The sequence below is a fragment of the Dipteris shenzhenensis genome, chromosome 17 (assembly GCF_047967505.1).
Source record: "Dipteris shenzhenensis isolate YYH24624 ecotype China chromosome 17, Dip_SZ_1.0, whole genome shotgun sequence".
In the NCBI taxonomy this organism is placed as follows: Eukaryota; Viridiplantae; Streptophyta; class Polypodiopsida; order Gleicheniales; family Dipteridaceae; genus Dipteris; species Dipteris shenzhenensis.
This window is the reverse complement of record NC_141612.1, coordinates 14,910,272-15,198,629: the sequence shown is the minus strand read 5'-3', so window position 1 is coordinate 15,198,629 and position 288,358 is coordinate 14,910,272. Positions and strand designations below refer to the sequence as shown.

The following is a 288,358-nucleotide window of genomic DNA, read 5'->3' as shown; positions in this document are numbered from 1 at the left end:
TAGAGGCCGGGGTTTGTAATATAATCGAGATTAGGATCTTTAAGGGGTTATGTCGTTGAACGATTTGGGTATGATACAAACCATTTGTTCATAGCATTGTGGATAGTGGGAATACTAGATACATAATCATACAAAGGGCAATCCATTTTAACAATAACCTGATATGAGAATTGCTCATGATAGAGCTCTCCTGCATGGTTTTCATTATTGTTTGAGATTGTTTGCACTGGTCTTCCAATAGCAGGAAGACGTATATTTTGCAAATGTATAGACATTCCATAGCTTCTGAAGGAATTTTTGGGTGCTGCACCAACTGTAGTATACACTTCTGGTGAAGCAGAAGGCTTGTGTTCGCCTGACCTCACATAGGCAAAACACCAATGTGAAGGGGTGGTTCCTTAGGATTTTCTCCTTTTGTAATTTCAATTTGGGTGGAATAGGGGGATTGTGCATTAGTTCTTTCTCACACTATGGTTGCTCTTTGATGTTCTTACGCTCCTATGTCAATACATAGTCATGACTTTCTTGAATCTCTCTTTCCAGAGTGTTGGTTGGAATATTGGAAACTGAATTGTTTATGGTATCAGCCCAAGCTCCAAGATCACCAGGTATTTCTCTTTTGGTCAGTTGCATTCTTTGATTCACTGTTCATTCAATGGCGTGCTTTTCCTCAAAGTACAATAAAAAATGAATGGTGCCTGAGATCAAGTATCCAATTTTCTTTTATGTAGGCTAGAAGTCATGACTAGGTCAGGAAAGAGAAAATCTCCAATAGGTGGACAGGCTGCTGGTAAGAAGAAAAAGACTGCAAAAAAGAAAGAGCAAGCACCAACAACACCATCCCCCACATCTGCTGACACACAAGCCAAATCTCCAAATGTAGAGGAGGTTGAAGAGATGTCGGTGGAGAAAGAGTCTGCTAGCAAGAAGGATAGTGGAAAGGCTAAGGTTGATACGGAAGGTGATGAATTTGTCCCTGAATCAATGGATAGTAATGTTGGAAGTGATTTTCTTGAGTCCATAACTGTCAATAGAGAAATGGTACCTCCCCGTATCCCTTTGTGTAGATTACTTATTAACCCTAAGGTGAGACAACTTAGGAATGACCTCTCCATTCTCAAGAGAGCATTTGAGATGGAGGGATATGTCCCTACAAAGGGGTCCTTTATTATTTCAGTTGGGATGTCTGATGGGACAACTAAAGAGGTGGACGATGAGATAAGAGCTTCATGGGATAAGCATTGGCATGCTGTGAATGATGAGTTTGAGCATGAGCTTCAACAGACTCCTGCATGGGAATTCTTGTCCTGCAAGATGTTATATGTGTGGGAGGGAAACCATCGAACTGCCTCATGGATGGAGAGCATTGGGGAGGTCTTTGTTAATAACAAGGCAAGGCATATCAGGATTCATGCACATATTATAGCTCCGGAGCCCGACAATGAGTTGAGGTTGATTGCAGCTTTACAAAGGTTTAACTTGTGAGTATCATCTTTCTTTCTTCCACTAGTTGTTTCAAGAACACATTTCTATTTTCAACTTTAATGCTAAAATAGATTCCATTGTCCAGATTGAATGAGGAGGCAATTGTCACAACAAATCTTAAAGATTACTTGTATCATACAAGTACACTTGTTAGTTGTGATGCACAAGTATTTCTAGAGGATTTCACGGAAGAAGAAAAGAAAAATATTGAGGTTGTACGGGCAAAAGGAGATTGGTCAAGGAAGAAGGGTTTGGTATCCCCTCACACAGGCCATTCTTGGTCGCATGGTTTATGCTGTGAGTTCTTATACTTTTTACCTCATGCTTTCTTTCTTTCTGCTTTTACTTCATCACTTCCTTTATATAGTTTGAATTATAGCTTTGCTGCATACTTGCTTTTGTAGGGCAAGTGGAAATCTGATTTTGAAGTAGCTTGTAAGAAGCTGCCTCCTGGATTGGATAAAGATGAAAGAGTTGTTAAAATAGCTGGTATTAAAAGAACAGTCACTCAAACATACAGGAGAAAGGTGCATAGGGTGAGTGTGCATTTTCCTTTGTCTAGTATTACTATGTATTGCTTTCAAATGTCACGCTGAATTTCTTTTGTGTGGTTTTCACAGATTTTGTCAAGAATAAATCCTGCACATGGCAAAGATTGGTTTCACAAACTATGGTCCTTGCCATATGAAGACACAACTGCTAAAATTACACTAGACAAGTTGTATCAAGTGGCCATTGCTTCTTGCAGCAAGGCTAGGCAGCTTTCATTATTATCTTTACTTGGGTCTGATTTGAATTTGAAGAATAGTTATGGAATGCCATCAAGTGACCATGCCTTCATTGGGTGGCTTGCAAAGGAAGTTTTTATGGACCAAGTTCTTGAAGAGTGTCATAGGTTATTGTCACAGGTTCAGGCTTCCTTTGTTGGTGTTTCTCCTTTGGAGTTGCCAGAGCATCCTACACTATGCGAATATTTTGAGGATATTGTGGCAAGACATCGGAGTGATTTGTATGAGCCTTTTGCATCCTTCATGTTTGTGGCTACTGTGCCTGCAAAACAGGTTGACCTTGTGAATGCAAGCAGAAGAGTTGTTTATAGGTAAACATTCATCTTTCATTGCCTTATTCTTGAATTTCTATTTCATAGTGTTCTTATGCTTTCAACTGCCTGGGTTTTGAATAGGTTTATTCTTCATTTGCTAGAAACAAAAAAGATACAGACCATTCCATCTATTTGCAAGGCATGGACAGTGCTCAATCCTCCTACATATTGCATGTACACACATAAAGTCTTTCGTGAGGACATGACTGCAAAAGGAACTATAAGGCTTTCAGAGTGGGAGAGAAAGCATTGTCCATGGTGGATAGAGATGAGTAGTGGAAAGTGTGTGGAGGAGGAGGCATTAATGCTAGAGAGGTATATTTCTCATGTTGGTTATTTATGTGCCTCTTGTTCTTAACTAGTTTTTTGTGATTGACTTGCTCCATGGGTTTCTTGATAAGGCATTCGAAAGGTCAGTGTAAATATGATTCTGGATCCTCTGGAGACATGACGGAGGAGCAGCGTAAAAATCTGTAAAAATCTGGAGGAGCAACAAAAGATGTTGGTGGAGAAACAAAAGGAAAATATAGGGAATCCTGATCCTGCAAAACCAGGGAGAAGAAAGAATACCGACTTGGATGGAGATGGTAAGCTGCAAAATCTTTGTTGAGGTTTTCAAATTTCTTTTAGTCTAGTATTATCATTTGATATGCATTATGTTTGCAGATACTCCGGAAGTTGATGACTCTGGGATAGTGAGAAAGCCTTTCTCCATTGAATTTATTTGGGTTCCACTGTCTTTTCTACCACGTTGGAAACATCCCCTCACACCTAGGAGTTGGGTAAGGGTATGGGAGTTTGACTATATCAAATTGGGCAAAGAGATAGTGCAATCACAGCTTGCAGATGGATATCAAGAATTACGCGATTTTTTTGCACTTCTACACCAACAAGGGAAGAAACGAAACTCTAAACAATGCACATGGAGTGTGGACTGTTGCATTGTGGATCTTCCCACAGGGTATGCTACAGGTGATAAAGGAGAGGTTCCACCTTGGAATGTTATCACAGAAGATCATATCTCCTCTTCCTTGGCCGTTGCTGCAGCTGTGATGGATGACAATGGGTGGACATTGGTTTTCTGTTCCCCATCTACTCTGCCTACTGTGGAGCGCTATGCAGTAAGATTAAAAATGGAGGTGGCTTGCAGGTAAATTTATTTGTGTTGAACACTTCATGAAGTCTTGCAGGTTATAGGCTAGGGTCTGATTCTGGTACACATTGTTTTGTTTCAAGCAGATGGATCGTACAAAGCATGGAACCTCAAGGCAGTTCAGACACACTTGGGATTGGTGTGAAGGTGAGTCTTCATATGTATGTTTGCTTCTACTTCTGTATCATAAATCACATAGAAATTGACTCATGCTTTTTTGAATAGTCTTATGTTTTCCATGCTATGGCTATGAGGAGGATAGGACAAAGACCCACATTTAACATGCAATCCGCAAAGGGTGTGGCCTCCATGATGAGGATGAGTTTAGATGGCAACTTGCTTCCACATTACTTGCCTTTTGTCCATCATTCCAAAAGAGTTGGGAAGGGAGGTGCATGGCGTGGATCTCTTGAGAAGAGTCCTGCATTCATACTTATGTTCTTGGAGATGTTGTGTCCTCCAAATGGTTCCATTCTTGAGATGGGGGCAGGGACAGGACCAGGATTGAGGGCTGCACTCCACTCTGGTCGCCCTTGCTTGGCAATAGACAATGACCCAGAGATATGTGCTGGACTACTTCTAGGAGTGGTGGATGCTATTTATGCAGGTGTGGGATCGTCTACACAGCAGCATATGCTCATGGACGTCGATGCTGAGGAGGAAGAAATCAATGTTGCTGTGCCATTGGACTAGTGAGTATAAAATGTTGTTCTTTATTTTGAATGAATACCTTTCATTTACACATGTAAGGGAGTTCAAGAGTTTCATTTTGAAGTGAATTACCAACTTACGCAGAGAGTATGGCCATGCACATGGAAAGGAACGACAAATCATATAACTATGAGTTGAGGGAGAAGAGGAGACGATGATTTGTGGATGACTCCGCCGATGAGAATTAGTTCATGGTTATACTTTATGGTCTACTAGACATTGGTGCTATCTCACATACACAATATTTATTTGTGGCTATCATTTTGCTTCTGAAATTTTGTGACATTATGCGTATGAGACAATAGTTTGAAAAACTTTTTTTGGGTGCACTCTAGTTTATTAATGCGCAAGTAAAATCTACATTGGAGGTACATATTGTTTTGGCTTTTGGAAACAATCTTGAGCTTCTATTTTGTTGGTTGACATTATTATTTAATGTAAGATTCTATGATATGCATTTCTTCTCCTTCATACGTTGTCACTCTTACTTGTTATATTACTTGCATCTGGTAAACTTGTTGCATGTGGTTTGTAAAATCACTTGGCGGCTTACATATAGATAAGCAAGTTGAAGTGCACACGTACATTTATTGGTTGGATTGGTTCATTGAAATTCAAAATTTAAATTACACTTGTGGGTTACAATTTTTAGTGTGGAATCCTGGATTCATGATCTGGATTTAATGTTTTTTCGGTTAGGAATATATTGGGCAAAACTTCCACATCTAGTAAAAGTTTTATGCAATATGCTCAAACCTTGTTCATGGATGGAATCACATACATGAGTGGCCAACTTAGAGAAACAGTCTACTTTAGGTGTGAGGAGAATAGAGAAAAAGAATAATGAATTTAAAAATATGAATGTTTCGAAAGATAATGTATCATTCTAGGGGGGTTGCAAATGACCTTGACCTGTTTTAACATTTTCTTTAAATACTATACATGGAAAGTTTGTATTGTTAGAATTGAATAAATATAGTTGGTATTTAACATATGCCACCGTAATAGTGTTTCAATATGATTCCTTGAATGAATATACATTAAAAAATGTTGCAAAAAGGCTCGCTCGGACTTCTCTGCTCGTGGTTTTCTGCTCGGATACCTGTAAAACCCATCTCCTCTGGTGTCATGCCATGTATTGCTACAGTGGGAGTCCTATTCATTATGTAAACTACTGTAGCAACTGCTTTAGCCCAATAATAATCTGGTAGATCTTTTTCATTTAGCATGGCTCGAGATACCTCTTCAATATGCCTGTTTTTCCTTTCTGCAATTCCATTTTGCTGTGGGGTATAACTGCATGAATATTGCTGCTTTATGCCATGCTCCTGCAGGAACCTTGCAAACTCATTTGAGAGGTACTCTCCCCCTCCATCTGACCTTAGACATTTTATTTGCATGCCTGTTTCTTTTTCAGCCATAGCTTTAAAAGCTTTGAAATGCCCAAACACTTCACTTTTCTTTTTCATAAAATGCACCCAAACTTTTCTGCTGTAGTCATCAATAAAAGAGACAAACTAATGACAGCCTCCAATAGATGCAGCTTTAGGAGTCCACACATCAGAGTGGATTAATTCCAATGGCTTCTTGCTCTCTTGAACATGCCTAGGAAATGGTTTCCTTGCCTGTTTTCCAAATTGATAAGCTTCACAAACCTTATGCATTTCTGCAACCTTGAATTTAGGCAATCCTACAACAATATTTTGGGCCTGCATCAATCTAAGTCGTTGAACATTAACATGACCAATGCATTTATGCTAGATATCAATATCTGCAACTACACCGGTCCCATGTGCAAACATTGCTGCACTCAATTCAGGCATGTCCGCATCAGCGTAAACATCTTGCCCTTCTTCTTTCCTTTTGCTATCAAGCGACCATTATTTTTCATATCCTCAACAAAGCATCCATGAGGATTGAATCTGACCTGCAAGCCCTGCTCAACCATTTGACCAATAGAAACCAGGTTCTTGGTGATGTTCGGGACATGAAATACATCAGACAGGTATTTCTTTTTCCCATCCTGCATAGACAAAGGAATTTTACCAATCTGCACAATAAGATGTGCAGTATCATCACCAGTCTCCACAAATCTTGGTTTTTTCATTTTCCTTACATCCTGCATCCATTGCATGACTTATCATGTGGTTTGACGCACCTGAGTCAACATACCACACATCATTTCGTTCTTCTGCACTTGTCACAGAATTGGTCATGTGCTGCACCATAAATAGATGCTCATTTCTGTCATCACTCTGTCTCCTAGAAGATGCATAATTGCCTTGCTGTAATTTTTGATTCATAATGTCATTCTGCTTTTTGTAGCAGTCTTTAGCCATATGACCCATTTTACCATAGTAGTAGCATTCAACATTGCTGTTTGCATTTTGGCCTCTCTGCCATCCACCACGGCCTCTTTGGCTCCCCCTGCCTCTAGAGTTACCACGTCCTCCTCCATAGGACTGGTTTTCTTGAGTTTGCTACATATTCTGATTACTATTATGGCCTTCAGATCGGCCTCTAGATCCGGCCTCCTCTACCTCTACCTCTGTCTCTACCTCTTCCAGCATTTAAGTAGAAGACAGTTTCTTTTGAAGTTCCTCCTGAAGAAGATGCACCCCCATTTCTCTGCTCTTCAGAAATTAGAAGAGCAAACAACTCCTCAAAATCAAGAAATTTTTCACGGACTGCAATGGATGTCGGGAACTGTGCATAATACTTTCCTAGACCATTCAAGGTTACAAAAACTAGATCATTATCTTCCACTAGTGACCCAATGGAAGCAAGTGCATCTGCAATTTTCTTCACCTTCATGTGGTAGTCATTGATGCTCAAATTTTCTCTCTGCACATTGTGCAACTCCTGCTTGAGCTGCATTTTCCTGGCTTGTGTATTTGTGCTGTACATTTTTGCCAAGGTATCCCATGCCTCCTTTGGCGTACTTGCATCCTGAATATGCACAATCATAGAATCTGAAATACTGATAGAAAGCCAGTACATAAATTTTCTGGCTCTCTCATTGCATCATTTAAATGCCTGCATTTCCTGTTGATTGGGAACATTAGGAAGAACTGGTTCCTCTTCATTTCCTATAATGAACTTCCAATAGCCTTTTCCCATAAGGAAATTCGTCATTCTAAACTTTCATGCCTGGAAGTTGTTCTTGTCAAGCTTTTCAGTGACAATCTGTGAAAGAGAGTCAGAGGCCATTACAGAACACTGCAAAATATTCTGTCACTGCAAAAAACACAGCTTTTGCCTCACACGGGCAGATCTGCAAAACTGACGAAAGTGGTATTTGACCATACATTCACTTCCTAGTGACGATTTTGCATCAACAGGCAACAAGGATGATTTTGCAACTCCCAATACCTCTGCGCACAAGCATACGATGCAATTTTTGCAGGAACTTTTCACGGACTAGCAAAGCAGTGGTCGCACAGCAAAAACGGGGCCTTTTTTTGAGTGCCTGCAAAGAACTTCCGCCTTCAAAAAGGGGCCCCAAAATGGCCTCGAATTAGAAAAATAAAGTTACCAAGGGTTTTGCCCTCTCCCGCAGCATATACTACCCTCTCGCCACACCGCGAAGGACATCTCAATCTGAAACAGTGCGCTCTTGCACTTTCGGCTATGTTACCTGTAGAGATTTGCTCCCAAACTCGAAAAGGAAAGCAACACTGGTCCTCTTACCAGGACACCGCGAACTTGGCTTGCTTTCTTGAGCTCCTTACCACGAACAAGTCTCTGATACCATGTGAAGATAGTGGGAGAGAGGGAAGCCTCAAACTTATGATGGGTACGTTGTCTTTGAGCTTCCCCAATGTTCCAATGGTTCACCAATGTCTGGCATGGAACAAAATGCACATGGGCATGTTTGGACAAAATATTCCACTTGCTCATAAGAATTTTTTCATGGTGTTGCTAGAATGAGTAGATGTTTTGGATACCTAAGGTGCTTTAATGTTAATTTCCCTTATCTTGAACGTATGGGAGTGTTAAATAATACACAGTGGTGGATGGGAAAGATTAGGAAACCTCCTATGCCTAGTCCAATTGATCCTGCATTGGGGTCAATTCTGTGTAAACATTGTTTGGCAATCCCAGAGTGTGTTTATGAATGTAGTGCTTCCATATATTACTGCTTCCCACATGAAAGAGACAAGACAACTAGGTGTCCAATACATGTTGGTTTTCATGACCATCCTGTAGAGAAGCACACAAGCCGTATGAAGGAAATGCAGGTAGAAGATCTTGTTTCCATGCATGCTAGGATGAATGCAAATGCTTCTTGCAAAAACATAGAGGTGTTAGTGACAAAAGATGTGATGATGGATATGTTGCTTGCAAAGGATGGGGTTGATGTGGAAACACTTGATGATCATCAATTTCAAGAGGTTTTGGATACCATCACATTAATGACACAGAGGAGGAGGCTTCAAAGAGTGGTGCAGAGTGCAAGAAGTGAAGCTAGAGGAGGAGATGGAGGATTGGATTCAATAATGAATCTAAAATTGAGATGCAAGTACCCATATTTGCAAAGCATTTTGTTTTCTGGGCAATTGCAAGATGATGTGCAACCACACATTTTTAAATTGTCTACCATTGGTCTAGGTTCTGGCATGGGAATCACATGCCCCCCAAGGGAAGCCTTGAGTCACAATGGGTTCACTTTGACCATGTCCATCGAGTAAAAGGATGGTCATCAATGGGAGCTCATGTATATGACCCCTTCATAAGAGAACTTCAAACAATAGCAATTTGTGAATTTAAGGTACAAAATACAATTGCACAAGTTCAATTCTGGAAGCTTTTGAACAACCATATGGAGAAGAGTGGATTTGAAGCACCTGAATTTTGGGGCTTCATGGCAGATGGTGCAGGTGCAAATTGGCTTATTGTCCGTACAATGTACAATGGGGGCCCTCAGAATGTGATGGAGGGTAGAGAAAGGACATGTGGTTTCCACTGGGAGATGAGCATGGTTGAGCATACAAAAAGGTGCATAAAGCCTCAGTTTCAGAAGAGCATAAAGTTATGTGTCGAAAATGGAGGGCAGCAACAATGATAGCTTCTACTGACCAGTGCAATAGACAATTGACATTGTATTGGTCTCTGGCCCATGTCAAAGAGAGCAAGTTGCCAACACTGCAGACATGGTTAGCTTGGTGGGATGTTAGAGTCTCCCAGTGGGGGGGAATGTTCTTGCAATAGGATGAACATTCAACTTTTGTTCCAACTACAAATCTTTCGGAGACAAAACACTCAAGCATGAGAGCAGCACATGGCCATGCAAAACATATCTCATTGTATGAAGCTTGTCCAACAGACTTGGGAATGAGTGTGCTTCAATGTGCTCATTACAATGCTTTCATGTCTGGCAAACATATGGGAATAGGACCAAATTTGGAAACCCTCTGAAAGCGCATTGTTGATGGAAGTGGATCTAGTAAGAGGGATAGGAATAAGCTTGTTTCTTTAACACAGACATTGCTTGAGGAGGCTAGGATACACTCCCTCGATACGAGTAGACCAATGAAAGAGCCTATGAGTGTGCGAAGAAAGAGGAATTCCACATGTTCATATGTGATAGATGCAATTGATAGTCATTGGCCCGAATACATTACAATCACAACAAGGAGAGTGGCTAGAAAGAAACGACAACTTCAGTTTGTGAGTCCTTCCAAGGAGGAGGTTTGTAAAGAGACAGAGATACATGATGCCAATTGGGCGAAAGCCACACAGTGTTGTCACATGGTTCGGATACCTACAGGAAAATCGACGACGATGTGGAGAAATGATCAATGCACTTGGAAGAAATGCTAGCCATGGTGTACCAGCTCCATGGTTTAAGGGAAGAAGACAACACCCTAATGGAGTGACAGAGCAGTTTGTTTGGTTCTGCAACACTTCTGTGACCCACACTTGGAAGGTTGATATGTCCATTCAAGGTGTTCCTGGTAATGCCCTAGGTCTTTGGAAGGTTGCAAGCTGGACATCTATTACTATGGAAGAGAGGGAGAACCTCATGAAGGCAGAGTTTGTATTTGAGACAGATGATGTTGTCAGTAGCATGGGACCCTTGTCTCGCTTGGAAAAAACACATACACCAAGCCACGTTCGGTAAGATTGTGTCATGGAGAAGTAAATTGAATAAAGAGTTCATTGAAAGGATTGACAAGGCACTTACAGAGAAAGTGGAGGTTGTTAGAGAGAATATTATAATTCCAAATGAGGTACATGTGTTTCATGTTTGTACATCTGGTTCAATCTCGAAGGACCTGACATACTCTGTGTCAATTTCAGAATTCCCACGTTTCACATGCCTTGACTTCACACAGAGGGAGGCAAGTAAAAAACCTTACATGCCTTGCAAGCACATTTATTTTGTGTTCACTACAGTGCTGGGATTGAGTGACAAAGTGCATCAATTTATGCACCAGGTAGCTCCCACAAAGGTTGAGTTATTTCAAGCTCTATGGGGCAAGAGACAACCAACTTCAATTGAGTAGATGACACCAAAGACTTTCTGGTGTGGAGACAGTTTATGTATGAATCCTCACATGTTTTTCTAGTGCATCAGATGTAGTGTGTTTTTTTTCTCTATAAAGCTATGGCATAGCTGGTTTTACTTCCATGTTTGGGATCAAATGTATGGCAGATCCTATGCAAGCATGGGAGACCCAACATGTATATGTGGTACATCGGCATGTTTACATATTTTGTCATCATGTATGGATGTTAAATTTGATGGGGTCTTTATTTTTTCCAAACCCAAATTTTTTGTGGTTCTATGTCTCTATGTAACCTCAAATAATGTAGTGCGATAGTATGAGGATGGAAGATGGGGGAATTATGAGTTGGAAGCTTGCATTCAATGTTGGAATATGTTTGATTTTCTTATGTCCATGTCAATTGTTCTAATCATTCTGAGAAGATTCAGATAATAAATGGGGAGCTCGCTCGCTCAAATAATGTTAAATCTTGCTCGCTTTCTCTACTCGCTTTTTGGTAATCCTCCTAAAAAACCAGTCAAACACATCTCATGCAATGCATTGCTATGAGTGATACCACCACCATGCCTTGAGTTCTTGAAGTAGGCTTCCTTGGCTCTCTAGTGCGACTTCTCCATGCCTTGTGTATTCCAAATGGACAAAGGGCCCAAATTCTGTACAAACCATGGTCCGTGTGCATAGAGAATATGCTGCAAACGTGATGAGCATCATTTTAGCAACAAACAATTTTAATAAAGTATGTGCTACATATTATGATGGTGAGAAGATTACCATGTAATGCGTAATGTGCAACTTCCCCCATGCTTTCACCATTAATTGCATAAACTCTTTCATAGCCATCCTAGACCTTTCATAATACATCTCATTGATTCAAACCTGGCGAAGCAATTTTATTAATGCATCTACCTTTGTCCATACTTAAGCTCTCAAAGTTGCTACTTGAGGATGAGAAGCCTTATTAGTCATGCATTCACACAATACTTTCTAGTATTCCCAACCCAAGCTGCTTTGAGACAATGTATGTTTGTCTTTGTCGAGATTGTGGTTAGATAGGAGGGCCCCTTGCCTTCACTCCACCTATGGACACTTTGGTAGAAATATTCTGTGTTGCCCAAGACATTTTCTTGTCCTCCTTAAGTTTGACATGTCCTCCATGGAATCCCATCTCTGAGAGCAACTTCTCAACTTTTGCAATGCACCATGTGGATACTTCTTGTAGAATTAAATTCCAAGCATAAACAAGATGCAAATACAATGACTTATCAAGTATGCACAGTTTTGCATGTAAAGTATACATGTGTACTCTCTCTAGTGGGATGGGCAAGATGGGAGCACACTTTGGATGATTCTTGTTGTGATTGGGAGCTTGCATTTGGCTACAAGAGAGAATGCCATTGTAATCCAACCTTTTGCTTACATTGAGAACACATGCAATAAAGGCATGTGAACATTGCATTTTACCCTGTATCACAACCATGCAAGCACTTGAGGGTTTTCAAATGACTAGCAAGGTGCCATTCAACTCGAAATGCTCCATGGCCATCTATTTGCCCTGCCTCTTGTCTTCGAATCGTTGATGGGATTCCTATTTTGTATAGTCTCAAATGCTACAAGCTACCATATATCTTTCTCTGATTGAAATAAGAAATCTTTCTCTACTTCCTTGCTCCCTTGGACAAAGGCTGAAGATTTGTTCATAATGCAGATGCTCACTCTCGCTAACTTGTGTTCTTTCACCAATTGAGCATCATCCATTTTGATGACAAATGTGAGCTTTCCATTGCATTATGTACAACAAAGGATTACTAAAAAGCAAGCGAGCCAAAAAAAGAGTGATACAAAATAATAAAATATTTATAAATGCCCTATTTTAGTGGCAAAAAAATATAATTTATTTAAAAGCATGTGTATGTTTCCTCAATGCTAGAAGGTTAAATATGCATAGAACTTTAAAGCCACTAACACTAAATTCACATCCCCATAAGAGAGTTAGTATATTTCATTGCCAAGTCATCATTAATATCAATGATAAGCTTTATTGCAATCAATTCTTTCCACCATAGTAATTGAGATCATCAATGCAACCTTGCACACAAGTGGTGCATTTTCAAGGACTCCTTGAATGGACTATTCTACATTCCATGCATAAGTAAATGCTTAGATTTTTTAACTCCTTGGAAAAAACCCCATGTTTCTTTGTTACTGAAAAAACATACATCCCCAATGATTCACTCTTACACCCCATTAATTCAACTAGTGCAACAAATTGACCATAAATTAAGATTTTGGTGCATCAAATGTTACTAGATGTTGCAAAAATGTCATGATAATCCCCTAAATCATGCCTTGCCATTTGATTTGATATGTAACATGACCCCATTTAGACTTGTAAATTAAAAGATATAGGGATGTGAAAATGTCATCTTTTGGACCAAAACAAGTAGTGCATGGCCCAAAAGATGACATTTTCACATCCTTATATCTTTGTAAGTTGTCAAATTTTCATTTTTTGGCCCAAAAGATGAGTTTTTTGACATCCGTGCATCTTTTGATTGTCGAATCCAAATGGCGTAGTGTTACATATCGAATCAAATGACAAGGCATGATTTAAGCATGTGCAAGCAAGCATGTGTTTAAAATTACCCTATTCTTGCATTTTTAGATTCTCTCATGTAATTGGTTAAACACTTTTACATGTTCACATTTTCAATCTTAAAATTGTGACAACCTTCATAAATCTACATATATAAATCATGTTAAGTAGCTATTTCATAAATCCCCTGAGGCACATAAATGGCATGTATTTAAAAAATACCCCTCAATGCATGAAAGTGCTATGTTACATGTTTATAAGTAACCCCTTGGGTAATTGCCAAACCCAAATGGGTCATGTTAAAATAGTCCTTAACTTTCAACTACATTTTAAGAAACGTGACACATAAAACCCCTTTGGAATTCTTTCTATTTCAAACAATTATTTTATGGGACACTTAGATTCTTTCTTTGCTTGCTTGAGTTTCCTACCCTTCAACAAATTCTCGCTTGCTTTTTAGGCTCGCTCGCTTTTCTTCACTCACTCTATTGACTGCCTATGTACAACAAAAGAGAGAAATAGTTAGAATAAACACGATATAGGAAATGAACTAAGTAAAGTGCAATACTGTAATGGATTTCCTCTTACCATCTTCTCTCTTGCCATAGAATTTGACTATTGCTTTGTTGCAGGTCCTCAACATCTAAGTAGACATTGTTGAAAGCATTCATCTCAAAGGTTTGCAAACCAGATTTCTTTTTACTCTTCCAAGTCATTGTGCCCCTTATGCAATGGTACCCTCCAAGCATTTCTCTTGCACATTGGTTTGTTTCTTGTCGTGCACACCTTATAGACCAAGGTGTGGGTAGTGGCACTGTAGACTTCTTATACTTTCCCAAAATAGCAAACTTGATAATTTTGAAAACAAATGTGTAAGCTTCACGACTTATACCAGCATTATCACAAGTTGCAAGCATCTCCTTTGCATCCACAATGTCCTTGAATTTCTCTATGGCTGGCTCATTGAACTTGGTTGTATATAGATATTTCCAAGTGAATCTTTTTTTATCACTCCAAGTCCAACAATGCTTTGGCTTTATCATGAAGATATAACCAAGCAACCTCGCATGTCCATTTCCAAAAATCCAAACTAGGTCAGGCATTGTATGAAAATGAGAGCTCTTTTGGTTGGCAAGATCTAGAGAATACCAGGACACTTCTACCCAAAGGTCAAGATGCTTCTTTCCTTGTAAACAAAGACTGTGGATCTTGGAAGCTCCCTTCAATCCCAGACTATGTGTGCTTGCATATTAAGCCTCCAACTCTAAGTGAATGTGGTACTTGTTGGAGACATCCTCGAATGGTGCCACGAGTAAAGGAGTGTATAGGTGTTGCACTGGCCTCATATCATCTACCATGGGTATAGTGTGCTGCATGACTTTAGTGGGCACACCCTTTACGTATCTATACTTCCAGGCCATGCAATCCTTGTACTCTCAAAGGAGGGAAATTAAGGCTTGCTCCTCATTAGGGGTGAGGTCATCTGCTATGTATATCGATTGTGGCTCCACCTCTTCTGGTGCTAGGTTCACTTCCTTAACTTTGGTTGGGTTGTCATATCCTTGGAAGCAACCTTCTTCTTGGTTTTTCTTGGACTACTGGTATAAGATCTTGTAGTCTTCTATCATGTAGGCCTTATAATGAGAAGGAACCTATCGCAGGTCCTTCTTTTCTTCATCCTTAGGTGAATCCTCCTCCACTTTTTGGGTTGCTTTTCCCTTGCCCTTGGTGGAAGCTTTCAGGCTTTTGGAGCTTTGGAGCTTCGGATATGAAGGGGGATCCTTCATGGCAATTATGGAGCCTATTGGAGTGAACCCTACTCCACTGAGATCCCCAATTGGAGAAAAACTCATGTTGAGTAGTGGTGACCCCATATATGTTAGCCAATGGATGTCCAATATGACTCTAACTTCCCCCTTGTTCACCTCGCGGGGTTTGATCATGTTAAACATTTAGAGGGGCACCACCATATTAAACTCTTCACACTCAAGGGTTATATTTTAGAACCCTATTCTTTCTGGGATGTCAATATTTTCGAGAATGTGCATCCAATTTTGAGAGAACTCTAGCCTAGGGAGAGGGGCATACTAAAATTCATCAGCTTCCTTCTTGTCACACTCTTTCTCACAAGTTTGGAACAATTTTAGGGATGCTATCTTGTCTATTGTGTTGGATTCTATAGAGCAAATAGGTGTCTTGATAGTGGGTGGGCCTTGTAGGTGCACAGGTCCACTCGCACAATTTGCTCCTCATGGTGTAAATAGATATTTTATGTGCACCAATCATGTAAGATTCCAGACATTTGCAAAAATGGCCTACCTAGGATAATCTAGGATGCTAGGAGAAGTCCATTACCACAAATCAAATGGGGTACGTGAAGCCAAACACCTTAATGTTAATACCCATGAGAACTCCCAAGGGTTTAGAAGTTCCACCGTCAGGTGGCTAGCTTCACTACGGGATGGGTTTGCTCGAGGGAGGGTTTTCTCCACATTTCCCAACATTATTTGGTGTAGACACTTACACATGCTCCCCCATCTAGGATGGCATCAACCTTTTGGTTCTGGTAGGTTATGGGGATAACGGCATTCGTGTCATCACGTTCAAATTATTGGCCTAATTTATTGATGGGAACCTTAGATAGGTTCCAGCCCTCCTCTTGTGGTTGGTTTTCTTTGGGGTTGGTAGGATCTTGTGCCAAGATTTGCACTTAAGAGGTCTCACTAGAGGGTAGGATTCCCCCAAAGCAAGGATGCAATCGGCATCTTGACCTCTATGGAGAATATGGCTGCTAAATAGACAACATCACGTGGTTCCTGGGAGGTCTCCCTTCCCACCGATAGTGGCTACTCAAAGCCATAGAGTTCTTAGGTTTTGAAACATTGGGTCCTCTTGAAACATCCATTACATCAGGCCCGGGGCCTTTGAGTTATCAAAGCTTGGTGGTTCCTCTTCTTCCACTCTCTCTGGCACTGTAAGCACCTTTGCTCCCCTATGACTTGTTAGGTGGTCAAGGTGAATGGTATCTGACCCTTTGTTAATCTTGAGTCTATGCTCAAATCTCTCTTGGCAATCATGTACCAAGTTTTGAGTGTCTATTAAGCATTGTTTCTCTAAGACCAAGTTTGGATAAGCCCCCTTACGAGCAGGTGGAGATGCAAGGTCTTGGCTCCACACCAGTTTGTTTACCTCTAGATATGGGTGCATACTATGATCATCTACTAGCAAAGGGTCTCGTTCGGATGTAGAGGAGGTGGCAAAGGTGGCTATCTCCTCATCTAAATCGACTTGGATGAGCACTTGATTTGTTCGTTTGCCCACCCTTGTGACCTTCTTGGGCTTGGTCTATGGGGACTGGTGTCCTCGAGAATTTGAGACGTGGAAGCCCTGTCTCTCCTTGCATGCTTCTTCATCTCCTTGCCTACATCCTTGTGATGTGCTTTAAGGGCATCGTTGCTTAGCAAATTAATGCTAGTACTCTTGAGTGGGGTGATCAGAGTCACTGGCCTCCTCAAGGGACAATCCTTAAATAAACGCTCCACTCTACATCCACAGTGCATAGGAGTGTGGGCCCTATTGAGGAGGGCACTACTGGCATGACGTCCCTATAAGGATAGTCCTTTGAAAGGTGTGGCCCTTGGCATTTAAAGCATGATACGGGAGGGTTTGCTATGCCTTTATGTGGGCATTCACTTGCCTTGTGTGGACCTTGACATGTATAGCATTGGATCGGGGGCCTTTGTGCCAAGGAATTTGAGGGAATGCATCCACCTGTTAGATATCAATGCTCCACTCGTGTAACTATGTGGGAAATAGCTAACTCTACTTGTAAGCCCCCCATAAGAGGAGAAGGCATTTGAGTAGCTCGGTTATTCGGTAGGTCTTGGTTTGGACACCAGATGGGGGCCATGTGTGGCTTGATGGCTGGACGGAGTTGGCTTACTGCCAACTAGGCTACATACAAGTTCGGGAAGGCATCCTGTGACTGACCGCACTGAGGGTAGACTAAGAATTTCCCAGGGCAGCCCACACTCTCGGGTTGCGGGGCCCATTTGGAGCCCCATATGATCTTGGATGGCTCTAGGCTGAATGGACCCCATAGGTTAGTTGCTCTATTTTGCACACCGGCTCTATCGTGTGGTCGGTGACCTATTTCGGGACCGACCCGTTTTGGACGAACTGGGTCGATCACACAATTGGGTCCAACCGACTACGACTAGTGGGGCTATATAAGTGCAAGCCTATGAAGCCCATCATTATCATCATCACTAGCTATAGCAACCCTGATTCCTTAGCATCCAGCCTCCGTCCTCTACTGTTTCCAGCTTGCCATCGAAGCTTCTTTCACAGAAGCACATAGTTGGGAGGCAGCGCCATCTATTGTATTAGTTCTACAGTAATCAAATTTTTTGATTCTCCATACTATCTGCTTTTCTCTCTTGCATACGAGATCCTGTTATCTGTTGAGCAAAGACGTTGTATTGTTTTCTTACACTACCAATGTGTCAAACATTCAGTGCAAAGATGGATTCCATATAGCTCCTTATATTGCTAGTGACACTCAGCAAATGCAATGTGTACTAGCTTGATGTCAAGAATGTGAAGATAGTGGGAGAGAGGGAAGGAGTCTCACTTGAGGCTTTCTCACAAGCACAAATGGGGGAATACACACAAAGGTGGAGGCTGAAAACAGTTTTCCTCTTCTTAGTTGTGAAAGCCAAAAGAACTCTCGTACAAAGAAATAGAAGAACCCTATATGTGGGTCTCAAACCAAACCCAACTAACTAAGGTGGGATACTAACTGAGCCACAAACTAGAGTAGATAAGGATAGCTATCATCCAGCTATTATTCGTGGGCGGTGTACCAACCGCATCTGTAGCTAACAAGTCGGTGACATAAATGCACAATAGTCACCCTGGCATATCGCGAGTGGAGCTCGATATCTCAACACTCCCCCTCGAGCTCAATCCCAATTCCTACACACCAAGCAGGTCTCTGAACTTGCGCAGCTTCTCTGCGCCCAATGCTTTTGTGAATATGTTAGCTACCTGATCCTTTGTGCTGACATAAACTAGATCAATAAGACCTAGTAAAACCTTCTCCCACACATAGTGATAATGCACCTCAATGTGCTTTGTTCTAGCATGATAGACTGGGTTATTTGCCAAGTGTATGCTGCTCATGTTGTCACAATAAATGACAACTGGCCCATCTGTAGACTGATGCATATCATAGAGTAGCTTATGCAACCAAGCTACCTCACATGCAGCCATTGCTGCACCCCTGTACTCAGCCTCTGTGCTCGACAAGGCAACTGTAGGTTGTTTCTTAATGCTCCAAGTGACTGCAGCACTCCCAAAAGAGAACACATATCCACTGGTAGATCGTCTATCAGAAATACTACCAGCCCAATCAGCATCAGTATATCCATGCAACTGTATCTGAACCCCAGCCTCATAAAATAGTCCATACTGCAATGTGGACTTCACATACCTGAGTATGCGTCTAGCCGCATCCAAATGCGGTTTCCTTGGAGCCTGCATAAACTGACTTACCAATCCAACAGCATAGTTTAAATCTGACCTGGTAATAGTCATATAAATCAAACTTCCTACTATGCGTCTGTACATAGTAGGGTCTTCCAGAAGCTCACCTGCATCCTTGTTCAGCTTCACATTCTGCTCCAAAGGAACTGAAATAGGCTTACAGCCTATCATCCCATATTTGGACAGCATGTCCAATCCATACTGCCTCTCCAAGAGCTGTATCCCACTTGGTGATCTAATCACCTCAATGCCCAAGAAATAACGCAGCTCTCCCAAATCCTTCATCTCAAACTTTTGCTTCAATAGCATTTTCACATGAAGGATATCTTCATCATTATCACCTGTGATGATCAAATCATCAACATAGATGACAAGCAGCATAATACCTTTCTCTGTTTTTCTCACATAGAGTGAGAAATCTGCCTGGAAATCTGAAAGCCAATAGTGACAAGATACTGTCCTATCTTGTTAGACCATGCTCTAGGTGCTTGCTTTAAGCCATACAAGGCTTTCTTCAACCTGCAAACAAACTTAGGATGAATAGCATGAACATAACCTGTTGGCTGCTCCATAAAGACCTCTTCTTGCAAATCACCATGCAAGAAGGCATTCTTTACATCCATCTGATGTAAAGACCATCCCTTTGATGCAGCCATAGCAATGACTGCTCTTACAGTTGCCATCCTTCCAACCAGACTGAATGTTTCTTTATAATCAATGTCGTATGTTTGTGCATACCCCTTGACAACTAATCTTGCCTTGTATGTGTTCACAAAACCATCTGCATTGTGCTTGATCTTATAAACCCACTTACAGCCAATTGCATTCTTATCTTTAGGCAAAGGCACCAATTCCCATGTAGCATTTGCTTCCAAGGCATCCATTTCTTCATCCATGGCTTTCTCCCATTTTTCATTTCCCATGGCTTGCTCAAAACAAGTGGGTTCTGGTTCCTGTATCACTTTGACCATATAGGCATAGTGAATGGCTGTAAATCCATCATATTTCAGCCTATCCACAGGATACCTAACCCTGGTAGACCTGCGCAAAATAGGCTCACTTCCAGGTGCTCTCAAAACATCCCTGGTCTTCCTTACTCCAGGTGTAACAACAGAAGGAATATCCAACTCATCATCAATGCTCTATTCTGAGCCACTGGATTCACCATCCACATAAGAGTGACCTGCATTCACATCAAACATGGGCTGATCTACCTTCTCTTTTCCTTTTCGTGATACCTGTGTACCACTATCTGTATTGCTTTGAGGAGATTCTCCTGATCTCAATCTACCTATCCATGGCGAAGTATGTGAACCACTGCTAGAGGGCACTGCAGGTCCACTGATATTTTGTGATTGCTGCTGTGAATTTTGTGCAGCATTACCATTTTGTGCATCTACATCAATCATCACATTTACTGGTTTATACCAGCTGCTCATCTCATCAAAAACAACATCTCTGCTCACTGTGAACTTACGTGTAGAAGGGTTATGGCATCTATACCCTTTCTATTGCAGAGAATAACCAATAAAGATGCACTTCTCAGCCTTTGGATCCAACTTGGACCTCAACTCATCTGGCACATGGACATAGGCAATGCAACCAAAAATTTTCAAATGAGAAATGTCTGGTTTCCTACCAGTATACATCTCCTCTGGCGTCATGCCATGTATTGCTACAGTGGGAGTCCTGTTCATTATCTAAACTGCTGTAGCAACTGCTTCAGCCCAATAATAATCTGGTAGATCTTTTTCATTTAGCATGGCCCGAGATACCTCTCCAATATGCCTGTTTTTCCTTTCTGCAATTCCATTTTGCTGTGGGGTATGACTGCATGAATATTGCTACTTTATGCCATGCTCCTGCAGGAACCTTGCAAACTCATTTGAGAGGTACTCTCCCCCTCCATCTGACCTTAGGCATTTTATTTGCAGGCCTATTTCTTTTTCAACCATAGCTTTAAAAGCTTTGAAGTGCCCAAACACTTCACTTTTCTTTTTCATAAAATACACCCAAAGTTTTCTGCTGAAGTCATCAATAAATGTGACAAAATAGTGACAGCCTCCAATAGATGCAGCTTTAGTAGTCCACACATCAGAGTGGATTAATTCCAATGGCTTTTTACTCTCTTGAACATGCCTAGGAAATGGTTTCCTTGCCTGTTTTCCAAATTGACAGGCTTCACAAACCTTATGCATTTCTGCAACCTCGAATTTAGGCAATCCTACAACAATATTTTGGGCTTGCATTGATTTAAGTCGATGTATATTAACATGACCAATGCGTTTATGCCAGATATCAATATCTGCAACTACACCGGTCCCATGTGCAAACATTGCTACACTCAATTCAGGCATGTCCGCATCCAATGTAAACATCCTGCCCTTCTTCTTTCCTTTTGCTATCAAGCAACCGTTATTTTTCATATCCTCAACAAAGCATCCATGAGGATTAAATCTGACCTGCAAGCCCTGCTCAACCATTTGACCAATAGAAACCAGGTTCTTGGTGATGTTTGGGACATGAAATACATCAGACAGGTATTTCTTTTTCCCATCCTGCATAGACAAAGGAATTTTACCAATCTGCACAATAGGATGTGCAGTATCATCACTAGTCTTTACAAATCCTGGTTTTTCCATTTTCCTTGCATCCTACATCCATTCTGCATGACCTGTCATGGTTTGACGCACCTGAGTCAACATACCACACATCATTTCATTCTTTTGCACTTGTCACAGAATTGGTCATATGCTGCACCATAAATAGATGCTCATTTCTGTCATCATCCTGTCTACTGGAAGATGCATAATTGCCTTGCTGCAATTTTCCATTCATAATGTCATTCTGCTTTTTGTAGCAATCTTTAGCCATATGTCCCATTTTTCCACAGTAGTAGCATTCAACATTGCTGTTTGCATTTTGGCCTCTCTGCCATCCACCACGGCCTCTTTGGCTCCCCCTGCCTCTAGAGTTACCATGTCCTCCTGCATAGGGCTGGTTTTCTTGAGTTTGCTGCATATTTTGATTTCTACCACGGCCTGCAGATCGGCCTCCTCTACCTCTGTCTCTACCTCTTCTAGCATTTGAGTAGAAGACAGTTTCTTTTGAAGTTCCTCTTGAAGAAGATGCACCCCCATTTCTCTGCTCTTCAGAAATTAGAAGAGCAAACAACTCTTCAAAATCAGGAAATTTTTCACGGACGGCAATAAATGTCCGGAACTGTGCATAATCCTTTCCTAGACCATTCAAGGTCATAGAAACTAGATCATCATCTTCCACTGGTGACCCAATGGAAGCAAGTGCATCTACAATTTTCTTGACCTTCATGTGGTAGTCATTTATGCTCAAATTTTCTCTCTGCACATTGTGCAACTCCTGTTTGAGCTGCATTTTCCTGGCTTGTGTATTTGTGCTGTACATTTTTGCCAAAGTGTCCCATGCCTCCTTTGGCATACTTGCATCCTGAATATGCACAATCATAGAGTTTGAAATACTGATAGACAGCCAATACATAACTTTTCTGGCTCTCTCATGCCATCCTTTAAATTCCTGCATTTCCTGTTGATTGGGAACATTAGGAAGAACTGGTTCTTCTTCATTTCCTGTAATGAACTCCCAATAGCCTTTTCCCATAAGGAAATTTGTCATTCTAAACTTCCATGCTTGGAAGTTGTTCTTATCAAGCTTTTCAGTGACAATCTACGAAAGAGAATCAGACGCCATTACAGAACACTACAAAATATTTTGTCACTGTGAAAAAACACAGCTTTTGCCTCACACTGGTAGATCTACGAAACTGACGAATGTGGTATTTGACCACACAGTCACTTCCTAGTGATGATTTTGCATCAACAGGCAACAAGCATGATTCTGCAACTCCCAATATCTCTACACACAGGCATACGATGCAATTTCTACGGCAACTTTTCACCGACCAGCCGAGCAGTGGTCGCACAGCAAAAACAGGGCCTTTTTCTGAGTGCCTGCGAAGAACTTCCGCCTTCAAAATGGGCCCCGAAATGACCTCGAATCAGAAAAATAAAGTCACCAAGGGCTTCGCCCACACCCACAGCATATACTGTGCTCTCACCACACCGCGAAGGGCGTCTCAATCTGAGACAGTGCACTCTTGCACTTCTTGCTGTGCTACCTGCAGAGATTTGCTCCCAAACTCAAAATAGGAAAGCAACACTGGTCCTCTTACCAGGACACCATGAACTTGGTTTGCTTTCTTGAGCTCCTTACCACGAACAAGGCTCTGATACCATGTGAAGATAGTGGGAGAGAGGGAAGGAGTCTCACTTGAGGCTTTCTCACAAGCACAAATGGGGGAATACACACAAAGGTGGAGGCTGAAAACAGTTTTCCTCTTCTTAGTTGTGAAAGCCAAAAGAACTCTCGTACAAAGAAATAGAAGAACCCTATATGTGGGTCTCAAACCAAACTCAACTAACTAAGGTGGGATACTAACTGAGCCACAAACTAGAGTAGATAAGGATAGCTGTCATCCAGCTATTATTCGTGGGCGGTGTACCAACCGCATCTGTAGCTAACAAGTCGGTGACATAAATGCACAACGGTCACCCTGGCATATCACGAGTGGAGCTCGATATCTCAACAAAGAATACATTTCTCAATGGTTATCTAGACGAGGAAGTCTACATGCAATAACCAGCAGGCTATGTTGAACCAGGAAAGGAAAGTAAGGTTTGCCATCTTAAGAAATGTTTCTACGGCTTAAAGCAAGCACCCAAAAGTTGGTACATCAGAATCAACAAGGATTTTTTTGATCTGGGATACATGAATTCCAATGTAGATCATACTCTCTACTACAAAGTTCAAGGGGAAGACATCACGATTGCACTTTTGTACATAGATGATCTGATTGTGATAGGAAGCAAGGATAGCTTCATCAAAAAGCTAAAACAAGACTTATTTGCAGAGTTCGACATGAAAGATCTTGGACTTATGCACTATTGTCTTAGAATCGAGTTCTGAAGACATTTAGACAGCACCTTCATGAGTCAGCTCAAGTATGTTGATAGTCTCCTAAAGAAGTTTCATATGGCAGATTGCAAGATTGTAGCCACTCCCATGGAACATAGTTTGAAACTTAAGATTCAGAAAAGTCTAGAGTCAATGATAGGTACTATAGGTAGGTCATCAATTCTCTTACATATATATATATATATATATATATTTGACTATCACACGGCCAGATATTTGTTATGCAGTAAGTTCCCTTGAATAGTTTATGGCAAATCCAAAATAGTCTCATTGGAATGCAGCCAAAAGAGTCTTGAGATACATCAGAGGTACAATACAGTTTGGGATAGAATACATAGGAAGTCATCCAAGGTTGCATGGATACTATGATAGTGACTATGACGGAGATCATGAGACCCCCATCAGCCCTGATGGCTCCGCTTAGTCCTATAAATGCACAAGGTGCCCCTTTGGCTAATCCAGGCCAACACAGAGCACAATAGGCTCCACTGCCACCCCCCATATTGGGTCCTCAACCTCTCCTACCCCATATAGCTCCCATCAATCAAGTGTTGGTAAAGGAGGTGCCCAATGATCCACGGATCCCTCGACTACTACCCTTACGAGGAAGGAAGTGGTACTCTAAGTCACTACCTCCAGCAAGAGGATCAGCAAGTCCCAGTGTTCGAGACTGCCCCCTTGACCCAAGGGCCAAAGACATAAACTCTATTGCTTGAAGGCCCCTGATCCAATTCTATACCTCCCAAGTTTTGCACAGGGCAAGTGAGTGCCCCTATAAGGGTACTTCAAACCCTCTGATGTCATGCTTCAAGTGTCATGGGCCGCATTTCTTAAAGTATTTCCCCTACAGGGATCTTACCCTAGCTGCTTCCCGCACAATAGGCCCTACACCCCACCCTTATGTGCAGGGTGTGGAATCGAGCATCTATTCAAAGATTGTCCCTTGAGAAGACCAGCAACCCTAGTCACTCAGCCTAAGAGCACCATCCTTAACTTGCTCAGTATCAAACAAGGCCAGGTGGCCATAGTGTTGGAAAACTGAAAGGAGAGAGTAGAGTAGACACAAACTCAGAATACTTGCTTTACTTGCTTGTAGAATGAAGAAGAGTGAGGTCCTTAAGTAGGCACCTCATACAAGCTCACTGACATCACTGATGACCTCAGAGCTCCACAATCATCTCCTCAATCTGCTCCTAGATTCTCTCAATCATCCTATGTGGCTCTTCCACCACCTAACTGTGCTTGTGGGCACCTAACTGTGCCTCTAGCACTCACACATAGAAACCAAGGTGTGCTTGAGGCATACACCTTGAGATATCCCAACAAACCCCCCCTCAAGGGAATGCCTCAGGCTATGTCAAGGATACATCTAGTCTCATAGTTTCTCATGCCATCTCATGGTGGTCAAGGATTAATCTATGGCTAGGTTCTCATGCTAGCAAGGGTTCCCTTGGGTGTAAGGTAAACAAAAAGGGATACAAAAAAGACCTTCCAATGGTTATCTCCCTTGCATGTACATGCACACAATGTCTGCAGGAGGTACCATGGAGCAAAACATACACATGGCCTACATCATAAGGTGACCAGAGGTGTTTACAAAACACAATAGTTTATTTCATTCATTTTGGAGGACTATCCAGGCTGAGCACCTCGACATAAAAAGAGAGATCTGGAGCATACATAGAGATGATTTAAAATGCATAATCTTCATGGGATGCCTCATCTTGTGGAGGTAAAATATCCATGTCAAGGCAAGGTCTTACCACATGGGCAGTGTCTAATGCCTTATAAGATGGTACTATGCTAGAACAAGTGGATCTGAAAATCATATCCTTCAAGAGAACAATTATCTTGTCGTCTCCATAGTTGTGTAGAGAAGCATATCTTAGGTATCTGACCTTCATCTTTTTCTTGTACTTGGAGTCAAATAAAAGTGCCATGAGAGGGTAGATCTCTGTAGTTGCTTCCTTTTTGGCAACCATTGTCTTGGCAATCTTCAACAAGGAAGTCAGGTTGGCATTTTCATCCTTTGTAGCATAACAAGACATTGCTTTATGTTTTGGCTTTTCACATATTTTGCATAAGCAAGCCATGAGAGGCTCTAACCCAGGTATTGGGTAGTGTCTTCTCTCTTACAGGGCTTAGAATAACAACTGAAATGCTTCAAAATATAAGCATTTAATGTAGCAAAGTCTTGTGACCAAATTTCAAACAATGATGCTTCTTCTTACATGCTTCATAGAAGTGGCTAAAATGAATACTTTCCAATCAAAACCAGGTCTAGCAATCCAAAACAAAACTGAAGCCACACTTGTATTGAAGTTATTGAAAGTTTCAAAAAAAACCGAAAATGCTAGAGTAGCATTTTATGTAGCATCATCTTCAAAAACTTGTCCAAAACTGTCAAAACTAAAAGGCTGAACTTGGAGGGCTTGTAGCTCACTCTTCAAAGCAAGGAAAAGAGGGCTTTCTGAAGCAAAAGAAAGCTCATATACCAGAGAGGGTCCAGCATAGAGGTTGGATGAAATGGTGTGCACTTTTGCCCGGGAGAGTTGCTACAGGCTGAACCTGAGTTTTGACGATTTCTCCCTCGTTACTGAACCAAATGACCTGAAAAATGGCTCAAAATCTTTGTCTTAAGGTCGCCCATCTACTCCTAATAGGGCTCAGGCAATGGCAGAGCAGGCAGGGAGTATTGAGCAATAGAATAAATTCGCTTTTTGGAGAATGGCAGCCACCACAGACGTTTTTTCTTCAATTGCTTGCAGGTGGAAGTTTGCCCATACTAGAGGAGTTTCCAGCTCAGAGGGTTTGGGCAATGGTCATTTGTAGGTGGAGAACCAAGCTCTCAAAGATTTTGGGAAGAAAGAGGAAAATGGAGAAGAAGAAGATGAAGAAGAAGATGATGATGTGGCAGAAATGGGCTCAAGGGGGATCAAATGGCTGTGATACCATGTTGGAAAGCTGAAAGGAGAGAGTAGAGTAGACACAAACTCAGAATACTTGCTTTACTTTCTTGTAGAATGAAGAAGAGTGAGGTCCTTAAGTAGGCACCTCATACAAGCTCACTGACATCACTGATGACCTCAGAGCTCCACAATCATCTCCTCAATCTGCTCCTAGATTCTCTCAATCATCCTATGTGGCTCTTCCACCACCTAACTATGCTTGTGGGCACCTAACTGTGCCTCTAGCACTCACACATAGAAACCAAGGTGTGCTTGAGGCATACACCTTGAGATATCCCAACACATAGTACCCTTGAAGGTCATCATAAGGATGCAATCCAAAGCCATAGTTAGGGCAATGAAGAAACAAGCAAGGAAGGATAAATGCCCCCTATTGCCGCAAAGCCCTAAGGTTTCTCTACCCCCGCAAACCTGGTCCAAGAAAGCCATATGGGTAGGTGATGGGGCCAACCAGGTTCTCATTCAATATGGTTTCAATGAGGAGAAACCGACCCTTTCCACCTCCTCTACCTCCAAATCTACTTCCACCCAAGGTGACCTGGGTGTACCTCCATGCCTAGATGTAAACAAGCTATTGTAGGCCCAAGGCCTCGCACCTCTGCGTCCATATAAGGAAGACTATCTAGACCCAATCCTAGAAAAACAATATGTAATAGAGGCTCAGAACCTTGTATGAGACTACTAGGAAAAGTTTGAGCATAGACTCAAGGCAAGCAAAGGGTGGGATACCATCCACCCAACCCACTTGACTAACCACCGAGGGCCAAAGGTGCTCAGGGTGCCATAGAGGGTAGAAGAAGAGGAACGTTTCAGCTACAGCAAGTTAGAGGCTCTAGATTTGATGCAACGAATGTTCCAAGAGGACCCAATATTGCAAAACCTATAGGAGGAAGGAGACCTTTATGGTTTCGAGGATCTGCTACTGTCAATAGGAAGGGAGACCTCACAAGAACCCTATGATAGCACCGGTTTGGCTACCTTTCTCTTGACTGAGGCAAAAATGCCAATCCACTCCTTGTTGAGAGGGAATCCTACCCTTTTGCAAAACCTATCCAACTAGATGAATAGGCAATCCTTGCCCCTAGTACTTGCTAGCCCTAAGGCCGATCAATCACCAGAGGAGGGGCATAATTTACCCAAGGTTCCCATCAATAAGATAGGCCAATACCTTGAAGGTGATGACACGAATACGGATATCCCCATAACCTATCAACACCAAAAGGTTGATGGCATCCTAGATGGGGGACCGGGAGTGAGTGTCTATACCAAGGAATGTTGGGTGAAGTGGGGAAAACCTGTGCTCAAGCAAACCCATCTAGTGGTGAAGTTGGCCGATGGCGGAATCGCAGAACCTTTGGGAGTCCTCACTGGTATCAATGTCAAAGTATCCAAGTTCACATACCACATCAGGTTCATAGTCATGGACTTTACCCAATAGCCAAGATATGAAGCCATCCTAGGCAGGCCCTTCTTATGAATTTTTGGGCTCATACATGATTGGCGTACTTATAACATCTATGTGCGGCATGAGGAACAAATCATGCGAGTGGACTTGCGCACCTACAAGGCCCACCCATTGTCAAAAAACATTTTCGCCATGGAATCTGACACAACCATACAAAAAACATCCCTGAAGCTATTCCAATATTGTGAGAGGGAAGAGGATGAAAACCACTTCGATGGATTAGATATCAATGCTCCACTCTCGTGTAACTACGCGGGAACCGGCTAACTCTACTTGTAAGCCCCCCATATGAGGAGAAGGCATTTGAGTAGCTCGGTTATCTGGTAGGTCCTCGTTTGGACACCAGATGGGGGCCATGTGTGGCCTGATGGCTGGATGGAATTGGCACACTACCAACTAGGCTACATGCAAGTGCGGGAAGGCATCCCATGACTAACTGTACTGAGGGTAGACAGAGCATTTCCCAGGGCAGCCCACTCTCAAGTTGCAGGGCCCGTTTGGAGTCCCAGATGATCTCGAAAGGCTCTATTTTATGCCACAGTTCTATCGTGTGGTCGGTGGCCTATTTCGAGACTGACCCCCAGTCGACCATTTTGGGTGGACTGGGTCGGTCACCCAATTGGGTCCAACTGACTACGACTAGTGGCTATATAAGAGCAAGCCTATGAAGCCCATTTCATCACTGGCTATAGCAACCCTGATTCCTAAGCATCCATCCTCCGTCCTCTACTGTTTTCAACTCGCCATCAAAGCTTCTTTCATGCATGGCTAGGAGGCAGTGCCATCTATTGTATCAGTTCTACAATAATCAAATTTTTTATTCTCCATATTGTTTGGTTTTCTCTCTTGCGTATGAGATCCTGTTATCTATTGAGCATAGACGTTGTATTGTTTTCTTACAGAATTTTGGTATGCACCTCTCCTCGAGCTAGAATTTTCTTAGAGCTGGATGCACATCCTTGCCAATATTGATGTTCCAGAGAGAATAGGGTTACAAATTACAACCCCTGAACTTGAGAAAATGACCCTGGTGGTTCCCCTTAGGATGTTTAACATGCTAAAACCCGCAAGGTAAGCAGGGGATTAGTAAGGGTAAAATGAGACCTCCATTGGCTAGCATACATTGGCACAAGTATCGCCGATCATGAGTTCTCTCCCAATTGGGGAGCCAGGGTGAGCAAGGTAACCTCCTCGGTTGGCTCTATAAGTGCCATGAAAGAGCCCCCTTCAAGTCTGAAACTCCCATTATCCAAAAGCTCAACTAAGGCCAAGAGGACCACTCCTTTAATCATGGTCAAAGAGAATCACATAGTCATCATCCTAAATGCAAAGTATAATGACACTCCATGACTGAGTTCTACTACTCAAGTACAATCAAAACAATGAAAATTTATAGTAAATAATAGAAGCCCCAAACTTATGGTGATTGGTCAACACCCTTTAACCAAAATATGAAGAATTCTGCCAGTAGAGACCAAGGTAGATTGGAGGGTGCAATTCAAGCTAAAGAGAAAATATTTCAGAGGGATTTCAAAGGCAAATGGAATCCTGCATATTAGAGAGAATCCTCAGCCAAGAAGAGGCACAATGTTGCATTAGGTTGCCTGAGACAATAGCATCAAACCCGACTAGTTTTTTTGTGTTTTCTCCATTTGTGGACCAAATGTGCTCAAAATTGAACATCAACTAGCTCATAAGGTCATCCACCCATGGCTTAGAGAAATTGACAAAATGTCGCATCTATAGGTGGAATTGCTTGAAAGTTTGGCGAGCAGAGATCGTGTCGCCATGGGCAAATGAGGAAAATTTTCAAAGAATGCTTAGTGTCAAAGATGCATCCCAAGTAGAGGAACCTTCAGCTCAGAGGGATCTAGGAATGGTCACCTAATGGATAAGCAAAATCTAGGGAGAAAAGGGCAAAAATGAAGAAGAAGGTGGAGGGTGGAGAAGAAGATGATGAGGTGGCATATTGAAGCTAGAATGGGCTAAGGACTCAAGGAGGATCATGCTGCTCTAATACCAAATGTTGGAACTTGGGGAGAGAGGAGAGCCTCATCATGGAGGGGAGTGAGAACACATGAGATATTCAAATGGGTGTTCTATCCATTGTGAGAGGGAAGTCCCTCTTTCATAGAAATGGAGAGAGGGTGGCCTAAATCAATGGCACCTCTCCTACACAAAGGAGGTAACTCCTAAATCATAGGAACTCCACAATCATAGGCACCAGCCCATGTGGGGGCCTTTGAATTACATCATCACTTGTGTCATTGCCTATGGCACCAAGTGTGCCTCTTCTACACACACACACACACACACAACCATATGACTGCTAGTGGATGCACACATGCACCTAGCAAGCCCTTAATCACACACATCCCAACACTAGTATCTGTCTTATGGTCAAAGAGAGGCTCACTGAAATTGATATGGCAAAATGCTTGATTCACCATGAAAAATGCTTGAACACCTAGGACTAACTGAGGAGCTAACGGTAGAGCCAAACAGTTACATGTTCAATTGTAGGGTGTGGACTTGTGCATTCGAGCGAGCCACAACTTCATCTCACGCAATGTATGGGAGAAGCTACAGGTACCCCTAAACCTCACCATCTCTTTGGTACATGCTATCAATGGTTTAGCCAAATTTTATGGACCTTATGATTTGTGAAATTGAGTCTAACAGTTGTTCACCAGGTAGTAGACATCCGCCTTTATGTTCAAGTTCTTGTGTTTCTACCTTTGGAACCCTTTCACTTTGGGAATTAAACTTCAATACCGAGATGACCTACTTGCCTTTGTAACTATCTTGGTCTTCCAAGAGCTTGGTGGTGGCCCAATGCTTGGGAGGATGCTGCGATTGGGGGGTGGATTGGGGCATGGGAGCTGAGGCGATGCATGGCATCATGTCCATCTCTTAGGTGGGGTTGCCTTCGATAGACTCGTCCCCTGAGTGATACCCTAATTGGATCTTTTTGGGTCGTTGGTGGCTATTGAAGTAGCACTGAGTGTAGAGAATAGCCTCTTGTACTTGCTACTCATAGCCTTCCTGAGTGGGTGACAACAATGGTGGAGTAATGGGCAATCATATCTAGTTGCCACCGCGGTTGGCACTCTTCTCCTTTCGGGGTTGGACTTTCTTTGGAGGGTCAAGATTTGGCAGGTTGGAGGTGGATGGAGCTTCAAGTCTGCCCTCCCATAGAACTTCCTTGCCTTGGGCCAGCGAGGGTGTAGCAGAAGGAGCAAGACATGGTTCACACATCGGAATTACCCCAATTCTTCCTCCATTTGTGAGGGAGTCTGTTCTCACCCTTCAGTTGATTTGGCAGTTTATAGTGGCATAACACCAGGTCCGTCCCAATATTATATGTTCGTCAGTTGTGTTGTTGGAGCGCCAATCATGGATCAATCCTACCATACGCAAGAAAAGTCTCCCTAGAATAGCCTCATATCCAAGGTTGTTTTGGAAATCCATTACAACAAGGCACACCCGATATGTGAGACCACATATTTTGATTTTAATATCCTTGAGTACTCCTATGGGATGAGCCATGCTTGCATCAGATAATTTAACTACCAAGGAAGTACTCTCTCTGTTAGGACTTCCCCACTTTTCCCAGCATTGTTTTGTGATGATGCTAAAACTTGCTCCTCTGTCTAAGATTGCCATAGCTTTCTTATCACGAAAGGAGATGGGTATAACTGCATTCATGTCATCACTCTCAAAATATTGCCCAATTTGTTGATTGGCACCCTTGGAAGGTCTTGAACACGATTGGGAGATTCAACATTATCACGATTTGTGGGTTGGGGTGTCACTACTTGCCCATTCATCCAATCCGAGAGGTCTCTCCATAGAGTAGGATTACCCCGTAATAGTGTCACGATGGGCATCTTGATCTTAGTGGACACAAATGAGGGTAATCTCGATGTCTCGAGGACCAGTGATAGATTCCATGCCTGTTGATTTAGACTCTTCTAAGCCATATAAGGACATGTCCTCCTCCTTTAGTTGTTGCAAGGCAGGGTCCTCTTCAAACATCTATTGCATTAGGGTGGATCCCTCTATTGAAGGGCATGACACACTTTCTTCCCCTACCCTTTCAGGTATTTTCAAGTCTTTTGAGGCTTGAGCATTTATCTCATGTCTAGGATGAATTGTATCAGTACTCTTGCTTGCCTTGAGACTTTGCTAACATTCCTCTTGGCAATTGTATACCAATTTATGCGCCTCGCTGAGACCTTGTTTCCCCACCCATGGGTTGGGATATTCTCTGTGACCCTTAGGTGTTGTAGCTTGGCAATGGGTTGAAGCTGTTGTATTGCCGCATTTGCCTCATGTGAGTGGTTGTTGCTGGTACCATTTGAGAGTGTATCGCTAGAGGAAGATAAGGTTGCTAGGGAGGCTGTATCTTCATCTGGCCCATCTTGGATGATGACCTTATTTTTTCCCTTCCCAATCTTCATTGCACCCTTGGTGCTTACTCATGTAGGTTGTGACGTACTAGATTCATCCCTTTTGGCTTATTTGTGAAGATCTTTATTAAGGGCTTTAGCTTGCAACCTCATGATTACATTCAAGGATACTGATAACACTTGGCCTCTCTCAAGGATTAACAAGTTAAGGCTTGTTGACTTAGATGACCTTCTCATCAAGCAATCCTTAAAAAGATGGTCCACACCATAAGTAGTGCACAATGGCAGTGGTGTATTAGATGCTAGTGCACATGTGATTGGCTGCTTAGATTGCCCCTTATATGGATGCTCATTGGCTGGGTGTGGCCCTTGACACATATGGCATTGAATGGATTGTGTCTTGGTCAAGTTCATATATCCTATTTTATGAGGAATCAGTGCCGTCTGGTAGACCAGAATGTATTGGTAATCTTGTATAATGTAGTGACTTATAATCTTGGACCGATTTGCATTGTCACCATTTTGAGGATATTTGTTTCCACTGAAGGTAGGTCTGGGGTCTCCCTAATCACTAGGTAGTTCTTCCACCAATACTTGATTCAGGGGAGTGATTCGTGTTGGTGGTGGTTGAGGTCCCAGTACTGACAAGGGTAATGGAATATTTTGAGCCCTAAATTGCCCTTGATTGGTTGATGTGGCTCGTTGTATTGCCAATTGTGGATGGATTGGGAATTGCAGGCAATGGTAGATGCGGCCTATGTTGATACATTAATGAGGCAGTCGATAGAGCGAGCGAGGAAAAGCGAGCGGGCCAAAAAAGCGAGCGAGCTTTTCCACAATTTCCTTATCGAGGTATTCAACATAGCTTTGTGGAAACCACTATTTGGGAAGATTGTCGAAAATAAAACTTATGTTACTATGTGTAACTATACCAATATTGCGAATTATAGTCTACCTTAACTTCCAATTGGAGCCATACTCACATTATGCAACAATAGTATGTGGTTTGAAAGAAACCGAATTTCCACTCCAAAGCGGATTCCATTACTAATACAACAATTCTTTTGCATTTGAAATGGGTCTTATTATCAAACTCCTTCAATAATCAAAACAAATGCGTTGCTTGATATGTTTACTTAGTAACGTAAACATCACTTCACCCATATATGGGGAAAAAAAACTGTCTGTAGACTTCATAGCATGGGATTGCATCAACACTTATGACATTCAAAATGGTTCTTCTTATTAAAAGTGTTATCAACCATGAAAGAAAATGTTTAAAAATAGTTCACCCGTATGTTGAAAAACCCAAGTGTCATTTATGACATTCAAAATTGTTCTTGCAACCATCCTGTAGTTCCTAGAGATTTTGCCCATACTTCCAACCCCTTCCCTTCAACCACTAAGAGGTATCTAATAGTTTTATAGAACACTTGAGATATCATCACCTCCTAATACAAAACCATTATTACTATTTGTAGAACACTTGAGATATCATCACCTCTTAATACAAGACCATTCTTACTATTTGTAGAACACTTGAGATATCATCACTCCTTCCCTTCAGCCACTAAGAGGTACCTAATACTTTTGTAGAACACTTGAACCATTCTTACTATTTTTAGAACACTTGAGATATCATCACCTTATAATACAAAACCATTCTTACGGTTTGTATAACACTTGAGATATCATCACCTCTTAATATAAGACCATTCTTAGTATTTGTAGATCACTTTAGATATCATCGTCTCTTAATACAAGACCATTCTTACTATTTGAGAGATTAATGGATTAAAGGTTTGAAGCTCATAGGAGACGAAGGAAGAGAAAGTCAGTTTCGACTGAGGACAATAAAACTAATTGGAATATTTTGACTTATGTATTATACCTTTTTGAAGACTATGAATTTAAGTCAGTTTCAACATTAGGATGATAAAACTAATTAGAATATTTTGACTTATGTATTATATATTTTTGAAGACTATGAATTTTAATGAGGAGAGGCATGCACACTACTTAGTAAATACACTAGTACTACTACTAGCCTATGACTATTAAGCCTAGTAGCACCAGTGTGATTTTGAGCCTTGTATCAGCCTTTTGATAATTTTCTTTCATCTTTCGTGCAATAGAAATTATTCCTTCTATCAGAAGAATCTTGCCAAATTTATTCAAAGTGATGATTTTGTAGTCTAAAGCCACTATCCTCTGACTCTCAAAAATATATTAAATGTGAGCACCCATTTATCTTGTTTGATCAATCCTAGACTATGCTGCGATAGGACATTACTAGAACAAAAAAAAAAAGAATTGATATGGCGATGTTCGGTGTGAAATAACCAAATTAAGGATTTAATAAGAAAGAAAACAATCAGAATCAATAGGCTATTCAATGGCTCAAATCTGCACAAAAATTATAATGTGCCTCCCAACTCTTATGCATTCCAGCTCCTCATGTTTGACAAGAATGCAAACAATAATGAAATCACATTATCTTTAGTTTCAAAGTAAGCAAAGCACCAAAAATAAATGCAAACATATTGGATGACGAAAAAATAGGTACAGATATAGATAGACCTATATATATGCATTCATAGATATAATGATGATTAAAGTTGGACAGTCAGGCCCTAAAAGTAGGACCCCGTATCTTTGGACTTGCATATCCAAATGGGGTCATGTCATATATCAAATCGAACGACAAGAACCAATTTAGATGGTTTTCATGTCCATTTTCTCCATATATCAAAATTTAGATGGTTTTCATGTCCATTTTCTCCATCAACTAAAACTATATTCATCAAATAACGTTGTTGATCAATTTTTGGCATACCCCCCCAAAATCAAGACCCCCATTGCAAAGAAAGGTAAAGAACACAAGTGCTTGTTGTTATGCTCAAGAGACAACAAAATGCATGACATGGGAAACCAATGGGGTCTTACTTTTGATGTTTGTATGTATGTATGTATGTATATATATGCATGTACATACATACATACATACATACATACATATACATATATATATATACATATATATATATATATATATATATATATATATATATATATATATATATATATATATATATGTATGTATGTATATGTTGATGTATATTTGTATATATTGATGTATATATTGATGCATACAATTTTGATATATGGAGAAAATGGACATGAAAATCATCTAAATTGGCTCTTGCCGTTTGATTTGATATATGACGACCCCATTTGGATTTGTAAGTCCAAAGATACGGGGTCCTACTTTTAAGGCCTGAATGCCTAAAATAGGCAGCACATTAACGTGCTGCCTATTTCATGCATTTAGGCCTCAAAAGTAGGACCCCATTGTGTTGCCAATGGGGTCCTACTTTTGAGGCCTAAATGCATGAAATAGGCAGCGCATTAACGCGTTGCCTATTTTAGGCTTTCAGACCCTAAAAGTAGTACCCCGTATATTTGGACTTGCATATCCGAATGGGGTCATGTCATATATCAAATTGAATGGCAAGATCCAATTTAGATGGTTTTCATGTCCATTTTCTCCATCAACTAAAACTATATTCATCAAATAATGTTGTTTATCAATGTTTGGCATACCCCCCCCAAAATCAAGACCCCCATTTTGTTGTATGTATGTAAGTATGTATATATGTATGTATATACATACATATATATCTATATGTGTATATGTGTGTGTGTGTGTGTGTGTGTGTGTATACACACACACATGTATGTATGTATGTGTATATATATATATATATATATACATACATACATATGTATATATTGATGCATATCTTGATGTATATATTTATGCATACAATTTTGATTGATGGAGAAATCAGGCATGAAAATTATCTAAATTGGCTCTTGCCATTCGATTTGATATAGGACATGATCCCATTGGGATTTTTAAGTCCAAAGATATGGGGTCCTACTTTTAGGACCTGAATTCTTGAAATAGGTAGCTTGTCAATGTGCTGCCTATTTCATGCATTTAGGCCTCAAAAGTAGGACCTCATTTGGTCCTACATGGGGTCCTACTTTTGAGGACTAAATGTATGAAATAGGCAGTGCATTGACGCGCTGCCTATTTTAGGCATTCAAGCCCTAAAAGTAAGACCCCGTATCTTTGGAATTATAAATCCAAATGGGGTCATGTCATACATCAAATCAAATGGCAAGAGCCAATTTAGATGTTTTCATGCCTATTTTATCGATTTAATAAAACTATATGCATCAAAGAATTTTGTTTATCAATTTTTGGCATACACCCCCAAAATCAAGACCCCCATTGAAAAGAAAGGTAAGGAACACAAGTGCTTGTTCTTATGTCCAAGAAACATTAAAAAAGAGGCCTAGTAGCCCAAAAATGGCAGCGCATCAATGCACTATCATTTTTGGGTTGCCAGGTCTCTTTTTTGTTGTTTCACGAGCATACATATGGAGGTTATTATACAAATAACTAAGAAGTAGTATTGAAGTAGTTCTACAATTTGGATGCATTAAGAGCATTCATATAGCAAGGAAGAATATAATAATTGAATACATTTTTTTTTCAATACATATTGCTAGTGAGACTACCAAAAAGAGGCTCTACCCCTCATGATGTCTCTGGATTCAAAATATGAGATTGCTTGATGCTTGGATTGCAGCTGGAAACGTTGCGTGGGCAAAGCCACTATATGCCTCAAGTGTTGGAAATTGATATATGGCTCAAGTGCTAGAATGTGCAAATCATGGCCAAAATCAAGACCCCTTAGAGATTCCATGAGGGCTATCCTTTTACTACTACACACATCACCTTTAGTCAAGGGCAAAACCATTCGTCGTCATAGGCAGCAGGTTCATGGGACCCCATCCCATGATTCAAGGCATTATTCAAAGACAGTATTTCTGACCATTCCCAAATTGAGTTTGCCAATTCCTAATCTGATTGATTTCATTTACTGGACTTGCAATGCTTGCAAAGCCCTTGCTTAAGCTTGAATGAGCCTCTTGATTTTGGGGGTATAATGGTCAAAAATGGCTTAACACGCCCAAAATCAAGAGGCTCATTCAAGCTTAAGCAAGGGCTTTGCAGGTCTTGTTTTTGGGTGGCAAAAGCATAAAAAATGACAGCGCATTAAGGTGTTGCCATTCTTATGCTTCCCCCCTCCAAAAACAAGACCCCCAAGCTATTCATTGGAGACACCAAAATGAGGAGAAGGATGACGTGAGGAGTAGAGGAGCTGGCCAATGAGGGGAGGGACAACCTTGGAATTGCCAGCAACAAGCATGATGCAAGGAGGTGAGAAGGCAAAGAAGCAAGGAGGTGAGGAGGTGAGGAAGCAAGGAGGCGAGGAGGCAAGAGGCAGTCTTGAAGGGCAACAAGAGGGTGGAGGTGGCCGAAGGAGTAAGCAGGAAAGGGAGGGATGGATATTGCTTGTAGGAAATGCTTGGATTAATGCTACAAATGCCATTTTTTTGTGTGTGTTTTGTAGCATGAAATGTTTATGGCATTTTTCTTTTAAAAAATACAAAATTGTTGTGATTAATTGCACTACAAACAACTCAAGCCATAAAGCACCATGGATTAGTACAACAATATACATCACAAATGGATGCATACACTCATATACATCACCGATGGATGCATACACTTACACTCACATCAATTTCCAATATTGTATTAGATGGACCCTTAGCATATATGTGTGCATAGAAGACCATTTCCTACATTGATCCCTGATTTCATAGTTAAATTATTCCCTTTCTCACATTCTAACATGTGAAGATTTAATGTACATGCATTATGGGCACATTATATTGCAGTTTATGACTAACTTTTTTTATGAATGCATGATACTTGTATATGGTCAAGGAAGGTATATTATCATTTTTGAATGACAACATTACTCTATGCTCCATTTTATCCTATATTAGAAACTATGATCACTAGATATTACATAAATGTATTGCTCCATTATATCCTATACTAAAAACTATTTTGACCCAAATACATAATGCCAATTGAGGTTAGTACTGATGACAAGTGATGAAAACAATCTAATGGTATGAATGAGATCTTGTAAATTTTGGATATATAATATGGGTACTATGTTGATTGAGCTATTTTTCTAAGGGAATATTTTCAACTTAATTACTAAATACATACTTACAATGGTGACCTGATTCCCATCTATATGTATAATCAAGTTTTACTTTGTGTTAAAAAAAAAGCTTTTGCATAAGGTTAAAATTTGAATAGTATTTATATTTGTTTAAGACTATCCATTGAGCTGGCTCCTATCCTTATATTGAACATGATAATGTTCATAAAGATTTTATGAATACAAATAGATAGCATTGGCTCTCTTTTTAGTGGTTGGGAATGAACCCTTAAAGTACCCTAAAATGACTATGTATTCCCTTATTTGAAGCATGGAAGTGATCATGGTAGAGTGGCATAATCCCTATTTTGCTTTTTTCATAGGTTCTTTTGCTACTCATGGTTGGCGGATACACCACGGCATAGATCCGAATAGATATTTGGTTTTTTGCTTCAACTTGCTTGACTAGACTTTCCTTGATGATTGTTTGATTGTGCATGATGAGTAGTCACCGGCTTAATTGATGCATTAAGTGCAATGTTTTCCTAAAAGTTTTTCATACTACAAGATACGAGTTTGCTTATATGGGTGGAAATAAAAGCTTGTTAACGCCTGGTGCATATTTTTCGTTAGATGCAGTAGGATACTAGTTATTGAGTGTCTTTGCCAATTATTTCACTTGAATCATGCTCCTCTTATGCTTGAGTTTGTGGTCACATATTGAGTTTAACATAATAGTCTATAGGATACTGGATGAGCACTCAACATAGTGGTTAGATGCATTCATTTCTAGTTCCGATAGAACTATCATTCAGACATTGGTTATAATAGAAATATGGAGGGCTAAAATCCTTTTTTGGCTCCCTAAGTTTTTTAAAGCATGGTATTGTCCAGATTACATAGGTATTTTCACTAAGCAAAATTAATCCTTATGATGAAAATGTGTTTTTTTTCTTTTGACATAGTTAGTTCTGTTTCCATGTTTTTGGATCGAATGTATGGATGATCTTCTGCAAGCATAAAAGACATGATATGTATATGTAGCACATGATCATGTTTACATATTTTCAGTCATATATTCTACATTGTGATCTATCATTATCTTGCTGTGTGGATGTTCAATCTGAGTAGTGTTTGCTTTTTTTATTGCAAATTTTATGTATTGTTGTGTCTCTACCTCTCCACAACGACTCAAATTGATAGTATGGGGATGAAAGAGAAGTTAATTGTGAGTTTTAGGCATGCCGTCATTGTTGGAATATGTTTAATTTGCTTATGATCACGTCAATTGTTCCAATGATATTAATAAGATGCTGGATGAGGTTCTCGCTCGCTTGAAACCTATTTAATCTTGCTCGCTTATTTGGGGCTGCTCGCTTTTCTTCGCTCGCTTTTTGGTAATCCTCTAGGATAATGACATTGGGATGTCTCATGATTTCCCCAACGAACACAAGGGCACAGTAGAGCATTGTCCTAGCTCTAAGATGAGGGCATTCCTGAGTGGGATGATGTTGTCTCTGTGCCAACATGGACTTAGGAAGAACATAATGTGTGTGTAGGGTAGCAGCAAAGCTTCGCTTGTACTTGCATAAGGCTAGAAATAATCCCTCTTAGAAATCCAACTTGCATGTTCTACATGCAAGTTCTACTTACGATTCCTGCATGCAACTCCTACATGTGAGTACTACATGCAACTCCTACATGCATGTTCTACATGCAAGTTCTACATACGATTCCTACATGCAACTCCTACATGCGAGTTCTACATGCAAGTTCTACATACGATTCCTACATGCAACTCCTACATGTGAGTTCTACATGCAAGTTCTACGTGCGAGTTCTACATGCAAGTTCTATATACGATTCCTACATGCAACTCCTACATGCAACTTCTATATGCAAGTTCTACATGTAGAGAGAGAATGTCTTACAATTCCTACATGTAGAGAGAGAAGCTCTCCAACTTGTATAAATACCCCATAATGGAATGAAGCCCACACTCTTTGGGGCATTGTGTTGAGTTATACTTTGGTATTCCAAGCAATTGTCTCAAGTCTCCATATTTCCTTGCACTCCACATCCAAAAGCATGTCCTAACCTTGCAACTCCTCCTCCCCTCTCCACCAACCTTGCAACCCATCTTCTCCCTCTCCTCCTCCCCCCTCCACCTTCCACCCCTTCCATCTCCACCACCCCCCTTTCCCCCCCCTCCCTCCTCCATCTCCCCCTCCACCCTTCACCCCTTCCATCTCCACCCCCCCTTTTTCCCCCTCCCCCTCCTCCATCTCCCCCTCCACCCTCAACCCCTTCCATCTCCACCCCCCCCCTCTCTCTCTCTCTCTCTCTCTCTCTCTTCCCCCCTCTCTCTCTCTCTCTCTCTCTCTCTCTCTTCCCCCACTTCTCTCTCTCTTTCTCTCTCTCTCCTCTCTCTCTCTCTCTCTCTCTCTCTCTCTCTCTCTTTCCTCCCTTCTCTCTCTCTCTCTCTCTCTCTCTCTCTCTCTCTCTACCCCCCTCGCGAGCCACTCCTCCCCTAACCTACCTAATCCTAGTACTAAAGCAAGGGCCTAAGCCCTTGCTATTGCTACAAGGGGCAGCGGTGCTCGCGTGCAGTGCTCGCCTGCCCCGTGCCCTCAACCCCTCCCCTCCACCCCCTTTCCCCTCCACTCCCCTGCGCCCACGCATTCCCCCTCCCCTCCACCCTCTGCCTCTGTGCTCCCCCTCCCCCTCCCCTCTACCCTCTGCCTCTGCCCCATGCCCTCAACCCCCTCCCCTCCTCCCATGCCCTCACCCCCTCCCCTTCACCCTGCCCTCCCCTCTACCCTCCCTTCCATCCACCCCCCGCCGCCATGTGGAAATCCCCCCCCCCCCCGCGGTTGCCGCACGAAATCCCCCCCTCCTAATGAATTTTTTTAAAATAAATTTATTATATTTAAAATTTTTTAAATTAAAAATTCCTAACCTAATCCTAGGACTAACCAAGGTTAGGTTAGTTAGGCCTAATTAGGTTAGTTTAACCTAGGTTAGGTTAGTCTAACTTAGTTAGGGTTAACTTAGGTTAGTTACTAACAGCTAGATTAGTTTAACTAACCTTCAGTTAGTAACTAACTATAGTTAGTGAAACTGGTTAGGTTACCCTCCCAGTTCCAGTAACTGAGGAGGATATAGATTAGTTAATCTAACTAAAATTAACTTAGTTCAAACCCCTCAGTTGAACTTCAAGTCCATTCACACCAACCTTAAGGACCCCCCCTCCAAAAGGCCAATTTTACCCCTACTTCAACACATCGTATCGCGCCCATTTGGGACCCAAACCCGTTTGAACCAAAATTTCACACACAAAAATACCACACTACAGGATATTTCTCCAGCCCATTGCACACCATTTTGACATCCTAGCACTCGCTCATTTGCACCCCTGTGCGGGCCTCGTTTTGCACAAATTCACTTGTATCTTTACGTCGTGACCTCCGATTAATGGTCCGTATGCACTGGCACATTTCCCTACACACGTAGGACAATATTAGGCACATTATTAACATGATGGTCCCTACACAAACTAACGCCACTCTAACTCTCCCAACAAAACTATATCAACACCCGCACTTGCGACAGAGACACCCTTTGCAAATCTCGCCCAATCTGCATGCAGCTACGTTCTAGCCAATGCCTCTGACTCCAATGCTCGCTAAATCTACATACAACTATGTTGTAACCACCGCCCTCGACAATCCTCTACCCCAAATCCCCCCCCTGAAATTCAATCACTCCCTTTAACTCCTCCACACCGCAACATGGCTGGACGCCGTTGCGACAATGATGGGGATATCGACCTTGATGCAAAGGCTGACAATTTCTTTAATCGAAGAAATAATAACACTCAAGGTAGGCGCCCCTTCCAAAAACTGTAACTTCCCAAATATAATGGTAGGGGAGATCGAGCCCGATTCCTCTAGCATTTTGTGTTGAGATATCGAGCTCCACTCATGATATGCTAGGGTGACCGTTGTGCATTTATGTCACCGACTTGTTAGCTGCAGATGCGGTTGGTACACTGCCCATGAATAATAGCTAGATGATAGCTATCCTTATGTACGCTAGTTCGTGGCTCAGTTAGTATGCCACCTTAGTTAGCTGAGTTTGGTTTGAGACCCACATATAGGGTTCTTCTATTTCTTTGTACTAGAGTTCTTTTGGCTTTCACAACTAGGAAGAGGAAAACTGTTTTCAGCCTCCACCTTTGTGTGTATTCCCCCATTGTGTATGTGAGAAAGCTGCAAGGGAGACTCCTTCCTTCTCTCCCACTATCTTCACATGGTATCAGCCAGAGCCTGGTTCATGGTAAGGAGCTCAAGAAAGCAAACCAAGTTCATGGTGTCCTCGTAAGACTAATGTTGCTTTCCTTTTTCGAGTTTGGGAGCAAATCTCTGTAGGTAGCACAGTCGAAAAGTGCAAGAGTGCATTGTCTCAGATTGAGATGCCCTTCATAGTGTGGCAAGAGGGTAATATATGCTGCGGGGGTAGGCAAAGCCCTTGGTGACTTTATTTTTCTGATTTGAGGCCATTTGGGGGCCCGTTTTGGAGGCAGAAGTTCTCCGCAAGCACTGAGAAAAAGGCCCTTTTTTTTGTTGTGCGACCACTGCTCTGCAGGTCAGTGAAAAGTTGCCACAGAAATTGCATCGTATGCCTGTGCACAGAGATACTGGGAGTTACAAAATCATCCTTATTGCCTGTTGATGCAAAATTGTCACTATGAAGTGACTGTGTGGTCAAATACCACTTTCGTCAGTTTTGCAAATTTGCATGTGTGAGGCAGAAGCTGTGTTTTTTGCAGTGTTCTGTATGTGAAGATAGTGGGAGAGAGGGAAGGAGTCTCACTTGAGGCTTTCTCACAAGCACAATGGGGGAATACACACAAAGGTGGAGGTTGAAAATAGTTTTCCTCTTCTTAGTTGTGAAAGCCAAAAGAACTCTAGTATAAAGAAATAGAAGAACCCTATATGTGGGTCTCAAACCAAACTCAACTAACTAAGGTGGCATACTAACTGAGCCACGAACTAGTGTAGATAAGGATAGCTGTCATCCAACTATTATTCGTGGGTGGTGTACCAACCGCATCTGTAGCTAACAAGTCAGTGACATAAATGCACAACGGTCACTGTGGCATATCGTGAGTGGAGCTCGATATCTCAACACTCCCCCTCGAGCTCAATCCCAATTCCTGCACACCAAGCAGGTCTCTGAACTTGCGTAGCTTCTCTGCGCCCAATGCCTTCATGAATATGTCAGCTACCTGATCCTCTGTGCTGACATAAACTAGATCAATAAGACCTAGTAAAACTTTCTCCCACACATAGTGATAATGCACCTCAATGTGCTTTGTAATGCCCTCTCGCCAGTAATCTGTGAAACAGAATCAGACGCCATTACAGAACACTGCAAAATATTCTGTCACTGCAAAAAACACAGCTTCTGCCTCACAAAGCGCAAATCTGCAAACCTGACAAAAGTGGTTTTTGACCACACAGTCACTTCCTAGTGACGATTTTGCATCAATAGGCAATAAGGATGATTCTGCAACTCCCAATATCTCTACGCACAGGCATATGATGCAATTTCTACGGCAACTTTTCACCGACCTGTAGAACAGTGGTCACACAGCCCAAACAGGGCCTTTTTCTGAGTGCCTGTGGAGAACTTCTGCCTCCGAAATGACCTTGAATCAGAAAAATAAAGTCACCCAGGGCTAAGCCCTGTCCCACAGCATATAATGCCCTCTCGCCACACCGCGAAGGGTGTCTCAATCTGAGACAGTGCACTCTTGCACTTCTGGCTGTGCTACCTGAAGAGATTTGCTCCCAAACTCGAAAAAAAAGGAAAGCAACACTGGTCCTCTTACCAGGATACTGCGAACTTGGTTTGCTTTCTTGAGCTTCTTACCACGAACAAGGCTCTGATACCATGTGAAGATAGTGGGAGAGAGGGAAGGAGTCTCACTTGAGGCTTTCTCACAAGCACAATGGTGGAATACACACAAAGGTGGAGGCTGAAAACAGTTTTCCTCTTCTTAGTTGTGAAAGCCAAAAGAACTCTAGTACAAAGAAATAGAAGAACCCTATATGTGGGTCTCAAAGCAAACTCAACTAACTAAGGTGGCATACTAACTGAGCCACGAACTAGTGTAGATAAGGATAGCTGTCATCTAGCTATTATTCGTGGGCGGTGTACCAACCGCATCTGTAGCTAACAAGTCGGTGACATAAATGCACAATGGTCACCCTGGCATATCGCAAGTGGAGCTCGATATCTCAACACTGTAATGGCATCTGATTCTCTTTCACAGATTGTCACTGAAAAGCTTGACAAGAACAACTTCCAAGCATGGAAGTTTAGAATGACAAATTTCCTTATGGGAAAAGGCTATTGGGAGTTCATTACAGAAAATGAAGAAGAACCAGTTCTTCCTAATGTTCCCAATCAACAGGAAATGCAAGCATTTAAAGGATGGCATAAGAGAGCCAGAAAAGTTATGTACTGGTTGTCTATCAGTATTTCAGATTCTATGATTGTGCATATTCAGGATGCAAGTACGCCAAAGGAGGCATGGGATACTTTGGCAAAAATATATAGCACAAATACGCAAGCCAGGAAAATGCAGCTCTTGCACAATGTACAGAGAGAAAATATGAGCATCAATGACTACCACATGAAGGTGAAGAAAATTGTAGATGCACTTGCTTCCATTGGGTCGCCAGTGGAAGATGATGATCTAGTTTCTATGACCTTGAATGGTCTAGGAAAGGATTATGCACAATTCCGGACATCGATTGCCATCCGTAAAAAATTTCCTGATTTTGAGGAGTTGTTTGCTCTTCTAATTTCTGAAGAGCAGAGAAATGGTAGTGCATCTTTTTTAGGAGGAACTTTAAAAGAAACTGTCTTCTACTCAAATGCTAGAAGAGGTAGAGGAAGAGGTAGAGGAGGCCGGCGGTCTAGAGGCCATGGTAGAAATCAAAATATGTAGCAAACTCAAGAAAACCAGTCCTTTGGAGGAGGACGTGGTAACTCTAGAGGCAGGGGGAGCCAAAGAGGTCATGGTGGATGGTAGAGAGGCCAAAATGCAAACAACAATGTTGAATGCTACTATTGTGGTAAAATGGGTCATATGGCTAAAGACTACTACAAAAAGCAGAATGACATTATGAATGGAAAATTGCAGCAAGGCAATTATGCATCCTCTTGTAGATAGGGTGATGACAGAAATGAGCATTTGTTTATGGTGCAGCACATGACCAATTCTGTGACAAGTGCAGAAGAAAGTAATGATGTGTGGTATGTTGACTCAGGTGCATCAAACCACATGACAGGTTATCCAAAATGGATGCAGGATGTAAGGAAAATGGAAAGACCAGGATTTGTGGAGACTGATGATGATACTGCACATCCTATTGTGCAGATTGGTAAAATTCCCTTGTCTATGCAGGATGGGAAAAAGAAATACCTGTTTGATGTATTTCATGTCCCGAATATCACCAAGAACCTGGTTTCTGTTGGTCAAATGGTTGAATAGGGCTTGCAAGTCAGATTTAATCCTCATGGATGCTTTGTTGAGGATATGAAAAATAAAGGAAAGAAGAAGGGCAGGATGTTTACGTTGGATGCGGACATGCCTGAATTGAGTGCAGCAATGTTTGCACATGGGACCGGTGTAGTTGCAGATATTGATATTTGGCATAAATGCATTGGTCATGTTAATGTACAGCGACTTAAATCAATGCACGCCCAAAATATTGTTGCAGGATTGCCTAAATTCAAGGTTGCAGAAATGCATAAGGTATGTGAAGCCTATCAATTTGGAAAACAAGCAACGAAACCATTTCCTAGTTATGTTCAAGAGAGTAAGAAGCCATTGGAATTAATCCACTTAGATGTGTGGACTACTAAAGCTGCATCTATTAGAGGCTATCATTATTTTGTCACTTTTATTTATGACTACATCAGAAAAGTTTGGGTGCATTTTATGAAAAAGAAAAATGAAGGGTTTAGGCATTTGAAAGCTTTTAAAGCTATGGTTGAAAAAGAAACAGGCCTGCAAATAAAATGCCTCATGTCAGATGGAGGGGGAGAGTACCTCTCAAATGAGTTTGCAAGGTTCCTGCAGGAGCATGGCATAAAGTAGCAATATTCATGCAGTCATACCCCAGAGCAAAATGGACTTGCAAAAAGGAAAAACAGGCATATTGGAGAGGTTTCTCGAGCCATGCTAAATGAAAAAGACCTACCAGATTATTATTGGGCTGAAGCAGTTGCTACAGCAGTTTACATAATGAACAAGACTCCCACTGCAGCAATACATGGCATGACACCAGAGGAGATCTATACTAGTAGGAAACCAAATATTTCTCATTTGAAAATTTTTTGTTGCATTGCCTATGTTCATGTCCTAGATGAGTTGAGGTCCAAGTTGGATCCAAAAGCTGAGAAGTGCGTCTTTATTGGTTATTCTCTGCAACAGAAAGGGTATAGATGCTATAACCCTTCTACTCGTAAGTTTACAGTGAGCAGAGATGTTGTTTTTGATGAGATGAGCAGCTAGTATAAACCAGTAAATGTGATTGATGATGTAGATGCACAAAATGGTAATGCTGCATAGAATTCATAGCAGCAAACACAAAATATTAGTGGACCTATAGTGTCCTTTAGCAGTGGTTCACATACTTCGCCATGGACAGGCAGATTGAGATCAGGAGAATCTCCTCAAAGCAATGCAAATAGTGGTATGCAGGTATCACAAAAAGGAAAAGAGAAGGTAGATCAGCCCATGTTTGATGTGAATGCAGGTCACTTTTATGTGGATGGTGAATCCAGTGGCTCAGAACAGAGCATTGATGATGAGTTGGATATTCCTTCTGTTGTTACACCTGGAGTAAGGAAGACTAGGGATGTTTTGAGAGCACTTGGAAGTGAGCCTATTTTATGCAGGTCTACCAGAGCTAGGTATCCTATGGATAGGCTAAAATATGATGGATTTACAGCCATTCACTATGCCTATATGGTCAAAGTGATACAAGAACCAGAACCCACTTCTTTTGAGCAAGCCATGGGAAAAGAAAAATGGGAGAAAGCCATGGATGAAGAAATGGATGCCTTGGAAGCAAAAGCTACATGGGAATTGGTGCCTTTGCCTAAAGACAAGAATGAAATTGGCTATAAGTGGGTGTATAAGGTGAAGCACAATGCAGATGGTTTTGTGAACAGATACAAGGCAAGATTAGTTGTTAAGGGGTATGCACAAACATATGGGATTGATTATGAAGAAACATTCAGTCCGGTTGCAAGGATGGAAACCGTAAGAGCAGTCATTGCTATGGCTGCATCAAAGGGATGGTCTTTACATTAGATGGATATAAAGAATGCCTTCTTGCATATTGATTTGCAAAAAGAGGTCTTTATGGAGCAGCCACCAGGTATGTTCATGCTGTTCATCCTGAGTTTGTTTGTAGGTTGAAGAAAGCCTTGTATGGCTTGAAGCAAGCACCTAGAGCATGGTCTGACAAGATAGGACAGTTTTTTGTCACTATTGGCTTTCAGATTTCCAAGAAAGATTTCTCACTTTATGTGAGAAAAACAGAGAAAGGTATTATGCTGCTTGTCATTTATGTTGATGATTTGATCATCACAGGTGATAGTGATGAAGATATCCTTCATGTGAAAATGCTATTGAAGCAGAAGTTTGAGATGAAGGATTTGGGAGAGCTACATTATTTCTTGGGCATTAAGGTGATTAGATCACCAAGTGGGATACGGCTCTTGCAGAGGCAGTATGGATTGGACATGCTGTCCAAATATGGGATGATAGGCTGTAAGCCTATTTCAGTTCCTTTGGAGCAGAATGTGAAGCTGAGTGCAGATGCAAGTGAGCTTCTGGAAGACCCTACTATGTACAGATGCATAGTAGGAAGTTTGATTTATATGACTATTACCAGGACATATTTGAGCTATGCTGTTGGATTGGTAAGTCAGTTTATGCAGGCTCCAAGGAAACCGCATTTAGATGCGGCTAGATGCATACTCAGGTATGTGAAGTCCACATTGCAGTATGGACTATTTTATGAGGCTGGGGTTTAGATACAGTTGCATGGATACACTGATGCTGATTGGGCTAGTAGTATTTCTAATAGACGATCTACCAATGGATATGTGTTCTCTTTGGGGAGTGCTGCAGTCACTTAGACTAGCAAGAAACAGCTTGTCGAGCATAGAGGCTGAGTACAGGGGTGTAGCAATGGATGCATGTGAGGTAGCTTGGTTGCATAAGCTACTTTATGATATGCATCAGTCTACAGATGGGCCAGTTGTCATTTATTGTGACAACATGAGTAGTATACACTTGGCAAATAACCCAGTCTATCATGCTAGAACAAAGCACATTGAGGTGCATTATCACTATGTGCAGGAGAAGCTTTTACTAGGTCTTATTGATCTAGTTTTTGTCAGCACAGAGGATCAGGTAGCTGACATATTCACGAAGGCATTGGGCGCAGAGAAGCTGCGCAAGTTCAGAGACCTGCTTGGTGTGTAGAAATTGGGATTGAGCTCAAGGAGGAGTGTTGAGATATCGAGCTCCACTCGTGATATGCCAGGGTGACTGTTGTGCATTTATGTCACCAACTTGTTAGCTGCAGATGCAGTTGGTACACCACCCATGAATAATAGCTGGATGATAGCTATCCTTATGTACGCTAGTTCGTGGCTCAGTTAGTATGCCACCTTAGTTAGCTGAGTTTGGTTTGAGACCCACATATAGGGTTCTTCTATTTCTCTAGAGTTCTTTTGGCTTTCACAACTAAGAAGAGGAAAACTGTTTTCAGCCTCCACCTTTGTGTGTATTCCCCCATTGTGTATGTGAGAAAGCTGCAAGTGAGACTCCTTCCTTATCTCCCACTATCTTCACATTTTGATGCTGCATGCCGAGCAGGTGGAGATCAATCCCATGAAACCAAGGCGGCTTAGATTCCCATGGCCTTAATTGATGAAGCACCTAAATGGTATTTAGACCTTCTAGTGGAAGAGCATGCCACATGGGACCTGCTTCAAACCGAATTTAAAAGACACTTTCAAACGGAGAGACTACAAGATGATCCCGCTCTCCAACTAAGCAAGATCCAACAAGGCCATCAAGAAGATGTACGCACATACCTAGATAAGATGAAAAGATTCATCACCAAATGTGACCCATGCCCCGATGCAAAGTATCTCATGGCCTAAAAGAAAATCTGAAAGGATATGAAAAAGATTAGCAACTATGAAACGTTCACTGCTGCTCATGGGGCAGCCATTAACATCGAAGATGCCATGACCAACACTGACACTAGCAATGATGACGGTAGATCTAATGCATGAGATAAGCACTGGAAAAAGGGCAAATCAAAGTCCACTACTGAGACATCAAATGAAGATCGCCTAGAGGCCATGACCATGAAGCTAAAAGAAGACATGATGCAGGCCATGGAATAAAAACTTCACTTGATCAGCCGCCAACTTAGACATATCCACGGCGAGAAAATGTCTAGTGTCCACATTGCATGGCCAATCATACATCAAATGAGTGCCCAGCCCTAAGAGCCAGGATCACTGCACAAGCAAATCCACCGCCAAGGTTGTGGTGCCATATCTGCATTGTCGACATGCGCAACAACCCGCCTTGACCTCAACAATACCAAGCGGCACCTATGCCAGTGTAGAGGCAACTTGCACTTGCACTTGCACTACTCAAGAATCCAAATCAACGACCATATCAAAGAGCACCAAATCCAGCTTCTCAGGTAGTTCCAATACATCAATTACAAGCCGAGGAAGTAGAATGGTCATTTGAGTATCAAATAGAGTACCCAGTGTACTATGTAGAAGGTGCAAAGTGTCGTATACCAGTTTATGCAAATCAAGTACGTCCCAACACATATTGAGCACCAATCAAGTGCTACGGTTGTGGCAAAAATCACCGGATCATAGAGTGCCCTCATCGTGGTAGCCCACCTACTTTCCAACCACTCTACATAGATTGTGGCATAGGACATGCCTGTATATATTGTCCCATAAAAAATAAAGTCCCACAACAAACAGAGGTTAATCCTGACATCCCAATCGGCCTCATTGGGGTGGACCATCAAAGTCTGGGTCCGGCAAGTGTAATATCACAACCTGTAAATGTAATTACATGCCAACAGAAAGAGGCCACCAAGGACCCTAACATTCCAATCCAACCAAAATGACTTCTTAAAAAGAAAGCACAAGTACCTCCACCTCCACCAAGCGAGCTCATCCGCATCAACTCCTGAGCCTCAAATAAAAGAAGCTCCATACCCAATTGCAAAGGTGGAGAAGGCTCACTTTCAGGCAATTCAACAATGGGTACAAAAGGAACAAGCTCAATTTGAGGCTAAGAAACAAGCTCAAGACCCAATCCATGACTTGGCCCCACAACATAATGTATTGCCACATCAACTTGAAGGAGCCGTACACTCTAGCATCCTGAGTTGCCTTGTGTCAATTCCCATTCGAATCCTCCTATGGAATTGTCCCAATCTCTAAGAGAGTTTCAAAGGATGGATTGAACTTGCAAATCCTCCTCCACCTATTAATGACATCAAAGATATCCCTGTGCGGATGGGTGAAAGAGATGACATACACAACATTATTGTGCCTTTGATCCACAAGGCATATAATGAATTCCAAGCCATAGTGGATGGTGGAGTAGGTGTAAATGTCCTATCAAAGGAGCTCTACGAAGAATGGGGTCTCCCACCAATGCAAAAGGCTAATTTTAACAAATGCCTTGCCAATGATTCACGAGCCAAACCCTTGGGAATAGTAAATGGCATGTCCACAAAGATCACAGCAGTCTGCTTTTCCCTTCAATTCACAATCTTGAATTTCCCCAAAAAATCCTACCAAATCTTACTAGGACGTCCTTGGTTACGGGAAGCATCAGTCCTCCATGACTAAGGAACTGATAGACTAACAATCCAGAATTGCGACACAATAGTCAGGATGAATGTGGAGACAGGAGCTATAAAACCAATTGTGTTATAGGTGGATCCTCCACTCACACATGAAGAACTGATTGATCTAGAGATGCCATTCTTTATGGCTGACCTCGAGTGGGATAATGAACCTGAAGAAGGTACCCATACCAATGATGACTCAGATTTTCCTTGGGACCTTGAAATTGAGGCTGAGATGAAATCTTTGATAATGACTTAGCCATTCTGCATGCCCTAATGGTAGTCGAACTCCCAAAATTTAAACCTCCAAACTTGAATAACAACAGAAGGTCTCGCAAGAAAGCTGAAGGAGGAAATTGCAAAAAAGCCAAGGCTGAACACTTTAATGAATTCGAATGAGTCCAAACAAGGATCATTGAATTGTACCTTGCAAAAGCAGCTCCCTCAAAATCAGAACCACCACCTCTTGAATGGTCCCCTGAGGGACTCAAAGGAGTATGCACAGCAAATGAACCCTTACTTGGAAACACCTTACCAGTGGAAAAGTTACCCCACAGTTCCCAATGTAAGAAGTTTCAAAAATATAAGCCACACGTGTGGATGAAGCTCAATCAAGAGACTTCGAAAAAAGAAAGTCAAAAAGAGCCTAACAAATTGGTAAATGCAACTATGCCACTCGGTACACATGGCACATCTCAGGCTAGTTCAACACCATTAGAGGCCAATCTTCGAGAAGTGCCGGAATACTACAAGAAATACACAAGTGGCAGTGCACCAATAGCAATGCCAAGACCACTTAGGGAATCTAAAGTTCAAGAAACCAATAGCATTGGAGAAACTCCAATATGAGGGATTGGCAAAAACACACATAGTAAACCTCACCCTTGAAGGGGAGGAAGAAAAACTGGTTTTCATTGGGAAACAGCTTTGACAAGAACATGAAACCAAACTCAAAGCACTACTAATGGAATACCATGACTACCTAGCATGGTCACACAAAGAAATGAAAGGAATTTCACAAGGGGCAGTACTCACAATACCTATAAGGGAAGGTGCTCACTCTAAGGTATGTGGACCTTATCGCACAAATCCTAAATATGGCACCATGGTTTATGACGAGCTGCAAAAACTCCTAGATGCTAGATTCATCTACGAGATAGAGCACACTGATTGGGTTTCACCCATCATCATTGTGCCTAAATGCAACAAGAAGCTTAGAATATGTGTAAACTTAAAAAATGTGAATGCCGCCACAATTAGGGATCACTATCCCCTACCCTTAATAGAAACAGTGTTGGAAAAGGTGGCAAGATCAGAAATATATAACTTCTTAGATGGATTCAATGGCTATAACCAAGTGCAAATTGCTCCTAAAGACCAATCAAAAATAGCATTTGCTACAGAATGGGGTATTTTTGCATATAGAGTCATGCCATTCAGCCTTTGTAATGCTCCAGCCACATTCCAGCAAGTCATGTTCATAGCTTTCAAGTCATTTCTGAATAAGTTTTTACAGGTGTTCTTGGATGATTTTGCATCCATTCAAACAAACAAGACCACTTCAAATGTCTTGAAGAAGTACTAATCAAATGCAGGGAGTATGGCATCTCCCTAAATCCAACAAAATGCTAGTTCATGGTCACCCATGGAGTTGTTTTGGGACACATCGTCTCTCAACATGGGATTACAACTGGCATGGACAAAATCAAAATCATCATGGAATCACCTCCTCCTACAAATTCCAAAGGTGTACAGGTCTTTATGGGACATGCTGGCTATTATAGAAGATTTATATTGTGGTATGCCATGATAGCTAGACCACTTTACAAATTATTAGTGGAATTCTTATGGACCAAAGAGTGCGACCAAGCCTTTGAGCTTTTAAAGTGGCGCTTAATCATAGCACCCATCCTTATATCTCCCAATTGGGATATTGATTTTTATGTTCATACTGATGGATCCAAGTATGCAATTGGGAGTGTGCTTTGTCAACCTAGTGAACATAAGAAAGACTACCCTTTCTACATCGTCAGTCGACAACTCAATGATGCAGAGGTCAACTATACCACCACAAGAAAGAGAAGCCCCAGCAATGGTGTATAGCGTAAAGAAATTTCGGCACTATCTACTAGCAAATGATTTTGTCTTCTACACTGACCATCAAGCATTGCTTTATCTTGTGAACCATCCATGTACAACAGGAAGAATAACCAAATGGCTCCTCTTGCTTCAAGAATTCAACTTCAAAATAGTGGTCCACAAAGGTGCCCAACACTACATTGCCAATCACATGTCTCGTGTCAAGTCGAGAGAAGAAGCAACTGGAGTAGAAGACGACTTACCAGATGCCACACTATTTCAAATAGATGCTATTCCAAAGTGGTGTGGAGATATCATTGGGGACTTAATGACAGGAAGAGCACCCCCTAAAATGAAAGCAGTAGATGCCAGAAAACTAATTCTAAAGGCTGCACCCTATCAACTCATTGCAAGACAACTATACAAGATGGACAAGGACCATATATTAAGAAGATGTGTAATGCCTCATGAGATCATGCCAATCCTGAGTGAAGTCCATGAAGGCATTGCAGGAGGACACTTCCAAGGGGAAGCCACAGCAAGAAAAGTTCTCCTCGCATGCTACTAGTGGCCAACACTCTGGGTAGATGCCTATGAATATGTAAAAGGTTGTGATGTATGCCAATGGACTGCTAAAGCACAACACAAAGACTTCAATCCCCTACCAACAATTGTTGCACAAAAACCATTTGAAAAATGGGGGATTGACTATGTGGGTCCCATCCATCCAGCAGTAAAGGAACACAAGCATGCTACATCATTGTGGCCACTGCTGATTACATTACAAAATGAGCTGAAGCTAAAGTAGTCAAAAAGGCAGATGCCAAAAGCACAACAAGATTCTTATACAAAAATGTGATCACCCGATTCAGACGCCCCATTGAAATTGTGTCAGATAGAGGATTACCAAAAAGCAAGCGAAGAAAAGCGAGCGAGGCCAAATAAGCGAGCGTGGACAAACAACAATGCAAGGTGTTATCTGTTTAATAACAACCACATCATATTCATCAGGACAGCCAATTACCACAATTTATGCTCCAAGAAAGCTTACCCACTCGCCTGCATCTTGGCTAGCATGTTTCCAGAAGTACATGTTCAAATCATGTTTCCTTTGCTGTGAAAAAGTAATGATAAAATAAAACATTGAATGCTTTCAATAATGAGAATAGTAACATATTACATGAACTGCTCTTCATGTTGTCAGAAGACACCTTTTTTCTAAAAGTTATTAACTCCATAGCACAAAAAGCATATGTCATACAAACAAAAATTAATATAAAATTTTGATGCTTCAAAATATCTTCCAACCCTTGGAATGATTGTACAAAATGTTTTTTTGTGCATTGCCAAAACATGGAAGCACACCTATGTATATCATCCGCTTCCAAAGGAAATATAAAAAAGGGACATCTAGGCTGCCTACTAAATGCTTGATGGGTTTCTTCCACCTTCAAAAAATACAACTTAGTGCAGCTTCATGCAAGGAAGCACACCTACATATATTATCTGATTCTGAAGGAAATGCAAAAAAAGGGCATCCAAGCCATACACTACATACTTGATGGGTTTCTTCTACCACCTAGAGCTTGAAACAATTCAACTTTTGTCAATGTAGCCTGATGCATAAACTGATGCACCATTTCACTTAAGCCCAAGACAACAATAAACACAAAGTATATGTGCTTGCAAGGCATGTAGGGACTTTTTCTTGCTTCCCTTTCTATGAAATCAAGGCATGTGCAACGTGGAAACTCTGAAATCAAGACAGTATATGTTAGCCCCTTGGACATTGATCCTGTTGTACGAACATGGAATACATGCACCTCATGTGGAATAATGATGTTCTCTCTCACCACCTCCCCACTTTCTGTAACTGCCTTGTGTATCCTTTCCTTGAAATCTTTATTCAACTTACTTTTCCATGAAACAAGCTTTCCATCACAATGAGAAGGGCGCACATGGCTAGGTGTATGGATTTGTTGTGCATAAGGAGGTCCCATCACACCAATAGAATCATCACTATTAAATACGAACCCTGCCCTTACAAGGACACCCCTCTCATCTACAGTGATTGATGTCCCACTTGCAACCTTCCATACACCTGGAGAGACCCCAGGAACACCTTGAATGGATTTATCCACATTCCATGTATGGGTGACAGAAGTATTACAAAACCATACAAACTGCTCTATCACTCCATGAGAATGTTGCTTTCTTCCCTTAAAACAAGGGGCTGGCACACCATAACTTGCACTTCTACCAAGTGAATTGATTAGTGCCCCACATCGTCTCCGACTCTCTGCCAAGTAGCCAAAGCATGTGACAACACTATGTGGTTCAATTCTCCTGATCGCCCAATTGGCTTCATGAATATCTATCTCTCTACAAACCATGTCTTGTGATGGACTTTTAAAATCAATTTGTCTTCTTTTTCCTATCACTCTCCTTGTTGTCACTGTCATGCATTCTGGTCGATGACTATCATTTCCATGGACCGATGTTGAACATTTTGAACCCCTCTTTCTTCTTATGCTCACCGGTTCTGTTATTGGCCTATTCATCTCAGGAGATTGTATCCCAGCCTCTTCAATCACTATGTGTGATAAATCCACAAGCCTATTTCTGTCCCCTTTACCAGACCCACTACCATCAAGTATTCTTTCCCGGAGAGCATCCAAATTTGGTCCTGTACCCAAGTGTCTTCCATTCATAAAGGCATTGTAGTGGGCACTTTGAAGGACACTCATTGCAAGATCTGCTACACAAGCATCATACAATGTTATGTGTTTTGCATATCCATGTGCTGCTCTCATGCTAGAATGTTTTGTCTCTGGAAGGTTCACTGTAGGAACAAATCCAGAGTGCTCTTCTTGCTGCAAGAACATTCCCCCCCACTGGTTGACTATAACATCCCACCAAGCAAGCCACGTATGCAATGTTGGTAGCTCACCCTCCTTCACATGAATCGGGGACCAATACAAATTCAATGTTTGTTTGCATTGGTCTACAGAATTTGAAGTTGTTGCCTCTCTCCACTTCCGACATAGAACTTTATTCTCCTCCTGAAATTGTGGCTTAATGCATCGTCTGGTGTGCTCAACCATGCTCATCTCCCAATGGAAAACACAAGTTCTTTCTCTACCATCCATCACATTTTCAAGTCCACCACTGTAAATAGTGCGGACAGCCAGCCAATTTGCTCCTGCTCCATCTGCCATAAATCCACGGAATTCAGGTTTTTTAAAACCATTCTTCTCCATTGTATTGTTCAGTAGCTCCCAGAATCGAACTTGAGCATGGTTATCCTCCACCTTGAATTCACATATTGCTATAGTTAATAGTTCCCTTATAAATGGGTCATACACATGAGCACCCATTGTTGACCACCCCCTCACTCGATGCACATGGCCAAAATGAACCCATTGTGATCCCAAGCTTCCACCAGGCCACATGCGATTCACTAGATCAACTCCTGATCCTGGATTAATGGTCGACATTTTGAAGATATGTGGTTGTTGTTCATCTTGCAATTGTTCAAGAAATAGGATACTTTGTAGGTATGGATATTTGCATCTCCTCTTTAAATCAAGTATTGAATCCATTCCACCATCCCCTCCTCTAGCCTCACTTCTTGAACTCTACACCACTCTCTGAAGCCTCCTTCTCTGGGTCATTGGTGTAATGGTTTCAAGCACTTCTTCGAACTTTTGATCATCTAGTGGCTCCACAACAACCCCATCCTTTGCTAGCATCATCTCCATCACAAGGTCTTGTGCCACAAACACCTCGATATTTTTGCAAGAGGAATTTCCATTCAACCTAGCACGCATTGAAATGAGATCCTCTACTTGCATTTCCTTTGCTCGACTTCTACCTTTTTCAACTGGATGGTCATGGAAACCCACATGCACTGTGCATCTCGTTGTCTTCACTCTTTCATGGGGAAAGCAAAAATATATAATAGCACTGCATAGGTAAACACACTCCGGTATTGCATCACAATGCTTGCACAAAAGTGACCCCAAGGCAGGATCAATGGGGCCAGGTAGAGGAGGCTTCCTAAGATTTCCTTTCCATTGTGTATCATTTAAAATTCCCATTCGTTCAAGGAAAGGACAATCCAAATTACAACATCTCAAATAACCTGAACATCTACTCATTCTCACAACACCATTGAAGCAGTCTTGCGAACATGTGGAATATTTTGTCCAAACATGACCATCAGCATTCTGTTCCATTCCAGACATTGGTGAACCCTTAGGCATAGGTGGAAGTTCGAAGACAATATATCCATCGTAAGTTAGAGGAAGCTCAGTAACCTTCTCCACCCGAACTGCAGATTTGAGCGTAACATGAAGAGAACTATTCAAAGGCATCCTCTCTATAAGTGAAACCACACTATTCAGTTCATGATTCATAAAGTCACCATGAGTACCTCTCTTATAGGACATGTGAACTCTTAAGGTTGATTGTTGGCCACCACTAATCTTGAACCCTTTCTGACCATCCTCTCTAAGTTCACCACGAGAAGTACAATGGCAAGCTCATCTATTCCGATTTCTTGATGTAGCTCAATGTCCTCGTTCTCAATGTGAAAGTGTTCCTTAAGCTCCACCAATGAAACCTCCAGGAAAGGAGTGTCAAAACGAATGGTCAATGATTCGTGTTCTCCAAAGCGAATGAAAACTGAGAAAGGCATGATTCAAATGCTAGAGCCAAGATGTAGCACCAGACGACACCAACCAAAGAACAAGTGAAAAGCTAGCTACACAAAGGGTCCGAAAGCAGGGAGGCAAAAGAAGAAATGGCATAGATGTGTTGGAGACTGAAGAGAATGGAGCAAAGAGAAGTGTTGAAAGAGCCACTGCATTGAATTATGGGAGAGAAGCAAGTTCGTCTCTGTAAGTGTCAAATGCAAATGGATGTCACTATTAGCATCCAAGGTGGTCGTTTAACTGCAGGTCTTTATTGAACAATATGTGTTTATTTGTTTAGAATAATGGTAATCTTTGAACAAGATGCCTTCATGCATAGAGTAACTTGAGTGACGCCTCCATGCATTTCATTCAGTAAGGGTGTATATTTAATATAAATGAATAAAAGGAGAAGTAACTTTCAAATTTATATATTGGTATTGAAAGACTAAAATATCAAGAAAAAAATTAAAGATTTATAATTACTATATTTTACTAGCAATAGTTAGAATGAGTAGTATCTTCAAATCCATATCTAAAATGAAAACTATCGAAATGTGTTAGTTTACTTCACATTTGCATGAACGAGCAATATTACTATTTCCATCATGAGTCATTACATGGTGTTCTCCTCACTATTACAAGGTGTTAGTTATGCGGTCTTCTCCTACCGTCGTCTAATAATGACCAGGCCTGCAAAATCCCTCAAAAATCATTTCTCTAAAGGCTACACCTGCAAAATCTGTCTAATAATGACCATCGCCTCCAAAATCATTACTACAAAATCTCATGCAAAATATGGAGATATTATTATGAGGAAGGGCGTGGTAGGCTGGGTCAGATTCTATCTCTCTTTCTCTCCAGCCTTGAAGCGATTTTATCTCTCTTTCTCTCCAGCTTTGAAGCTTCCCCCAAATGCTCCTCACACTCCTCCAACACTCCCCACCCCCTTCCATTCCTGCCCTCTCATCTTCCCATAGTTTAAAAGTTTAGCGATGTCGACTCCTTCCTTTCCGAGATGCCTGCCGTAACATCAAGCTCCTTGTGCTTTCAACAAACTTCAACGACATCGACCTCCTTGCAGCCTTCAACAAACATCAACGAGCAAAGAGCTTTTGAGGTAAGTACTCCTCTTTTCTCTTCAGAAATTCAACGACCATAGCCTAGGGAGGCAAGCATAACGGTAAGAGTGCAAGCAAGAAAGAGATATGAAGCAAAGTGAGATGAAAGAGATATGAAGCAAGGTGGCTCATTGTGGTGGCGGTTGGACTGCCTGGGGCAGCAAAAGAGGCAGCGCGTTGCCTCTTTTGCTGCCCCAGGCAGTCCAGGAAGGAAGTTCCACCATAGCGAGCAAGGTTATCCAACTTCCTTCCTGGACTGCCTGGGGCAGGGTAAGCATGTTCGTATAGATTCTTAGAAGTGAACAATGAGGAAGATGATCAATCACAAGCAGTCCAAAGGTGACTCGATGTGGTGGCAATTGGACTGCCTAGGGCAACAAAAGAGGCAGCGCGTTAATGCACTGCCTCTTTTGCTACCCTAGGCAGTCTAGGAAGGAAGGAAGGCAGTCCTCTTTTGCTCGAGGCTCGGAAGCATGAAATGGAATGGAGGAGTGAAATGTCGGATGATTTTTGATGCTCTACTAAACATGAGAAGAGAAGTAGCTGAGCGTGTATTCTCGTAAAGACAGATGTACGAGATCGTCGAGCACCGGCTGAAGTCCATAACGAAAACCAAAAGCCCTCTGGTCGGTTTTTGGACTTAGCAAAAGAGAAAGCAACAGCTGCTATATTTAAACTCGCGAGGACTCACTCACAAGCATGCTTGCGAAATCCAACCTACGTGAGACAAACCGGAGCTAGATTCTAGAGCCTAGGCTACAGAGTAGAGTACTGAGGAGTCATGAATTCGAAACTACAAAATCGTGAGGTGAGGATTGAGGAGTGAGATGGATGAAATGAGGAGGTTTCTGTTGCAGTGGCGAGGACGTTTGTTTTTTACGATGATGAAGAGTAACTTCTTGCAACGTCTTCTGTTCAGGAAATCAGCTCAAGCTTGAAAGAATCCAAGGGAGTAACTTCTTGCAACGTCTTTTGTTGAGCAAAAGCGTGTATCCTTTAATACACAATTGGTTTTGAAGGCTGGGCTGAGTCGTAGGAGATTGGCATTGCCAATCCATATGCACGAGGAGCTTCGAGAGTAACTTGCAGACATCCACCGAATATAGATTTTTTACAGAAACAAGAAATTAGCAAAGTACTCCAAATTTCCACCAGCAACTTCATAGAACGACTCGAGTGAACTCAAATGTTCACCGTGCAAATCTAACAGCTCAACCCTTGAATTGTCCCAGTGCTTCTGCAAACGTATAGGCACAACACCTGTATGGTCGGAGTGCTTGAGATAACAAAGTACACTAGGACATGGATTGCTAAAAAATGATGTTAATTCGATTCGAAGTGATCGTTATATGAGACAAACGAATTACTAAAGAGGCTCCCAACATGGAGTCGCTAAATTTGCTTTTGAACTTGACACAGCCCTCTCTCTCTCTCTCATATGTACTGAAGGGAGGGAGGAATTGTTTGGAGGCGATGGCAAAGAAACGACGGTCGGAAATTCCGAATGGGTGCGTCCATCACCATTAACGCCAAAGCGAAGGTGTCCATGCGGGGAGATAATGGCAAAGCAACGAGGCAAGCAGAGGGAGCGGCAAGACAAGGAAGGATGGGTGAGGCGAAGGAAGTGTGCGAAGGATTGGGATTGTTTCTGTAAAAAATCTATATTAGGAGATCTACCGAGGCTTGCAAACATCCACCGAAGCCATAGATTTGAATCAGAGATCCGTTCATGATCGCCGAACTAACTAAGCTACGAGAACACATTCATGATCGCCAAACTGCAAGATGCACCTGACGATACCATCTAGATCCTGAAACACATCTAGATCCCGAAACCAGCGATCATCTACCTTGCTCAGGAAGGCAGTCAAACTTCCTTCCTGGACTGCCTGGGGCAGCAAAAGAGGCAGCGCGTTAACGCGCTGCCTCTTTTGCTGCCCCAGGCAGTCCACGAGGGAAGTTGGACTGCCTTTGCTAGTGGATCGTTTGCCTTTGCATTTCCATGAGCTAGAGGGCAGTGGAGGAGGTGAGGGGGGAGGATGAGGGTAGAAGAAGAAGAAGCTAGGAGCTCGGAGAGCAATGGATCCATGGGACGAATCCCAAACGATGATCAAAAGCGCAAGGAGAAGAAGCAGAAGGAAAAGAGCTACATAGTCGATGGAGAAGAAGAAGAAGAAGAAGATACGAAGTCAATGGAGCTACGTACGAAGAGAGAAGAGAAGATGAAGCAGATGATACGAAGTCGACGGAGAAGAATAAGGAAAAGAGCAAGATATATATATTGCGATTACACGATGACGATGAAGAAGAGAGCTTGAAAGAAAGAAGATGCAAGCATTATTTAGGTGTCTATATTATTGCTTGTCTATATTGCTTGAGAAAGACTACATATTGTTAGAGAAACGAGATGGGAGAGTGCGCAGATAGAAATGAGACTTGAGCTATCCTCTCTCGCGATCTCGCCATTGGAAGATTTGGACCTGAGCTACGTGAGTACCATCCGTTCGCTAGCTCCTTTGTGCACACTCTCTAATAATCTTGCTCATCTGTTGCTAGCTGGTTGTTTCCTCGCTCTTGAATCCCTACGTGCTTCTCCAACAACCTCACAAATCTCCGATCTTTGGATCTCTCTGGTAATCAATTATTCCCTGCCTCCCAGCTTTTGAATTTCACATCTTCTTTGCGCCTCTTGCAATCCCTAGACTTGAGCTCCAATTCCATCAGAGTCGATGTGTCCTCTTTGTGCACGTTCTCTTATCTCGTTAATCTATCAGCAATAGCCTCCAGGATCACTGGCCCAATCCCCTCCTGCTTCTCCAATTTCACCAATCTCCAACTCTTAGACCTCTCCGACAACGAAATACATGGCTCCTTTCCAACAAACAATATGTCGTCTATATGGCACCTCAAGGCTCTATACTTGGAACAAACTTTCATCATGCTTGATCTACCATCATCCTCCATGGGGACGTTATCACGGTTGGAAGGTTTGGCTCTCAATTCTAACGCGGTACAGAGAACATGCCTTCGTTAGCTTCTATCTGCGCACTCTCCCATCTCGTTTCTCTGTCGTTTCTATATTATTTAGGTGCCCAAAGCAAGACTTGGGTGCGCTGCCTGCCTTCGACTCCCGAGTCCTGTGTCCCTTTGCATGATGCTGTTTTCAGTTCCAACGCTGAGTGTTGAAGTTGTAACGTCTCGTATGGTCTCTGTGGAGATTTCGTGAATCATTAGCCTTGGACATGGGGATTCAGGGGATTTACAAGCTTTATCCGTGAACATTTTTGCATCAGAGACAAAATGCTTGCTGCGAGTGCATCTTCCCCGACAGAGAACAGTCAGCAACTTGATGATGTAGTTCAGTGCTACTACGATGGTTTGTTTGCAGCTCCTCCTCCCTCTTCACCCATAGAGGTTGTTGCCTAGCTCCTGCTCCTGCTCCTGCGAGCTTCCCTTCCTCCCCCGCTGTACCTCTACCTCCCCCTCCGCCCCGTTACTCCTTCCGCTCACCCCCACCCCCGCTACCCCCTCCGCTCACCCCCGCCCCGCTACCCCTGCTATCCTGCCCCGCTATCCCACCCCGCTACCCCGCCCCGCTACCCCGCTACCCCGCCCCGCTATCCCGCCCTGCTACCCCCGCTATCCCGCCCCGCTACTGCCCTACTGCCCTAGCCCGCTACTGCCCCATCCCGCCCCGCTACCCCTGTCCTGCTACCGCCCCACCCCAGCCCGCCACCCCCTCGCTCCACTCCGCTCACCCCCGCCGCTAGCCCGTCCACTCACCCCTCGCCTCCCGCCTCGCCCCCTTTTTTTTTTTTTTTTTTTTTGACCTCCGCCTTCCCCTCCCGCCCTCACCCCCGCCCCCCCCCCCCCGTTCACTCGCCCCACCCCGCCCCCTCTGCCTCTCCATTCCCCCCCACCCCCCGTCCGCCACCTAGTGCGCCACCTCCGTTCCCGCCACACCCAAGCTCCACCCTCCTGCTTCTACCCCCCCGTTTTTGGGTGACAGCCTCTTCCTCATCGGAAGCCTCGCAGTTTGTCTTGGCGGTATGGCGGCTCCCTGCCCGGAATCGGAGGCCCAAATGGTCCCTCCCTCTCCAGATGCCTACCGTGTCATCCTGACTGAGCAGCAGTCATCTCGGGTTCAGGAGGTGGCCAATGACTTTGCTCTTACATCAGTCTACGGCAGAGTCATTGGACATTCCCCCTCCAGATCAGCCATCAGGGACTGGCTCCAGTCCACTCTCATGTTAGAGGACGGCCATATTGTGGAGGTGGCCCTTATGGGAAGGGGCATCTTTTGGCTCAAACTCTCCAATGCGAAAGCTGCGAGCAACCTGATTGCTGGCTCCCCCACGTCAGTGGACGGAAAGATTATCATGATAGTCCCGTGGTACCGTGGATTCAGCGCAGCAGATTTTGATGCCCGATTCCGTATACCTTGCCATCCAGTGACGCTGGTTTTTCCTGGTCTTGCTGCTAAGTTGCGGCCGATTGTTAGGGACCTTGGTTCCCACTTTGGCTGGGTTATGCACGATACCTTTGCCGATGCGGTGACTACGACAGGAGCCCCCCGAGTCCATGTGGCTGTGGCAGATCCTGCGACTCTCCCGGCAGTGATCGAGATCGTGACAGGTGCCGGCAGCATCACCCAGAGCATGGTAGTCACCGGACAGCCAGGATAGTGTCTGAGGTGTCACGGCTTTGGACACCTGGCAGCTGCCTACCCACGTTTCGCCAGCTCTTCTCGGCCCTCCCCGCCTCCCCCCGCTCCGCCCCCTCCTCCCCCCTCCGGAGAGCCACGCCAGGAGGAGTAGAGGCAGCCGGAGCCCAGACCAGAGCTAGCTGGCGGCTAGACTGAGGTTAGAAGAAAAAAGGGAAAGAACAAGAAGATTTCTGATAAAGGCAAGGAGGCAGAGGTTACCCCACCTGTAGCTGCACCCCAGAGACCCGATAGGCAGCCACCCCAGGGTCTTGGGAGAGCATCTTCCTCGATGGTAGCCCGCCCTCCACAGCCTCAGGTCCCCCTCTCTCCCTCTGCCCAGCCTCCCCCCCTCTAGCCCCAGCCCGTCCCCCAACGGCACCCCTTGCCTCCCGACCCGCAGCTTCAGCCCCCGCGTCCTCCTCAGTCTTCTTTCCCTCCTTTTCAGCCCCAGTTCCAGTTGCAGCCCCATCCCTCCCCCCCCCCGCCTCTTTCAGTTCTCCCGCAGAGCTAGCTGCTCCGTCGGTTCCCCAGCCGAGGGCAGTTCCCGCTCCCCCTCCTCCTCCTCCTCCACCAGCCGCCCCTGAGGAGTCTGAGCTGCCTATTCCCCAGCCTCCTCCCCCTCCCCCTCCCCCTCAGAGTCTCCACCACCACCGGTGCAGGCTTCTCCGTCTGCTAGCCCCTCAGTGGCAGACTCTGATGGGCCTCAGCCTCAGGAGAGAGAGCTCCCCCATGACTTTTATAAATCTGGCCCCTAGGACTACTTGGATGTGGCTGACCTCGGGACCTTCCCTGCTTGCCTCGACATCAGTATCTTCCTGCTCCGCAAAGGGGCGGATGGGAAGATAGCCGCCTTGGCCCCTAGGGATGGCCCTAGCTTTGCTTTCACGTTCCTCAGTGACGGCACCGAGACCTGGACAGACGACTCGGTTTGGGAGGCTCTCATGGAGCAGACGCATGCTCAGATTTGTTCCTGGATAGGCCCGTCCGATGGGCAGCTTCTCGAGACTCGGTGTTCCGAGGGTGACGTGCGCCTGCGGTGGCGTTGTGCCGCCAAACGATTCAGACTGATTGTGATCCTCAGGCCCCCCTGTCTTGGCCCCTCCCCCAAGATGTCAGAGCCTGGACGCCTCAGAAACTCCGTGCCTTCTACGGGATGTCCACCTCAGAGATCTCGAGCTGGCTCGAGAAAGCCTTCGTTCATGGTACCAAAGGCCTCTCGCCTTTGCTGAAGGTGTTGAAGGACGGGCAGGACGACCCCGCCTCCCCCTCCAAACCTTCCCATAAGCGCCAGCGCCACTCCTCCGAAATGTCAGCTTCTTCTTCGACCTCGATATCGCGAGCAGACAGTTGTTCGCTGCCTCCCAGTCCTCACCATGAGCCTACACCTTGTATCCTGGAATGTGAACGGGTTTCACTCTTCTAGCACCCGTGGTCCCAGGAAGCTCATTTTGAGACAGGAACTTCAGCCAGCAGTGATAGGACGTGTGGATGTACTTCTGCTACAGGAACACAAGCTTTCGGCGGCTCACTCTCGTAGATGTGGGAAGATCCTCACTGGTCGCTCTCACACTTATTGGGAGCCCTCGATCGGCGCACTGGGGAGGAGTGGTGGTGTCTACATCCGTGGGAGAGCAGCTAGCCCAGGGAGTTTTCGATCATGGCACGTTGATTCCAGGTCGTGCCCTTTGGGTAGGCCTGGAATTAGAGGGCTCTAGAGTTGGAATCCTCAACATTTATGCCCCCACAGATCTCCGTTGTAGAGCCACCTTCTGGAGGACACTTACAGGGATTCTCCCAAACATGGATTCCTGGATTGTTGGAGGTGACTTCAACAATTTGGAGACCTTGGAGGACCAGCAGGGCAGAGGACCGGAGTTTACAGGTATGGCTCAGGCAGAGCAGTCCGCTTGGGACTCATTTATCTTTGCGACAGGAGGAAGGGACTGTTGGCGAGACCCGTCCTTCCGGCGTTGGCACGGGAGCTTGGACTTCTCGTGGGGTTTCCGCAGGGAAGGAGGCAGACTCCTGGAGAGGCTGGATAGATTCTATGTTAGTGATTGGGCCATTAGCAGAGGCGGTCAGGCCGGTATAGTTCCAGGGACGACACTCTCCGACCATGCGCCGGTGCTCTTATCATTAGATTCGGCAGCTCAGACCCTTCCCCCCCACTCATGCCGGATTCCCAATTCCATTTTCTCGAGGGAGGACGTGTGCAGCAGTATTTGTGATCTTTGGGACAGAGACTGGGGCGAGTGTGAGGACTTGGTTGATTCGGTGGCGCAGGCGTTGCAGGAGTCCAGCCAGATCTGCCAGCTCGCAGCCTCGACAGGAGTGGTGGGGTAGAGAGAGAGCCCTTCGAAGAGACCTCGCCTCCATTCAGCGGCTCCAGCAGGCATCCTCGGGCTCGGAGGAGCTTCGGATCCAGGCCCTCGGATCTAGGCCCTTCGAGCCAGAGCCCTTCTTGAGGAGACACTCCAGTGTCGCTCAGAGTTTTCCTATCACGCCTCTCTCTCCTTCTGGGCTCGGAAGGGTGACCGGATGTGCAGGGAGTTCTTCAGGACACATGGCCAGAGAGCTGCAGATGATCAGCTTCGGAGTCTCAGGACAGCGTCGGGACACATTGTCACGGATCCGGGAGAGGTCTTGGGATTGGCCACCGACTTCTACAGGACCCTTTTTCAGTAGGAGCCACTTGCTCCTCGCACTCGTCGTGCCCGCGAGGAGGTGTGGAGACACACTCCTTCCTTGGTCCAGCCTAGCATGCAGGCGACGCTGTTGGCACCGTTTACCACGGATGAGATGCTGGAGGCCTTGATGGCCATCGATGGACAGAAATGCCCAGGTGAGGATGGGCTATCCCGGGCATTCTTCACCTCCTTCTGGGACTAGATCCATCAGCCCCTCTTAGCAGCTTTTCAGAGGATTTTCAGCAGCGGCGGTTATATGCCAGAGAGCCTCTCCTCAAGATTGATTTGCCTCATCCCGAAGGGAGGAGATAGACAGGAGATCCGTCAGTGGCGCCCGATCACTCTCCTTACCACTGCCTACAAAATCCTAGCCAAGATGATCAGCGCCAGAGTTCGGCCTCTACTTCCAGACATCATTCACGACACTCAGACAGGCTTTGTTCAGGATCGCAGTATCCTGATCGCAGTATCCTGGACAATGTCTTCACCTTTTCAGAGGCGGCAGAGTGGGCTCAGCACAGCGGATCACACCTTGCCATCCTACTTCTCGACTTTGAGAAGGCCTACGATCGGGTGGACTAGTCCTTTCTGGAGGGGACTCTGGAGCGGCTAGGTTTCCCAGTAGGTTGGATTCAGGGCATTTCAGCTTTGTACAGGACAGCCTCTAGCAGAGTCATCATTGGAGGCAGGATGGGAGAGCATTTTAGCTTGGAGAGATCAGTGCGTCAGGGCTGCCCCCTTGCCCCTTACCTATTTCTCTTCTTCACTGAGGCTATGACTTACTATCTCCGGGCGAGGTCTACAGGGATCAGGGGTGTTCGCCTCCCCCTCCGGGAGGACACGGAGCTCTTGGACTCGAAGTACGCGGATGACACAGCCCTGTATGTCCAGGACGATGAGTTGATGCTAGAGAGGGTGAGGTTGGCCCTGGAGGTCTTCTGTTCGGCTGCTGGTGCGAAAATCAACTGGAACAAATCAGTTGGTTTCCTCACAGACCCCGGGGCGCGTTCTCAATGGGGGAGGTTTTTGGGTTTCAGGTGGATCCCGCGGGGACAGACAGCTAGATACTTGGGTTTTCAGGTCGGCCTGGACATCACGCCAGCTCAGCAGTTTCTCCCGGTGCTAGATTCCATCCGACGGAAGCTGGCTTTCTGGAGCACTGCTAAGCTTTCCCTTGCAGGTCGTGCCTTGGTAGTCAACCAAGTCCTCCTTGCCACGGCTTGGTATTTGGCTTCATGTTGGTGTTTCTCGAGATCCAGTGTGGCACAGCTTAGGAGGCTGGTTCGGTCTGGGGAGGATGGCCTCAGAGATACCAGAGCCAGGGTTGCTTGGCAGACAGTTATTCTTCGGCACGCTGAGGGAGGCCTGGGAGTCATCGATCCAGAGCTACAGAGTCAGGCCTTGCTAGGCAAGTTAGTCATCCGCGGTTTGACCCCAGGGGGGTAGACGTGGAAGATGCTACTTCAGCAGGGGGTCGGTTCTTGTGTCCCGCGACGAGGTGGAGAGTGGCTCCCGTCCCTCAGGTGGATCTTCACTTCCGCCCCACTTACTCAGCCCCGTTCCCCACTCGTTCGTAGCCTCCTCATGGTTTGGAGGTGGCTCCGCCTCAGTCTCATTCAGTCCCCTCCCCGCTGTCAGGAGGAGATTGATCGCCAGCCGCTTATCTGGAACGATCAGGTCAGAGATGCCGAGGGCCTTCAGTTGGGGGAGAGATCACACATTAGGTGGGATGGTTGGATGAGGGGGCCAGCCTGGTCCTTTCGAGTTTGGAGGGACACGTACAGATATTTGGAGACGGCTGATCTCGCAGACGCCGCTGGAGGTGTTCGTGGAGCCCAGGCGAGACGCACGGAGATCGACGGCGCGATCCCAGCTGATTGGTTGGTTCCACCGGAGCCTCAGATCCTCATGCCTGGTGACGACCGTTGGTTGGGACAGTTCACCCCCCGTGGCATCCCACTGGTGGCCGCATGACGTATGGTCGACTCCTCTATTTCTTTCTTCGCGGTTATGGGGGATGGACGACTCAGGAGAGAGGATGCACTCATCGACCCCCTACTCCCATGGCAGAGGGTTCGGATCGTAGGCCTTTTGGGGAAGGTCTGGCGTACCGACCCTAGCATTGAGCAAGATCAGCTGCAGCTTTGGCGACTCTGGCTCTGGGAGGGGCAGGCCTTGTCAGAGCTTGAGTGGGACCCAGGAGAGTGGAGCTGGCCAGAGGTTGTGACAAGATAGGGGCCGACCTCCTTCTTCGCCTACAGCACGACTTTGGGCAGGCGAGTTCTTGGGAGGATGCAGAGTCGCCCCCCCACCCAGCGGCCCAGCTGGTATGCACAGGGTATTTCCAGATTCTTTTTGCAGGCCTTCTGGAAGGCCTTGTGGGAGAGTTGGCGGCCGCGGAAGATCTCCTACTTCTTGTGGCTTCTCGCCCACAAAGGTCTTCCGGTGGGGAGCTGGTTGAGACAGATAGGCCAGGACGGACGCTGTCAGATCTGCCATGTGGTTGAGGAGTCACCAAAGCACTGCCTGTGGAGCTGCACTCGCGCCCAGGAAGTGTGGAGGTGGACTTTCGGGATTCTCACTCGTGCAGCACCAGAGCTAGGCTTGATCACGTGGGGCACGTTTTGTTGGTGCAGCACCGCACCTGGTCTACATCACTTATTCGAGGCATGCCAGCAGGACCCCACTTTCCTTATCACGCAGGGTACATGGGGGCTGCTCGAGGGTATCCCGCAGCACCTAGCAGAGGCGGATACAGGAGTTCAGGAGAGGCAGCCAGTCTGGGAGATTATCAGCAGCATAGCAGGGTGGCACATTTGGACCTCGCGTTGCTCGCAGATCCTCGGTGGCACCTCCTTATCGACTGCCCAGGTCATGACTGATATTTGGTGCGAGATTATTCATACCCTCAGAGGCCAGTGGGGAGAGGTAATATGGGAAGTTCATTGTTGTTAAAAAAAAAGTGCACACTGCACACATGAGGATAAGCAATACAATAGCAGCACATGGAAACTTATGTACAATTGGCTTCAATGTTTTCGTGAGATATAAAAGCGTTGTATAATTTGTCCTGTATGTAGCTATACAATTGCTTCAACGTTTTCGTGCACTTCAGTAAGCGTTAACGCGCTGCCTATTTTGGTCCCTCGGGCAGTCCAATAGTCCCCTCCTTGCATAGCGTTCAAAAGACCATGTGACCTATCCCTCCAAGAGTCCAATAGCATTCCAAAGACCATTAGACCTGTACACCAAAGCATACTTGTAGACAAAAGATGAAATGGTCGAAGCAACCTTTTGTGAGTATGAAAGAAAGTATTGATACATGGGGTAGGCATAGAAGTGCATATTTACCACTGCAATTCCATATATCCAAGTGTATAGATACCACTGCAAGTTGATATACTATGTGCATTAGAGATGAACCTTTTTCTTTTAGGACACAAGTGGGTGAATGTTCCCTAAACTGGAAATCAATTGCATTGGTAGATACATGTATTTGTTTTTAGTTTTGGTTTTTATTGAAAAGGTTTTGAGAACTATGATTGGAAAAATGCCATGTTTTTTGTCTTTTCAGGATGACAGGAAAAAAAGGCAGAAAAGTTCAAGTGGCACATTCTACAAAGGTGACAAGAGGAACAAAAGTAGATCACAATGTTGAATCATCAGTAGGTGGAACAGAAGAGCAAGAAAGTGTGGTGGGTCTAGAGGTTGAAGTATCATCAACTCAAAGAGATGAAGGTCCAAGAGTAGAGGAGTATGAGTTGGATGATAGTGAAGTTCAGGTGGAAGGAGGAGGTGATGTGATTGGCAAATGTAGCATGCTTGATTCAGATCAGTGTCCTCGCATTCCCTTGTGTAGGTTGATACCTTATGCAAGAGTGAGAGGACTTCGTGATGATGTATCTTCACTCAAAAGTACATTTCAAGTGGAGGGCTATCTCCCAGAGAAAGGGTCTTTCATTGTATCTATCTGCAAGAGTGATGGAGAGGAGATAGTTGTGACAGATGATATGAGGAAGAGTTGGTCTCCCACCTAGAGAGAGGTGGATGGGGAGTTTGAGAAAGATGTGATGTCTAACATTGACTTTCATTTTATGTCGCAAAAGATGTTATTTGTTTGGGAGGGCAATCATAGGACCACTGCATGGATGAGTGTTATCAAGGAAATCTTTCCTACAAACAAGAAAAGACATGTATGAGTGGTATGCACAATAATTGACCCAAGGAAAATTAGTGAGATTGCTCTCTTGGCAGGGCTACAACGAATGAATTCATAAGTACATGGACTTTTTGAATCTTCTCCACATTTGTGTTTTATGCTACTTTGCATTAATTGATTGGGTTGTGTACTTTGCTGTTTGTTTTCTAGCATGAATGAACATGCCATTATCAAACCCAGTCTAAGGGACATACTCATAAATGCACACAACATTTGTGAGTGTGACTCTATGGTGTTTATGAGAACATTGTCTTCGAGTGAGATCAAATCAATAGAGAATTGGAGGGCTCAAGAGAGTAAAGGGAAGAAGCCATGGTTTCCATTGACAAGAGGTTATCTGGCAAGGCTTGTCTTCCAGGTAGAATGTTGCATTTGTATTGATGCTTAGATATTTATCACTCCTTTGCTTTCTCTAATTGGAACTTATGTATGTAGGTTGAGTACAATACAGAGCTTAAAAAAGCAATGGACAAAATATCTACAAAGCTACCTTTAGATCAAATGGGAGAGGCAGAAGGAAAGCAGCGTACCATAATTCAAAAGAGAATTGCTGATAGGATGGGAAAGGTGTGAATTGAATTTTCTATACTTTGTTGCATTTATTTTGAAGTTAAGTGACTGACATGTCATCTTTGGATAGGTATTGAATTGTATAGATCCTGGTCTTGGAGAGGCTTGGTTGGAAAAGTTGTTTGCCTTGCGCTTTGATGGTACGGACTCTTGCGTGACATTGGAGAAGCTCCAACTCATTGCAAAGTCTGATTTGAGATTAGAAAAAAAAATATTTTCCTTTCTTTGTTAGAAGCCACTAAACCTATGCGAGACATGTACTTCATGCCTGTGGGCGACCTTGAGTACAGAGGGTGTGTTTCTTCTACCAATACAAATCATCTTTCATGGTGTTTGTTTGTTTCTTGCCAATGGCATGACTCTTATTTTTTTATTATAAAATTGCGTCAACTTTTACTTTTTAGGTGGATTAGTAGAGAGATATTTTTGGAGAAGTGGAGAGACAGTCATTGAAAGTGCTTGAAGATTTGAGGGTGATCACAACAATGGGCATGCCTTTGGATACCCCTAAGGATTACACATTGCAGCAATACATGGAGGATATAAAATTGGAGGGGAGAAAACATATGTTTGTGGTGCTAAGATCAAAGGAAACAAAGATGGAGAGTAAGGGTGGAAAAAAAGGAGATGGACTATCTGAGTTGGACATGGCTGCCCATAGGGTGGTTTATAGGTATGTTGTCAATTCATTTGAAGGTTCATTTTTCATTTGTCTATGTTTGTGCTGTTGATTCATGTAATTACACAATTTTCGATGGTTTGGGACATCCATTTTTTTTTTGTTTCTTGGTTGATAGATATCTCTCCCACTTGGCAATAGAGAAAAGGATCTCTGACATTCCAAATTTGTGTAAGAGTTGGGTGGAGATTGGTCATGCTGCATGCATGTATCCACCGGGCATGCACCATCTCTCTCAATGGGAATTAGCACATTGTCCCTGGTGGATAGATTTCCCTAAAGGACAAGTACTGGTGCGAGAAAGAGACTTGTACAATACTTATGCTTCACAAAAAGCCAATGAAGCAAGTAAGGACAAAGTGGAGGGAAGCTCAAGGAGAGATAAGAAAGACAAAGAGAAACAAGAACATCCTACAGAAAAAGGTAAGGAAGATACAATATGATTGTTTGTTGATGTTGTCTTCAATTCGTTTTGACATTGCATTAATAAGTTTATGATTGTTCTCTTTCTAGATGAGGGACCATCTAGTCCTATGCGGCATGAAATGGATCACATAGAGAGTGCAGGTAAGGGTGTTGTTGTGTTCTGCATATGTAGTTGTTCCTTTAACACTACTTTCACTACTACACATGCATCCTATTGCGACGTTTACGTACCGATGATTAGCGCCCGCGTAGCATTAATCGTCGGTATAAAAATCGGGTGTCGTAAATTGTCGCTATATAGCGACTTTTGCTAAACGTCGCTATATAGCGACGTTAGTAAAAGTCGCTATATAGCGACTTTTAAAAGTCGCTATATAGCGACACTGAGACAATATATTATAGCGATGTTTTACAGAGAGGTTTTTTTTTTTTTTTAGGACTTAAAAATTATTTTTTTCCAATGACAAAATTTTTTAAATTTTCATACATGTTTGAGCTCATAGAGAATTAAAAAATGAGAGCATGTACATCAAGCCTTTGAAGCTCATATATTCATGTCCAAGTTTGAGATGAGAAAAATCAAATAAGAGCATTTACATCAACTGTTTCATCTTGAGCCAAGTCTAAGGCGCCAAGCAAGTCTATCTCCAACTCTATACCGAGTTGATCTCCTATATCATCATCGTACTCTAGTATCGTACGTTCACCTAAAAGTATTTGATCATCTTCTTCAATTAAGCTTAAGTGTGGTGATTGATCTTGATGATTGTTGTCTTCCTCGTCAATATCGTGATCTCCATCCTCCTCCTGTGCGATGTCATTATGCGCATCTTCCTCTTGCCTCATATGGTGATCTACATCTTCTTCGCTAGATTCATCAATTGGATCCGACATTGGTAGTGGCATCTCCATATCCACATCTCGATCTTCAAAAATCTGCTTACTTCGTGGTGCAACTTGGATCACGTACCACCATCTTGGATTAGAATGATCCGGATGAAAAACCACCTATATTGAAGATGAAAAATCACGTGCCAAATGTCATCAATTATATATATATCAATGGACTTAAAAAACGAAAGCTTCGACTAATTAAATCATTAGTATGCACCTGCTCACAGTGCTCGGGAAGAACAAAAGTATCACTTTCATCAGTCCAATGTTTGGTGGAGTCTATTGCAAAGAGAACGCCACTATCTTTTCTCACTGTCGCATGGGGACCGTTGTAAGTAGTTCTAAACCATTTTACATCAAGAATGAAAATAGTAAATCGTCTGAAATCAATTTCATATATGTCACGTATGGTTCCACAATAATCCAACTGTGAGGAGAGAAGATTGGTATCCGAAGCACTTGCTCGGCTATCTTGTGTGAAGTTAGCCATGACTCCACAATCATACGTGACTCTCTTTGAATCGATGCGTTCCACGCAAAAATGTCGTCCATATGACCATAATGCACTGTACTTTTTGTACTGTAAAAGAGCATCATTAAAACAATGAAGATGCACCTATTTTATAGCATATATTGCCACAAATAATTACTTAATTACGTCAAGAGATAAGAAACTTACATGCACTATACATCCAGATGATAACTCCCGCTCGCGCTCGTTTATTGTCTCTCCATCACATTCGGCTTTACGTATAGCTAGTTGTAGCCAATCAAATGACATGTGAGTAGGGAGAAGAGCCAGATCTCGTGGATATGGTTGTGATCGCCTGTACATTACTCTGAATCTCGTCCTTGCATTTATTCTTTTTGCTTTGGCCACTTCATATCTCTCAATCCACTTCTGCATCTCAGGGCTATTGAGGATACAAAACTTATTGAATTTCTCCATTTGCTCTTCGCTCATCTTTCTTTCAATCCCTTTTCCTTGGGGGACCTCGCCAATGATGCGATCATCATCCTTGTTGTGCCAAGCTTGCGGCATATCAGGATCCGTGGATGCAAGAAACTCTGTGATATATACTAATGACTCTTGCACAAGCCATCCCTCTGCCATGCTTGCTTCTGGTCTTGCTCTTTGTCTTACAAACCCCTTTAAAGTTTTCATAAACCGCTCGAGAAAAAACATCCATCGATTATGAACGGTACCTGCTATAGCCACCTCATCAACTATGTGCACAAGCAAGTGGACTTGAGTTGTCATAATGCTTGAGGGAAAGTGCTTCTCAAGCAAGCATACGGCTTCGATGGATTCCACCCTAGCCTTCTCGATGCTCGATATAGAGATCTCTTTTTGAGATATCCACCTATTTCACATGTCCATGCATATGTAAGATATTTGAGATATCCACCTATTTCACATGTCCATGAAGAAAATACATAATGCGAATTGATAGTAAGCATACCTCACAATACCACAGATCTTGAATATAGCATTTCTAACATCTTCTTGTAAGCACCCTTTTATTGTAATTGGAAGGATGAACTATCAAAGCAACAATGAAATCATGTCAACAATATAACATAATAATAATTACGCTAATGCATCACTATTATCGGTACACTAATTCTACTTAGAATACCTGTAAGACCTTGTGCCAATCATGGGACTTGAGGCCACTAAGCTTATTGTCCTTTGAAAATGCTCCTTTCAAGCAACGCATGTACCCTGTCGGTGTTTGAAAAGAGGCAATGTCTGCCTTGATCACTGCCTCCTCCCTCGTAGAGAGGATCCACGTTGCTTTCGGGAGGACAACTTTTCCTGAAGCATGCACTTGGGGCCACAAACGAGACATCCTATTCATAGCACACAAGTCTTCTCGCACTCCTCTCGAGTCCTTGGAACCAACCAAGTGTGCCCAAATGGTAGCCCCCACATTCTTAAAGATATGCATGGGATCCAAGAGATGATTGATTTGTAACTGACCCCAATAAGGAAGCTCGTGAAAGATCGATAGCCTCTTCATACCAGGAGGAGGTTCCTCTCCATTCTCCCTCCAAGCTTGAATCCAATCACTTGCTTTCAAATATGATGGTGGTGGATCAAGCTGACCTCCACGTGCGAGATGGTCGAGCGGAAGGTATTGAGCATGACCTTCATAAACATTTTTCCTCATATGTTTGGAGTAGCGTGCAAGCTTCAGAGTGGGTCCACAAACAGGACAAGCATGGTACCCACTTGTAACAAGTCCTGCACGCGTGCATGAATATGTTAGTACAAGACATGCGTGCAAAAGAGAGTAAAAAAAGCATAATCCCTCATTGTACATGTAAAGACATAACCACGTACCTGCGCACTCTCCATATCCTGGGTAGTCATGCATGGTCCACATCAAGATACTCCTGACCAAAATATCATTGGTATGCCTAGGAGCTCTGGAAATATCAAAGACCTGCACTCCTCTCCATAATATCTGTAACTCCTCTATCAAAGGTGCCATGTACACGTCCATGTTTTTGGCCTTGTACTTTCCTGGCACAAGTAGTGCAAGCATGAGGTGTCCCTTTTTTATTGTTAGCCATGGTGGGATATTGTAATTCACCACGACTATGGGCCATGTCGACCAAGATGTCGAGCGTAACCCGAAAGGATTCATGCCGTCCATGGCTAGCCCAAGATGTAAGTTGCGTGGCTCTCTCGCAAAGTCCGGCCACTGATTATCTATGTGCTTCCAAGCTGCATAATCTGCGGGAATCCTCAATGTGTGATCAGTGGACCGATGAGATGCATGCCATGTCATCAACTCCGCTATGGATTTGCATCAAAACATGTGTTGTATTCTTGCAATGATGGGAAAGTGTCTTAAGACCTTTACCGGTATCCTCTCACCCTGCAAGTCATCTCTATATCGTTGTTCCCCACACTTTGGACAACTAGCCAAATCTCCATGCTCACGACGAAAGAGAATACAATCATTACGGCAAGCATGGATGGTATCATAATCCATACCCACCATTGTTAGCATCTTTTTTGCTTCATCTCTTGATGCGGGCATGGTATTTGTTGCAGGCAACATCTTTTGGAGCAACCTATGACAAAGACACTATCCAAATGATGATTCTCAAAACAAACAATATCCAAATAATGAGTCAAATTAATGCAAGGGCTAACCTCATTAAGGCCGAGACACTTGTATCCGACCACCCATACTGTACTTGTAGATTCAAGATTGAGAGACAAGCACGTAGTTTAGACATCCTAGCACCCTCGTACAATTGTGTTGATTGCAACTCTCGCATTTTCACCTCAGACTCTGACATCACGTGTACGTGGGATGTAGTGCCCCTAAAAATGGAATCCATCATGTCGACCATACCCTCGTCGTCATCCGGGAGACTATAGTCTTGTTGAAAGTGAGAAGGTATATGTGTACCCTCGTCACCCTCGTCATCCTGTCATAAGCTCATTCGTGTAAATAGAAGATCTTCTATTTCCGGGTATACAATAAGATTGCGAACTTAAATAGCTTTGACTTACCGATGATCCATCAACATGTGCAACACCAACGGGGGGTATTGGTTCCGGCTCCTCCCCATACATCCGCAAGTGGCGCATGATAATACGACGTTGATGTCGTACTTCTCACTTGCAATGAGTGCAATGACAATATAACCTCTCCGTAAGCCACTTCGTGCTCCCGGGCGTTGGCGCATCATCGGATGAGCTTCCACTCGTCCCTTCCATCTACACTTATAAAACCAAAACATAAGCATGAAGAGGAGATATTGACAATTATGAGCATAGCATGTTTAATTTGAGCTTCTCTTGAGGCCATATAAAAAGAATGACGTCGCTATATAGTAAGGATTGAAACAAAAAATCCTATATAGTAAGGCTATATAGTAAGAGGAGATATTGACAATTATAAGCATAGCATGTTTGAGCTTCACAAGAGGCCATACAAAAAAATAAACAGTAAGTGTCGCTATATAGCGACGCTCTGTTCCGTCGCTATATAGCGACATTTTTAATTTAAAATGTCGCTATATAGCGACGCTTTAAATTAAAAACGTCGCTATATAGCGACGCTGTGGGTTAAAACCCGAAACGCCGAAACGCGCGGCGTTTTGCTCAAGCCATTCCTAATCTCTCAAGTAAGCAACCCAAAATCTCCTCCCACCTATTTTCGACGACCTCCCATCTATTCCAAGCAACCTCCTACTCTATTTCCCACTCCTCACCCTTCTCCTACCTCTTGTACTCCCTCTCTCTCCTTTTTCCCTCTTTGGTTTCCAGAAAGAAAGTTCTTCAAGAGGTGAGTTTGTTTCAACAATGTAGGTTGTTTGTTTGTTAGCTTTGGTTTTGTGAGTGTTTCTGCTTGTATTGCTAAAGTTTTAAACTAGTTTTCATGCTTGATTTGAAAGGATTGAAACAAAAAACGAAATTTCAAGAAAGAAAGAAAGAAACTCACCTCTTCTTCCTGTATTTCTCTTCCTTCTCTTTCTCCTTGTCTCCTCAATCTCCTCCTTTCCTTGTCTCCTCAATCTTCTCTTTCCTTGTCTCCTTTCAAGAAGTTGCTTTTGTGATCTCCTCTTTCCACTAACATCTTATTTGAAAAAATGGGTTGTTTTCTCTCTTTTGTAGGGCCAGTCCACTACACCGAGCGGGACATACTCTCTCTTTTGTGGGGCCAGTCCACTACACCGAGCGGGACATACTTTTACAGGTAAGTGCTTCCTCTTCTTTTCATTTAATATTTTTGTTATTTGCATTGGCCTGCAGCTAGCGCCTTAAGCGCTAGCTGCAGTGATGGGCGTAGGAACCGTCTCTTCCCCCTTCTCTTTTTCTAATTTTCCCCCTTCTCTTTTTTCCCTCTTCTCTTATTCTCTCTTTCCCCCTTCTCTCTTTTCCCTTCTCTCTTTCCTTTCCCTCTTATTCTCTATTTCCTTTCCCTCTTATTCTCTTATGCTTATGCTTCTCTCATTCCCCCTTCTCTATTTCCCCCTTCTCTCATTCGCATAAGCTCTTTTTCCGCATGAGCATAAGCTCCTTCTCTATTTCCGCATGAGCATAAGCATGAGCTTATGCTTATGCTTATGCTTAAGCATAAGCATGAGCATAAACTCATGCTTATGCTCATGCATGAGCATGAGCTTATGCGTAAGTTTCTGCATAAGTTTATGCAGAAAAAGAGAATGAGAGAAGCATAAACTTATGCAGAAACTTACGCATAAGCTCATGCTCATGCATGAGCATAAGCATGAGTTTATGCTCATGCTTATGCTTAAGCATAAGCATAAGCATAAGCTCATGCTTATGCTCATGCGGAAATAGAGAAGGAGCTTATGCTCATGCTTATGCTTATGCTTATGCTTAAGCATAAGCATGAGCATAAACTCATGCTTATGCTCATGCATGAGCATGAGCTTATGCGTAAGTTTCTGCATAAGTTTATGCAAAAATAGAGAATGAGAGAAGCTTATGCTTCTCTCATTCTCTTTTTCCGCATAAGCTCCTTCTCTTTTTCCGCATAAGCTCCTTCTCTATTTCCGCATGAGCATAAGCTCCTTCTCTTTTTCCACATGAGCATAAGCATGAGCTTATGCTTATGCTTATGCATAAGCATAAGCATAAGCATAAGCTCATGCTTATGCTCATGCATGAGCATGAGCTTATGCGTAAGTTTCTGCATAAGCTTATGCGGAAATAGAGAATGAGAGAAGCTTATGCTTCTCTCATTCTCTTTTTCCGCATGAGCATAAGCATGAGCTTATGCTTATGCTTATGCTTAAGCATAAGCTCATGCTTATGCTCATGCATGAGCATGAGCTTATGCGTAAGTTTCCGCATAAGCTCCTTCTCTCTTTCCACATAAGCTCCTTCTCTATTTCCGCATAAGCTCCTTCTCTATTTCCGCATGAGCATAAGCATGAGCTTATGCTCATGCATGAGCATGAGCTTATGCTCATGCATGAGCATGAGCTTATGCGTAAGTTTCTGCATATGCGTGAGCATATGCGGAAACATGAGCATAAGCTCATGCTCACCCATGAGCATAAGCATAAGCTCATGCGGAAAAAGAGAAGGAGCTTATGTGGAAATAGAGAATGAGTTTCCGCATAAGCTCCTTCTCTTTTTCCGCATAAGCTCCTTCTCTTTCTCTTTTGCATGAGCATATGCGGAAACATGAGCATAAGCTCATGCTCACCCATGAGCATAAGCATAAGCTCATGCGGAAAAAGAGAAGGAGCTTATGCGGAAATAGAGAATGAGTTTCCGCATAAGCTCTTTCTCTTTTTCCGCATAAGCTCTTTCTCTTTCTCTTTTGCGTGAGCATATGCGGAAATAGAGAATGAGAGAAGCTTATGCTTCTCTCATTCTCTATTTCCGCATATGCGGAAACATGAGCATAAGCTCATGCTCACCCATGAGCATAAGCATAAGCTCATGCGGAAAAAGAGAAGGAGCTTATGCGGGAATAGAGAATGAGAGAAGCTTATGCTTTTCTCCTCCTCTTTTTCTGCATAAGCTCCTTCTCTTTTTCCGCATGAGCATAAGCATGCGGAAACTCATTCTCTATTTTATGCATAAGCTCCTTCTCTATTTCTGATGCCTATGCTTAAGCATAAGCTCATGCTTATGCTCATGCATGTGCATGAGCTTATGCTTAAGTTTCCGCATAAGCTCATGCTTATGCGTGAGCTTATGCGGAAATAGAGAATGAGAGAAGCATAAGCTCATTCTCTATTTCTGCATAAGCTCATTCTCTATTTCCCACTCTATTTCCCCCTTCTCTCATTTCCCCCTTCTCTCCTTCTCTATTTTCCCTCATCTCTTTCCCCTTCTCTATTTCCCCCTCTCTCATTCTCTATTTCCTCATTCTCATTCTTTTCTTTCCTTTACATCTTCTTTCCCTCTTATCTTTCCCTCTTCTTTCCCTCTTTCCTTTCCCTCTTCTTTCCTTTCCCTCTTCTTTCTTCTTGCCTATGCCTATGCCTATGAGAATGCTCATGTTTGTTTTTTGTTTTCTGTTTTCGTGTTTGTGTCTATGTTAGACATGGGATCACGTCGCTCATCAGACGAGTACGGACAGCCTCGCAGGAGGAGAGCTCACGATCTATATGCTCCAGAGGACTTTGATTCCTCTCAGGCGACTACCCCGAGGACTACCCCTGGTCCGACTCCTCTCGGTCCTAGCACTGTGACTACCCTTGGTCTGACCCCTCTTCCACGTAGCACTGCGACTACCCCTTAGGGGACTCCTTTGCTAGCCGTGCATGGCTTTGTCGGGACTCCCGACGAGTTTGTAGCACAGATGAGCGATGAGGAGGTAGCGAGATTCTTCTCTCTGCTCTTTCAGAGGACCTCCGCAATTCCTTCCCCTACACCGATGGGTGGACGTACTGCCCAGCCATCCCCTCGCGCCCCTTCGACCGCGGGATCATCACCTGCGCATGCCTCCCGCAAGGGAAGGAAGAGTAGGATGGGCGGCTCATATTGTGCTGACTCAGGAGATGTAGACGAGTCAGCACACTCATGCTCCTTTAGGTCTCCACTTGGTCCGGAGACACAGTATCAGTCAGGTCCCTTTCCCTCTCCTACTCCCATAGCTACTCCTCGATCCGGAAGCGGTCGTGTAGCTTCCACTCCTTCAGACTCTGCTACCGTCAGTCCCCCTTACTCATCAGGGGATCTCTCCTATCAAATCACATCTGTCGGAGAGATAATAGAAGACAAAAAGGGCAAAGCAGTGATGGCCGCCATGAGGCGGTTGATGAGTCATCACTTCAAGAGCGGCATAAATATCAATTGGCGGTATCAAGATGCCCAAAAGAAGCAGGCGGTGATCGATGAGTTAAAACAAATATATCCTAATCCACCAAATGTGGAGTTTAATAACAATTATATGCTCGAGCGCATGGGTTTGGTCCTAAAGCATCGCAGATCAACCATGCGTACTTCCATTACAAAGGGGTTGGCTAAACCCAGCTGGGCAGACAAAGCTGATTGGAAGTACTTCAAGAAGCAACATAGGGACCATCCCGAAATGTTCGAGGGTCAGAGGAGGGCTGCGAAGAGACGGCTGGACATTGTAGGTACTTCGCACTTTGGTGCAGGCAGACGGTATGCATTCGAGGCAACCGTGGTAAGTCTACTTCTTCCCATTTAATGTATTGTTCTATTTGTTTTACTTACATATTACATGCACTTTAGCTAACTCTAACTCTCGTAAATTGGATCCACAGCAAGCTGCGATGGGTCATCTTCCTACGGATGCAGAGACACGGCGCGCATTTCGGATAGGAACAAAGCCGTGGTTCATTGAGCAAGAGGCAATGGGAGCAACAGTCGATTGGGCTGAGGTGGCTGCTCGCACGGTATAAGTTTACTCCTACTTGTAATCTCACTTTTTAATTTAAGTTCCAATCTAATTTTCGATTTATATGGTTCACTCTTAGGGTCAAAGCTCAAGCGTCCCATCATCAGAGACGAGCGATCAATAGGGGCAAGGATCGGACGCAGGTGCCGAGGACGAGGGAGAAGACGCAGGTGTCGAGGACCAAGGAACAGGCCAATAAGGACGATTCGGATTCGGATTCGGATTAGTAGTGGTAGTAGCATTTTGTATATCCGCTCGTTAGAGCAATTTTGTATCGCCCTTTCACAGGGTAATTTTGTTACAAACACAGTTGTATATGTATATGCATTTCTTCCTCATCGTTCACAAGAACAATTTTGTATCACCCTGCAAGCAAGGGAAATTTTTTTATAAAAAACTTTCTTTTGTAATTACAAAAAAAAAAAAAGGATTAGTGGGGCTAAACAGGGCCAGAAGGAAGCCCTGTTTAGCCCCACTAACCCTTTTTTTTTTACTTCTGTTAATCGTCGCTATATAGCGACGTTTACCAGTGTCGCTATATAGCGACGATTAACAGAGTCGCTATATAGCGACGTTTGCATCGTCGCTATATTAGCGACGATTAACAGCGTCGCTATATAGCGACGGTTTATAGCGACGCTCCTTTTCCGACGATTTTAACGATTTTTATAGCGACCTTTGCGCCCGTGAAAAAAAAAAAATTAATGTAAAAAGCGTCGGTATTTCCGTCGGAAAATGGCCTATGCCTTGTAGTGTTTTACTTGTAATTGATTTGCTTTTGCATATAGGTAGAGAATTAATCTCGAGACTTGTGAAGCAATACGTGTTCCATCGATCATAGTCACTTGACATTTCCTTGGCCCGTGGCATCACACCTTTGTTTGCTTGTACAGTTGGAGATTACATTGCAATGGGCAAAGACTTTGCTGACTCTAAAAGAAATGATAAGTATGCTATTTTGCATGAGTTTTTTATTACAGTGGCTAGTCAAGATCAGGACTACAAGAGGATGGGTAAGAAGGTGAAGTGGGCTTCAGACTTTATATTGCTCGATTTTCCATCTGGCTATCCACTTGATGAGAGAGGATCCACTCCTACTTGGAATGTCTTGCTCGAGGACCATGTGCGGCATGGGCTTGCAGTTGCAGTAGCTTCTTTGTCTGATAGTGGTTGGTTGGCATGCATATGTCCTTTGGCAGGTAAGGCACAATACCACAATTGACATTTCACATTTTGTGTTTCCATTCTACTAGTTTTAAATAAAATTAATTGCTTGCAGGACAATGTATTGGTTGGATGGAACGGTTTGCATATGTCCAGGGCTTGGAGGTTGTCAGACGTGTGATCATTCATGACAAGTTTCCATATGGATTTTGTAGAGAACATGATAAAAGTGTTAAGGTAAGCTACCATTCCATGCATTCTATGTTTGCATTCCATGATAAAAGTGTCTTTGACAAATGTCTCCTCGTTAGTTCTATGCATGATATGTTTGGAAGGATAAGTCCTATGCATGCTATGTTTGCCATCTTTCATGCTATAATGCTTGCTAGTTGAAGTCAATATACTATACATGTTTTTCTCCATGTGGTTTCCAAATGCAATCTTCAGTATTAGCTCTAATACGTAGAGCGAAGAAGAATCCAATGGTTTTTTGGGAGGAGAGCTTTTCACTTTTCCAACAGCTTTTGATTGATCCACGTGAAGATGTCTGGACTCATCACATACCTCCCTCTTCAAGGACAATCGTGCCGATGTCTTCTCAGCTAGCACGAGGTGGACTAGAGAGGAGTATTTTTTTTGTAGGTTGCATTATGTCTCTTCTCTGTGTTCCTGGAGGGCTGGTTATAGAGATGGGTTGTGGTACAGCCCCTCTTATGTGTGCTTGTCAGGCCATTGGCAGGCCTTGTTTTTCATTTGATTCAGACAACGGTATTGTGGCTAGCATTGTTGAGCCACTTGTGGTAGATCATTCTGGAAAACGGATCAGGTCAGAGCATGATGGAGAGGGGGAAGAAGAGAGAGTGGAACCTGTCACAAACCCCTTTGATGAGTAGTATGCTATTGGCCCTGATTTTTTTTGTTATATATTTTGAATGCTAAAATTGAGGACTTTGAAAGTGTTATTTAGCATCTTTATAATATGGTAGATAGTGAAGATTTGCGGGTGCCTTTGAATCAAGAAAGTACAAATTTTGATGCTTTGGATAGTGTTTGTAAGGCCTTGATCTAGCAATTGATTTTTTCTGCTTTTTGTTGGTAGCGAATTGTCTTTTGTATAACACATAAGGATGGCAAGTTCTTCTTATTGGAAATTATTTTCATTGTTCCACTTTGACTTACTTTCCTTTGAAATGTATGTTTTGTTGTAGTTTGTTACCATGCTATGCAGAAAAAATGGCAAGATTCATGACAGCCGACAAGAGATATGATGAGTGCCAATTAGATAAACCACATGCACGCAACTACTTTCTTGATGATGAATGTCAAGGGGATTAGAATATGGTTTAAAACACCATTTTGTTCATAGATTGATAATTGTTGTGGTGAACCATGGACACATTTGGAAAGTTTTGGTCTAGTGCATTTTGCAGGTGAAGTGGTATTTCAATAGTCATCTATGTTATGAGTTTGGTAATTAGTTTATGTTCTTCAAGTGAAAGATAGGGTGGATTGTAAGTCTGATTATTGGTATGCTTATTATGACAACATCTTGCTATAGTAAGTTTGGTTTCAAATTTGTTCTCATCGAAGGAATTGTAAAAAAACTCGCTCGCTTCATTGGGCCCGCTCGCTTTTTCTCGCTCGCTCTATTGACTACCTCGGTCAGATAAAGGCACACACTTTGTCAATGAGGTAATCCAAGAACTCTTGTCTGGCTTTATGGTAGTCCATAGAAAAATCACACCCTACTACCCCCAAGAGAATGGATAGGCCGAATCCACCAACAAAATAATATGCATTATCCTCACCAAGGTATTAGAACCATAGTGTTCTAATTGGGCAGAGAAACTGAATGCAGCCTTATGGGCATACAGAACCACACTCAAGGTCAGTACAAGGAACACGCCTTTTCAATTGGTGTTATTAGCCAGAAAAGAATTCAAGACCAGAGGCTAGAGGCTAAGCATGGCGATGCTCGAGGGCCATAGGGGAAAGGAGATCGTGAGGGCGAACCGTTATCATGGGAGGGGAAAAGGAATTAGAAGGGGAGGGAATGAAGAGGGAGACTATGACACAAGGGGAAAGGGAGACGGGGAAGAGAAGCATGTACATGATAGGAGGAGGAATGTAAAGATGGAAACATCAAGGGAAGAGGACCATACTTTATTTGAAAGGCATCTAACTAGACAAATAGGTTAGTTAACCTAACTAGATTAACTTGGCTCCAACCCCTCAGTTGGACTTCAAGTCCATTCACACCACCTTTAGGACCCCCCTAAAGCCAATTTTACCCCTACTTTAAGCCCTCATAACTCATCCATTTGGGACCCAAACTGAACCCCGATTGATTTCACACATGGAAACACCATGCTACGAGGTATTTTTGTAGCCCATTGCACACCATTTCGGCATCCCTAGCACTCGTTCATTCGTGCCCCCGTGTGGGCCCCGTTTCACACAAATTCGCTCATATCTTCACGCCGTGACCTTCGATTAACGATCCGTCTGCACCAGCACATTTCCCTACACAGGTAGGACAATCTTAGACACATTATTAACATGACGGTCCCTACACAAACTAACACCACTCTAACCCTCCTAACAAAGCTACATCCACACCCGCACTTGTGGCAGAGACACCCTTGGCAAATCTCGCATAATCTGCATGCAGCTACGTTTTGGCCAATGCCTTCGACTCCAACGCTTGCCACATCAACATATAACTCCACTGCAACACCCGCCCCTGCCACTCCTCTACCCCGAATCCCCCCTTGAGATTCAACCCCTCCCTTTATCCACACCCGCACTTGTGGCAGAGACACCCTTGGCAAATCTCGCATAATTTGCATGCAGCTACGTTCCGTCGGCCAATGCCTTCGACTCCAACGCTTGCCACATCAACATATAACTCCGCTGCAACACCCGCACCTGCCACTCCTCTACCCCGAATCCCCCCCTGAGATTCAACCCCTCCCTTTAAATATAATGGTAGGGGAGACCCAGCCCGATTCCTCCAACATTTTGATGCCGCAAGTCGAGCAGGTGGTGATCAATCCCATGGTTTCGAATGGCCTTAACTAATGAAGCGTCAGAATGGTACCTAGACATTCTCGTGGAAGAACACGCCACATGGGACCTACTTCAAACTGAATTCAAACGACGCTTTCAAACGGAGAGGCTACAAGATGATCCCGCTCTCCAACTTAGCAAGATCGAACAAGGCTGGAGAGAAGATGTACGCACATACCTAGGAAAGATGAAGAGATTGATCGCCAAATGTGACCCACACCCAGATGCAAAGTACCTCACGGCATGGTTCACAGCAGGTCTAAGAAAGAAAATCCGAAAGGATATGAAAAAGATAAGCAGCTATGAAACATTCAGTGCTGCTCATGCGGTAGCGATTGACATCGAGGATGGCATGACAGACTCAGACACTAGCAGTGATGACGGCAGATCAAATACATGAGATAAGTGCTTGAAAAAGGGTAAATCAAAGGACACTACCACAACATCAAATGAAGGCCTAGAGGCCATGACCTTGAAGCTGAAAGAAGATATGATGCAGGCCATGGATCAAAAACTCCACTTGTCTCAGCCGCCAACTCAAACATATCCATGATGAGAAAATGTCTGGTGTCCACACTGCATGGCAAATCATATAGCAAATGAGTGCCCAGTCCTTAGAGCCAAGATCACTGCACAAGCAAATCCACCGCCACAGTTGTGGTGCCATATTTGCGTCGTCGGCGGCCATGATGAAAACAGTTGCATCTTCAACATGTGCAACAACCCACCTCGAACTCAACAATACCAAGTAGCACCCATGCCAGTATATAGGCAACTGGCACTTGCACAAGCGCCCCAAGCTCCGAGGCTAAATCCTATTCCCGTTCGGACACAAGTCCCACAACTACTCAGGAATCTGAATCCATGACCATATCCAAGAGCACCAAACCCAACTCCTAAGGTAGTTCCAATACATCAATTACAAGCTGAGGAAGTAGACTCGTTATTTAAGTATGAAGCAGAGTACCCAATGTACTATGTAGAAGGTGCAAAGGGTCTAATATAGTTTATGCAAATCAAGTACAACCCAACACATTTTGAGCACCAATCAAGTGCTACGGTTGTGGAGAAAATCACCGGATCGCAAAGTGTCCTCATCGTGGTAGCCCAGCTACTTTCCAACCACTCTGCAGAGATTGTGGCATAGGACATGCGTGCATGGATTGTCCCATGAAAAATAAGATCCTAGAACAATAGAGGTTAAGCTTGACGTCCCCATCAGCATCATTGGGGTGGACCATCAAAGTCTGGGTCCGGCAAGTGTAAAGTCACAACCTGTCAATGTAATTACATGCCAATAGAAAGAGGCCACCAAGGACCCTAACATTCTAATCCAACCAAAGCGACTTCTGAAAAAGAAAGCACAAGTGCCTCCACCTCCGCTAAGCAATGAGCAGCCAAGCTCATCCACATCAACTCCCGAGCCTCAAATAAAAGAAGCTCCAGACCCGAATGCAGAGGTGGAGAAGGCTTGTATTCAGGTACTTCAACAATGGGTCCAAAATGAACAAGCTCAATTTGAGACTGAGAAACAAGCTCAAGACCCAATCCATGACTTGGCCCCATAAAGTATTGATAATGTACTCGAGCCATTGTTCCAACAATAGACTCCACAACAGAATGTACCACCATGTCAACTTGAAGGAGCCGCACTCTCTAGCATCCTGAGTTGCCCTGTGTCAAGTCCCATCGGAATCCTCCTACAGAACTATCCCAATCTCTGGGAGAGTTTCAAAGGATGGATTGAACTCGCAAATCCCCCTCCATCTATGAACGACATTGAAGATATGCTTGTGCGGATGGGTGAGAGAGATGACATACGCAACATTACTGTGCCTTTGATCCACAAGGCATATAATGAAGTCCAAGCCATAGTGGATGGTGGAGCAAGTGTCAATGTCCTATCAAAGGAGCTCTACGAAGAATGGGGTCTCCCACCAATGCAAAAGGCTAATTTCAACATACGCCTTGCCGATGATTCACGGGCTAAACCCTTGGGAATAGTGAATGGTGTGTCCACAAAGATCGCAGGAGTCTGCTTTCCCTTCAATTCACAATCTTGGATCTCCCCAAAAAATCCTATCAAATCTTACTGAGACGTCCTTGGTTACGGGAAGCATCAGTCCTCCACGACTGGGGAACTGATAGACTGACAATCCAAAATCGAGACACTATTGTTAGGGTGAATGTGGGGACAGGAGCTATTAAACCAATTGTGCCTAGAGCATTGGATGACACATCTTCCACGACAATCTCAAGCAAATCAGCTCCCTTGCAACAGCATGCCATAGCAGGTGACTAACAAAGCAATGTCAATAACTGGATACAAACATTGGCAACCATCAACAACTGCCATTCATTAGACCCCATCTTCTCACACATCGATGCTAAGGTGCTACAGGTAGATCCTCCACTCCAACATGAAGAACCAATCAATCTAGAGATGCCTTTCTTTATGGCTGACCTCGAGTGGGATAATGAACCTGAAGAAGGTACCAATACCAATGATGACTCAGATTTTCTTTGGGACCTTGAAACAAAGGCTGCGAATGCTGAAATTGAAGATCAAATCTTTGATAATGACAGCCATTCTGCATGCCCTAATGGTAGTCAAGCTCCCAAAAGTTGAACCTCCACAGTTGAATAACAGTAGAAGTTCCCACAAGAAAGCTGAAGGAGGAAATTGCAAAAAAGCCAAGGCCGAGCACTTCAATGAATTTGAACGAGTCTAATCAAGGATCATCGAATTGTACCTTGCAAAATTAGCTCCCTTAAAATCAAAGCCACTGCCTCTTGAATGGTCCCGTGAGGGAATATGCGCAGCAAATGAACCCTTACTTGGAAACACCTTACCCATGGAAAAGTTACCCCACAGTTCCCAATGTAAGAACTTTCGGAAATATAAGCCACATGTGCGGATGAAGCTCGATCAATAGACTTCAAAAAAAGAAAGAAAAGAAGAGCCTAACAAATTAATAAATGCAACTATGCCACCCAGTACACATGGCACATGTCAGGCTAGTTCAACCCCATCAGAGGCCGATCTTCGAGAAGTGCCAGAATACTTTAAGAATTATACAAGTGGCAATGCGCCAATAGCAATGCCAAGACCACTCATACAATCTGAAGTTCAAGAAACCGATAGCATTGGAGAAACTCCAATCTATGAGGGACCGGAAAAAACACGCACAATAAACCTCACCCTTGAAGGGGAGGAAGAAAATTTGGTTTTCATTGGGAAACAACTTCGTCAAGAAGATGAAACCAAACTCAAAGAACTAATGGAATACCGTGACTGCCTAGCATGGTCATACAAAGAGATGAAAGGAATTTCACAAGAAGTGGCAGTACACACGATACCTATAAGGGAAGGTGCTCACCCTAAGGTATGTGGACCTTCTCGCACAAATCCTAAATATGGCACCATGGTTTATGACGAGCTGGGAAAACTCCTAGATACCAAATTCATCTATGAGATAGAGCACACTGATTGGGTTTCACCCATTCTCATTGTACCTAAACGCAACAAGAAGCTTAGAATGAAGAAATGGATGCTTTGTATAAGAATAATACTTGGGAACTATGCGACCTTCCACTAGGAAAGAAGGCCATAGCAAACAAATGGGTATACAAAGTGAAGTACAATCCAGATGGAAGTATTCAAAGATACAAAGCCAGACTAGTTGCAAAAGGATTTGCACAGCAATATGGTCAAGACTATGATGAGACTTATGCTCCAGTAGTAAAGATGGATTCCATACGGTTCTTGATATCCCTAGCAACACTCAGTAGATGGAATGTGTACCAGCTCGATGTCAAGAATGCATTTCTCAATGGTTACCTAGATGAGGAAGTCTACATGCAACAACCAGCAGGTTATGTTGAACCAGGAAAGGAGAATAAGGTTTGCCATCTCAAGAAAAGTCTCTACGGCTTAAAGCAAGCACCCAGAAGTTGGTACAACAGAATTGATAAGTATTTTGCTAATCTGGGATACATGAAATCCAATGCAAACCATACTCTCTACTACAAAGTTCAAGGGGAAGACATTACTATTGCACTTTTGTATGTAGATGATCTGATTGTGACAGGAAGCAAGGATAGCTTCATCAGAAAACTAAAACAAGACTTATCTGCAGAATTCGACATCAAAGATCTTAGACTTATGCACTTTTTGTCTTGGAATGGAGTTCTAGAGAGATTCAGATAGCACATTCATGAGTCAGCTCAAGTATGTTGACAGTCTCCTTAAGAAGTTTCACATGGCAGATTGCAAGGTTGCGGCCACTCCCATGGAACATAGTTTGAAACTTACTAAAGATTCAAAAAAACCTACAGCCAATGACAGGTACTACATGTAGCTCATTGGATCTCTTATATATCTAACTATCACTCGGCTAGATATTTGTTATGCAGTAAGCTCACTAGCACATTTTATGGCAAATCGCGTGGAAGAATCAAGCAAATGACTGTACATGATATGCACAAGAATTGTTAGCTGCTTGTTGTACCAGTGAGCACTGTCTCACTGGAATGCAACCAAAAGAGTCTTGAGATACAACAGAGGTATAAGACAGTTTGGGATAGAATACAGAGGAAGTCATCCATAGTTGCATGGCTAGTGTGACAGTGACTATGTCGGAGATCGTGAGACTAGGAGATCGACATAGAGATATGCATTTTTCCTTGGTCAAGGTGCTATATCATGGTTGTCAAACAAACAGCCAACTGTTTCTTTGTCTTCGACTGAAGCAGAATATAGAGCACTCACTATAGGTGCATGTGAGGCTATATGGCTCAGAAGACTATTGTCAGAAACAGATTACTTTGATGAGACAAAGCCAACAACAATGTACTGTGATAATCAATCCGCTCAAGCATCGGCCAAGAATCCAGTATATCACTCCAGGACAAAGCACATTGATGTCAGAGAGCACTTCATCAGAGAAAGAGTGTTACTTGGTGACATCACACTGCAGCATTGTGATAGCAAAGAGAATGTTGCAAACATCTTTACCAAACCACTTGGTAAAGAGCTATTCGAGAAACACCGACTAGCTCTTGGTTTGACGCAGAGGAAGGACATTCCCATTAAAGGGTTGTGATGGAATGTAATGCTCAGTCCTTCTTCGATTCCCTAGAATCATCATCTTGAGGCAAGGCCTACTTCATGATGTTGATCTTGAGGGAAGGTGTTGAGAGTTCACGCTCAACATCATGTGATCACGTGTGCATAACACCATCATGTGATCATATGTGCATAACACTAACCCAATAGAGTGCTATAAAGGATAGGGTTAGATCCCCTAACCCTAATCCTAAATAGGTTTGTATATATTCTATTTTTTCAACTAAATCTAGTGTATAGTTAGTCATTTGTGGTGTGCTCTCTAGCTGTGCCCTCTCTCCTCATCTCCACTCTTCTCCTCTCCCCTCTTCATATTTTGTCAATATCTTACCCTTTACCTTCCTTTGTTGTATTTTTTTCCCTTCACAATTCATAGAAGAAGATAAGGTTCAGCTTAAAAAAATTTCATTTGTTTCAATTGCTACCTCACTTTGATTAATATTACTTGGGTGGGATTTTCGAATGAATGCATGTATAGAGGTTTCTAGCATGAACCATGTGCATGGAAGACCAATGATTGTGAATTGAATGTGCTTTAGTTACATTTGGGAATAGCAAAATCGACTTTGCACAAAGTTACGTGATGTTTTCTTGCTCAAAATTGAAAAGTGGAAAAGGAAAATTAAAGTGTTTGTGAGAGTATTATCTTATGATGAATTCCAATTGTCAAAAGTAGCTTCTCTTCTTAGCAATCAAGCCTTGTGGATGTGCCAATGCAATTCATTTTGAGTATGCTTTTTATGCAAGCATAATGTATAAAAAAGCTCTTGAGTTGGCTCATGGCACTTGTAATACAAGGCTTCAGATTATGGAAATCTATGTTGTGCATGGTGAAAAAGAACTTTCATTAGTCATTATAGGCTTTGCCAAACATTCTAGAATCATTTGTTAGATAACATCAACAAAAGAAATTCATGATGTGCTATGCTTGTATCTTAGGTTGAGTTTTATAGCCATGTTTACTTAAATTACCTAAACTTGGAACAAAGATTTTAGCAACGAACTCAAAATTCTAAAGAGATGCATGTGTGATTGAAAGGTTCACATGATAATGGCCAAGAAACATGGTCTATCTGCTTGTTTTTTGAATTTACTACATCATATGTTGTTGCATTTGTTGCTTGTTAATAATACTTTGTTTTATTTTGGAAGTTAAAGAGTCAATCTATTGAAAGATAACAACTAGCAAAGTATTACAAAAAAGTTATGAGTCTATGGATGAATAGATTGATATTATTATTAATGGAATGGATCATTTTGTGTTCGATATCATTGGGTTGGATGTAAAATATACCATGGAGAGTTAATGCTAAATTTGTGTTTATAAATTCTCCTATTACATGGACCACGATTGATTATGCATGTCAATATTTCAATTAGGCATAAGATGAGTTTAAAATCTCAATGATGAAGATATGTAGAACCACCGTCTTTGAAACTTTTGGGATGGTTGAGCCTATGTTCAGCACAAAAAGTGACATTGATAAATGTTTTCTAGCCAAAAAAGATGTACAATAGCCTTTAGCAAAAGGGTCACCCCCTATTACAAGAAGAGCCATTTTGAGAGAATAAGAATTCTATGAAATATTTTTGTGGGTTTGCAAACCATCTCATTAAAAATTTTCCTTGTAGGAAGGACTGCACCTTATGATGTCATGATTCAAAGATCAAGAATACATAATGTAGTGCAAACGGATTTGCAGAACACAACGTAAAAGTGGATAAAGAAAGAGACATGTGTTAGACAACAATATTGATGGCAATGAAAGTGGGACCCAAAGTGTGAGAAAAAAAGGCATGAGAAAGAAATAGGGAAGGAGAGAGACTATGAGAGACAAAAGAGAAATTCAGTGATGGCACTAATGAGAGCAAAACCTTATAGGAAAGGCAATCCAAAAAGTGGAGAGAGAGAGAGAGAGAGAGAGAGAGAGAGAGAGAGAGAGAGAGAGCAGGTCTTTCAAAAGAAATGACTTGAAAAGACATTTGGCAACAATACATAAGCAAAAAAAATTTGTACATGTATAATAGTTTGGGGTCTTTTCGTTTGAAGGGGGGACATATTTTGAATAGGGGTCTTATAACTTGCTTAAGCTTCCATCTGAACATGAGGTACCTACAAAAGAGAAAGAACTTAATCACAACAATAGGAGTAGTTGCTATAACTTATTTTTATGTAGTTTTCAAGGTTGAGATACACATTTAACTATTAGTAGGTCCTCTAAAAGGTCTTATATTCATTTGTCCTAAAAGTAAGGAATGTTCAATGCTAGATTCTATGACTTCTTTAAGACTGACGTTTCAAGGGTGACCTTGAAGAGGGTGTTATTGCTTTGATTCATTTTGGTTGATAAAAATAGAGAAAGACAAGTACACATGATTTGATACAAAAGTCTTCTAGAAGAAACATTATTGCATCGTGAAATCATAGATTGGAGAAACTAGTATTCTAAAAGGAAAAGGAACTCACGATACCAAGGTTCATCTCTAGAAAGGTTCATCTTAGATTCTCCTACTTATTTTAATGTAACCTTTCAAGGTCAAGAATCAACCTTGAAAACAACGTATTGCTTTGATGTCTCCAACATGGCACATAAGGTAGTAAGGCCTTTATGTGTTGGTAGTTTTGCTTCCCTAGGAGTCCCATGATTGAGAAGCGTTCTTATAGAGCCCTCAGCTTTCCCTTTTTTGGGTGAGCCTCTGATCACTTGCTAGCAAATTATGTGTAGGTACATTTTGTAATCATCTTTTCCACATGCAAAGGGACACGTGCTCCACAGCTTATCAATGCAAAAGATCTATATTTTCTTTTTTTCCAAAAGGCTCACTTGTGGTGAGTGACATGGCCTCAAATGGAATGGAAGTCTCTTTGTCTCTCTCTTTGTCTTTGTGTTTGTCTCTCTCCCCCCCTTTACACACACACACACACACACACTCCTACTTTTTCTTAGTTATGTACACACGCATGCACGCATACACACATACACTTTTTTCTTAGTCACGTACACATGCACTTGTGGAGACACACACACACACAAGTATGTATATTGCATGTATGACCATTCTTGGTCTTCCAATGAAATGCTCTATCATCACAAGTGTCGAGGGGATTGAAAGATGGCAAAAAGCGACGTGTGGGGCTACGTGTGTGCTGGTGTGGGGAGGGGTGGGTGCACAGGCAAAGAAACACATGGAGCGAGCCGATGACCGGCGTGTCGATGGGCGGGGCGAGGGCGCCTCGGTCGCATGAGCGGTGAAGTGGCAATAGGGAAGGAGAAAGGGGCTCACACGTGAGGGGGGGAGTGGCACGTGACTTTCTTCTCTACCACCCTCCCTCATCCTGTGTTTTTTCTTCTTCTTCTGCTTCTCAAGCTTTTCACGTAATGCTCTTTGCCATTTCGATGCTCATCCCTTCTGTTTTGCTCACTCACGCCTCAGTTTTTTCACTTCCATCGCTTCCCCACAATGCTCCTCTGAGCTTTCCTCTCTCCCTACAGCGACCATCCACCAGCTGCCATTTTCTTCCTCCATTTTTCTCCCCCCCAAATGCCTCCTTAGTTATTTTCCTGCATGGAGTCTCTCAGAGAAACCGCTGGCCCCCGCCCCCCTGGAGCTTCCAATATCCTCAGGGCACGCTTCTTCTTTTGGCACAATCTATAATCACCACCAGCTGTCACGCCGATTGTTTTAAAATCGACACAAGTTTGCTACATTCGGAAACTGTGCCCAAGTGCTTATTGTCATTGTTGCGGAAAGAATTCAAGTGTTAAGTAATAAATCCGCTCTGTTTGCTTGAAATTTTTTTAGAGGCTGTTTGTAAATAGATCATTGTCTAGGTGGCTGTTAAGGAGTTCCTCTGTTGGCATGCCGTTTAGGTGCAGCCGGTCATGGTTTCACTCCACGTGTTATAAAGATTGCTGCAGGAGAGGTACGTTATCTTTCGTGCTCGTGGGCTTAAGCACGCTTAGGGTGTTTATTGTTTAATTTTTCTATGAAATTGTGGCATTTTTGATGATGGTAATCAGCATATGCCGTGCAGCAAGACAGAGAGCTTTAATGTTGGGTTTTATTGTTTTTAAAGAAAATTTTACCCTTTGTCCTTTTGCTTGTTCTATAAAAAAATTTAATTTGTAAGATGGGATATATTTGAGTCTTTTGAAGGTATACCCTTTCAAGCATTTTTACGAGAATCATTTATTTTGGGAGAAGCTAAATTGAAATAACCTTATCTTCACCAAGAGTCATAGCTTGGATGAAGACAACGTGGCCTAGATTTTGATTAGACCTCTCCTTTTAAAATACCCTAGTGTTATGTGTTTCCATGATAATATATTTTATTTTATCATCATTTTTATATTTTTCACATGCTGATCCACGTGTATCTCTACGGCTTTTTCTTTTACCCACCTCGTTCTGCTAGGATGCATGCATAGTAGTAAGCTGTCTCTTGATCCCATTCTTCTTACGAATAAGTGTGAAAAGGTTTCGAAATGAATTCTCCCCCTTTTTCAATGCGGAATATCTTCAATTCTTTTTCCTCAACCTTGGTTGAACATTTCAAAAGCTTATGATTTCTAGGCCAAGTAGTATACCCAGATCATATGGCTAACATCATAATAAAGGTAATGAACCTGTGAACGACAAGGTTAACATCTTCCGGCATATGTCGGAGTGTATTAACTCAAGTGGAACTTTGGTCGTGAATATGGCCTCCTTTAAGAAGGCTCTTAGTGTTGCGTGCCTTCCTTGTAAGTTTCGCAAATGCCTTCAGTGCTTGCTATTGGTGGAAGTCCATCCACCAATCCAACCTTTCGCATTTTTTGAAAAGTACCGCAGTTGACATGATCGAACCTTTCACGCCACAATCTTTGAAGTATCAATGTATTGATTTGGTAGAAACCATTCTCTTCCAATCTTTTTTCTTGTTTCTCCTTGGTCTCTCTTGACTTGACTAGGATCCCTAATTGTCGAATTCCACCTTCATGTTGTTTTTCCTCATTTGACTAAATAGAGAGTAGGTCCCTATGGAGATCAAGTACATAAAGTACATTTGAGATTACCTTATTGACTTCGACTTTGTGGTGCCGAACGGAATACTCCCTATGCCCTTGATAGGACATGTGCGCTTATCTCCAATAGTAACTTTTGAGTCCGATGTGCAAGTTCCATGGCTTTGAATTGTCTCTTCTTGTTTGACATGTGCGGTGAGTTTCCTGTATCGGTTTATCAAAGTTCTTCATCCTCAATCATTGAATGTGTAGAGTGATACTCATGACTCAAATAACTCTCTGGCGTTACATTTGCTAAATCACACTTTGTATTTTCCTTGGGCTTGTCTTTCTTCTTCTTTTACGATCCGCTTTCTTTGTCCTGCAGTCCTTTGGGAGATGACTAAGCTTCTCCTAGTAGAAACATTTATTTTTCTTCTTCTTGTTTCTACCATCTTCAGACTTCTCGCTTTTGGAATCATTTTTGGACTTATCCTTAGCGGGGTTGCCCTTGTCCTTTCCTTTTGTTAGAATGGCCTTGTTGATATTATATTCATACGGCTTTTCCCGGCTTCTTCCTACAGTAACAAGGCCCAAGCTGTTCAAGTGTAAGTGGCTTGGTCTGTGCTCCAATTGTCACGGTTATCAAAAAAGCTTCGAAACTCCTTGGAAGAACCAATATATATAGCTAATTGGCTTGAGTCCACCTTAGGACCAACTATTGCCATTTGATCTTTCAATACCTTCACTTTTGTGAGATGGGTGTGCCTAGTCCCCCTCCTTCTATCTCATCATGAAACAAATGATTTTGGAGGAATAGCATTCTTGACAAATTGTGTGTCATGTGTGTATGTATATGTGTTGTCACGGGGGCGTGAAATTCTAAGTACTTTAATGTACTACAAGACCGTGACAACTTTGGTTTTAAAAGTCCAAGTGTGGGCTTAATAATGTGTGATTAAACGCGGCATGGTGCCTAGCACATAAGCGTAATTAATCCCTAGGCCCAAAGGCATTCCAAGGAATTAAAAGAGTGGTTGTTGGGAAATGATGATGTGGCATTTTTAATGGGCCCCCTAGAGGGCCATGTACCTTCAGTGGCCCCCCTAGAGTTCCAGGTGGCTCTAGTGCCTTCTACATGCTCCTTTGCCATTCCTGGACCTTCCTGAGCCTTCTAAATTTCACATGTGTGGTTTTCTCTCTCATCTTCTCCCTTTGTTGAGATTTTGGATTGGTTTTTCAGCCTCCTTCAGCTGAATTCCGTTTTTCTTCATAACTCCTCACCAGTTTGGATTCCTCGACTTCCGTTTGGCCCGATGGCTTCCTCTCTACCTCCCCTTCGTAATGATATGCTTTTCCCTCTGTGCGTTTGGTAGAACGGGTAGAGCTGAGCACTTCTTTTGCTGGTCGAATTTGCAAAAGTGGCTTTTTCTAGACCTTTTTGCTTCTACCGCCTCCTAGGCCTCTCCTCTTGCAAAGCTACATCTTTTTGTTGAATTTTGAGTGGTCCCACGCGCTGGTTGACTGGTTTTTCTCAGTTCTAGAGGACTTTCCGGCGATGAAACTTCTCCAAAACCTTCTCAATGCATTCCTCTCTGAAGCACGCTTCTTTTGAGCCCAAGAACTTCCATTTCTTCGCGACAGAAGTGCTTCTTTTCGCATTTTTCTGTGGAATTCTTACTGGTCGGCTCTTGTAAATGCTCTTTCTTCATGCCTTTACACTCCTCTTTGGCTGAGAATGCAATTGGGCATTGGCTACTATGTCCTCTTGGCGATTGAGGACTTGGTTCGAGTTTTCAGGGCTTGGTGAGTCGTGATTTTGCTGCTGCAATTTCTTTTTGCCATAAGCTATTGGTTGGCCTCGTGTGCCACCTCTTTCTTGGCTCACAGGTGCCCAGGCAGTGCTACATGAGTCATTCTTTGGTTGGGTACTTTGCTGATTTTATTTTGGAGCTTTGAAAAACTTTGTGAATGCCATCTGAAAACCACTCAAAGAGAGCGCAGCTGGGGTGCAGTGTGATTGCATCTGGACAGCCAATGGAATCGCACTCGGAAAAGAGAATGCCTTTGGGTTGAGCCTATGGGTTAAGTGCACTTATGTGATGGTGTTCTATGCTTGAAAGCCTTCCGAAGGCTTAGTGAATTGGGGCTGTGTGCTCAGTTGCAGGGAAGGTCTCCCAGATGCAACTTGTAATCATTTCACTATGAAATATAAAGAAATACCGAAAGGGGTGCCAAGGTGTTTGGGGCCAATCGGGTGCACTTGTCTATGTTTGTTGAGAAGGGGCATTCTAGGCTCCATCCCCTTTTCAGTGGTTTTGTTTGTGAACAAATGGGTAAATGCCAAATGGTGATCATGCAATGGTTAATGGTTGTGATATATGCTTTGTGAGCTGTAAATAAGTGCTGAAGTTATTAAAGGTTTAGTTCCACTGCCCTCTGAGTGATTAGAGGCCGGTTTCATTGGTTCCATTGTCGGGATACCACACACTCTTTCTCAAGAGGTGGGCCTGGGTAGTTTGGTGGAAGGATATCTTTGCTGCACTTTTTGATAGCTGAATATTACAACCATAAACATGGTGAGTACCCATGAGCAAAAGATCTCCACAACTCCTCAAAGGAGAAGGCAGGAAAGCCTTAATGATCCAGCTAGTGTACAGCTGCAGGGAGTACAACAAATGCCTTTTGATGAGCAGGCCACACATGAAGCTACAACTGAGCTCAACGGTGATACTAGTTCTAGCAGTGAGTCAGATGATGCTACTATGTTGAATGCACAGCTTGCAAGTGCAGCGACTGTTGAGAAACAAGCTCAAGACCCAATCCATGACATGGCCCCACAAAGTAATGATACTGTACTTGAGCCTCTATTCCAACAATAGACTCCAGAACATAATGTACCGCCATGTCAACTTGAAGGAGCTGCACTCTCTAGCATCCTGACTTGCCCTGTGTCAATTCTCATTGAAATCCTCCTATGGAATTGTTCCAACCTCTAGGAGAGTTTCAAAGGATGGATTGAACTCACAAATCCCCCTCCACTTATTAACGACATTGAAGATATCCCTATGCGGACGGCTGAGAGAGATGACATAAGCAACATTATTGTGCCTTTGATCCATAAGGCATATAATGAAGTCCAAGCCATAGTGGATGGCTGAGCAGGTGTAAATGTCCTATCAAAGGAGCTCTACAAAGAATGGGGTCTCCCACCAATGCAAAAGGCTAATTTCAACATACACCTTGCCGATGATTCACGGGCTAAACCCTTGGGAATAGTAAATGGCGTGTCCACAAAGATCACAAGAGTTCGCTTTTCCCTTCAATTCACAATCTTGGATCTCCCCAAAAAATCCTATCAAATCTTACTGGGACATCCTTGGTTACAAGAAGCATCAGTCCTCCATGATTGGGGAACTGATAGACTGACAATTCAGAATTGTGACACTGCAGGCACTGACTCAGCTAACTCAAAATTTGGCTCAGATTGTGCAAACAAATGCCAAGAAGAAGAAGAAATCAAGAAAGCACAAGCACGGAAAGAGTGAGTACATACATGCATCAGCTTCTCATGGCGGACCGCACACTCATGCATCAGTTTCCCATGAGGGACAGCCATCAAAAATGACTCAGAAAGTGACTTCCAAAAGAGAGGAATCACCCAAAAGAGCACTTGAGAAAGAGGTACAAAAAGTACAGCCAGTGCAACAGTATGAGCAGCCAGCACAAGGCCTTGGTTTGGGTACTTCTACTCCTCAAAATAATAATGTGCAGTCCATAAATGTGGCTCAACCACCTCAGCGATATTTGAGGCAGCAACCTGAATATTTTGGTACAGATTCTATCTTTGATGCTATGTTGATTTCACCGCCAATTGGGCATAGAAAGCAAGCCATGTATGACAATGTGGGAATGCAACCAGGCATGCAAGCCATAGCATATGCTCCCATGCCTAATGTTCAGCCAAGCATGGCTCTCCCTAGTGAAGGGAATGCTGCAAATATACAGCCATCTTTGGGACAGCCAATATCAAATGTATATAAAGAATTAAGGATGGTGGTTCTCATGTCAAGTTTGATCCATATAATGGAGTACAGGACAGGTACAAAGCCCTCACATTCCTTCAGCAGTTTGATGCTGCATTTCTTGGGGGTTTGTTTACAGAAGCATCCAAGATGAGGAAGGTCGCCACATTTTTGAAAGGCAATGCACTTAAGTGGTACACCAACCTTATGGTTCATGGAGATGCACCTGCTATTGGCTGGAATTTAAGCAAGTGTTCTCTTCTACTTGGCTTACTCCAACTTTTGAAGTTGAAGTACTTTCACACTGGCATGACTTGTCATTTGGTCAAACCAAATGGCATTATTTTGAACTCATAAGCCTATACCGTGTTCTAAAGGTGGTTGTGGGCACATGCTCTGTACTAATACAAAATTGTTGATATCCTAACCTTAAGTCCATTTTAGCAAGACATTTTGCTCCTTGCAATCAATTGAAGAGCTCATCAATGCAAGGCATTAGATAATTATTCTTTATTGCAATTTCATTCAATGTATACATACGAGCATAGTACTGTCTTTTTGCTTCACCATTCAGACTAGTTAAGGCCATGGAGAATTATTGGGTTTTCAAAGATATTCAACTAATTGTCTTTTCACCTCCTTGTCTTCAATTTTACTAATCCTATAAGAGGCTCTACAAAAGAGAAATATGTATACAATGATTTGCATCTCGCTCAAAAGGCAACCCATCAGGTACAACACAAGGAAACTTCAACCAATAACTCATTAAGGAAAACTTCATGCTTTTAGACAAAAAATTAAAAAGCCATTTCTCTTTAATAGCTTAAGAAACAAAATCCCAAAGAGATACCTGGCATTCATCTCATTGCAAAATTCTTCCAAGGGGACAATTTGGCATTGTTTCCCTTAAATTAGAAGACCCTCCTAACTCTTTCAAACATGATACATTTATTAAGATAGCTACTTTGTAAAGTGTGCCCAAGTGATAAAGCTATTCCTTTCCAAGGATAACATCTTGCCTCACCTCCACTCTCCATCACATTCACTCTTCCCTCTTCATCCCTTGAAAGGGGTAAGAGTGTTCAGGCATCCCTTCCACTCAGCCCAATCCATCATCACCCTCCTTCCCCTCAGCCCATCCCATCACCTCCTTTGGCTGAGCTCCCATCACCCCATCTGCTCGACTCTCTTCTCTCTCTCTCTCTCTCTCTCTCTCTCTCTCTCTCTCTCTTCGCTCAGCTTGTCAAACCCTTCCATTCAGCCAAGCCGTGGCCCTCTTCTAATGAATAAATTTTTAAGAGGCATGCATCTTGAGATACTTCAAAATTCAGTACTATCAATACAGAGAGCTGTGCCTGGTATGTGCATTCTTGCTGTAATTTTCAGTTCAGTACTCGACAAAGCATATGGTGGCAATCAATATAAAAAATAGTGCAGCCGTACTCCTTAATTGGGTGGCAGCATTTGGGGCAAGCAGGAATTCTTTTGCATTTGTGGGGTCATTTGGAGCACCAATTGTTCGCTTTAGGCATTAATGCTCACATGGTCCAGCCGTACTCCTTAATCGGGTGGCAGCATTTGGGGCAACTCCCAGCAGGCATTCTTTTGTATTTGTGCGGCTATTTGGAGCACCAATTCTTCGATTTAGGCATTAATGCTCACATGTGGTTCACGGCCCATGTAGACTGGGACACGGCCCATGTAGACACTACAGCTGCTAATATGGCAGCCTCAGCAGCCTGCAGGCATGGCAAAACAGCAATTTGTACTGCCAGCAGGTGACTTGATAACAGGCTGCAGCCACATGTCGGGCATGGCCATGCGGCACATCAGCAATTGTGCAAAGAAGGCTACTGACATCCAGTAGAGGACAGCATAGTTACCAAGAATTGTACTTGTGGTGGAGTTTCAATTTCATTCTGATTGGGCTGTGTATATACAGATCTACCTTCTCTCTTCTACCTCTCTGTCATGTGTGAACTATTCTTGGTTGAAGATTGCTTTTGTTGATGTGCATTGAATGCATGGCAAAATCTCTCACATGGCGTCAGAGCAGAGTGGGTTCGTTCAGCTTCAGAAACGGCCATCTTTCCTCACCATCAATCAAGGAAGCCAACTGCACACCTTGAAAGCACCCATACTTAGCATCTCATTCATGGTCAAGGATGTGAATCACACCACACCTTTAACGCAATCAAATCAATACATCTTTTTATGACACATGACGCTCACGATTGACATGCACAATAAATTGCACCTGGCAGAGCAAGGTCATACACCTTTAAAAGATTTGTCCCTCAACAATTCCCTACCTACCCAGCTAACTTGTGTGCAAGTAAAAAGGTCTAAACGTTTATCACTGACCTGGAGATGACATAGTATGTGTATCCCCTCTACTTTGAGTGCTGGCATGACTCCCTCCCCAATCCATCGATTGGAAAGGCATGGAATGCGGTAGATGATGATTCTGTGCAGATTCATCCCCGGCACCTCTAGAACTCTGATCCTGCGTGGATGATTGGTGCACAGATACAAACATATGAGAGCCAGTTGTTCCTTCAGCAGCTTGAATACCATGAGTAACAGTGCCACTGCCTGTTCGTCCCTGATTTTTGCGACTTTCAGGGAGAAAGGTACCTACCACCATTTGTAATAGAGGAACCATAGTTGTAAGGACACGAATAAAGCATGCACCAAAAAGTATTTGATCAGCCAGGCTCACAAACTAAATACCTTCAGCAATGCAAGCACATAAGCTTGGGTTAAATAATCACAACCTGGCAGGTAATAGCATGGATTTATCAAACACTCACTTGAACAGTACTGGCTGCCATGAGAAGGCCTGCCACTCCACCTCCAATAACTCGTCCATCTGGCCCTGCCAATGACACACTCAAACCTCCCATTCTTCTATGAGAACTTCCACTCGTCATGTATGGCAACCCATTACTCGGATGCTTCAGCCTTTTCAGCCAGTACCACCTTTAGAACTTCAAGACAAGCTTCAGGATTGGACTCTTCTTCCGGCATACTCGTCCATTCGTCCTTTGAAGCTGTCTCATATTATAGTGTCATCTTTATATAAAGTTCTGCTATCTCCACCTTGGGCATCGGATAGAGCTAATCAGATTTGGGGTTTGTATCGTCCAATCAAATGGTGGCGGAAAAGATTGAAACACATTTGGCACTCCGAGGTCCCTCTTTGAACAACAGGTCTTTTTATGGTGTGTTTTGTTGGGGGTTCTTCCATCTAGACAGCTTTTATCATGCAGACGTATTGCTCCGGCTATTTGTCGTCGATATTTGGCTCCGAGGGAGCCTGTGTCTCATATTTTTTGGCACTGCCCCAAGATACGTGACTTCTTGGGCATCCTTCGGCAGAGATTGCGACTAAGATTTCCTAAGGCTTCTTTCGGGAAGCTTTTCTAGCTTTTTGGGATATATCCTCGACGGCCGGATTTGAGTTTTTCTTTACCTGGGTTCGCTAATTGGCACTTTGGACTCCGTGGAAAGATAGAAACCACAGAGTCTTTGGTGATCCTATGTTTTCTCCTTTTGTTTTCTTTCGTCATTCTTTGCAGCAATCACTCTTTGATTGTCTGCAAACTCACTACATAGACTACGATGTATATTTGTCCTACACAGAGATTTTCTCTTGATGTACATTTTGAGCTTCCCAGTTTTGGGATAGCTACCTTGTAATATAAAGTGTGTGTGTAATGCACGTGTATGTGTAAAAGATATGTATATACATATATATGTCAAACATGCACACTGTGTGTGTGCACACACTCTCTCTGTCTCTCTCACACACACACACAGTGTGCATGTTTGACATATATACATATATATGTCAAACATGCACACTGTAAGTGTGTGTGTGTGTGTGTGTGTGAGAGAGAGAGAGAGAGAGAGAGAGAGAGAGAGATTTCACCCAAAAAAAAAAAAGTTGTATGTGTACACATGAAACCGGCCTCTAATCACTCAGAGGGTAGTGGAACTAAACCTTTAATCACTTCAGCACTTATTTACAGCTCAGAAAGCATATATCACAACCATTAACCATTGCATGATCACCATTTGGCATTTACCCATTTGTTCACAAACATAACCGTTTCAAAAGGGATGGAGGCTAGAATGCCCCTTCTCAACAAACATAGACAAGTGCACCCGATTGGCCCCAAACACCGTGGCGTCCCTTTCGGTATTTCTTTATATTTCATAGTGAAATGATTACAAGTTGCATCTGGGAGACCTTCCTTGCAACTGAGCACGCAGCCCCAATTCACTAAGCCTTCGCAAGGCTTTCAAGCATAGAACACCATCACATAAGTGCACTTAACCCATAGGCTCAACCCAAAGGCATTCTCTTTTCCGAGTGCAATTCCATTGGCTGTCTAGATGTAACACACTGCATCCCAGCTGCACTTTCTTTGAGTGGTTTTCAGATGGCATTCACAAAGCTTTTCAAAGCTCCAAAATAAAATCAGCAAAGTACCCAACCAAAGAATGACTCATGTAGCACTGCCTGGGCACCTCTGAGCCAAGAAAGAGGCGGCACACGAGGCCAACCAATAGCTTATGGCAAAAAGAAATTGCAGCAGCAAAATCACAACTCACCAAGCCCTGAAAACTCGAACCAAGTCCTCAATCGCCAAGAGGACATAGTAGCCAATGCCCAATTGCATTCTCAGCCAAAGAGGAGTGCAAAGGCATGAAGAAAGAGCATTTACAAGATCCGACCAGCAAGAATTCCACTGAAAAATGCGAAAAGAAGCACTTCTGTGGCGAAGAAATGGGAGTTCTTGGACTCAAAAGAAGCGTGCTTCAGAGAGGAATGCATTGAGAAGGTTTTGGAGAAGTTTCATCGCCGGAAAGTCCTCCAAAACTAAGCAAAATCAGTCAACCAGCGCGTGGGACCACTCGAAATTCAACAGAAAGCTGTAGCTTTGCAAGAGGAGAGGCCCAGGAGGCGGTAGAAGCAAAAAGGTCTAGAAAAAGCCACTTTTGCAAATTCGACCAGCAAGAGAAGTGCTCAGCTCTACCCGTTTTACCACCACGGAGGGAAAAGCATATCACTGCGAAGGGAAGGCAGAGGGGAAGCCATCGGGCCAAACGGAAGTCGAGGAATCCAAACGAGTGGGGAGTTATGAAGAAAAACGGAATTCAGCTGAAGGAGGCTGAAAAACCAGTCCAAAATCTCAACAAAGGGAGAAGATGAGAAGAAAACCACACATGTGAAGTTTAGAAGACCCAGGAAGGTCCAGGAATGGCAAAGGAGCATGTAGAAGGCACTAGAGCCACCTAGAACTCTAGGGGGGCCACTGAAGGTACATGGCCCTCTAGGGGGCCCATTAAAAATGCCACATCATCATTTCCCAACAACCACTCTTTTAATTCCTTGGAATGCCTTTGGGCCTAGGGATTAATTACACTTATGTGCTAGGCACCATGCCGCGTTTAATTACACATTATTAAGCCCACGCTTGGACTTTTAAAACCAAAGTTGTCACGGTCTTGTAGTACTTAGAATTTCATGCCCCCGTGACATACCCCTCTCTTGAAACAGCAAACCACAGTTTGTTGCCCCAAAACACAGGAGTGAGCATGAAATATAGCATAAAAGAGTATACAAGAAAGCCGCAGCTATAGTATACAAAGACAGTGAAAATATGGCTAGGAGAGGCATGCATCCATCCATATACACTGCTCAAAATCTATGTGATCCAATGCATCAATATCATGAAGTCTCACAGTAGAAATACTGTCAGCTCAGTATCTCGGATGAAACATACAGTGTCATCAAGCGACCTCATGAAATCACAGTGAGCCCGTCTGTACTGAGGGAGTGGAGATGTTACCCCCCTCTCGAACACCAGGTGATGCTCCAGAGGCTCGCTCTGCTGAACTACCTGTAGGAGGCAGTTGGTCTAATTGGAAAGCATCAAGGTAAAGCTGCAATATCCCAGATGAATCTGCCAGTTCACCTTCCTCCATCCATTTCGCATCAAGTGATGGGTAATTTTGAAATTTTACCAAGTAGCGACGGATAACTTTACCCTTGAGCTTTCTATCTCTGTGTGCCAGAATCTGCTCTAGGACCAGAAGTTCATCCTGTTCTTCCACTTCAGGCTGCACCTCATCAGGTAAATCCTCGGGAGTATCTCCATGATATTGCTTTAATAAGCTCACATGAAAGGCATTATGTATCTTCCAATGCGGAGGCAACTTCAGCCTGTAAGCTACCTCGTTTATCTTTTCAGAAACCTAGAAAGGACCATAGTAACGCATGTTCAGCTTTGTGTACAACCTTTCCTTGCCTTTCTTATTCTTCAAAAATTTTAATGGTTCATATTAAGCACCTTTGGTGCATAGCACAATTGCATAATCATCTATGGGCAATAGTTTTATCTTGGAGTGCTTTGGTCGTATATGATTATCAACCTACCACAATGGTAGTTCTAATTTGCAGATTCTTATGAAGTTGCTCTGTGGAGAACTCTACGTCGCTTTGTTGTATGTTGAACTAGATTTTTTCATGAGTTGCTTTGTGCAAGGGATTCCATTATTTGTGCTCACGTTAAGCTTGAAAATGGGCACCTTGTTGAAATGCCCCTAATGTCAAGCGAAGAGGGGCATAGGTTTTCTTATTCCTCTCCCTCATATTTGAGGGGGATTGTGGAGTTGAATAATAGGAGTTTCCATTTTGCATGGCAGAGGACATGATAGTAGCAGCAAGTTATAGACTTACTAAAAGTAAGTATGAATACCAACCGAGCATATTATGATAATTTTCATGAAGTGCAATGGAAAAATGATGCCCATAAAGTGTAAGTCTCAAGGAAAATTGGACCACAAATTCGTGTAAATATGTGAATGCACGAGAGAGAGAGAGAAAGAGAGAGAGAGAGAGAGAGAGAGAGAGAGAGAGTTTGCGGAAGACGTCACTAGTCTATGAGACAAAGTACAAACATCAAAAAGTGACCTAGTACATTTGAATAACTAGAGAATTGGGAGGGTGCACAGAGGTAGCTTCTTATGGGACATAGCTACATTCTAATACTGTCAGTGGCCTTTATAACATCAATTTAAGATTAAGAGTCTTTGGGTTTGCATTCGAAGTTCCTAATTAAGGCTTGACCATCTCGATGAATTGCCAATTTGCTTGCTTTATGTGCTTGTTGTACTTTGGTGAGTTCATTGTTTCTTTGTTTGAGTTGAATTAGAGTGAGCTCCTCAGATATCCAAATCTTTTGTACCTTTCAACTTTTGTGTTTGTTTAAGGATCTTAACTCTTACCATTAAGTCAATTTGCATTTAAACTTACATGTTTTTCCTAATTTGTTCAAGGACTCTAACCTACATCCTTATATGTAAATACAATAGTTAGAATAAGCATCAATCCCCCCTGCCCCCCCTCCCTCCCCCCTTGCGCCTTGTCCCCCTCTCTACCCTCCCTTCAAAAATTTCCATTGTCCAATCAATAAGACAAGTTCAATAAATTTAAATGGAAGATATTAAAGTTTGTGTAAAATTATGCTCCAACAATAATCAAAGCATATTGAAATATCTAAATATAGCAAGCTATTAGTTGAACAAGATTTACTTTTTGTATTCAAAACTACATCAATCTGTACAAATAATTATTTAGAATTATTGATGAAAAAGATGCAAATGAACTTTAATTTAAAGTTATGTTCTTAGTTATTTGACTTTTTGTTAACATAATGATTTTGATAGAGTAATGATTTGCTTAATGCAATTGTTAGGATGCATTAGAATTGATCATTTTGGGATACAAGCTTTGGGTTAAGGATAATGTTCTTTGAGTGGATGTGTTATTGTGTTGTCATTTTTAAAGGCTAATAACCTTCTAGTGAAATGGAAAGCTAGCCATTGTAAAGTCTCATAAGGATATTTTAAAATTACCATGGAGAAATTGCTCAAAAAATTGGGGAAGGGTTTCTCACTTGTGGAGTCATATGCCAAGCACTATACATAATCTATTGTTAGATATCAATGCTCCACTCTCATATAACTACGCGGGAACCAGCTAACTCTACTTGTAAGCCTCCCATATGAGGAGAAGGCATTTGAGTAGCTCGGTTATCCGGTGGGTCTTAGTTTGGACACCAGATGGGGACCATGCGTGGTCTGATGGTTGGATGGCTTCAGATAGAGTTGACACACTGTCAACTAGGCTATATGCAAGTGCAGGAAGGCATCCCTTGACTGATCGCACTGAGGGTAGACGGAGCATTTTTCGGAGCAGTCCACTCTCGGGTTGCGGGTTCGTTTGGAGCCTCAGATGATCTCGGATGGCTCTGGGCCGAACGAAGACCGTAGGATAGTTGCTTTGTTTTGCGCACCGGTTCTATCGTATGGTCAGTGACCTATTTCGGGACCGGCCCTCAGTCAACCGTTTCGGGCAGACTGGGTCGGTCACCCAATTGAGCCTAACCGACGACTGGTGGCTATATAAGAGCAAGTCTGTGAAGCCCATTTCATCACTGGCTACAACCTTGATTCCTTAGCATCCAGCCTCCATCTTCTACTGTTTCTAGCATGCCATCGAAGCTTCTTTCACAAGAGCTCACGGTTGGGAGGGAGCGCCATCTATTGTATTAGTTCTACAGTAATCAAATTTTTGATTCTCCATACTATCTTGTTTTCTCTCTTGCGTATGAGATCCTGTTATCTGTTGAACAAGATTTACTTTTTGTATTCAAAACTCCACCAATCTGTACAAAGAATTATTTAGAATTATTGATGAAAAAGATGCAAATGAAATTTAATTTGAAGTTATGTTCTTAGTTATTTGACTTGTTGTCAAAATAATGATTTTGATAGAGTAATGATTTGCTTAATGCAATTGTTAGGATGTATTAGAATTGATGAATTTAGGATGCAAGCTTTGGGTCAAGGATAATGTTCTTTGAATGGATGTGTCATTGTGTTGTCATTTTTAAAGGCTAATAACCTTCTAGTGAAATGAAAAGCTAGCCATTGTAAAGTCTCATAAGGATATTCTAGAATTACTATGGAGAAATTGCTCGAAAAATTGGGGAAGGGTTTCTCACTTGTGGAGTCATATGCCAAGCACTATACATAATCTATTGTTAGATATCAATGCTCCACTCTCATGTAACTATGCGGGAACCAGCTACCTCTACTTGTAAGCCCCCCATATGAGAAGAAGGCATTTGAGTAGCTCGGTTATCCGGTAGGTCCTGGTTTGGACACCAGATGGGGGCCATGTGTGGTCTGATGGCTGGACGGCTTCAAATAGAGTTGACACACCGCCAACTAGGCTACATGCAAGTGCGGGAAGGCATCCCTAGACGAAGCATTTTTCGGGGCAGTCCACTCTCGGGTTGCGGGGCCCGTTTGGAGCCTCAGATGATCCCGGATGGCTCTGGGCCAAACGGGGACTGTAGGATAGTCGCTCTGTTTTGTGCATCGGTTCTATCGTATGGTCGATGGCCTATTTCGGGACCGATCCCCAGTCGACTGTTTCGGGCGGATTGGGTCGGTCACCCAATTGAGCCTAACCGACTACGACTGGTGGCTATATAAGAGCAAGCCGGTGAAGCCCATTTCATCATTGGCTACAACCCTGATTCCTTAGCATCCAGCCTCCGTCTTCTACTGTTTTCAGCCTGCCATCGAAGCTTCTTTCACAGGAGCGCACGGTAGGGAGGCAGCGCCATCTATTATATCAGTTCTACAGTAATTAAATTTTTGATTCTCCATACTATCTTATTTTCTCTCTTGCATACGAGATCCTGTTATCTGTTGAGCACAGACGTATTATTATTTTCTTATATGGTATCAGAGCTTGGACTCTAGCAAGAAGATTTGGTAGTGTGTTTCTGTTTGTGAGCAGATTTTGCGAGCAGATTGTGAGAGATGGCTCAGCCCACAAGACTGCGAATCCCATCGTTCGACGAAAGCGAAAAGTTGGATGGCTCTAACTATCTACTCTGGAAGTTCAAGATGAAGACCATCATAAGTGCATACGAGCTTTGGGACACTGCTACTAGGATGGATGTGAGGTCGGTTGCGAGACCGGATTCAGCCAATGCAGGACAACAGATAGTACCAACTGCGGATGAGATTCTCGCGTAGATAAGAAGAAATTCAGATGCAATGTGTTCTATTGTCTGTAGTGTAAGTGATTCTGTCATGGCGTTAATTCAACATGTCATCACAGCGGAGGAGGCATGGACGGTCTTGAAAAATCAGTACGAGACTACGAATCAGACGCGGATTCAGAATCTGGAGACAACTCGCGAACGAGAAGTTATCTGAGTTTGAAGCGACAGAGAAGTTCATCACCAGGGTGAAGAATCTGCGCGATCAGATGACTGCGATTAGCATCACCATCACCAGCGAGAATCTAGCACGAAGGTGCATACAGATTCTCCCACCAAAGTACGACGGTCTTGTTACGGCACTGAATACGTAGAACAGAAATCCGTCCCTCAACTTTGAGGAATTTAGCGCGATGCTTTTGGATGAGGAGATGCGTCAAAAGACGAGGATTGGAGAAGATTCGGCTTTCTGGACCGGATCAAAGAAAGGTAAGGGTAAGGACTCTGGTAACCCATCTTCTTCTGATGATAAAAAGAGAAAGAAGAAGATCAAGTGCTTCTATTGCAACAAGGCAGGGCACAAGCAGAATGAGTGCCGAAAGAAGATTGCAGATGAGAAGAACGGAGTAAAGAAAGAGTCCAGCAACAGCGCGCAGGCAGTACCAGTAAAGTTGTTCATCACAATTGAGGAGATTTACACAGAGGCAGTTCATGTACCTGCGGATGAACTGTGGATCATTGACAGTGGTGCATCGTGCCACATGACCAGTCAGAAGGATTGGTATACCTCTCTACAACTGGTAGGGAATGACATCCTGGTAGTAGTCGGCAATGATGCAAAATGTCCAACAAAAGGAAAAGGTACGATTGCTCTCAAGTCAGATGGAGTTGTAAAATAGTTGTTTGATGTTCTTTATGTGCCAGATATCAAGAGGAACTTATTGTCCGTTTCTGCGATCACGGATCGGGACCTCAAAGTTCAATTCGATAAGAATGGTGCACAGATCCTGGATCTTCAAGGAAAGGTCATTGGTAAAGGTACACGGTGCAATAACATTTACGAACTCTCAGCTTTCAGTGCTCGACTGGATGTGAAGAACACTAAGTTGTGGCATGAGAGGTTTGGTCATCTAAACCTTAGTTCTTTGAAGGGGATGCATAGAAGTGGAATGATTGCAGACCTACCAGAAATTTCAGATTTGCCCGATGTATGTGAAGCTTGCATGATGGACAAGCAGCATCGGCAGTCCTTTCCTAAAGAGGACAGCAGGGCAAAGGCTCCTCTAGAGCTCGTACACATGGACCTCTGCGGAAAGATGGAGATGGAAGCTCTGGGTGGTTCCTACTACTTCATGACGCTGAGCGACGACTACAGTGGAAGCATATGGATATACTTCATGAAGACGAAAGACGAGGCTTTTAATAGGTTCAAGGAATGGCATGTAATGGTCGAGAAAGAATCGGGGAGGAAGGTGAAGAAGCTGAGATCAGACAGAGGTGGAGAGTTCACATTGACTGAATTCGAAAGTTACTGCAAAAGTCATGGGATCAAGAGGCAGAAACCCCCACCACATACATCACATCAAAATGGAGTAGCAGAACGCAAGATGCGCGTCATCTACGAAATGGGCCGGAGTATGATGAAAGGGAAAGATTTGCCAAAGACTTTCTGGGCTGAAGCATGTAACACTGCAGTTTACATCCTGAATTGTAGCTACACGAAGGCTGTGAATGGGATGACTCCACTGCAAGCCTTTTCTGATAAGAAACCTTCAGCTGCACATTTCAGAGTTTTTGGATGTGACTGTTTTATGCATGTCCCTGATGCTACCAGGACCAAATGGGAACCGAAGAGCCGGAAGTTTATTTTCTTGGGCTACAATGAAGAGGCGAAGGGTTACCGTCTCTATAACCACGTTACCAAGAAGGTAATTGTAAGTCGCGATTTGGTCTTCTTAGAACAGCCGCATCAATTGGAGGAGGATGGTTCCTTCCCCGACTACCAGGACCAGGATATCCATCCAGTATCGCCACCAATCGCAGACCGAACTTCCCCAATGGTGCTTGGGAGGATTCAAGACAAAGAAGATGAAGAAGAGCCTGCAGAAGCACAATAGCAATGGCCATTCCTGAAGTGGGTAAAGTAGCTTTTAGATGGCAGAGAACCTCCAGCCATTGAGGAAGAACCATCCGAACACCGTTGGTCCAAGAGATTAGAGGAGCAAAGAAGGACACATGAACACTTGGTCAACTATGCTTTGATGACAAAAGTGATCCATGCTGATGAACCCGTGTCTTGAAGAGGCACAGGGCGATGATAGGTGGATGGAGGCTATGCAATCAGAGTATGGCTCCATAATGAAGAACAACACTTGCGACCTTGTGGATCGACCACCAAAACGCAAGGTAATCGGAACCAAGTGGTGTACAAGACCAAGTACAAGTCTGACGGCACGTTGGATAAGTACAAGGCTCGGCTCGTGGCAAAAGGATTTGCACAGGTACATGGTTTGATTATCAAGATACTTTTGCTCCCATAGCTCGACTAACCATAATTCACAGTGTTTTGCCTTTAGCTGCCCAGGGAAGTTGGCCGGTGTTTTAGATGGATGTGAAATCCACCTTTCTGAATGGATATCTCAAGGAGGAGGTATATGTGGAACAACCACCAGGTTTTGAGATCCCCAGTTCAGAAGGTAAAGTCTGTAAACTGAAGAAGGCACTTTACGGGCTGAAACAGGCCCCGTGGTACCAGCGAATTGATGCCTACTTTATGCAAAATGGAGTAGAGCCCATTTGATGCAAATTTTGTATATCTTCAGAGAAGGAGGCAGGTGTATGATCGTGGTCTTTTATGTGGACGACCTTGTCATAATAGGAAACCATGAAGAGAAGATCTCGCAAACGAAGCATTTGCTAGGAAGAGAGTTTAAAATGATAGACCTCAGACTGATCCATTTCTGTTTAAGTTTGGCAAGAGCCGAAAGAGATCTTCATTTTATAGCTGAAGTATGCTGGAGAGATACTGAAGGCATTTGGCATGGCTGAGTGCAAGACAGTTGGTACCCCTATGGAGGTTGACGCGAAGCTCTCAAACGAGGATTCATCACCACTGGTGTGTAAGAAAATAATACAACATCTGTGCTCAACAGATAACAGGATCTCGTACACAAGAGAGAAAACAAGATAGTATGGAGAATCAAAAATTTGATTACTATAGAACTGATACAATAGATGGCGCTGCCTCCCAACTGTGCGCTCTTGTGAAAGAAGCTTCGATGGCGTGCTGGAAATAGTAGAAGACGAAGACTGGATGCTAAGGAATCAGGGTTGCTGTAGCCAGTGATGAAATGGGCTTCACGGGCTTGCTCTTATATAGCCACTAGTCGTAGTCGGTTAGGCTCAATTAGGTGGCCGACCCAGTCTGCCCCAAACAGTCGACTGGGTTTCAGTCTCGAAATAGGCCACCAACCATATAATAGAACCGGTGCGTAAAACAGAGCAACTAACCTACGGTCATTGTTTGGCCCAGAGCCATCTGAGATTATCTGAGGCTCCAAATGGGCCCCACAACCCGAGAGTGGGCTACTCCAGGAAATGCTCCATCTACCCTCAGTGCGGTCAGTCAAGGGATGCCTTCCCACACTTGCATGTAGCCTAGTTGGCGGTGTGCCAACTCTATCTGAAGCCGTCCAGCCATCAAGGCCCCCATCTGGTGTCCAAACCAGGACCTACCGGATAACCGAGCTACTCAAATGCCTTCTCCTCATATGGGGGGCTTACAAGTAGAGTTAGCTAGTTCCCGCGTAGTTACACGAGAGTGGAGCATTGATATCTAACACCCCCCCTTAATGTCCACCTGCAAGTGAACTTACTTTTTCGGTCCAATGCCAAGTCGATGAAGATGCCTCTCCAGCAAGTCTCTTCTAACAGCCTTTGTGAAGATGTCCTCATTTGAGAGCTTCGCGTCAACCTCCATAGGGGTACTAACTGTCTTGCACTCAGCCATGCCAAATGCCTTCAGCATCTCTCCAGCATACTTCAGCTGTGAAATGAAGATCTGTTTTGGCTCCTGCCACACTTCAATCCCCAAACATAAATGCATCAGTCCGAGGTCTGTCATTGCAAACTCTCTTCCTAGAAAATGCTTCGTCTACGAGATCTTCTCTTCATGGTTCCCTGTTATGACAAGGTCGTCCACATAAAGGACCACGATCATACACCTGCCTCCTTCTCTAAAGATATACAAATTTGCATCAGATGGGCTCCTCCTAAATCTGTTTTGCAGAAAGTAGGCATCAATTCGTTGATACCACGCTCGTGGGGCCTGTTTCAACCCGTAAAGTGCCTTGTTCAATTTGCAGACTTTACCTTCTGAACTGGGGATCTCAAAACCTGGTGGTTGTTCCACATATACATCCTCCTTGAGATCTCCATTCAGAAAGGCAGATTTCACATCCATCTGAAACACGGGCCAACTTCCCTGGGCAGCTAAAGCCAAAACACTGCAAATTATGGTTAGTCAAGCTGTGGGAGCAAAAGTATCTTGATAATCAAAACCATGTACTTGTGCAAATCCTTTTGCCATGAGCTGAGCCTTGTACTTATTTAACGTGCCGTCAGACTTGTACTTGGTCTTGTACACCCACTTAGTTCCGATTACCTTGCATTTTGGTGGTCGATCCACAAGGTCCCAAGTGTTGTTCTTCATTATGGAGCCATACTCCGACTGCATAGCCTCCATCCACCTATCATCACCTTGTGCCTCTTCAAGACACTTGGGTTCATAAGCACGGATCACTTCTGTCATCAAAGCATAGTTGACCAAGTGTTCCTGTGCCCTTCTTTGCTCCTCTAATCTCTTGGACCGGCGGTGTTCGTATGGTTCCTGCTCGATGGCTGGAGGTTCTCTGCCATCCAAAAGCTGCTTTATCCACTTCGGGAATGGCCATTGCCATTGTGGTTCTGCAGGCTCTTCTTCATCTTCTTTGTCTTGAATCCTCCCAAGCACCATTGGAAGAGTTCGGTCTGCTGTTGGTGGTGGTACTGGATGGATATCCTGGTCTTGGTTGTCTGGGAAGAAAGCATCCTCCTCCAATTGATGTGGCTGTTCTGAGAAGACCACATCGTGACTTACAATTACCTTATTGGTCATAGGGTTATAGAGACGGTAACCCTTTGCCTCTTCACTGTAGCCCAAGAAAATACACTTCCGACTCTTCGGTTCCCATTTGGTCCTGGTAGCATCAGGGACATGCACAAAATAGTCACATCTAAAAACTTTGAAATATGCAGCTGAAGGTTTCTTACCAGAAAAGGCTTGCAGTGGAGTCGTCCCGTTCACAACCTTCGTGTAGCTACGATTGAGGATGTAAACTGCAGTGTTACATGCTTCAGCCCAGAAAGTCTTTGGCAAATCTTTCCCTTTCATAATACTCCGGCCCATTTCACAGATGATGCGCATCTTGCATTCTGCTACTCCATTTTGTTGTGATGTATGTGGCGGGGGTTTCTGCCTCTTGATCCCATGACTTTTGCAATAACTTTCGAATTCAGTCGATGTAAACTCTCCACCTCTGTCTGATCTCAGCTTCTTCACCTTCCTCCCCGATTCTTTCTCGACCATTACATGCCATTCCTTGAACCTACTAAAAGCCTCGTCTTTTGTCTTCAAGAAGTATATCCATATCCTTGTACTGTAGTCGTCGATTAGCGTCATGAAGTAGTAGGAACCACCCAAAGCTTCCGTCTCCATCTTTCCGCAGAGGTCCGTGTGAACGAGCTCTAGAGGAGCTTTTGCCCTGCTGCCTCTTTAGGAAAGGGCTGCTGATGCTGCTTGCCCATCATGCAAGCTTCACATACATCGGGCAGATCTAAAATTTTTGGTAGGTCTGCAATCATTACACTTTTATGCATCTCCTTCAAAGAACTAAGGTTTAGATGACCAAACCTCTCATGCCATAACTTAGTGTTCTTCACATCCGCTCGAGCACTGAAAGCTGAGAGTTCGTAAATGTTATTACGCTGTGTACCTTTACCAATGACCTTCCCTTGAAGATCCAGGATCTGTGCACCATTCTTATCGAATTAAACTTTGAGGTCCCGATTTGTGATCGCAGAAACGGACAACAAGTTCCTCTTGATATCTGGCACATAAAGAACATCGGCGGACACCTGTTTTACAACTCCATCTGACTTGAGAGCAATCGTACCTTTTCCTTTTGCTAGATATTTTGCATCATTGCCGACTACTACCAGGATGTCATTCCCTACCAGTTATAGAGGGGTATACCAATCCTTCCGACTGGTCATGTGGCGCGATGCACCACTGTCAATGATCCACGGTTCATCCGTAGGTACATGAACTGCCTCCGTGCAAATCTCCTCAATTGCGATGAACAGCTCGACTGGTTCTTCCTGCGCGCTGTTGCTGGACTCTTTCTTTACTCTGTTCTTCTCATCATCTGTAATCTTCTTTCGGCACTCATTCTGCTTGTGCCCTGCCTTGTTGCAATAGAAGCACTTGATCTTCTTCTTTCTCTTTTTATCATTAGAAGAAGATGGGTTACCAGAGTCCTTACCCTTACCTTTCTTTGATCCGGTCCAGAAAGTCGAATCTTCTCCAGTCCTCGTCTTTTGACGCATCTCCTCCTCCAGAAGAATCACGTTGAAATCCTCAAAGTTGAGGGGTGGATTTCTATTCTGCGTATTCAACGCCGTAACAAGACCGTCGTACTTTGGTGGGATAATCCGTATGCACCTTCATGCTAGATTCTCGCTGGTGATGGTGATGCTAATTGCAGTCATCTGATCACGTAGATTCTTCACCCTGGTGATGAGCTTCTCTGCTGCTTCAGACTCAGACAACTTCTCGTTTGCGAGTTGAGTCTCCAGATTCTGAATTCGCATCCGATTCGTGGTCTCGTACTGATTTTTCAAGACCGTCCATGCCTCCTCCACTGTGGTGAGATGTTGAATTAACGCCATGATGGAATCACTAACACTGCAGACAATAGAACACAGTGCATCTACATTTCTTCTTCTCCATGGGAGAATCTCATCTGCAGTTGGTACTATCTGTTGTCCTGCATTGGCTGGATCCGGTCACAATGGGCTCACGTCCACCCCAGTAGTAGTGTCCCAAAGCTCGTATGCGCTCAGGATGGTCTTCATCTTGAACTTCTAGAGTGGATAGTTAGAGCCGTCCAACTTTTCGCTTTCGCTGAACGGTGGGATTTGCAGTCTTGCGGGCTGGGCCATCTCTCACAATCTGCTCACAAACAGAAACACACTACCAAATCTTCTTGCTAGAGTCTAGGCTCTGATACTATGTAAGAAAATAATATAATGTATGTGCTCAACAGATAACAGGATCTCGTATGCAGGAGAGAAAACAAGATAGTATGGAGAATCAAAAATTTGATTACTATAGAACTGATACAATAGATGGCACTGCCTCCCAATGTGCTCCTATGAAAGAAGCTTCAATGTAGTAGAAGACGGAGGCTGGATGCTAAGGAATCAGGGTTGCTGTAGCCAGTGATGAAATGGGCTTCATGGGCTTGCTCTTATATAGCCACCAGTCGTAGTCGGTTAGGCTCAATTGGGTGGCCGACCCAGTCTGCCCAAAACGGTCGACTAGGGGTCGGTCTCGAAATAGGCCACCGACCATACGATAGAACCAGTGTGCAAAACAGAGCAACTAAACCTATGATCACCATTCGGCCCAGAGCCATCCAGGATCATCTGAGGCTCCAAACGGGCCCTGCAACCCGAGAGTGGGCTACTCCAGGAAATGCTCCGTCTACCCTCAGTGCGGTCAGTCAAGGGATGCCTTCCCGCACTTGCATGTAGCGCCTGGTTGGCGGTGTGCCAACTCTATCTGAAGCCGTCCAGCCATCAGGCCACACATGGCCGCCATCAGGTATCCAAACCAGGACCTACCAGATAACCGAACTACTCAAATGCCTTCTCCTCATATGGGGGGCTTACAAGTAGAGTTAGCTGGTTCCCGCATAGTTACATGAGAGTGGAGCATTGATATCTAACATGGTGGACGAAGTGAAGTATAGAAGGCTTGTGGGAAGCTTGATTTACCTGTGAAACACACGGCCGGACATCAATTTTGCGACTGGTGTACTAAGTAGGTTTCCAATAAGCCCCGGGAGAACCATTGGAGGGCAGGGATGCGGGTGCTGAAATACATCAAAGGCACACTTGACTATGGCATCACCTATACCAAGGGCAACATCTTGACCAGATTTTATGACTCGGATTGGGCAGGAGATGTGGACAGCAGGAGATCAGTGACAGGATACTGTTTCTCACTTGGATCTGGAGTTGTGTCATGGGTCAATAAGAAGCAACCCACAGTTGCTCTTTCTTCTACCGAGGCCAAGTACAAATCTACATGCTTTGCTTCTTGCAAGGCAGTGTGGTTGAGGAGGATTTTGGAGGACATGGGTGTAGTGCAGAATAAGCCTACGCAGTTATCATGTGATAATTAGAGTTGCATGGCAATTGCAAAGAACCTGGTGTTCCACACTTGTAGAAAACACATTGAGATTCAATATCACTTTGTACGTGAGCTCATCATGGATGGAGAGGTCGACTTGGTGTACTGTCTGACTATAGAGAATGCTACGGACATCTTCATGAAGGCTCTTGGAAGAGACTTGCTGGAGAGGCATCTTCATCGACTTGGCATTGGGCCGAAAAAATAAGTTCACTTGCGGGTGGACATTGAGGGGTGGTGTTAGATATCAATGCTCCACTCTCATGTAACTACGCGGGAACTAGCTAACTCTACTTGTAAGCTCCCCATATGAGGAGAAGGCATTTGAGTAGCTCGGTTATCCGGTAGGTCTTGGTTTGGACACCAGATGGGGGTCATGTGTGGCCTGATGGCTGGACAGCTTCAAATAGAGTTGGCACACCGCCAACTAGGCTACATGAAAGTGCGAGAAGGCATTCCTTGACTGACCGCACTGAGGGTAGATGAAGCATTTCCCAGGGCAGCCCACTCTCGGGTTGCGGGGCCCATTTGGAGCCTCAGATGATCCCGGATGGCTTTGGGCCGAACAAAAACAGTAGGTCAGTTGCCCTGTTTTGTGCACCGGTTCTATCGTATGGTCGGTGGCCTATTTCGGGACCGACCTCCAGTCGATCGTTTTGGGCAAACTGGGGTGGTCACCCAATTGAGCCTAACCGACTACGATTGGTGGCTATATAAGAGCAAGCCCGTGAAGCCCATTTCATCACTGGCTATAGCAACCCTGATTCCTTAGCATCTAGCCTCAGTCTTCTACTGTTTCTAGCACACCATCGAAGCTTCTTTCACAGGAGTGCATGGTTGGGAGGCAGTGCCATCTATTGTATCAGTTCTATAGTAATCAAAATTTTGATTCTCCATACTATCTTGTTTTCTCTCTTGCGTACGAGATCTTGTTATCTGTTGAGCACAGATGTATTATTTTCTTACATCTATGACAATTGAATTCATGACTACAATCGAGCATCTCTTATGATGATTCTTAACTTTTCTATAAATCAAGAAATTGTATATCCAATGCGCATGGATGCTAAATGCTTTCATTCAATGAGTATTGTTATTTGCTTTTCTTTAATAACCAAGGAACATTTTTCTACAACAATGTATATCAATATTTTTGTTCTATATTTTATCATATTAATGCTTTGAAAATGTGCCACTCTTTCTTACATAGAATGGAAGTTGACAACTTGGATATGAGAACATTGTTCTTTGAATGGAAGAGTCCATATACATTGGTGATATGGAATACACCATGTAACGTTTCTTTGCATTAGTGGGTATCTGTTTTTCCCTCTTTAATTTATGGTATTAATGCTTTGGAGGTGTCCTTTTCTTTGATATCGTTTCTATTTAGTTGTCTAGGTTGAGTATTTGTTATGTTTAATAACTTTGGATGCTATCAAATATAAGAAGCGATATTACATTTTAATATGCATTAACATACATTCTTAGCTACATCATGCAAATCATATAGCTTCTTTAATAGATCTTATTTAAACAGACCAAAAAATTTTCTTAAATTTAAAAGGTTCAAAATCTTTAGATATATTAACACAATGCATCAATTATAGATTCGAAATTATGTGGCAAACCAGCTTGCAAAACTTTAGTAAGAAGATAGGACAATGGTGGGAAAAAAGTTGGTAAATGTCTCATTTAAAGAAGTGAAAAATACGCTGTATAAGTTTGGTATATAAGTTTTTAAAGGTTTAGAGCTAACATAAGTACATAACATGACAAGTTTTTGACATCTAAAAGAAGCGATACATGCAGATTGATTGCACATAAGTATAGAACATGTGCATGCATACCAATTCTATACACATATATTAGAAAATGAGGTACAAGAAGGTAATTATGGGCATACATATGTTATTTCCTTCGTGGGCTTGCTTTCTCTTGTTAAGCGGACGATTATGTTATGTAAATAATATTAATGAAAATTGTATAAGGATAACACATTTATAATAATAAAAAGTCTCAAAGTTTAAGGGTGACATTTGTTCTTATAAGTCTTAATGACACATATAGATGCTAAAAAAGTAATTGGCTAGATAATCATACAATTAAAACCATGAAGTCATATTGATTCCTTAAGGAGAGAAGTCAAATATATTACCAACACACTTTAGGCAATATCAAGACTGTAAGATCCCGTAGGATAGAATAGATGCATCTTGCAAGAGGTGTGAGAACACAATGAAATCTCTATATTGATTGTGAGCGAGAAGACTCTCTTTTATAGAAAGGGGGAGAAGGTAATACCTTCCCTACATAGTGGCAATCAGTCCCTACATTAGTGGGAATCAATCCCTACATCAGTGGGATTTCCTTTGTCTTACATCCTCACTTAGGTCACACACTAGACACATCATAGCACTTGATGTGCCTTTACAATGCACACAAACACACATGTGACTCCCCTAGATGCACACATGCACCATAGAGCAAGCCCTTGATCATACTTACCCCAACAAACCCCCCTCAAGGGATTGCCTCTTGCAGTGTCAAGGATATATCTAGTCTCATAGTTTCTCATGCCATCTCATGGTGGTCAAGGATTAATCTATGGCTAGGATCTCATGCTAGCAAGGGCTCCCAAGGTTGTGAGTTCTACAGAAATGGGATAGTCAAAACACATATCATGGCCAACATCATATGGTGACCAGAGGTGATTTACATATTCTTTTTGGAGTACTACTCCAGGCAGAGAACCTCAAAATTTGACCAAGTGATGATAAACAAAAAAGACAAAGTGCCTAAAAAGCATAGTCTTCATCATGTGGAGACTTATCAAATGAAAGTAGATTGGCAGTTTTTGACTTTGTAGCTTCTTTCTTTTTGGCTCTACAAAACTTTTCATGGTGATTGTTTTTGCCACAATGTCTGCATGGATTGATCTTGAAGCAATCTTTTGAGAGGTGATTAGTCTTCCGACAATGTTTGCAGGGGAAAAACTTGCCCTTTTGAATTTTTATGGCATAGGCTATGTCATTACCTCTCTGGTAGGCTGTGTCATTTCCTCTCCAGAGTTCCATAAGCCTTTCTTCTTCTTGAAGAGCAAAAATAAGACCTTCAAGATCAGGATTAGGAAGATTTTTCAAAGTGTAACAACATGATCATAATCTTCAGGCATACTTTTGAGCAACACTGCCATTACATCATCTGTAGGGATTGGAGAGTTGATAGAAGCAAGTTCAATCATGAGACTCTGCATAAGATTGACATGGGTAGCCAAAGGAGTGCCACTAACCATCTTCAATTCAAAGAAAGCAATCTTAAGTGACAATTTTGAGATGTGAGAGCTAGCACCAAAAATAATGTCAAGCTTCTGCCAAGCTTCTGAAGGAGACTCTAAGTCAGAGATGTGATAAATATAGTCATCTCCTAAGGCAAGAGTAATGATACCATAGGCTTTCTCCTCTCTAGTAGGATCTCTTACTGGGCGTGTCAGAGCTGAGGATTCTCCAGCATTAGAGGCTATTGAAGAAGAAGTTGAAGCCGGTTTGACAAGCCCCCAAAGGTTTTCCCTCATCAATGCAAACTTAACCTTCATCTGCCATGTGTGAAAGCCTTTACCATTGAGCTTATCCATATTCAAGATGGTAGCCATGAGAGGGTCTAACCTAGAATGGGCAGTGTCTACTCTCTTACAAGGCTAGAAATAGTTGAAGAGCTTCAAAATACAAGCATTTAGAATAGCAAAGGCTTGCAACCAAATTCCATACTACAAAACATAATGGAAATGATGTTTTCACTTGCATGCTTCATAGAGGTGGCTAAATGAAAGCATTCCAAGCAAATCTAGGTGTAGCAACTTAAAGCAAAGCTGTAGCCATAATTAATTGAAGCTATTCATCACTTTAAAACATCAAAAATGCTAAAGTAGCATCTAATGTATCATCAAACTCACAACATTGTCAAAACTGTACAAAACAGAGGCCTGAACTTTGAGGGTACAATTCTCATAGCTCATAGCTCTATTCAAGGGGATTTTTATGTAGAAAGAAGGGCCTTATACCAGAGAAGGGCTACTAGCAAGGAGAGGCACAATGTTGCATCAGGTCGCCATAGCCAGTAGATTGAAAGTTGACAATTTTTCATCATCTATTGTCCAAATGAGCTCAGATTTCAGCAACAGCTTGCCCTTAGTGTCATCCAACATGGGCTTAGAGGAATTTATAGATAGGTAGGTACAGAGGCAGAATTGCATGAATGTTTGTCGAGGAGTGTGAGTGTTGGCATTTCATGTATAGTCAAAATTTCACCAAACGCTTGCAGCTGGAAGTTTGCCCATACAAGAGGAGTTTGCAGCTCAAAGGGTTTGGGCAATGGTCATTTGTAGGTAGAGAACAAAGCTCTCAAAGATTTGGGGAAGAAGGAGGAAAATGGAGAAGATGAAGAAACTTGTAGTTTATGCTTGAGATAGCATCTAATGCTAGGCTAGGCTAGATCTAGAACCTAAAGCTCTAATACCAATTGTAAGATCCCATAGGATAGAATAGATGCATCTTGTAAGAGGTGTGAGAACACAATGAAATCTCTATATTGATTGTGAGAGAGAAGACTCTCTTTTATAGAAAGGGGGAGAAGGTAATACCTTCCCTACATTAGTGGGAATCAGTCCCTACATTAGTGGGAATCAATCCCTACATCAGTGAGATTCCCTTTGTCTTACATCATCACTTAGGTCACACACTAGACACATCGTAGCACTTGATGTGCCTTTACAACACACACAAACACACATGTGACTCCCCTAGATGCACACATGCACCATAGAGCAAGCCCTTGATCATACTTACCCCAACAAAGGCCACATTATGATCAAGCATTCTCTTTGAATGCCATAATGAAGCCAGATGGTAAAGGGGCCAAAGGGTGTACCCTCTATCAACATGTTCTCATGGGAAGCAAGTTGCAAGAATGGAGCTCAATGAAAGAGCAATCCACCAGTAGACTATCCACATGATTACCTATGAACTATCCCATAGTAGCAAGACTTGAGCCTTTGATGAGGCCACACAAAGAATAACCTGAGCACCATTGCAAGAGTAGAAAAAAGGTCTTCCAAAGCCATGGCCAACTTTGAGGCCTGCACATGCCTCACATTAGTACTCTATCAGTAGCACGTTGAGGTTTATAAATTGAAGTACTCTAAAAGCCTGCCAATTGACAAGGAAACTTTAGCATAGATTTTATGGTTCTAAACATAGAGGGATTTCTTGCAAATGAACCTCCCATCCCATGATTTCCCTGTGTTGAGATCTTGTCTCCTCCCACCTTCTAGAATCACATGAGATCATTTTTGTTTGAACCTCCTTCCAAGTTAGCTATACATTCTTGATCTATTGTATGTCTTGTTCTTTTTTCTTGTCTATCTTAAAATCTTTTTGATTCATGTGATAAAGATGCAAGTTCAATGAGTTCATTCCCAATGAGATTGTCATCGTCTCCTAACTCATTTTTAAATCTACTTACATGAAAAATTGGATGTACTCTACATTCCTTTGGTAAGGCTAATTTGTAAGCAAGTCATTACAACAAATTTGGACTAAAAAAGAGCCTTCTAAGGGAGCCCTTGGGCTGGTGACATGGAAGAATAAGGTGAATAAAATCCAATAGAATATTAGCTGGTGGAGGGTAATAGAATATTAGAGGTGGCATGACTTCTCTATTTATTTATTTAATGGCCCAAACAATGATGTAGAGAAAAAACCCACTTGCTACCTCAACTCTCCCATCATGTTTTTTAACTGTAACCAAACTGAGAGACCTAGTTTCTCAACCAAACTTGTACCATGCTCGAAGTCAGTCTACTTGCAGGTACAGGATGGTGTACAGGGTGTATACTGCCATGCACATGAATTCTATACTCGTATATGCCGGATGTATGACCATGATAGTGTTATGTTACAGCATGATGGGTTGAAATGCCCTGATGTGCTGAAATACAGACTTGATATGCACTCCAGAGGTAGATCAATTGGTAGAAACAAGTCATGTTCAAGGGGGAATTCCAAGAGCAAGTCTAGCTCTCGAACTTGTGTTAGATGTTTCTATTGTGGAAAGTATGGCCACATGAAAAAGTATTGCTGGAAATGGCTAAGAAAATGCAAGAAGAAGAGCAAGGTTAAGAATGACAGGAAGAAGGAAAAGAAGCATGTTGAGCTTCAAGGCATGGATGCCAGGGTTTCCATTGATAGTAGTAGTGATGAAGGCATTCTTTTGTCTATGTCTCACACCTCCTTCTTGGCCACTGATGTACCCATTCTTGGTGATTGGATGTTAGATCCATGTGCTTCATGTCATATGACCCCTCATAGGTCATGGTTCAGGAATGCATTGTGGAGAGTGGTTTGATGGGCATTAATCATTCTATGGATGTCTATGGTTATGGGGATATCCACCTTGTTATGCCTAGTGGCTCTATTCTTGTTCTACAGAGGGTTAGACATATACTAGGACTTGCTACGAGCAAGATCAGTACTGGACAGTTGGTTGAGGCAGGTTATCATGTCTCTTTGGGTGATCATGCATGGAAGATTGCTAGAGGCATTGCTAGAGGCAATCTGGTTATGGCTAGGGGATCACGGGTTGGATTCTCTTATGCATTGCATGTATCAGGTGTCCATGATAAGATGCTTATGATTAGTAAGCAACCATTAGTTAGTTTATGGTATGCCAGACTTGGACATATGTCTACTGTAGGTATGGAAGCCCTTACAACATTGAGATGTTATGGATGTCTCTCAAATTTTATGTCATGATTGTGATGATGGTCAGTAGTTAGGATCCTCTTTTGTGAGGAAGATAGTCAGTGAGAGGTATGTTGAGCCATTGCAATTGGTTCATAGTGTAGTTTGTGGGCCTATGCCTACCGTTTCATTGGGTGGCGCATCTTACTTTGTGACATTTATTGATGCTGCTACAAAGTACATATGGGTATATCCGACTCATCAAAAGCATGATGTATATGATACATTTCAGCGCTTCTTGTGTAATGCTAAAAATTAGTCAGGAAAGAAGCTATTGAGCTTGATGACTGATGGTGCTGCAGAGTTTCTAGATTTCAGCATCTATGTGATACATTTGGTATCAGGAGGGTGTTGACCACTCCTCATCTTTCTGCTCACGATGCCTTGGCAGAAGGCATAAATTAGATTCTATTGGATAGGATTGGTAGCATACTATGATATGCAGGTCTTCCCGAATGCTATTGGGCCGAGGCATGTAAGACAACTGCATACTTGCTTAATAGGTCATTCAGGAGATCTCTGAATGGTAGAGTGCCATTTGACTTCTTTACAGGCAAGGCACCATGTTATGAGCATTTATGTGTGTTTGGCTACGAGGCTTATGCTCGTGGTTCCTGATCGAGGAGGTGTATCTTCCTTGGATACAGTGAGTCTAGTAGGGACTACAGGTTATGGGATTCTTTAACTAGAGAGTTGATACACAACCATAATGTCTATTTCAGAGAGGATGCTATGTTTAGATAGCCCAGGATTTTGGATAAGAGGAGAGTGGTGTTCCAGGAGGGTATAAGTGCACTGATACCTCCAAATTCTTTGCAGGGGCAGCCCATATCCCTTGGGGTAGGAGGTTTTTCCCATGGTGAGTAGGTTATAAAGTTGGGACAGCCACGATTACTTCCTGATTTTGGTAAGATGTCTCAAGTATTCCACAGGTTTATACTCCTATGGAGATTGTTGATGCATCTTCTATGGACAGTTACAATTTACTCCCAGGATGCAGAGTGCCTCTTGCAAATGAGGATGAGGCTATGCATGGTGAGGAGGATACCTTGGCTAATGATGCCCGTTCTGATCCATTGCCTAGTTATGCCAAGACCAGATGTGGTTTCTATAGTTATTGACTCGCGTCATATTGTGCATGGGAAGGAATCATTGATATGTTTTCTTCGTAAGTGCCTCCATGGCCAAAAGCAATCCCCTCGAGCTTGGCTTTATAGGTTTGATACCGTTATGAGAGCTCTGGATGTGATGCGCAGTGAGACAAGTTATGGTCTCAGTATTCAAGAGGTTGCTATCCTTCTGAGGTTACTTGCCATATGGTTCCTTATGGACAGGGATGCTTTGCAGTGGGAGCTGCATGGTCTTGATGATGTTTGTCAGATACTTGGTTGTTTCAATATGGAGAGGGGGAAGTTACTGAGTATTCCATTGCCTGTATTGGCTCCATACTTGAAACACAGCAGGTTTGATGATCATAGATCAGTTGAGCAGTAAGTTATGGTGGATATGGTAGCCATAGTACTTCATGCATCCATGACTGTGTTGAGACTTAGTTCTCACATGTTTGCCATTGGGGCTGCACTTCCGGTTCTTGCTTCCATTGCAGTGGGAGTTGGTAGCATGATTATGGTAGATTTTGGCAGTAAGGAAGCGGTTGTGGACATCAGGTCCTTATGCTTCCAGGAGCAGCATGCAGGTGATGCAGGTTGGGTAGACCAGTAGAGGTCTATTGTAGGGCATGTGCTTATGGTCACAGGTGGTACAGAGACATTTTCTTTGCACAGTGATAGTTCGGGTGCTATGGACTTAGCACAAGAGCACATGGTGGTGAGAGTTCACTCTCCTAGTGAGATTTGGCATCAGATCTTGGTTGATAGGCATTTACAGCTTGTCATTTTCTATCCTGCAAACTTGATGTCTACTAGCAGCTTATCCTCTATGCACTTTGCACATTGTAAAGTGCCGATGGGCATAGGATGATGGTCTGGTCATCTTGTTTTTCAGCCTATGGCTGATTGTATTATATGTGTACTATATGTAGAATCCTGTAGGATAGAATAGATGCATCTTGAAAGACGTGTGAGAGCACAATGAAACAAAGATGTAGTTCTCTATTATGGATTGTGAGAGAGAGGACTCTCTCTTATAGAAAGGGGGAGAAGGTAATACCTTCCCTACATAAGTGGCAATCAGCCCCTACATTAGTGGGAATCAGTCCCTACATCAGTGGGACTGGTCTAAATCAAAGGAACCTCCCATGTGGGGGCCTTTGGCTTACATCATCACTTAGGTCACACACTAGACACATCATAGCACTTGATGTGCCTTTACAACACACACAAACACACATGTGACTCCCCTAGATGCACACATGCACCATAGAGCAAGCCCTTAATCATACTTATCCCAACATACCCTCCCTCAAGGGGTTGCCTCTTGCAGTGTCTAGTCTCATAGTTTCTCATGCCATCTCATGGTGGTCAAGGATAAATCTATGGCTAGGATCTCATGCTAGCAAGGGTTCCCAAGGGTGTGAAGTTCATAGAAATGGGATAGTCAAAACACATATCACATGGTCTACATCATATGGTGACCAGAGGTGATTTACAAAAGACATAACATATGATATTCTTTTTGGAGTACTACTCCAGGCAGAGAACCTCAAAATTTGACCAAGTGATGATAAACAAAAATTCAAAAGACAAAATTGCTTAAAAAGCATAGTCTTCATAGGAGGCCTCATCTTGTGGAGGCACATCAACTAAAAGTAAATTGGCAGTTTCTGGCTTTGTAGTTTCTTCCTTTTTGGCTTTACAATACTTTTCATGGTGATTGTTTTTGCCACAATGTTTGCAAGGATTGATCTTGAAGCAATCTTTTGAGAGGTGATTAGTCTTCCCATAATGTCTGCAAGGTGAAAACTTGCCCTTTTGAGTTTTTATGGCATAGGCTGTCATTGCCTCTCGGAGTGCCTTTCTTCTTCTTGAAGAGCAATAATAAGACCTTCAAGAGTAGGATTAGGAAGATTTTTCAAAGTGGTAACAACATGATCATAATCTTCAGGCATACTTTTGAGCAATACTGCCATTGCATCATCTGTAGTGATTGGAGAGTTGATAGAAGCAAGTTGAGTCATGAGACTCCGCATGTGATTGACATGGGTAGCCAAGGGAGTGCCACTAGCCATCTTCAATTCAAAGAAAGCAATCTTAAGTGACAATTTTGAGATGTGAGGGCTAGCACCAAAAATAATATCAAGCTTCTGCCAAGCTTCAGAAGGAGACTCCAAATCAGAAATGTGATGAGTATAGTCATCTCCTAAGTCAAGAGCAATAATGCCATATGCTTTCTCCTCTCTAGCAGGATCTCATGCCGAGCATGTCGAAGCTGAGGATTCTCTAGCATTAGAGGCTATTGAAGAAGAATTTGAAGCAGGTTTGACAAGCCCCCAGAGGTTTTCCCTCATCAATGCAAACTTAACTTTCATCTGCCATGTGTGAAAGCCTTTACCATTGAACTTATCCATATTCAAGAAGGTAGCCATGAGAGGGTCTAACCAAAAATGGGCAGTGTCTACTCTCTTACAAGGCTAGAAAGAGTTGAAAAACTTCAAAGTAAAAGCATTTAGTGTAGCAAAGACTTGTAACCAAATTCCATACTACAAATCATAATGGAAATGATGCTTCAACTTGCATGCTTCATAGACGTGGCTAAATGAAAGTATTCCAGGCAAATCCAGGTATAGCAACTTAAAGGAAAGCTGTAGCCACAGTTGTACTGATGCTATTCAATACTTTAAAACATCAGAAATGCTAAAGTAGCATCTAGTGTAGCATCAAACTCACAACATTATCAAAACTGTCCAAAACAGAGGCTTGAAATTGGAGGGTGCAATTCTCATAGCTCATAGCTCTATTCAAGGGGATTTTTATGTAGGAAGAAAGTCCTTATACTAGAGAAGGTCCTCCACCAAGGAAGAGCACAATGTTGTGCCAGGTTGCCATAGCCACAAGCTTGAGAAAATCGACTAGTTTTTTGGCATTTTCTCCTCCAAATCTTGATCAAACGGGCTCAGATTTCATCAGCAGCTTGGCTGCAATGTCATCCAGCTCGGGCTCAGAGGAATCAGCAAATGGGTAAGCACAAAGGTAGCATTACGTGATAGATCGATGAGTAGTCTTCGTGTTGGCATTGTGCGTACAGAGGAAATATCCCTAATTGCTTGCAGTTGGAAGGTTGCCCATACACAAGGAGTCTACAGCTCCAAGGGTTTGAACAATGGTCGCTTGTAGGTAGAGAACATGCTCTCACAAAATTTGGGGAAGAAAGAGGAAAATGGAGATATGAAGAAGCTTTGAGAAAACAAGTAGTTTATGCTAGAGATGAAATATCTAAGAAAAGTGGTCACTGGAAGCGTCAATTGAGAGCTTGTAGGAGCGTTTCATAACTCATGTGTATCCATGATGAACACTAGGATGCTATGGGTGAAGTGTTTACGAATTTTTTTTTGGAGTCTATCATACAACATCCAAAATTCAAAAGTCTAAAATCAGAGATAACACCTAAGTCAATGAACAAAGTTGTGGAGCATTTCAACGCAACTAGTGCACAAAAGTTTATGATACTACAGGGATAAGTACAAGGGCATATTAGCTCATATTTAAGAACTTAAAAAGAACATGTCTTTCTGTGGGAGAAAAAGTTAAAGCCCTTTTTCTGATGTTGATAAGGCCAAGCAGGCGCTCAATTTAGGCATACTTGATTTAGTCGATGAGCCCCAGCATGTATGTAGTACACTAACTTTGAAAACAAAGGCTGGAGAGTCTAAATAATTGGAATTGATAGTCAATGATAACTTTGTGATGGATGTTCAAAGAGTTCTACAAGCCATGGTGAGGTTTTATGATATGCCTATGGAGGAATGCAATGGTACTCTGAAGATTGTAATTAAGCTTGATGAAAGTTAGGTGGTCAAAGGTCAAAAATTAGAAAGAGTGAGTTTGACAATGATGAATAGAATACTGAAACTTGAAGTTGAGCTTGATGATGCAAGACACTTCAGTGTGTAATTAGAATAGGAAATTTGGTGGTTGGATGCCTTTGAGGTATGATGGAAATTTGAATTTTAATGCAATAATGCAAAAAGAGCTAGAATATTTTGAAATAACATGTGAGTTTTTTTTACAGGTGCCGAAAGAGTCACATTCAATTTTGAAGCAGTTTTTTGACCAAACCGATATCCCAAGTGTGATCAAAGGTCATAACAATGGTGAGCTACTTGAAGTTGAGGGTATGGATCCTACCGTGTAGAATGGCATCTAGCTACTGACCTCAAGACTATTGTTTAATGTGGCACATGGGGCAAATACAAGCCATCCTTGTCCACTGTGCATGCAAACAAGAGTACCTACAAAGGGTGGTAAAAAGAATCAAAAGAAATGGACCTCTGAACTTGTAGAGATAGATCAAACTAAGGCACTAGATAGGGATGCTCCAAGGAGAGATCCATCATAGAGCCCAATTCTTGAAATTCCTCTTGAGCGAGTATACATTTGTGTGATTCATGCTATTGTGAGAATAATTGAAAAGTTGGAGCATCTGTACATCATTGATGCATATAACTTGAAGCCCCAACAAGAGAGTGAGAGGATAATTGCAAGAATTGAAAAGGTTCTTTCAGATATGGGACTACACTCTGGGCAAGTAAAGATTACAAAAGATGAGAAAAGATCTGGGAAAACATGCAATGTTCCTTGTAAGCCAAGCTTTGGTGGTGTCAAGGCTTTAAAATTCCTTTCTGCAAAGAAGAAGAATGATGAGCTCAAACATGCTAATGAGTTTGATGTATGGAGAAAGTTACACAATGCCTGTTGTGACGAGGGGGGAAGGGACAAAAAAGACTAGAAAAGGCGCGAGTGTGGTTACTAGTTAGCTAGCTTGGTACCCTTACTACAAAAGAAAAGATTCGAAGATGATGATGCACAGTGTTTCATCAATGCTGTAAATGACTTTAGCCGGAATATGGAGATAGCTTGGGGAAAGAATCATTTCACATAGTACATGGTAATATCTAACCTGGACATTGAGATGTGCATATTGAATGGTCCTATATTTATGAATTTGTTTTTCTATTTGGTAGCACATTTTATATGCTCATGCACCATACATGGCATGGAATTATGGAAGCATCAGAGCGTGGTCCACTCAGGGCATGGAAAGATCACATTGGTAAGCACGTTGTGCATATAATAGAGCAATCGAACATGAGGGTGGTAGAAATAAGTCAAGCCCAATGGTTCAATTGCTTCAATGGTGGTACAGGCATATCAAAATAAGAGCAATTGCAACACTAGCATTCAAAGAGTCCTTAGTGTCCCATGCAGTGCAAGATATTAACACGAAACGTCGAAGAAGAATATAGAACTCATCAAATGCAAGATAGAATCATGCAAGGTGGCATGCAATCTGTCATAGACAAGGGCACATATGGATGGAGGCAGATGAAAATGATGGTGTAGACTCTTCCAATGTGAATTCCCATGCATAAGTTTCACAATTTCTTTGTAATTTTAGTTATGTGATTTGCAGTAAAGCCAATATATAATGGCCATAAGTTGCAGTATAAATGAGAAATTTTGTGTAATTGGATGTTAATTATAAGTATTTAGCTCAAGGTTGCACTAATTTTACTTTTTTAAGAGTTTTTATTGAAATAAGTATTTTTAAAAATAAGGGTTTTGGGTCCTATATAAAAGAATGGCCCCTCATTTTTATTTCATTGTTTAAAGAGCTCTCCACTCCCATACCACCTCCCACTTGCCCCTGACATTTCCACTATCTCTTGCACCCTCACCCTTGCTCTCACATGTGCTCTCCATCCCCCATGGCCAGGCCTAAGATCAAGGCATCACGGAGACTGGCACAGCCAGAGACCCCCACCTCGAGATTTAGAGACAGAGAGTGATAGCCTCCCCCCCCCTTCCCCCGATGATCCCCGTTGAAGGGAGAAACTGCCAACCCAAAAGCCAGACAAGGAGCAAGAGGGACAAAGGAAGGCACAAGAAGAGGGACAGTAGAGGAAGGCACAAGAGGGATAGAGGAAGGCACAAGAAGATCCTTATGTAAAGACTGATGAATCAGAGAGCATAGAGAAGGAGTCCAAGGAAGAGAAACAATGAAGGACAGAGCAGAGGACCAAGGCAAGAACAGACAATCAGGGTCCACGCCAATGGGGGAGAGGTGCTCGAGCTCTAGGTACAGGGCAAAGAGGCCCTCAACATCTAGGAAGAGGCCCTCCACATCAAGGGAAAAGAGGCCCTCCTCCAATGAGGTGATACAAATTTAAGCCGAGGATGGTGGTACTTCGGGAGATCAGAAAGTTTCAAAAGTCCATCGATCTGCTCATCCCGATAGCGAGCTTCGCAAGGGTGGTATGCATTTAGCCACAAATAACCCAAGTGGTTACAAGCCTTATGGGGTTTGAGCCATAAATGGCTCAAGATCGGCCTCGCCACTCCAAGTTTGGGGTCTCATAAATGGGTTTTGAGCCTCAAATGGCTTAGGACTCAGAGGCACGAGGTTAACACAAGCACTATTTGGGACCCAATTAGGAGCACCTCCTAATTCCGGATTGTCCCAAGTGCTCTTATATGGTTAACACAAGTGTTATTTTTGACACACAAAGAGTGGAACAATAGAGGAGAGATGGAAAGGGTAGTGAAGATGCCTTGGCACCCTACAGGCCCAAGAGCCTTGTGAATGTAAAGAAAGGGAGAGTGCAAAAAGGAAAGGGGTTCAAATTTTTCTAGTTTTTTTCAAATTTAGAAATATAATTGTCTACTATTACTATCAATGTTGAACCATTTTTTATATGTATGCAGATCCATTATGGTTCTTATCTATCCTCAAATTACTTGGAGGTGGTGCATGTATAATCACTTTCTTTTCTTTGAATGGATAGATGCCTTTTAGCCATTCTTTGGGATTAGACTTGTAGGGTGATGTTGCAATAATCAATCCACATAGGATATTTATCCTTCTTCTATTACATATGGCACAAAATTATTGCATATTGGTTGGTCATTTGTTTGCATAGGTTGATATCTTTTTTTATTCCCAGCGAAAAAGACTTCTATTAAGTATGAAGAAAGGCCCAAGAGTAGTCTTTAGGCAAGAGTACATAATGAATAGCATGAGAAAAACTAGAGAGGATCAAGATGGGCACCTCCCCATTTGTAAGCCCCCATATGAGGAGAGTGTGGGGGAGGTGGATCAGGGTAGGATGGGGCTGCCACATGGATAGCACATTGGCTGTCATGTGGGCAGCATACATTCAAAGAAGATGCTTAAAAAGGGGGTGCCACATGGGCAACACATAGGATGCCATGTGGGTAGCATACACAAGAAAAATTGTGGCATGGTAGAGCTCTCCTGGAGGACAAAATTGGTATGAGAATACCATGTGACATTCAAGAACAAGGGGTGTAGATCTACATAGGTGTTCCAACGTTGAAGGTGACATAAGCATCCCAGAATTCGGCAAGTATTGTATGGATGGCATGTGCCGGAGTGTTTGTAGCTATTGTATGGAGGTGTAGTAAGGGTTTCTAGGCAGGGAAACATCCAAGGGCAAGTCGGTATGTAGGGCAGCTATTCTAGCCTAGAAAGGAGCTGGAGAAGACCTCGACTAGGGACTGTAAAGGGCATGGGCCACTAGTAGACTGCCACATGGCCATGTGGGACATGGAGGGTAGTCAATTGGCTACATGTGAGGTTGTGCCCACAGACCAACAGATTGGCCCCATAGATTCTTGGGTCAGCTTGTTTGGGTTAGTTATTTTAGGGGCCCTATGGGCCTATAAAAGGAGAGCTCTTGGGGCTCATTACTCATCCATTCGAAGAGCAGGTTGGAGAAGCATCTCAGCAGAGTTTAAGGCTTCATCTAGGAGGACTTGGAGTAGCAAAGCATCAAGCTAAGTGCAGTAGAAAAAGCTCAAGGAAGTCCACCATTTGGTTGCTACCAGGGTAGCAGGAAGACAGATCAAAGGGGGATCTTGTGGCTTGCCTTACTTGTGGTTATCTAGCAAGGTCAAGTTGAAGGTGTGTTTGTGGGGCATGATGACAAGGCCCACCTAAGCTCATAAGTAGCATGAAGAAAAGTTTTTTGGGAGTGCCACAAAGGTAGGAGAATAACTATTGTTTATGTATCCAGGTTCACATTTAGATAGCACTCTACTACTAGAGGGTGACACATTGGACATTACTTTTGTATTGTGTGCATTGTCCATTTACTTGCTGCACTCATATGCTAATTACACATAAGGAAAGAAGTTTTGGATTCCATATTGCACCATTGTGTGAGTTCCTGGGCTAGATAATCGACCCTCTAGGATTAGTTTCCATTGTGCTATCATTTCTAACAACATCTCCACTCTATGAGGAAAGTAGTCCTCTTAGAAGAGCCAACCTTGGAAGACCCCTGCATAACCAAATGACCATCAAAGTTTGTATAGTATATGTCCAAAGACTAGCCAATGCGTGAGAGGGGTGGAGGGAACCATTGAACTTAGATCTCCACATGTACCAAACTGAAATGATTGCTATGATCTCCCAACATGTGTCCATTGAAGCATGTACAGGTTCGTAGGAGGGAGGAATAGAATCCAGAGAGCATGGCTCAACCAAATGAGATCAAAACAAAAAAGACTACGAGGAGTTATGCATCTCATGAAACACCTGATCCATTGATAGAGAAAGCAAAGCCATTAAGCCTTGGGTAATGTAGAGTGGAGGGAGTGCAAAAATCTCACGATCCATTTCGAAGTAACCTTTGCTTTTGTCTGCAACCCCATAAATAATGCTGAATGGAGTCCTTAGGAGAGAGGCAATGCAAGCAAGTAGAGGGTATTACAAACTTGGACCTTCACTGATTTATTCCAATCCTAAAGCACATGTTTATTTCCTATGAGCATCCGTACAAAGTTCAAGCTACAAGGTCTATCCTCATGCAAAGTAGACAAGGACATGAGAGAGTCATACATCACGTTTCTCATATTCTAGATTTAACTTAGAATTTACTGTCAGTTGGACAAATGGTTGACAATGACTATGATGTGTTGTTGAACAAAAAGGGTGTCTCAATCATAGAAGATAAAGTAAGACACAATCTTCTTGCTTGAAGCATTAAAATCAGAAGGCTACTTATTATACCTACAGAATTGCTAGAGGCATTAAAGTGGAAGGCTATTTATTATACCTATAGATTTGCTAGCTCACCAAGCTAACAACTCACATCAAGGAAGAATGCATGCAGTGAGCATCCTATGGCACAAAATATTTGGGCATTTAAATTACAAGAGTCTTGCTTCCATGAAGTAGAAAAACATAGTTACTGGATTACCTCCATCGCAAGATCCTCATCAGGTTTGAAAGTCAGTTGTATGGGCAAACAACATTGATATAATTTTCCAACTTTTGAATCCAAGTCAACATGTTCGACAACTTCTTCAGGGATCATGGTATTAGAAGAAAGTTAACATGCAAGCCACCCAAAAAAATGGTGGTGTTGAAAAGAAAAATAGAGTTATCTCTAAAATAGTCCAATGTACGATGGCTGAGAAGATTCTCACACATGGTTATTGGGATGAAGCATGTAACACAATAGGGTACCTCATGAACAAGTCTCCAACTATTGCTTTATGGAATGTTATGATGGATGAGAAGCTTCTCACAATGTTATTGGGATGAAGCATGTAACACAATAGGCACCTCATGAACAGGTCTCCAACTACTGCTTTATGGAATGTTACAATTGAAGAGGAGTTTACATGTAAAAAGCCTAGAATTTTTCATCTTAGGACTTTTGGCTCTCTACCTTATGCTCATGTTCTAGATTAGTTGAGACAAAAGCTAGATGCCCAGTCTCAAAAGTATATTCTCACTGGCTATAGTGATGAGAGCAAAGCCTACAGGTTGTAGGATCCTCCTACAAAGTAGTTTTGTCTCTCTAGAGATGTTATTGTTGATGAAAGCAATAGCTACTATTGTAGTTTTGCCTACTCCAATGCCCATGGAGCCTTTTAGAAGTGTGTCTTATGACTAGCTAGCTGTGAACAATCCAAAATTACTCCAACAAACTCTTTACAAATCCAACGATTGCATCATGAAAAGGAAAGGTTGTTATGTAGACAAAAGTTATTGATACATATTTTATAGACATCTCTTTTGCATAGCTTAGAGCCACGACAGGTGGACTGCTACCACCAATTATTCTTGTATGACAAAGGTCATGGATATCCATGAATCTACATCTTTTCAAGAGGTTGTAGAATAGCTTGAATGATAGGCTACCATCGATAAAGAGTATCAGGTAATCATGGAAAACCACACAAGGACACTTGACGATTTTCCTGAAGGAAAACACAACATTGGTTGTAAATGGGTCTACAAGATTCCATAGATGATCAAAGGATCAAGTACAAGGCTAGACTTGGTTCTAAGGGTTACTCTTAGGAGTATGATACAAATTACAAGGAGACATTTGTTCCCATTGCTAAAATGACAACAGTGAGGACTATTATAACCATAGCAACGCTCTTTCAATTGCCCATGTATAATATGAATATCAAAAATGCATTCCTTAATGGGTACCTAAATGGTTTGAAGTAGGTTTCTATGCAATGGAATGCATCTATTGATCCATCTCTCAACATCCTTCAGATTGCAAGAGTATTGTAGTAAGAATCATCCATGTGGATGATTTACTAATTATAGGTACATGTAGATAGTTCCATGCTGATGTCAAAGCAAAGTTGACATCAAAATTTTCCATGAAATATTTGGGCCAGTTGCATTATTTAATTGGTAAATAAATATGGAGGTCTAATCTCCATATTATGTGTACTTAGTTCAAGCATGCAAAGAAACTTTCACAGTAGCTTCAGATGATGGATGCCAAGGCAACGCTCTTATGGAGAGCAATATATATATATATACATATATATATATATATATATATATATATACATACATACATACATACATACATACATACATACATACATACATACATACATACATACATACATACATACATACATACATACATACATACATACATACATACATATATATATATATATATATATATATATATATAATTATATAACTATATATAACCCCGATATATAATTGAGTAAAGGTGTCATTGCTCGCCTAAATTGCGAGAAGTACTAAACAATTTGCACCTACTCGCTCACCTAGGTTTGTTCTCCCAAACTGCAGCTGCTTGCCTAAAATTTTCATTCATTTGTATGATGCTATTATGTATGAAAATCTTCTAAATAGTCTTGGATTTTTGCATAGCACATGCCATTTTTAAGGTTTCTCTACACTCTATTCTATTCTTTTCTAGTCTTTTTAATGCTAGTTTTTGTATTATTGTTTTACATATGAATGCGACAGTGTTTTGGGATTTGGTTATGTAATTGTGATCCTCTTTGTAATCTTTAACTTGTGCCAAAGAACAAATTAGATAACCTTGAAATTCTAATTTCAAGGCTTTTACCCAAAAAATAGTAATATCAAGGTTAAGCGAGGGCTCTAAAAAATACTACCTATAGAAATCTACTTGCCAAGAGTAAACATGGCCATCACCAAAGTATGACCATGCAAGTAGCTTGTGATCTATTTTGGGAATCAATGATGCATATTCAAGATGTGAAATGCAATAAGCATCATGAGAAGAGTCAAAGAAAGTTTGAGGTTGTAAGAGGGTGACCAACATAGTGAGGAAAATATGTTGCCCAAAGTTTATAAATTAACTTATTCTCTTGTTGCACTGACTAATTAGAATGGTATTCAAATAGTTGCATCTTTTTATAGTATTATCTAATCGTAGTATGTTGCCCAAAAATTATAAATTAACTTATTCTCTTGTTGCACTAACTAATTAGAATGGTATTCAAATAGTTGCATCTTTTCATAGTATTCTCTATTCATATTTTGTGTGTATCATTTTGTGTGGCATTTTTATAATAGGTCATGGTGATGTATTTATTTTGATCATGTTATGATTGTTTACACCTTGACCCATGGGTACATATGTAATCTTAAGGGAAGTGCAAAGCAGGATAACCTCTAGTATGTCTATCCCAAATTATTCTTAGACTTCTCAAAGTATGTGTGGAATAGCTAAATAAAATTTTATTACTTATAATGTTTCTCTGGAAGAGAATGTGATGATGTCAATGATGGCACATGAGGTAGATCCCCCTTGACATCAACTTCATAGGGGTACTAACACATGGGTAATAATATGCATCATTCCTAACCCACTATTGATGGCCCCTCACCATCTACCACTATGAGGAAATCAAAATAAGATATCTATGCCAAAGGTATTGTAGGTTGCATACTTTTAGGGCATGACCCTTCCTACTTGCACCAAAGAACATATAATAAAATGCCAAAATCTCTCCAATGTTGGCTAAGCAAGGTGGGAAGTAATGTTCCACCATGGCATCAACCCCCTGCCCTATTATATAACCCCCTACCCAGTTATATACTGCTTGCCCTAAGAAAACCCTCATGCTTTACCTTCCTTGTGACCTAATTTGTTGGCCTTTCTCACCCTAAGAAGCGCAACCCCTTGCAATGTTTTTTATCCCTTCCCCCTTCTCTATTTCCCTCCCCTCCCTCCCCTACCTCTTTGACTTTCTCAATCGTACCTTCCTATGTCACTGGACCTCTCTATGAAGAAACTCCCCTCCTGTCCGTCAACTTCTAGTGGCTAGCATTGAGTAGCAACTTTCCTTGCTAATGTCTATATACCTAGATGAATCCAGGAACATTCCCAAACTCATCCTCTAAAAACACAACATAGTGTAGTTTCAATCTCATGATAGTCACTCACAAGGTTGAAAACCATAAACTCCATCATGCATAGCAGGGACTAGCTACTATGACATCCCCATTGACATCATCAGCGCCCAACAGTGGGTGTAGACCATAGTATAAAAATATGCTCTCACACACAAATCCACACACCCACACATACTTGAGCATCCATTTATACAAAGTCTTTGTACTGAGTTTCTATCGGCACTCCGGAGGTGAAGGGCAGACTCAGCATTGAATAGCAACTTTTCCTTGCTAATGTCTGCACAGTTCTGCTCACATGGAGCCTACTCTATCTTCTCCTAGCAGTGAGCTTCCATCTAATCAAGTGAGACGTACTGGTACCATGTCCTCCTCACCCCTCCACTATGATGTAAAGTTCTTGTATTACTATGTTTTTATGTATTTCCAAGTCTGAGTTCTTGTCCTTTTAATAAATCTTGCCAAGAAATGGGTTTAAGTCATTGGGTTTCTTCTTCGTAGTATAAATACCAACAAATTCTTCATGACAAATTGTCCTTACATGATGGTATATATGTATTTAACAAAAATTATCACCTTATTGTCTGGTATTTCAGGTTATTCTGAAGATTCCAATTTACTACTGAAACTAGTTTGGTTCCTTTTCTCCTCTCATATAGTTTGGATACTAATTAGGGCACTATTGGGATATTCATACATGGTGGAGTATATTTTTTTGTATATCTTCACCCAAACCCAAACCCCAATGCTAGAAGTTGCAGTCTACTTCTTCCTTTTTTTTGTGGATGGGGGGAAGGAGAGGCTTGTTGGATATGGTTTCACACAGAGGCCCAAAAGGGCTCGTATTTGGAAGATGACTTGAACTCCCAAACCCTCAACCCATAGAACAAGAAGTCGACCCTGACAACTTAGTCGGCACTCCCTTGCAATATGAGCTCGATAACACACTGTGACTGATCAGCACGTTGTAAATCATATGGGTAATTTTCCATGATTTTGGTCACTCCCTAAGTTTTAGATCATATTGTTTTATAAATGGTGTTGCAAGGAAGTAACGGTAACCTGTAGTTGGAAGGAAAAGAGTCAAGAGAAGATGCACAACAAGGGCAAGCATGGAGAAAAGGCTGGTGAACATCACATTAAGGATTAATGGGGCTTCATGGGGAAGCTAGATAAACAGATGCATGGGAGCGATCTGATGCAAGCAAGTGGAGGGCCTGAAGTATTGTCACAAAATTAGTTGGTGTGCATGGATAGCTAGTGAAGGAGAAGGCAAAAAGTATTCCTCATCATATTTTTCAAATAGAAATACTCCTCTGAGAAATTCAAGGCCTATGACCACCCAGATGAGACTCTGAGTCTCTTGGAGAATCATTCATGCCTCTGTCTCATAAGGTGTGGATTTTAGGGGATTTCGATGAAAGTGAGGGCCCTTAGGTGTGGATAGAACATTGGGTGTTGATGTATGCAGTGAGTTGGGGTCTGACAAGCATTAGTTGGCTAGCATGTTGTTGCTAAATAGATGGATTTTGAGTGCTTTTAGTGGCTTTAAGGCTTTTGGAGCCTTGTTTTGATGTCATTGTAGGGGATGAATTGATGCATGCATGATGTGGTAAGAAGACCAGTAATAGTACCTAATGTGTAGATAGCTTGAGCATCATTTGCAGGTTGTCAGTGTGGTATAACAGTGTGAAAGGATGGTTGTTGTAGGTGATGGAGCAGAAACAACATCTTTTACTCTCAAGATATCCAGCCAATAGAAGAACTCAAGAGATGAATAAAACTCTAATTAAATTGCAGCGATACTGTTGACAAATTTGAGTATAAAACTCCAAGAGAAGGCTCCCATAAATCACAAAAGATGAGGTGGATGTTGCTCTACAATGTTTCCAAAATAGGTTGCCTAGTTGGTGAACTGGTAAGGGACTCGCCTCCATAGTCCTTGTATTCATTAGGTAGGCTGAGAGCATGTAGGGTTGAAGAATCTCAGGCTGAGGAGATGCTGAAGAGGAAGGAACCGGATGGCATCACAAATGAGGGGCAAGATTTGCCTTTTGTAGGTCAAGCAGGGGCAGATAGATCAGTTGTTTGGCCTCTTTACCTACCATTGGGCTCGCGAGTTATTGATTGACCAAATCAGCCAAAATTGGCTGACTAGTCAGTCAACCCTACTTGTTTGTGCTCATGATTCAGCTCGAGTGGTTAAAAAGTACACCATTGATTATGTAATGAGTGCCATCACAATACTTTAGCCAAAATAGGCTGACCACCCAGTTAACCCTACCTTGTTTGTGCTCATGATCTTGCTCGAGTGGTTAGAAAGTATGCCATTAATTATGAAATGAGTGCCATGTTACTTTAAATAGAAGAATAGGTCTATGATTTTAGCTAATTAAAAGCTAATTGTGCCATAGGTTCATGTCATATCCATCTACTATAGGTGGTGTGGTATGCTATTGCTAGGCATGTAGATAGTACAGTATACATGGATTGCGAGCCCACTAGATAGGACAAAGGAGGGTCAATGCCTTTTGAGATAGGCTAGTAGGTCAGGCCAATAGGCCTTTTAGGTTTAGAAAAATAGGCTCTCGACCAATCAAACGAGGGCCAACGTAACATTGGAAGAGTTGTATTTAGAAAAAAAAAAACTAAAGATATGCAGGCAAGGATGGATTCAGCAAGGGCTATGGAATGTGAGGTGCTTCATGTGAATGAGGTGGAGCTTAAGGAGCACGTAGAGTTTAATTTTGGTACAACTGGGTCTCGCATGAGGGGGCTTCAATATACAATGATGATATCTATTTTTCCATCTTGCACCTGCAAAGACTTCCTATTTATCTGGAAGATTGGATCATTACATTCCTTGCAAGCACATTTACTACATACTATTGCAGTACTTGGGTCTAGATGCAAAAAATCACAAAGAGGTCTACCAAGCATCAATGATAAAACAAGAGCTTTACAGTGCACTTTCAAGAATCCCGTGATGTGGACATACGTACCTACTGCTGTAGTCTTCTATGGATAGAAAACATTTTGTTCCGAGGCACTGCTCACTACATTGTGGTTTTGTGTACTCTTTGTGGTCATAACATGTCTGCATGGGTCTTTTGCTCTGCTACAGTTTTGCGCTACCATTTCATGGCCATGCACTGCACCTCAAATTGTCACTATGTAAATGGTGCAACTGAGTTAGTGTCTATATGGTGTAATTTTTGACCGTTTTGTCATTTTAGAATATAGCTCGGTTTGGTAAATGTGTTTTAAACATATAACAATGAAAGATTCCCTGACATTTTTAACTGCTGGTTCTTTGATATTTTTGTTATCTTGTAATATTGTTGGGTTTGGTACATGTGTTTTAAACATATTACGATGAGAGTCTCCCTCACATTGAATAATTAAATACTAAATATACATATTCCTTGGAATAATATTGGTGATGTGATGTACTACATTTAGGTCTAAGAACAATGTTTTGGTCATATTCTCTGACATGCCGCTCGCCGATCGGGGATTTCTGCTCAGAAAATGGAAACCCCCATGAAGTTCTACATATGAGTTCTACATGCAACTTCTATATGCGAGTTCTACATATGAGTTCTACATGCAACTCCTACATGCGAGTTCTACATACGAGCTCTACATGCAACTTCTACATGCAACTCCTACGTGCGAGTTCTACATACGAGTTCTACATGCAACTCCTACATGCGAGATCTACATATGATTTCTACATGCAACTTCTACATGCAACTCCTACATGCAAGTTCTACATACGAGTTCTACATGCAACTCCTACATGCAACTTATATATGCAAGTTCTACATGTAGAGAGAGAATGTCTTACAATTCCTACATGCAGAGAGAGAAGCTCTCCAACTTGTATAAATACTCCATAATGGAATGAAGCCCACACTCTTTGGGGCATTGTGTTGAGTTCTACTTTGGTATTCCAAGCAATTGTCTCAAGTGTCCATGCTTCCTTGCACTCCACATCCAAAAGCATGTCCTAACCTTGCAACTCCTCCTCCCCTCTCCTCCAACCTTGCAACCCATCCTCTCCCTCTCCTCCTCCCTCCTCCTCCTCCTCCTCCTCCTCCTCCTCCTCCTCCTCCTCCTCCTCCTCCTCCACCTCCTCCCTTCTCCTCCTCCCTCCTCCTCCTCTCTCCTCTCTCTTCTTTCCCCCATGCTCTTACACCTTCTTCCTCTCCCACTCCTATGCTCCCCCTAAACCCTTAGTTCCTCAACTCTTAATCTCCATGATCTACAAGGGAGATGAGTTCTCCACCATGTACTCTACTCTAAACCTTGGAACCTCTTCTAAACTCTGAAATCTCTCTCTAAACCTTGGAACCTCCTTCTAAACCTTGGAACTCCTTCTAACCCTGGAACTCCTTCTAAACCTTGGAACCTCCTTCTAACCCTGGAACCTCTTCTAAACCTTGGAACCTCCTTCTAAACTCTGGAACCTCCTTCTAACCCTTAAACTCCTCCTAAACCCTGTAACCCCCAATGAAGGCGAAAGCCTTCATTACCTCAACCATGATGATACACGTTCCTTTTACACATGCATGCACTATGTTTGCTTACCACACTTAAGCCTATGTCTCTCACCAAAACATGACTCGATGTCCTAAGCTACACGTATACTACAAACTACAACCCTGATATATCTGTAGGTGACAAAAAGCCTCGCAACCCTGCATAGTGAGAATACCCTGCTCTTCCTACGGAAGCCATAGGAAAGAGCCAACATTTGGTGCTGATGTCGGAGAGACCAGCGTCTCAAGTAACAAGTAAACATACGTAGGTATGTGTAAAAAACAAACTACTTCGAACTTTCATGAACATAACACTCATGGCCAAGGAGAGTAATTTTTGTTTCATTTCTAGCCAAACATATCAACCCCAAGCATCAACCTTGGGTTACTACCTTAAGAAATTTTATTTATTTCTTAAAAAGAAGCCACTTGATAAACAATCAAGCTATGTATGCGTAGAGCTTGCAATTTCGATCATTTCACCTTTTTGTAGAAGTGCAAACTGAGCTATTGATAAAAAGTTACAGCTCGGGAAGAGTTTAGGGTTTAACCCTAAACCTAAACCCATTTCCTATAAAAACCCACTCCATCCCCTCATTCTTCATCTTTCACATCTTGCCTCCATTTTCTTCCTCATTCTGAGCCCTATGCAAGACACTCCTCTCTCTCCATCGACCACCACCCTACTCCCATCCTCACATGGTAAGTGACTTCGAGCCCATCTCGCAGCGATAACCTAGCCACCCACCCACCATCCATTGGTCCTCAACAATCTCATTACATTGAGAAAGACTTGGAGAGTGTTCAGGTGACCACCTCTTCCTCCCTTTTTATTTCCATCTATCAACTTTTTTTTTCTTCTCTTTTCCCCCCTTCCCCCCCCCTCTCCACCACCACCATTTCCCCCCTCCCCCCCCATCTTCCCCCCTCCCCCCCTCTATCTCCACCACCCCTCCTATTTCTAGCACCTCTTTCTTCCCTCCCCCCACCCCCCTCCATCTCCACCATCCCCTCCCCCCCTCCATCTCCAACACCTCCTTCCACCACCACCACCTCCCCCTCCCCCCCTCCCATTTCCACCACCCCTTTTCTCACCCCCTTCTCTCCACCTCCCCCCCCTCCACCACCACCCCCTCCCCCCCTCCATCTCCACCACCCCTTTTCTCAACCCCTTCCCTCCACCCCTCCTCCTCCACCACAACCCCCTTCCCCCCTCCCCCCCTCCATCTCCACCACCACTCCCATTTCCACCACCTCTTTCTTCCCTCCCCCCACCCCCCTCCATCTCCACCACCCAAAAGTAGGATCTCTCTCTATCTAGAGAACTCTAGGATATCATCAAATATCGTCTCGTACGGGCTATGACCCTCTATGGTGATCTCATGAGCATATGATGATGTATCTAGAGGGAAGTAGCATATTGTTGTCATGACAAGAGAAATTATCTTCACAATTGCATTGAAAATCAGGCACATACCAGGTGGCTGAATACATCCCCACACATGGCATGCATGCTCTTCTTTCCTCATATAGATATGTAGGGTCTCAAATGTGACATGAAGAGGACTACTATCTCTCCCGATCCTCATATGCCGCTATCTCTCCGATCTCTTTTCTGTAGGCTGATTCCCACATATAGCCTGTCACTATGGGTAATCCGCTCTCTGTTTCTCATGTGTCTAAAAAATCACATCCCTATTAGTGTAGGTCTTTGAGAAACCCCTTGAATCGAACTAGAGGGTACTATTGCAATTCCACACAGCTATACTCAATCTATTTTGTGCACTCATCTCCTAGGTCCAACACCGTCATGTGCTATCCAACTCCCCTTCTTCCCTTTCTGCCCTTTCTACTCTTTCTTTGATGATCACTTTTCCATCTCTGTAGGAAGCCCATTTCCCCTCTTGTCTGGCTGCCATCACTTGTACCATCGCTTCTCTGTGATACTCTTGTTGCAAGAGCCTGAGGTCATCATCTAAGAATGCCTGATACCGTTTAATGTTGTTCTCATGCTCATGAGGGTGAGTCTATCTGCCATTGCCCGGAATCTCATAATCAGTGGCCTGGTTGGTTCATCAGCCTTGCCCACTCTCCAAGTTGTCTCACACGTCAAGTTAACACCCATCTTGGTGAATAAGTTGCAGCATCGAGGTGTCCCCTACTATCATCACTCTAACTAGGACATTTAGGGCCTTACTGCCCCGTCTCTTGTCCTCCTCCAATGCATCAGAAATGAGCACCTTTTTAGGGACTGTTGTGCCCTTTTTAACTACATCTTTCCATTCTAGCATGTCGGCCTTTCCCTTGGTAATTTGCTGCATGAGTTCAGCATGTTTACCTGGCATGATGGTCCACAAATCTATCATTTCTTTCCTGACCTTCTCATTCTCAGATTTTAGCTCATCAGTAATCTTGCATCCTCCTTCTAGCGTGCCCTTGGTGTCCTTGAGCTGATGTATTTCAGTAGACATGGCTTGCATTTTATCTTAAGGCAGATCCTTTCTGCTTCCCATGTTTTCTCTTTTTCCCATTCCTCTCTTTTTGCCTTCTCCTTCTTCCATTCTTCCTATATCTTTCCTCCCTGCTTCTTCATTTCAGTACCTTGTCTACTTGTGATTTCTCAGCTAACAGTGTCACATTTGTATACCTTCATAAGACTTGAATATATCCAATCTTACAAATAAAAAGTTTTTTATAGAACAACCAAAAGAACAAAGGAAAATCAGACAAAATTAAGAGTAAATGAGGAAAATAATAATAATAATAACTTAGTAAGCAAAGCTACGTTTATGTTCTCATCAGTACCCAAGCATAAGCTGCCGTTTATAGCTTCTCGACCCTCCAGGATTAGTTTACATTGTGCTATCATAAACAACATCTCCACTCTATGAGGAAAGTAGTCCTTTTAGAAGAGGCAACCTTGGAAGACCCCTGCATAACCAAATGACCATCAAAGCCTGTATAGTATATGTCCAAAGACTAGCCACTGTGTGAGTTTCTCTATCTTTTCAATCAAGGTTAGGCAGATTTGTTGAGCTAGGTGATGACATCAGAGCTAGTTTTAGATGGTGTCCCTGCCATATATATTGTCACTGCATTTTCTAGAGCTTGCTTCCCCCATGTATCCTATACACATCCCCATGTAGGCATTGTGTAAAACCACTCAATTGCAAACCCTTTTTTCCTTGTTGTTTTCAGAGCATATCCTTGGTGTATCTATTGTTTGCAGAAGTAATGCAGAGTAAAGAGATTCCTCACATGTTTATTGCCATGGGTGCTCTTCAAGCATGCTGGTGTCTTCTTCCCTATCCTTCCTTGTCTTTTCAATGCTGCATTGTGTAGTTTCGAATTTCTAATCTTGAATCTTGATCCTTGCTGGTTCTTCTTAGTTTTTTGCAGGACTGAGGGCTGGTTCAAATGTAGGGGTAGGCGGGGGATATATAGGTTGGATGGCAACTCGTGGCAAGGCCCAAGGGCCTATGGACTAGGCGGGGGCTGAGAACGGGCCCCCTCAGCCTGTTTCTTGAAGCGCCTAGCTCCATCTAGGGGCTAGGATCCTAGGCAGAGGCCGTGGGTTGTCGTGTGGACGACAACAGCAAGGCTCTCTCTCTCTCTTTCTCTCTCTCTCTCTCTGCACCGCTGCCTCCTCCCTGGCGCCACTGGCACTATCCTGGCCCCCCTCGATGCTGCTCTGCCCCTCCCTGCTATTGCCTTGCCTGCCATTGTCGCTGCCACTGCCCCGCTGCTATAGCTCCGCTCCTCTTTCCACCTGCAGCTCCACTCCTCCTCTCCTCTCCCCACCTCCTCCTCCAAGTAACTCCTTCTACCCTCCAACCAACTCCTTCTCCTACCCTCCTCCACCAACCAACTGCTCCTACTCTATCTGCCTAAACCCTAAATCTTGCTACTCGGGCAATGGCAAGATTGAGGGGTGGGCCCAACTAATTTCCCCACCATCATCTATGACAAACCATGAAACAAAACATGTCAATTCAGCTTCAATAGGCAAAGCAGGATGCGAGAAAGAGGAGGAGAAAGATTCGAAAGGCAGGAAAGAGATACATCTCAAACTCGAAGATGTTAACAGACGCTACAATCGGAGTGGATAGCAAGGCATCCAAAAGATGGCTATGTTGACAGGGACAGGGTCTATGAGACATTGACATCTGAGACCCTATCTTGTACCATTTGGAACTATAATGGTACCTTATGGTCAGACCCAGGGAATTTCTCAAAATCCTACATAGGTCGTGACAGTTTTTTTTAGAGAGACACATCGGAGTCCAGAGTGCCCTCTCCTAGTGGTCAGTGGTTACACTTGGGAGATTTCTTTCAGAGACGAGATGAGGGATACAAGCAGGGTATGAGGTTCAGGAGGGGTTGCAGTACTTTATAGATCCTCTCTTTTGGGATCCATCTTAGTGGAGAGGAAGGATTCACACTCTAGATTTCTCTGGGCCCGGATCAAACACACGGACAGCCAAGATCTATTTCTCATGGTATGCTATTTTCCCCTCAAGCACTCTCATTTTCCCCATGATGTCTGAGAGGAGGTTGACACATCACCGTAGGCAGCCCTATTCTAGGATATAGTTGACTTCTCGAGTCACAGGGAAGTCCTCTTGTTGGGGGACTTCAACGCAAGGACAAGGGCATGTCAGGTACCACTCATAGACTTCAGGGATAACTCCATTCTTTTTCCAGATATTGATATGGGGGATGCAGGTACACAGCGGGTCTCAGCAAGCAAGAGGGGCTCGGTTACTTCATATGGACAGGTACTACTGGATGCATGATCTCATCCTATCCTATATAATGGTCTCGATAGATGGCCCTCCTTTGGAGGGTTCACCTGTTTCCCGCATAGAGGAGGATCTAGTGTTGTTGACTATATTATGGGGTCCCTTGACTTCACCTCGTATATCACTGACTTCACACTAGCACCTCTCCCCCCCGGAGCTAATCACACCTATCTTTTTTTCCGCCTCACCATATCTCGTCTGTTACTACCCCCCCCTCATAAAGAAATTATGGAATCTTTTGAAACCCAGATGGCAGCTTATGCTTGGGTACTGATAAGACCATAAGCACAGCTTTCTTACTAAGAAGTTTTTTGGAATTTGAAATTTTTCTCATTTACTCATAATTTTGTCTAAAGTCTCTTACAATCTCCCTTCTTTCATTTGTTTTTCACTTGTTCTATTAAAAAAGATTAATTTGTAAGGTTGAATATATTCTAGTCTTATGAAGATATATATATATATATATATCAAAACTTCACAATGTTCCAAGAATCATACTTCTTTTGAGCTTGTCAAAGTTCACTTCAGTGATCATGCTTGATTGTGCAACATGTTCCGTATTCTCCTTCACCAACAAATGTGTGGAATGTCCTTTTCTTCATACTGGTTAATTGTTCAATAGTATTGCCTACTGAATATTGCTATTTTGTGTCTTTGGTTTGATGATTGAAGGGTTATCTCCAAGGCAGTAGGAAACATCATAAACATTGTATGAAATAATGTTGTGCTTTTCATGATAATAATTGGAATTTCTAGACAAGACTATTGAACCTTTGAGCTTCTTTTAATTGGAAATTCAAATCTCAACTTAAGACGTCTTAAGTTGATGTTTATTTAATACTTTGATTGATACTCATCATATTTTTTCAAGCCTATTGTGCATAGATTCTACAATTTGGATGCATGCATATCAAATACGCTTGGATATTACCTATCATTGAACATTGTGGGGCTCAATGAAAAGAAAATTATCAACCATGCAAATGAGTTCAGCCTTTGAATTGGCTTTGACCTACCTCTAGCACTTCCCAAATCAATTGTTTCAAAACTAGCTTTACGTTGGAAACGGCTATCAAGAGCACACTCAACTATGCACTCAACACCTAGACAACCAAGACAAACTACACTTTTTCTCCTGCTCAATCTCAAAATTGAAAACCCCACAACAGAAAACCACTCCATCACCAATCCAATACTTCAAACATAAAGAAGACACCAATCACCTCAATACGCAAAGAATTCAAGGCTGATTATACACAAGAGACCATATCACTTCATTTTTCAAGAAGAAGACCAACACTATCACTGTGAACATGGATTGCAAGAGTCACTTTTGCTCACAAACCCAAATCGACTACCCACGGACTCAAGTAGAACTTCCATGAGCCTCTTCTACATACAAGATGTATTATGAAATGCTAATGACTCAAAACGACCAATAATGAACATCTTCTCGGAAACCTTGTGAACATACACAATTTGGAAGTGAACAAAAGCTCTTGGAATAAGGTTCGCTTTCCTCCGCTACTTACAGCATCACATGTAGAGCCCAAAATACCAATGTGACTAGCAACAACCTCCCACCAAGAGAGCAAATATCCTGCAATTCAAATCACCACTCACAAGCTGGTGGTCTTACCATGAACCAAAACGGCCTCCCCTACAATCACTGGAGTGAGGAGAAGCTATAAATGAAGATGAGTAGCCCCTTGTGAATTCATGGGACGTACAAGAGCTTGTGAACTGAAAACCACCACACACAATCTACTCAAATGAGCAAAAGCAAAGCTGCTCACATACCAAGATTGACCTCTATTGCTGATGGTAGACCCACTATCAATTGTAGCAAAAACAAGCTGATGCGAACATCCACGATCTCCTTGAATCAATCAAGAGCCTCTGGAAACAAGCAAGACCTGGGACTCTGCAGAAATGAGCAAAAGGCTAGTGTACAGGAATCGTTTGCCCTCCTCTACTCACACCCACAGCTCGATTGTAGCAATCAAAGACCCCGACAAATCAAATCAGATATCATCCTGCTCTTTTGATGAACCTAGCTGCTCTATGTCCTCCCACAATCCTAGAGCCTGGCGAAACAAAAACCAACTACCCTCTACAAGTGATGACACATCCAAAACAAATTGAAGCAAACAAAGAGCTTTCTTGTGATCTCTGAAATGAGCTAGATCGCTTCAGATGAAATCAACAACTATCTCTTACTTCTGCCACACTTACGACTCTGTGGTCACAGCTTGATTGGAGCTATCCAAAGATGCCCACAAACAGTTGCCCACAAACACTGGCGCAACTCCTATATAATGAGAAAAAGCTCTGAATTAAATCACTAGTGGCAACTTCCTTTGCTTATGGTGCACCCTGCAAAATTGAAAACAAACAAAAGCTCCACGAGCCACCCATGACACTACTAGTGAAAGCAACAAGCTACCAGGAACAAAATTGGCAGCTCTATGATCTTCCACACTCTATAGAGCGGGCAAAAAAATTCCTCCCATGAACTCTGCAACAACGAAAAGACTCCAGCAATCACCAATGAACTTACAGAAACAAGTCATAAACTCCTTCAATTGAATCGGCCACCATACGACTGTAGCAAGCTAAAAGCTTGCGAACTATTGAAAATATGGTAGCTTCCACCATGAACTAGAATGAGCACTAATCTCCACCAGTGATGACTATTGAAAGTGCGCCAGAAGCTCCACAATGAAATCAGTAGCTCCCTGCTACAAACTGAGGTGAGGAAAACTCTCAACAACTCCAAAACCAGACACCCACACGATGACGAGCAATGACCATGAGAAATAGGCTCGGCGGCTCCTTGCTTTTGTAGATGGCGAAGCTCCATCCTCTTTTTCATGTAGGCTTTCTTTTTCATGCAAATATTTTCATTTCCATGGCCCCTTTACATTAATAATTGAGAGCCCTACCTTTATGCTACATTTTTATATTTTTCTTGGTCTATTCTTCCAACTTTTCAAACTTTTTTAGTTTTTTTCAAAATTAGAAATATAATTGTCTACTATTACTATCAATGTTGAACCATTTTTTATATGTATGGAGATCCATTATGGTCCTTATCTATCCTCAAATTACTTGGAGGTGGTGCATGTATAATCACTTTCTTTTCTTTGAATCGATAGATGCCTTTTAGCCATTCTTTGGGATTAGACTTGTAGGGTGATGTTCAATAATCAGTATACATAGGATCTTTATCCTTCTTCTATTACATATGGCACAAAGTTATTGCATATTGGTTGGTCATTTGTCTTGATGGGCATCATATTATGCACGGTGTTACTAGGTTGGCACATTGTGGCATTTCAATTGGCTTCTATCCCCATGCACATTTCCATGACGTACTCGAAAACACAATATTATGCCTTGCATGCTTTACACATTCTGTTAAGTGGTGCTTACTCTGGGAGCCAAAGGGGAGAGGGTGTCAAGAGAGTTGTCAAGAGCAATGTATTTTCAACACTTGCCAATAAAGCTTCCTCTCACATCCACTTGAGAGTCAATGTGTCAAGTATGTCGAAATTTTTGAGATCAAGGGGGCATCATCACTGTAAATTTGGTTTTGCAGGCATGAATCCATGGCGGGAGAATGGGACCTAGTGAAGGGCAGCATGAAGTATCTACTAAGCTTTGGGGAGGCCATATCCATATGTAGGAGGCCACCAGAGAAGCTCTTGAAGATTCGAGACATGTATAAAGCCTTATGGGAGCTACTGCTAGACATCAATCCAATTTTCTCTGACAATGTTTCATTGAATGTTTGTTCAGACACAAATGGAGTGTTGATTCGACTAGGTGGACCTGCTCAAGGAACATTTGTAGAGTTCAAGAAAAGGATGGGATTTTTGAACAGGGAAGATGCGGCGGAGGAGGGGCTCAAGCGGGGGAGCGGAGGATTTAGCAGGGTCAACCTCAATCGGAGCTTCAAAGACAGCAAGGAAAGCTATCGCAGAGATCTGAAGATCCATCAATTTTGTTGCTAGATTGCCTTGGAAAAAACTTCCCTTCGTCCCTGCTTGCAACCTTGCCCTGCATGCAACCTTTGCTGAGGCAAGTGATTCACTTCCACTTTGGATTTTGCTGATGCTACAAGGATTTGGGCAAGTGGAAGTGGCCATGCCATTCCTTCATAGGAGCCATTCTAAATTTATTCATGTGTATACCGTTTCTCAGTCATCGCCTCATCATAGGCACGCTACTCTCCATGCTAGATACCCATTGAGGATTGCATACCTGGAAGCATTGAGCTCTTGCCTGGCCAACGGGAAGTCCCGAGTCCCTCAACCCTCTACTTCTAGAGCTCGGGATGTGACAAGCAGGTACAAAGTACAACAAGGGCCTTGCACAAGTAGTGACAAACCTCACAATGTTGTGATGTGTATGGAGATATGCCCCTAGAATTAAAGATACCCTTGCACAATGGACAAATTGGACTCTAAGATACTACAGCAGCGGTCACCTAGTCCTGCTTTTTATGTTTCTTCTCCTCACATATATGTTGTTTTTTGAGGATGTCACTCTTCGAAGAAAGAGATGAAGTGATATGTTGCATGGTGTGGGCTGAATTACTGTCCAGATCTTAACTATACTATGCTGTTGCAGGTAGGCACCTCCAAGGGAGGGCTGCACTGCTGCTGGAGGATGTAGGAGGAGAGCAGATCTAATGAGGGACAAGGCAGGGGTTGCAGGCAACCAATTGCTGGAAGCCCTTGCAGCTCTGGGAGATGATGAATGAGGAGGTAGGAGGGCCTATGTACGATGGTAGGTGGTTGATTGACCTAAATTAACTGGTCACTGACCATTTTTGGTCGGCCTTCTAGGCTGGCCCTAGCCCATGTCTCGGGCCCTCTCTTGGTCCATGTTTGGCTGCTCCTTTGTCTTGAGTGGCATGCACTTTGATGTTGTATTTTCACCCTATTTTGACCTCCCTCAGGAGGTTGTAGCTGATTGTGAGGGCTGAGCTTAGCTAGCCATTGTAGGATTGATGGATACACTACCCTCACATGGAATTGCAAATGCCAAACGACATTCAATATGTTACAATGGCATGGGGCATATTATGTGGTAGAGGTCGGCACCAAGTTCACGGGGTCGGCTCAATTATGGTGGCTAGATTACATCTCTTGCCATCATGAAAACAATTGAAGCACTCTTGTGAACTTCGGTGCATGTGGTGGCAACCTTGCGGCACCTTCATCAAAGAAAGGCTGAAGTCAATTTATTAATCTACTCTACCTTATATGATGTCTTGCCTTATGTTGTTCTCAAGTAGGAGCACTTAGAGATGTTCATTCATGGGAAAGATGTTTCTAGTCAGCCTCCACATCAGGCATGGTCGCATCGACCTGCGTGCCTTCTCCTGATTTTTACAGCTTGAGCAAACCTCCTCCTTTGCCACTGGTGCCCCATCTGAGCTTTACACTAGAGGTGGTGAGGCAGAGACCGTGTTAGTCATGTCACCAAAAATAGGGGCAATGTTGTGTAAATGCCAGAAATTGTGACATCTCAAGCAACGGTTAGGCTACCCTGTGACAATCATGCATTGGGAGACCAAGCTTGTACATGTATTGATCTCTAACATCCTTGGTGAGAAGGAAATGTCCTCCACTGCCACCTTGACACGTGGCACTCCTAGGCTCACACAGCATCCGCCACCAAGGAATCCACTAGCGAACTACCAAAGAGGCGAGTGACCGTTTTTTTTAATGGCTCAATTTCCTGTGGACTCATTGTATTTTAGACCCCTTCATTCTTTTGAAGACGTAATATTTCTTTCTTTCTTTCTCTCCCCTCATGGAACACTAGATTACTTTTGGTCATAAGGACCCTTGGGGGCTTTTGAAGATGTCAATATATCTTTCACAGCCAGATGAGGATTGGGCCTCTACCAAGATGGATGTGCATATGGCTGTGTTTGTTGTTCCATCTGGCACTTGTTTCTACATTGCTACCTTCCCTTGTGGAAGAAGATTATGTATGCTTTCAAGGGTCCCATAGGCCATTTTTTGGCCTTAGATGGCCATACACAAATCTAACCAAATGGAATTCTTGTAAAGATAATCTCCTAAGCTATAATAGAAGAAGCAAAGATACAAAACAAAATTCAAACTTTAGTGCCATGTGTACATTAAAAATGTTCTCTAATACCACGAAAAAGATAAATAGGGACTTGAGAATGAAAACTTGAGAGTCAGTAGAAAAAGTGTTTGAATATAATGTAATTTTCTAAGGACTTATAGGTTTTTTGTTTTAAGTGGAACGTTCTAGTTTTCTTATTGAAAGGTGGAAGTTGTTCTCATGAAACTTGGATGCCTATATCAATGTAACATGGAAAACCATAATTGTGTCTATTTGAAGCCATTTTATTTTTTGGTGTTTACAGTAAAGACTGTGCTAAAGATTCTATAACCCAACCTTTGCCACGGAGTCCATAAGGACGTGGGGCGTACTTGGCATGGAGGCCCACTTTTTACATGTGTAGGTTTGCATTCCCATAGAAGGGGTAGAGTGGTTAGAGTTTCAATTGTTGGAAATGATGGGTGCTTAGTGAGGAAATGCAACCTTCATGCATCCACGACTCATAACCATTTGTCCCATTCTTCACCAAGTGCCAGAATTAAGGCTAGCACACCCTCTTATGGGTGCTTAGTGAGGAAATGCAACCTTCATGCATCCACATATAGACTTGTGGGATACTTGACTTGATGCTGTCTTATTACATGAGTGCATCAATGCAGACATTGAATTTCTTTGGAATAATTGGTTACATGTTTCTAACCTTTTTTCAAGACTTATGGGACACTTGACCTGACGTCATCTTATCACACGAGTTTATTAATATAGGCATCGAGTTTCTATGTTACACTTGATTGCATATTTCTAATCTTTTTGTGTATGTATTTGAAATTCTTGTTCCATGTTTTAGTCATTGAGGAACTTGAGACCTCTCCTTTGTCTTGGATACATTTAATCTGTATGCGTGTGCCCATTTGGCTGGAGGAGATGTAGGTATATTGTAGGCAAGTGAGGCGTACTTTTTGTCTTCTCCTTCACTAGCTGTCCACACACACCAACTAATTTGAGACACTACTTCAGGCCCTCCACTCACTCGCATCAGATCGCTCCCATGCATCTGTTGATCTAGCTTCCCCATGTTGCCCCATTAATCCTTAATGTGACGTTCACCAACCTTTTCTCCATGCTTTCCCTTGTTGTGCATCTTCTCTTGACTCTTTTCCTTCTAGCTGCAGGTTAGCATTACTTCCTTGCAACACCATTTATAAAACAACATGATCTAAAGCTTAGGAAGTGACCAAAATCATGGAAAATTACCCATATGATTTACAACGTGCTGATCAGTCATAGTGTGTTATCGAGCTCATATTGCAAGGGAGTGCCGACTAATTTGTTAGGGTCGACTTCTTGTTCTATGGGTTGAGGGTTTGGGAGTTCAAGTCATCTTTCAAAAATGAGCCCTTTTGGGCCTCTGTGTGAAACCATATCCAACACGCCTCTCCTCCCCCCCATCCATAGAACAAAGGAAGAAGTAGACTATAACTTCTAGAATTGGGGTTTGGGTTAGGGTGAAGAAACAAAAAAAAAAACTCCACCATGTATGAATATCCCAATAGTGCCCTTATTAGTATCCAAACTATATGAGAGGAGAAAAGGAACTATTGACTCTGTGCCAACATGAACTTATGAAGAAAGAGAAGGTGATACAACTTTGTGATACAACTTTGTGTTACAACTTCTAGACACAACTTTATGTTACGACTTTGTGTAACAACTTTGTGTTACGAGTTTGTCTACATGAAGAGAGAGAATGTGTTACGACTTTGTGATACAACTTTGTGACACAACTTTGTGTTACAACTTTGTGTTACAACTTTGTGTAACAACTTTGTGTTACATCTTCTACATGAAGAGAGAGAATGTGTTACGACTTTGCGACACAACTTTGTGATACGACTTTGTGTTACAACTTTGTGATACGACTTTGTGTTACATGCAGAGAGAGAAGCTCTCCAACTTGTATAAATACCCCATAATGGAATGAAGCCCACACTCTTGGGGCATTGTGTTGAGTCTACATTGGTATTCCAAGCATTTGTCTCAAGTGTCCATGCTTCCTTGCACTGCACGTCCAAAAGCATGTCCTAACCTTGCAACCCTTCTCCCCTCTCCTCCAACCCTGCAACCCACCCTCTCCCTCTCCTCCTCCCTCCTTCTCCCTCCTCCTCCTCCTCCTCCTCCCTCCTCCTCCTCCTCCTCCTCCTCCCTCCTCCTCCTCCTCCTCTCTCCTCCCTCTCCCTCCTCCTCTTCCCTCCTCCTCCTTTCTCCACTCTCTCTTACTTCACCCATGCTCTTACACCTTCTTCCTCTCCCACTCCTATGCTTTCCTAAACCCTTAAACTCAATGATCTACGAGGGAGACGAGTTCTCCACCATGTACTCTACTCTGAACCTTGGACCCTCCTTCTAACTCTGGACTCCTTCTAAACCTTGGAACCCCCTTCTAAACCCTGGAACTCTTTCTAACCCTGAACTTTTTCTAAACCCTGGATCCTCCTTTTGAACCCTTGAACTCTTTCTAAACCCTGGAACCTCCTTCTGAACCCTTAAACTCCTCCTAAACCCTACAACCCCCAATGAAGGCGAAAGCCTTCATTACCCCAACAACAATGGTTTACGTGCCTTTTACACATGCTTGCATTTTGTTTACTCACCACACTTAAGCCTACGTCTCTCACCGGAACACGACTCGAGGTCCTAAGCTACATATATACTACAACGACAACCCCAATATATCTGTAGGTGACAAAAAGCCTCGGAACCCTACAACATAGAATACCCAGCTCTTCCTACGAAAGCAGTAGGAAAGAGCAAACATTTGGCGCCGCTGCCGGGGAGACTAGCGTCTCAAGTAGCAAGTAACCATGCGTAGGTAGGTGTAAAAGCCGCATGATGTACAATTAGGCTAGGTAGTGGACACGGTTGCGTAGAGCTTGTAAAGAATAAGGGAGAGAGATAGGAGACTCAAGTTCAGCTTTCTTCACAACACACAAAAGAGAGAGGACACAAGGTTGGAGGGTGAAGCCTTTCTTCACTTTTGCACACAACAACAATTTAATAGAAGAGGGAAATACCCTATATGTCAAAACCTAGAATACGTGGTTCATATGTGAACCCAAACCAAAAACATACGTGGTAGTCTAACTACACCACGAGTACAACTAACATAGGCGGTGACATAAATGATAGTCATCCAGGAGATATATCGGGGGTAGAGCTTGGTATCTCAACACTCCCCCTCAAGCTCAAATCCATCTCACGTACACCAAGCAAGCTCCTAAATCTGCGAAGCTTCTCGGTACCCAATGCCTTCGTAAAAATATCAGCCACCTGCTCCTCAGTGCTGACATAGACAAGATCAATCTCACCAGCTAGAACCTTCTCTCTCACAAAGTGATAATGCACCTCAATGTGCTTCGTTCTAGCATGATAAACTGGGTTATTAGCAAGCATGATGCTGCTAATGTTGTCACAATGAATGACAACTGCTGCATGAATTGACTGTCCCATATCTGCAAGTAGCTTCCGTAACCAAGCTATCTCACATGCAGCCATTGCTGCACCCCTGTACTCAGCCTCTGTGCTCGACAAGGCAACTGTTGGCTGCTTCTTGCTGCTCCAACTGATGGCACCACTCCCAAAAGAGAACATAAAACCACTAGTAGATCTCCTGTCTGAGACACTACCAGCCCAGTCAGCATCTGTGTATCCATGTACCTGTAATGCACACCCAGCTTCATAAAACATTCCATAATGCAATGTGGACTTCACATACCGCAGTATGCTCCTAGCCGCATCCAAATGTGGCTTCCTCGGTGCCTGCATAAACTGACTCACCAGCCCCACAGCATAGCTCAAATCTGGTCTGGTTATAGTCATGTAAATCAAGCTACCTACTATGCGCCTGTACATAGTAATATCTTCAAGAAGCTCACCTGTCTCTGCATTGAGCTTCACATTCTGCTCCAATGGAACAGAAATAGGCTTACAGCCTGTCATCCCATATTTGGACAGCATGTCCAAACCGTATTGCCTTTGCAACAGCCATATCCCACTCGAGGATCTAATAACCTCAATGCCCAAGAAGTAACGCAGCTCTCCCAAATCCTTCATCTCAAATTTCTGCTTCAACAGCAGCTTCACTTCATTAATGTCTGCATCACTATCACCTGTAATAATCAAGTCATCAACATAGATGACTATAAGCACAATCCCTCCGTTTGTCCTTTTCACATAAAGTGAAAAATCTAAATTGGAAATCTGAAATCCAATAGTGACAAGATATTGCCCTATCTTGTCTAACCATGCCCTCGGCGCCTGTTTTAAGCCATACAAGGCTTTGCGTAATCTGCATACAAAATCGGGGTGTGAATTATCCTCATAACCTTCTGGCTGCATCATATAAACCTCTTCCTGCAAATCACCATGCAAGAAGGCATTTTTCACATCCATCTGATGCAAAGACCATCCCTTTGCAGCAGCCATAGCAATTACTGCTCTCACGGTTGCCATCCTTGCAACTGGGCTGAAAGTTTCCTCATAGTCAATTCCATATGTCTGCGCAAAACCTTTGGCAACCAATCTTGCCTTGTACCTGCTATTAACAGACCCATCAGCATTGTGCTTTACTTTGTAAACCCACTTGCAGCCAATAGCCTTCTTATCATGAGGCAAAGGCATCAAATCCCAAGTGTGGTTTGCATCCAAGGCAGCCATCTCTTCATCCATAGCTGCTTCCCAATTTTTATGCCCTGCTGCATCCTCAAAACATGTGGGCTCTGGCTCCTCTAGAACCTTGACCATATAAGCATAGTGATGTGCTGTATACCCATCATATCTCAACTTGTCAACTGGATACTTAATACGAGTGGACCTCCGTACAATTGGATCAGTTGCAGGAGTCTTTAAATCATGCCTGCTTTTCCTTGCACCAGGTGTAACAACAGAAGGAATCCCAAGTTCCTCATCAAGGCTCATTTCAGAGCCGCTTGACTCTCCATCAACATGAGAGCTACCAGCAGACACATCAAACACTGGAGCATGGTCTACTTTTTCTTTTCCCTTATGTGATACCTGCACAACACTATCAGGGCTGCCATGTGACGATTCACTAGATCTCAATCTCCCTGTCCATGCATTAGATCCACTAGTAGAGGACTCTCTGGGTCCACTCAAGGCTTGAGATTGCTGCTCTGCATTTATTGCAGCATTCCCATTTCCTGCATCTGCATCTCCTACCATAACAGTTGGTGCATACCAGCTGCTCATTTCATCAAAAACAACATCTCTGCTCACTTGCATTTTGCGGGTGGAAGGGTTATAACAGCGATACCCTTTTTGGTGCAGAGCATATCCAATAAAGATGCATTTTTTTGCCTTTGGATCCAGCTTTGTTCTCTTCTCATCAGGAACATGAACATAAGCTATGCAACCAAATACCTTCAAGTGAGAAATATCTGGTTTTTGGCCTGTATACATTTCTTCAGGCGTCATGCCATGGACAGCTGCAGTGGGGGTTCTGTTCATAATATAAACAGCAGTTGCTACTGCTTCAGCCCAAAAATAATCAGGCATGTTTTTCTCATTTAGGATCGCCCGTCCTACTTCTGCAATATGCCTGTTCTTCCTTTCTGCAACCCCATTCTGCTGAGGGGTAGACCTGCATGAGTACTTCCTTTGAATTCCTTGTTCTTTCAGATATTCACAAAATTCTTCTGAAAAGTACTCTCCCCCTTCATCAGATCTTAGCACTTTAATATGCACACCTTTCTCTTTTTCAACCATGGCCTTAAAAGCCTTGAAATGGCTGAACACTTCACTTTTCTGCTTCATAAAATAAATCCACACCTTCCTAGTGTAGTCATCAATAAACGTCACATAATAATGGCATCCACCAATAGAAGCAGCTTTGGTTGTCCAAACATCTGAATGGATCACTTCCAAAGGTCTTCTGCTCACCTTAGCATTTTTGGGAAATGCATGTCTGGCCTGCTTACCCATTTGGCATGCTTCACATACCTTTTGCATTCCCTCAACTCTGAATTTAGGCAAACCTGCAACAATATTTTTCGTTTGCATAGATTTCAGCCTTTGTATATTCACGTGCCCAATGCGCTTGTGCCATATCTCAATATCTGCAATGACACCTCTCCCATGCGCAAACATAGCGGCTTTCACCTCAGGCATATCAACATCCAAGGTGAACATTCTGCCATTTCTATTGCCTTTTGCAACCAAGCGGCACTTATTTTTCAAGTCCTCAACAAAGCATCCATCAAGATTAAATCTAACCTGCAGACCTTGCTCAACCATCTGGCCAACTGAAACCAGGTTCTTAGTGATTTTTGGAATATGAAGTACATCTGCCAAGTACTTCGTTTTGCCATCCTGCATAGCCAATGGCACTTTACCAACCTGCGTAATTGCGTGCGCAGTATCATCACCTGTTTCAACATAACCTGGCTTATCCAAATTTCTAACATCATGAAACCACTCACCATGACTGGTCATGTGGTTAGAGGCACCTGAATCAACATACCAAACATCATTGCAAGCTGCAGCATCTCCTGACATGGAGTTAACCATATGCTGCATCACAAAGAGGTGCTCATTTCTGTCGTCACCATGCCCACTTGATGATGCATAGTTGCTTTGCTGCAACTTCCCACTTTTGATGTCATTCTGCTTTTTATAGCATGTATTCTCCTTGTGTCCAGGCTTTCCACAATAATAGCATTCTGTGCTGCTATTTACTTGCTGGTTCCTTTGCCATGAACCACGGCCTCTTTGGTTCCCCCTGCCTCTAGAACTACCACGTCCTCCTCCATAGGATTGGTTTTCCTGTTGTTGCTGCTGGTTCTGATTTCCTACACGGCCACCAAAACGGCCTCTTCCTCTACCCCTGCCTCTACCTGTATTCGAGTAGAAAGCAATCTCTTGAGAAGTTGAGGTGGTTGAACCACCATTCCTTTGCTCTTCACTTAGCAAGAGAGCAATAAGTTCCTGAAAATCAGGAAATGTTTCACGGACTCCAATGGATGTCCGAAACTGTGCATAATCTTTCCCAAGACCATTCAAGGTCACGGACACTAAGTCCTCATCATCAACAGGTGCTCCAATGGAGGCAAGAGAATCTGCAAGGCCTTTCACCTTCAAGGAATACTCATTTATATTCATATTTTTCCTTTGCACATTGTGCAGCTTTTGCTTTAGCTGCATCTTTCGTGCTTTGGTATTTGTGCTATACAGCTTCACCAATGTATCCCATGCCTCCTTAGGCGTCTCTACATCCTGTATATGCACAATCATAGAATCTGAAATGCTAACAGACAGCCAATACAAGCATTTTCTGGCTTTTTCATGCCATTCTTTAAAGGCCTTCAATTCAGCAGGAGTGGGAGCAGCACCCAAAACTGGTTCTGTAGTTTCACCACTGATGTACTCCCAAACTCCCTTTCCCATAAGGAAGTTTGTCATCCTGAACTTCCATGCTTGGAAGTTGTTCTTGTCAAGCTTCTCACTGACAATGGTAGACAGATTCTCAGACATTTTACAAATCACGAATTGCAACAGCAACCTATAAACACAGCAAATGCCTCACAAGGGCAGATAGCAAAACTTCTGCAAACAGCCTCACAGGGGCAGATCCGCAACACTGACGAAAGTGGTATTTCACCACACAGTCACTTCCTAGTGACGATTTTGCATCAACAGGCAACAGGCATGAATCTGCAACTCCCAATATCTCTGCACACAGGCATACGATGCAATTTCGGTGGCACCTTTCCACCGACTAGCCGCGCAGTGGTCGCACAACGAAAAACAGGGCCTTTTTCTGAGTGCCTGCGAAGAACTTCCACCTTCAAAACGCGGGCCCTGAAACGGCATATACTGCGCTCTCGCCACACCGCGAAGGGCCTCTCAATCTGAAACAGTGCACTCCTGCACTTCTGGCTGTGCTACCTGCAGAGATTTGCTCCCAAACTCGAAATAGGAAAGCAACACTGGTCCTCTTACCAAGACACCACAAACTTGGCTTGCTTTCTTGAGCTCCTTACCACGAACCTGGCTCTGATACCATGTAAAGAATAAGGGAGAGAGATAGGAGACTCAAGTTTAGCTTTCTTCACAACACACAAAAGAGAGAGGACACAAGGTTGGAGGGTGAAGCCTTTCTTCACTTTTGCACACAACAACAATACAATAGAAGAGGGAAATACCCTATATGTCAAAACCTAGAATACGTGGTTCATATGTGAACCCAAACCAAAAACATACGTGGTAGTCTAACTACACCACGAGTACAACTAACATAGGCGGTGACATAAATGATAGTCATCCAGGAGATATATTGGGGGTAGAGCTTGATATCTCAACAGAGCTTTCAATTACGATCATTTTACCTTTTTACAGAAAGGCAAACCGAGCTCTCCATAAAGAGTTATGGCTCGGGAAGAGTTTAGGGTTAAACCCTAAACCTAAACCCTAAACCTAAAATCCAAACCTATAAAAACCTACTCCACCCCCCCTCATTCTTCATCTCACACTTTTTGCCTCCATTCTCTTCCTCCTTTTCCGAGCCCCACGCAAGACACTCCTCCCTCTCCATCGACCGCCCCCTTACTCCTATCCTCGCCATGTAAGTGACATCGAGCCCTTCTCGCAGCGATGACCTAGCCTTCCACCCACCGTCCATTGTTCCGCGACAATCCCGTTCCATCGAGAAACTTGGAAAGCATCAGGTAACCACTTCGCCTTGCTTTTCAATTTCCATCTTTCAGTTTTTTTATTGTTGCTCTTTTACCCCTCCCCCTCCACCACCATCTCCCCCTACCACCTCCCGTCTCCCCCTCCACTACCACCTCCCCTCCTCCCCCCCCCTTCATCCCCACCTCCCCCTCACCTCCCCCTCTCCCCCTCCCCCTCCACTACCACCTCCCCCTCACCTCCCCCTCTCCCCCTCCCCCTACCACCTCCCCTCTCCCCCTCCACTACCACCTCCCCTCCTTTCCCCCCCCTTCATCCCCACCTCCCCCTCACCTCCCCCTCTCCCCCTCCCCCTCCACTACCACCTCCCCCTCACCTCACCCCCTCCCCCTCTTTCCCCCCCCCTCCACCACCACCTCCCCCCTCCCCCTTCATCTCCCCCTCCCCCTCCCCCTCCCCCATCCCCCTCTCTCCCCCTCATTCTCTCTCCCACCCCCTCTCTCTCTCACTCTCTCCTCTCTCCCCCTCATTCCCTCCCCCACGCCCCTCTCTCCCCCTTACCCCCTCGCCCCCCATCCCCCTCTCTCCCCCTTACCCCCCTCGTTCCCCCATCCCCCTCTCTCCCCCTTACCCCCCTCGCCCCCCCCATCCCCCTCTCTCCCCCTTACCCCCCTCGTCCCCCCATCCCCCTCTCTCCTCTGTCCACCCCCCTGCGACCCCCCACCCCCCGCGGCGGTGCACGTAGCGCCGCCCGCCCACAGAACCCGCTACCCCGCCCGCCGCCCCGCGGCGGCGCACCGCGCCGCCCCCGCCCGCAACCTTGCGGCGCACAGCGCCGCCACCCCCGCCCGTCGCCCCGCGGCGGCGCACCGCGCCGCCCCCGCCCGCAACCCAGCCCCCCCGGCGGCGCACGCAGCGCCGCCGCCCCGCGCCCCTCCAACCCTCCCCACCCCGCGGCGGCGACCCCGCGCCGCCCCCACCTGCAATCCCGCCCCCGGCTACCCGCCCCCGCCCCCGTGACGGCGCACACAGCGCCACCCCCCCGCCCTCCCCCGCCCCTCCCCGCACCCCCCTCACACACCCCCTCGCAGACACCCCCCTCGCACCCCCTCGCACCCCCCTCACACCCCCCTCACAGACACTCCCCTCACAGACACCCCCCTCGCACCCCCCTCACACCCCCCGCGCACCCCCTCGCCCGCCTCCCCCACCCCCCGCGCGCCACCCCCGCGCTCCCCAGCCCGTGCCACCCCCGCCGCCGTCGGGCAAACCCCCAAAAAAAAAAAAAAAGTAACCTAACCTACACCTACCACTAGGGTTAGTTTCACCTTAGTTAGGTTAACATTAACTAGAGTTAGGTTAGGTTAGAGTAGGTTAGTTCACCCTAGGTTAGTTAGGTTAGACTAGTTAACTACAGCTAGGTTAGTTTAGTTAACCCCCAGTTAGGTTAGACTAACTCTTTAGTTAGTATCTAACTACAATTAGTATCTAACTACAGTTAGTTCAACCTCCCAGTTACAGTAACTGGGGGGATCTAGGTTAGTTAGTCTAACTAGAGTCACTTGGTTTCAACCCCTCGGTTGGACTTAAAGTCCATTCACACCACCATTAGGACCCCCCCAAACGCCAAATTTACCCCTCCTTTAACTCCTCGAAACTCATCCGTTTGGGACCCAAATTGAACCCCGTTTGAACCCAGATTTCACACACGGAAACACCATGTTACGGGGTATTTTTCCAGCCCATTGCACACCATTTCGGCATCCCTAGCACACGTTCATTCGCGCCCCCGTGTGGGCCTCATTTTGCATTAATTCACTCGTATTTTCACGCCGCGACCTCCGATTAACGCTCCGTCTGCACCAGCACATTTCCCTACACACGTAGGACAATCCTAGACACATTATTAAAACGACGGTCCCTACACACACTAACATCACTCTAACTCTCCTAACGACATCACCTCCACACCCACACTTGGGGTAGCGATACCCTTGGCAAATCACGCCCCATCTGCATGCAGTTACGTTCCGGCCAAGGACTTCGACTCCAACGCTCGCCCAATCCGCATCTAACTCCACTGCAACAACCGCCCCCGCCAATCCTCTACCCCGAATCCCCCCTGAGGTTCAACAACTTCCTTTAACTCCTCCACGCCCCAACATGGCTGGACGTCGTCCTGAGCATGATGGGGACATCGAGCTCGATGCCGAGGCTGACAACTTCTTCAATCGACGAAATCACAACAATCATGGCCGACGCCCCTTGGGAAAACTGGAACTTCCCAAATATAATGGTAGGGGAGACCCTGCTCGCTTCCTCCAACATTTTGATGCCGCATGTCGAGCAGGTGGTGATCAATCCCATGAAACTAAGGTGGCTTGGTTTCCAATGGCCTTAACTGATGAGGCGTCAGAATGGTACCTCGACCTTCTTGTGGAAGAACGTGCTACATGGGACCTACTTCAAACCGAATTCAAACGTCGCTTTCAAACGGAGAGGCTACAAGATGATCCCGCTCTCCAACTCAGCAAGATCGAACAAGGCCGAAGGGAAGATGTACGCACATACCTGGGAAAGATGAAGAGATTGATCGCCAAATGTGACCCACGCCCAGATGCAAAGTACCTCACGGCATGGTTCATAGCAGGTCTACGAAAGAAAATCCGCAAGGATATGAAAAAGATAAGTAGCTATGAAACATTCAGTGCTGCTCATGCGGCAGCCATTGACATCGAAGATGGCATGACAGATTCAGACACTAGCAGTGATGATGCCAGATCAAATACACGAGATAAGCGCTCAAAAAAAGGTAAATCAAAGGACACTGCCGAAACATCCAATGAAGATCGCCTTGAGGCCATGACCTTGAAGCTGAAAGAAGATATGATGCAGGCCATGGATCAAAAACTTCACTTGTCTCAGCCACCAACTCAAACATATCCACGGCGAGAAAATGTCTGGTGCCCACACTGCTTGGCCAATCATACAGCAAATGAATGCCTAGTCCTAAGAGCAAGAATCAATGCACAAGCAAATCCACCGCCACGGTTGTGGTGCCATATCTGTGTCATCGGCGGCCATGATGAGACCAGTTGCATCTTCAACATGCGCAACAATCCGCCTCGACCACCACAATACCAAGCGGCACCCATGCCAGTATACAGGCAACCAGCACTTGCACAAGTGCCCCCAGCTCCGAGACTAAATCCTGTTCCCGTTCGGACACAAGTCCCACAACTACTCAGGAATCCGAATCCACGACCGTATCCAAGAGCACCAAATCCAGCTCCTCAGGCAGTTCCCATACATCAATTACAAGCCGAAGAAGTAGACTCACTATTTGAGTATGAAGCAGAGTACCCAGTGTACTATGTAGAAGGTGCAGAGGGTCTAATACCAGTCTATGCAAATCAAGTGCGACCCAACACATTTCACGTACCAATCAAGTGTTACGGTTGTGGAGAAAATCATAGAATCGCAGAGTGCCCTCATCGCGGTAGCCCAGCCACTTTCCAACCACTCTGCAGAGATTGTGGCATAGGACATGCCTGTATGGATTGTCCCATGAAAAATAAGGTCCCGGAACAAACAGAGGTTAAGCCTGACGTCCCCATCGGCATCATTGGGGTGGACCATCAAAGTCTGGGTCCGGCAAGTCTAAGGTCACAACCTATCAATGTAATTACACGCCAACAGAAAGCGGCTACGAAGGACCCTATTATTCCGATCCAACCGAAGCGACTTCTGAGAAAGAAAGCACAAGTGCCTCCACCTCCGCCAAGCAATGAGCAGCCGAGTTCATCTACATCAACTCCCGAGCCTCGAATAACAAAAGCTCCATTCCCGAATGCAGAGGTGGAGAAGGCTCATTTTCAGGCACTTCAGCAATGGGTCCAAAATGAACAAGCTCAATTTGAGGCTCAGAAACAAGCTCAAGACCCACTCCATGACTTGGCCCCACAAAGTATTGATACTATACTCGAGCCCTTGTTCCAACAACAAACTCCACAACAGAATGTACCGCCACGTCAACTTGAAGGAGCTGCACTTTCTAGCATCCTAAGTTGCCCTGTGTCCATTCCCATCGGAATCCTCTTACGAAATTGTCCCAATCTCTGGGAGAGTTTCAAAGGATGGATTGAACTCGCAAATCCCCCTCCACCTATGAACGACATTGATGATATCCTTGTGCGGATGGGTGAGAAAGATGACATACGCAACATCAGTGTGCCTTTGATCCACAAGGCATATAATGAAATCCAAGCCATAGTGGATGGTGGAGCAGGTGTCAATGTCCTATCAAAGGAGCTTTACGAAGAATGGGGTCTCCCACCAATGCAAAAGGCTAATTTCAACATATGCCTTGCCGATGATTCACGGGCTAAACCCTTGGGAATAGTGAATGGCGTGTCCACAAAGATCGCAGGAGTCCGCTTTTCCCTTCAATTCACAATCTTGGATCTCCCCAAAAAATCCTATCAAATCTTACTAGGACGTCCTTGGTTACGGGAAGCATCAGTCCTCCATGACTGGGGAACGGATAGATTGACAATCCAGAATCGAGACACTGCAGTCAGGGTGAATGTGGGGATAGGAGTTATTAAACCAATTGTTCCTAGAGCATTGGATGACACATCTTCCACGACAATCTCGAGCAAATCAGATCCCTTGCAACAGCATGCCATAGCAGGTGACTCACAAAGCAATGTCAATAACTGGATACAAACATTGGCAACCATCGACAACTGCCATTCATTAGACCCCATCTTCTCACAGATAGATGTTAACGCACTACAGGTCGGTCCTCCACCGACGCATGAAGAACCAATCGACTTTGTAATGCCCCAGCCACATTCCAGCGAGTCATGTTCACAGCTTTCAAGTCATTCTTGAATAAGTTTTTACAGGTGTTCTTGGATGATTTGTGCATCCATTCAACCAAACAGGACCACTTCAAATGTCTGGAAGAAGTATTAATCAAATGCAGGGAGTATGGCATCTCCCTAAATCCAACAAAATGCCAGTTCATGGTCACCCACGGAGTTGTTTTGGGACACATCGTCTCTCAACATGGGATTGCAACTGACATGGACAAAATCAAAATCATCATGGAATTGCCTCCTCCTACAAATTCCAAAGGTGTACAGGTCTTTATGGGACATGCCGGCTATTATAGAAGATTTATATTGCGGTATGCCATGATAGCTAGACCACTTTACAAATTATTAGTGGAGTTCTTATGGACCGAAGAGTGCGACCAAGCCTTTGAGCTTTTAAAGTGGCGCCTAATCACAGCACCCATCCTTCTATCTCCCAATTGGGATATTGATTTTCATGTTCATACGGATGGATCCAAGTATGCAATTGGGAGTGTGCTTTGTCAACCTGGTGAACATAAGAAAGACTACCCCGTCTACTTCGCCAGTCGACAACTCAATGATGCAGAGATCAACTATACAACCACAGAGAGAGAAGCCCTAGCAATGGTGTACAGTGTAAAGAAATTTCGACACTATCTTCTCGCAAATGATTTTGTCTTCTACACCGATCATCAAGCATTGCTATATCTTGTGAACCGTCCGTGTACCACAGGAAGAATAACCAGATGGCTCCTCTTGCTGCAAGAATTCAACTTCAAAATTGTGGTCCGCAAAGGTGCCCAACACTACATTGCCGATCACATGTCTCGAGTCAAGATAGGAGAAGAAGCCACTGGAGTAGAAGATGACTTACCAGATGCCACACTATTTCAAATAGATGCTGTTCCAGAATGGTGTGGAGATATCATTGGGTACTTGATGGCAGGAAGACCACCCCCTGACATGAAAGCAGTAGATGCCAGAAAATTGATTCTAAAGGCTGCACCCTATCAACTCATTGCAGGACAACTATACAAGATGGGCAAGGACCAGATATTAAGAAGATGTGTAATGCCTCATGAGATCCTACCAATCCTGAGTGAAGTCCATGAAGGCATTGCAGGAAGACACTTCCAAGGGGAAGCCACAGCAAGAAAAGTTCTCCTCGCAGGCTACTGGTGGCCAACACTGTGGGCAGATGCCTATGAATATGTAAAAGGCTGTGATGTTTGCCAACGAACTATTAAGCCACAACACAAAGACTTCAATCCCCTAACAACAGTTGTTGCACAACAGCCATTTGAAAAATGGGGGATTGATTATGTGGGTCCCATACATCCAGCAGCAAAAGGAACACAGGCACGCTACATCATTGTGGCCACTGATTACTTTACAAAATGGGCTGAAGCTAAAGCAGTCAGAAAGGCAGATGCCAAAAGCACAGCGAGATTCTTGTACGAACATGTGATCACCCGATTTGGATGCCCCATTGAAATTGTGTCGGATAGAGGCACACATTTTGTCAATGAGGTAATCCAAGAACTCTTGTCTAGCTTCATGGTCATTCATAGAAAAAGCACACCCTACTACCCCCAAGGGAATGGACTAGCAGAATCCACAAACAAAATCATATGCAATATCCTCACCAAGGTAGTAGAGCCATAGCGTTCTGATTGGGCAGAGAAACTGAATGCAGCCTTATGGGCATATAGAACCACATTCAAGGTCAGTACAGGGAACACACCTTTTCAATTGGTGTACGGCCTTGAAGCCATGGTCCCACTCGAGTTTGTAATACCAAGTCTGCGCATCGCAATACAGGAACGCATGGGTGATCATGAGTCCTTGAAAGAAAGGCTCTGTCAGTTGGAAAAGCATACAGAGACAAGACTAGTCGCTTATCATGCCATGACAACAGAAAAACGTCGAAGAAAGGCATGGTTTGACAGGAATCTGAAAGCTAAAGACATCAAGGAAGGCGACTTAATCCTGTTATACAATGCCAAAGTACACAAGGGAAAACTGAAGTATCTAGATCAAGGACCCTACCGAGTACGAAAGATGAATCCCATTGGAGCTGTGCTACTTGAAACACTAGATGGAGTCTAATTCAACACAACAATAAATGGGAGCCGACTGAAGCGCTACTACGTCAACACGCGAGCCATCCCCGACAAAAACGAAGATTTGGGAAACCAAGTCTTCCTTAGTTAGGATTAGATTGTATCACAAGCACTCACTCGCATATGCACGTTTTTGCACATATAGTTTGCACTAGATTGTTCCACGCACACTCACTGCATACGCACGTTTTTTGCACATTAGGGATGTTTGAGTCTTAGTTTCCCTATCAAATCCCACAAATAAGCATATAGTTAGACACATCACATGCACTCACATGATTTTGCATAGGCACATAATAGATTGCATAAAAAATAGTATCACACACTTTCATTCCATACTCTCAAAGCATGCAATGAATTCACACGCACTACACAAAGCTATGCCAAAACTCAAGATGAATTGGCAACAGAGTCTGCAACCTCCGCAACGAGACCCCCGCCAAACATCACAGCCGTCTCCTATATGCAAAAATAGCAAACTTGCATACTAATTATCTACAAGCTCAATGCTACGGGTGCAATCGCATCCAACATGTATGCAAGATAGCAAGAAATGACAGCCTCAACAACGAGACCCCCGCTAAACCTCTTCCCAAGAAGATTCGATGGCAGCATCTGCAACCTCAGCAACGAGATCCCCTCTGACATTCATAGTCATCTACCCCTCCTTAAGTGGAGATAAGCTTCTTGACCAACATCCTTTATAACAATCCTCCACAACGAGACCCCCCCTAAACCTCTTCCCAAGAAGATTCGATGGCAGCATCCGCAACCTCAGCAACGAGATCCCCTCTGGCAATCATAGTCATCTACCCCTCCTTAAGAGGAGATAAGTTTCTTGACTATTGACTACAAATTGTGTGGTGCAAAAGCATTATAGCAGGAACGACTCGCATACCACAAGCTAAATAGCCACTGAATTATGCACATGGCATCCCAACTCTGAAATCAAAATAAGCCATAACCCGAGGACGGGTAATAAAATGGATCCGGGAGTATGTTGACTCTGTGCCAACATGAACTTATGAAGAAAGAGAAGGTGATACAACTTTGTGATACAACTTTGTGTTACAACTTCTAGACAACTTTATGTTACGACTTTGTGTTACGAGTTTGTCTACATGAAGAGAGAGAATGTGTTACGACTTTGTGATACAACTTTGTGACACAACTTTGTGTTACAACTTTGTGTTACAACTTTGTGTAACAACTTTGTGTTACATCTTCTACATGAAGAGAGAGAATGTGTTACGACTTTGTGTTACAACTTTGTGATACGACTTTGTGTTACAACTTTGTGATACGACTTTGTGTTACATGCAGAGAGAGAAGCTCTCCAACTTGTATAAATACCCCATAATGGAATGAAGCCCACACTCTTGGGGCATTGTGTTGAGTCTACATTGGTATTCCAAGCATTTGTCTCAAGTGTCCATGCTTCCTTGCACTGCACGTCCAAAAGCATGTCCTAACCTTGCAACCCTTCTCCCCTCTCCTCCAACCCTGCAACCCACCCTCTCCCTCTCCTCCTCCCTCCTTCTCCCTCCTCCTCCTCCTCCTCCTCCCTCCTCCTCCTCCTCCTCCTCCTCCCTCCTCCTCCTCCTCCTCTCTCCTCCCTCTCCCTCCTCCTCTTCCCTCCTCCTCCTTTCTCCACTCTCTCTTACTTCACCCATGCTCTTACACCTTCTTCCTCTCCCACTCCTATGCTTTCCTAAACCCTTAAACTCAATGATCTATGAGGGAGACGAGTTCTCCACCATGTACTCTACTCTGAACCTTGGACCCTCCTTCTAACCCTGGACTCCTTCTAAACCTTGGAACCCCCTTCTAAACCCTGGAACTCTTTCTAACCCTGAACTCTTTCTAAACCCTGGATCCTCCTTCTGAACCCTTGAACTCTTTCTAAACCCTGGAACCTCCTTCTGAACCCTTAAACTCCTCCTAAACCCTACAACCCCCAATGAAGGCGAAAGCCTTCATTACCCCAACAACAATGGTTTACGTGCCTTTTACACATGCTTGCATTTTGTTTACTCACCACACTTAAGCCTACGTCTCTCACCAGAACACGACTCGAGGTCCTAAGCTACATATATACTACAACGACAATCCCAATATATCTGTAGGTGACAAAAAGCCTCGGAACCCTGCAACATAGAATACCCAGCTCTTCCTACGAAAGCAGTAGGAAAGAGCAAACAGGAACCAAACTAGTTTTAGTAGTAAATTGGAATCTTCAGAATAACCTAAAATACCAGACAATAAGGTGATGATTTTTGTTAAATACATATATACCATCATGTAAGGACAATTCATCATGAAGAATTTGTTGGTATTTATACTACGAAGAAGAAACCCAATGACTGAAACCCATTTCTTGGCAAGATTTATTAAAAGAACAAGAACTCAAACTTGGAAATACATAAAAACTGTAAGAAAATAATACGACATCTGTGCTCAACCGATAACAGGATCTCGTACACAAGAGAGAAAACAAGATAGTATGGAGAATCAAAAATTTGATTACTATAGAACTGATACAATAGATGGCGCTGCCTCCCAACCGTGCGCTCCTGTGAGAGAAGCTTTGATGGCATGCTGGAAACAGTAGAGGATGGAGGTTGGATGCTAAGGAATCAGGGTTGCTGTAGCCAGTGATGATGATGATGATGGGATTCATGGGCTTGCTCTTATATAGCCACCAGTCATAGTCGGTTAGACCCAATTTGGTGACCGACCCAGTCCACCCAAAACGGTCGACTGGGGGTCGGTCTCAAAATAAGCCACCGACCGCATGATTGAACCATGGCACACAGCCATCCGAGATCATCTGGGCCTCCAAATAGGCCTCGCATCCCAAGAGTGGGCTGCCCCGAGAAAAGCTGTATCTACCCTCAGTGCAGTGAGTCATGGGATGCCTTCCTGCACTTGCATAAAGCCTAGTTGGTAGTGTGCCAACTCGGTCCAGCCATCAGGCCACTCATGGCCCCCATCTGGTGTTAAACCAGGACCTACCGGATAACCGAGCTACTCAAATGCCTTCTCCTCATATGGGGGGCTTACAAGTAGAGTTAGCTAGTTCCCGCGTAGTTACATGAGAGTGGAGCATTGATATCTAATAGCCCCCCTCAATGTCCACCTGCAAGTGAACTTACTTTTTTGGTCCAATGCCAAGTCGATGAAGATGCCTCTCCAGCAAGTCTCTTCTAAGAGCCTTTGTGAAGATGTCCACAGCATTCTTTGTAGTCGGATAGTACACCAAGTCGACCTCTCCATCCATGATGAGCTCATGTACAAAGTGATACTGAATCTCAATGTGTTTTGTGCGAGCATGGAACACTGGGTTCTTTGCAATCGCCATGCAACTTTGATTGTCACATGGTAACTGCGTAGGCTTGTTCTGCACTGCACCCGTGTCCCCCAAAATCCTCCTCAACCATACTGCTTTGCAAGAAGCAAAGCATGCAGATTTTGTACTTAGCCTCGGTAGAAGAAAGAGCAACTGTGGGTTGCTTCTTGCTGACCCATGACATAGCTCCAGATCCAAGTGAGAAACAATAACCTATCACTGACCTCCTACTGTCCACGTCTCCTGCCCAATCTGAGTCACAGAATCTATTCAAGATGTTGCCCTTGGTATAGGTGATGCCATAATCAAGTGTGCCTTTGATGTATTTCAGCACCTGCATCCTTGCCCTCCAATGGCTCTCCCAGGGCTTATTGGAAAACCTGCTTAGTACACCAGTCGCAAAACTGATGTCCGGCCGCGTGTTGTACAAGTAAATCAAACTGACTACAAGCCTCCTGTACTTCGCTTCGTCCACCAGTGGTGATGAATCCTCGTTTGAGAGCTTCGCATCAACCTCCATAGGGGTACCAATTGTCTTGCACTTAGCCATGCCAAATGCCTTCAGTATCTCTCCAGCATACTTCAGCTGTGAAATGAAGATCTATTTTGGCTCTTGCCAAACTTCAATCCCCAAACAGAAATGCATCAGTCCGAGGTCTGTCATTTCAAACTCTCTTCCTAGCAAATGCTTCGTCTGCGAGATCTTCTCTTCATGGTTCCCTGTTATGACAAGGTCGTCCACATAAAGGACCACGATCATACACCTGCCTCCTTCTCTGAAGATATATAAATTTGCATCAGATGGGCTTCTCCTGAATCGATTTTGCAAAAAGTAGGCATCAATCTGCTGGTACCACGCTCGTGGGGCCTATTTCATCTCGTAAAGTGCCTTCTTCAGTTTGCAGACTTTACCTTCTAAACTGGGGATCTCAAAACCTGGTGGTTGTTCCACGTATACCTCCTCCTTGAGATCTCCATTTAGAAAGGCGGATTTCACATCCATCTGAAACACGGGCCAACTTCCCTGTGCTGCTAAAGCCAAAACACTGCGGATTGTGGTTAGTCGAGTTGTGGAGCAAAAGTATCTTGATAATCAAAACCATGTACCTGTGCAAATCCTTTTGCCATGAGCCGAGCCTTGTACTTATCCAATGTGCCATCAGACTTGTACTTGGTCTTGTACACCCACTTGATGCCGATTACCTTGCATTTTGGTGGTCGATCCACAAGGTCCCAAGTGTTGTTCTTCATTATGGAGCCATACTCCAACTACATAGCCTCCATCCACCTATCATCACCCTGTGCCTCTTCAAGACTCTTGGGTTCTTCAGCACAGATTACCTCAGTCATAAACGTGTAGTTGACCAAGTGTTCCTATGCCCTTCTTTGCTCCTCTAACCTCTTGGACCGGCGGTGTTTGGATGGTTCCTCCTCAATGGCTGGAGGTTCTCTACTATCCAAAAGCTACTTTACCCACTTCGAGAATGGCCGTTGTCGTTGTGGTTCTGTAGGGTCTTCTTCATCTTCTTTATCTTGAATCCTCCCCAGCACCATTGGGGGAGTTCGGTCTACTGTTGGTGGTTGTACTGGATGGATATCCTGGTCCTGGTTGTCTAGGAAGAAAGCATCCTCCTCTGATTGATGCGGCTATTCTGAGAAGACCACATCATGACTTACAATTACCTTCTGGGTAACAGGGTTATAGAGATGGTAACCCTACCAATCTGCTCACAAATAGAAACACACTACCAAATCTTCTTGCTAGAGTCCAGGCTCTGATGCCATGTAAGAAAATAATACAACGTCTGTGCTCAACAGATAATAGGATCTCGTACGCAAGGAGAGAAAATAAGATAGTATAGAGAATCAGAAATTTGATTACTATAGAACTAATAAAATAGATGGCACTGCCTCCCAACCGTGCGCTCCTGTGAGAGAAGCTTCGATGGTGTGCTGGAAATAGTAGAGGACGGAGGTTGGATGCTAAGGAATCAGGGTTGCTGTAGCCAGTGATGATGATGATGATGGGCTTCACAGGCTTGCTCTTATATAGCCACCAATCGTAGTCAGTTAGACCCAATTTGGTGATCGACCCAGTCCGCCCAAAATGGTAGATTGGGAGTTGGTCTCAAAATAGGCCACCGACCATACGATAGAACTGTGGCGTAAAATAGAGCCATCCGAGATCATCTGGGCCTCCAAACGGGCCTCGCATCTCAAGAGTGGCCTGCCTTGGGAAAAGCTCTGTTCACCCTCTGTGCGGTCAGTCATGGGATGCCTTCCCGCACTTGCATGTAGCCTAGTTGGCAGTGTGCCAACTCCGTCCAGCCATCAGGTCACTCATGGCCCCCATCTGGTGTCAAACCAGGACCTATCGGATAACCGAGCTACTCAAATGCCTTCTCCTCATATGGGGGGCTTACAAGTAGAGTTAATTGGTTCCTACGTAGTCACACGAGAGTGGAGCATTGATATCTAACAAAAACATAGTAATACAAGAACTTTACATCATAGTGGAGAAATGAGGAGGACATGGCACCAGTACGTCTCACTTGATTAGATGGAAGCTCACTGCTAAGAGAAGATAGAGTAGGCTCCATGTGAGCAGAACTAGGTAGAGATTAGCAAGGAAAAGTTGCTACTTAATGCTAGCCACTAGAAGTTGATGGACAGGAGGGGAGTTTCTTCACAGAGAGGTACAGTGACATAGGAAGAAAGTCAAAGAGGTAGGGGAGGGAAATAGAGAAGGGGGAAGGGATTAAAAACATTGCGAGGGGTTGTGCTTCTTAGGGTGAGAAAGGCCAACAAATTAGGCCACAAGGAAGGTAAAGCATGAGGGTTTTCTTAGGGCAAGCAGTATATAATCAGGTAGGGGGTTGATGCCATGGTGGAACATTACTTCCCACCTTGCTTAGCCAACATTGGAGAGATTTTGGCATTTTATTATATGTTCTTTGGTGTAAGTAGGAAGGGCCATGCCCTAAAAGTATGCAACCTACAATACCTTTGGCATAGATATCTTATTTTGATTTCCTCATAGTGGTAGATGGTAAGGGGCCATCAACAGAGCGTTAGGAATGATATATATTATTACCCATGTGTTAGTACCCCTATGAAGTCAATGTCAAGGGGGGTATATGAATGTGAGAATAACATGGACAAGGTAAAACACAACGAGAGGAAAACTATTTGGTCAATTTAAGCATGTGGGGAAGGAAGGGAGCATAAGACACACACTACGTCACCTCTAAGGATTGCTTCATACATTCGATGAGTTTTGTTTCTAGTAACTTTAACTGTACCATATATGCATAACTTTAAATATATCATATAGTAGTTAAATGAAATTTTCTTGAACAATTTATCCAATACTAGAGACTATAATTTTATTCTTAGATTCTTTATGCCCACCATTCCACAATTCCACCTTGTCCCAACATTATTTTCTTGTCCCACCATTCCACCTTGTAGTACCTAATAGTAGCAAGGACCCAAATCCAACTCTCACTATTTGTGTATACTATAGGGCCTTTAACTATCCAATACCAGAGACTATAATTTTATTCTTAGATTCTTTATGCCTTTATTTTCTTGTCCCACAATTCCACCTTGTAGTACCTAATAGTAGCAAGGACCCAAATCCAACTCTCACTGTTTGTGTATACTCTAGGGTAATCTCGTGTCTACTCTACAGGGTTTAAAAAGATAGTTGGGAGTTGTTGGCATGTGGTCCTTATTGTTATCTAATATGGTTGGCCTTACCTTCTAGATCTCTAGGTCTATCTTCAAGCATAATTTTAATGTCCTATGTTGTGAGCACACTTTGTAGCACCATTTGCTCTTATAATAGTAGTAAGAGTTTTTGCCCCCAAAAAAATAGTTATAAGAGTTAGGTTGTGTATTGTACCTACATCTAGTCTTGCATCTTCTTTGATAATTATTTTAAATCCCAAAAAGGTGTAACAAAGTATCTACCTCATGTGCCCTCATATATATTGGAAACTATGGAATTGATTGAGAATTATTTTAATTCCCACAAAGGTATAACCAAGGATCTACCTAATGTGCCTCATTGACAGCATCACATTCTCTTCTAGACAACCATTATAAGTAATAAAATTTTATCTAGTTATTCCACACATACTTTGAGAAGTCTAAGAATAATTTGGGATAGACATACTAGAGGTTATCCAGCTTTGCACTTCCCTTAAAATTACATATGTACCCGTGGGTCAAAGTATAAACAATTATAACATGATAAAATAAATACATCACCATGACCTATTATAAAAATGCCACACAAAATGATACACACGAAATATGAATAGAGAATACTACGAAAAAATGCAACTATTTGAATACCATTCGAATTAGTTAGTGCAACAAGAGAATAAGTTAATTTATAAACTTTGGGCAACATAGTACGAATAGAGAATACTACGAAAAGATGCAACTATTTGAATACCATTCTAATTAGTCAGTGCAACAAGAGAATAAGTTAATTTATGAACTTTGGGCAACATATTTTCCTCACTATGTTGGTCACTCTCTTACAACTTGAAACTTTCTTTGACTCTTCTCACGATGCTTATTGCATTTCACATCTTGAATATGCATCATTGGTTCCCAAAATAGATCACAAGCCACTTGCATGGTCATGCTTTGGTGATGGCCATGTTTACTCTTGGCAAGTAGATTTCTATAGGTAGTATTTTTTAGAGCCCTCGCTTAACCTTGATATTACTATTTTTTTGGGTAAAAGCCTTGAAATTAGAATTTCAAGGTTATCTAATTTGTTCTTTGGCACAAATTAAAGATTACAAAGAGGATCTCAATTACATAAACAAATCCCAAAATACTATCGCATTCATATGTAAAACAATAATACCAAAACTAGCATTAAAAAGAGAGTAAAAAGACTAGAAAAGAATAGAATAGAGTGTAGAGAAACCTTAAAAATGGCATGTGCTATGCAAAAATCCAAGACTATTTAGAAGACATTCATACATAGTAGCATCATACAAATGAGTGAAAATTTAAGGCAAGTAGCCGAAGTTCGGGAGAACAAACCTAGGCAAGCGAGTAGGTGCAAATTTTTTAGTACTTCTCGCAATTTAGGCTAGCGATGGCACCTTTACTCAATTATATATCGGGGTTATATAGAGTTTTATGTATATATATATATATATGTATGTATGTATATATACATAATGACAACTTCATGTGCTCTTCATAAGAGTGTCGCCTTGGCATCCATCATCTGAAGCTACTGTGAAAGTTTCTTTGCATGCTTGAACTAAGTACACATAATATGGAAATTAGTCCTCCATATTTCTTTACCAAGAAAATAATGCCATTGGCTCAAATATTTCATGGAAGATTTTAATGTCAACTTTGCTTTGACATCAGCATGCAACTATCTACATGTACCTATAATCAATAAATCATCCACATGGATGATTATTACTACAATCTCTTGCAATCTAAAGGATGTTGAGAGATGGATCAACAAATGCATTCCATTGCATAGAAACCTACTTCAAACCATTTAGGTACCCATTAAGGAAGGCATTTTTGATATTCATATTATACATGGGTAATTGAAAATGGGTTGCTACGGTAATAATAGTCCTCACTGTTGTCCTTTTAGCAATGGGAAAAAATGTCTCCTTGTAATCTATATCATACTCCTCAGAGTAACCCTTAGAAACAAGTCTAGCCTTGTACTTGATCCTTTGATCATCTATGGAATCTTGTAAACCCATTTACAACCAATGTTGTGTTTTCCTTGAGGCAAATCGTCAAGTGTCCTTGTGTGGTTTTCCATGATTACCTCATACTCTTTATCGATGGTAGCCTATCATTCAAGCTAATTTACAACCTCTTGAAAAGATATAGATTCATGGATATCCATGACCCTTGTCATACAAGAATAATTGGTGGTAGTAGTCCACCTCTCAAGAACTTTCTTAGTCATGGCTCTGAGCTATGTAAAAGAGCTGTCTATAAAATAGGTATCAATAACTATTGTCTACATAACAACCTTTCCTTTTCATGATACAATCGTTGGATTTGTAAAGAGTTTGTTGGAGCAATTTTGGATTGTTCATGGCTAGATAGTCATAAGACACACTTCTAAAAGTCTCCATGGGCATTGGAGTAGGCAAAACTACAATAGTAGCTATTGCATTCATCAATGATAACGTCTCTAGAGAGACAAAACTACTTTGTAGGAGAATCCCACAACCTGTAGGCTTTGCTCTCATCACCATAGCCAGTGAGAATATACTTTTGAGATTGGGCATCTAGCTTTTGTCTCAACTAAGAACATGAGCATAAGATAGAGAGCCAAAAGTCCTAAGATGAAAAATTCTAGGCTTTTTACATGTAAACTCCTCTTCAATTGTAACATTCCATAAAGCAGTAGTTGGAGACCTGTTCATGAGGTACCTAGTGTGTTACATGATTCATCCCAATAACCATGTGTGAGAAGCTTCTCATCCATTGTAACATTCCATAAAGCAATAGTTGGAGACTTGTTCATGAGGTACCCTATTGTGTTACATGCTTCATCCCAATAACCATGTGTGAGAATCTTCTCAGCCATCGTACATTGGACTATTTTAGAGATAACTCTATTTTTCTTTTCAACACCACCATTTTGTTGGGTGGCCTGCATGTTAACTTTCTTCTAATACCATGATGCTTGAAGAAGTTGTCGAACATGTTGACTTGGATTCAAAAGTTGGAAAATTATATCAATGTTGTTTGCCCATACAACTGACTCTCAAACTTAATGAGGATCTTGTGATAGAGGTAATCCAGTAACTATGTTTTTCTGCTTCATGGAGGCAAGACTCTTGTAATTTAAATGCCCAAATCTTCAATTGCCTTCCACTTTAATGCCTCTAGCAAATCTATAGGTATAATAAGTAGCCTTCTGACTTTAATGCCTCTAGCAAGAAGATTGTGTCTTACTTTATCTTCTATGATTGAGACACCCTTTTTGTTCAACAACACATCATAGTCATTGTCAACCATTTGTCCAACTAACAGAAAACTCTAAGTCAAATCTAGAATGTGAGAAGCGTGATGTATGACTCTCTCATGTCCTTGTCTACTTTGCATGAGGATAGACCTTGTAGCTTGAACTTTGTAGGGATGCCCATAGGAAATAAACATGTGCTTTAGGATTGCAATAAATCAGTGAAGGTGCAAGTTTTTAATACCCTCTACTTGCTCACAATGCCTCTCTCCTAAGGACTCCATTCAGCATTGTTTATGGGGTTGCAGACAAGCAAAGGTTACCTCAAAATGGATTGTGAGACTTTTGCGCTCCCTCCACTCTACATTACCCAAGGCTTAGTGGCTTGGATTTCTCTATAAATGAATTAGGTGTTTCATGAGATGCATAACTCCTCGTAGTCTTTTTTGTTTTGATCTCATTTGGTTGAGCCATGCACTCTGGATTCTATTCCTCCCTCCTACAAACCTACACATGCTTCAATGGACACATGTTGGGAGATCATAGCAATCATTTCAGTTTGGTATATGTGGAGATCTAAGTGCACAAGTTCCCTCCACCCCTCCCTTATCTAGCCCAAGAACTCACACAATGGTGCAATATGGAATCCAAAACTTCTTTCCTTATGTATACTTAGCATATGAGTGCAGCAAGTAAATGGACAATGCACATAATACAAAAGTAATGTCCAATGTGTCACCCTCTAGTAGTAGAGTGCTATCTAAATGTGAACCCGAATACATAAACAACAATTATTCTCCTACCTTTGTGGCACTCCGAAAACACTTTGCTTGCATGCTACCTATGAGCTTAGGTGGGCCTCGTCGTCATGCCCCACAAACACACCTTCAACTTGACCTTGTTAGATAACCACAAGTAAGGCAAGGCATAAGATCCCCCTTTGATCTGTCTTCCTGCTACCCTGGTAGACAACCAAATGGTGGACTCCCTTGAGCTTTTTCTACTGCACTTATCTTGATGCTTTGCTACTCCAAGTCCTCCTAGATGAAGCCTCAAACTCTGCTGAGATGCTTCTCCACCCTGCTCTTCGAATGGATGAGTAATGAGCCCCAAGAGCTCCCCTTTATAGGCCCATAGGGCCCCTAAAATAACTAACCCAAACAAGCCGACCCAACAATCTATGGGACCAATCTACTGGTCTATGGGCACAACCCCACATGTAGCCAATTGAACTTGTTCAAAGCGAAATGAAGAAACACTCCCCGTTGTTGAATGATCATGACGATGACATGATGAGGCAACACTTTTGCTTCTTCAGGAGATGAGATGTCTTTGCAATGCTATAGTAGAAGTAGCCATGGGTCATCCAAGATATTCAAGGAGTGGAGCCGAGCTCAAGAAGCAAAAGTCTTGACATCTGACCTTTGCTACTGCTACATGACTCACTCTGAAAACGGTGGCTCGGTTCTGAAGTGTGTTCTTCATCCTCTGTAGCCATAAAGGTTTCGACAGCTTTCGAACTCAATTTGAAGCCTAGAGGAAACCAACCTCCGATGGGTCTCGCCCTCGTGATCCCTTGCATTCCTCTGATGCAAAAATGGGTGACCGCCCTTGAGCTCATGGCTACTCTTTGGTGCAATCCGCTACCAAAGACGATGTGCCTGAGAAGCAGCTTTCAGAAGTTCCTTGGCAAGCCTAGTTCTTACTGAGCATGGAAGGTATTCGTGCTCCATTCACCATGGATTTTCCCAAGCTACAGGCACGTTTGACCGAGCAAGAGCTCGATGCTTCTAGGTATGTAGTCCTCAATGAGTATCCAGCATGGAGTGAAGCGTGCCTATGATGAGGCGATGATTGAGAAACGGTATACTCATGGATAAATTCAAAATGGCTCCTATGAAGGAATGGCATGGCCACCTCCACCTACCCAAATCGTTGCAGCATCAGCAAAATCCAAAGTGGAAGTGAATCACTTGCCTCAGCAAAGGTTGCAAGCAGGGACGCAGGGAAGATCTCAGCCTCATTATGAAGCAGATTTCAGCCTCCATTCAATATTTCTTAGCAGTAGATCTCAGCCTCAGTACTAAGCACATATCATCCTCGATTTAGTCCTCATGTAGTAGGTCATAGACTCATGTTGGAGTCAGAGATTGGGATCTACCCTACAATTCACAAGCTCTTCTGGGTAGTCGAATTCAACCTTCGCAGGGGCACTTGAAGTCCCATGGATTGTGTGACATTCCTCTTTGTTCTACATTAGAAGTAAAGTAAGAACATGTATTTTTTTGTGGCATTTTACATGTTTTATCGACAATATATCGTGCATGACAATGCAGGGTTTGTATTCATGGAATCTTAGGATGCAACCATAAATAGAGAGAAGCTGACATCGCGGTCAGGGGTGTGATTGGTCGTGTTGTTTTTTAAAGTACACGATTGACTTTATTGTTTGTAATTATATTTTTTTGTTATAAGATTTCTCTATTGATGGCAGCCTCAATGAACAAGCTGGCAAGACCTGTACATCAAGGACTACATGTGTGGATGAACAAGTAGAGGCTACCCATGACAATGCAGGGTTTGTATTCATGGAATCTCAGGATGAAACTGCAATCAAGTGTGTGATTGGTTGTGTTGTTTTGCAAAGTACATGATTGACTGTATCATTTTTCATTATCTTTCTTTGTTATAAGATCTCTCTATTGATGGATAAAGAAAGCTGCCAAGACCCGTACATCAAGGACTACATGTGACCACAAAATTTTTTGGTAAACATTACATGACACCATCCCACAAATTTAGATATTCAAGGTTTATTTGTGATCACATCTACTCAGTTATTGCCACAATAGCCTCCGTTTGCTGCCCAGGATTTAGCCTGTTTGCTGCCTTGTACAGCTCGCACATCAGTCCCAATCTGTATCCCCTCTTTTAGGTCAGGTTGACAGTCCACTTCTGCACACAGTGGGCAGCTCCTTCTTGGCAGCCTATTGCTGATCAGGTAGACAGCATACTCAGCTCCAATCTACAGCAATTCTAGCTCCAGTCAGCAGTGTATCCAGCTCCTGTCGGCAGTGTATTCAGCTCCAGTTGGCAGTCCTTTGTACACTGCATACTCAGCCTCCTGCTGTTGATCTAGTCGGCAGTCATTTGTGCTCCTTTTTTCAGCTCAGATTTGCTCTGTATCAGCCCCTGTTGTTCCGACGGGCTCCTGCTGTCTATTCGGGGCAGCCCCACCTCTCCTTCTAAGGCTGTATTCCCTGGGATTTTTTAACAGGGAAGGTATGGCAGAAGAGGGGCTCAAGTGGGGGGAGGGGAGGAAGGAGGGATTTGTAGGGAGGATTTAGCAGGGTCAACCTCAATCGGAGCTTCAAAGACAGCAAGAAAAGCTATCGCGGAGATCCAAAGATCCATCAATTTTGTTCCTAGATTGTCTGCGCAACGTTGGTCACCTTCAGGCATAAAGCTTCCTTCCCCTTGACGTAATCTCTCTCTCTCTCTCTCTCAGATAATCCCTTGCCCATGGAGTGAACCCAAAACTCAAAAGCGTAGATGGCTATTATTGCATTTTGATTTTGTATATTTCTTTTCTTAACAGCTCAAATTTATCTCGATAAAGCTAATGGTTGTTGGAGCAAAGGTTGTGTTGCATTTCTGTTGAGAACCCTTCCTTAGCCTTCAAAAGAGTAGCCTCCATTTAGTTTACCAACTACCGGCCACCCGTTCACAGTGCAGCTAGAAGATGGTAGTTTGTTTTGCTCTTCACAAATATTCTTATGGTGGTCAGGTCGCAAGTGTAGGAGTATTTGGTATGTCAATTTAGAAAGGAAGTGCAGAGCAAATAACTAATAAAAAAGATCATTCATCTTTTTCGTTCGCTTAAGGGCCAGGCCAAACAGAAGCCAAGCGGATTCTGGGCTAAGAATGCAAGTGTGACTGCATCCGTTGCGCGAAACAGCCAGAGATTGTAGGCTATCCAAAGCACAATGTAGGCTTTGGTTCAACTCCAAGTGAGTCAGATTTAGGTCTAGATTCAAGCCTAGGCTCAAGCCAAAGTCCCGAGTCGCTCAACCCTCTACTTCTAGAGCTCGGGATGTGACAAGCAGGTACAAAGGACAACAAGGGTCCTTCCACAAATAGTGACAAACCTCACAATGTTGTGATGCGTATGGAGATATGTCCCCAGAATGGAAGATACCGTTGCACAAAGGACAAATTGGACTCTAAGATACTGCAGCAGCGGTCACCCAGTCCTGCTTTTTATGTTTCTTCTCCTCACATATATGTTGTTCTTTGAGGATGTCACTCTTCGAAGAAAGAGATGAAGTGATATGTTGCATGGTGTGGGCCGAATTACTGTGCTGCAGTGCTGAAGCATATGTTGAATGCATGCATAAAGGACACAAGGAACACCAGATATCTTCATATAATTACAAGTGCTGGCATAAATGCCTGACTAACTGATTGTACATGGATACAAATCAATGGATCATGCGACTGATATACTGCTGATGTGGGATGATGGCCACGGTAGATGTGCCCTGATCTCCATGTTGGAACTGAGGCAGATGACTACCCACTGAATGTTGTATACTAGCTACTGTTGTTCCCAGATCTACAGTAGATCTGACTAGAAGATGGCTGGATCTGACTAGAAGATGGCTAGATCTGTTGTTCCCAGATCTACAGTAGATCTGACTAGAAGATGGCTGGATCTGTTCTGGATGTCCAGATCTTAACTATACTATGCTGTTGCAGGTAGGCACCTCCAAGGGAGGGCTGTACTGCTGCTGGAGGATGCAGGAGGAGAGCAGATCTAATGAGGGACGAGGCAGGGGTTGCAGGCAACCAATTGCTGGAAGCCCTTGCTGCTCTGGGAGATTATGAATGAAGAGGTAGGAGGGCCTATGTACGATGGTAGGTGGTCGGCTGACCTGAATTTACTGGTCGGCCCTTTCTAGAGGGCCGACTGACCATTTTTGGTCGGCCTTCTAGGCTGGCCCTAGCCCATGTCTTGGGCCCTCTCTTGGTCCATGTTTGGCTGCTCCTTTGTCTTGAGTGGCATGCACTTTGATGCTGTATTTTCACCCTGTTTTGACCTCCCTCAGGAGGTTGTAGCTGATTGTGAGGGCTGAGCTTAGCCAGCCATTGTAGGATTGATGGATACGCTACCCTGACATGGAATTGCACATGCCAAACTACATTCAATAGGTTACAATGGCATGGGGCATATTGTGTGGTAGAGGTCAGCACCAAGTTCACGGGGTCGGCTCAATTATGGTGGCTAGATTACATCTCTTGCCATCATGAAAACAATTGAAGCACTCTTGTGAACTTCGATGCATGTGGTGGCAACCTTGTGGCACCTTAGAAAGGCTGAAGTCAATTTATTAATCTACTCTACCTTATATGATGTCTTGCCTTATGTTGTTCTCAAGTAGGAGCACTTAGAGATGTTCATTCATGGGAAAGATGTTTCTAGTCAGACTCCACATCAGGCATGGTCGCATCGACCTGCTTGCCTTCTCGTGATTTTTACAGCTTGAGCAAACCTCCTCCTTTGCCACTGGTGCCCCATCTGAGCTTTACACTAGAGGTGGTGAGGTAGAGACCGCGTCAGTCATGTCACCAAAAACAGGGGCAATGCTGCATAAATGCCAGAAATTGTGACATCTCAAGCAACGGTTAGGCTATCCTGTGACAATCATGCATTGGGAGACCAAGCTTGTACATGTATTGATCTCTAACATCTATGGTGACAAGGAAATGTCCTCCACCGCCACCCTAACACGTGGCACTCCTAGGCTCACACAGCATCCGCCCACCAAGGAATCCACTAGCGAAGTACCAAAGAGGCGAGTGACCATTTTTTTTTAATGGCTCAATTTCCTGTGGACTCATTGTATTTTAGACCCCTTCATTCTTTTGAAGACGTAATATTTCTTTCTTTCTTTCTCTCCCTTCATGGAACACTAGATTACTTTTGGTCATAAGGACCCTTGGGGCTTTTGAAGATGTCAATATATCTTTCACAGCCAAACGAGGATTGGGCCTCTACCAAGATGGTGTGAAGATAGTGGGAGAGAAGGAAAGGTCTCACTTGCGGCTTTCTCACATACAGAATGGGGGAATACACACAAAGGTGGAGGCTGAAAACAATTTTCCTCTTCTTAGTTGTGTAAGCCAAAAGAACTCTAGTACCAAGAAATAGAAGAACCCTATATGTGGGTCTCAAACCAAACTCAGCTAACTAAGGTGGCATACTAACTGAGCCACGAACTAAAGTACATAAGGATAGCTGTCATCCAGCTATTATTCATGGGCGGTGTACCAACCGCATCTGCAACTAACAAGTCGGTGACATAAATGCACAACGGTCACCCTGGCATATCACGAGTGGAGCTCGATATCTCAACAGATGGATGTGCATATGGCTGTGTTTGTTGTTCCATGTGACACTTGTTTCTACATTGCTACCTTCCCTTGTGGAAGAAGATTATGTATGCTTTCAAGGGTCCCATTAGATGGCCATACACAAATCTAAACAAATGGAATTCTTGTAAAGATCAATCTCCTAAGTTGTAATAGAAGAAGCAAAGATACAAAACAAAATTCAAACTTTAGTGCCATGTGTGCATTAAAAATGTTCTCTAATACCACGAAAAAGATAAATAGGGACTTCAGAATCAAAACTTAAGAGTCAGTAGAAAAAGTGTTTGAATACATCGTAATTTTCTAAGGACTTACAGGCTTTTTGTTTTAAGTCGAACGTTCTAGTTTTCTTATTGAAAGCTGGAAGTCGTTCTCATGAAACTTGGATGCCTATATCAATGTAACATGGAAAACCACAATTGTGTCTATTTGAAGCTATTTTATTTTTTGGTGTTTACAGTAAAGAGTGTGCTAAAGATTCTATAACCCTACCTTTGCCACAAAGTCCATAAGGATGTGGGGTGTACTTGGCATGGAGGCCCACTTTTTACATGTGTAGGTTTGCATTCCCATAGAAGGGGCAGAGTGGTTAGAGTTTCAATTGTTGGAAATGAGGAGTTGCTTTCTCGTACATTGTGTGTTGTGGATTTAGTCATAGTGCTTACGTCGTCTTATCACACGAGTTTATTAATACAGCCATCGAGTTTCTGTGTTACACTTGATTGGATATTTCTAACCTTTTTTGTGTATGTGTTTGAAATTCTTGTTCCATGTTTTAGTCATTGAGGAACTTGAGACCTCTCCTTTGTCTTGGATACATGTAATATGTACGCGTGTGCCCATTTGGCTAGAGGAGATGTAGGTATATTGTAGGTAAGTGAGGCATACTTTTTGTCTTCTCCTTCACTAGCTGTCCATGCACACCAACTAATTTTGTGACAATACATCAGGCCCTCCACTCGCTCGCATCAGATCGCTCCCATGCATCTGTTGATCTAGCTTCCCCATGTTGCTCCATTAATCCTTAATGTGATGTTCACCAGCCTTTTCTCCATGCTTGCCCTTGTTGTGCATCTTCTCTTGACTCTTTTCCTTCCAATTATAGGTTACCGTTACTTCCTGGCAACACCATTTATAAAACAACACGATCTAAAACTTAGGGAGTGAACCAAATCATGGAAAATTACCCATATGATTTACAACATGCTGATCAGTCATAGTGTGTTATCGAGCTCATATTGCAAGGGAGTGCCAACTAAGTTGTCAGGGTCGACTTGTTCTATGGGTTGAGTATCCAACACGCCTCTCCTTCCCCCCATCTGTAGAACAAAGGAAGAAGTAGACTGTAACTTCTAGCATTGGGGTTTGGGTTAGGGTGAAGATATACAAAAAAATATATTCCACTATGTATGAATATGCCAATAGTGTCCTAATTAGTATCAAAAATATAGGAGAGGAGAAAAGGAACCAAACTAGTTTTAGTAGTAAATTGGAATCTTTAGAATAACCTGAAATACTAGACAATAAGGTGATAATTTTTGTTAAATACATATATACCATCATGTAAGGACAATACGTCATAAAGAATTTGTTGGTATTTATACTACGAAGAAGAAACCCAATGACTTCAACCCATTTTTTGGCAAGATTTATTACAAGGACAAGAACTCAGACTTGGAAATACATAAAAACATAGTAGTGGAGGGGTGAGGAGGACATGGTACCGGTACGTCTCACTTGATTAGATGGAAGCTCACTGCTAGGAGAAGATAGAGTAGGCTCCATGTGAGCAGAACTGGGTAAACATTAGCAAGGAAAAGTTACTACTCAATGCTAGCCACTAGAAGTTGATGGATAGGAGGGGAGTTTCTTCACAGAGAGGTCTAGTGACATAGGAAGGTACGGTTGAGAAAGTCAAAGAGGCAAGGGAGGGAGGGGAAAGAAATAGAGAAGGAGGAAGGGATAAAAAACATTGCAAGGGGTTGTGCTTCTTAGGGTGAGAAAGGCCAACAAATTAGGTCATAAGGAAGGTAAAACATGAGGGTTTCTTAGGGCAAGCAGTATATAATAGGGTTGGGGGTTATATAATAGGGTAGGGGGTTGATGCCATGGTGGAACATTACTTCCCACCTTGCTTACCCAACATTGGAGAGATTTTGGTATTTTATTATATGTTCTTTGGTGCAATTAGGAAGGGCCACGCCCTAAAAGTATGCAACCTACAATACCTTTGGCATAGATATCTTATTTTGATTTTCTCATAGTGGTAGATGGTGAGGGGCCATCAACAGAGGGTTAGGAATGATGCATATTATTACCCATGTGTTAGTACCCCTATGAAGTCAATCTCAAGGGGGGTATATGAATGTGAGAATAACATGGACAAGGTAAAACACAAAGAGAGGAAAACTATTTGGTCAATTTAAGCATGTGGGGAAGGAACGGAGCATAAGACACACACTACGTCACCTCTAAGGATTGCTTCATACATCTGATGAGTTTTGTTTCTAGTAACTTTAACTCTACCATATATGTGTAACTTTAACTGTACCATATATGCGTAACTTTAACTATACCATATAGTAGTTAAATGAAATTTTCTCGAACAATTTATCCAATACTAGAGACTATAATTTTATTTTTAGATTCTTTATGCCTTTATTTTCTTGTCCCACCATTCCACCTTGTACTACCTAATAGTAGCAAGGACCCAAATCCAACTCTCACTATTTGTGTATACTATAGGGCAATCTCGTGTCTACTCTAAAGGGTATAAGAAGATAGTTGGGGGTTGTTGCCATGTGGTCCTTTTTGTTATATAATATGGTTGGCCTTACCTTCTAGATATCTAGGTCTATCTTCAAGCATAATTTTGATGTCCTATGTTGTGAGCACACTTTGTAGCACCATTTGCTCTTATAATAGTAGTAAGAGTTTTTGCCCCCAAAAAAATAGTAATAAGAGTTAGGTTGTGTATTGTACCTACATCTAGTCTTGCATCTTCTTTGATAATTATTTTAAATCCCAAAAAGGTGTAACAAAGTATCTACCTCATGTGCCCTCATATATATTGGAAACTATGAAATCGATTGAGAATTATTTTAATTCCCACAAAGGTATAACCAAGGATCTACCTCATGTGCCATCATTGACATCATCACATTCTCTTCCAGACAACCATTATAAGTAATAAAATTTTATTTTGTTATTCCACACATACTTTGAGAAGTCTAAGAATAATTTGGGATAGACATACTAGAGGTTATCCTGCTTTGCACTTCCCTTAAAATTACATATGTACCCATGGGTCAAAGTGTAAACAATTATAACATGATCAAAATAAATACATCACCATGACCTATTATAAAAATGCCACACAAAATGACACACAAAATATGAATAGAGAATACTATGAAAAGATGCAACTATTTGAATACCATTCTAATTAGTCAGTGCAATAAGAGAATAAGTTAATTTAGAAACTTTGGGCAACATACTACAAATAGAGAATACTATGAAAAGATGCAACTCTTTGAATACCATTCTAATTAGTCAGTGCAACAAGAGAATAAGTTAAATTATAAACTTTGGAAAACATATTTTCCTCACTATGTTGGTCACTCTCTTACAACCTCAAACTTTCTTTGACTCTTCTCATGATGCTTATTGCATTTTACATCTGGAATATGCATCATTTATTCCCAAAATAGATCACAAGCTACTTGCATGGTCATACTTTGGTGATGTCCATGTTTACTCTTGGCAAGTAGATTTCTATAGGTAGTATTTTTTAGAGCCCTCACTTAACCTTGAAATTACTATTTTTTTTGGGTAAAAGCCTTGAAATTAGAATTTCAAGGTTATCTAATTTGTTCTTTGGCACAAGTTAAAGATTACAAAGAGGATCACAATTACATAAACAAATCCCAAAATACTATTGCATTCATATGTAAAACAATAATACAAAAACTAGCATTAAAAAGACTAGAAAAGAAAGGATGTGCACATTTTCCGAGCAAAAACCTATGAGCAAAAAAGTCCGAGTGATAATGTTTGACACCAATCATGCTAGTATATTTCTCAAAGGAATATACAATTCTTTCTTAATTTCTCATTTATGGAACCATATACTTACTTATTTATTATTATAACCCTCATTTTAGGGAGCATCATCTATCTATGAACAAATAGTGAACACTTTAGAAACTCCTATAAATCCCTCCCTACCATACTGTCTTTTGAGGATTATGGTAATTCAATCGATTTAAAATGGTTTCCCTTAGCTTTAGCAATCCCATATTTGAAGTATTGAGAAGCTCTCATGTAACAATGTATACCATATTCCTTCGATGAGTAGGAAAAGGATATTGAAAATCTCATAATTGAAGCCATTATTATCGATCATAAATTAATCTCTAATACATTATCAAATATGGGAAGGCAAGGGAGGTATTTTTAAAATATTCTCAATTCTCCAAATCTAAGTACTTTTAAGGAAATATGGTCCCTACTGAACTCCTTCCTACCATAATATGAATTGGTAAAAAGTTGTAACTCTCGTATACATCTTGAAATTTCCAATTTATCTCTTCTATACCTATTAAAAATTATAATTTTAAGCCTACCATTGCATAGATCATGATATTTTAAATATTTTTCCTTTTTACAGCTCCTCAATCTAAGCTAAGGGGCAAAAGTTATGACCCATTCTTTGTAGGCTCTCCAAGGGTATTCCGCCTGTAGAATAGTGTTGGGGCAAGCTCTTCAAACCATATTCCTCTAGAAGAATACACTTAGAGGGTCTATTAAAAAGATGTTATATATTTTTCTTAGCTCATCTTGAGGAGCTATAAACAGGATATTTGCTCAAAATTTTATGATCTAACCAATGGTGAAAGGAAAAGAAATGATATTTCAAAGTCATAAAATAAGTCGCCATTTGGACATTATATATGTATATTATATAAATGTATATTTATATCTATCTCTATTCATCAATATTTCATATTTACTTACATATTCCTTGAAATAATTTGGAATTTTGTGCTTTCCAAAAATGACTTGAGCCTACATATTTTGACCCCTCCCACCTTTTGTCCGCTCGTTGCTCGGGGGTTTTTGCTCAGAAAATGGAAACCCCCAAAAGAATAGAATAGAGTGTAGAGAAACATTAAAAATGGCATGTGCTATGCAAAAATCCAAGACTATATAATAGCATCATACAAATGAGTGAAAAGTTTAGGCAAGCCGCTGCAGTTTGGGAAAACAATCCTAGGTGAGCGAGCTAGTGCAAATTTCTCGCAATGTAGGCGAGCGATGGCACCTTTACTCAATTATATATCGGGGTTATGTATAGTTTTATGTATATATATATATATAGATGACAACTTCATGTTGCTCTCCATAAGAGCGTTGCCTTGGCATCCCTCATCTGAAGCTACTATGAAAGTTTCTTTGCATGCTTGAACTAAGTACACATAATATGGAAATTAGACCTCCATATTTCTTTACCAAGAAAATAATGCAACTGGCCCAAATATTTCATGGAAAATTTTGATGTCAACTTTGCTTTGACATCAACATGCAACTATCTACATGTACCTATAATCAGTAAATCATCCACATGGATGATTATTACTACAATACTCTTCCAATCTGAAGGATGTTAAGAGATGGATCAACAGATGCATTCCATTGCATAGAAACCTACTTCAAACCATTTAGATATCCATTACGGAAGGCATTTTTGATATTCATTTTATACATGGGCAATTGAAAATGGGTTGCTACGGTAATAATAGTCCTCACTGTTGTCATTTTAGCAATGGGAACAAATGTCTCCTTGTAATCTGTATCATACTCCTAAGAGTAACCCTTAGAAACAAGTCTAGCCTCGTACTTGATCCTTTGATCATCTATGGAATCTTGTAAACCCATTTACAACCAATGTTGTGTTTTCCTTGAGGCAAATCATCAAGTGTCCTTGTGTGGTTTTCCATGATTACCTAATACTCTTTATTGATGGTAGCCTATCATTCAAGCTATTTTACAACCTCTTGAAAAGATAAGGTATTTTACAACCTCTTGAAAAGATGTAGATTCATGGATATCCATGACCTTTGTCATACAAGAATAATTGGTGGTAGTAGTCCACCTGTCAAGAACTTTCCTGTCATGGCTTTGAGCTATGCAAAAGAGCTATCTATAAAATATATATCAATAACTATTTTCTACATAACAACCTTTCTTTTCATGATGCAATCGTTGGATTTGTAAAGAGTTTGTTGGAGTAATTTTGGATTGTTCATGGCTAGCTAGTCATAAGACACACTTCTAAAAGGCTCCGTGGGCATTGGAGTAGGCAAAACTACAATAGTAGATATTGCTTTCATCAACGATAACATCTCTAGAGAGATAAAACTACTTTGTAGGAGGATCCCACAACCTATAGGCTTTGCTCTCATTACTATAGCCAGTGAGAATATACTTTTGAGATTGGGCACCTAGCTTTTGTCTCAACTAATCTAGAACATGAGCATAAGATAGAGAGCCAAAAGTCCTAAGATGAAAAATTCTAGGCTTTTCACATGTAAAATCCTCTTCAATTGTAACATTCCATAAAGCAGTAGTTGGAGACCTGTTCATGAGGTACCTATTGTGTTACATGCCGAATAACCATGTGTGAGAAGCTTCTCGTCCATCGTAACATTCCATAAAGTAATAGTTGGAGACTTGTTCATGAGGTACCCTATTGTGTTACATGCTTTATCCCAATAACCATGTGTGAGAATCTTCTCAGCCATCGTACATTGGACTATTTTAGAGATAACTCTATTTTTCTTTTCAACACCACCCTTTTTTTGGGTGGCCTGCATGTTAACTTTCTTCTAATACCATGATGCCTGAAGAAGTTGTCGAACATGTTGACTTGGATTCAAAAGTTGGAAAATTATATCAATGTTGTTTGCCCATACAACTGACTCTCAAACCTGATGAGGATCTTGCGATAGAGGTAATCCGGTAACTATGTTTCTCTGCTTCATGGAAGCAAGACTCTTGTAATTTAAATGCCCAAATCTTTTGTGCCATAGGATGCTCACTGCATGCATGCTTCCTTGATATGAGTTGTTGCTCCAAGTCCTCCTAGATGAAGCCTCAAACTCTGCTGAGATGCTTCTCCACCCTTCTCTTTGAATGGATGAGCAATGAGCCCCAAGAGCTCTCCTTTTATAGGCCCATAGGGCCCCTAAAATAACTAGCCCAAACAAGCCGACCCAACAATCTATGGGGCCAATCTGCTGGTCTGTGGGCACAACCCCACATGTAGCCAATTGACTACCCTCCATGTTTTGCATGGCCATGTGGTAGTCTACTAGTGGCCCATGCCCTTTACAGTCCCTAGTTGAGGTCTTCTCTAGCTCCTTTCCAGGACATAATAGCTGCCCTACATACCAACTTGCCCTTGGATGTTTCCCTACCTAGAAACCCTTACTGCACCTCCATACAATATCTACAAACACTTCAGCACATGCCATCCGTACAATACCTACTGAATTCTGGGATGCTGATGTCACCTTCAACGTTGGAACACCTGTGTAGATCTACTCCCCTTGTTCTCAAATGTCATGTGGTAGTCCCATACTAGTTTTGTCCTCCAGGAGAGCTCTAACATGCCATGGTTTTTCCTGTGTATGCTACCCACATGGCATCCTATGTGTTGTCCATGTGGCACCCCCTTTTTAAGCATCTTCTTTGAATGTATGCTACCCACATGACAGCCAATGTGCTATCCATGTGGCAGCCCCATCCTACCCTGATCCACCTCCCCCACACTCTCCTCATATGGGGGCTTACAAATGGGGAGGTGCCCATCTTGATCCTCTCTAGTTTTTCTCATGCGAAATCTTCTTCCTGTTACCAATGTTACAAGCACATGCGCAATCAAAGATGATGGAACATTAGATTCTTTCTTGTGTGTGTTAATGAGGGTGATATGTGCAATTAAGCTAATACAAATGTTCATCTTGCATTTTATAGTATTATCTGACCTGCATTGAATATTCTAAGGATTTGAACATGTATCATTTTATATGAATGATGTTTTGGGTTTTTCTTGTTTGCCCAGTTGTGTATTCTTAGAACTAACATATTTTTGACCAGCTTCCCCCTTATTTAAGTGATTTAAATATATATACATATTTTGATATTAATATAATAAAGGACAAATGTTTCTTATCGATTTTTAGGTAGACGTTGTTATGGATAAATTTGTATAAGGGAAAAGGGCATAAATATGAGTGTGTGTTTGTATGTGTGGCAATAGTATAATAGAATATGGTGTGCATAGGGCCCAAGGTTGAGGTGGCAGGGCATGACCATGTGCCAACCTACCACGTAAGAGGACCCATAAGGTGTGATGTACATAATCCATGGTAGCAATATTATAAAATGTAAGGTGGCATGGCTCCTCCATGTGCCACCCCTACATCTAGGCTGTATTTAGTGAGATATGGCCCAAAGTCCATGGGAGAAGTAATATAAAATAGGTGGAGATGGATATTATATTGGGTTACTCCCTCCATATAGGATAGGCCCATGTGGGGGAGGTATAGAAGGTCCAAGAGTGTAAGTTAAATAATGGGGAAAGTAGGATGAGGTGGCAAGATTCCTTGTGCCAACCCTCCACTTGTCCTCCTAGATGTTTGAACATATTATAAAATTGGGAAGAGACCAAGGGAGTATGATAGACTTGGGATATGGGAGTTGATATATGTGGAAAAATGTGGCCAAGCATTATCACACACAATTGAGAGTGCGTAACTGCCTAGCCCACATGGGAGACTCTTCCACACACACCATGCATGTGGGAGGATGCATTTATTGGGAGAGATCCTCTCTCTTGGCTATAAAATGAGGGGGCTATAACTTGATGAGACACACTCATTCTTATTAAGCCACCTAGCTAGTACTTTGATATTTCCCTCTCATCCTTCCTTTCAAATAAAGCATGACCCTCTTCCCTTGATGTCTCCATCTCTGCATTCCTCTTCCCATCATGTACATGCTCTTCTTTCCCCTCTCTCTCTCCCATTGTGCCATAGTCTCCCTCTTCATTCCCTCCCCTCTTAGTCTCCTTTCCCCACCCAGGTTAACGCTTCTCCCCTCACGTTCCCTATTCCTCTATGGCCCTCGAGCATCACCATACCTATCCTCTAGCCTCTTGTCTTGATTTCTTTTCCAGCTAACAGAATTGGTGTGGCTGTGCTGGGATCGAAATCTCCATGGCTAGTGGTGTAAAATCTATTACTCCTATGACTGGGTGCGGCTCTGTGTGGCCTCTTCCGTGTGCAGTTCTCTACTTTTGTGCCTCCAAACTACGTGCCTTCCCTATCTCTATGGCTACAAAACCTCCCTGCTTCTGTGCTTCCAGTCGGCCTACTTTTTGCTTGCAGTTCCTACATGTATTCTGGCTAGTGAATCTTTTGCTTGTACCGGTCGCATCTGCAGAACTGCAACATCTGTGCTCCCTCTAAGCTCTTGCTCGTGCATTCGCGCGTCCACTGTGTACACCCATGCACATCGCGGACAGATCGCGATGGTTTTCTAGGCTCCTGCATCTTCTGGTCGCGGATAGTTTTTCTATGTTTGTGCAAAACTCTAACGGACGCCGCGCCCCCCCTCTCTCTCTCTTCTCTTCTTCTCTTTCTCTTCTCCTTCTCCTCTCCTCTCTTTTTATTAAAGAGTGGGATTTGAACCCAAGACCTCGAGACTTATCATTGGGCCATTAAGTAGGAAGTGATGAAAATTTAATGATTTTTGCTTATATATTAAAATCTCGGGAACTGTAACTCTCTAACCATGGGGAGTTTACTCTTGCTGTAAAAAGCAAAAGTATTTCATTTCATGTGCTCTATTCACATCTCCTACTAGATTGCCGATTCGGAACTTTTTCAAGTTCACTTCACGGATGCACGCCACACGAGGAGGGTGGATATTTATGTCACTTCTTGACGAGTTTAAGGATTTGGTGCCTGGTCCTCCGTGCCTTATGGCTACCAATGGGTGAGATCTCTTTCTTGATCTTCATGTCGATCTGCAACAACTGATCGTACAGTACATTGCTCAAGGAGATGACGGGTGGGATAATACACCATGGATGATTCAAGGTGAAGAACTAATGATACACTAGGAGGACTTTGATTTCAATTCTACTCATTGTACGGTGATCGAGCTACTTGCTACTTTGGAGGTAATTAAAAAGGTGTCCTTCTTCGAAGGGTGGGATGCTCCCCAAGCTTGGGGGAAGATTTGGCGCATCTGCCTATTAATTCTTGTGGATAAGCTCGTCTTGAATGGTTTATTCTCAATCTCACTACAAAGGTTTCTAGGCCTTGGATATGGTTGGTAATGTTTCGACCAAGAAATCCATTTGTACCTAATCAACCTTTTGTGCCTCATTTCGAGCTTCAAGTTGTAATTCTTTTTTATCTAAAGATAAACTATCAACAAAGGATTGCAAGTTTATTTGGTGCTGAACGTTTGGCTCAAGTATTGAATTCTCCCCACCCTCTTCTTCTACTTATCTTGGACTACCGAGAAACTTGGGATGTCTGGATTTTAGTCTTGGTGTGATGACATCTTGGATCCTTTAATTTAATGGAGCTTACAAACCTTCGACCAAGGCTGCTGGTGTGGGTGTGAAGCTCACTTCACCGCGTGGTGTAGAGTATTGTTATAGCAAGTCTGAACCTGCAAGTACTTGCAACCAAGCTGAGTACTCAGCACTCATTTTTGGGCTACAAAAGGCACAAGAACATCACGTCAAGCAACTTGAGGTAAAAGGAGATTCTCAACTAGTGTGTGAACAAGTTAGTGGAAGGTGGAAGGTGCGGAGCAAAGGCTTGGTTCCATGACATCAACAAGCATTGGAACGATGCCAACAATTTGAAGAGGTAAAAATTCAGCATATCCCTCGAGCTCAAAATATAGTTGCTGATTTCTTGGCACTTGAAGCTTGTACTTCAATCATGCATGACGCGAGTGGAAGCACCACCCCAACAAAGTTGCAAGCCACGAAGGAGGGTGATCATTTGTAAAGAATGCAAAGGTTGTGGTCATCATGAAACTAAGTGTTGGGCATATTTGATACGAGTTTACCGACTTCGGAAGATCATCAAAAAGGTCCTCAAGGACATTGCTCAAAAGAAGGATGCCAGACCACACACCCCTTGAAGCAATAGCATGGCGACTACAAGAATTGGAAGAAGTTGAAGGTGATGTGCAAGCTCTCCAACTGTTGACATTTGTCATGGCATTCTTGTTTGCCTTGATGAACAACCTCATGCAGCACCATGTCTCTAACACTCGCTTGTAAAGATGGATGTGATATCATGAGGGTTGGTCCTTTTAATATTGTTTGTGAGCTATTCTATGCTGAAGATTCTTCCTGTGTAGTATTTCACAATACACCAGCCACACCCTACCCTACCTATGTATGCTTTGTGGATGTATCTTCACGTGATTTTCAGTTCAAGCTTTCTCTTTCTATTGTTTGTCAATAGATAAGCCTCATTTCTCCTCTCTCTTTTCCATTTTCCATGTATGGCTAACATTCCCGTGTTTTGTGGATGGGTTGAAGAAAATCCAAATGAGTATCTTGTGGCCTTCAAGCGCCGTTGTGTTTCTCTCAACTTTCTTACTAAAGATAGATGGCTATTGGTTCTTCTCACATTTCTCGAGGGTTTGGCTCAAGTGTGGTATGAGAAGCAGGCCGACGAAGTTCGCCAAAGCTAGCCAAGGTTAACAGCAGCGATGATTGAGTATTTCGGCAAAGAAGAGGAGCCAGAGAATGTGTACCTGTAGGTGGCAAACTTGAAGCAATCAGAACTTCTACATGTAGAGAGAGAATGTGTTACAACTTTGTGATACAACTTTGTGTTACAACTTTGTGATACGACTTTGTGTTACATGCAGAGAGAGAAGCTCTCCAACTTGTATAAATACCCCATAATGGAATGAAGCCCACACTCTTTGGGGCATTGTGTTGAGTCTACTTTGGTATTCCAAGCATTTGTCTCAAGTGTCCATGCTTCCTTGCACTACACGTCCAAAAGCATGTCCTAACCTTGCAACTCCTCCTCCCCTCTCCTCCAACCTTGCAACCCATCCTCTCCCTCTCCTCCTCCCTCCTCCTCCTTCCTCCTCCTCCTCCTCCTCCCTCCTCCTCCTCCTCCTCCTCCTCCCTCCTCCTCCCCCCTCCTCTCTCTTCTTTTCCCCATGCTCTTACACCTTCTTCCTCTCCCACTCCTATGCTCCCCTAAACCCTTTGTTCCTCAACCCTTAAACTCCATGATCTACGAGGGAGACGAGTTCTCCACCCTGTACTCTACTTTGAACCTTGGATCCTCTTTCTAAACCTGGACTCCTTCTGAACCCTGGAACTCTTTCTGAACCCTAGAACCTCCTTTTGAACCCTGGACCTCCTTCTAACCCTGGAACCTCCTTCTAACCCTTAAAACTCCTCCTAATCAACAAAGATGATTTACGTTCCTTTTACACATGCATGCACTTTGTTTGCTTACCACACTTAAGCCTACGTCTCTCACCGGAACACAACTCGAGGTCCTAAGCTACACATATACTACAACCGACAATCCCAATATATCTGTAGGTGACAAAAAGCCTCGGAACCCTGCAAACATAGAATACCTAGCTCTTCCTACGAAAGCAGTAGGAAAGAGTCAACATTTGGCGCCGCTGCCGAGGAGACTAGCATCTCAAGTAGTGAGTAAACATACGTAGGTATGTGTAAAACAAGATGCTACTTCGAACTTTCATGAACATAACACTCAAGGGCAAGGAGAGTAAAATTTTTTTCCCAATTCTAGCCAAACATATCAACCCCAAACATTAACTTTGGGTTACTACCTTAAGAAATTTTCTTGATTTCTTAAATAGAAGCCACATGATATACAATCAGGCTAGGTAGTGGACACGGATGCGTAGAGCTTGCAATTTCGATCATTTTACCTTTTACAGAAAAGCAAACCGAGCTCTCCATAAAGAGTTATGGCTCAGGAAGAGTTTAGGGTTAAACCCTAAACCTAAAATCAAATCCTATAAAAACCTACTCCACCCCCTCATTCTTCATCTTTCACTTTTTGCCTCCATTCTCTTCTTCATTCCGAGCCCCACGCAAGACACTCCTCCCTCTCCATCGACCACCCCCTTACTCCTATCCTCGCATTGTAAGTGACTTCGAGCCCTTCTTGCAGCGATAACCTAGCCTTCCACCCACCGTCCATTATTCCACAACAATCCCGTTACATCGAGAAAGACTTGGAGAGCGTTCAGGTGACCACTTCTCCCTCCTTTTCGATTTCCATCCGTCAAGTTTTTGTGCTCTTTTTTTTCCCCCCTTCCATCTCCACCACCACCTTCCCCCTTCCATCTCCACCACCACCTCCCCCCTCCATCTCCACCACCACCTCCCTCCTCCATTTCCACCTCCACCTTCCCCTTTCCCCTCCCCCTTCACCACCACCTCCCCCCTCCCCCTCCATCTCCACCTCCCCCTCCCCCCTCCATCTCCACCACCACCTCCCCCCTCCCCCTCCATCTCCACCTCCCCCTCCCCCCTCCCCCCTCCCCCCTCCATCTCCACCACCACCTCCCCCCTCCCCCTCCCCCTCCATCTCCACCTTCCCCTCCCCCCTTCCCCCTCCATCTCCACCTCCCCCCTCCATCTCCACCACCTCCCCCCTCCCCCCTCCATCTCCACCACCACCTCCCCTCCACCTCCCCCCTCCCCCTCCACCTCCATCTCCACCACCACCTCCCCCCTCCCCCTCCATCTCCATCTCCACCTCCCCCCTCCCCCCTCCATCTCCACCTCCCCCTCCCCCCTCCCCCTCCCCCTCCATCTCCACCTCCCCCCCCCCCTCCATCTCCACCTCCCCCTTCCCCCTCCCCCTTCCCCCTCCCCCTCCCATTTCCACCACCCCCCCCACCTCCCCCTTTCTCTCTCTTAGTCTTCCTCTCTCTCTCTTTTCTCTCTCCTCTTTCCCCATCCCCCTCTCTCTCTTTTCTCTCTCCTCTCTCCCCCTTCCCCTCTCTCTCCTCTCTCCCCATCCCCCCCTCTCTCTTTTCTCTCTCCTCTCTCTCCCTTCCCCCCTCTCTCTCTTTCCTCTCTCCTCTTTTTTCCCCCCTCTCTCTCTCCTCTCTCCCCCTTCCCCCCCTCTCTCTATTTTCTCTCTCCTCTCTCCTTATCCCTCTCTCTCTCTTTTTCACTCTCTACTCTCTCTCCCTTTCTCTCTCACTCTCTCTCTCTCTCTCTCTTTTTTCCCCCCCTCCTCTCTCTCTCCCCCCCTCTCCCCCCACCCCCACCCCCTCTCTCTCTCTCTCTCCCCCGTACGTCTCTCTCTCTCTTCCCCCACCCCCACCCTTTCTCTCTCTCTCTCTCCCCCGTATGCCCCCCCTCTCTGTAAACCTTCCCGCCCCCTCTCTCTAGCCCCACCCCCGTCCCGCGGTGGTGCACACAGTGCCGCCCCGCCCCCTCTCGCTAACCCCCCCGCTCACCCCACTCCCCCGCCCCGCCCTGCCAGCGGCGGCGCCTGTGCGACCCACCCCCACCCCCCGCCCCGCGCCCGTGCCACTCCCCCGCGGTGCCACCGGCCACCCGCCCGTGGCGTGACGCCACCACCCACCCTGAACCCCCTCCCCCACACCACCCTCTCACCCACCCCTCTCTAACCCCCGTCGCCCCCTCTCTAACCCCTCCCCCGCCCCGCGATGGCACACACAACGCTGCCCCACCCCCTCTCGCTAACCCCCCCGCTCACCCCACTCCCCCGCCCCGTGCCGGTGCCACTCCCCCGTGGCGCCACCAGCCACCCACCCGTGGCGCGGCACTACCACCCGCCCCGAACCCCCTTTCCCGCACCACCCTCTCACCCACCCCTCTCTAACCCCCGCCGCCCCCTCTTTAACCCCTCCCCCGCCCCGCGGCAGTGCACACAGCGCTGCCCCGCCCCTCTCTCTAACCCCTCGCCCTGTCGCCTGCCCCCTCTCTCTAACCTCTCCCTCGCCCCGCAGCGGCGCACACAGTGCCGCCCCGCCCCCTCTCTCTAACCCCCCACCCCGCGCGCCCAACCCCCTCACCCGTGCCCCCGGCCACCGCACACCCTCCCCCACACCGCCCCTCTCCCCCGAACCCCCTCTCAGCGCCGCCCCCTCTCCCCCGTTTCCCCTCGCCCTCACCGATCCCCTCACCCCCGCACAGAACCCCCTGCGAAAAACTGCCCCCCCCATGCAAAACCGCCCCTGCGAAACCACTCCCCCCCACGCGAAACCACTCCCCCCTGTGCGAAACCACAACCCCCCCCCCCAAAAAAAAAAAAAAAAAAACCTAACCTAAACTAACCTCCGGTTAGTTACTATGGTTAGGTTAGTTGCTTAACCTACGTTAGGTTAGGTTAGTTGGTTAACCCTAGGCTAGTTAGTCTAACACAGTTAGGTTAGTATTAAGCTACAGTTAAGTTTTAACTACAGTGAAAGTAGGTTAGTTAAACTAGGCTAGGTTTGGTTATTTTTCACCTAGGTTAGTATTAAACTACGTTAGGTTAGTTTTAACCTTAGCTTAGTTAGTATAACTGAGAGTTAGTTACCCTAACTAGGTTAGTTGAGCTAACTGTGGGCAGTTTAACCCTAACTAATTAGGCATCTACCTTAACTTCATCTAACTAGATCAACTTGGTTTCAACCCCTCGGTTGGGGACTTAAAGTCCATTCACACCACCATTAGGACCCCCCAACGCAAAATTTACCCCTACTTTAACCCCTCAAAACTCATCCATTTGGGACCCAAATTGAACACCGTTTGAACCCAAATTTCACACACGGAAACACCACGTTACGGGGTATTTTTCCAGCCCATTGCACACCATTTCGGCATCCCTAGCACACGTTCATTTGCGCCCCCGTGTGGACCTTATTTTGCACAAATTCACTCGTATTTTCACGCCGTGACCTTCGGTTAACGATCTGTCTGCACAGGCACATTTCCCTACATAGATAGGACAATCTTAGGCACATTATTAACACGACGGTCCCTACACAAACTAAGACCACTCTAACTCTCCTAACAACACCACATCCACACCCGCACTTGGGGTAGCGACACCCTTGGCAAATCACGCACAATCTGCATGTAGTTACGTTCCGGCCAACGACTTCGACTCCAACGCTCGCCCCATCCGCAACTACCTCCACTGCAACAACCGCCCCCGCCAATCCTCTACCCTGAATCCCCCCCTGAGATTCAACAACTCCCTTTAACTCCTCCATGCCCCAACATGGCTGGACGTCGTCATGACCATGATGGGGATATCGAGCTCGATGCAGAGGCTGACAACTTCTTCAATCGACGAAATCACAACAATCAAGGCCGACGCCCCTTGGGAAAACTGGAACTTCCCAAATATAATGGTAGGGGAAACCCAGCTCGCTTCCTCCTGCATTTTGATGCCGCATGTCGAGCAGGTGGTGATCAATCCCATGAAACCAAGGTGGCTTGGTTTCCAATGGCCTTAACTGATGAAGCGTCAATATGGTACCTTGACCTTCTCGTGGAAGAACGCGCCACATGGGACCTACTTCAAATTGAATTCAAACATTGCTTTCAAACGGAGAGGCTACAAGATGATCCCGCTCTCCAACTCAGCAAGATCGAACAAGGCCGAAGAGAAGATGTATGCACATACCTAGGAAAGATGAAGAGATTGATCGCCAAATGTGACCCACGCCCAGATGCAAAGTACCTCACGGCATGGTTCATAGCAGGTCTAAGAAAGAAAATCTGCAAGGATATGAAAAAGATAAGTAGCTATGAAACATTCAGTGTTGCTCATGCGGCAGCCATTGACATCGAAGATGGCATGACAGATTCAGACACTAGCAGTGATGACGCCAAATCAAATACACGAGATAAGCGCTCGAAAAAAGGTAAATCAAAGGACACTGCCGAAACATCCAATGAAGATCACCTAGAGGCCATGACCTTGAAGCTGAAAGAAGATATGATGCAGGCCATGGATCAAAAACTCCACTTGTCTCAGCTGCCAACTCAAACATATCCACGGTGAGAAAATGTCTGGTGCCCACACTGCTTGGCAAATCATACAGCAAATGAATGCCCAGTCCTAAGAGCAAGGATCACTGCACAAGCAAATCCACCGCCACGATTGTGGTGCCATATCTGTGTCATCGGCGGCCATGATGAGAACAATTGCATCTTCAACATGCGCAATAATCCGCCTCGACCACCACAATACCAAGCGGCACCCATGCCAGTATACAGGCAACCAGCACTTGCACAAGCGCCCCCAGCTCTGAGGCTAAATCCTGTTCCCGTTCGGACACAAGTCCCACAACTACTCTGAAGATATCCCTATGCGGATGGGTGAGAGAGATGACATATGCAACATCACTGTGCCTTTGATCCACAAGGCACATAATGAAGTCCAAGCCATAGTGGATGGTGGAGCAGGTGTCAATGTCCTATCAAAGGAGCTCTACGAAGAATGGGGTCTCCCACCAATGCAAAAGGCTAATTTCAACATACGCCTTGCCAATGATTCACGGGCTAAACCCTTGGGAATAATGAATGGCGTGTCCTCAAAGATCGCAGAAGTCTGCTTTTCCCTTCAATTCACAATCTTGGATCTCCCCAAAAAATCCTATCAAATCTTACTGGGACGTCCTTGGTTACGGGAAGCATCAGTCCTCCATGACTGGGGAACTGATAGATTGACAATCCAGAGTCGAGACACTATAGTCAGGGTGAATGTGGGGACAAGAGCTATTAAACCAATTGTTCCTAGAGCATTGGATGACACATCTTCCATGACAATCTCGAGCAAATCAGCTCGCTTGCAACAGCATGCCATAGCAGGTACTTTTAGTGCATTGTCTAACAAAACAACTTTTCTTTTTTATACACAGTTGATCAAATGTTGAATTTAATATATTTCAGCCACATTCCAGTGAGTCATGTTCACAGCTTTCAAGTCATTTTTGAATAAGTTTTTACAGGTGTTCTTGGATGATTTGTGCATCCATTCAAACAAACAGGACCACTTTAAATGTCTTGAAGAAGTACTAATCAAATGCAGGGAGTATGGCATCTCCCTAAATCCAACAAAATGCCAGTTCATGGTCACCCACGGAGTTGTTTTGGGACACATCGTCTCTCAACATGGGATTGCAACTGACATGGACAAAATCAAAATCATCATGGAATTGCCTCCTCCTACAAATTCCAAAGGTGTACAGGTCTTTATGGGACATGCCGGCTATTATAGAAGATTTATATTGCGGTATGCCATGATAGCTAGACCACTTTACAAATTATTAGTGGAGTTCTTATGGACCGAAGAGTGCGACCAAGCCTTTGAGCTTTGAAAATGGTGCCTAATCATAGCACCCATCCTTATATCTCCCAATTGGGATATTGATTTTCATGTTCATACTGATGGATCCAAGTATGCAATTGGGAGTGTGCTTTGTCAACCTGGTGAACATAAGAAAGACTACCCCGTCTACTTCGCCAGTCGACAACTCAATGATGCAGAGATCAACTATACAACCACAGAAAGAGAAGCCCTAGCAATGGTGTATAGTGTAAAGAAATTTCGGCACTATCTACTCGCAAATGATTTTGTCTTCTACACCGACCATCAAGCATTGCTTTATCTTGTAAGCCGGCCATGTACCATAGGAAGAATAACCAGATGGCTCCTCTTGCTGCAAGAATTCAACTTCAAAATCGTGGTCCGCAAAGGTGCCCAACACTAGATTGCCGATCACATGTCTCGAGTCAAGACAGGAGAAGAAGCCATTGGAGTAGAAGACGACTTACCAGATGCCACACTATTTCAAATAGATGCTGTTCCAGAATGGTGTGGAGATATCATTGTGTACTTGATGGCAGGAAGACCACCCCCTGACATGAAAGCAGTAGATGCCAGAAAATCGATTCTAAAGGCTGCACCCTATCAACTCATTGTAGGACAACTATACAAGATGGGCAAGGACCAGATATTAAGAAGATGTGTAATGCCTCATGAGATCCTGCCAATCTTGAGTGAAGTCCATGAAGGCATTGTAGGAGGACACTTCCAAGGGGAAGCCACAGCAAGAAAAGTTCTCCTCGCAGGCTACTGGTGGCCAACACTGTGGGCAGATGCTTATGAATATGTAAAAGGCTGTGATGTATGCCAACGGACTATTAAACTGCAACACAAAGACTTCAATCCCCTAACAACAGTTGTTGCACAACAACCATTTGAAAAATGGGGGATCGACTATGTGTGTCCCATACATCCAGCAGCAAAAGGAACACAGGCATGCTACATCATTGTGGCCACTGATTACTTTACAAGATAGGCTGAAGCTAAAGCAGTCAGAAAGGCAGATGCCAAAAGCATAGCAAGATTCTTATACGAACATGTGATCACCCGATTCGGATGCCCCATTGAAATTGTGTCGGATAGAGGCACACATTTTGTCAATGAGGTAATCCAAGAACTCTTGTCTGGCTTCATGGTCATCCATAGAAAAAGAACACCCTACTACCCCCAAGGGAATGGACTAGCAGAATCCACAAACAAAATCATATGCAATATCCTCACCAAGGTAGTAGAACCACAGCGTTCTGATTGGGTAGAGAAACTGAATGCAGCCTTATGGGCATACAGAACCACATTCAAGGTCAGTACAGGGAACATACCTTTTCAATTGGTATACGGCCTTGAAGCCGTGGTCCCACTCGAATTTGTAATACCAAGTCTACGCATCGCAGTACAGGAACGCATGGGTGATCATGAGTCCTTGAAAGAAAGGCTCTGTCAGTTGGAAAAGCATACAGAGACAAGACTAGTCGCTTATCATGCCATGACAATAGAAAAACGTCAAAGAAAGGCATGGTTTGACAGGAATCTAAAAGCTAAAGACATCAAGGAAGGAGACTTAGTCTTGTTATACAATGCCAAAGTACACAAGGGAAAACTGAAGTATCTAGGTCAAGGATCCTACCGAGTATGAAAGATGAATCCCATCGGAGCTATGCTACTTGAAACACTAGATGGAGTCCAATTCATCACAACAATAATTGGGAGCCGACTGAAGCACTACTACATCAACACGCAAGCCATCCTCGACAAAAACGAAGATTTGGGAAACCAAGTCTTCCTTAGTTAGGATTAGATTGTATCATGAGCACTCACTTGCATATGTACATCTTCGCACATATAGGTAGCATCAATCGATTTTACCTAGAGCTCAGAAGTGATGAATGAGTTCTAGCTGCCCTATGAAAATCCCAGCAAAAAAAGCATATAGTTAGTCCCTACTTAGCTACTAGGTCACGTGCACCCACACGCTTTCGCTTAGACACATAGATGATTGCATGAATAATTGTACCACACACTTTCATTCCACACTCTCAAACGATGTATAAAAAAAAGGATCTCTCTCCCACACACACACAGAAAGGTCATATAGGCATGCCAATCAATTTAATGATCAATGGTACACTACATGTACATGGATGCAGGTTCAGAAAAGATGCCGCCACTAAAGAGGATGCGCAGAAAGATCCCACCGCCTCAACCACGAGACCCCCTCCAAAGTTCGCAACCATCTACATCTTCTCAACCACGGAGACCACAGGCATTCGTGGTCCAAAGTGATAGCTTCGAAGAAGATTCAGTGCATGACCAAGCAGAACAAATGCACCCCAGTCACAACTGGCCTACACAACCGTTAACAAGGCCCAATCACTGGAACTTGTCTGGCCACCCACATCAACTTATGCTCTTTCCCAGGAAGCAACATCTTACTTAGAGCAATGGGGTCTAGGCAGTTTGCATGAGAGCCTCAAATCCTTGGATGACAGTCCTATCCTGACCACCTACATCAAGGACTTTCTCCATTCTTACTACTCCAGCAATGCAAAGGATGGCAAGTACAGTACATTCACTATACAGCAAAGCCCACTGAACATTATCCTCAATAGTACAGTCATTCGAAGGGCTTTCTCACTACCAAAACAAGGTGGTAAATACCCCAAACAGTCTGCTGATGCAAAGTTTATCGAAGTACAGTCTCTCCTCACCAAGGGTACCCTGATCCATAGAGATGGCATATTGCTTCGCACAATCCTTGACCATTGCCTCAAGGAAGCAGCACAATTTCTATCCACAATCCTAGGAATAAAGTACGGCAAGGAATGCTCCCTTCCACTCTGCACATTTGTTTTGTTGAGTAGGAAGCTAAAACAAGACTGGGTCCAGCACTTCGTCATTTTCTTTACCAAAAAACTCGATGGTTCTTCCGGCCAGAAATGTAAAATTCCGCACTTATTGGCTATAATCATCAAAAAAGAACTACAAGAAAGAGAAACGACTCTGCCCCAGTCTCCAAAGCCAATTGAGGAGTTGGACATACCCTTCTCACCAGTATGGGAGCCATCATCAACTTCTTCAGCTATCACATTGATAAGTACAGATGCCTTAATAGAAGTACCTATTCTGGAAAGCAGGATTGCGGAATTGCCCCAGGCAGCTCGGTGCACAACTGCAACCACTAAGTCTCCACCAATAGCACACAACCCGAGCTCGAGACAAGGTTGGCACCTGAACCTGAGGAAAGATCAGGACTAGAGCTCGAGCCCACATCAGCACTCGAACTGCCCATCAATGCCATGCCAGTCGATGATCCCCAAGGAGAGCTAGTGCCAGATCAACAGTATGACTATTGTACACAAGGGACTGAAATGCCATTGGAACAACCTCCCCCAAGTACTACAGAATCAACGGGATGGCTACATGGGCACCACTTGTATCAGCAATATCGCCAAACCTCATCACCGTCTATCATTCTCCAACATCAAGCTAGCCAAATGATCCAAATGTCAGAACTCTTCACTAGCTTGGCCAAGGAAGCATATGCAAGAGAATTGGAAAGGCAGACTGCATCAGAAATCGAAGACCAATTCCAGGCAATCACCATAGAGGTCAAGGCACTTCGGGCACAGATAGATGAGAAGGAGGTAGAAGAAGTGCGCATGAACCAGGCTCTCCAAGCTCAAGAGAAGGCCGTAAGGGATGTGACCTCCAACCTCCACCAAAGTCAAACACAACTGACTACGGCAGTAGAAGCAACGGCAATCCTACAGACCTACTATAACTCCCTGACATCTGCACATGCGCAACAAACAGAGGTAGTGGCACAAGCTCGACTCACTCTCATTCACAAATAAGAAGAGCTCCAGGATTGCAAAGACAAGCTTGAAGACATGAAACAATCTTTGGCAGTACGTGCCTTTAGCATTGATGAGCTTACAAGGGAATGCCGACTCTTAAAAGACCAACTTGCTACTGTTCAAGAGGCCAGCACTTCACAAGCCCAGGTCTTGGACCAATGGTCCAATACCACTGAAGACATTCCTCAACAGGCAAAGGTCACCTTGCAAATGAAAAAGCTTAAGGAGGCATACACAACCATCTACCATCAGTATAAAGAAAAAATGAATGAGATGCACTCCCAAAAAATAGCCATCTCCAAGCTTGAACTCCAATTGCTAGCGCACAACAATGAGGCATTGGAAGACAACACCAATGACGCCCCACTACAATGCACAACCGTGGTGTACGAAGAGCTTGTGGCTGCTCTACAAGTGGAAGATCACCTCAACGAATGCGTGCTTATCCAATGGAAGCAACTCCAAATTAGGATCATATCTGCTCATCCAACAATCAACTGGAAACAATCAATCGGGACTAAAACCCTGCGCATAATTTGCCAAGACTTGTCTGAAGATGAGAAGAATATCTTCTACCTGTCTACACATGCCAGGTTTATAACACTCAGGATGGATGCTTTCATTGCATATGTCTGCCTCATGGGTAGTCCTCTCCTCAGGGTTATTGCAGGTTTGTTGCCATTGCTACAACGGCCATCCCTATTATTTGCACGGCACGACATAACCGACATCCAATCCATGCAGTATGACCAAGGCGGTCAATCCCGCAATAATCGAGGGAATTCCCGAGGAAGAGGAAATCATCGTGGTGGACATTCTAGTCACAGTCATTTTGCAAATGAACATGGGAATATGTTTCTTGCAAGTGAGGAATTGCATCAGACTGATACAATGCACCTAGACACTGATTTCAATCCCAAAGAGGATTTCAGCTATCAAGTTGACCAAGTGGAACAGGATCCTTGGTACATCGACAGCGGTGCATCATCTCATATGACAAATCATCAGGAATGGTTCACAGAAATGAAGCCCCCATCGCACTAGCAAAAATAAGTGTCGGAAGATGAAAAGGCCTATGTCACATCCAACTTCCCATATCTAACCACTCTTTTTGCCAACATCATAACCTCACTTCCCCTTGCTGCTACCACCCTCTTAACCTTCCCCGAGCTCTATCCTAACATCTATTCCCTCCATCGTCTCTTTGCTCATGCCTCTCACCATTTTCAACTTACCCAACAGTCACAAACTTTCGAGCCCCTCACACCTAGCTTTTTCCCCTCCCTTGCTAATCCTACCCTTGAGGATTACCAAGCTGCTCAAACCATTTGCCCATTTCTTCCCCCCCTCCCCTCTGCTCCCCCTTCCGCCACTATCACTCAGCCATATTTCTCCCCAATGTCCCCTGATTCTCTCCCGGCCCCGTCATCACCTCCGACACTTCTGGTGCTTCCATCAGCAGAAAATGATGCAGTATTTGATTTTGAATATCAGGATCCAGATAATCCAATTTGTACACCCATGCCAAGTTCCAATGATGGGTATGATTTTGATAAGATACCACTTCCCAGTAACCCCATCAAGGAATTTTGGAGCAAATATCCTGATATGAAAACTCGCGGTGGATGGACCCTGGATAACTTTCCTATCAACCTTCGTCAGCATCAAATAAGTGAAGGTTGGATTAGCAAATTGGATCCACAACCTGATTGGTGCCGTCCCAAGCTCTTTGATGTAATCTTCTTAAAGGAGTACTTACGGGCACCTCCATGTCTCAGAACCCATCCCAAGTTCTATGCAGTTCCACGGCGTAAAAAATGGGAAGCCAACATACACACTTTGGCTAAAGATCGAGTCATTAATTGGCCAATGATCGAACCCTACTCTGGTGTAGAATGGAATATCCAAGGCACCATGATCCGAGCACTTCAGTAGCATGAACAAATAATGCGCAGCAACATTGATCGCTTCCTTCGCCAAAGTGCCATATTCTGTAAAACATTAGAATTCATTCTGGAGGTCCCATGTTACCTTGATTCCCATTTGCCTCCACTCAGCTTTAATCCCAATGAAAGGATTGATGCTCAGATTACAAGCCGACTCTATCAAAGAGTTATCTTCTTGGAGGCACGCCACATATCTCTGTTCGAGCAAATGGTAGATATAGGCTACCTGGAAGGCTACCTGGAAACTGCACAAAAATTGTATGGTGCTAAGGCTCTACAGCAGGATCGACTGGAACGACACAAGTTCCACAGCCACTGGACTAAAAGCATGGCAACCCAGGTACGTGATCGCAATAAGCCATAACCCGAGGATGGGTAATAAAATGGATCCCGGAGTATGTTGACTCTGTGCCAACATGAACTTATGAAGAAAGAGAAGGTGATACAACTTTGTGTTACAACTTCTAGACACAACTTTGTGTTACAACTTCTACATGAAGAGAGAGAATGTGTTACGACTTTGTGACACAACTTTGTGTTACAACTTTGTGTAACAACTTTGTGTTACAACTTCTACATGTAGAGAGAGAATGTGTTACAACTTTGTGATACAACTTTGTGTTACAACTTTGTGATACGACTTTGTGTTACATGCAGAGAGAGAAGCTCTCCAACTTGTATAAATACCCCATAATGGAATGAAGCCCACACTCTTTGGGACATTGTGTTGAGTCTACTTTGGTATTCCAAGCATTTGTCTCAAGTGTCCATGCTTCCTTGCACTGCACGTCCAAAAGCATGTCCTAACCTTGCAACTCCTCCTCCCCTCTCCTCCAACCTTGCAACCCATCCTCTCCCTCTCCTCCTCCCTCCTCCTCCTTCCTCCTCCTCCTCCCTCCCTCCTCCTCCTCCTCCTCCTCCCTCCTCCTCCTCCTCCTCTCTCCTCCTCCCCCCTCCTCTCTCTTCTTTCCCCCATGCTCTTACACCTTCTTCCTCTCCCACTCCTATGCTCCCCTAAACCCTTTGTTCCTCAACCCTTAAACTCCATGATCTACGAGGGAGACGAGTCCTCCACCCTGTACTCTACTCTGAACCTTGGATCCTCCTTCTAACCCTGGACTCCTTCTAAACCCTGGAACTCTTTCTGAACCTTGGAACCTCCTTCTGAACCCTGGAACCTCCTTCTAACCCTTAAAACTCCTCCTAAACCCTACAACCCCCAATGAAGGCGAGAGCCTTCATTACTTCAACAAAGATGATTTACGTTCCTTTTACACATGCATGCACTTTGTTTGCTTACCACACTTAAGCCTACGTCTCTCACTGGAACACGACTCGAGGTCCTAAGCTACACATATACTACAACCGACAATCCCAATATATCTGTAGGTGACAAAAAGCCTCGGAACCCTGCAAACATAGAATACCCAGCTCTTCCTACGAAAGCAGTAGGAAAGAGTCAACAGATGTTGAGATGGTAGACCCACCAACAGAGAAGACTAAAAGATCTCACAGGATTAAGTGGTCGCTATTGGATTGGCAAGAAGACTATTCAATCGTTCAAGACCTTGCTCATCATTCTTTGAGCATCGTGCTCCCTCAACTAATAGCATTAAGCCCTAAGGTGAGACGTGAGCTACAGCAAGGGTTCTCAACAAGGAGGAGCAAGAAAAAGGGAAAGGTACGAGAGGTCTCTTCTATCTCTAAAGAAATTGATCGGCACCCACGTACAATAGATGTCATCATAGATAATTGTCGTGTCAAAAATGTGTGTGTTGATGGGGGAGCTACATGTAATATCATGGTGCCCCGAATCATGAAGAAATTGAATTTGAAATGCACAAGATGTTCCTCCAACTTGCAGAAGCTAGGTTTATTGTTCCGGTTCACAATACTGAATGGGTTTCACTAGTGGTAGTCACCCCAAAGAAAAACAACAAGTGGCGGGTCTGCATCAACTATAAGAAACTCAATGCAGCCACCAAGAGGGACCATCATCCTCTTCCCTTTAAAGACCTCGTTCTTGAGAAGGTAAGTGGTCACAAGATGTATACTTTATGTGATGGTTGCTCCGGGTTTTATCAAATCAGGATTGTTCATGAGGATGTGCTTAAAACCACATTTGCCACACCTTGGTGGACATTTGCATTCAAAGTAATGCCATTTGGCCTCACCAATGCTCTTGCTACCTTTCAAAGATTTATGCAGATGGTGTTTGCTCCTTACTTGGGGGATTTCTTGGAGGTGTTTTTAGACTATTTCTGTATATTCTTGTCATGTAAGGAGCACGTCATGAAGGTTAGGTTGGCCTTCCAAAGGGTCAATGATGCGAATGGCAGTCTCAACCTTGAGAAATGCATCATTGGAGCCACTCAAGGGAGGTTACTGGGACATATTGTCTCATCTAAGGGCGTCAACCCTGACCCCGAGAAGGTAGAAGCCATCCTCAAGCTCTCCCATAGAAGTTTTAGGAAGTCTTGAGTGTTGAGATATCGAGCTCCACTCGTGATATGCCAGGGTGACTGTTGTGCATTTATGTCACTGACTTGTTAGCTGGAGATGCGGTTGGTACACCGCCCATGAATAATAGCTGGATGACAGCTATCCTTATCTACACTAGTTCGTGGCTCAGTTAGTATGCCACCTTAGTTAGTTGAGTTTGGTTTGAGACCCACATATAGGGTTCTTCTATTTCTTTGTACTCGAGTTCTTTTGGCTTTCACAACTAAGAAGAGGAAAACTGTTTTCAGCCTCCACCTTTGTGTGTATTCCCCCATTTGTGCTTGTGAGAAAGCCTCAAGTGAGACTCCTTCCCTCTCTCCCACTATCTTCACATGGTATCAGAGCCTTGTTCATGGTAAGGAGCTCAAGGAAGCAAGCCAAGTTCGTGGTGTCCTGGTAAGAGGACCAGTGTTGCTTTCCTATTTCGAGTTTGGGAGCAAATCTCTGCAGGTAGCACAGCCAAAAGTGCAAGGGTGCACTGTCTCAGATTGAGACGCCCTTTGCGGTGTGGTGAGAGCGCAGTATATGCTGCGGGCAAGGGCAAAGCCCTTGGTGACGTTATTTTTTTTATTCGAGGTCATTTCGGGGCCCATTTTGGAGACAGAAGTTCTCCGCACAGCACTCAGAAAAAGGCCCTGTTTTTGCTGTGCGACCACTGTTGTGTGGGTCGGTGAAAAGTTGCTGCAGAAATTGCATCGTATGCCTGTGTGCAGAGATATTGGGAGTTGCAGATTCATGCCTGTTGCCTGTTGATGCAAAATCGTCACTAGGAAGTGACTGCGTGGTGAAATACCACTTTCGTCAGTTTTGCAGATCTGCCCGTGTGAGGCAAAAAGCTGTGTTTTTTGTAGTGACAGAATATTTTGCAGTGTTCTGTAATGGCATCTGATTCTCTTTCATAGATTGTCACTGAAAAGCTTGACAAGAACAACTTCCAGGCATGGAAGTTTAGAATGACAAATTTCTTGATGGGAAAAGGCTATTGGGAATTCATTACAGGAAATGAAGAAGAACCTGTTCTTCCTAATGTTCCCAGTCAACACGAAATGCAAGCATTTAAAGGATGGCATGAGAGAGCCAGGAAAGTTATGTACTGGCTGTCTATCAGTATTTCGGACTCCATGATTGTGCATATTCAGGATGCAAATACGCCAAAGGAGGCATGGGATACTTTGGCAAAAATGTACAGCACAAATACACAAGCCAGGAAAATGCAACTCAAACAGGAGTTGCACAATGTGCAGAGAGAAAATTTGAGCATAAATGACTACCACATGAAAGTGAAGAAAATTGCAGATGCACTTGCTTCCATTGGGTCGCCAGTGGATGATGACGATTTGGTCTCTGTGACCTTGAATGGTCTAGGAAAGGATTATGCACAGTTCCGGACATCCATTGCCGTCCGTGAAAAATTTCCTGATTTTGAGGAGTTGATTGCTCTTCTAATTTCCGAAGAGCAAAGAAATGGGGGTGCATCTTCTTCAGCAGGAACTTCAAAAGAAACTGTCTTCTACTCAAATGCTGGAAGAGGTAGAGGCAGAGGTAGAGGAGGCCGGATCTGCAGGCCATGGTAGAAATCAGAATATGCAGCAAACGCAAGAAAACCAGTCCTATGCAGGAGGACGTGGTAACTCTAGAGGCAGGGGGAGCCAAAGAGGCCGTGGTGGATGGCGGAGAGGCCAAAATGCAAACAGCAATATTGAATGCTACTATTGTGGCAAAATGGGTCATATGGCTAAGGACTGCTATAAAAAGCAGAATGACATTATGAATGGAAAAGTGCAGCAAGGCAATTATGCATCCTCTAGTAGACAGGGTGATGACAGAAATGAGCATTTGTTTATGGTGCAGCATATGGCAAATTCTGTAACAAGTGCAGAAGAAAGTAATGATGTGTGGTATGTTGACTCGGGTGCGTCAAACCACATGACAGGTCACGCTGAATGGATGCAGGATGCAAGAAAAATGGAAAAACCAGGATTTGTGGAGACTGGTGATGATACTGCACATCCTATTGTGCAGATTGGCAAAATTCCTTTGTCTATGCAGGATGGGAAAAAGAAATACTTGTCTGATGTATTTCATGTCCCGAACATCACCAAGAACCTGGTTTCTGTCGGTCAAATGGTTGAGCAGGGCTTGTAGGTCAGATTTAATCCTCATGGATGCTTTGTTGAGGATATGAAAAATAATGGTCGCTTGATAGCAAAAGGAAAGAAGAAGGGCAGGATGTTTACGTTGGATGCAGACATGCCTGAATTGAGTGCAGCAATGTTTGCACATGGGACCGGTGTAGTTGCAGATATTGATATCTGGCACAAACACATTGGTCATGTTAATATACAGCGACTTAAATCAATGCAAGCCCAAAATATTGTTGTAGGATTGCCAAAATTCAAGGTTGCAGAAATGCACAAGGTTTGTGAAGCCTGTCAATTTGGGAAACAGGCAAGGAAACCTTTTCCTAGGCATGTTCAAGAGAGTAAAAAGCCATTGGAATTAATCCACTCTGATGTGTGGACTACAAAAGCTGCATCTATTGGAGGTTGTCACTATTTTGTCACATTTATTGATGACTTCAGCAGAAAACTGTGGGTGTATTTTATGAAAAAGAAAAGTGAAGTGTTTGGGCACTTCAAAGCTTTCAAAGCTATGGTTGAAAAAGAAACAGGCCTGCAAATAAAATGCCTAAGGTCAGATGGAGGGGGAGAGTACCTCTCAAATGAGTTTGCAAGGTTCTTGCAGGAGCATGGTATAAAGCAGCAATATTCATGCAGTCATACCCCACAGCAAAATGGAATTGCAGAAAGAAAAAACAGGCATATTGGAGAGGTATCTCGGGCTATGCTAAATGAAAAAGATCTACCAGATTATTATTGGGCTGAAGCAGTTGCTACAGCAGTCTATATAATGAACACGACTCCCACTGCAGCAATACATGGCATGACGCTAGAGGAGATGTATACTAGTAGGAAACCAGATATTTCTCATTTGAAGATTTTTGGTTGCATTGCCTATGTCCATGTGCCAGATGAGTTGAGGTCCAAGTTGGATCCAAAAGCTGAGAAGTGCATCTTTATTGGTTATTCTCTGCAGCAGAAAGGGTATAGATGCTATAACCCTTCTACACGTAAGTTCACAGTGAGCAGAGATGTTGTTTTTGACGAGATGAGCAGCTGGTATAAACCAGTAAATGTGATGATTGATGTAGATGCACAAAATGGTAATGCTGCACAGAATGCACAGCAGCAATCACAAAATATCAGTGGACCTAGAGTGTCCTCTACCAGTGGTTCACATACTTCACCATGGACAGGCAGATTGAGATCAGCAGAATCCCCTCAAAGCAATGCAGAGAGTGGTACGCAGGTATCACGAAAAGGAAAAGAGAAGGTAGATCAACCCATGTATGATGTGAATGTAGGTCACTCTTGTGTGGATGGTGAATCCAGTGGCTCAGAACAGAGCATTGATGATGAGTTGGGTATTCCTTCTGTTGTTACACCTGGAGTAAGGAAGACCAGGGATGTTTTGAGAGCACCTGGAAGTGAGCCTATTTTGCGCAGGTCTACCAGGGTTAGGTATCCTGTGGATAGGCTGAAATATGATGGATTTACAGCCATTCACTATGCTTATATGGTCAAAGTGATATAGGAACCAGAACCCACTTCTTTTGAGCAAGCCATGGGAAATGAAAAATGGGAGAAAGCCATGGATGAAGAAATGGATGCCTTGGATGCTAATATTACATGGGAATTGGTGCCTTTGCCTAAAGGCAAGAATGCAATTGGTTGTAAGTGGGTTTATAAGATCAAGCACAATGCAGATGGTTCTGTGAATAGATACAAGGCAAGATTAGTTGTCAAGGGGTATGCACAGACATATGGCATTGATTATGAAGAAACTTTCAGCCCGGTTGCAAGGATGGCAACCGTAAGAGTAGCCATTGCTATGGCTGCATCAAAGGGATGGTCTTTACATCAGATGGATGTAAAGAATGCCTTCTTGCATGGTGATTTGCAAGAAGAGGTCTTTATGGAGCAGCCAGCAGGTTATGTTCATGCTATTCATCCCGAGTTTGTTTGCAGGGTTGAAGAAAGCCTTGTATGGCTTGAAGCAAGCACCTAGAGCATGGTCTGACAAGAATGGACAGTATCTTGTCACTATTGGCTTTTAGATTTCCAAGGCAGATTTCTCACTCTATGTGAGAAAAACAGAGAAAGGGATTATGCTGCTGGTCATTTATGTTGATGATTTGATCATCGCAGGTGATAGTGATGAAGATATCCTTCATGTGAAAATGCTATTGAGGCAGAAGTTTGAGATGAAGGATTTGGGAGAGCCGCATTATTTCTTGGGCATTGAGGTGATTAGATCACCAAGTGGGATACAGCTCTTGCAGAGGCAGTATGGATTGGACATGCTATCCAAATATGGGATGATAGGCTGTAAGCCTATTTCAGTTCCTTTGGAGCAGAATGTGAAGCTGAGCGCAGATGCAAGTGAGCTTCTGGAGGACCCTACTATGTACAGACGCATAGTAGGAAGTTTGATTTACATGACTATTACCAGGCCAGATTTGAGCTATGCTGTTGGGTTGGTAAGTCAGTTTATGCAGGCTCCGAGGAAACCGCATTTGGATGCGGCTAGACGCATACTCAGGTATGTGAAGTCCACATTGCAGTATGGACTATTTTATAAGGCTGGGGTTCAGATACAGTTGCATGGATACACTGATGCTGATTGGGCTGGTAGCATTTCAGATAGACGATCTACCAATGGATATGTGTTCTCTTTTGGGAGTGCTGCAGTCACTTGGAGCAGCAAGAAACAGCCTACAGTTGCCTTGTCGAGCACAGAGGCTGAGTACAGGGGTGCAGCAATGGCTGCATGTGAGGTAGCTTGGTTGCATAAGCTACTTTATGATATGCATCAGTCTACAGATGGGCCGGTTGTCATTTATTGTGACAACATGAGCAGTATACATTTGGCAAAGAACCCAGTCTTTCATGCTAGAACAAAGCACATTGAGGTGCATTATCACTATGTGCGGGAGAAGGTTTTACTAGGTCTTATTGATCTAGTTTACGTCAGCATAGAGGATCAGGTAGCTGACATATTCACGAAAGCATTGGGCACAGAGAAGCTGGTAATCTCTAATATATTTTTCCTTTGTCTTTTATACAGTATCTTGTTTTCCTCCTATATATAGCAACTGATAAATTCACAAAAAGTTGGTTTGAGTGTAGCTCATATACAAAAGAAGATAAAACATCTAGCAAGGTCCCCACCCAGGTGTGTGCACATGTCACTCTCCATGTTCTTGATTAGCTCATGGTTTTAATTTTGTAGATCATCAATCATAGAATTTATTTGTCTTGTCCTCTGAGCTTCAAACAAAGCTACCTCTTTGGATTTAGTGAATTGGTCCATGGCTGCGTTGTCTTGTTGCATTTGAAAAAACCAAAAATATTACCAAAACCAAGGATTATCCTATGGATATGGAATTCAGAATTCAAGTAAAAAATAGTGTGGTAGAAGTGATTGGATAGTCTAAATCCAATCTGGCAAGCTGCGCAAGTTCAGAGACCTGCTTGGTGTGCAGGATTTGGGATTGAGCTCGAGGGGGAGTGTTGAGATATCGAGCTCCACTCGTGATATGCCAGGGTGACTGTTGTGCATTTATGTCACCGACTTGTTAGCTGGAGATGCAGTTGGTACACCACCCACGAATAATAGCTAGATGACAGCTATCCTTATCTACACTAGTTCGTGGCTCAGTTAGTATGCCACCTTAGTTAGTTGAGTTTGGTTTGAGACCCACATATAGGGTTCTTCTATTTCTTTGTACTCGAGTTCTTTTGGCTTTCACAACTAAGAAGAGGAAAACTATTTTAGCCTCCACCTTTGTGTGTATTCCCCCATTTGTGCTTGTGAGAAAGCCTCAAGTGAGACTCCTTTCCTCTCTCCCACTATCTTCACATTGAGTCCACCGGAACTGACAGATCTGCAAATGGTTGCTCCAAACTTGAGTTCCAACACCCGGGTAGAAAAACACAGAAACTGACACAGTGAGTTAGAAATCCAATGAAATGATCCCAAATTCAAGAATGAAGGTGTTTCCAAGCTCCTGAAATGAAATGGACACCAAAAGTGAGCAATAGTTGCCTCTACAAGTCAATACGGAGTCTCTGTCATCGAACGGAATAGGGAAAAGCCTAAAAAACGACTTTTTCTTTGAAAATACTTAACAGGCTCTCAAAACCACTTCGCAAAACCAAAGTTACTTTTCCAAAGGTTCCTCCAAGGTCTCTGCACACTCGGATGCAAGTAAAGTCACCCACAAAGCTCCCCACAGAGCTTCTCCTTCCTCCCACAGAGCTACTGAGCTTCCAAGCATTCACGCACGCTCAGCTAGGTCACCAGAGCTCTGATACCAGTTGAGAGTACTCTCAACAGAAGCAACAACGGAAGAGGGAGAGAGAGAAACAGAGAGCCACACAATTTCTGGTGGGTGCACCGTAATCTTCTTTTTCATTCATTTTATATATGTGTTTGAGTATTGCACATAATCAGGGTAAAGGCACAGTGACCTTTAACCCCCACATATACTTAGGGTGCACATTCACAAGCCCTAAACTTACCACAAAACCGGTAGCATGTTTACATCCGTAGGACATGGACCTCCCCCCAGCACCTACATGCGACCAAGATGGTCTTTTATACAAATCTCTAATATGTTCTAGAGACAACATGACTCTAGATGGAATCCTCGCCATGCCAACATACAACATAGCTCAGATCACGCACCTCAAACATTGGACAATCCATGACATGACATGATAGGATTTATTCTAGACTTATGGAGGGCTCTAGGGCTCTCTCTAAGTCCATGTTACTCAATCTGGGTTTTCATATACAATTCATGAGTAGTAGTGTTTTTTTTCTCTAGGGCTGTATTTCTCATATGTCTTCTAACTCCTAGCCCGAGTCTAAATTTTAGTCCCTATTTTTGGATTTGGAGTTCATGTTTCGTATCTTTGTTTTCTTAGTCTAGTATAGTACACTTGAAAGGGTATTAGCGAACCCTTTGCTTCAGCCCTTTGTGGCTTGTATGAGCTTGAGTCACTTTGACATTGTACACCGTGAGCTTCCTTGTTCCCTCCCTAAGTTGATATATTGGTTGATCTTCATGTTGTCCCATAGACCTCTTGGTCTCTAGTGGATGTTAATGGACTCTCTCTCTCTCTCTCTCTCTCTCTCTCTCTATTTGGTTGTTTGAGACATGGTTGTGTGAAGAGAGTGGGAGAGAAGGAAGGAGTCTCACTTGCAGCTTTCTCACATACACAATGGGGGAATATACACAAAGGTGGAGGCTAAAAATAGTTTTCCTCTTCTGCCTCTGTTTCAAGGTCCCAAGGAAAATCTGAGTCATCATTGGTATTGGTACCTTCTTCAAGTTCATTATCCTATTCGAGGTCAGCCATAAAAAATGGCATCTCTAGATCGATTGGTTCTTCATGTTGGAGTGGAGAATCTACCTATAGCACCTTAGCATCGATCTGTGAGAAGATGGGCTCTAATGAATGGCAGTTGTCGATGGCTGCCAATGTTTGTATCCAGTTATTGACATTGCTTTGTTATCCACCTGCTATGGCATGCTGTTGCAAGGGAGCTGATTTGCTTGAGATTGTTGTTGAAGATGTGTCATCCAATGCTCTAGGCATAATTGGTTTAATAGCTCCTGTCCCAACATTCACCCTGACTACAGTGTCTCGATTCTAGATTGTCAGTCTATCAGTTCCCCAGTCATGGAGGACCGATGCTTCCCATAACCAAGGATGTCCCAGTAAGATTTGATAGGATTTTTTGGGGAGATCCAAGATTGTGAATTGAAGGGAAAAGTGAACTCTTGCGATCTTTGTGGACACGCCATTCACTATTCCCAAGGGTTTAGCCCGTGAATCATCGGTAAGGCGTATGTTGAAATTAGCCTTTTGCATTGGTGGGAGACCCCATTCTTCGTAGAGCTCATTTGATAGGACATTGACACCTGCTCCACCACCCACTATGGCTTGGACTTCATTATATGCCTTGTGGATCAAAGGCACAGTAATGTTACGTATGTCATCTCTCTCACCCATCCGCACAGGGATATCTTCAGTGTCGTTCATAGGTGGAGGGGGATGTGCGAGTTCAATCCATCCTTTGAATCTCTCCCAGAGATTGGGACAATTTCGTAAGAGGATTCCTATGGGAATTGACATAGGGCAACTTAGGATGCTAGAGAGTGCAGCTCCTTCAAGTTGACATGGCAGTACATTCTATTGTGGAGTCTGTTGTTGGAACAAAGGCTTGAGTACAGTATCAATACTTTGTGGGGCCAAGTCATGGATTGGGTCTTGAGCTTGTTTCTCAACCTCAAATTGAGCTTGTTCATTTTGGACCCATTGTTGAAGTACCTAAAAACGAGCCTTCTCCACCTCTGCATTCAGATATGGAGCTTCTTTTATTTGAGGCTTGGGAGTTGATGTGAGCTCGGTTGCTCATTGCTTGGAGGAGGTGGAGGCACTTGTGATTTCTTTTTCAAAAGTTGCTTTGGTTGGATTGGAATGTTAGGGTCCTTGAAGGCCTCTTTCTGTTGGCATGTAATTACATTGACAGGTTGTGACTTTACACTTGCCAGACCCAGACTTTGATGGTCCACCCCAATGATGCCGATGGGGACATCAGGCTTAACCTCTGTTTGTTCTCGGATCTTATTTTTCATGGGACAATCCATGCACACATGTCCTATGCCACAATCTCTGCAGAGTGGTTGGAAAGTAGCTCGGCTACCACGATGAGGGCACTCTATGATCCGGTGATTTTCTCCACAACCGTAGCACTTGATTGGTGCTTGAAATGTGTTGGGTCGTACTTGATTTGCATAAACTGGTATTAGACCCTCTGCACCTTCTACATAGTACACTGGGTACTCTACTTCATTCTTAAATAATGAGTCTACTTCCTCGGCTTGTAATTGATGTATGGGAACTGCCTAAGGAGCTGGATTTGGTGCTTTTGGATACGGCCGTGGATTCGGATTCCTGAGTAGTTGTGGGACTTGTGTTCTAACGGGAACAAGATTTAGCCTCGGAGCTAGGGGCGCTTGTGCAAGTGCCAGGTTGCCTATATACTGGCATGGGCGCCGCTTGGTATTATGGCAGTCGAGGTAGATTATTGTGCATGTTGAAGATGCAACTATTCTCATCATGGCCGCGGACAATGTAGATGTGGCACCACAACCGTGGTGGTGGATTTGCTTGTGTAGTGATCCTGGATCTGAGGACTTGGCACTCATTTGCTGTATGATTTGCCATGCAGTGTGGACACCAGACATTTTCTCGTCGTGGATATGTTTGAGTTGGCGGCTGAGACAAGTGGAGTTTTTGATCCATGGCCTGCATCATATCTTCTTTTAGCTTCAAGGTCATGGCCTCTAGGCGATCTTCATTTGATGTTGTGGCAGTGTCCTTTGATTTACGCTTTTTCGAGCGCTTATCTCGTGTATTTGATCTGCCGTCATCACTGCTAATGTCTAAGTCTATCATGCCATCCTCAATATCAATGGCTGCCGCATGAGTAGCACTGAATGTTTCATAGCTGCTTATCTTTTTCATATCCTTTTGGATTTTCTTTCTTAGACATGCTATGAACCATGCCGTGAGGTACTTTGCATCTAGGCGTGGGTCACATTTGGTGATCAATCTCTTCATCTTTCCCAGGTATGTGCGTAGGTCCCATGTGGCGCATTCTTCCATGAGAAGGTCTAGGTACCATTCTGATGCTTCATCAGTTAAGGCCATTGGAAACCAAGCCACCTTGGTTTCATGGGATTGATCACCACCTGCTTGACATGCGGCATCAAAATGCTGGAGGAATCGGGCTGAGTCTCCCCTACCATTATATTTGGGAAGTTCCAGTTTTCCCAAGGGGCATCGGCCTTGATTGTTGTTATTTCATCGATGGAAGAAGTTGTTAGCCTCTGCATCGAGCTCGATATCCCCATCATTGTCATGATGGCATCCAGCCATGGTGGGGCGTGGAGGAGTTAAAGGGAGGGGTTGAATCTCAGGGGGGTATTCGGGGTAGAGGAGTGGTGGGGGCGGGTGTTGTAGTGGAGTTATATGTTGATATGGTGAGCGTCGGAGTCGAAGGCATTGGCCGGAACGTAGCTGCATGCAGATTGTGTGAGATTTGCCAAGGGTGTCTCTGCCACAAGTGCGGGTATGGATGTAGCTTTGTTAGGAGGGTTAGAGTGGTGTTAGTTTGTGTAGGGACCATCGTGTTAATAATGTGTCTAAGATTGTCCTACATGTGTAGGGAAGTGTGTTGGTGCAGACGGATCATTAATCGGAGGTCACGGCGTGAAGATATGAGCGAATTTGTGTGAAACGGGGCCCACACGGGGGTGCAAATGAACGAGTGCTAGGGATGCCAAAATGGTGTGCAATGGGCTGAAAAAATACACCATAGAGTGATGTTTTTGTGTGTGAAATCTGGGTTCAAACAGGGTTCAGTTTGGGTCCCAAACGGATGAGTTACGAGGGGTTAAAGTAGGGGTAAAATTGGGGTTTGGGGGGGTCCTAAGGGTGGTGTGAATGGACTTTAGGTCCAACTGAGGGGTTGAAACCAAGTTGAACTAGTTAGATTAACTAACCTAGATTACTAACTAAAGGATAGTGAACCTAACCTAACTGTTAGTAGCTAACCTAAGTAAACTAACCATAGTTAGACTAGCCTAGGGTAACTAAACTATCCTAACCTAACCGAGTCTAACTAATCGAGGGTTAACTAAACTAACCTAAGTTAACTAACAAACTAGCTTAACCTCAATTAGTAACTAACCTGAACGAGTTAGAGTAACTAACCTAACCTACGTGAACTAACCTAACCGAGGGTGACTAACTAACCTAACTAATGTTAGTTTAGGGTTTTTTTTTTTTTTGGTGATGCAGTGGGTGGGCATGCCCGGCGGCACCTAGGGGGAGTGTTTTACGCAAGGGGGGGGCTTCGCATAGGGGGGGCATCCGGGGCGGCAGGTGGGGGGGAATACACAGGGAGGGGAGGGGAGAGGGGAGGGTGAGAGGGGGCGGTGGGTGGGGGGGAATACACAGGGAGGGGAGGGGAGAGGGGAGGGTGAGAGGGGGCGGCAGGTGGGGGGTAATACACAGGGAGGGGAGGGGAGGGGAGGGGGTGGTGGAGATGGAGGGGGAAGGGGGAGATGGAGATGGAGGGGGGAGGGGGTGGGGGTGGGGGTGGGGGTGGTGGAGATGGAGGGGGAAGGTGGAAATGGAGGGGGAAGTGGAAATGGAGGGGGAGGGGGTGGGGGAGATGGAGGGGGGAGGGAAAGAGAGAGAGAGAGAGAAAGGGGGAGGGAAAGAGGGAGGGGGGGAGGGGGTGGTGGTGGTGGAGATGGAGGGGGGAGGGGGAGGTGGAGATGGAGGGGGGAGGGGAAGGGGAAGGCAGGAAGGGGGAGGGGGAGGTGGAGATGGAGGGGGGAAGGGGTGGGGGTGGGGGTGGGGGTGGTGGAGATGGAGATGGAGGGGGGAGGGGGGAGGGGGAGGGGGGGAGGGGTTGGTGGAGATGGAGAGGGGAGGGGGTGGTGGTGAAGATGGAGGCACCAATCCCCCATCTAATTGAGGGTCACATCACTATCCCCTACCCTTAATCGAAACAGTGTTGGAAAAGGTAGCAGGATCTGAAATATATAGCTTCTTGGATGGCTTCAGTGGCTATAACCAAGTGCAAATTACTCCTCAAGACCAATCAAAAACAGCATTTGCTATAGAATGGGGTATTTTTGCATATATAGTCATGCCATTCGGCCTTTGTAATGCCCCGACCACATTCTAGCATGTCATGTTCACAGCTTTCAAGTCATTTTTGAATAAGTTAATACAGGTGTTCTTGGATGATTTGTGCATCCATTCAAACAAACAGGACCACTTCAAATGTCTTGAAGAAGTACTAATCAAATGCAGGGAGTATGGCATCTCCCTAAATCCAACAAAATGCCAGTTCATGGTCACCCATGGAATTGTTTTAGGACACATCGACTCTCAACATGGGATTGCAACTGACATGGACAAAATCAAAATCATCATGGATTTGCCTCCTCCTACAAATTCCAAAGGTGTACAGGTCTTTATGGGACATGCCGGCTATTATAGAAGATTTATATTGCGGTATGACATGATAGCTAGACCACTTTACAAATTATTAGTGTTCTTATGGATCGAAGAGTGCAACCAAGCCTTTGAGCTTTTAAAGTGGCACCTAATCACAGCACCCATCCTTATATCTCCCAATTGGGATATTGATTTTCATGTTCATACGGATGGATCCAAGTATGCAATTGGGAGTGTGCTTTGTCAACCTGGTGAACATAAGAAAGACTACCCCTTCTACTTCTCCAGTCGACAACTCAATGATGTAGAGATCAACTATACAACCACAGAAAGAGAAGCCCTAGCAATGGTGTATAGTGTAAAGAAATTTTGGCACTATCTACAGGCAAATGATTTTGTCTTCTACACCAACCATCAAGCATTGCTTTATCTTGTGAACCATCCGTGTACCACAGGAAGAATAACCAAATGGCTCCTCTTGCTTCAAGAATTCAACTTCAAAATCGTGGTCCACAAAGGTGCCTAACACTACATTGCCGATCACATGTCTCAGGTCAAGTCAAGAGAAGAAGCCATTGGAGTAAAAGATGACTTACCAGATGCCACATGATTTCAAATAGATGCTGTTCCAGAATGGTGTGGAGATATCATTGGGTACTTGATGGCAAGAAGACCACCCCCTGACATGAAAGCAATAGATGCCAGACAATTGATTCTAAAGGCTCCTCACAGGCTACTGGTGGCCAACACTATGGGCAGATGCCTATGAATATGTAAAAGGCTGTGATGTATGCCAATAGACTATTAAACCACAACACAAAGTCTTCAATCCCCTAACACCAATTGTTGCACAAAAACCATTTGAAAAATGGGGGATTGACTATGTGGGTCCCATACATCCAGCAACAAAAGGAACACAGGCACACTACATCATTGTGGCCACTGATTACTTTACAAAATGGGCTGAAGCTAAAGCAGTTAGAAAGGCAGATGCCAAAAGCACAGCAAGATTCTTATATGAACATGTGATCACCCGATTCGGATGCCCCATTGAAATTGTGTCGGATAGAGGCACACATTTTGTCAATGAGGTAATCCAAGAACTCTTGTCTGGCTTCATGGTCATCCATAGAAAAAGCACACCCTACTACCCCCAAGGGAATGGACTAGCAGAATCCACAAACAAAATCATATGCAATATCCTCACCAAGGTAGTAGAACCACAGCGTTCTGATTGGGCAGAGAAACTGAATGCAGCCTTATGGGCATACAGAACCACATTCAAGGTCAGTACAGGGAACATACCTTTTCAATTGGTATACGGCCTTGAAGCCGTGGTCCCACTCGAATTTGTAATACCAAGTCTACGCATCGCAGTACAGGAACACATGGGTGATCATGGGTCCTTGAAAAAAAGGCTCTATCAGTTGGAAAAGCATACAGAGACAAGACTAGTCGCTTATCATGCCATGACAACAGAAAAATGCAGAATACCAAGTCTGCGCATCGCAGTACAGGAACACATGGGTGACCATGAATCCTTGAAAAAAAGGCTCTATCAATTGGAGAAGTATACAGAGGCAAGACTAGTCGCCTACCATGCCATGACAACAGAAAAATGCAGAAGAAAGGCATGGTTTGATAGAAATCTGAAAGCTAAAGACATCAAGGAAGGTGACTTAGTCCTATTATACAATGCCAAAGTACACAAGGGGAAACTGAAGTATCTAGGTCAAGGACCCTAGATACGAAAATGTGTTCACCCCATTCGGATGCCCCATTGAAATTGTGTCGGATAGAGGCACACATTTTGTCAATGAGGTAATCCAAGAACGCTTGTTTGGCTTCATGGTAATCCATAGAAAAAGCACACCCTACTACCCCCAAGGGAATGGACTAGCAAAATCCACCAACAAAATCATATTCATTATCCTCACCAAGGTAGTAGACCCACAGCGTTCTGATTAGGCAGAGAAACTGAATGCTGCCTTATGGGCATATAGAACCACACTCAAGGTCAGTACAAGGAACACACCTTTTCAATTGGTGTACGGCCTTGAAGCTATGGTCCCACTCGAATTTGTAATACCAAGTCTATGCATCACAGTACAGGAACACATGGGTGACCATGAATCCTTGAAAAAAAGGCTTTATCAATTGGAGAAGTATACAGAGATAAGACTAGTCGCCTACCATGCCATGACAACAGAAAAATGTAGAATACCAAGTCTGCGCATCGCAGTACAGGAACACATGGGTGACCATGAATCCTTGAAAAAAAGGATCTATCAATTGGAGAAGTATATAGAGGCAAGACTAGTCGCCTACCATGCCATGACAACAGAAAAATGCATAAGAAAGGCATGGTTTGATAGAAATCTGAAAGCTAAAGACATCAAGGAAGGTGACTTAGTCCTATTATACAATGCCAAAGTACACAAGGGGAAACTGAAGTATCTAGGTCAACGACCCTACCGAGTACAAAAGATGAATCCCATCAGAGCTATGCTGCTAGAAACATTGGATGGAGTCCAATTCAACACAACAATAAACGGGAGCCAACTGAAGTGCTACTACATCAACACGCAAGCCATCCCCGACAAAAATGAAGATTTGGGAAACCAAGTCTTCCTTAGTTAGGAGCACTCACTTGCATATGTACATCTTCACACATATAGGTAGCATCAATCGATTTTATCTAGGGCTCATAAGTGATGAATGAGTTCTAGCTGCCCTATGAAAATCCCAGCAAAAAAGCATATAGTTAGTCCCTACCTAGCAACTAGGTCACATGCACTCACAGGCTTTCACTTAGACACATAGATGATTGCATGAATAATTGTACCACACACCTTCATTCCACACTCTCAAAGCATGTATAAAAAAAGATCTCTCTCCCACACACACACAGAAAGGTCATACCGGCATGCCAATCAATCTAATGATCAATGGTACACTACATGCACATGGATGCAGGTTCAGAAAAGATGCCACCACTAAAGAGGATGCGCAGAAAGAGCCCACCGCCTCAACCACGGGACCCCCTCCAGAGTTCGTAGCCATCTACATCCTCTCAACCGCAGTCACCACAGGCATTCATGGTCCAAAGCGATAGCTCCAAAGAAGATTCAGTGCATGACCAAGCAGAACAAATGCCACCCCAGTCACAATCGGCCTACACAACCATTAACAAGGCCCAATCACTGGAACTTGTCTGGCCACCCACATCAACTTATGCTCTTTCCTAGGAAGGAACATCTTACTTTATGTAGTTCCATGGCGTAAAAAATGGGAAGCCAACATACACACTTTGGCTGAAGATCGAGTCATTAATTGGCCAATGATCGAACCCTACTCTAGTGTAGAATGGAATATCCAAGGCACCATGGTCTGAGCACTTCAGCAGCATGAACAAATAATGTGCGGCAACATTGATCGCTTCCTTCGCCAAAGTTCCATATTCTGTAAAACATTGGAATTCATTTTGGAGGTCCCATGTTACCTTGATTCCCATTTGCCTCCACTCAACTTTAATCCCAATGAAAGGATTGATGCTCAGAGCTCTATCAAAGAGTGATATTCTTAGAGGCATGCCACATATCTCTGTTCGAGCAAATGGTGGATACAAGTGTTGAGATATCGAGCTCCACTCGCGATATGCCAGGGTGACCGTTGTGCATTTATGTCATCGACTTATTAGCTACAGATGCGGGTGGTACACCACCCACAAATAATAGCTAGATGACAGCTATCCTTATCTACTCTAGTTTGTGTGGCTCAGTTAGTATGCCACCTTAGTTAGTTGAGTTTGGTTTGAGACCCACATATAGGGTTCTTCTATTTCTTTGTACTTGAGTTCTTTTGGCTCTCACAACTAAGAAGAGGAAAACTGTTTTCAGCCTCCACCTTTGTGTTTATTCCCCCATTGTGTATGTGAGAAAGCTGCAAGTGAGACTCCTTCCCTCTCTCCCACTATCTTCACAACAAGCTACCTGGAAGCTACCTGGAAACTGCACAAAAATTGTATGGTGCTAAGGCTTTACAGTAGGATCGACTGGCATGACACAAGTTCCACATCCACTGGACTAAAAACATAGCAATCCAAGTACGTGATCGCAATAAGCCATAACCCAAGGATGGGTAATAAAATGGATCCAGGAGTATGTTGACTCTGTGCCAACATGAACTTATGTAGAAAGAGAATGTGATACAACTTTGTGTTACAACTTTGTGTTACAACTTTGTGATAAACTTTATGTTACAACTTCTACATACGACTTCAACATGTAGAAAGAGAATGTGTTACAACTTTGTGTTACAACTTTGTGTTACAACTTTGTGTTACAACTTTGTGATACAACTTTGTGTTACAACTTTGTGTTACAACTTCTACATGTAGAAAGAGAATGTGTTACAACTTTGTGATACAACTTTGTGTTACAACTTTGTGATACAACTTTGTGCAGAGAGAGAAGCTCTCCAACTTGTATAAATACCCCATAATGGAATGAAGCCCACACTCTTTGGGGCATTGTGTTGAGTCTACTTTGGTATTCCAAGCATTTGTCTCAAGTGTCCATGCTTCCTTGCACTCCACATCCAAAAGCATGTCCTAACCTTGCAACTCCTCCTCCCCTCTCCTCCAACCTTGAAACCCACCCTCTCCCTCTCCTCCTCACTCCTCCTCCTTCCTCCTCTCCCTCTCCTCCTCACTCCTCCTCCTTCCTCCTCCTCCTCCCTCCTCCTCCTCCCTCCTCTCTCTTCTTTCCCCCATGCTCTTACACCTTCTTCCTCTCCCACTCCTATGCTCCCCTAAACCCTTTGTTCCTCAACCATTACTTTTTAGCCTTTCCCTTTCTGACATCACTCCCTTTTAGATGGATCTTGTGTTCTATCCAGTGCCTTGAATTAATCCTTTTCAAAGCTTATGGGAATAGATGATGCACCATATATTGAAATTGGAGTATCCTCTTGCCAAACTTACTAAAACCAATACATGCCTACTCTTGTTGAACTGCAATATGGAAGCAAGATGGAAAACATATGCTTCTCCTATATACTCTTCAAGAGAGAGGCTGTCAATAACGATTTTAAAATTCATGGAAGTGATCTTCTTCCTATTACCAATGTTACAAGCACATGCACAATCAAAGATGATGGAACATTAGTTTCTTTCTCGTGTGTGTTAATGAGGGTGATATGTGCAATTAAGCTAATAAAAATGTTCATCTTGCATTTTATAGTATTATCTGAACTTGTGTTGAATATTCTAAGGATTTGAACATGTATCATTTTATATGAATGATGTTTTGGGTTTTTCTTGTTTGCCCCCTTGTGTATTCTTAGAACTAACATATTTCTAACGAGCTTCCCCCTTATTTAAGTGATTTAAATATATATACATATTTTGATATTAATATAATAAAGGACAAATGTTTCTTATTGATTTTTAGGTAGACGTTTGAAGAAAAAATGGTAGCTGCAAACGAAGAGTATGAAAATACAATGGGAAAAGCCATAAGTGAGGTAAAGATAAGCAAGCAATGTGTAATAAGTAATCAGAATATTATGTATACATAGTTGAAAGATAATTGTTTAGAGAGAAAGTGATGGAGAACATTAGTTTCTTTGAAATTTTGATACGGTCTTTTGAACATTGGTAACATCTACAAAAGTAGAAAGTAGAAGCAAGAGTCAAATTATGTAGTAGGAGAGACAAATTCTCTCTTTGGAATATTCTTAAGGAAGCAATGGATGCTATTTAATGTTGGAGATTATTATAACAGAATATCAACACAAAGTTTTTCTTAGCACGATGAACAATATGGAATGTGATCCTTAATAATATATTTGCTCAACAAAAGCATAAGCTATAACTTTTTAGATTTTCAATAACTATGTAATGTTTTGGTTGTTGCATGTATTCTTCATATAGGTCTCACTCCAATTTTAAGAATGCCTTACCCACATGCATCTTCCTCTTATTAATGGTTGCTAATAGTTTAAAGAATTGGTTTTATGCCATTTGGGCTACTATTACTTATGATATTCTTTGTATTGGTGTAAATATTTTTGCAACCATTCTATCTCCTCATCCATGGTAGCTAGCAATTATGTCTTTAAAATGTGTAGTTCTTCAATTGGTATTATGTTAGTGATTAATATAGAATTTGTTGTTTCAAAGTGTTTGCCCCTACTCATATACCAATCTTGTGGCTATGTATTCTCTCTTTTAGATATTCTAGATTTTTGACAATCTTCTACTATGTCTCTTTGTGAGTCTCCACTCTCAATGATACATTTGATCAATGTGTGCCCCTTACTTTTCCCACTATATGTAACCATTATGCACTTTCAAGATTTTATATCTATGTTCTTTGATTGTCACTAATGTGTCCATATTCAGTACATCCAAATACTTTGAAATGTCTTATGATCTAGTGAATGTCCTATATGTATGCACTCTTCCACTTCATTCCCATGTATTTTTCTTAAATGCTACTATATGATTACGTTGTTTGTATTTGCACATGTAAGAAAGGCTTTGATTTCATTCCCTCTACAAAATACAAGCAAATTATTTGACATGTATTGGACATCTCTATCTACCATTTACATTCTTATATTTTTCTTGGTCTATTTTTCCAACTTTTCAAACTTTAGTTTTTTTCAAAATTAGAAATATAATTGTCTACTATTACTATCAATGTTGAACCATTTTTTTCACTTTCTTTTCTTTGAATGGATAGATGCCTTTTAGCCATTCTTTGGGATTAGACTTGTAGGGTGATGTTGCAATAATCAATCCACATAGGATCTTTATCCTTCTTCTATTACATATGGCACAAAATTATTGCATATTGATTGGTCATTTGTTTGCATAAGTTGATATCTTTTTTTTTTCCCACCGAAAAAGATTTCTATTAAGTATGAAGAAAGGCCCAAGAGCAATCTTTAGGCAAGGTACATCATGAATAGCATGAGAAAACCTAGAGAGGATCAAGGTGGGCACCTCCCCATTTGTTAGCCCCCATATGAGGAGAGTGTGGGGGAGGTGGACCAGGGTAGGATGGGGCTACCACATGGATAGCACATTGGCTGTCATGTGGGCAGCATACATTCAAAGAAGATGCTTAAAAAAGGGGTGCCACATGGGCAACACATAGGGTGCCATGTGGGTAGCATACACAGGAAAAACCATGGCATGGTAGAGCTCTTCGAGGATAAAACTAGTATGGGACTACCACGTGACATTCAGGAACAAGGGGAGTAGATCTACATAGGTGTTCCAACGTTGAAGGTGACATCAGCATCCCAAAATTCGGTAGGTATTGTACGGATGGCATGTTTCGGAGTGTTTGTAGCTATTGTATGGAAGTGTAGTAAGGGTTTCTAGGCAGGGAAACATCCAAGGGCAAGTCAGTATGTAGGGCAGCTATTTTGGCCTAGAAAAGAGCTAAAGAAGACCTCGACTAGGGACTGTAAAGGGCATGGGCCACTAGTAGACTGCCACATGGCCATGCGAGACATGGAGGGTAGTCCATTGGCTATAGTTGGGGTTCTTCCCACTGACCAGCAGATTGGCCCCATAGATTGTTGGGTCAGCTTGCTTGGGATAGTTAATTTACGGGCCCTATGGGCCTATAAAAGGAGAGCTCTTGGGGCTCATTACTCATCCATTCGAAGAGAAGGGTGGAGAAGCATCTCAACAGGGTTTGAGGCTTCAACTAGGAGGACTTGGAGCAGCAAACCATCAAGCTGATTATAGTAGAAAAAGCTCAAGGGAGTCCACCATTTGGTTTTCTACCAGGGTAGCAGGAAGATGGATCAAAGGGGGATCTTGTGCCTTGCCTTATTTGTGGTTATCTAGCAAGGTCGAGTTGAAGGTGTGTTTGTGGGTCACGATGATGAGGCCCACCTAAGCTCATAGGTAGCATGCAAGCAAAGTGTTTTGGGAGTGCCACAAAGGTAGGAGAATAACTGTTGTTTATGTATCCGGGTTCACATCTAGATAGCACTCTACTACTACAGCATGACACATTGGACATTACTTTTGTATTGTGTGCATTGTCCATTTACTTGCTGCACTCATATGCTAAGTACACATAGGAAAGAAGTTTTGGATTCCATATTGGACCATTGTGTGAGGTCTCAGGCTAGATAATTGACCCTCTAAGATTAGTTTCCATTGCGCTATCATTTCTAGAAGATCTCCACTCTATGAGGAAAGTAGTCCTCTTAGAAGAGGCAACCTTGGAAGACCCCTGCATAACCAAATGACCATCAAAGTTTGTATAGTATATGTTCAAAAACTAGCCAATGTGTGAGAGGGGTGGAGGGAACTTGTGCACTTAGATCTCCACATATACCAAACTGAAATGATTGCTATGATCTTCCAACATGTCCATTGAAGCATGTGCAGGCTTGTAGGAGGGAGGAATAGAATCTAGAGAGCATGGCTCAACCAAATGAGATTTAAAAAAAAAAGACTATGAGGAGTTATTCATCTCATGAAACACCTGATTCATTGATAGAGAAAGCCAAGCCAGTAAGCCTTGGGTAATGTAGAGTGGAGGGAGTGCAAAAGTCTCACGATCCATTTTGAGGTAACCTTTGCTTGTTTCAACCCCATAAACAATGGGAGAACAATGGTGAATGGAGTCCTTAGGAGAGAGGGAATGCGAGCAAGTAGAGGGTATTACAAACTTGGACCTTCACTGATTTATTGCAATCCTAAAGCGCATGTTTATTCCTATAGGCATCCCTACAAAGTTCAAGCTACAAGGTCTATCCTCATGCAAAGTAGACAAGGACATGAGAGAGTCATACATCACATTTCTCATATTCTAGATCTGACTTAGAATTCACTATCAGTTGGACAAATGGTTGACAATGACTATGATGTGTTGTTGAACAAAAGGGGTGTCTCAATCATAGAAGATAAAGCAAGACACAATCTTCTTGCTAGAGGCATTAAAGTCAAAAGGCTACTTATTATACCTACAGATTTGCTAGAGGCATTAAAGTGGAAGGCTATTTATTATACCTATAGATTTGCTAGCTCACCAAGCTAACAACTCATATCAAGGAAGCATGCATGCAGTGAGCATCATATGGCACAAAAGATTTGGGCATTTAAATTACAAGAGTCTTGCATCCATGAAGCAGAAAAACATAGTTACTGTATTACCTCCATCGCAAGATCCTCATCAGGTTTGAGAGTCAGTTATATGGGCAAACAACATTGATATAATTTTCCAAATTTTGAATCCAAGTCAACATGTTCAACTTCTTCAGGCATCATGGTATTAGAAGAAAGTTAACATGCAGGCCACCCAAAAAAGTGGTGGTGTTGAAAAGAAAAATAGAGTTATCTTTAAAATAGTCCAATGTACGATGGCTGAGAAGATTCTCACACATGGTTATTAGGATGAAGCATGTAACACAATAGGGTACCTCATGAACAAGTCTCCAACTATTGCTTTATGGAATGTTACGATGGATGAGAAGCTTCTCACACATGGTTATTGGGATGAAGCATGTAACACAATAGGTACCTCATGAACAGGTCTCCAACTACTGCTTTATGGAATGTTACAATTGAAGAGGAGTTTACATGTAAAAAGCCTAGAATTTTTCATCTTAGGACTTTTGGCTCTCTATCTTATGCTCATGTTCTAGATTAGAGTTGAGACAAAAGATAGATGCCTAGTCTCAAAAGTATATTCTCACTAGCTATAGTGATGAGAGCAAAGCCTACAGGTTGTGGGATCCTCCTACAAAGTAGTTTTGTCTCTCTAGAGATGTTATCCTTGATGAAAGCAATAGCTACTATTGTAGTTTTGCCTAGTCCAATGCACATGGAGCCTTTTAGAAGTGTGTCTTATGACTAGTTAGCCATGAACAATCCAAAATTACTCCAACAAACTCTTTACGAATCCAACGATTGCATCATGAAAAGGAAAGGTTGTTATGTAGACAATAGTTATTGATACATATTTTATAGATAGCTCTTTTGCATAGCTCAGAGACATGACAAGAAAGTTCTTGAAAGGTGGACTACTACCACCAATTATTCTTGTATGACAAAGGTCATGGAAATCCATGAATCTACATCTTTTCAAGAGGTTGTAAAATAGCTTGAATGATAGGGTACCATTGATAAAAGCATCACGTAATCATGGAAAACCACACAAGGACACTTAACGATTTGCTTCAAGGAAAACACAACATTGGTTGTAAATGGGTTTACAAAATTCCATAGATGATCAAAGGATCAAGTACAAGGCTAGACTTGTTTCTAAGGGTTTTTCTAAGGAGTATGATATAGATTACAAGGAGACATCTAGAGGACCATTATTACTGTAGCAACCCATTTTCAATTGCCCATGTATAATATGAATATCAAAAATGCCTTCCTTAATGGGTACCTAAATGGTTTGAAGTAGGTTTCTATGCAATGGAATGCATCTATTGATCCATCTCTCAACATCCTTTAGATTGCAAGAGTATTGTAGTAATAATCATCCATGTGGATGATTCACTAATTATAGGTACATGTAGATAGTTGCATGCTGATGTCAAAGCAAAGCTGACATCAAAATTTTCCATGAAATATTTGAGCCAGTTGCATTATTTTCTTGGTAAAGAAATAAGGAGGTCTAATTTCCATATTATGTGTACTTAGTTCAAGCATGCAAAGAAACTTTCACAGTAGCTTCAGATGATGGATGCCAAGGTGATGCTCTTATGGAGAGCAACATGAAGTTGTCATATATATATATATATATATACATAATCTTTTATATATATATGTATGTATATATATATATGTATATATATATGTATATATATATATGTATATATATCTATGTATATATATGTATATATATGTATATATATATATGTATATATATGTATATATATGTATATATATATATGTATATATATGTATATATATATATGTATATATATATATATATACATAAAACTATATATAACCCCGATATATAATTGAGTAAAGGTGCCATCGCTCGCCTAAATTGCGAGAAGTACTAAAAAATTTGCACCTGCTCGCTCGCCTAGGTTTGTTCTCCCAAACTACGGCTGCTTGCCTAAAATTTCCACTCATTTGTATGATGCTATTATGTATGAAAGTCTTCTAAATAGTCTTGGATTTTTGCATAGCACATGCCATTTTTAAGGTTTCTCTACACTCTATTCTATTCTTTTCTAGTCTTTTTAATGCTAGTTTTTGTATTATTGTTTTACATATGAATGCGATAGTATTTTGGGATTTGTTTATGTAATTGTGATCCTCTTTGTAATCTTTAACTTGTGCCAAAGAACAAATTAGATAACCTTGAAATTCTAATTTCAAGGCTTTTACCCAAAAAAATAGTAATTTCAAGGTTAAGCGAGGGCTCTTAAAAATACTACCTATAGAAATCTACTTGCCAAGAGTAAACATGGCATCACCAAAGTATGACCATGCAAGTAGCTTGTGATCTATTTTGGGAATCAATTATGCATATTCAAGATGTGAAATGCAATAAGCATCGTGAGAAGAGTCAAAGAAAGTTTGAGGTTGTAAGAGAGTGACCAACATAGTGAGGAAAATATGTTGCCCAAAGTTTATAAATTAACTTATTCTCTTGTTGCACTGACTAATTAGAATGGTATTCAAATAGTTGCATCTTTTCGTAGTATTCTCTATTCGTAGTATGTTGCCCAAAGTTTATAAATTAACTTATTCTCTTGTTGCACTAACTAATTAGAATGGTATTCAAATAGTTGCATCTTTTCATAGTATTCTCTATTCATATTTTGTGTGTATCATTTTGTGTGGCATTTTTATAATAGGTCATGGTGATGTATTTATTTTGATCATGTTATAATTGTTTACACCTTGACCCATGGGTACATATGTAATCTTAAGGGAAGTGCAAAGCAAGATAACCTCTAGTATGTCTATCCCAAATTATCAGTCTACTTCTCAAAGTATGTGTGGAATAGCTAAATAAAATTTTATTACTTATAATGTTTCCCTGGAAGAGAATGTGATGATGTCAATGATGGCACATGAGGTAGATCCTTGGTTATACCTTTGTGGGAATTAAAATAATTCTCCATCATCTCCACCACCCCTCCTATTTCCACCACCTCCATCTCCACCACCCCCTCCATCTCCACCACCCCCCTCCATCTCCACCACCCCCTCCATCTCCACCACCCCCTCCCCCCCTCCATCTCCAATACCCCCTTCCACCACCACCACCTCCCCCTCCCATTTCCACCACCCCTTTTCTCACCCCCTTCCCTCCACCCCCCCCCTCCCTCCACCACCACCCCCTCCCCCCCTCCATCTCTACCACCCCTTTTCTCACCCCCTTCCCTCCACCCCTCCCCCTCCACCACAACCCCCTTCCCCCCTCCATCTTCCTCCCTCCCCCCCTCCATCTCCACCACCCCTCCCATTTCCACCACCTCTTTCTTCCCTCCCCCCACCCCCCTCCATCTCCACCACCCAAAAGTAGGATCTCTCTCTATCTGGAGAACTCTAGGATATCATCAAATATCGTCTCATATGGGCTATGACCCTCTGTGGTGATCTCATGAGCATATGATGATGTATCTAGAGGGAAGTAGCATATTGTTGTTGTGACAAGAGAAATGATCTTCACAAGTGCATTGAAAATCAGGCACATACCAAGTGGCTGAATACGTCCCCACATGTGGCGTGCATGCTCCTCTTTCCTCACAGATATGTAGGGTCTCAAATGTGACGTGAAGAGGATTGCTACCCCTCCCGATCCTCATATGCTGCTATCTCTCCGGATCTCTTTTCTGTAGAGGCTGATTCCCACATATAGCCTGTCACTATGGGTAATCCGCTCTCTGGGCTCTCATGTGTCTAAAAAATCACATCTCTGTTAGTGTAGGTCTTTGAGAAACCCCCTGGGTCAGACCAGAGGTATTGTTGCAATTCCCCACAGCTATACTCAATCTATTTTCTGCACTCATCTCCTGGGTCCGACACCGTCATGTGCTGTCCAGCTCCCCTTCTTCCCTTTCTGCCCTTTCTGCTCTTTCCTTGATGATCACTTTTCCATCTCTGTAGGTAGCCCATTTCCCCTCCTGTCTGGCTGCCATCACTTGTATTATCCCTTCTCTACGATACTCTTGTTGCAAGAGCGTGAGGTCATCATCTAAGAATGCCTGATAACCTTTAATGTTGTTCTCATGCTCATGAGGGTGAGTCTATCTGCCGCTGCCTGGAACCTCATAATCAATGGCCTGGTTGGTACATCAGCCTTGCCCACTCTCCAAGTTGTCTCGCACGTCAAGTTAACACCCATCTTGGTGAATAAGCTACAGCATCAACCATAGAGGTGTCCCCTTCTGTCATCCCTCTAACTAGGACATTTAGGCCCTTGCTGCCCCATCTCTTGTTCTCCTCCAATCCATCAAAAATGAGCACCACCTTCTTAGGGACTGTTGTGCCCTTTTTAACTACATCTTTCCATTCTAGCATGTCGGCCTTTCCCTTGGTAATTTGCTGCGCAAGTTCAGCATGTTTACCTTGCATGATGGTCTGCAAATCTGTCATTTCTTTCCTGACCTTCTCATTCTCAAATTTCAGCTCATTAATAATCTTACATCCTCCTTCCGGTGTGCCCTTGGTGTCCTTGAGCTATTGTATTTCAGTAGACATGGCTTGCATTTTATCTTAAGGTAGATCCTTTCTGCTTCCCCTTTTTTCTCTTTTTCCCATTCCTCTCTTTTTGCCTTCTCCTTCTTCCATTCTTCCTATATCTTTCCTCCCTGCTTCTTCATTTCAGTACCTTGTCTACTTGTGATTTGTTAGCTAACAGTGTCACATTTGTATACCTTCATAAGACTCGAATATATTCAATCTTATAAATAAAAAGTTTTTTATAGAACAACCAAAAGAACAAAGGAAAATTAGACAAAATTAAGAGTAAATGAGGAAAATAATAATAATAATAATAATAACTTAGTGAGCAAAGCTACGCTTATGTTCTCATCAGTACCCAAGCATAAGCTGCCATTTGTAGCTTCTAGTTTCTCTATCTTTTCAATCAAGATCAGGCAAATTTGTTGAGCTGGATGATGACATCAGAGCTAGTCTTAGATGGTGTCCCTGCCATATATGTTGTCACTGCATTTTCTAGAGCTTGCTTCCCCCGTGTATCCTCTACACATCCCCGTGTAGGCATTGTGTAAAACCACTCAATTGAAAACCCTTTTTTCCTTGTTGTTTTTAGAGCATATCCTTGGTGTATCTATTGTTTGCAGAAGTAATGCAGAGTAAAGAGATTGCTCACATGTTTATTGCCATGGGTGCTCTTCAAGCATGCTGGTGTCTTCTTCCCTGTCCTTCCTTGTCTTTTCAATGTTGCATTGTGTAGTGATTCAAATTTCTAATCTTGAATCTTGATCCTTGCTAGTTCTTCTTGGTTTTTTGCAGGACCAAGGGCTGGAGCAAGTGTAGAGGTAGGCGAGGGGGTGTATAGGTTGGATGGTAGCCCGTGGCAAGGCCCAAGGGCCTATGGGCTAGGTGGGGGATGAGAATAGGCCCCCTCGACCTATTTCTTGAAGTGCCTAGCTCCATCTAGGGGCTAGGATCTTGGGCAGAGGCCGTGGGCTGTCCTGCGGATGACAACAACAAAGCTCTCTCTCTCTCTCTCTCTCTCTCTCTCTCTCTGTGTGCCACTGCCTCCTCCTTAGCACCACTGGTGCTGCTCTTGACCCCCACTCGACGCTACTCTGCCCCTCCCCACTGCTACCTTGCCTACCACTACTGCTGCTACTGCCCGCTACCTAGCTACTACTGTAGCTATGCTCCTCTTCCCACCTGTATCTCCCCTCCTCCTCTCCTCTCCCCACCTCCTCCTCCAACTAACTCCTCCTACCCTCCAACCAACTCCTTCTCCTACCCTCCTCCACCAACCAACTCCTCCTATTCTATCTGCCTAGACCCTAAATCCTGCTACTCGGGCGATGGCAAGATTGAGGGGTGTGGGCCCGAGCCCACCTAATTTCCCCGCCACCATCCGTGACAAACCACAAACCAAAATCAATTCACCTTCAATAGGTAAAGTAGGACACGAGAAAGAGGAGAAAGATTCGAAAGGCAAGAAAGAGATACAGCTCAAACTCAAAGATGTTAATAGATGCTACAATCGTAGCGAACTCAAAGTGGATAGCAAGGCAGTCCAGAAGATGGCTATGTTGACAGGGACGGGGTCTATGAGACATTGACATCTGAGACCCTATCTTGTACCATTTGGAACTATAATGGTACCTTATGGTCAAACCCAGGGAATTTCTCAAAATCCTATGTAGGTCGTGACATAGTTTTTTTCAAAGACACATCAGAGTCCAGAGTGCCCTCTCCCAGTGGTCAGCGGTTACACTTGGGAGACTGCTTTCAGAGATGAGACAACGAATACAAGCAGGGTATGAGGTTCAGGAGGGGTTGCAGTACTTTATAGATCCTCTCTTCTGGAATCCATCTCAGTGGAGAGGAAGGATTCACACTCTAGATTTCTTTGGGCCCGGATCAGACACACGGACAGCCAGGATCTATTTGTCATGGTATGCTATTTTCCCCTTGAGCACTCTCACTTTGCCCGTGACGTCTGAGAGGAGGTTGATACATCACCATAGGCAGCCCTATTCCAGGATATAGTTGACTTCTCGAGTCGTAGGAAAGTCCTCTTGTTGGAGGACTTCAACACAAGGACAAGGGCACGTCAGGTACCACTCATAGACTTTAGGGATAACTCCATTCTTTTTCCAGATGTTGATATGGTGGATGCAGGTATGTAGCAGGTCTCAGCAAACAAGAGGGGCGGGACTACTTCATATGGATAGGCACTACTAGATCTTGGCCGGATGCATGATCTCATCATATATAATGGTCTCGATATACGGCCCTCCTTTGGAAGGTTCACCTATTTCCCACATGGAGGAGGATCTAGTGTTGTTGACTATATTATGGGGTCCCCTGACTTCACCTCGTATATCACTGACTTCACACTAGCACCTCTCCCCCCCGGAGCTGATCACACCTATCTTTTTTTCCTACCTCACCATACCTCGTCTATTAGTACCCCCCCCTCGCAAAGAAATTATGGAATCTTTTGAAACCCAGGTGGCAGCTTATGCTTGGGTATTGATAAGACCATAAGCATAGCTTTCTTACTAAGAAGTTGTTTTTTGGAATTTTAAAATTTTCTCATTTACTCATAATTTTGTCTAAAGTCTCTTACAATCTCCTTTCTTTCATTTGTTTTTCACTTGTTCTATTAAAAAAGATTAATTTGTAAGGTTGAATATATTCTAGTCTTATGAAGATATATATATATATCAAAACTTCACAATGTTCCAAGAATCAGACTTCTATTGAGCTTGTCAAAGTTCACTTCAGTGATCATGCTTGATTGTGCAACATGTTCCGTATTCTCCTTCACCAACAAATGTGTGGAATGTCCTTTTCTTCACACTGGTTAATTGTTCAATAGTATTGCCTATTGAATATTGCTATTTTGTGTCTTTGGTTTGATGACTAAAGGGTTATCTCCAAGGGAGTAGGAAACATCATAAACATTGTATGAAATAATGTTGTGATTTTCATCATAATGATTGGAATTTCTAGACAAGACTACTGAACCTGAGCTTCTTTTAATTGGAAATTCGAATCTCAACTTGAGACCATGAGGAGCTATTTGATGTTTATTTAATACTTTCATCGATACTCATCATATTTTTTCAAGCCTATTGTGATTATGTTCTACAATTCGGATGCATGCATACCAAATATGACTTGGATATTACCTATCATTGAACGTTGTGGGGCTTAGTGAAAAGACAATTGTCAGCCATGCAAATGAGTTCAGCGTTTCAATTGGCTTTGACCTCCCTCCAGCACTTCCTAAATCAATTGTTTCAAAACTAGCTTTACGTTGGAAACGGCTATCAAGAGCACACTCGGCTATGCACTCAACACCCAAACAACCAAGACAAACTACAGTTTTTCTCCCGCTCAATCTCAAAATCGAAAACCCCACAATAGAAAACCACTCCATCACCAATCCAATACTTCAAACATACAGAAGACACCAATCACCTCAATAGCCAAAGAATTCAGGGCTGATTATACACAAGAGACCATATCACTTCATTTTTCAAGAAGAATACCAACACTATCACTGTGAACATGGATTGCAAGAGTCACTTTTGCTCACAAACCCAAATCGGCTACCCACAGACTCAAGTAGAACTTCCACGAGTCTCTTCTACATACAAGATGTATTATGAAATGCTAATGACTCAAAATGACCAATAATGAACATCTTCTCGGAAACCTCGTGATCATCCACAATTTGGAAGTGAACAAAAGCTTCTAAAATAAGGTCCGCTTTCCTCTGCTACTTACAGCGTCACATGTAGAGCCCAAAATACCAATGTGACTAGCAATAACCTCCCACAAAGCGAACAAATATCCTGTAATTCAAATCACCACTCACAAGTTGGTGGTACTACCATGAACCAAAACGGCCTCCCCTACAATCACTGGAGCAAGGAGAAGCTGTAAACGAAGATGAGTAGCCCCCTGTGAATTCCTGGGATGTACAAGAGCTTGTGAACTGAAAACCACCACACAATCTACTCAAATGAGCAAAAGAAAAGCTGCTCACGTACCAATATCAACCTCTATTGCTAATGGCAGACCCACTATAAACTATAGCAAACAACAAGCTGATGCAAACATCCACGATCTCCTTGAATCAATCAAGAACTTCTGGAAACAAGCAAGACCTGTGACTCTGCAGAAATGAGCAAAAGGCTAGCGTATAAGAATCGTTTGCCCTCCTGTACTCACACCCACAGCTCGATTGTAGCAATCAAAGACCCCAACAAATCAAATCAGATATCATCCTGCTCTTTTGATGAACCTAGCTGCTCTATGTCCTCCCACAATCCTAGAGCCTGGTGAAACAAAAACCAACTACCCTCTACAAGTGATGACACATCCAAAACAAATTGAAGCAAACAAAGAGCTTTCTTGTGATCTCTAAAACGAGCCAAATCCCCTCAAATGAAATCAGCAACTACCTCTTACTTCTGCCACACTTAGGACTCTGTGGTCACAACTTGATTGGAGCTATCCAAAGATGCCCATAAACCCACAAATAGCCACCCACAAACACTGGCGCAACTCCTGTATAATGAGCAAAAGCTCTGAATTGAATCACTAGTAGCAACTTCCTTTGCTTATGGCGCACCTTGCAAAACTAAAAACAAACAAAAGCTCCACAAGCCACCCATAACACTACTAGTGCAAGCAACAAGCTACTAGGAACAAAATTGGCAGCTCTATGATCTTCCACACTCTATAAAGCGGCCAAAAAAATTCCTCTTATGAACTCCGCACTGAGCAAAAGACTCCTACAATCACCAATGAACTTATTGAAACAAGTCACCAACTCCTTCAATTGAATCGGCCACCATACAACTGTAGCAAGCTAGTAGCTTGCGAACTATTGAAAATATGGTAGCTTCCACCATGAACTATAATCTCCACCAATGATGACTACTGAAAGTGAGCCAAAAGCTCCACAATAAAATCAATAGGTCCTTGCTACAAACTGAGGTGAGGAAAACTCTCACAAACTCTGAAACCAGACACCCACATGATGACGAGCAATGACCATGAGAAATAGGCTCGGTAGCTCCTTGCTTTTAGAGATGGCGAAGCTCCATCCTCTTTTTCACATAGCCTTTCTTTTTCATGCAAATCTTTTCATTTCCATGGCCCCTTTAGATTAATGATTTAGAGCCCTACCTTTATGCTACATGGTCTCCTCTTTATCCACCTCCTTTACTTTCTTTCCTCCAATCACTCCTCATATTTTTGACCCCTTCTCAAGCCACTATCCATCTGCCTCAAAAAATCACCAACCAACATGGAGTTGCAGGATTAACAAAATGATAGATTTTTTCCTGCAATCGGGCACGTGCAAATTTGAAAGAGTTGGTCTTTCTAAATCAATAATGCAACATAGGTAAACATGATTCGGAAGATGAACTTCAACATTGTGTATTTAACATATGCGCATAGTTTTCAAAGCACCAAATTCTAACCCTCAATTTGTCTCCTTCTAGGGGGTATAAGTAGAATCTCTTTTTGGCCTTTCCCTTTTCGACATCACTCCCTTTCAGATGGATCTTGTGTTCTATCTAGTGCCTTGAACTAATCCTTTTCAAAACTTATGGGAACAGATGATGCACCATATATTGAAATTGGAGTATCTTCTTGCCAAACTTACTGAAACCAATACATGCCTTGTATAGTATGTTCTTTCTTCAGGCTACTCTTGTTGAACTGCAATATGGAGACAAGATGGAAAACATATGCTTCTCCTATATACTTTTCTTAGAGAGAGGCTGGTCAATAACGGTTTTAAAACTCATGGAAGTGAAATATTCTTCTTGTTACCAATGTTACAAGAACATGCACAATCAAAGATGATGAACATTAGTTTCTTTCTCGTGTGTGTTAATGAGGGTGATATGTGCAATTAAGTTGATACAAATGTTCATCTTGCATTTTATAGTACTGGCGTTGAATATTCTAAGGATTTGAACATGTATCATTTTATATGAATGATGTTTTGGGTTTTTCTTGTTTGCCCCCTTATGTATTCTTAGAACTAACATATTTTTGACTACCTTCCCCCTTATTTAAGTGATTTAAATATATATACATATTTTGATATAAATATAATAAAGGACAAATGTTTCTTATCGATTTTTAGGTAGATGTTTGAAGAAACAATGATAGCTGCAGACGAAGAGTATGAAAATACAATGGGAAAAGCCATAAGTGAGGCAATAAAAAGCAAGCAATGTGTAATAAGTAATCAGAATATTATGTATACATAGTTGAAAGATAATTGTTTAGAGAGAAAGTGACGGAGAACATTAGTTTCTTTGAAATTTTGATACGGTCTTTTGAACATTGGTAACATCTACAAAAGTGGAAAGTAGAAGCAAGAGTCAAATTATGTAGTAGGAGAGACAAATTCTCTCTTTGGAATATTTTTAGGGAAGAAATGGATGCTATTTAATGTTGGAGATTATTATAACAGGATATCAACACAAAGTTATGTATTTTTCTTAGCACGATAAACAATATGGAATGTGATCCTTAATAATATATTTGCTCAACAAAAGCATAAGCTATGACTTCTTAAATTTTCAATAACTATGTAATGTTTTGGTTGTTGCATGTATTCTTTTTATAGGTCTCACTCCAATTTTAAGAATGCCTTACCCACATGCACCTTCCTCTTATTAATGGTTGCTAATAGTTTAAAGAATTGGCTTTATGCCATTTGGGCTACTATTACTTATGATATTCTTTGTATTTATGTGTAAATATTTTTGCAACCATTCTATCTCCTCATCCATGGTAGCTAGCAATTATAGTGTCTTTTATGCATCTTTAAAATGTGTAGTTCTTCAATTGGTATTATGTTAGTGATCAATATAGAATTTGTTGTTTCAATGTGTTTGTACCTGCTCATATACAATCTTGTGGTTGTTTTTTCTCTCTTTTACATATTCTAGAATTTTGACAATCTTCTACTATGTCTCTTTGTGAGTCTCCACTCTCAATGATATGTTTGATTAATGTGTGCCCCTTACTTTTCCCACTATATGTAACCATTATTCACTTTCAAGATTTTATATCTATGTTCTTTGATTGTCACTATGTGTCCATATTTATTACATCCAAATACTTTGAAATGTCTTATGATCTAGTGAATGTCCTATATGTACGCACTTTTGCACTTCATTCCCTTGTATTTTTCTTAAATGCTACTATATGATTACGTTGTTTGTATTTGCACATGTAAGAAAGGCTTTGATTTCATTCCCTCTACAAAATACAAGCAATTTATTCGACATGTATTGGACACCTCTATCTACCATTTACATTCTTATATTTTTCTTGGTCTATTTTTCCAACTTTTCAAACTTTTCTAGTTTTTTTCAAAATTAGAAATATAATTGTCTACTATTACTATCAATGTTGAACCATTTTTTATATGTATGCAGATCCAATATGGTCCTTATCTATCCTCAAATTACTTGAGGTGGTGCATGTATAATCACTTTCTTTTCTTTGAATGGATAGATGCCTTTTAGCCATTCTTAGGGATTAGACTTGTAGGGTGATGTTGCAATAATCAATCAACATAGGATCTTTATCCTTCTTCTATTACATATGGCACAAAATTATTGCATATTGGTTGGTCATTTGTTTGCATAGGTTGATATCTTTTTTTATTCCCAGCAAAAAAGACTTCTATTAAGTATGAAGAAAGGCCCAAGAGCAGTCTTTAGGCAAGAGTACTTCATGAATAGCATGAGAAAAACTAGAGAGGATCAAGATCGGCACCTCCCCATTTGTAAGCCCCCATATGAGAAGAGTGTGGGGGAGGTGGATCAGGGTAGGATGGGGCTACCACATGGATAGCACATTGGCTGTCATGTGGGCAGCATATATTCAAAGAAAATGCTTAAAAAGGGGGTGCCACATGGGCAACACATAGGATGCCATGTGGGTAGCATACACAGGAAAAACCGTGGCATGGTAGAGCTCTCCTTGAGGACAAAACTGGTACGAGACTACCACGTGACATTCCGAAACAAGGGGAGTAGATCTACACAGGTGTTCCAATGTTGAAGGTGACATCAACATCCTAGAATTTGGTAGGTATTGTACGGATGGCATGTGCCGGAGTATTTGTAACTATTGTATGGAGGTGCAGTAAAGGTTTCTAGGCAGGGAAACGTCCAAGGCCAAGTCAGTATGCAGGGCAGCTATTCTGGCCTGGAAAGGAGCTACAGAAAACCTCGACTAGGGATTGTAAAGGGCATGGGCCACTAGTAGATTGCCACATGGCCATGCGGGACATCGAGGGTAGTCGATTGGCTACATGTGGGGTTGTGCCCACAGACCAACAGATTGGCCCCATATATTGTTGGGTCGGCTTGTTTGGGTTAGTTATTTGAGGGGCCCTATGGGCCTATAAAAGGAGAGCTCTTGGGGCTCATTACTCATCCATTCGAAGAGCAGGGTGGAGAAGCATCTTAGCAGAGTTTCAGGCTTCATCTAGGAGGACTTGGAGCAGCAAAGCATCAAGCTAAGTGCAGTAGAGAAAGCTCAAGGGAGTCCACCATTTGGTTGTCTACTAGGGTAGTAGGAAGACATATCAAAGGGGGATCTTTTGCCTTGCCTTACTTGTGGTTATCTAGCAAGGTCAAGTTGAAGGTGTGCTTGTGGGGCACAACGATGAGGCCCACCTAAGCTCATAGGTAGCATGCAAGAAAAGTGTTTTGGGAGTGCCACAAAGGTAGGAGAATAACTATTGTTTATGTATCTGGGTTCACATTTAGATAGCACTCTACTACTAGAGGGTGACACATTGGACATTACTTTTGTATTGTGTGCATTGTCCATTTACTTGCTGCACTCATATGCTAAGTACACATAAGGAAAGAAAGTTTGGATTCCATATTGCACCATTCTGTGAGTTCCCAGGCTAGATAATCGACCCTCCAAGATTAGTTTCCATTGCGCTATCATTTCTAACAACCTCGAACAACATCTCCACTCTATGAGGAAAGTAGTCCTCTTAGAAGAGGCAACCTTGGAAGACCCCTGCATAACCAAATGACCATCAAAGTCTGTATAGTATATGTCCAAAGACGAGCCAATGTGCGAGAGGGGTGGAGGGAACTTGTGCACTTAGATCTCCACATATACCAAACTGAAATGGTTGCTATGATCTCGCAACATGTGTCCATCGAAGCATGTGCAGGTTTGTAGGAGGGAAGAATAGAATCCAGAGAGCATGGCTCAACCAAATGAGATCAAAACAAAAAAGACTACGAGGAGTTATGCATCCCATGAAACACCTGATTCATTGATAGAGAAAGCCAAGCCACTAAGCCTTGGGTAATGTAGAGTGGAGGGAGTGCAAAAGTCTCATGATCCATTTCGAGGTAACCTTTGTTTGTCTACAACCCCATAAAACAATGCTGAATGGAGTCCTTAGGAGAGAGGCAATGCGAGCAAGTAGAGGGTATTAAAAACTTGGACCTTCACTGATTTATTGCAATCCTAAAGCGCATGTTTATTTCCTATGGGCATCCCTACACAGTTCAAGCTACAAGGTCTATCCTCATGCAAAGTAGACAAGGACATGAGAGAGTCATACATCACGTTTCTCATATTCTAGATTTGACTTATAATTTACTATCAATTGGACAAATGGTTGACAATGACTATGATGTGTTGTTGAACAAAAAGGGTGTCCAATCATAGAAGATAAAGCAAGACACAATCTTCTTGCTAGAGGCATTAAAGTCGGAAGGCTACTTATTATACCTACAGATTTGCTACAGGCATTAAAGTGAAAGACTATTTATTATACCTACAGATTTGCTAGCTCACCAAGCTAACAATTCATATCAAGGAAGCATGCATGCAGTGAGCATCCTATGGCACAAAAGATTTGGGCATTTAAATTACAAGAGTCTTGCTTCCATGAAGCAAAAAAACATAGTTACCAGATTACCTCTATCACAAGATCCTCATCAGGTTTGAGAGTCAGTTGTATGGGCAAACAACATTGATATATTTTCCAACTTTTGAATCCAAGTCATGTTCAACAACTTCTTCAGGCATCATGGTATTAGAAGAAAGTTAACATGCAAGCCGCCCAAAAAAATGGTGGTGTTGAAAAGAAAAATAGAGTTATCTCAAGGCAGGAACAATCAGGAATACAACCTTAGAAGGAGAGGTGGGGCTGCTCTGAATGGACAGTAGGAGCCCAGAACAACAGGGACTGAGATACAAAGCAAATCTAAGCTGAAAACAGGAGCACAAATGATTGCCGACAAGATCAGTAGCAGGAGGTTGAGTATGCAGTGTACAGAGGACTGCCAACTGGATCTAAATACACTATCAACATGAGCTAGATACACTACAAACTGGAGCTGGAATTGCTGTTGATTGGAGCTAAGTATGCTTTCTACCTGATTACTATCAACCTGACCTAAAAGAATGGGTGCAGATTGGGACTGATGTGGTTGCACACTGGAGTTGTACAAGGCAGCAAATGGGCTAAATCCTAGGCCAGCAAACGGAGGCTACTATGGCAATAACTGAGTAGCAATGTTGCAGATATGAAGGGTGTTGATCATAGAGCACAGGAGAAGAAGGGGTGCCAACCAAGAGACCGAGGGGAACGTGTCGGTGATGAGGCACAAGAAGGAGATGCATGAGAAGTGTTATACTTGGGTGCAACATACTTCGCTTCTCTTTGATTTTTTGAAAAGCATCATCCTCGACCTTCATCCATCTGAATGGATCCACCTGTGTTGCCTTCCGCGAAGGATGAATGTATTTTGCCAACATGCCGAAAGACCTAGACAAATATCTCAACTTATAAACAAAGCTGAGAAGGGCCTTCATACTTGTGGGAGGATTTTGAAGAAGAAAAGCCTCCACCTTCCTTGGATCGGGTGACATGTTGTTGGCTGATACCTCATGACACAAAAGAATTACCTTTGTCCTTGCTACCTTGCACTTAGAGGGATTGAGTTTCCCTCCATCCCTATCCAACCTGCCAAACACTTTATCCACCTTTTCCACATGCATCATGCGAGAACTATATATAAAAAAATCATCCATAAAGTCCCTTAGAGACTTACTAAGATATGAAGCAAATACCCAATTCGTCCACCTCTAAAAACTAGCATATGCATTCATCAAACCAAAGGGCATGACCCTACAAAAGGATCCCCATGGTGTAACAAAGGTAGTCTTCTTCTGGTCCTTTGGAGCTATCCGGATCCGAAAGTAAGCGGGATACCCATCACAAATGGTATAACATTCATGACCCGATATCTGATCAAGAATCTCATCCTGAAAAGGAAGAGGATAGTGATCCCGCTTTGTCCATGTATTGAGCAGATGGAAGTCTACACAGATTCTCCACTTGCCATTGGGTTTGGCGATGATAAACGCAAGTGAGACCCACTCTAAAGCATCAACTAGATAAATAAAATCATCCTCCAAAAGCTTCATAATTTTAGTTTTAAGGACATCCTTCTAAAGGGAACTCATTCTTTGCAGATTTTGAACAACCGGCTTTGCGTCTGGCTTAAGATCAATATGATGCACAATGCTCTTTGTACCTCTCAACTGATAGTACTCTATAGCAAACAACTTAGGGTACTTTTGAAATACCTGAAGGTATAACTGTTCTCTACTTCACTCAAAGTTGGCTCCAAGATCTTCTCGAGTGTAGAAAGAGGAATATTGGGCTGATTGCCCTCTTTACCATGTCTGATTGGTTGATCCATACCTTCTTTATATCTTGCTTTGATCAAAGATAAGCCGAACAGATCCGCATCTCTCGATAGGAAGTTGGATTTCCACTATGTGTCATCATCATCATCATCTACCGATCCGGACAAAGAGGTATAAGACTCCTCTTCACTCTCCGCTCCTTCTTTTGCCGCTCCTTAGATCACCTCACTGATCTTCATATCGAATATCACCCTCTCCTTGGGTGGTTGATCCATGTATAATTCGAGAAGGCCATTGTGCCAATCCTACCGAGTCTTCATACCAATGAGCCACGGCCAGCCCAACATAATCGGATAGGCTCTGAACTTAGCAGGCATCACGTGGAAATCCATGGCTCCGTGCCATTGCCGAAAAGCGAAGAATTGAGTTGTAGCAGCTGGTCATATGTTATGTCCACCTTCTTTTGCTTGAGATCCTCCACAAGACTATATGCAGGCTGATCCCGACCAAGGGCATAATCTCCTACTTGGATCTCTCTCCTCCCCTTCTTTCTTGCGTACTTGACTCGACCTCCTCTCGCGGTGCGATCTCCATAGGCGTAAGAGCAAATCTGACTTGCTTTCCCCTCTTGGCATGCCTCAACCACTCTTCATGTGAAATCTTCCCACATCCTCTTGTTGGCTAAAATTTCAGCCTCATCACCTGAATTACTTATTCCAATCAAAGTAACATTACCTACCTCAGTCACTGGTTCAACTCCTCTTCGAACTTCTCCCGCCTTTCCTTCTGGCTCTCTCCCGGGTGGTTGTGGAGGAAGGATTGGATACATCTCTCCTCCCCTCCTTCTGGGGTGTGGATAGTTGGGGGCGATGTGGCCATGCTTGTAACAATTGAAGCAAGTGGCAGTTGCTTGCCACTGATTCCTTGGTCGCTCACCACCCCTCGAACGAGGAGCCGGTGCATGCTATTGCAACATAGCTAGACATATTGGTGGTGCCTTGTGCTAATGCTTGAATATCTCCTTTGGAAAGACCCCTAGCTGCCACGGGTTACACAGGGTTGTTGGGAATAGGAGGGGGCTGATTTGGATGAGGATCCAACGAGGGTAGCAATAGATTTGGGGGAGCTTCTTTCACCTGAAATAGTTGGGGCTGATGTACCACGTGCATCTTTCGATACTTCTCCTTTGCTCTCCACACGGCTGTAGCATAGATGTCGGGGTCCTTCAGCTCCACTTTCTCCTTGAGGGCAGGAGTGAGCAAGGAAATGAACTTGTCCTTCTTGAAGAAGTCAGCAGGCACTTGACCGTTTTGGGCTTCCATCCTCCTCTCTACTAAAATCCACTTTTCTTCAAATATAGCAACAAATTGAGACACATCTTCTCCTTCCTTCATATGAGTGTTTGCCAATACATGCCATAACTCCTCCACGGTATTTATTCTTCCAAAACGCTGTTAGAAAACCTCCCGCTCTTCTACCGGAAAACCCTCCCACCATAGATGGGTTGATCTTACCAATAGCATGCCCAACATGCGTAAAAGGTCTTTATCGATGTTTCGGCCTCTATCATAGGCCATCCAATTAATCCTTTGAATCAAGACTTCAGCATCTTCTCCCTCATATCTGAGGAAAGGTTGGTAACTCATGGCTTCCAAACGGCTTGAGTGTGCAAGGGATGGGTACCGCTCCCCAACACGACCAATCAACCCACAATCGGCCTAAGCTCTCAATGAAAGCACCACTTATGGAGACGGCTAACAAGAGCACACTCAGCTAGGCACTCAACACCTAGACAACCAATGTGACTAGCAACAACCTCCCACAAAGTGAGCAAATTGCTTGCAATTTAAATCACCACTCCTTCTAGCCGGATCAACTAGATGCCACTGAACCCTTTGATCACTCAAAGCCTCTTGATGCCAATCAATGCAATCAACCTCTAGGAATAATACACCTCCTTCAACTTGAATCTCACCGACTCACAAAGCTCTTTCCACGCTTTCTCATGCAAACGGCCTCTCCTCATAAACACCACCTTGCTTGTTCACAGTGCTTCTAGGAAGCAGTTTGCAAATAGTGGTAGCACCCGTAGCAAAGAAAACCGAAATTCAGAGTTTAATAAATTACACAGACCAAGAGCACACACGAGCTCTACTCAAGCTGTGAAATTGCTCCAACAGTCCTGAATGAAACCAAAAATGTGAATAGCCCCTGCCTAAGCATGTGCTTGCAATTGTTAGTGAAACTTTTACACTCGTGCCTACCATAATCTACTACTGTTTCCTCGAGATCAGTGCAAACAGTCAAAGTATGCTGCTACACATGTCAAAATAGCTAGAAGGGTAGCAATTGGCAAACCGACACCCTCATATTATTGCTCATATGATCATCTCTCAATACAATCACCCATATGCTTCAGCTATGCCACATGCAATCAAAGGCTCGATCAACCATTGGAAGCTCAACCAAGACTATCTATCTAGACAGTCAGTCTTCACAAGAGTACCACGTTATAGACTCAACACGCTTCTCTACGATTTGGTGACACCAATTAACACGTGAATCTAACCTCTGATCCACTTGCTATAGAGTTCACACTTGCGGCTCTCTTTCTCTCCAGACGTAAAACCTCTTTCACGCAACGAAACGGCGTACCCACAAACTGATGCGCATACTTGGAAAAAACTTCGTGATACATGTGACTATTTGAAAACAAAACATGGCCCTTGAACCGATGATTGGTCCACTAGCTTATGTTCCTTTGCAAGTGAACTTATGCCAAAACTCAACAACAGAGAGCAAACCAAGCCCATACGCCTGCTCCTGTGGTTTTTTTCACATAAAATATGGCCTCTTCATACATGAAATAATAGGGATAACACTACAGAAGCTCTCCCTCCCTCTTAATCTCTTAACATCAGACCAAATACCAGCAATTGGAACTATATTCCAATCTCTGATGATTACAGGACTCAAGAAAATAGACTTAGGTGAAAGGCCTCAATGCTACTACGCTTGTTGGCATACAAAAATGAAGTGACACTAAACAAAGATGGACTTCTCCTTCACACAGAAGGTTGGTCGCTCATGATCTCTATTCTGCTCTCACAATCATCCACAACTTTGCCACAAGCAAAGACTCTTGAAAACGATCAGAAACTCCTCAATCTCAAAACACTCCTCAAGAACTTGATGGTGAACGCAAAACCATGAGGAATAGGCTAGGAGGCTGCTTGCTTTTATAGATGGTGAGGCTCCATTCTCTTTTTCATGTAGCCTTTGCTTTTTCATGCAAAAGTTTTCATTTCCTTGGCCCCTTTTCATTAATGATTGAGAGTCCTACCTTTATGCTACGTGGGCTTCTGTAATCCACCTCCTTGGCTTTCTTTCCTACAATCACCTCCTCATTTTTGACCCCTCTCAAACCATTATCCAAGCAATTCTCTTCTCCAAGGAATTTAAGATACCTATGTGCTAAGGCTGAGGTCCAAGGTTCACATTTGAGCGTCTTTGGGCATCCTATCACCAAGAGTGACCACAAAAACCATATCATCATATCCCAAGCCTGTGATCCACTACCTCAAAAAATCACCAACCAATGGTGGGTATTTCGTAGGTATGCCTCCAGCTTTCTTCTTTCTTTATACACTTTGGAGCAACTGTGCAAGAAGCATTTCCAACTTGCACATCCACTTGGATCTCGAACCTCAAAAGCAACAACAATACCAACTTTCCCTGTTACAATGCGATAATCGATTCACACCGTGAGTTGTCGCAGGGCACAATTTAGAAAAGATGAATGTGTGTGTAAATAACTTGAAAATTCAAAGTATTGTAGGATTTTGGAACAGTTTCTTGTAGCCATCAGGGTTGAACTGATGTGTGACTTTAAAGTGACACGTGATGGAGATGGGTTGAACATCCCCCTCTTGGAAGCACCTAGGTGCACCACAAACCCAATCGACTCCCTCTTTTGAGCTGAATCTTCTGATGGCCGATTGGAGTTCATGTTGAGCACCACCAACCATTCAAAAATTCATGAAAATGTGATAAAAAATAAACCTTGAATATCTACATTTGTGGGACAGTGTCATGTAATGTTTACCAAAAACTTCTGTGGTCACATGTAGTCCTTGATGTACGGGTCTTGGCAGCTTTCTTTATCCATCAATAGAGAGATCTTATAGCAAAGAAAGATAATGAAAAATGATAAAGTAAATCATGTACTTTGCAAAACAACACGACCAATCACACACTTGACTGCGGTTTCATCCTGAGATTCCATGAATACAAACCCTGCATTGTCATGGGCAACCTCTACTTGTTCATCCACGCAGGTAGTCCTTGATGTACAGGTCTTGGCAGCTTTCTTCATTGAGGCTGCCATCAATAGAGAAATCTTATAACAAAAAAAGATAATTACAAACAATAAAGTCAATCGCGTACTTTGAAAAACAACAAGACCAATCACACCCGTGTCCGCAATGTCAGCTTCTCTCTAGTTATGGTTTCATCCTAAGATTCCATGAATACAAACCCTGCATTGTCATGCACCATATATTGTCGATAAAACACGTAAAATGCCACAAAACAATACATGTTCTTACTTTACTTCTAATGTAGAACAAAGAGGAATGTCACACAATCCATAGGACTTCGGGTGCCCCTGCGAAGGTTGAATTCGACTACCCAGAAGAGCTTGTGAATTGTAGGGTAGATCCCAATCTCTGACTCCAACATGAGTCTATGACCTACTACATGAGGATTGAATTGAGGATGATATGTGCTTAGTACTGAGGCTGAGATCTACTGCTAAGAAATATTGAATGGAGGCTGAAATTTGCTTCATTATGAGGCTGAGATATTTTGCATAAGAAAGACTGAATGGAGGCTACGATATGCTACTATAAGAGGTTGCAAAAGAGTTGAGGCGATTTGTACTATATTCGAGTGTGAGAACTACCTGAGACAGGTGAGCTATTACTGTTGCTTGACTAAGAGAAAGTACTGCATAAGATGTGGTTTCTAAGCACCCAATTAGAGAAGAAGAGATATCCAAATGAAGGCCACTAGGCCCCTTCAAACAGTTTGAAGGTTGGCTTGGTTGGCTAGCAAACCAACCAACCAGTTGACTAACAAACCAACCAACTAGTTGGACGAACTAGGGCAATAATCAGGCTTTCATATTGTTGGCTCCTAGCTATCCCAGCTGGCTTGTTCCATGTGCCTCTAATGCTCTCGTCTTAACTACCCCAAGTAACCCTACTTTGGCAATCCCATGACTGCCCTGGAAGTGTCCCTATCTCGGTGAGCTTTTGACTGCCTATGTGGTATTGTTATGAACCCTCTTGGCTATTCGAGTGGTCTAGACAAGATATTTCCTTACAATTCAATTTGAGTGGCTTGCCCTAGACACTTTTTGGTTGACTGACTCATCCCTTCTCTAAATGGGATGCCTTTGCCCAATAAACTTGAGCATGTGCTAGCTACCTGTATTTTGGCTTTTCCCAATGTATTAGCCCAGCAAGTGGCTCTAATTACCAATCAAATTCACATGCTACGCCCGATATTGGCCTGACCTACTAGCCTATCTCAAAAGGCATTGACCCACCTTTGTCCTATCTAGTGGGCTCGCAATCCATGTATACTGTACTATCTACATGCCTAGCAATAGCATACCACACCACCTATAGTAGATGGATATGACATGAACCTATGGCACAATTAGCTTTTAATTAGCTAAAATCGTAGACCGATTCTTCTAAACTAACATGGCACTCATTTCATAATCAATGGCATACTTTCTAACCACTTGAGCAAGATCATGAGCACAAACAAGGTAGGGTTGACTGGGTGGTCAACCTATTTTGGCTAAAGTATTGTGGCACTCATTACATAATCAATGGTGTACTTTTTAACCACTCGAGCTGAATCATGAGCACAAACAAGTAGGGTTGAGTGATTGGTCAGCCAATTTTGGCTGATTTGGTTAATCAATAACTCGCAAGCCCAATGGCAAGTAAAGAGGCCAAACAACTGATCTATTTGCCCCTCCTTGACCTACAAAAAGGCAGATCTTGCCCCTCATTTATGATGCCATCCGGTTCCTTCCTCTTCAGCATCTCCTCAGCCTAAGATTCTTCAACCCTACATGCTCTCAGCCTACCTAATGAATCCAAGGACTGTGGAGGCAAGTCCCTTACCTGTTCACCAACTAGGCAACCTATTTTGGAAACATTTTAGAGCAACATCCACCTCATCTTTTGTGATTTATGGGAGCCCTTCTCTTGGAGTTTTGTACTCAATTTTGTCAACATGTATCGCTGCAATGTAATTAGAGTTTATTTGTCTCTTGAGTTCTTCTATTGGCTGGATATCTTGAGAGTAAAAGATTTTATTTCTGCTCCATCACCTACAACAACCATTCTTTCACACTGTTATACCACACTGACAACCTGCAAATGATGCTCAAGCTATCTACACATTAGGTACTATTCCTGGTCTTCTTACCACATCATGCATGCTTCAATTCATCCCCTACAATGACATCAAAACAAGGCTCCAAAAGCCTTAAGGCCACTAAAAGCACTCAAAATCCATCTATTTGGCAACAACATGCTAGCCAACTAATGCTTGTCAGACCCCAACTCACTGCATACATCAACACCCAATGTACTATCCACACCTAAGGGCCCTCACTTTCATCAAAGTCCCCTAAAATCCACACCTTATGAGACAGAGGCATGAATGATTCTCCAAGAGACTCAGAGTCTCACCTGGGTCGTCATAGGCCTTGAATTTCTTAGAGGAGTATTTCTATTTGAAAAATATGAAAAATAAGAACAAGAACCTGATGCGGTACTTGTAAGCATTCAAACTCCCATCATAAAGCCTTAGTTAAATGCCAGTAACCTCCAAAACTGGTCAAAAGGCAACACGAAGCTATAGTCTGAGAAGGATCAACAACACTAAGGAAATTGTAAAAATGTCAAGGACCTAAATTGGTAGTCCACCATGCAAGCGTAGTGGTCAATGGAATTGTTGGAGTGATGCCATAGTCTTTGCTCATGGCTTCCAAGTATGTCTGGCCAGCCCTTATCAGTAGACCTGTGTGACTGCCCTATTTGGTTTTACACCTTCTACCCTCATTCTATCTAGCATAAGAACAACGGTCCCTCTCCTCCCACATTATTCATCCACTCTCCAACTGTATTCAACATGCTCCTGCTATTCCTTTCAAGGATCCTGACAGTGCTATAGCTTTGGCTCCTCGAGAGAGAGATTGAGGACCATCTTGAACTGATTCAGAAAGCCTTCATAGACAATCGTTGGGCAGCAATAGAGAGTGCATTGAATGTGCATCGTAGGAGCACAACTTGCTGTTTTAAATGAAGTCTTCTCTCAATGTAAGTGAGATGTGGATGAGCCACAGTAAAGTCATTTGAGTCAATCAATGCATGTACTCGAAAATCTACCTATTCATGCGATGAGAATTAACATATGCAATATTAGACAAGGTTGATGTTTCTTTGTGATGCAAGGACTAGATATCTAGCCACAGTTTCGAGAGAAACCATTGACAAGAAGCATACCTTGAATGTGAACTGATCTTGGATCAGGAAGGCTACAGATCATAGGGAAATGACTATCTTCCACGATTTATGCACACAATATGGGAAGACTTATCGAAGGAGGCAAGGTGGGAGCTAGGGAGACTGCACCTTAGCTTCATGACTACTATGGATCAGGGATGACTGCATCGAAGGCGGGCAGGCGATGAGGAAGCTATCAAACCACCAGCAGGCCGACCTAAAATGACATCAAGCATGGAAAGCTTAGGTTCGGAGCTCACGCATGTGAATCTGGTGGGAGCGTGGGAGAACCACGTTTGAACTTGTATGATACGAGGAGGGGGAGACTCCTCGCATACGTGCATGCATGCTTGTGTTTGCATGTTGACACAAGTGCAGCCCTCCATGCATGCACCAAAAATAGCTCCACCACTAGGCCTGCCCCTGCTAAGAAAAATGCCAATGGGCAGGGGGAGATTCCTCCCATATGTGCATGCATGCTTGTGTTTGCATGTTGACACAAGTGGTGCCCTCCATGCACCACTCCATGCATGTACCAAAAATAGCTCTGCCACTAGGCCCATCCCCTGCTAAGAAAAATGCCGCCTGGTAGCTTCGCAAAACACTGGCCAAATCCACGCGATAGGTGCTAGCCGCACGATCGTCCACGCCTCACCACAGCCATCGATTAGCTTATCTAGCAGATGATTCGGAGGAGGAGGAGAAGAAGAATTTGTTTAACATCAGGCCACAAGGCAGGACCCTCACGGGATCATCAGACATCGATCCGAGGATTGAACTCAACACTTCCAACACTAGATCCGACCAGGCAGCTATATTGAGAAAGAAATTGCATTATGTTCTTTGGTTATAGGATTTGTACAATGATTCTATTCAAATTTCAAAAGAATGAGAGTGAGCTTGAAATTGAATATTGAAAATGAGAGTAAATGTTGTGTTTGTTAATTGAAAAGAATTCTGCATTCTGCTAATAGCACTTTGCATTCAATAATAAGAACATATTTGTGTGAGGGGAGAGTTTGCACTGAATGCACTGAATGCAACGTTGGTCATCTCTCTCTCTCTCTCTCTCTCTCTCTCAAATAATCCCCTTGACGTAATCTCTCTCTCTCTCTCTCTCTCTCTCTCAAATAATCCCTTGTCTATGGTGTGATGGCTTTTATTGCATTTGTAGGAGTGTTAGTATGTCAATTTAGAAAGGAAGCGCAGAGCAAATAACTTAAGGGCCAGGCCAAACAGAAGCAAGTGTTTGTGCATCCGTTGCGCGAGACAGCCAGAGATGCTCTCATTCTTGCCAGCAGGTCGGGGGTGAATGCATGTCCGTGCCACACACAGTCGTTGCAGATACGCAGCGCTTCTGCGATTGGCTGATCGATGTGCTTGGTGCCGAGGATGTGCTTGGTGTTCCGAGGAGAGGGCGATCGGAGAAGTTGCAGTGGTTTCCGGTTGTAGCGGTTTCCATGCTCGATTCATTGATCGATTACATGCACGCTGGCGTCGTGCATGCTCGCGCACCGGAGAAATCGCAAGGTATCGTGGTTTTTAACTCTCTTCTGGTTGTTTGCTTGTGAGATCGGTCTTTGGATCTCACTTGTTATTGGTTCATTTTGTGTATTACAGGCATAGAAGAGCATGAAACACCAGCGGTTGCTAATCTCGCCAGAGGTGATAAATTTTCAGACTCCACTGAAGAAAGGTAAAGATTTCCGACTCTAGCTCTCATTTCCCCTTCTTGTGGTCTGTCACATTCGAGCTGGAATACCGGAACGTGGACAATGTCCACACTTTGCATCAGGCGTTGACGTACATATTGGAGGGGGAAGGTTATGCTCCAGTTGCCGGCCTCTTCCAGTCTAGTGGCTGGGGGAAGAGCAGGACGGTGTGTGAATTGTGGCGGCAAGGGGTATGGGTTGTGTATTGTTCGTTTGCATCTGGGAGTGGCTATCCCAAAAGGTCCTGGATTGCAGATTGGTTCTGTCAAGAAGCAAACCAGCGTCTCCGCACTTTTGAGGGCGTACCAGGGCAGCTGGAGTGCATGAACTTCTCTTTGGCTTACTTCATTGCATGCCTTACAGTATTGGAATGGGGAAACCAAACAAGGATTTGTGACGAAGATGAGGAAATACGGCCAGGACTATTGGGAGAAAGTGAAAGGGACGATGAAGCAACTTCCGGAAGGGATAGCACCCCGTCTCAAAGATGTGGCAGGAAGCCAGGATAAGAAGGAGCTTATATGGGCCAGCTGGGAAAAGGAGGCTAAAATGATATTTCTTGAGCATTTTCCAAAAGGTATTTTCCCACAAGATGGCAAGTTGCAGGTTTTATTTGTTTTTGATGAAGCTAGCCATCTGGTGAGAAATCTTGATGACCAAAACTCCTTCCCTTCCATCAGAAGATCAGCCCGTTCCATGTCAGAATGTGGAGTTCTATCGCTGTTCATGGATACATCCTCTGAAATAACAAATTTTGCAGCTCCAGACTGGGCTGATCCATCTGACCGTGTATCTGCCGGTAAATATATGCTAGCACCTCCAATCTGGGGGTGCTTCTCAGCAGATGTCTTGGAGAAGGATTTGCAGCCGCTCTTCTCCACTAGTAGAATGTTCAACAACATTGTTAGACCCTACTGGGTTATGAGATATGGACGGCCTTTGTGATGGGCAACTTTCAGGTCTTATTTGCCTACAGGGAAAGAACAGGATGAAGATATGAAGCAGTCTGCCTTCAAGGAGGTGTACCAACTTGCTCGTGATAAGCTGTTGGGAGGTGCTGGTAAATGGGCTGAGTACATCACTAGGCCAACTCCAGGTACCGTCATCCCAGAAGATGCTGCACTGGCTTTGTTAGGAGCCAGCATTGGGCTTGATGTTGATCCCCGTTCTAAACTAGCCTCAAAACTGGTGGCCAACAATCTCCTCAGAGTTGTTTCTGTTTCTCCATCTCGTGAACTCGTGTGGACGGCATGGAGCATTGAGCCACTAGTTGCAAAGGCTGCAGCTGAGGCCATGAGCTATCTGCATAGAAAGGAAAGGAGTCCAGAACTTTATGGTGCATTAGTGACTGGGCTTGCAGCTGGCTGGATTGATAGAGGATATACAGGGGAGCTTGTAGCTAGGATCATCCTGCTAAATGCCATGAGTGAAGTAGATCAGGGTGATGGCTGGTGCACTGTGGATGATTTCTGCAAGCACTTGTGACACGTCCCAGCACTCCTGAAACCTCTGATCTGCAAACAAACACACACAACGTAAGAAACTGAGCAGGCTGCTCACCACCCAACCATGACATCTACGGGATGTGATCCCGAATCAGGAGATGTCCCCTCCGAGCCACGAGCTGAGCTTTTCGCACGAACTCCCAACCAGATCCAAACCAGCCTGGTGTCCCATACCACCAGGTGGCGCTGTGAAGCCTGGGATCTGCTCATGGGCCTTGGGCTACGCTAAGATGCAGGTGCGCGTCCGCGACTCAATCCAGGATCAGACCTAGCACCTGGGAACGAAACTTGCTCCCATCGGCTCACCTGAGAACTGAACCCCTGGGCCCCTTTTATAGACTCGGGCCCCAAGCGCCAAAAATAGCGAAGACCTCAAACTGGTTCGTACCCTTGCCACTCAACCCGAGAATCAAGCCTGCCTAGCTCTAAGCCTCCCCAGGCTACCTGAGCTAGTCTTGTGTACCTAGTACACGTCAGATACCAATCCGTGCACATGACATACTCCCCCTCCTCTAAGAACTCACTTCTGAGTTCGCTAAAAAACCCAGAAATGTTCTTTAGAGGTTTTGTAATGTCTCCCATGTTGCATCCTCCTCAACACGATCCTTCCACTTGATCTTGTATTCCGTGATAGATCGATTACGAATTTGTCTGTCACGAAATTCAAGAATACACTCAGGTTCGTGTGGAATAAAAGTCAAATCTGTAACTTCTATTATCTCGTGAGGAGAAACAAGTTGATCATCCGCACCCAAGACTTCTTTTAGTCTACTGATATGAAAGACTGGATGTACTTTAACATCAGGAGGCAATTCTAGTCGATATGTAACTGGTCCAATTCTTTTAATGACCTTGAATGGACAACAGTATCTGGGGAATAATTTCAGAACCAAACCAGTACTTAGGCTCTTGGATTCCTTGGGAATTCGCAAATATACCATCGTCCCTTCAGAGAACTCTCTAGGTGAACGATGTCTATTAGCATAAAATCTGTCCCGATCTTGGGCACTTCTAATAGACTCCTTGGCAAACTGCAACATTTCCTGCATGTCTAGCAAGAAGTTCTTAGCAGCATCATTTTGAATCCCTTTTAACCCAACCATAACTGGTGACTTAGGTTGAAACCCGTACATAAGCATAAAAGGACTGTAACCAGTACTAGAATGCTTTGCACTGTTGTAAGCAAATTCTATCATAGGTAGATAATCTTCCCATGAAGACTGTCTCTTAGATACATATGCCCGAAGCATGTCTTCAACCAATTGGTTAACCTTCTCTGTACTGCCATCGGATTGTGCATGATCCGAGGAACTCATACTTAGAGTAGTTTCTAACTTCTCAAAAACAAGTGTCCAGAAGTTACTTGTAAACTTTGAGTCCCTGTCACTGACTATGTCAGATGGCAAACCATACAGCTTAAACAAGTGGTCCACAAACTCGTGAGCCAGCTGAACAGCTGAAATAGTTGTTCTAGTAGGTAAGAACCTAGCCATTTTTGTCAAACGGTCTACTATGACCCAAATGGAGTCATGATCCTTGCGCGTTCGAGGCAAACCAGTAATAAAATCCATGGAAATACTTTCCCATTTATTACCTGGAATTTGTAATGGCTGTAATAAACCCGCGCTTCTAAGGCGTTCTGCCTTAGTAAGCTGACAAACTCGGCAACCTACTACATAGTTCTCAATAAATGCACGCATCTTAGGCCAATAAAAGGTATGCTTCACAAGAGACAGAGTCCTATGTATACCCGGATGTCCAGCACTAGGAGCATCATGATACTCCCAGAGAATCTTGGATCTAAGTTCCAGAACATCTGGCACACAAATCTTTTCATTCTGGAACAGCAAGCCGTTCCTAATCATCCACTGACCTCCCGCCGCCTGTACCGTAGGTGGCACAATCCCTGAGTCCTGGTCAACCATGGAGCTCCCATCCTGGACTCTCTGCCAATAAGAACTGAAATGACTATTAGTTGCATATAGCCCTCTCAAGGATTAAATAGGTCTGAGGATATTTCCATAAATGACATAGCATTTACAAACTTGACTCGACTTAAGGCATCCGCCACACTATTCAACGAACCCTTACAATAACGTATTTCAAAATCAAAATCTTGCATTAATTCTGCCCATCTAGCTTTTCGTTTCCTCAATTCAGATCCATCACACACATACTTAATTGACTGATGATCAGTCAATACAAGGAACTTTGAACCATACAAGTAGTGTCTCCAAACCTTAAGGGCCTACACTACAGCATAAAGTTCCTTTTCTAGTGTGGGCCAATGATATTGGGTGTCGTCTAGCTTCTTACTCTCGAAAGCTACAGGTTTGCCCTCTTGGAATAGAGCTGCCCCAGTTGCATAATCACTCGCATCGGCCTCTAAAACATAAGGCCGGGTAGGATCGGGTAATGCAAGAACGGGTGCTTCCTTGATAGAAAACTTCAAGGTTTCAAAAGCCTTGTTCATTGCATTATTCCAAGAGATCGGTTGGGTAGACCTGCGTCCACGACCTTTCAATATGTTTGTCAGGGGTGCCGTGATATGTGAATAATCACGCACAGACTTCTGTAGAAATACCGTAAATCCTAGGAAAGAACGAAGTTGTTTCACAGTCTGAGGGATAGGCCATTGTAAAACCTTCTGGATACGATCTAGATCAATGCTAATACCTTCATAAGAAATCTTGTATCCTAAGTAAATGATCTCCTTCATAAAGAAGTCACATTTACTCATCTTGGCATAGAGCTTATGCTGTCTTAGAATAACTAAGACAATCCGGAGGTGTCCTATGTGATCCTCAAGCGTTCGGCTTTATACCAAAATGTCATCTAAGAACACTACAACGAATTTGCCCAGAAAATCTCGGAACAAATCGTTCATCATTTGCTGGAAGGTGGCAGGAGCATTGGTCAAACCAAAAGGTAATACAAGAAACTCGTAATGACCATACCTAGTTCGGAATGCGGTTCTATCTATGTGTTTAGCATAGATACGGATTTGGTGATAACCCGTACGCAAATCAATCTTAGTGAAATACTTCGCTCCGGCCAAACGGTCTATCAAATCATCGGAACGAGGTAGAGGGTATCGATTCTTAATTGTCACTTTATTTAATCGTTTATAATCTGTACACATTCTCCATGTAGAATCTTTCTTCTTCCTTAAGAGGACAGGTGCACCCCAAGGTGATTTACTTGGGCGAATATAGCCCATATTCAGGTAATCCTGTAGCTGTGAAGCTAGCTCATCCCCCTCTAGCTGGCTCATCCTATAAGGTGGTACACTAATAGGTTGAGCCCCTGGGACTAAGTCTGTGCGATGATCTACTGCCCGTTCTGGAGGTAAACCTTTCGGCAGTTGAGCAGGGAATACATCCTTAAAACTATCTAACAACATTCTCAATTCACGGTGTTCAAACACACTTAAATCATTCTTGTTAATTACAGAGACAACAAATGAAGAAAGCGGAATCAAAACACACTGATAGACATCATAATGAGAAGTGTTTAATATATTCCGAAGCTGCATCGCAGATACAATAGGTCCCTGAGAAGAGGGAATTTTATCACACTGAATACAAAATTGGGTGTCCTTATCTACAAAAGAAAGAGTATGCTCCGTCCATCCAATCTGAATATTGTGGGTTTTAAACCGCTCTATTCCGATTAACAAATCTACATGCTCCAGGTGCATAACATAATACGTAAGAGCCCCTGTATAAGCTTGAATCCGGATAGGAAGTGCTTTAATCTTGCTTTAATCTTTCCAGCTGGAAGCTGCACCTCATAGGTGTGATCGCTAGGTATCGTGGACAGCCCCATCTTCTGCACAAATTTGTAATTAACAAAATTGTGAGAGCTGCTTGGGTCAAAGAGAATGTGAATCTGTTGGTCCCTAACTTCTCCATAAACTCGGAAAAGATCATGGGAACCAAACAACGAAGTATTGAAAGTGCAATTACAAGAAAGTGGGCAGGTAATGACATTTACAGAAATACCTGTCATCGAAACTTGGTTCGCTCCCTTGGCTGTGGTACGTGGACCCGCCTGGAGCTTCGTTCGGAGCGCTAACTTTTGATTCTTGCGCTTTGGACATTCATTCTTGGTGTGGCCCCGCTCCTCGCAGTAGAAGCAACGTCCTTCCTTCTTAAGCTTCAATGTGCGAAGGAAACGGGCTCGACCATTCTTTGCCTGAGTCAAGTGTTTCTTGGAGGCGTTGTCTATAGACTTCGTCTCCCCGGTACCAGTCGTAGGCTGAAAGAACTTTCGTTTGTTCTTTCCACTCGTGTCAGAAACTGTAGTTGCCTTTGCACCGGCCATGGTATCATCATAAATACGCGCGTAATTCATGGCCTCTTGCAACGTTGTACATTTGTTGTTCTTGATTTGCAACTTGTACGAATCTGGCAAACCATCCACAAAGAAACCTAACAAGGTCACTGGATCCATCTTTGTGGCCCTGGTCTGCAGATCTCGAAACCTTTGAAGATAAACTTCAAATGACAAGTTCAGCTTTGACATATCGAGGGCTTTAAGCTTGCCAACGATATCATAGTCGTCCTCCTTCTTCAGGAACTCCTTCCTGAAGACCCCTTCGAAATCTATCCATGTAACCGGCTTAGGTTGGAGTTCCTTCCACCATAGCAAAGCCTTTCCTGACATGAAGCCGGCTGCAAGCTGTATTTTCTTTTCATCTAGGTACGGGTGGAACTGGAAGTGTACTTGCCACTTGTGTAACCAAGTGTCAACGACCTCCTTAGTTCGAGACTTTTGATCTCCGGGAAAAGGGTCTGGAGTTATGTTCGGACCTAGCACTGAAGCCATGGCATCCACATGCGTGAGTGCCTGCACAGTGCTAGTCAGAAGGGTGAGAGTCGTCTGAATCCCTTGGAGTTGCTGTGTCAACCGCGTTTGATTCGCATTAACTTGCTCGAATTTTCCATCCAGAGCAGTGGTGAATTCACTGAAGGCCTTCTTCGTAATCAGATCGTCATAAAGACCCTGGTCTTCCTCAGCAGGGTAATCCAAATCCTGATCTCCCATGGCAAACTCGGGATTTGCAGAATCAGACATATCTGAAATCTGATTTGAAAAGAAAAACTGAGAGAAATATCTGGAAAAATCGGAGCTGGAGAAAAATGGGTCCTTGCCAAGCTATATAGGGGATAGCGCAGCTAATCTAGGAAGCCATGCTTCTTAGAAAAGCTCACCCTCCCAAACTTGGAGGGTGGTGCTTTTTCGAAAAAAGCAACACCTCCCACAGAGTGGCCGCACCCCGCTCCAGCCCCTAGCGCACCTCCCTGCCTGGCCGAAATCCCTTCCAGCCATGGCGCACCACTCAGCCACTCGCACGTGCGTCCTCTACCCCTACGCAGCCCTGACCAGCAACGAAATCTCCACACCTGCCACCCAGCTCTTCTCACGCCTCTCGTACCTGCATCTCCACTCTCTCCTAGCTACGGCTCAACCCTCTCTCACTAATCCCTTCAGAAATTCCGAAATCTAGACTCTCTTTCTCCTACCTTTTCCCTACATCCTGACCACCCCGATAACCCATGAACCAACAAGAACTTGCAACAGCAAATTTCGAAATTAGGGCATACCTGGAGGAAGAAGTCGTCCAAAGTTTTTGCATCAGAAGTTCCTACCTCAGGAGTTGGCTCTGATACCAACTGACACGTCCCAGCACTCCTGAAACCTCTGATCTGCAAACAAACACACACAACGTAAGAAACTGAGTAGGCTGCTCACCACCCAACCATGACATCTACGGGATGTGATCCCGAATCAGGAGCTGTCCCCTCCGAGCCACGAGCTGAGCTACTGGCACGAACTCCCAACCAAATCCAAACCAGCCTGGTGTCCCATACCACCAGGTGGCGCTGTGAAGCCTGGGATGTGCTACTGGGCCTTGGGCTACGCTAAGATGCAGGCGCGCGTCCGCGACTCAATCCAGGATCAGACCTAGCACCTGGGAACGAAACTTGCTCCCATCGGCTCACCTGAGAACTGAACCCCTGGGCCCCTTTTATAGACTCGGGCCCCAAGCGCCAAAAATAGCGAAGACCTCAAACTGGTTCCTACCCTTGCCACTCAACCCGAGAATCAAGCCTGCCTAGCTCTAAGCCTCCCCAGGCTACCTGAGCTAGTCTTGTGTACCCAGTACACGTCAGATACCAATCCGTGCACATGACAACTTGGCTGGAGAGTCATTGTCGGAGCTGATTCGGAAAGGAAAGCGGGAGCTGATTGAGAAGGAAAGGCTGCTAACCAAAGCTCGATTGCATTTCAACTCATTTCACAGGATTTATAAGAAGACCTCTGATCTGACATTTGATGATGCTCTGAAGTGCTTTGAGCGCCACTGTGCACACACATGGGGAGTTGATTTATTGATCTTTGCCTTTACTGGTGGTGAGAATGAGGAGGTGACAATGGACAATCTAACGGTTATCTATTGTCAGGTGAAGTTGAGGAAACAGGATGGCACAGACATATGTCTCGCCAAGATTTCTCCTCAATATGCAGGGTTTGCTGTAGCATTGAAGTTGCCATATCTGAGCTTTTATATGAATGTGACGTCGGATGAATGCAAGAAAGCAAGGGCCTATCTGGTGGATTCACAGAAGATTGAATCCTCTGAGAAGAAATCTGCTTCCAAGCCCATCCAAGCTGCTCTGGAGGAGATTGAGAATGAAAGCAGTGAGCAGCCTGTGGATGATCCTATGGAGATTCAAGTAGATCAAGGGGAAAAAGTGGAAAAGAAGAGACCAGCTGTTCAGGCGTGGAAAGCTTGGTTCAAAGCAGAGAGAGAGCTTCAAACTGCTATGGTTGTGAAGGGCTTGAATGCTTTCAAACTGGAGGCCAGCCTGCAGGATCAGCTTAAACAAGTTGTCAAGGCTTCCAGAACTCCATTTTTCCATGACCCCAAGAATGATCTGCACAGCAAGTTACTCTCTCTCCAAGAATGCAAGCTGCAAGAGATGTTCAAAATTGAAGATCTTCTGAATTATGAGTTATGAGAGAAGGCTCGGTTCTAGTGTTGAACATTGTCTTGACACCAACGGCTTTTATAGTGCAGCTATATACTCTTAGTGTGGCTATATACTCTACAGAGTGGTTTGTAATCGAACAGGCACACAGAATCTGTAGCCTGCATATAGAAATGATTTTGGAATTTCATTCTAAATAAAGCTATGTTGTAGGTGTTTCTGGTGCTTTCAAAAACATGGTGAATGACAGAATTAGTCAGCTTCATACGAGTATCCTTAAAACTGTAATTGAGTATAAGTATATTACACTGGACATTTTCATTGCTTTATATTTCTCTTCAGACAGGTTGGAGCTTGGACAGTGGCACAAGTACAAACTTGGCGATGCTTATGGTGGTAGCAATCACTAATACACCCACGGCAAAGGCCCTTTTATGACTGCTATATGAACACACTGGAGATGACCGAAAGTCATGAGTCATCATGACAGGTTGGAAGCGTGCTCATTCTTTTCCATAGTGACTTTGATGCAGGCCAGCTCTTAATATAGCATCAATATGTAGGCATCAGTAGCCACATCTGTCCTCCCACTTCCTCTTCAGTTTGTCTCTCCTTTGGTTGCTGAATTCTCTACAAACCAGGGCAGCAACAGTCCACAGCAGAGGCACCTTGGTTCAGATCAGATCCAGGGGTGGTAAGTCCTTTTGATTTTACTGTTCTACAACAGCATGCTGCTGCATTGTATTTCAGTGTTGTTCTACTAAGCCAATGACCACTTTTCTCCTTTTCTCTCCTCTCTATCTCAGGTTTAGATTATAATTCTCTGTCTGCAAGAGGATGGAGCTTTGCCATCTACAGAAGCAAGGAGCCGCCGAGCCTATTGCACGGAGCTGCTGATTTCATTGTGGAGCTTCTGGCCCACTTTCAGTAGTCATCATTCGTGAAGATTAGTGCTCATTCTAGTTCATGGTGGAAGCTACCATATTTTCAATAGTTCGCAAGCTTCTAGCTTGCTACAGTTGTATGGTGGCCGATTCAATTGAAGGAGCTAGTGACCTGTTTTAGTAAGTTCATTCGTGATTGCAGGAGTCTTTTGCTCGTTGCGGAGTTCATGGGAGGAATTTTTTCGCCCACTCTATAGAGTGTGGAAGATCATAGAGCTGCCAATTTTGTTCCTAGTAGCTTGTTGCTTGCACTAGTAGTGTCATGGGTGGCTCGTGGAGCTTTTGTTTGTTTTCAGTTTTGCAGGGTGCGCCATAAGCAAAGGAAGTTGCCGCTAGTGATTTAATTCAGAGCTTTTTCTCATTATATAGGAGTTGCACCAGTGTTTGTGGGCGGCTGTTTGTGGGTTTATGGGCGTCTTTGGATAGCTCCAATCAAGTTGTGACCACAGAGTCGTAAGTGTGGCAGAAGTAAGAGGTAGTTGCTGATTTCATCTGAGGGGATCTGGCTCGTTTGAGAGATCACAAGAAAGCTCTTTGTTTGCTTCAATTTGTTTTGGATGTGTCATTAGTTGTAGAGGGTAGCTGGTTTTTGTTTCGCCAGGCTCGGATTGTGGGAGGACATAGAGCAGCTAGGTTCATCAAAAGAGCAGGATGATATCTGATTTGATTTGTCGGGGTCTCTGATTGCTACAATCGAGCTGTGGGTGTGAGTAGAGGAGGGCAAACGATTCTTGTACACTAGCCTTTTGCTCATTTCTACAGTCCCAGGTCTTGCTTGTTTCTAGAGGTTCTTGATTGATTCAAGGAGATCGTCAATGTTTGCATCAGCTTGTTGTTTGCTGCAATTGATAGTGGGTCTGCCATCAGCAAGAGAGGTCAATCTTGGTATGTGAGCAGCTTTGCTTTTGCTCATTTGAGTAGATTGTGTGTGGTGGTTTTCAGTTCACAAGCTCTTGTATGTCCCAGGAATTCACAGGGGGCTACTCATCTTCGTTTACAACTTCTCCTCACTCGAGTGATTGTAGGGGAGGCTGTTTTGGTTCATGGTAGTACCACCAGCTTATGAATGGTGATTTGAATTGCAGGATATTTGCTCGCTTTATGGGAGGTTGTTGCTAGTCACATCGGTATTTTGGGCTCTACATGTGATGCTGTAAGTAGTAGAGGAAAGCGAACCTTATTTCAGGAGCTTTTGTTCACTTCCAAATTGTGGATGATCACAAGGGTTCCGAGAAGATGTTCATTATTGGTCGTTTTGAGTCATTAGCATTTCATAATACATCTTGTATGTAGAAGAGACTCGTGGAAGTTCTACTTGAGTCCGCGGGTAGCCGATTTGGATTTGTGAGCAAAAGTGACTCTTGCAATCCATGTTCACAGTGATAGTGTTGGTTTTCTTCTTAAAAAATTAAGTGATACGATCTCTTGTGTATAATCAACCCTAAATTCTTTGGGTATTGAGGTGATTGGTGTCTTCTTTATGTTTGAAGTATTGGATTGGTGATGGAGTGGTTTTCTATTATGGGGTTTTCGATTTTGAGATTCAGCGGGAGAAGTGTAGTTTGTCTTGGTTGTCTGGGTGTGTTGAGTGCATAGCTGAGTGTGCTCTTGATAGCTGTTTCCAAGGTAAAGCTAGTTTTGAAACAATTGATTCGGGAAGTGCTGGAGGGAGATCAAAGCCAATTGAAACGCTGAACTCATTTGCATGGTTGACAATTGTCTTTTCACTGAGCCCCACAATGTTCAATGATAGGTAATATTCAAGCTATATTTGATATGCATGAATCCAAATTGTAGAATCTATGCACAATAGGCTTAAAAAAATATGATGAATATCAATCAAAGTATTAAATAAACATCAAACAGCTCCTCATGGTCTCAAGTTGAGATTTGAATTTCCAATTAAAAGAAGCTCAAAGGTTCAGTAGTCTTGTCTAGAAATTCCAATCATTATCATGAAAAGCACAACATTATTTCATACAATGTTTATGATGTTTCCTACTGTCTTGGAGATAACCCTTTAGTCATCAAACCAAAGACACAAAATAGCAATATTGAATAGGCAATACTATTGACTTCAGATTTCTCTTTCAGAAAGTAGACCCAACAATATTTGCTGTACTCGTTGATGAAATTCAAGTAGTAAAGTGAACCATTGATGTTGCGGGTCTAGGCATAATCCCATACATCTGTATGTATCAAATCAAGAATTTCTCTTGCTCGAGAGGTGCTTCTGCTGAAATTGGTTCTCTTTTGTTTGCCAAAGCAACATGCTTTGCAAACTTTTCCAAGAAACTGTAGTTCAGGAATCCTAATTGCCATATTCTGATTCTTGAGATCTAACAAGCTCTTGAAATTAACATGACCATATATCTTGTGCCATTTTGTAGATAGTGGCATTTGTTTGCTTTTGAGCTAACATGGCATGCTTATCTAGCCTTATAGCTAGCGTTCTGTACAAGCGTCCTTCCTTGACTCCTTTTCCTACTAGAGCTGAAACTAGAGCTGAAATCTCCTAGATTTGTCTCTGATAGTGCATTCATCTCCGTCGAATATGACTCGGTAGTTGTCTTCCGGCATTTGACCTATTGACAAGAGGTACTTGTTGAGCTTCAGAACATAGAGTAAATCTTTCACCAGTCCTTTCATATCAGTGAAATTATTCATAGGGATAATGCATGTCCCTTGAATTGGATTTGGTGTATTATCCGATGCTATGTAGATAACATTATTTTGACCTAAAGAGGGAAACTTTGAGGTTTTAAAGAAGTTGTCAGGCATCAGATGATGGACATCTAGTCAAAAAAGTCAATCGCGTCCGCTCAAGTCAACTCGATGTTGAAGATATTGTAGGTCTAGAGCTAGGTGTTCCTTGCATCATCATATAGGAGCATGTAGGTCTGTAGGATGCATTAGGGCTAGGGTTTTAGACAAAGAAAAAGAAAAGAAAGAGTATATATGTCAGAAAAGTCAAGAAAAAAAGAATCAAGTCTAGTCAAATTCTTACCAACAGGAGCATGGGTGGCAGTCCAGCAAGAGATCATGAATCCCACATCAATAGGGGATGATGGAAAGAGTACATGCTATAGATTCAAGGAGGTTCTTGTCAAGAGACCTGCAATAGGACGTGAGATCCTAAGGTACATGGATTTGCGGGGGGCACAAGAGGAGGCTTCATCGAGGTTCGAGCTTTGTACAAAATTCATAGTTTCCTAGAGACGGAGGATCGTGGGTGTCTTCAGACAGGTCATTCGTGCAAGAGTTGGCAATAGTTTCCATGGGTTCCCCACTATGCAGTATGTTGCGAAGTCCTCAACCTAGCAACAATTTTAGCAGTGGGGAATGTCACGTGCACACCCTGTGCATTGACAAACCCATGATTTTCAGTTAGTTACAGCATGGTTTCCAGTTAGATCCAGCCATGATTAGGCTGATTTTGGTCCATTGCAGAGTGCCAGGAGAAGGGTATCATCTCAGCCAACAGGAGCAACCATCAGGGGAGGTTGTCAAGGGCCAACTGAAGCCAGAATGTGAGAATACGGTGCAGAAGCAATCACGAGTACGGACGATGAGATCAAAGAGAGAGATAAGTGACGACGGATCTCCCACAAGTAGAACCATTGTATAGAGCCCTAAATCAAGGCAGGAACAATCGGGAATACAACCTCAGAAGGAGAGGTGGGACTGCCTCGAATGGACAGCAGGAACCCGTAACAACGAGGGCTAATACAGAGCAAATCTGAGTTGAAAATAGGAGCACAAATGACTGTCGGCCAAATTAGCAGCAGGAGGCTGAGTATGCAGTGTACAAAGGACTGCAAACTAGAGCTGAATACACTACCAATAGGAGCTGGATACACTGTTGACTAGAGCTGGAATTATTGTCGATTGGAGCTGAGTATGCTGTCATCAGTAGGAGGTTGTCGACCTGAAGGTGAAGGAGCTGCCCACTGTGTGTAGAAGTGGACTGTCGACCTGACCTAAAATTGGGGATGCAGATTGGGACTAATGTGCTTGCACACTGGAGCTATACAAGGCATCAAACGGGCTAAATCCTGGGCAGCAAATAGAGGCTACTATGGCAATAATTGAGTAGCAATGTTGCAGATATGAAGGGTGCTGATCACAGAGCACATGAGAAGAAGGGGTGCCAACCAAGAGACCGAGGGGAAGGTGTCGGTATGAGGCACAAGAAGGAGATGCATGAGAAGTGCTATACTTGGAGCACTAAAGTGATGCACCAACTTGATGTAGATCTAGAGCAAGGCACCAAGTTGATGGAGAGGAGTTTCTAGGGTCACCATCATTGCAAGAGATGAGCACGTGACAGAGGGATAGACTGGATCAAGTGTGCACTGTAGGTAGAGGCTGAGCAAGAGGTTGTGGAGGAGGCACCTGTGGACAAGAAGTAGGATGCACTGGCAAGAAGCAGAGCAGAGGTTGGGGCAAGAGGCACCTGGATGCAGGATGCAAGAGGCAAGAAGCAAAGGCTTAACACTAGAAAGAATGAGTGACAGTGAGCATGGCAGAGGCAAGTATATATAGGGCAGGGTGGAGGCAGGTACCAGGTAGGGGGTCGGCTCTGAACTAGTTAGCTTTACCAGTCACCTAGGCTCCTGTTTGGACTCTCTCAGGGCAGCAATCAGGGCTACATATCTGGCTATACTGGACACAGATCTGGGTAGGAATCAAGGGCCTGAAAACGGTGTGTAGCAAGTCAACTGGTGCTCTCACAGTTGGGCGGGAACACCCACAACAGAGGCCCTCACTCTCTCACTCTGGGCAGGTACACCCACAACATAGGCCCTCACTCTAGACAGGAGATGATATCTCAACACCCCCTCTTAGCTCCTAGAGATGGGGCAGGGAGCTGGGTGTGTTGCAAGAACCATCTGAAGAGGAGAGGAGAGAGTGACAATGTAGATCCCCCTCTGAAACAAGGAGAGGAGAGAGTGTCAATGCAGATCCCCTCTGAAACAAGGAGAGGAGTATGAAACCATCGATGGAGAACCTGGGTGCACCAAAGGTGCGTTGATGGAGCTACACGAAGCACACTAGGGGCTGCAAGGCAGGAGCAGCAAGTTGGACAAGAACCCTGTGAGACCCTGAGCTACGTCGAAGAAGCTACGCTAAGTTCACCAGGGGCTGCCAAGACTTGGGCAGAAAATGGAGGAAGTGTCCCCCTCGGAATTGAAAGGACCACTTGTTAAGGTAGAGGGGGGGAGGGGGGATGGAAGAGGTTGGAGGGGTGAAGAGGCTGAGTCACCTGTAGAAGTCCCTGAAAGGAGAGCGGTCACCAAAGGCTGAAAGGTGCAAGAGCAGAGGACCAGCATGAGAGCCGAGGCCCGAGGATCAAAGCTCTGAAGCGATGACTGGGGAGCCGCAACACCACCAGGGTGCTGGTAAAAAATATCCATTTGAGGGCCCAAAGCTTGGCATTGAGGACAACTTCTGCACCAATGCGCAACATCCCTATGCATACTAGGCCATATCAGCCCAGCAAGTAAAATCTTCTTCTTTGTCCGATCAGCCCCAAAGTGGCTTCCATAGCCCTCTTCATGACAAGCCGCCAAACAAGCTCCAATCTCTTCATACTTTAGCACCTTCCTGATTACAACATCTGAACATCTCATATACAAATCACCATTAGACATACAATATCTCTTTGCTTTATGAATTAAAGCATACCTTTGTCGTCGCTCCAAGCTTGGATCACATTCTCCCATCACCAACCATGTCTCAATATCATTGAGACTCTCTCTTCCTCTGTATTGAGGCTCTTCAAAGTGGATTGCAGCAACTGCTCCCCTCTTCCCTTGGGACTTTGCCAACTCATGAGCCCTCTTGTTCTCTTCTATTCTTACATGCCATATCTCAAATTTGGACAGCTTTTGGATCAAACCTTTGACCTTGAAGAGCCAATGCTTCAGCTCCTCCTTGTTTGCCTTCCATATTCCTTGCACTTGTCGTACTATCAACATGGCGTCTCCCTTGGCGACCACCTTCTCATATCCCATCTCCACACGTCTTTGTAGTCCCAAATATAGACCATAATGTTCTGCCTCATTGTTGCTATGCACTTGTCCACCCTCCACATGTTGAGCACATACTTCCTTCCCTTCCACATCATATATCACATATCCAATACTTCCGTCTCCCAAACCCCTCCTAAAGCTACCATCAAAAACCAAAGTTACCTCTTTGTCAACCATCTCTTGTTGAATTCCTGCATGTGGCATGATTTTCTTTTGCAAAGTCAACACTGGCTCCTTCAGTTCTCTATATGTAAGCAAATCAGCAAGTTGAGCCCTCATGGACTCTTCTGGCAGGAAAGTAAACTCAAACTCTTGCAAACTCAGCATCCACTTTGTGATCCTTAGTGCATCAGACATCTTCATTACTTGGGGAAAAAGTTGATTACTAGTCAAAACCACAAAGGGTTTGGCCAATAAGTATGAATTCCAGTAGTAAACGGGTCTCATGTAGCCCCTTTTGCATAAGGACGGCTCCCACTGCATTCCTGCCAATACTCAGACTAACATAGAAAGATTGACCCATATCAGGAGACATCAATATAGGCAATGTACTTAGCTTCTCTTTGATTTTTTGAAAAGCATCATCCTCGACCTTCATCCATCTGAATAAATCCACCTGTGTTGCCTTCTACGAAAGATGAATGTATTCTGCTAACATGTCGAAAGACCTAGAACAAATATATCAACTTATAAACAAAGCTGAGAAGGGCCCTCATACTTGTGGGAGGATCTTGAAGAAGAAGAGCCTCCACCTTCCTTGGATCGGGTGAGATGTTGTTGGCTGATACCTCATGACCCAAAAGAATTACCTTTGTCCTTGCTACCTTGCACTTAGAGGGATTGAGTTGCCCTCCATCCTATCTAGCTTGCCAAACACTTCATCCACCTTTTCCACATGCATCATGCGAGAACTACGTATACAAAAATCATCCATAAAGACCCTTAGAGACTTACCAAGATATGGAGCAAATACCCAATTCATCCACCTGTGAAAACTAGCATATGCATTCATCAAACCAAAGGGCATGACCCTATAGCAAAAGGATCCCCATGGTGTAACAAAGGTAGTCTTCTTCTGGTCCTTTGGAGCTATCCGCATCTGAAAGTAACCGGAATACCCATCACAAATGGTATAACATTCATGACCCGATACTTGATCAAGAATCTCATCCTGAAAAGGAAGAGGATAGTGATCCCGCTTTGTCCATGTATTGAGTGGACGGAAGTCTACATAGATTCTCCACTTGCCATTGGGTTTGGGGATGATAAACACAAGTGAGACCCACTCTGAAGTATAAACTAGATAAATAAAATCATCCTCCAAAAGCTTCATAATTTCAGTTTTAAGGACATCCTTCTAAAGGGAACTCATTCTTTGCAGATTTTGAACAACCGGCTTTGCGTCTGGCTTAAGATCAATATGATGCACAATGCTCTTTGTACCTCTCAACTGATAGTACTCTATAGCAAACAACTTAGGGTACTTTTGAAATACCTGAAGGTATAACTGCTTCTCTACTTCACTCAAAGTTGGCTCCAAGATCTTCTCGAGTGTAGAAAGAGGAATATTGGGCTGATTGCCCTCTTTACCATGTCTGATTGGTTGATCCATACCTTCTTCATATCTTGCTTTGATCAAAGATAAGCCGAACAGATCCGCATCTCTCGATAGGAAGTTGGATTCCCACTATGTGTTATCATCATCATCATCTGTCGATCCGGACAAAGAGTTATAAGACTCCTCTTCACTCTCCACTTCTTCTTTTGCCACTCCTTGGATCACCTCACCGGTCTTCATATCGAATATCACCCTCTCCTTGGGTGGTCGATCCATGTATAATTCCAGAAGGCCATTGTGCCAATCCTGCTGCGTCTTCATACCAATGAGCCACGGCCAGCAGCCCAACATAATTGGATAGGCTCTGAACTTAGCGGGCATCACGTGGAAATCCATGGTAGCTCTTTGCCCACCTGCATTCACTTTTAGATCTTCTATGCAACCAAGACAACGTACCTTAGAATTGTTGGCCATCTTTACACTCAGATAAGATGTCACGTTCATCTTTAATTTGAGATCCCGCATAGTGTCTTCTGTGAGGACACAAACCTCCGTGCCTCCATCCTGATAGGATGACCTTGCAACTATACTTCTAAAATGGGTGGTATATCAGCACATGAGTTATATGAATCATACCTACAACTGCCTTCTTGGGCCGTCTTAAACTTATTGCTCCGTGCCATTGCCGCAGAAGCGAAGAATTGAGTTGTAGCAGCTGGCCATATGTTATGTCCACCTTCTTTTGCTTGAGATTCTCCACAAGACTATATGTGGGCTGGGCATAATCTCCTACTTGGATCTCTCTCCTCCCCTTCTTTCGTTGCGTACTTGACTCAACCGCCTCTCGCGGTGCGGTCTCCATATGCTCAAGAGCAAAGCTGACTTGCTTTCCCCTCTTGGCATGTGTCAACCACTCTTCATGTGACTCCCACATCCTCTTGTTGGCTAAAATTTCAGCCTCATCACCTGAATTACTTATTCCAATCAAAGTAACATTACCTACCTCCGTGGGACACCTATCTAGCTCATGCCTCACTGGTTCAACTCCTCTTCGAACTTCTCCTGCCCTTCCTTCTGGCTCTCTCCTAGGTGGTTGTGGAGGAAGGATTGGATACATCTCTCCTCCCCTCCTTCGGGGGTGCGGACAGTCGGGGGCGATGTGGCTACGCTTGTAACAATTGAAGCAAGTGGCAGCTGCTTGCCACTGATTCCTTGGTCTCTCGCCACCCCTCGAACGAGGAGCCGATGCACACTACTGCAACATAGCTAAGACATATTGGTGATGCCTTGTGCTAATGCTTGAATATCTCCTTTGGAAAGACCCCTAGCTGCCACGGGTTACACAGGGTGGTTGGGAATAGGAGGGGGCTGATTTGGACAAGGATCCACCGGGGGTAGCAACATATTTTGGGAAGCTTCTTTCACCTAAAACAGTTGGGGCTGATGTACCACATGCATCTTTCGATACTTCTCCTTTGCTATCCACACGGCCGTAGCATAGGTGTCGGGGTCCTTCAGCACCACTTTCTCCTTGAGGACAGGAGTGAGCAAGGAAATAAACTTGTCCTTCTTGGAAGAAGTCAGCAGGCACTTGACTGTTTTGGGCTTGCATCATCCTCTCTACTAAAATCCACTTTTCTTCAAATACAGCAACAAATTGAGACACATCTTCTCCTTCCCTGATATGAGTGTGTGCGAATACACACCATAACTCCTCCACGGTATTTCGTCTTCCAAAACGTTGTTAGAAAACCTCCCTAGCTCGTGGCCAAGTATCCCGCTCTCCTGTCGGGATACCCTCCCACCATAGATGGGCTGATCTTGCCAATAGCATGCCCAACATGCGTAAAAGGTCTTCATCGGTGTCTCGGCCTCTATCATAGGCCATCCAATTAATCCTTTGAATCAAGACTTCAGCATCTTCTCCCTCATATCCGAAGAAAGGTTGGTAACTCATGGCTTCCAAACGGCTTGAGTGTGCAAGGGATGGGTACTGCTCCCCAACACGACCAATCAATCCACAATCGGCCTAAGCTCTCAATGAAAGCACCGCTTATGGAGACGGCTAACAAGAGCACACTCAGCTGAGCACTCAACACCTAGATGACCAATGTGACTAGCAACAACCTCCCACAAAGTGAGCAAATTGCCTGCAATTCAAATCACCACTCCTTCTAGCCGGATCAACTAGATGCCACTGACAAAGCTCTTTCCATGCTTTCTTATGCAAACGGCCTCTCCTCATAAACACCACCTTGCTTCTGGGAAGCAGTTTGCAAATAGCTGCAGCACCCGTAGCACAGAAAACCGAAATTCAGAGCCTAAGAAATTACACAGACCAGGAGCACACACGAGCTCTACTCAAGCTGTGAAATTGCTCCAACAGTCCTCAATGAAACCAAAAACGTGAACAGCCCTTGCCTAAGCATGTGCTTGCAATCGTCAGTGAAACTTTTACACTCGTGCCTACCAGAATCTATTGCTCTTTCCTTCAGATCAGTGCAAACATTCAAAGTATGCTGCTACACATGTCAAAACGGCTAGAAGGGCAGCAATTGGCAAACCGACACCCTCATATTATTGCTCATACGATCATCTCTCAATACAATCACCCATATGCTTCAGCTACGCCACATGTAATCAAAGGCTCGATCAACCATTGGAAGCTCAACCAAGACTCTCTACGCAGACAGTCAGTTTTCACAAGAGTACCACGTTGTAGACCCAACATGCTTCTCTACGATTTGGCGACACCAACTAACAGGTGAATCACCTCTGATCCACTTGCTACAGAGTTCAGACTTGCGGCTCTCTTTCTCTCTAGACGTAAAACCTCTTTCACGCAATGGAATGGCATACCCACCAACTAATGCGCATACTTGGAAAAAACTTCGTGATCACATGTGACTATTTGAAAACAAAACAAGGCCCTTGAACCGATGATTGTCCATGAGCTTATATTCCTCTGCAAGTGAACTTACGCCAACACTCAACAACAGAGAGCGAACCAAGCCCATACGCCTGCTGCTGTGGTTTTTTTCACATAAAATATGGCCTCTTCATACATGAAATAATAGGAATAACATTGCAGAAGCTCTCCCTCTCTCTTAATCTCTTAACATCAGACCAAATACCAGCAATTCGAACTATATTCGAATCTCTGATGATTATAGGACTCAAGAAAATAGACTTAGATGAAAGGCCTCAGTGCTACTGCGCTTGTTGGCATACAAAAATGAAGTGACACTAAACAAAGATGGACTTCTCCTTCGCACAGAAGGTTTGTCGCTCATGATCTCTATTCTGCTCTCACAATCATCCACACCTTTGCCACAAGCAAAGACTCTTGAAAACGATCAGAAACTCCTCAATCTCAAAACACTCCTCAAGAACTTGATGGTGAACACAAAACCATGAGCAATAGGCTAGGAGGCTACTTGCTTTTATAGATGGTGAGGCTCCATTCTCTTTTTCATGTAGCCTTTGCTTTTTCATGCAAAACTTTTCATTTCCATGGCCCTTTTTCATTAATGATTGAGAGTCCTAGCTTTATGCTACGTGGGATTCTTTTATCCACCTCCTTGGCTTTCTTTCCTACAATCACCTCCTCATATTTTTGAACACCTCTCAAACCATTATCCAAGCAATTCTCTTCTCCAAGGAATTTAAGATACCTATGTCTCAAGGCTGAGGTCCAAGGTTCACATTTGAGCGTCTTTGGGCATCCTATCACCAAGATTGACCGCAAAATCCATATCATCATATCCCAAGCCTCTAATCCACTCCCTCAAAAAATCACCAACCAATGGTGGGTATTTCGTAGGTGTGCCTCCAGCTTTCTTCTTTCTTTATACACTTTGGAGCATTTATGCAAAAAGCATTTCCAACTTGCACATCCACTTGGATCTCGAACCTCAAAAGCAACAACAAAACCAACTTTCCCTGTTGCAATGTAATAATCAATTAACATTGTGAGATGTACTAGGTTACAATTTAGAAAAGCTGAATGTGTGTGTAAATAACTTGAAAATTCAAAGTATTGCAGGATTTTGGAACAGTTTCTTGTAGCTGTCAGGGTTGAACTGATGTGTGACTTTAAAGTGACACGTGATGGAGATGGGTGGAACATCCCCCTCTTGGAAGCACCCAGGTGCACCACAAACCCAATCAGCTCCCTCTTTTGAGCTAAATCTTCTGATGGCCGATTGGAGTTCATGTTGAACACCTACAACCATTCAAAAAATCATGAGAATGTGATCACAAATAAACATTGAATATCTAAATTTGTGGGACGGTGTCATGTAATGTTTACCAAAAATTTACGTGGTCACATGTAGTCCTTGATGTACGGGTCTTGGCAGCTTTCTTTATCCATCAATAGAGAGATCTTATAACAAAGAAAGATAATGAAAAATGATAAAGTCAATCATGTACTTTGCAAAACAACACGACCAATCACACACTTGAGTGCAGTTTCATCCTGAGATACCATGAATACAAACCCTGCATTGTCTTGGGCATCCTCTACTTGTTCATCCACACATGTAGTCCTTGATGTACAGGTCTTGGCAACTTTCTTCATCGAGGCTGCCATCAATAGAGAAATCTTATAACAAAAAAAGATAATTACAAACAATAAAGTCAATCGTGTACTTTGAAAAACAACACGAACAATCACACCCCTAACCGCAATGTTAGCTTCTCTCTGTTTATGATTTCATCCTCAGATTCCATGAATATAAACCCTGCATTGTCATGCACCATATATTGTCGATGAAACACATAAAATGCCACAAAAAAATACATGTTCTTACTTTACTTCTAATGTAGAACAAAGAGGAATGTCACACAATCCATGGGACTTCACGTGCCCCTACAAAGGTTGAATTCGACTACCCAAAAGAGCTTGTGAATTGTAGGGTAGATCCCAATCTCTGACTCCAACATGAGTCTATGACCTGCTACATCAGGATTGAATCGAGGATGATATGTGCTTAGTACTGAGGCTGAGATCTACTACTAAGAAATATTGAATGGAGGCTGAAATCTGCTTCATAATGAGGCTGAGATCTTCTGCATAAGAAAGCCTGAATGGAGGCTACGATATGCTTCATATAAGAGGTTGCAAAAGATTTGAGGCAATTTGTACTATATTCGAGTGTGAGAACTACTTGAGATGGGTGAGCTATTACTGTTGCTTGGCTAAGAGAAAGTACTGCATAAGATGTGGTTTCTAAGCCCCCAATTAGAGAAGAAGAGATATCCAAATGAAGGCCACCAAGCCCCTTCAAATAGTTTGAAGTTGGCTTGGTTGGCTAGCAAACCAACCAACCAGTTGACTGGCAAACCAACCAACCAATTGGCTAAACTAGCTCAATAATTGGGCTTTCATATTGTTGGCTCTTGGCTATCCCCAACTGGCTTGTTCTGTGTGCCTCTAATGCTCTCGTCTTAACTGCCCCAACTTTGGCAATCCCATGACTGCCCTGGAAGTGCCCCTATCTTGGTGAGCTTTTGACTGCCTATGTGGTATTGTTCTGAACCCTCTTGGCTATTTGAGTGGCCTAGACAAGATATTTCCTTACAATTCAGTTTGAGTGGCTTGCCCTGGACACTTTTTGGTGACTAACTTATCCCTTCTCTAAATGGGATGCCTTTGCCCAATTGACTTGAGCATGTGCTAGCTACATGTATCTTGGCTTTTCCCAATATACTAGCTCAGCAAGTGGCTCTAATTACCAATCAAATTCACATGCTACGCCCGATATTGGCTTGACCTACTAGCCTATCTCAAAAGGCATTGACCCTCCTTTGTCCTATCCAGTGGGCTCGCAATCCATGTATACCGTACTATCTAAATGCCTAGCAATAGCATACCACACCACCTATAGTAGATGGATATGACATGAACCTATGGCACAATTAGCTTTTAATTAGCTAAAATCATAGACCGATTCTTCTAAAATAACATGGCACTCATTTCATAATTAATGGCATACTTTCTAATCACTCGAGCAAGATCATGAGCACAAACAAGGTAGGGTTAACTGGGTGGTCAACCTATTTTGGCTAAAGTACGGTGGCACTCATTACATAATCAGTGGTGTACTTTTTAACCACTCGAGCTGAATCATGAGCGCAAACAAGTAGGGTTGACTGACTGGTCAGCCAATTTTGGCTGATTTGGTCAATCAATAACTCGCGAACCCAATGGTAGGTGAAGAGGCCAAAAACTGATCTATTTGCCTCTCCTTGACCTACAAAAAGGCAAATCTTGCCCCTCATTTGTGATGCCATCTGGTTCCTTCCTCTTCAGCACCTCCTCAGCTTGAGATTCTTCAACCCTACATAACATTGCATTTGCAGTGGGAGTTGTTAGCTGGTATATGGCTAATCCAGGAAAGAGGCATTGGGAGACAGTATGTGAACCACTACTAGAGGACACTACAGGTCCACTAATATTTTGTGATTGCTGCTGTGAATTTTGTGCAACATTACCATTTTGTGCATCTACATCATCAATAACATTTACTGGTTTATACCAGCTGCTGATCTCATAAAAAACAACATCTTCAATAGCTCCAACGTTGTGGCTCTCCTACCAAGCTTTTCCTTCACGTACCTCTAGCTCCTCAAGTCTCTCCTTGCCTAACCCACCCTCTCCCTCTCCTCCTCCCTCCTCCTCCTTTCTCCTCCTCCTTCCTCCTCCTCCTCCTCCCTCCTCCTCCTCCTCCTCCCTCCTCCTCCTCTCTCGTCCTCCTCTCTCGTCCTCCTCCCTCGTCCTCCTCTCTCCTCTCTCTTCTTTCCCCCATGCTCTTATGCCTTCTTCCTCTCCCACTCCTATGCTCCCCCTAAACCCTTTGTTCCTCAACCCTTAAAACTCCATGATCTACAAGGGAGACGAGTTCTCCACCATGTACTCTACCCTAAACCTTGCAACCTCCTTCTTACCCTGGACTCCTTCTAAACCTTGGAACTCCTAAACTCTAGAACCTCCTTCTAACCCTTGAACCTCCTTCTGAACTTTGGATCCTCCTTCTAACCCTAGACTCCTTCTAAACCTTGGAACCTCCTTCTAAACCATGGAACTCCTTCTAAACCCTGGAACCTCCTTCTAACCCTAGAACCTCCTTCTGTCACCTATAGATATATGGGGGTTTTTGTTGTAGTATATGTGTAGCTTAGGACCTCGAATCGTGTTCCTGTGAGAGACATAGGCTTAAGTGTGGTAAGCAAACAAAGTGCATTCATGTGTAAAAGGAATGTGTATCATCATGATTGAGGTAATGAAGGCTTTTGCCTTCATTGGGGGTTGTAGGGTTAGAAGGAGTTTAAGGCTAAGAAGGAGGTTCCAGGGTTAGAAGGAGGTGGAGAACTCGTCTCTCTCATAGATCATGGAATTTAAGGGATGAGAAAGGAGGGTTAGAGCATAGGCATGGGAGAGAAAGAAGGAGGAGGAAGGAGGAGGAGGGAGGAGGAGAGGGAGAGGGTGGGTTGCAAGGTTGGAGAAGTTGCAAGGTTAGGACATGCTTTTGGACGTGGAGTGCAAGGAAGCATGGACACTTGAGACAAATTCTTGGAATACCAAAGTAGACTCAACACAATGCCCCAAAGAGTGTGGGCTTCATTCCATTATGGGGTATTAATACAAGTTGTAGAGCTTATCTCTCTGCATGTAGGAGTTGTAACACAAAGTTGTATCACAAAGTTGTATCACATTCTCGTTCTACATAAGTTCATGTTGGCACAGAGTCAGCAGGGCTCAAGCAGTTGCTACACCAGTCTACATAATGAACAGGACTCCCACTACAACAATACATGGCATGACACCAGAGGAGAGGTATACTGGTAGGAAACCAGATATTTCTCATTTGAAAGTTTTTGGTTCCATTGCCTATGTTCATGTGCCAGATGAGTTGAGATCCAAGTTGGATCCAAAAGTTGAGAAGTGCATCTTTATTGGTCATTCACAGCAAAAAGGGTATAGATGCTATAACCCTTCTACTTGTAAGTTTATAATGAGGAAAGATGTTGTTTTTGCTAAGATGAGCAGCTGGTATAAATGTGATTGATGATGTAGATGCACAAAATGGTAATGCTACATAGAATTCACAGTTGCAATCACAAAATATTCATGGATCTATAGTGTCCTCTAGTAGTGGTTCACATACTTCACCATGGACAAGCAGATTGAGATCAGAAGAATCTCCTCAAAGCAATGCAGATAGTGGTATGCAAGTATCACAAAAAGGGAAAGAGAAAGTAGATCAGTCCATGGGTGATGTGAATGTGGGTCATTCTTATGTGGATGGTGAATCTAGTGGCTCAGAACAGAGCCTTGATGATGAGTTGGGTATTCCTTCTATTGTTACACCTAGAGTAAGGAAGATAAGGGATCTTTTGAGAGCACCTAGTAGTGAGCTTATTTTGCACAAGTCTACCAAAGTTAAGTATCCTGTGGATAGGCTGAAATATGATGGATTTACAGCCATTCACTATGCCTATATGGTCAAAGTGATACATGAAGCAAAACCCACTTCTTTTGAGCAAGCCATGCGAAAAGAAAAATGGGAGAAAGCCATGGATGCCTTGGAAGCAAATGCTACATGGGAATTGGTGCCTTTGCCTAAAGACAAGAATGCAATTGGCTGCAAGTGGGTTTATAAGGTGAAGCACAATGCAAATGGTTTTGTGAGTAGATACAAGGCAAGATTACTTGTCAAGGGGTATGCACAGACATATGGCATTGATTATGAAGAAACATTCAGCCCGGTTGCAAGGATGGCAACTATAAGAGTAGTCATTGCTGCTACACCAAAGGGATGGTCTTTACATCAGATGGATGTAAAGAATGCCTTCTTGCATGGTGATGTGCAAGAAGAGGTCTATATGGAGCAGCCACCAGGTTATGTGCATGCTGTTCATCCTGAGTTTGTTTGCAGGTTGAAGAAAGCCTTGTATGGCTTGAAGCAAGCACCCAGAGCATGGCATGACAAGATAGGATAGTATTATGCTGCTTGTCATTTATGTTTATGATTTGATCATCACAGGTGATAGTGATGAAGATATCCTTCATGTGAAAATGCTATTGAAGTAGAAGTTTGAGATGAAGGATTTGGGAGAGCTGCATTACTTCTTGGGCATTGAGGTGATTAGATCCACAAGTGGGATATGGCTCTTGCAGAGTTAGTATGGATTGGACATGCTGTCCAAATATGGGATGACAGGCTGTAAGCCTATTTCAGTTCCTTTGGAGCAGAATGTGAAGCTGAGTGTAGATGCAGGTGAGCTTCTGGAAGACCCTACTATGTACCGATGCATAGTAGGAAGTGTGATTTATATGACTATTACCAGGCTAGAATTGAGCTATGTTGTTGGGTTGGTAAGTCAGTTTATGCATACTCCAAGAAAATTACATTTGGATATGGCTAGACGCATACTAAGGTATGTGAAGTCCACATTGCAGTATGGACTATTTTATGAGACTGGGTTTCAGATACAGTTGCATGGATACACTGATGCTGATTGGGCTAGTAGTATTTCTGATAGACGATCTACCAATGGATATGTGTTTTC

General features: G+C 43.1%; 3 protein-coding genes and 1 pseudogene across 4 annotated transcripts; all 4 read left to right on the top strand.

The window, feature by feature from the left end:
* The first annotated feature begins 1,713 nt into the window (after positions 1 to 1,713).
* Positions 1,714 to 3,064, top strand: LOC147891731 (uncharacterized). Its single transcript, XM_087388499.1, has 5 exons — positions 1,714 to 1,782; positions 1,890 to 2,021; positions 2,106 to 2,584; positions 2,669 to 2,902; positions 2,989 to 3,064. The coding sequence occupies exons 1-5, from the start codon at positions 1,771 to 1,773 to the stop codon at positions 3,062 to 3,064; spliced, it is 933 nt and encodes a 310-aa protein (XP_087244625.1). The 5' UTR covers positions 1,714 to 1,770.
* Positions 3,065 to 3,067: 3 nt separating this feature from the next.
* Positions 3,068 to 4,609, top strand: LOC147891730 (uncharacterized). Its single transcript, XM_087388498.1, has 5 exons — positions 3,068 to 3,174; positions 3,254 to 3,737; positions 3,827 to 3,887; positions 3,966 to 4,432; positions 4,516 to 4,609. The coding sequence occupies exons 1-5, from the start codon at positions 3,087 to 3,089 to the stop codon at positions 4,607 to 4,609; spliced, it is 1,194 nt and encodes a 397-aa protein (XP_087244624.1). The 5' UTR covers positions 3,068 to 3,086.
* Positions 4,610 to 71,792: 67,183 nt separating this feature from the next.
* LOC147891729 (uncharacterized) lies at positions 71,793 to 95,826 on the top strand. The gene is made up of 7 exons (XM_087388497.1): positions 71,793 to 71,921; positions 71,999 to 72,130; positions 72,220 to 72,273; positions 72,550 to 72,806; positions 72,931 to 73,235; positions 73,326 to 73,406; positions 95,744 to 95,826. Exons 1-7 carry the CDS (start codon positions 71,793 to 71,795, stop codon positions 95,824 to 95,826), a joined length of 1,041 nt encoding a protein of 346 aa, XP_087244623.1.
* A 57,296-nt stretch (positions 95,827 to 153,122) lies between these two features.
* Positions 153,123 to 270,465, top strand: LOC147891728 (uncharacterized; annotated as a pseudogene). Its single transcript, XR_015542474.1, has 5 exons — positions 153,123 to 153,449; positions 261,270 to 261,560; positions 261,651 to 261,702; positions 261,777 to 263,219; positions 269,449 to 270,465. The product of XR_015542474.1 is annotated as an uncharacterized LOC147891728 (transcript).
* The last annotated feature ends 17,893 nt before the right edge of the window (positions 270,466 to 288,358 follow it).

Excerpts from the sequence above, each read along its gene's own strand:
- LOC147891730 (XM_087388498.1), top strand. The coding sequence starts at position 3,087 with ATGTTGGTGGAGAAACAAAAGGAAAATATAGGGAATCCTGATCCTGCA. Across the intron at positions 3,175-3,253 it reads TACCGACTTGGATGGAGATG|ATACTCCGGAAGTTGATGAC; the intron begins GTAAGCTGCAAA and ends TTATGTTTGCAG. Across the intron at positions 4,433-4,515 it reads GTTGCTGTGCCATTGGACTA|TGAATTACCAACTTACGCAG; the intron begins GTGAGTATAAAA and ends TTCATTTTGAAG.
- LOC147891729 (XM_087388497.1), top strand. The coding sequence starts at position 71,793 with ATGGTGTTTATGAGAACATTGTCTTCGAGTGAGATCAAATCAATAGAG. Across the intron at positions 71,922-71,998 it reads TGGCAAGGCTTGTCTTCCAG|GTTGAGTACAATACAGAGCT; the intron begins GTAGAATGTTGC and ends TTATGTATGTAG. Across the intron at positions 73,407-95,743 it reads TGTTGTTGTGTTCTGCATAT|GTGCAGCCGGTCATGGTTTC; the intron begins GTAGTTGTTCCT and ends CATGCCGTTTAG.
- LOC147891731 (XM_087388499.1), top strand. Across the intron at positions 2,585-2,668 it reads AGCAGAAGAGTTGTTTATAG|GTTTATTCTTCATTTGCTAG; the intron begins GTAAACATTCAT and ends GGTTTTGAATAG. Across the intron at positions 2,903-2,988 it reads GAGGCATTAATGCTAGAGAG|GCATTCGAAAGGTCAGTGTA; the intron begins GTATATTTCTCA and ends TTTCTTGATAAG.